The following is a 288,358-nucleotide window of genomic DNA, read 5'->3' as shown; positions in this document are numbered from 1 at the left end:
GCCAACAGAAGACTCTGAGAAGACAGTGCTAGCAGTGCGGTAAGGAGTTATAATCAGATTTGGACACTAAATTATACTTAGTTTCAACCAAGCCAGGAGATCTTCCAGCGGGAAAGGTGGTGTCTTAAAGATGTTTGTTGCTTTCTGCTATTAACTGTTCTATCTCTGCTCTTTTTTTTTGCAAAGAAACCTGGTCAAAATGATAGGAATGTGCTAACAGAGAGATTTAGTCTCATTTTAGACATTCTCAGATGCGAGAGAATGCAGAAACAGTGCCGCAGTGCCATGGGGGCTGATCCTTGGGACAAGGACTAAAGGTGATGTCATTGACTTCAGCCTGATCCAGTTTTGAGTTTTATTTTGTCAGAGGCAAAGTTTGATTTATTTTTTATCCTTTTATTTCTTTTATGTTTGTCATTTTAGAGGAAAGACTGTAATTAAAATCTTTGTGACTGCTTTGCTGTAAATTTTTTCAACCTATGGAGCGTTTTCTTTGGCAAAAAATGCTGGCAGAATTAATTCTGTTTGCAGGCGTGAGGACTGGAGGATGGACTGTTGAAGGGAAGGAGAATGTTTGGCTGTTGATCTCAGACATTGGACTGAAAATGGACATTGAAGGACTATGACTGAAGCATCGGACAACCTTGGACAAAAAAACACAGATGAGTTCTGCAGACACGACTTTATGCATTTCACTTCAGATTTTGTTGTACACAAAACACACATTATGAAACACAAGAAGTAACTTGATAGAATCATAGAGCAACTTAATAAATTAAGTGGGTATTATATCAACAGTTTAATAATTAAATGAATTAATTAGTTTTCACTATATACGTAGAGTAATCTGAACTTTTAAATAGCATTTTATTTAATGAACATCTTAGAGTAAGATGATTTCTGCTACTCTGATTTCTGCGTTATATTAATGCTAGGCATCAATATAACCCAAAGAAAAGGTTACTGGCTAAAATGGATAAGGTTGCAATAAAATTAGCATAATGACACATCCTACTAACTAACATGGGTAAATTTAGGATTAAAGCATCAGTGTAAAATGGTTACAATATTTATGGAGATTTAATATCTTTCAACTAAAACACAAATAACTCAATAGTCTTTTTAACCAGTTAAACATCCTAAGGGAAAAAAACACATAACACTGAGTTTTAGCTAACTGTTAATCTGAGGGCTTTTAGATCAGGATAATTTAATGGTTATCGTCTTTCATACAGAAAATAAGTAAGATTACTTCAATTAGATTAAATTATGGGGACATTTTGGATCTGGTCAGGATTGCTGGGGGGCTGTGATGATAAAAGGGTAACAGCTTGAAGGTGATATCAATGGATGAAGGTCTTCTCTGAGGAACATTAAAGCAGCGATGACATCCCACATTGGAACTCCTGTTGTATAAAGAACATCTTGAACGGGACGTAAGGTGAGATCCTTATAATGAGAGACGTTCCACACAGGGGGTGTGGAGAACCCTGGGGCGTGGCACCCAGGACGAGCTGCTGTGGTCTGGAGCTGTTGTGGACTTGACACAGCTGGTGGAACCAGGCTGGAACTAAGGGAGATGATGAGGTAGTCCCACAGGTTACCTGACACCTAACACTGACTGTAAAGGGTTCTGGGTTTTCAGGGTTGCTGAAAACAGAAAGCTTCAGAGAACCTTAACTTTTCCTGACCAGGCACTCAGAACACAGATCAGATTACCGAGGCCTAGACAAATGGGAACGCAGAGATGCGTTCATCCAAGAACTTCTTAATCAAATAAATGTTTGTTTTTTTTCAGTGTCCTGTCTGGCAATGTGGCAATAATAATTGTTGTCTTAATGCCAAAAAGAGCTCATCAGATTTGACTTTCACAAGTGGAGCAGTACTGCTTTTGCCATAGTGCTCCTCTTGATTTATGAATGTGAATAGTTTTATTATAATTCATGCTGGGATTATCTCAAATGATATGGACACTACAATTGGAAAGTAGGAAAGGAAAGGAAGAACAAGAAGAAAAATGAAAAGGTGAACGAAAGAGGAGTTAAAAGGAAGAGAATGATAAAACAATTATTAAAAAAAACATGTACTTTGTTTAATTGAAAATCTGCAGTGTGCTGTGTCTTAATAAGCAGATGGTAGCACTGAGCTTCAGATGTGAAAAATTGATTTAAAATAATTTCTTAATTTTTATCTGTTTGATGTATTTTGTCTTGCAGGACAGTGTTTTTAAGTTCCAAAAAATTTGAATAAATGTTTTTCAACATTGTACAATCACTGTGATCAGTTCTTATGCATAATGCACAAGTAAATTTACCAATCACTTAATCTGGGTGGCATTAACTTGGCCTCTGGTAATAAAGTAAAAAATCTTGGTGTTATTTTTGACCAAGACATGTCATTTAAATCCCATATTAAACAGGTTTCCAGAGTTTCCTTTTTTCACCTGAGGAATATCGCCAAAATTAGAAACATTCTGTCCAGGAGCGATGCTGAAAAACTGGTCCATGCATTTGTTACTTCAAGGCTGGACTATTGTAATTCTTTACTATCAGGAAGTCCACAAAATGCAGTTCAAAGCCTTCAGCTGATCCAAAATGCTGCAGCAAGAGTTCTGATGAAAATCAACCAGAGGGATCATATTTCTCCAATTTTAGCTTCCCTTCACTGGCTTCCTGTTAAATCAAGAATAGAATTTAAAATTCTTCTTCTAACGTATAAAGCCCTTAATAATCAAGCTCCATCATATATCAGAGCTCTGATTACCCCGTATGTTCCTAACAGAGCACTTCGCTCTCAGACTGCAGGTCTGCTGGTGGTTCCTAGAGTCTCTAAAAGTAGAATGGGAGGCAGATCATTTAGCTATCAGACTCCTCTCCTGTGGAACCAACTCCCAGTTTTGGTCCGTGAGGCAGATACCCTGTCTACTTTTAAGACTAATTTTAAAACTTTCCTTTTTGACAAAGCTTATAACTAGAGTGGCTCATGTTACTCTCAGCTACCTTTATAGTTTTACTGCTATAGGCTTAGGCTACTGGAGTATATCAGGATCTAATTTTCTCACTCTATTGAGTTCTACTGTTCCTCAATTATGCATTACGTGTTGTCATTTCTGCTTTAACTTTTTGCTCTCTCTCTTTTTCTTCATAGTAGGTACACCTGGTCTGGCGTTCTGTTAACTGTGACATCATCCAGAGAAGACGGCTCACCCGCTACTACCATCTAATGTAGAACAGATTACTGGATCAATGTGTGCTTCTGTGCTTTTTTGTTTCTCTTGTTGTGTCTCTGTTCTGTCTTCTGTAACCCCCAGTCGGTCGAGGCAGATGACCGTTTATACTGAGCCCGGTTCTGCTGGAGGTTTTCCTTCCCGTTAATGGGTGGTTTTTCTTCCCACTGTCGCTTCATGCTTGCTCAGTATGAGGGATTGCAGCAAAGCCATGTACAATGCAGATGACTCTCCCTGTGGCTCTACGCTTCCCCAGGAGTGAATGCTGCTTGTCGGGACTTTGATGCAATCAACTGGTTTCCTTATATAGGACATTTTTGACCAATCTGTATAATCTGACCCAATCTGTATAATATGATTGAACTTGATTTTGTAAAGTGCCTTGAGATGACATGTTTCATGATTTGGCGCTATATAAATAAAATTGAATTGAATTGAATTGCATTAAATGTTTAACTGAGTAAAAGTATTGTTGAAATTGCACATACTTTTCTTAAAAACGCTGAGGTTATTCATAATATATTGTGTAAAAATAAAATTAATTTAATATAAAAATCAACAACAAGTCCACTTTTATTAGTTCTATTTAATCTTGCAATGAGTTTACTCGTGTGGCCCTCTTGAGATCAGATTAAGCTGTATGTGGCCCCTAAACCAAAATTAATTTGACACCCCTGGTTTAGAGTGTAGCCCGTGTTTACTTCCTGGTTCCTGAGCCAATCATATGAAAGTTCCCAGAGTTCCTAAAACAGAGTGCAGAATTTGGCATTTTATTTTGTCAAAAGGGCAGCAACCTGGAGACATGGATGCCAGTAAGAAAAGCGGACCAGAAGTAGAAGAGAAGACAACTCATCCTGTAAGAGTAGATATTCAGTGGCATTTCACAGCAACAAAGCACCGTTGAGTAAATGCCCATACTCAGTGAAAGGCGTTGTGTGTATAGTTTGGATTTTAACCACTGCATATAGCATCTTTAAGAATATTTAGATTTTACAGCAGTTACAAAAACAAAATGAATTTATAAAAAGTAGAGTTGCAGACAGTCAAAAACAGTTGTTGAATTTAGAATCTGTCAAGCTCATGAGATCTTTGTCTTACTAGAGTTTTTCCATAGTTTTATAAAGTTTTATAACTAACGCATGGGTTAAAAACATAATTGTAGATCATGTTGGTTTATTAAAGTTAACACATTAGTGTGTCATATAACCGTTCTTTGGAAAAGAGCATTGTAGTATAAACTAGAAAAGTTAGCAAGGCGACTGCCTCGTGGTGTATACCGTACCATCAAAAATACTAACAGGAAGTAACAGTGCGAATTTTAGCTTCCTACGGTCTTCACAGTCCCCGCAGCGGCCGTTGAAAGGTGCCATGTTAACCCTCTATGGCAGGGGTCGGGAACCTTTTTGACTCAGAGAGCCATGAAAGCAAAAAATCTGGAAATTTATTTCAGTGAGAGCCAATAGATTAGTTCACGCGTGACGTCACACGCGTCACGACGTCCGCGCTACTTCCGGGTCCCGCTTGTAGGCAAACACAGGACTGTTCTCGCATTCTATCATTACAAAACGGGTGAATTAGAGCGTACTTTTAGTTAGTTTATTTTCGAAATGTAAACAGTGCCTACGACTTGTTGTGCTCCCGGTTGCACACAGAGGCATTCCAATTCGTTGGATGTACGTTTCTTTCGTTTACCGAAGGACGAAGAAAGACAAAAGAAATGGATATTTTCAATGAAGAAGGATCCAGGCACACGATCCCAGTCGACTGGGGGAGCCATCACACCCCGACAGAATGTGCAGTCTACACTTCATCTCCGGTAAATACAACTTCATTTTGCACTGCTCATTGTTCTACTGAAATAGCGACTGCGGTCAAGTGAGCCCTCACTTGATTTTGTTGGTCTCGCAAACACTAAGGATTACGGCACAGACGGCTGGGACTATTTTTCAAAATAAAAGCAGCATGTTCGCGGTTTATCGACTACTTCTTTTCACACATATTTACATCATTTATGATATATTTATATTCATGCTTCATGTGTCATTTTTTTTCCATTATTCTGGCCTGCTGGTGAAAATGGAAATATATACTTTGGTCACACTCTTGAGCCTCAAAGAACTTATTTTTTCCAGGTGACTACCTTCACTTACAGATGACAGATGATGATCTCCAGAAGTCCATCTACATGATTTGTGATTTAAAAATAAAAACATTTAAAAACCCTTACATTGACTCAAGTTAACCAGTTTTGACAAAATTAAACCTCCTTATGTTGCTCAACAACTTACATCCAAATGTGATGTAGAATTGAAAAATAAGAGCCACTTGAAATCAGTATATATTAAGTAATTATTAAATAAGTTTCTGTCGCTCTAGCAACTAAATACTAGATAATCAATTGATGATTCCACTTCAGCATGATAGTAGAACACCCCCAGATGTGGCTCAACAAGTTTCAGACAATTCTGATGTGGCATTTCAAAATAAGAGCCATTTGAAACTGCTATATATTAACTCATTGTTAACAAATTTGCTGCTACTGCAGCAACTAAACCGTAGATAATCAGTGGATGCAACCACTTCAGCATGATAGTAGAACACCCCCAGATGTGGCTTAATAAGTTTCAGACAATTCTGATGTGGAATTACAAAATAAGAGCCATTTGAACTTGCTATATATTAACTAATAATTAACAAAGTTGCTGCCACTGCAGCAACTAAACCGTAGATAATCAGTGGATGCAACCACTTCAACATGACAGTATAACACCCCCAGATGTGGCTCAATAAGTTTCAGACAATTCTGATGTGGAATTACAAAATAAGAGCCATTTGAACTTGCTATATATTAACACATTATTACCAAAGTTGCTGCCACTGCAGCAACTAAACCGTAGATAATCAGTGGATGCAACCACTTCAACATGATAGTAGAACACCCCCAGATGTGGCTCAACAAGTTTCAGACAATTCTGATGTGGTATTTCAAAATAAGAGCCATTTGAAATAGCTATATATTAACAAATTATTAACAAAGTTGCTGCCACTGCAGCAACTAAACCGTAGATAATCAGTGGATGCAACCACTTCAACATGATAGTAGAACACCCCCAGATGTGGCTCAATAAGTTTCAGACAATTCTGATGTAGAATTACAAAATAAGAGCCATTTGAAATTGCTATATATTAACTAATTATTAACAAAGTTGCTGCCAATGCAGCAACTAAACCGTAGATAATCAGTGGATGCAACCACTTCAACATGATAGGAGAACACCCCCAGATGTGGCTCAATAAGTTTCAGACAATTCTGATGTGGAATTACAAAATAAGAGCCATTTGAAATTGCTATATATTAACTAATTATTAACAAAGTTGCTGCCAATGCAGCAACTAAACCGTAGATAATCAGTGGATGCAACCACTTCAACATGATAGTAGAACACCCCCAGATGTGGCTCAATAAGTTTCAGACAATTCTGATGTGGAATTACAAAATAAGAGCCATTTGAAATTGCTATATATTAACTAATTATTAACAAAGTTGCTGTAGCTCTAGCAACTAAACCGTAGATAATCAGTGGATGCAACCACTTCAACATGATAGTAGAACACCCCCAGATGTGGCTCAACAAGTTTCAGACAATTCTGATGTGGCATTTCAAAATAAGAGCCATTTGAAATTGCTATATATTAACTAATTTAGACCAAAGTTGCTGTAGCTCTAGCAACTAAACCGTAGATAATCAGTGGATGCAACCACTTCAGCATGATAGTAGAACACCCCCAGATATGGCTCAACAAGTTTCAGACAATTCTGATGTGGCATTTCAAAATAAGAGCCATTTGAAATTGCTATATATTAACTAATTTAGACCAAAGTTGCTGTAGCTCTAGCAACTAAACCGTAGATAATCAGTGGATGCAACCACTTCAGCATGATAGTAGAACACCCCCAGATGTGGCTCAATAAGTTTCAGACAATTCTGATGTGGAATTACAAAATAAGAGCCATTTGAACTTGCTATATATTAACACATTATTACCAAAGTTGCTGCCACTGCAGCAACTAAACCGTAGATAATCAGTGGATGCAACCACTTCAACATGATAGTAGAATACCCCCAGATGTGGCTCAACAGGTTTCAGACAATTCTGATGTGGCATTTCAAAATAAGAGCCATTTGAAATAGCTATATATTAACAAATTATTAACAAAGTTGCTGCCACTGCAGCAACTAAACCGTAGATAATCAGTGGATGCAACCACTTCAACATGATAGTAGAACACCCCCAGATATGGCTCAACAAGTTTCAGACAATTCTGATGTGGCATTTCAAAATAAGAGCCATTTGAACTTGCTATATATTAACAAATTATTAACAAAGTTGCTGTAGCTCTAGCAACTAAACCGTAGATAATCAGTGGATGCAACCACTTCAACATGATAGTAGAACACCCCCAGATGTGGCTCAACAAGTTTCAGACAATTCTGATGTGGAATTACAAAATAAGAGCCATTCTAAATCTCTATATATAAAGTGATTTTGACCAAAGTTGCTGTCATCATTTAGTCACTCTGAACCAAGTTGTTGTCGAGGTTGCTCCTTTTGTGTACGTTTTCAGAGAAAATTTTAACATAAAAGCTATCATTGAGATTCGCTCTGGGTTGGTCAGCAGCATATTACCCCCTCTATACACAGTTTTGGTACAGAGCTTTTGCCTCAGCAACCAGCCTGGCGCCTGCTGCTTGGACTGCTGGTACCTATCAGCTGCTTCCAGAGTCCCACAGGCCAGAAAGCCAGACAGGACTCCTTCAGCTTGACAGCTTTCCTCATCACCGGTGTACACCAGAGAGGCCCACAGGGTGGGGCCCCGGTGACCTGTGACTGGGCGAGGGAACATTGCGTTCATTAGTTTCATTCATCATAAGGGGTCTTTAGGCTGCTCTTTGTCTGGTCCCTCATCTAGGACCCGTCTGCCTTGGGTGAGCCTACTAGGGTCATTAAAGCCCCTGACAGCATAGCTCCTAGGATCATTGGGACACTCAAACCCCTCCACCGTGATAAGGTGGCAGTCCAGGGGAGGGGTAGTGCAATATAGTTACTCTTAATAACAAAATTAATAGTTGTCATGGTTTAGTTTGGGTCTGACTTTGTTCCCTGTTATTTTCCAGTTCCTCTTCCTCTCACTCAGCTCACCTTCCACTCCCTCAGCAAACAGTCATACCTGTTAGACTTTAATTAGTCAGAACTCACTCCACCTGCCAGCCTCCCCACATAAGCTTACCTCAGTCTCCTCTTCCCCGCCGGTTCGTCATCATTCTCCACTCATTCCACGTCTGTGAGCCTACTTTGCTCCCTGTTTAGTTGCTGGAGTTCCTGCCACTTCTGTGTCTCAAGTGAAGTCTCTGCTAGCTGCTGGATTTCAGGCTACCTCTCTGCTTTAAGTAAGGCCTCTGCTAACTGGACTGCCTGCTACCCCTGTGCCCCAGGTTTGCTCTCTGCTCTGTTGCTGGACTGTCTGCTACCCCTGTGCTCCAGCAGCCCTACATCTCAAGAACTCTCTCTGGTCCTCCAGCTCCTGCTCCCATCTACACTCCAGTTCCAGTCCAGTACAGCCTCTCTGGTTTGCTCATCCGCTACTCATCTTTCTTTCAATAAACTCTCAGAAATAAGCTCTGTGAGTGTGTGTGTGCTCTGTCTAGGTTCATCAAGACTAATCACGACAATAGTGGTTGCTACAAAAGATAACTTACCCGAAAAAACTAAATATTTTATGTTCATAAGGAAGAATAACAGTAAACGTTTGTACACTACAGATTGTTACAGTAGATTGCAGATTGTTCCTTCTGTCATGCTTGGCCCCAATAGGGCCAAACATGACAGAAGATGGATAGATGGATGGATCCACTGACCCCGCTCTGAAAGTTTATGTGGCCTAACACTTCGTGGCGGAGGTGCTGTCATTGCCAAACGCTTTAATTTTGTTGTGATGCAGTTGACTGAAGAATATTTAGGAGTGAGGACATTTCATGACTGGATTTGTTGCCCAGGTAACATCCTATCACAGTTCCACGCTGGAATTCACTGAGCTTCTGAGAGCAACCCAGTCTTTCACAAATGATTGTGAAAACAGTCTGTGTGCATAGATGCTTGATTTTACATAACTGTGGCTATGGAAGTGATTGGAACACCTGATTCCAATAATCTGGACGGGTGAGCAAATATTTTTGGCAAAATAGTGTATGGCCAATGCACTTAAGGTTTTAACAGTCTTTTATTTTGAAATTCCACATCAAATCTTAATGAGCTTTGTTGAGCCACATCTGGAGGTGTTGTACTGTCCTGCTAAAGTGGCAGCATCAATTGATTATCTACTATTTAGTTGCTAGAGCTACAGCAACTTAGGTGAAAATTACTTAATATGTAGAGATTTCTAATGGCTCTTATTTTTAAATTCCACATCAGAATTGACTGAAACTTACTGAGCCACATCTGGGGGTGTTCTACTATCATGTTGAAGTGGTTGCATCCACTGATTATCTACGGTTTAGTTGCTAGAGCTACAGCAACTTTGGTCTAAATTAGTTAATATATAGCAATTTAAAATGGCTCTTATTTTAAAATGCCACATCAGAATTGTCTGAAACTTATTGAGTCACATCTGGGGGTGTTCTACTGCCATGCTGAAGTGGTTACATCCACTGATTATCTACGGTTTAGTTGCTAGAGCTACAGCAACTTTGTTAATAATTAGTTAATATATAGCAAGTTCAAATGGCTCTTATTTTGAAATGCCACATCAGAATTGTCTGAAACTTATTGAGCCACATCTGGAGGTCTTCTCCTATCATGCTGAAGTGGTTGCATCCACTGATTATCTACGGTTTAGTTGCTAGAGCTACAGCAACTTTGTTAATAATTAGTGAATATATAGCAAGTTTAAATGGCTCTTATTTTGAAATTCCACATTAGAATTGTCTGAAACTTATTGAGCCACATCTGGAGGTGTTCTACTATCATGTTGAAGTGGTTGCATCCACTGATTATCTACGGTTTAGTTGCTAGAGCTACAGCAACTTTGTTAATAATTAGTTAATATATAGCAAGTTCAAATGGCTCTTATTTTGAAATGCCACATCAGAATTGTCTGAAACTTATTGAGCCACATCTGGAGGTCTTCTCCTATCATGTTGAAGTGGTTGCATCCACTGATTATCTACGGTTTAGTTGCTGCAGTGACAGCAACTTTGTTAATAATTAGTGAATATATAGCAAGTTCAAATGGCTCTTATTTTGAAATGCCACATCAGAATTGTCTGAAACTTATTGAGCCACATCTGGAGATGTTCTCCTATCATGCTGAAGTGGTTGCATCCACTGATTATCTACGGTTTAGTTGCTAGAGCTACAGCAACTTTGTTAATAATTAGTATAGCAATTTCAAATGGCTCTTATTTTGAAATGCCACATCAGAATTGTCTGAAACTTATTGAGCCACATCTGGAGGTTTTCTGCTACCATGCTGAACACCTCCAGTATTCAGCATGGTAGTATAAAACAGCAAAAATGTAGTCAATCTAGAGATTTTTAAATGCCTTTATTTTTAAAACACAAATGATGTAGATGCAGTTTGATGAATAAGTTCTGAAGAACATCATCTGTCATCTGTAAGTAAAAGTAGTCAGCTGTGAAAGAAAACAGTGTTTTGAGAGTTTTTTAGGCTAAAGAGTGTCATATAAAGTATTGCATTAAGCATGGAAACATTTTTAATATATTTAAATATGTGTGGAAACACGTGGTCGATAAACCGCGAACATACTGCTTTTATTTTGAAAAGTAGTCTCAGCCGCCTCTGCCGTAATCCTTAGTGTTTGCGAGACCAACAAAATCAAATGAGGGCTCACTTGACCGCAGTAAATAGCGGCGGAGGGGAGTTGGCGATCACTAGACGGGGCCGGGAGAAGCAGAGCCGCAGACTGCAGCAGCCTGTTTCTCCCGGCGGCTGCATTACGCCCTGGTTTACGCGTGCTAGTACTTCTGTGTTTCCGCTGCAAGGTTGCCGACACCTTCACCCATTTTAATAAGACAAAAACACCTAAATAATCCTTTGTGAACAATTTTTTTTAACCTACCGGGCGGGTCTTCCTCTCTGCTGATGAGCGGTCTGTGTCCGTGAACATCCATCCATTTTCTGACCCGCTTAATCCCTCATGGGGTTGCGGGGGTTTCTGGTGCCTATGTCGCGATATCAACCATCAACTTACTCTTAAAACGATCTTGTGATACGTTATCTAAAGAAGAAAAATACGTCGAGAACTTGTCTTTTCCTTTGTTTGCGCCCGCCTTCTGCCTTCCAGTCCGGCGCGCATGCGCGAAAAACTCGAATGAAAACAATAGCGGTGATATTTTGTTTTATCTGCGAGCCAGATGAAATTATCAAAAGAGCCATAACTGGCTCGCGAGCCATACGTTCCCGACCCCTGCTCTATGGCATGGTATTGCCCTCAGGCAACAAACCACTATTTTTGCCCTCACACTGTTCCTTTAATTTTTTTAAAATAAAAGATTACTTTAGAAGTCTGGTGATAAGTCTGTGACCAATGAAATTTGAGGTAGGCATGGCTTTGACCTTTTTTTCTGGGGGTGAAACAGTCCTTTTTGGAACCATAGCCGACTTGGACATACTGCTAGCAGAAGTTAAGATATATTTCACTTTTTAACATTTTTAAATGTATATAACTTTGTATAAATAATATGTGATGTACATTAATATGTGAATAAGCATATTTAATTGAGCAAAGACACTTTTTGCCTTTATTTATTTACTAAACTGGTAGTTTTTCATTTGTTGCCTCAGGGCAACATTGTGCAGTTAGACCACTTTTGTTTGAACATAACATTGTCCTGGATAGAGAAGTGCAGAGATGCATAGTCATCACCAAAATCAATTTCTTTTGCTGTACTATCTACTATTACTCACAGAAAATAGACTGAAACAATACCTGCCATCAAAACTAAAGAAATAGGGCTACAAGATGCTTGTCTTGGTTAGTTCTGATGGTGTGAGATCTACACAGGTAGAGGTGTGCTACTCCCTGAACTGGCAGATGTAGGAGCAAGTGGCAACGTTGTCCTCCGCCTGGCCCAGCCAATTCCCAAGCAGCAAAACTAGAAGGTGTTCTTTGACGACTTGTTCACGCGTGTCCTTCTCACACTCACACTTGCTCAGCAGGGAATTCACTGTACTGGTTCTGGTCGTAGCAACAGATTACCAGGTGTGAACTTCATGTGTGACGCTTAGTTGAAGAGAGCTGGACATGGACCTTTTGAACTGAAGACGGCCATGGTTGGAGAAACATCCTTGCATGCGTTCAGTCAGTCTTCTCAGTAATTTCAATGGAGCACACCCAGTCACCGAGGTTGATAATTGGGATGGCAAGCAAAACAAAATAATCAAAGTCCCAGTTTCTGCTGTGGTGAGAGAGTACAATAAGAATATGGGTGGGATGGACTTGCTGGTGTCTCTCATTGCACTGTACAGCAATAGAATAAGGTTGAAGAAGTGGTATCACCGGCTGATGTTCCACTTTATTGACATGATGATCGTGACTGCCTGGCTGCTCTACAAGAGAGACTGCAATACCAATGGGATGACAGAAAAGGAACAGATGAAGCTTCATACGATCAAGTCGTATATCACAGAAAGCTTGTGCAGAAGTGGCAAGAATGTGGAGCGTAAGAGAGGTCGTAGCAGTTTCACAATTGTTAGGGAGTATGAAGAAAAGAAGAGAAGAGGACCCATTACACCCATTGCGGAGATGCAAGGTACCATGATGCAAAGGTACACCTAAAGACAAGTGCCAAAAATATGATGTCCATCTGTGTTTCACATCCACCAGCAACTGCTTCTTGAGGTTCCATACAGAATAATACAGACTGTGCTTTGTAAGAAAAGAGAAAGCGATTCAAACTTCCCCACAGGACCACATATATTCATAAACACAAACACACACTGCAGCTAATCTTTAACCCAGTGATTCATAAATCATTTGTTGGTGATCCTTGTTGAAATAAAACTTCTTTTAATGCATAATTTGGGGGCATGGAGCCAGTGGGGATTCTAGACCAAATTTAGCAGGGGGGCCAGGGTGGGGCCAGTGTTTTTTCACAGGGGCGCAGAACAAAAGATGGGGGGGTAAACTTAACAGGTCAACATTTCATCGGCGTGAAGTACAAAAAGCACACTTCATGGCATCGAGACGCATGTTTTGATATATAGTTTGTGGGGGTAGACCCTGCAGTTCGGGCTGTATTAACGGTGATGGAAGAATAAAAAGGAATAGTATAATAGGCTCTGCAGTCGCCTAATGATCAGTATATTTCTTTATTTATAGTTAAACAGAGAAAACACAGAATGTTATTTTATTGACTGTGAATACAAGTTACGCAATTTGTGATATCGTCCTTGTGTTTTATCAATTCAACAAATGCCTTATTCATCTGATATTAAATAAACACCATTAGCCTTAGTCTATTTTGCAAAGAATGAAACAAATATGTGTATGTGTGTGCTTTACAGTTCAATTTGCACAATTCGTAATAAAATTGAATAGTCTTAAAAATCTCTTGCCTTTCCTTGGGAAAGATGAAGCTAAAAGCGGAAATTCAACTGAAGAAACTCTTTGCTTACTTCCATCCAATCGGAGGCTGGTCTGCCTCTGATGCAGCCAATCTGCTTCGGGCCGCACCTCCACGAAGCCCAATCAGCATCCAGCATTCATCTTAAAAGCAACTTCAAATCATCTCTCAGCCTGCTTCCCAGCAAGCGCAAGCAACGTCGCACTATATCTGATTTCGATTCAGACGACCCTGCTGGGTCCCTGTTCTATAATCAAGAAAACAACCTATCTTCAAATCCTCCCGCTCAAAGTAGTTCCCGTCTAGCCGTTCTTTCATCTCTGTCCTCCGCCTTACGCTCTAAGGGTTTTTTGCCAGGCTCTGACCTAGACTCTGCTCAGCTTTCTCAGCTAGCCTCCCTTCTGCCTCATCATGATTCATCTCCATTTCACCTGCCATCCGCTCTTCCGTCTGCTCCGAATCCAGGTCGCAAGCGGACATGCAAATCCTGTGCTCCCCCTGCCAAACGCAGCAGAGGACATTCCAGCTCTACCCCAGCTCCAGCCGTCGTTGCGCCCGGCCCTCTCTTCGTTCCGATGCAAACCCAGGTCCTTCTTCAGCTGTCCCCGTAATGCTGGCTTCTCCATCCACAACGACACCATCCTTCCTCAATCCTTCTGCTATTGATCAGTTTTCACTCTGCTCCACCCTGGATTCTCTTAATCGAGCTGTTTCAACTTTGTCTGCACGCCTTCAAGCCTTGGAAAACACCTGCACTGCCACGTCATCTCTGCCATTAACTTCGGATCCCATCCCTCCCCTTCCTACATTCACACTCGCTAACGCCTGACCCGGGCCAGCTTTAGGTAAGATGTATCCAACCATGTTTTCACTCTTAATTTTTCATTTGCATGTGTTTCGCTCATTATGCTTTCTGTTCCTGCCTTTTTCTATTCAGGCAGATCCAGTGATGTGCAGTCAGGGGAGGCAAGTGAGGCCAGGCCTCACTTGTCATCATGGAAAGAAAGAAAATATATAATAACATAATATAAGTTTTAAATCACTCAGTGATTTGTAATAAGTAATTTTTTTATCTAATTTCCTCATTTTTGATCATATTCTCTTTAAAATCGCAGACTTTTCGCTATTTTTCATGTAAATCCTTTGTGGCGCTTGATAGAGAAGCCGGTGAAGCTGCAGCGAGCTTGGCTTCCTCTGAGATTGCGCAATCCCATGTTAACTGCGCTGGCTTCCCTTCTGTGAATGCATCTTCCTGTCTCTAGATCATAAATTCAATTGTTCAAACAGTTATGAACTGATTTTCCACAATTTAATGTATGTGGATTACGAATTGTGTTTTGATCATCAAACTGTGTGCAGGTAACATGTTTTCGTGCACTCCTTCTCGATTATAACCGGCAAAGAACTGGTTGTAGGTGAGGACGGCAGTTTCTTGGTCTCTAGGCAGGGGGCGCCCAAGGGGCACTGCTCGTGATCCCAAAACTGTAGAGTGACAGCAAGTTATGGATGTTTTATTAGCGAGTTTTGCTAAACAAGTAAAGCACTAAAAAGACTCTAAACATACAGCTGGAAAAGGACTGATCAACGAAGACTTTCCTCCCTGGCAGTGAGCTCCATTAAGACTGAGAGACTTTTCAAACTGAAGAAGATAAAGAGAACTTTTGCTGGAAAATTATGATATTTTTGTGCAGAAAGAGCGCAGCATGAACTTATACAACATTTAACATTAACATTTATAAGTAGAGGTAAGACAGCGATAATTGTTTTTGTTTTGTTTTGGTAATGAAATGTGCGTAATGTGGGTTACAGTTTTTAAATGTGTTACAAATGCAGAAATCCATCATAACTCATAAACTGTTACCAATTAAATTACAAATAATTTATTTATTTATTCATTCTCATCAAAGAATCAATATTTTTTCCTTGTCTCTTGGTGAATTTATTTGGCTCAATCAGTCTCCTTCAGCACTTTGCAATGAGTCTACTCTGTAGAGTGCATATATTTGTAAATCTGACTCTGATGACGTCAGTGCTTCACCAGCTATGAACCCTACCGCACGTCACTGGGCAGATCGTATATTATGATATACGCTAACGTTTCTTCTCGCCTACGTTCAAACATCATTCAAGGAAAATATGTTAATTTAGTTTCACTCATCCTTCCCTCTTCTGAAGTTGATCACCAGGTTGCCTCAGCAGGCGACATTACAGCCATTTTCAAATCATCTGATCCCCGTTTATCTAAAGACCTCACCATCGGCCAATTCCTAGCAGCATTTAGGGTTAAGGTTAGGATATTCTTTAACTCTACCGGGATATTCTTTGTTCAGTTTATCCGGACAGCAGGGTCGAGCTTGATATTTATCTTGCATTAATAGCAGATCTTCACATTACATTCAGCAATAACCTCTTCTATCAATATCATAAATAATTCGCTACTAAAGAAGCTGCAACCTTTGCCCAATCCCGGGTCTGTTTGGACTTGTCTGTCTTGGATACAGATCTCTTAATCATGTTGACTCAGTCTATTCTCTGTTCTTCCTGTCATTCAACCGGTCATCTCAGTGCTTTTTGCCCATCAATTCCCTTTAAGTCTAGCACATCGTCTATTCTTCCTCTGCTCCCATCTACATTTGTCCAGCCCACAGACCGCAGAGGTAGAAAAATCCAGCCAGTGCAAGGATGTGCATCCCAAGTCCGTCTGTCCCCCCGTACCTCCAAACCTTAATAGCCCGTCATCTTTCCACCCCCATTATCATTTCTGAATTGGCGGTTTGTCTTCTTCATCATCCTGACCACACTTTCGTAAATTTCATTCTTACCGGCTTTCAAGGTTTTCTTGTCGGAGTTTACAACCCCCCCCCCCCTCCCTCACCCACGTCTCTCCTAATCTTCAATCCGCTCTAAGAGAACCAGATATTGTAGATCAATTACTTCACAAAGAAGTTTCCAAGGGTTTCATGATTGGTCCTTTCAAAACCTCTGCTTTGGCTCTTTTCCATGTTAGTCCTCTCGGGGTAGCTACCCGCAAATATTCTGGAAAAAAGAGGCTAATCTTGGATTTATCTGCCCCTCTTTCTGGCTGTCACTCCTCATCCCTCTTTCCCGTTTGTCCCTTGACTACACTTCTGTAGACCACGCAATTTCCTTGATGAAACTTACCGGCCAAGGGGCCTGGCTGGCTAAAGCCGATATTTCTGATGCTTTCAAAATCGTTCCATTCACCCCTCTCATTGGCTCCTGTTCGGTGCTAAATGGAAGTTTTTGTTCTATTTTGCTGTCCGTCTCACGTTCGGCTGCAGGAGTAGTCTCTGTCTGGTTGACAAAATTTCAGAAGCATCGGCATCGGCACCACAACAAAAATCGAGTTTTTAGGCATAGTCTTCGATTTAGTGGCCATGATGGCATCCCTGCCCGCAGACAAGCTGTCTCAGATTCGTGAGATTTCTCAGTCCTATAGTTCTGCATCAGTTATTTCCAAACGTCAATTGCTTTATTTGCTCGGTCTTCTCAATTTTGCCATGCGCATCATTCCCCAAGATTTCATTTCCCGGCTGCTTGACTTGGCTAATTCCGTTCCCTCCCTCCTAGACCAGGTTTCTCTGGATGAAGGTTGCCGTTCTGATCTTTCCTTCTGGGCTAGACTGCTTCTTGACTGGAACGGCAAATCTTTTTTCTATGACGACATCATTCAGTCTGCTGACATGCTGCCCCATCCGTAGGTTTTGGGGGGTTCTTTCAAGATAGATGGTTTGCTGGTTCGTGGCCTTTTTCCTTCATTAACTCTCAATCATCTGCACTATGTGAGGTTTACCCCATAGCCGTAACTTGCCGTCTGTGGGGCCCGCTTTGGAGAAGAAAGCGCATATACGCTTTCTGCGACAACATTGCAGTTGTTGATGCCATCAATAAAGGCCGCTCCTCCTCCCAGTCTCTCATGCCATTCATCAAAAGCATAACTTGGCAAGTAGTCACAAATAACTTTATTATCTCAGCTCGTTATGTTCCTGGTCATTCCAACTCTGCTGCTGATGCTCTTTCTCATTTCAAATTCCAGACTTTTCGGCATCTTCATCCTTCGGCCAATCTCCATCCGACCCCTGTTTCTCTACTAGAGGAACTCATCCTCAATTAACTCACACTCTTCATTCGTACTTACTTTCCTCCAGTTTTTTTTTTTTTTTTGCGGCTCTAGTGGCTTGCTTTTTCCAAAAGTAGGCTGATAGGAAGGGGGTAGAAGAGGGGGAGAGACATTCGGCAAAGGACCGCGGGTCGGATTCGAACCCGGGTCGACCGCGTCGAGGACTAAGGCCTCTGTATATGGGTCGCGCTACCCGCTGCGCCACATGCGCGCCCCTTCCTCCAGTTTTTACATGAAATCAGGTTTAGCTCCCTCAACTCTCAGAACCTATAATTTTGCGTGGCAATTGTTTGCAAAATTTAGCTTGAGTCTCAACAAACCCTTATATCCATTACTCGTTACTTCTGTTTTGGCTTTCATTTCTTACTGCTTCCATAAACGCCATTTTAAACTTTCTTATATCCGCAGCTTATTAGCTGGCATTAATTTCCTCTTGAAATGCTATAATCCCGATTCTCCTAGTCTTTTCAAAAACCCCTCCATTAAGCTCCTTTTCAAAGGTTTGGCAAAACATTCTTTACGTGTATTTGATTCACGTAAGCCTATAACCTTCCCGATCCTTAAGAAGCTTTTGTCCTCACTTTTGTTTAGCCCCTACTCTTCCTACGTTAAGTCTCTTTTATTTACTACCTTCTCATTGGCTTTCTCTGGCTTTCTGAAAGTAGGTGAATTCACTTCAACCAATAGTCATTTTGATCCTTCCCGAGATTTGTTTCTTTCAGATCTTCGTTTCTATATCGATCATTACAAAATATATTTTTGAAACATTTTAAAGGGAAAGGCTCTTGTTCTATTTCCATCGCATGTATAGATGGCCCCTTTTGCCCGTTTCTCACTACGTTTAAATTTGTTCAAAAACGCCACAAAATCCTCTCTCATTCCAAAGCCCTTTTTGTTACACCTGAGGGTTCTCCCATGTCTGCACGCTGGTTCTAAGATCATCTCAGGATTCTATTAGAATCCTGTGGCCTTTCATCTAGTCATTATTCCAGCCATTAATTTCGGATAGGAGCAGCCACAACAGCAGCCGCTCGTGGAGTCTCTGTGGCTTCTCTCCAGCAGCTGGGCCGATGGACATCATCAGCCTATACCTCATATATCTGCCCTGAACATTCATCAATCCTAGCAGCTCAACGCTCTCTCTGCCTGTAGGGTAAGCTAACTACGAATACTGGTGGTGGTTCAAAATACATTCACATCATCGCTAGACCCATCTTTTATGATCATCCTGTATTTATATTAACATTCATTACCATCATATTACAAACATAGATCATTAAAATATCAATCTCCCTGTCATGCGCTCTGTCATGTACCCTGTCATGTACCATGTCATGATTATTTATTCATCTATGTGCATCATCCCCGAGCATCATCCCTAAGCATCATCCCTGAGCACCTCACCTCACCATTCACCTCACCTTCATCTCCCCATTCATCTCACTGTTTTTGGTAGGCCTTCATGGCAAACGGCCATCTTTTGGTAGGACTTCGCGGCAAATGGCCCTCTTTTGTTAAGCTTTCGCTGCTCTTCTCCTCCATTACTCATGATTCTCTGTCTCTTTGCCTTCTGAACATGCTGACGCTCTGGCCTGGACCTTGGCAATTGTTTGGGGAAAATATCCCTGCTCTCATACATCTGCTTATGTACATTAAAGTATAAATCAGTGTTTACGTTTCCTGCCGAGGTCTGAGCGCCAAAGTTTAAATTATTGCATCAATAAATTCTTCTAATCGCCTTTTCTCTCTCTGTGAGTTTTTAAGATTGAATTAAATTTATCGGTGTCTTAATGATAGTCTGTATTAATTTTAATTTAGAAATAATGTTTGTGACTCATCAGAATGCTGCATAATCAGGAAACAAATGCACACCTCTGTAAAAGACTATGTATTTTCCTTAAAATGTATAAACAGGTACTTGGCCGTCTGAATTTCTTGTTCTCTATGATCCCTATCTCTCCACCAATTAACTATTTTGATGAGCTGAAGTCCTTGACTACAAAATTCTTGTGGAATGATAAAAGAGCTCGTATACGCCTTTCCACATTACAACGACCAAAACGCTCTGGAGGTTTGGCAGTGCCTGATTTTAAATTATATTATTGGTCTTTTCAAATAAAGCATTTGACAGTTTGGTGTAACAGAAATGTTGTCACTCCCTGGAGACAGATAGAGGAAGAACTGGTAAAACCACATAGGCTGATGGACATATTATTTTGCGGGCTGAAACCTAGGTCTGTGTGCAAAAAATTTGGGCCAATCGTAGGTAACTCCTTGAAAATTTGGTCGTCTGTCCAGAAACATATGGGATGTAATTTAAAGCTTTGTAACCGTTCTCCTGTTTGGTATAATTACAATTTACTGCAGCATTCTGGCCCCTACTTTAATGGCAGTTGGGCTTCCGGAGGAATTCACACTCTCCAGGATCTGTATGACAGAAATGGTCTGATCTCACTTCAAGAGCTTAAAGAGCGCTATTCTCTACCTGGGTTTCCCTGGTTTCTGTATCTCTAGTTGAGATCTGCAATACGTGGACATGGAGTCCCGTGGAATTCACCTTTACCCTCCCATCCGTTAGAAGTTTGGATTTCCTCTCAAACGTCCTCTACTAGATTAGTGTCAACTATTTACAACGAAATGCTATCTAAGGGCGTTAAACCATTGGGAGTCATCAGTTCTTGGAATCGTGAATTTGAAGGTCAGGGTTTTAATCTGGACTGGGACAATATTTGGATCAACATACCCATCACGTCTAGGAATCCAGCACATCAACTTATTCATTACAAGTTTGTGCACAAATTTTATCTCACACCATTAAGACGTTTTATCATGAAACTGACAGATGATCCCCACTGTCCAAAATGCAATCAGAACACTATTGGTACATATCTTCATGTATTCTGGGAGTGCCCCCCTGTGTATAGCCTGTGGTCCAAGGTGCATAGTTGCCTTGAAAATATTGTAGGATTTCCCATTCCTATGCATCTCCCACTGCTTCTGTTCAATGATGACTCCGTTCTTAGTGACAATATCAGATTGACTCAGAGGAAAATTGTTTTCGCAGGACTAACTGCTGCTAAAAAGACTATAATACACTCATGGTTTTCCCCGGACATCCCATCAGCAAAAGAATGGATAAATCACTTTAGGGACATTGCCATTTTAGAAAGGTCATTGGCGGTTGTACACAAAGCACGAACATCTACTGTGCAGGCATGGGACACTCTTATCGGTTCTTTGGCTGACATAACATTGTTTGCCTGTGTATAAGGGATTTTCTGCCTGTGTGATGTTAGAAGTTCGGATCATCTCTTATCCTCTACCTCTCCTCACGGTTTATTGGTGTACATAATGTGTACATGCTGGACTGTGTGTTGATAATTATGTGGATTGATGTGTATGTACATGCAGTTAATATTTCCCTTTTCTCCAGTGGAAAGGCAATGGCACTGTTTTTGTAATATGTTTAAATTGTTCAATAAAAATAAAAAGTAAAAAAAAAAAAAAAAAAAAAAAAAAAAAAAATGTATAAACAGATGTAAGCTATATGAGAAAAAAAACTTTTGTCCATAATAGGTTGATGGAAAGAAACGTAAAGCAGCTGAGATGTTTTTGTTGATTTCTTTGATCTCTTTAACTAAAAAATGTAGACTTATATTTAACTTAAATGATCAGAATAAGGATTTTTTTTGAGAAATGATTTGGGTTAAAGGATCGGTTAAAGCCGGTCTATGGCTACTATGTAAGATTGAACTTTTGCATGCCTTCCAGCAAGAGATATTTATTGTGTTAAGGAGCAGAAGCTGACTTCCTGGGCCATGTGACTCATCTAACTATCATGGTGCGGGTAAAATGTAGACTGTTTTCCAGCACTTTTAAATTAGTCTTTAAAACGTTTAACATCGCTATACAAAACAAATAGGAATAAAAGTATAAAGACACGGAAACCTTTCCAGTCTCAGGGTTTGGAAAGACACATAAATCTAAAGTAAATCCAGAAACACTGTCTCACATTTTACCTAGTCTCTTGTAAGCATGTTTTAGCAAAGCTCTTTGAAAACTGCTGTGTTTTTTTCTTTCTTCATTGTCAGAGTTAATTAAATTAAAGAATGTAACCGATTATTCAAATTCCGGTATCCTGTGTAAAACGTTCAATATTTGAAAATGTAGTAAATAATAAGTTTAAAAAATAGTAAATTGCTGATGAAATGGAAACAAAACATCTACTTGTTACACCCACTAATAATTGCTGTCTCTGTCTCTCTCCGAGGTCGGTCATGTCTTTTCTCTCCTCTGCAGCTTTTCACCCCCCCCCCCCCCCCCCCCCCACACACACACACCACCACCACCCCTCTCCTGCTTTGCTATGTCTTGTCTTTCTGAGCACTTTCTTCATATCAACCGAACTCTGAAAACATGGATCTGCTAAGCTGGTCTCTCAATACTATTGATAATTTTTTTTCGACGGGTAGGCAACGAAAGGGGGACCCGTCCAGTCCTGATTTGACTTATTTTGTGAGATACACCCTAAATTCCTGGAAGAAAAACGGTGTGTCTTTCGACCTTGTCATTCCTGGACGTTTGAAACTTTTACATTTGGATTAAGGATACTTGGATCTCTGCTTATTGGTTTTTGTGGATTTTTAAAGTATCGGCAAATACAGCAGATGTCGGTAGCCATTTGGCCTTGATCAGGCTGCCGGCTGCATGACGCGCTTACTATGGCTGTGAATGGACAAACCTGGAAGGTGAATGAGCAGAGCCGAAAGCTGGCTGTGCTGGAAACCAGACTGGCTTTGGTGGTTGAACTCATGGGGAGATGGGATAAAATCTGGAAGTAAAGCGCGAAAAAGCCCCAATAATTTGTGTCAGGATTTGTTTATCGATGAACTCAGAACACACACAGGACAAAAGTTTGAGAGGTTTATTGGAGGGTAGATGATTGATGGAAGATGTAACCAGAGGTGCAGGAATACAGTGGCTCAGGGGTGCAGGTGAAGGCAGGAGCTGACGGCCAGGAGAGAGAGTCCAATGAAGCTGGGTGGCGTGGCACAGAGCAGAGCTTTCTCAGAGCGGCTAGTCAGGTTAGCAGCTCTCTAGAGACACCAGGACACAGAACAGAGCTTCTCCAGGGACAATAGCAGGGTACAAAGTCTTTCGAGGCAACAGGCAGGACTAACCTTAAAGGCATACTATGCAACATTTTTCAGTTAATTAATGTGTTCCATACTGTTTTGGATGATTAAATGAGTCATTTCAGGTCGAACAAAGGTTTTCTCGGCCGCCCTGGGGGTCTGTGGGGGAAATACCACACTTGCAATTGCAAGAGCTCACGGCCCGCACACACAGAAGTCTTGCTTTACGGTGAGAACTCCATGTGTTTTTGCCCTGCCATTCACTATATGCACGCGCAAAAGCAACAACAAAGAACCGCGTGTTAACGTCAAATAAACATGCAAGCATATCGAGTTTTATTATTATTATTATTATTATTATTTTTTTTTTTTTTTTTATGTTGGCGAGACGCTACCGCAGCGGCGGCGGCGGCTGCGGCTTGGCGAGGCGGCGGCGGTAGTGTCTCGCCAACATAAAAAAAATAAAAATAATAATAATAATAATAAAACTGGCGAGGCGGCGGCGGCGGCCGCCTCGCCAAGATAGCACTGCGGGAAGCTTGATGTTCATACCTTCACTGTGTTAGTCATTGTTTGTACTGCCGTTTTTTCCACTTTTCGTTGCGTTCGCCTGTCTGCTAAGCTCAAAACAACCGCGCCTGGCTTGATGGAGAAACAAGAACAGCTGAGCATTTTTACGACAGTGCACTTTTACTTTCGCTCTCTGGGGGGAGCCTTGCTGGAAAATCAACCCCGGTTGCATAGTATACCTTTAAACGAGAGAACAGAAAACAGATCTTCCAAGACGAAAACGAGGACTGGCATGAAGTGGTGGATAGCAGAAGACGGACCAGCACTAAAGTGAGGCAGAGGGAGGTTTAAATAGGAAGACTAACAGGTGAAATGCATCTGACTGAGTAATTACCAACAGGTGTGACTGACTGCAAGGAGAGTGAAGTGAAGGCTGGGTGGAAGGGAAGGAGGAAACTAAAATTTAACAAACTAAAACCCAAACAAGGTGGAAAAACTGAGAATAATAGTAAACCAAAGCCGAATCAAAACTAAACCATGACAATTTGGAAAATTGGATTTACCATTTGGAGCCAGCAAAAGACTTAAAAGCTGACAGGAAAGTCAGTGCAGCTTGTCTCATAACAAATAACGTATTTGGATTCCCTCCCTATCTCAACTCCTGGATTGGCAGAGAATGCTCAGAAAAGCCCCCGGCTACCCCCTTCCCCCGCTTACACCTGTGGATGCTTTTCTGAACTGTGGGCCGGCTGATAACTTCAAGGACAATGGCCTCTGGAGAGTGTTCACGGACATATAACACTTTCACCCAAACACACACGCATAACTGATACTCATAAAACTGATGAATTACATACATGCAACGGGTCTCAAATGTTTACCTTCTGCATATATGTTGTCTTGTGTTATTTGTGCTTTTCGTGCTATGAGGTTTTTTTTGTGTCGGTTCTTTGACTCTTTATTTGTGAGAGCATAAATTGGCATCTGTCTTTCCCCCCCCCCCTTTTTTCCCCCATGTTGTTGTTCTTCCTTCGACAGATTCAAGGGCAGCGCCTGCTGGACTCCGTGTAGGCGGGGTCCGTGGCTGTTTGGAGGAATGCGCCTAACTGGCTGCGTTCCTTGGCAGCGCAAGGCCTCAGTCAATCATTCCCTCAAATGTTTGTTTTTTTAAGAGTATGTGATGGACGGTTGTACTGGAAGTGATTTTTCGATTGCAATGCAAATTGTAATTGACAAGAAAATTTGATTGATTGATTAGATACGGCACCCTGATAATCTTACAAAGTACTTATTGTATCAGGTGTCTGCATCCTATGTTTCAAAAACCACTGTTACTTCTTTAGATCTTTAGAGTTAATGCTGCTTGTCAGGACTTTGATGCAATCAACTGGGTTCCCTTATATAGGATTTTTTTTGACCAATCTCTATAATCTGATTGAACTTGACTGATTCATGAATTGCCGCTATATAAATAAAATTGAAAATCCTCCTAAATGACCCTTTACAACTTAAAAATGTTATATAAGGGAGAAATATTTTTTAGCTTTAAAAAAGGCACAAAGCTCGTTTTAGCAATTTGTTGTGGTTTTTTCATGCTATGTTTACATAGAATTTCCACCCCAGAATGACGCTAATGCAAGTTCTTTGTTTTACCTTCTTTTTTCCCCCACTATGCTGCAAACTACATGTTCTCATGGGTTAAAGCAAAAATAATCTGTTTGACTGAAATATTTTCTAGTCAGCCCATATATTCCCGGGACCGTGGATGTTATGCCACATTAGTTCCCTCACTTGCTTATTATGCAAAGTCAACTTTAACCAAATCTGGTAGTTTTACAATATGCAATGACAATTCCTGTCTCTATACCACCTTTCAGCTTCAGTCTTGGCGTCATCCTTAACAGCCCTCTCCATCCTGTCCTTCACTTTCCACATCCAGAACATCACCTGGTTAACTTTCATATTTGCAGCATCAAGCAAGTTCTTTCTTCACACTTTTGCCAAACTGGTCCACAGTCCACTTTACAATTTCAGCTCCCGTCCCTCCCTGTCCTCCAGAAAACCTCCATAAACTGCAAGTAGTACAAAGACGGCAGTTTGCATCATTACATCATCTACTTCACATCTAAACATTAACTCCGCTGGCCCCCTACAATAGGTGTTTTTCATTGGCGTAAAATGAGTCCATAGATCCACAGACAGGAGGTTTTTCAGCTGTTTATAGTACGACTTCTTTCTATAATGTTGCTTCACATCGCGCTTCACTCATGTAAAAATAAATAATAACTTTATAAAAGCTTTCTGAGAATCGCCTCTGGTCTCCCTCAGTTAGAAACCACTCTCCAGTCGATGTTGTAGCTGCAATTAATTTATTTATTTTTTGTCTTTTTGACGTAGTTTCCTTAATTATATGTATGCATCTAAATCCTCGTCATTTAAGGAGTGTCCTGGTGCGCAGCGGCTAATCAAGTGAATATTGACTGACAGCTGCTCTCACTGCAGCGCTGCCATCTTTGGTTCAGAAAAGCGCAGGTGGAATTTATTGTTTTCCTGTTTTTCTTTATTATTATTATTCTGTCGGCGTCTAACTACTCCTGCATACTTCAACCGATTTCAACAATTTTGGTATCAAATGTTCGGCTCGTTCCCGGCATGACTGCTATATCTCATGGTTATGCTAACTTTTACACTTTTTAAAATATTTCACTTTTTGTGTGATTTTTTTTTTTTTTGGCTGTTCCCATTTAAATCAATGCAAATTGATAGAAATTCCTTCAAATTCTTCACATTCTTCCAATTCTTTCAATTCTTCTAATTGTTCTAATTCTTCAATTTTTTTTTAAATTCCTAAAATTTTTCACATTGCTTCACACTTTTTCACATTCTTCAAATTCCTTCAAATTTTTCAAACTCCTTCAAATTTTTCAAATTCCTTAATTTTTTTTCTAATTCTTCAAATTCCTTCAAATTTTTCAAATCCCTTCAAATTCTTATTTTTTTTTCAAATTCTTTAAATCTGATTTCAATGCTACTTTAGCTACTTTTTCTCTTCTGCAGGGATCTTCTGCATCTTCTGCTCAAATCACCCTTGGCCAGCCTTTCACAGACTCGCTCCGTCCCTTCAGGCTTTTGCTGTGTGGAAAGAAATATCTAAAAAAGAAAAATACGTCAAGAACTCGTCAGTTTCTCTGTTTGCGTCTGCCATTGTGTTGGCCTTTTGCCTACCAGTCCGGCGCGCATGCGCGAAAAACCCGCATCAAAACAATAACAATGAACTACCCTATTGGGCCTTTGCTTCCAACAGGACCTGGCATGATGCCCAGACACGACCCAATTGGCCAATACAGCACCACCCACCTGTGGGAAATGGCGTTACTGACCATTTTGGTCAAATGTTGAGTTCTGGGCCCAGATGTGGTGAGGCTAAGTTGCTAAAGGAGGCCAATCTGACCCATGAACTTTGGTCACGTTTGGTGACATTAAGTATTGGCACCCCTTTTTGAGGCACTTCCCAGTACCAGATTTGGACCAAACTGACAGAGTACAATCACCCGGTGATACTGAACATAACCTGGTTAGCGGCTAACGGTTAGCATGTTGCTAACCGGAAGTAGCTCTAGGAAGCTCGTACAAATTTCTGCTTCACAGAGTCTGTACTTTCTTTAGAGAGAAAGCTCCACAAGAAATTTGGGCTACATCGCATAAAGCATCTCTGAGCTATAAGGTGTCAAACATCCAATGCTTTTCAATGGGGGACCAAAGCCCTTATCTTCCCAGAAATGCATGCCCATATATGGCTACAGTACAGCTCTGATGGAAAGTTCAGGCTTTGCATGCAAGAGGTCATCAGATTGAATCCTGGTGTGGGAGACTTAGAGTTTTAGATTATAATCCCCTCAGTGTGTATAACAAAACATGTGTGCTAATCCCATGAAGTATTTTTTGTACCACCAGCCATTTTGAGTTACGATGGCAACGTAATAAACAACGTATTTTCTCCCTATTTGAGGCACATCCCAGTACAGGATTTGGACCAAACTGACAGAGTACAATCACCCGGTGATACTGAACACAACCGGCTAGCGGCTAACGGTTAGCATGTTGCTAACCAGAAGTAGCTTTAGGAAGGTCCTACCAACTTCTGCTTAGCCGGGGTTGTTCTGCCTTTACAGACAAATTGAGGGCTACAGCTGTGAGGGAGTCTCCATGACAACGCTGCTAGCCAGAGGCTTCTAGGAGGTCCATGGACTTAACATGGCACCTTTCGATGGCCACTGCGGGTGCTGTGAAGACCGTAGGAAGCTGAAATTTGCAGTGCTACTTCGAGTTAGTATTTTTGACGGTACCACGAGGCAGGCACCTTGCTAAATTTCTTCAGAAATTTTTTAGTTGTTCTTAATCTTCAAATTCTTCATTTTTTTATAAATTTTTCAAATTCCTTCAAATTTTTCAAATTCATTCAAATTTTTTCATATTTTTTAAATTCCTTCAAATTTTTTCAAATTCTCAAAATTTCTTCAAATGTTTCAAATTCTTCAAATTTTACAAATTTCTTCAAATTTTTTCAAATTCTTCAAATTCCTTTAAATTCTTCTATTTCTTTCAATTCTTCATTTTTTTTCAAATTGCTCAAATTCCTTCAAATTCTTCTATTTCTTTCAATTCTTCAAAATTTTCAAATTTCTTCAAATTTTTCAAATTCATTCAAATTTTTCAAATTCTCCAAAATTCTTCAACATTTGTAAATTCTTCATATTTGTCAAATTCTTCAAATTCCTTCAAATTTTTTGAAAATTTTTAAATATTTAAAATTTCTTCAAATTCTTCAATTTTTTCAAATTCCTTCAAATTTTTTCCAATTCTCCGAATTTCTTCAAATGTTTCAAATTCTTCAAATTTTTCAAATTCATTCAAATTTTTAAATTTTTTTCAAATTCATTCAAATTTTTTAAAATTTTTCAAATTCCTTACATTTTTTTCAAATTTCCAAATTTCTTCAAAATTTTCAAATTCTTCAAATTTTACAAATTTCTTCAATTTTTTTCAAATTCCTTCAAATTCTTCTATTTCTTTAAATTCTTCAATTTTTTTCAAATTGCTCAAATTCCTTCAAATTCTTCTATTTCTTTCAATTCTTCAATTTTTTTTCAAATTCTCCAAATTTCTTTAACATTTTCAAATTTCTTCAAATTTTTCAAATTCATTCAAATTTTTCAAATTCATTCAAATTTTTACAAATTCTCCAAATTTCTTCAATTTTTTTAAATTCTTCAGATTTGTCAAATTCTTCAAATTTTTCAAATTCCTTCAAATTTTTTGAAAATTTTTAAATATTTAAATTTCTTCAAATTCTTCAAATTTTTCAATTTTTTCAAATTAATTCAAATTTTTTCAAATTTTTCAAATTCCTTCAATTTTTTTCAAATTTTCAAAATTTCTTCAAAATTTTTAAATTCTTCAAATTTGTCAAATTTTTTCAAATTCCTTCAAATTTTTTGAAAATTTTCAAATATTTCAAATTTCTTCAAATTCTTCAAATTTTTCAAACTCCTTCAAATTTTTTCAAATTCTCCAAATTTCTACAAATGTTTCAAATTCTTCAAAATTTTCAAATTCCTTCAAATTTTTCAAATTCTTCAAATTTCTTCAAATTTCTTCAAATTTCTTCAAATTTTTCAAATTTTTCAAATTCTTCAAATTTCTTCAAATTTTTCAAATTCTTAATTTTTTTTCAAATTCTTCAAATTTTACAATTTTCTTTAAATTTTTTCAAATTCTTCAAATTCCTTCAAATTCTTCTATTTCTTTCAATTCTTTAAACTTTTTCAAATTCTTGAAATCCCTTCAAATTTTTACATTTTTTAAAATTCTTCAAATTTTCTGCATCTTCTGCTCAATCATTCTGCAGATTAGCATTCTCACTTGCTGTTACGCAGGAACAGCTTTTTATAGTTATTATTATTAGTCCGTCGCAGTCTACTACTCCCGCATAACTTCAACCGATTTCAACAATTTTGGTATCAAAACGTTCGGCTCGTTCCTGGCATGACTGCTATATCTCATGGTTATGCTAACTTTTACACTTTTTGAAATATTTCACTTTTTGTGCGATTTTTTGGCTGTTCCCATTGAAATCAATGCAAATTCTTCACATTCTTCAAATTCTTCTAATACTATTAATTCTTCTGATTGTTCTAATTCTTCAAATTTTTCAAAATTTTTCAAATTCTTCAAATTTTTTCAAATTAAATTTTTTCAAATTTTTTCAAATTCTTTACACTTTTTCAAATTCTTCAGTTTTTTCAAATGTTTCAAATGTTTAATTTTTTTCAAATTTTTCAAATTCCTTAAATTTTTTCCTAATTGTTCAAATTCCTTCAAATTTTTTCAAATTCTTCATTCTTCAAATTCATCACATTCTTCAATTTCTTCTAATTCTTAATTTTTTTCAAATTCTTCAGATTTTTCAAATTCTTCATATCCCTTCAAATTCTTCAATGTTTTTCAGCTACTTTTTCTCTTCTGCAGGGATCTTCTGCATCTTCTGCTCAAATCATTCTGCAGATTAGCATTCTCACTCGCTGTTACACAGGAACATCTTTTTCTAGTTATTATCAGTGAGAATGCTATACAGCATACTCACTTATTGTTTTTCTGTTTTTCTTTATTATCAAGTGAGAATGTCCGTCCGTCCGTCTTCTTCCGCTTATCCGGGGTCGGGTCGCGGGGGTAGCAGCATCAGTAGGGAGGCCCAGACGTCCCTCTCCCCGGCCACTTGGCCCAGCTCCTCAGGAGGAATCCCAAGGCGTTCCCAGGCCAGCCGGGAGACATAGTCCCTCCAGCGTGTCCTGGGTCTTCCCCTGGACCTCCTCCCGGTGGGACGTGCCCGGAACACCTCACCAGGGAGGCGTCCAGGAGGAATCCTGACCAGATGCCCGAGCCACCTCAACTGGCTCCTCTCGACGTGGAGGAGCAGCGGCTTTACTCTGAGTCCTCCCCTGATGACTGAGCTCTTCACCGTATCTCTAAGGGAGAGCCCAGACACACTACGGAGAAAACTCATTTCAGCCGCTTGTATCCGGGATCTCGTTCTTTCGGTCACGACCCAAAGCTCGTGACCATAGATGTGAGAATGCTATACAGCATTCTCATTTAATAAGTTCCTTCAGGTCTTGATTATTGTTGTTCTTCATCTAACTACTCCTGCATACTTCAACCGATTTAAACAATTTTCGAATCAAAACGTTCAGCTTGTTCACGACATTACTGCTATGTCTTTTGGTAATTATGACTTTTTGTGAGTTTTTTGCTCTCATTGAAATTGAATGGAGAATCCTTCAAATTATTCAAATATTTCAGCTTTTTGATAGCTTACTGCTTCAGCCTACTTTCAGCTAGAAACGCCATTCCACTTTTAAAATGTTCAAATAACCTTCAGCTATCTTCAGCTACTTCAGCTTTTTCATATCTTTCACCATTTTCATATAGTACCTCCTTAAAATAATTTAGCATTTTCATGAAATTCAGAAAAATGAATGCGTTGCTATGGTTGCTAGGGAGTTCATTTAGAGTGGCCACTCTGCCGTTCCTATAGATTTTCCTTCTCTGAACAACTTCTTCTCACTCGCTCAATTTTCAGTCTATTCACATAAATTACACATCAAAACGTAGGAATTTTTATCTGGATTCTGGAAATGTAACCATCATTGGTGTGGGATTTATAGATTTTTCGCAAATCACCCCAGAGCACCACAAAGCCTAAAAGCTCTCCATTGATTTTCTATGGAGGTGTGGTGAAAAATCACACCTGGCATTCCCAAGCGACATATGTTTTCACATTGTCGCTACTCCTAAACCGTTTGATGTACAGGCATGACACTTTCACACATTCATGTCCAGACCCTTCTGGCTCTCACAAAAAAGTAAGTTTGTCGATAAATGTTACGGTTTTGTCGCAGGAACAATTTGTTCACGAGTAGCGTTTTGGAAAAATGCTAAAACAGGATCAGACTTCCATCCCCCCAAATGAGGCACTTTTCTACATCGTCGCTACTCCTAAACCGTTTGATGTACAGGCATGACAATTTCACACATTCATGCTCAGACCCTTCTGGCGCTCACAAAAAAGGAATTTTTTCGATAACTGTTACGGTTTTGCCACAGGAACAATTTGTTCGGGAGTAGCGAATGTACAAAATCCTGAAAACGCTTTGGACCTGCATCCTTCTAAATGATGTACTTTTTTACATCGTCACCATGCCTACACCAATTTTTGTACAAACATAAAAATGAGCAACACAGTCCTCAAAAGCCTGCTGATATGTTGAACAAATTATTTTGATATTTCCTATACTTTTTCAGCCAGAGCGATTTGTTCGGGACCATTTTTAGAGGATTTTTGCATTTTCGTCAATATTCCCCATTATTTCATGATTCTTTGCACTTACATTAAAATATTTCAAGTAAAAACCGATAGTTTATCTTGTTCCCCTATCCGTTCCGAAACGCAGAAGAAATTACGTCTCTAGCCCTTACGGTTGATGAAAAATCCAGAGTTGTTTGAGTCAAAGTGATGCCATTTTATTCCAATTAGAGCTTTTCTTAGCCAAAGTCTGTGCCTGCAGTAGACGGACACCAGCAGGTGTCAAATAAGCTGTAGCCCTGGGTGACACCTTCCAGAGAAAATCAGAAGTATTGAAAGAGGACTACATTCGTCTGTTGAACTTAGTTGATAGCAAAAATCTCAAGGTGTTTCTCAGCGACCCTCGCTCACCCGTTACTTGTGGAGACGAGATTTTTTTCCAGAATTCTGATGCTAAACAAATGGCTGAAAAAAACATGCAAACAAACAACTGTAACCTTCATAGACAACTTTAACATCTTTTGGGAGAGGAGACATCTGTTCAGCGACAATGATTTCTCTCTAAATAGGTCAGGTGCAAAACGACTGATTTCAAACATCTTCTATTCTGTGAATCATGCATCATCAGCTTTGTTCCAAAACAAAGTACATCCAGTGCCAAAACAAATGATAAGCCCAGTGCAGCCAGAACAAGCCAAGATAAAGATGGCCAGAAAGATGACACAGAAAGAGGCTACGTCAGAACTACAGGAGGATTCATCACAGATCTCAGCAGGACAAAGAGAGGACCAAGAACCTCCATCGTCACGAACACCGGTCCAGACTGGACCCGCCTCCCCTTCTTCTCCACAAAGCCCAGAAGTTCCTTTTCTGGAATTTTCTCACAACATGAACCAAGTATTTAAGATTGGCCTACAGATGACATCCTCTCCACATAGCCATTCTGCTGTGAATAAACCAGGACTTTCCAAAGGCCTCAGAGCCTCAAATCCTCCTCCTCTACGTATCACAGAACACTCTGGTACTGAGGAACTCCAAATTACTTCGCTGTGATACAGATTGGGCCCTGGCCGCACGTTTATCAGACATGACAGTTTCCAGAATCAGCTTGGGCCATTTGCCAGAGATTATGGAATATCTGTGATAATACATGGCAGAAATAAGAAAAACAAAAGGATAAGGTCTAGGGTCACCTGTGGAGTACCACAGGGTTCAGTCCTTGGACCAATTCTCTTTACTATATATATGCTTCCGATAGGCAAAATTATCAGACAGCATGGGATTAATTTCCACTGTTATGCTGATGATACTCAGCTATATTTATCCATAAATTCTGATGAATCCAATCAATTACTTCGACTGCAGTCATGTCTTGATGACATCAAAAGCTGGATGACTTTAAATTTCCTGCATCTAAATTCTGACAAGACCGAAGTTTTAATCTTTGGGCCAGAGTCCTCAAAAAATAAACTTCTTAACCAATCACTTAATCTGGGTGGCATTAACCTGGCCTCTGGTAATAAAGTAAAAAATCTTGGTGTTATTTTTGACCAAGACATGTCATTTAAATCCCATATTAAACAGGTTTCCAGAGTTTCCTTTTTTCACCTCCGGAATATCGCCAAAATTAGAAACATTCTGTCCAGGAGCGACGTTGAAAAACTGGTCCATGCATTTGTTACTTCAAGGCTGGACTATTGTAATTCTTTACTATCAGGAAGTCCACAAAATGCAGTTCAAAGGCTTCAGCTGATCCAAAATGCTGCAGCAAGAGTTCTGATGAAAATCAACAAGAGGGATCATATTTCTCCTGTTTTAGCTTCCCTTCATTGGCTTCCTGTTAAATCAAGAATAGAATTTAAAATTCTCCTTCTAACGTATAAAGCCCTTAATAATCAAGCTCCATCATATATCAGAGCTCTGATTACCCCGTATGTTCCTAACACAGCACTTCGCTCTCAGACTGCAGGTCTGCTGGTGGTTCCTAGAGTCTCTAAAAGTAGAATGGGAGGCAGATCCTTTAGCTATCAGGCTTCTGTGCTTTTTTGTTTCTCTTGTTGTGTCTCTGTTCTGTCTTCTGTAACCCCAGTCGGTCGAGGCACATGACCGTTCATACTGAGCCCGGTTCTGCCGGAGGTTTTTCCTTCCCGTTAATGGGTGGTTTTTCTTCCCACTGTCGCTTCATGCTTGCTCAGTATGAGGGATTGCAGCAAAGCCATGTACAATGCAGATGACTCTTCCTGTGGCTCTACGCTTCCCCAGGAGTGAATGCTGCTTGTCGGGACTTTGATGCAATCAACTGGTTTCCTTATATAGGCCATTTTTGACCAATCTGTATAATCTGACCCAATCTGTAATCTGTAATCTGACCCAATCTGTAATCTGTAATAATATGATTGAACTTGACTTTGTAAAGTGCCTTGAGATGACATGTTTCATGATTTGGCGCTATATAAATAAAATTGAATTGAATTGAATTGAATAAACAGAAACAAATACTTAAAAGTCATAAACTGTTAGATGCAACCTGCCACAGAGACACCATCAACCACCAAGTCATATAAACTGGGTTTACTAAACATTAGATCTCGGTCAGGAAAATCCCTGTTAATTAATGACTTCATTATTGACAATAATCTAGATGTAATGTTTTTAACAGAAACATGGCTGCATGAATTTAGCGAAGTAGCTATACTGATGGAGTCGACACCTCCAAACAATTTCCTTTGTGAGAGCAGACAGCAAAGGAAAGGTGGAGGAGTGGCAACATTGTTTAATGATTCACTAAAGTGTAAAAATGTGTTTTTGGGAAAATTCAACTCTTTTGAACATTTGGCTCTCCAGGTAAAGGGCCCGGTATGAACTATGTTTCTAAATGTGTACAGGCCTCCTAAGTCCACATCAAACTTTTTTAATGATTTTAGTGACCTCCTGTCTGTGATATGTGTTGACTATGACTGTATAATTATTGTGGGAGACTTCAACTTTCACGTTGACAACCCTGAAGACAGAAGTGCAAAAGAACTGTGTGACACACTTAGAAACTTTAATTTAACTCAGCATGTTAAACAGCCACCACACATACAGGGACATATTTTAGACTTGATCATCACTAAAGGTCTAAAGATTTCTAAGGTCAATGTAACTGATGTTGCCCTATCTGATCACTTTTCTGTTACCTTTGAAAGCATAATCTCCAGTGACTCATTCAGCCAAAGGGACATCGTAAGAAAACGCACCTTTAAGGACAATGCCACAGAAATCTTTATTCAAGCTTACTCTGCTACTTTAACCTTGGGCTGCAACTCAGTAGATGAGCTAGTAGATAACTTTCAGTCTAAAGTCTCAGACATCATTGACTGCATTGCTCCAGTTAAAGTGAAAGTTGTTTCCGGGAAGAAAAAATCTCCTTGGAGAAATGCTCCAGCAGTTAGAGGTGAAAAAAGGGAATGTCGAAAAGCTGAACGCAGGTGGAGAAAGAACAGACTCCAGGTTCACTATGACATCTATAAAGAGAGACTTTACAGATATGACTTAAAACTGAAAAACGCAAGGGAATCTTTCTTCTCTGAGATCATCAACAAGAACATTAATAATGCTTGTGTCTTATTTTCCACAGTCGACAGGTTAACAAATCCTCCTGTGTCCGTGGCTTCTGAACTCCACTCCACCAGGGCCTGCAATGAATTTGCTTACTTCTTTACTGAAAGAATTCTAAAAATTAGAGGATCACTTTGCACTACCATATCAACACCAGATCCAATGCCGTATTCAGCTGGAACTACTTCTGACAAAATGTCCCAATTCAGCCAAATAAACTACAAAAGCTTAGAGCAGATCATTCAGCAGCTAAGTTCCTCCTCCTGGTGTCTTCATGTTCTACCCACAGCTTTCTTTAAAAAAGTTTTACCTATCATAGCGTCTGAGTTGACTCAGATAATAAACACGTCCCTTCTGTCAGGTGTTTTCCCCCAGTCCCTAAAAACAGCAATTATCAAACCACTGCTGAAAAACAACAATTTAGACAAACTTCTACTCCAGAACTACAGATCCATCTTAAACCTTCTGTTATGAGCAAGGAGCTGGACCCCAAGTGCAGAGAACCAGGCGTGGGGAAAAGGTGCAATCAACAGTTTATTTAGTCCTTAGGGAAGCAGGGAGAGGTGGTGTCTTCGGACGCTGGGGCTGGTCGAGGAGGAAGGAAGGCTCACGAGAGTAGCAGCTGGAGATGTGGTAGGTGGGTGGTGTGGCTCGGTGGCAGGTGGCTGGTGGCTGGAGCGGAGCTGGATCCAACTAGCGGTGACCATCTGGCAGTGAGCACACAGGAAGCCAGGCTTTAAATACTGCTCCAGATGAAGATCAGACTCAGGTGTGTGCAGCCAGCTCCTCCCAAGCCACACCTATCCGAGAGAGAGAGCACACCTAACCACACCCACACAGTCACAGACACCACACCATCCCTTTATCAGTAAGATTATTGAAAAAGCTGTATTTCAACAATTAAACACCTTCTTAACAACGACCAGCCGCTTTGACGTTTTCCAGTCTGGCTTCCGTGTTCACCACAGTACCGCCCTTATCAAGGTGTTTAATGACATCCATATAAATACAGACTGTGGAAGAACCACCGTGCTGGTTCTATTGGACCTCAGTGCAGCATTTGATACTGTCGATCACTCTATCCTGTTAGAACGCCTGGAGAACTGGGTCGGCCTCTCTGGTACAGCTCTCCACTGGTTTAAATCCTACTTAAAGGACAGGGACTTTTTTGTATCAGTAGGTAACTTTACATCAAAGATGACAAAAATTACATGTGGGGTTCCCCAAGGGTCCATCCTGGGTCCCTTCCTCTTCAATATCTACATGCTCCCTCTAGCTCAGATAATGCAAAACAACAACATCAGCTACCATAACTATGCAGATGACACAAAGCTTTACATCACCATGTCACAAGGAACATTTCCAGGATTAAAGGACTAATGACTCAGAACGATCTGGAAAAACTAATCCATGCGTTTATATTTAGTAGAATTGATTACTGCAACGGTGTTTTCACAGGCCTGCCTAAAAAGTGGATCAGAGACAGCTGCAGCTGATCCAGAACCTGCTGTTCGCGTCCTCACTAAGACTAAAAATGTAGAGCACATAACCCCAGTTCTAAAGTCCTTACACTGGCTCCCTGTATCTCAGAGAATAGACTTTAAAATACTTCTGTCAGTATATAAATCCCTAAATGGCTTAGCATCTAAATACATCACAGACTTGTTACCAGTGTATCAACCCTCCAGACCACTAAGGTCATCTGGCTCCAGCCTGCTCTGCATACCTAGAACACGAACCAAACACGGAGAAGCAGCATTTGGTTCCTATGCTCCACTTATCTGGAACAAACTTCCAGAAAACTGTATAAGTGCAGAAAGCCTGAGTTCCTTTAAATCGAGATTAAAAACACATTTGTTTAAAATTGCCTTTGAATGTTGCAGTTAAACTGTTTTACTGTTTTTAATGTTCTTTTTTGTTTCTACATTCTATCCCTACTTGCTTTCATTCCTATATTTTAATCATGTAAAGCACTTTGCATTGTCTTTGTACTGAATTGTGCTATATAAATAAATTTGCCTTGCCTTGCCCTACTACTGATACCACTACTACTATAACTACTGATACTACTACTACTACTGATAGTACTACTGATACTACAACTACTACTACTGATGCTACTACTACTACTACTACTGATAGTACTACCGATACTACTACTACTACTACTGATAGTACTACTGATACTGCTACTACTACTACCACTGATAGTACTACTGATACTACTACTACTGATAGTACTACTAATACTACTACTGATACTACTACTGCTATTACTACTACTACTACTACTACTGATAGTACTACTGATACTACAACTACTACTATTGACACTACTACTGATGCTACTACAACCACAACATATACTAGTACTACAACTACTACTACTGACACTACTGCTGATACTACTACTGATACTACTACTACTGATAGTACTACTACTACTACTACTACTACTACTGATACTACTACCACTACTACTACTACTACTACTGATAGTACTACTGATACTACTACTACTACTACTACTGATACTACTGCTACTACTGCTACTACTACTGCTACTACTACTGATACTACTACTACTGGTAGTACTGCTACTAATACTACTGATACTACTACTAACACTGATACTACAACAACTGATACTACTACTACTACTACTACTGATACTACTACTACTACTACTACTGATACTACTACTACTGATAGCACTACTGATACTACTACTACTGATACTACTACTAACACTGATACTACAACCACTGATACAACTACTATTACTACTGATACTACTACAACTACTACTACTACTACTGATAGTACTACTGATACAACTACTACTACTGACACTACTACTGATAGTACTACTGATACAACTACTACTACTGACACTACTACTGATACTAGTACTGATAGTACTACTGATACTACTACTACTACTACTGATACTACTACTACTACTGCTACTACTACTGATACTACTACTACTGGTAGTACTGCTACTAATACTACCTTTCAAATATCCTCCAACTATCTTTAACTACGTCAGTTTTTTTCATAACGTTCTTCTAATCCTTCAGCTGTTTTCATGTTAAAATTGGTTCTTTTATTTCAGTTCACCAATTTTTTTTCTCTTCCACAAAGATCTTCTGCATCTTTTCGTCAATCATTCTGCAGGAAAGCATTCTCACTGCTGTTTCGCAGGAACAGCTTTTTCTAGTTATTATTATTATTATTTTTATTATTCCGTCGCAGTCTGACTATTCCTGTATACTTCAACCGATTTCAACAATTTTGGTATCAAAATGTTCGGCTCATTCCTGGCATGACACTTTTTGTGTGATTTTTTGGCTGTTCCCATTGAAATCAATGCAAATTGCTTCAAATTACTTCAAATTCTTCACATTCTTCAATTTCTTCACATTCTTACTATACTTCCAATTCTTCTAATTGTTCTTAATCTTTAAATCTTCAAGTTTTTCAAATTCCTTCAATTTTTTTTAATTTTTCAAATTCCTTGAAATTTTTTGAAAATATTCAAATTCTTCAAATTTTTCAAATTCTTTCAAATTCTTCAAATTTTGGTATCAAAACGTTCAGCTCATTCCCGGCATGACTGCTACATCTCAAGGTTTTGCTAACTTTTACACTTTTTAAAATATTTCACTTTTTGTGTGATTTTTGGCTGTTCCCATTTAAATCAATGCAAATTGCTTCAAATTCCTTCAAATTCTTCACATTCTTCGAATTCTTCTAATTATTCTTAATCTTCAAATTCTTCAAATTTCTTTAAATTCCTTAAATTTTTTTGAATATTTTCACATTTTTCAAATTTCTTCAAATTTTTCAAATCCTTCAATTTTTTTCAAATTCTCCAAATTTCTCCAAATTCTTCAAATTTCTTCAAATTCCTTCAAATTTTTTCAATTTTTTTTCAAATTCCTTCAAATGTTTTGAAAATTTTCAAAATGTTTAAATTTCTTCAAATTCTTCAAATTTTTCAAATTCTTTCAATTTTTTTCAAATTCTCCAATTTTCTTCAAATTTTTCAAATTCCTTTAATTTTTTTTTCAAATTGTTCAACTTCCTTCAAATTCTTCTATTTCTTCCAAATCAAATTCTTCAATTTTTTTAAATTCTTCACATTTTTTCAAATTCCCCTTTTTTCTTCAAATTTTTCAAATTCCTTCAAATTTTTTAAAATTCTTCAACTTCCTTCAAATTCTTCTATTTCTTCCAATTCAAATTCTTTGAATCCCTTTAAATTCTTAATTTTCTTTCAAATTCTTCAAATCTGATTTCAATGTTTTCTGCATCTTCTGCTCAATCATTCTGCAGATTAGCGTTCTCACTCGCTGTTACGCAGGAACAGCTTTTTGTAGTTATTATTATTATTATATTATTATTTCGTCGCAGTCTAACTACTCCCGCATACTTCAACTGATTTCAACAATTTTGATATCAAAACATTCGGCTCGTTCCCGGCATGACTGCTATATCTCAAGGTTTTGCTACCTTTTACACTTTTTAAAATATTTCACTTTTTGTGTGATGTTTGGCTGTTCCCGTTGAAATCAATGCAAATTGCTTCAAATTCCTTCAAATTTCTTCAAATTCTTCAAATTTTTCAAATTCCTCCAAATTTTTTGAAAATTTTCAAAATGTTCAAATTTCTTCAAATTCTTCAAAATTTTTAAATTCTTCAAATTTTTCAAATTCTTTAAATTTTTCAAATTCCTTCAATTTTTTTCAAATTCTTCTAATTCCTTCAAATTCTTCTATTTCTTCCAATTCTTCAAATTTTTCAAATTCTTCAAATCCCTTTAAATTCTTAATTTCTTTTCAAATTCTTCAAATCTGATTTCAATGTTTTCTGCATCTTCTGCTCAATCATTCTGCAGATTAGCATTCTCACTCGCTGTTACGCAGGAACAGCTTTTTCTAGTTTTATTTTACTTTTTCCCAAATCTGACCCAGTCAAATGCGGAATATTGTTTCACATTCTGACCCTTATTGAAAATAACAAAACAAAAAAGCATCATGCTAAATTAGCCTGAGCTAGCGCGTTACTCAGTGAGGAGTAACGCGCTAACGCGAGGAGTTACTCAGACTCGTGAGGAGATCCCTGGTTAACCGCCGCGTTTATCAGCTAAATTACTGGAAGGAGGGATTAAACGCTGACAGGCAACATGACCACGGGTGTAAACAATTCATTAATTACTGCAGGAGCAGCGACAGACACGCTTATCAAGGAAGTTGTTTTCAGACATTCAATCTGCTGAACTTTCTTACCTGCTGGCTCATGAATTTAAAGAAAAACTTTGACCACCAATACTTTCATTTATGTCATCTGTGGTCAGTTTGAGACGCTCTCCCAAAAGTTATGATTGAACACTGATGAAGCTCAGATTGGCAGACGTCTGCTTTGCTAAGACCCGCCCCACTCTCTTTCCGATTGGCTAATGTCCCGGCTCTGCCAGGTTTTATTAGTTGAGAGCAGCTTCAGTTTAAAACCTTGAAAAAAAAAGTCTAGACGGAACATTTTCCAAAGGCATGTAATGTACATAAATGTACTTTTGAGTAAACTACAATAGGGTTACATACGTGTTTTTCTTTAGCTCCAGACAGATTTTAACCATTATGAATGTGAGTAAAGGTGGCTATTTGGAATGTAAAAGTTGCTGATGCAAGTGATTTACTGATGTAGTTAACATGTGGAGATATATCTTACAGGGTTTTGTAAAGGAAATGTACTCCTTTGTGTAGGGAGGTTTTTTGTTGTAAAATTGTACTTGTTTCACACAGGTTTCTTACCTCTCTTGATGCTAATAGCTGAATGTTTTTAATGGTTTTGTTGCTAGAGCTCACAGAGGATCAAGGAAAAATAGACGATGAAGAAGTGAATCTGTACTTAAACAGTGGTTTACCATTAGATTCTACCAAAATAAGTTTTGGTATGTAATTTGACTTTCTGTCACAATGTATCCTGTATTTACATTATATTTTATTATTTTGAAAAGAAGGAACTCAGTGTAGAACATGTAATACAAGTTTTTTTTCAGCAATCTGAATTGTGCGTTCATATTTATAACTCTCTACTCTAAATAATATACAATTAGCTCCAGAATTGTCCCAATTAGTAAAAAAATATATTTTTCACATAATAAATAGGTAGCCTCAATGTTCAGCCATCGTATTGACTTGTGCTGAATGAATGTGTGTGTGTGTGTGTGTGTGTGGGGGGGGGGGGGGGGGGGGAGGGGTGAGTGTGTGGGTTGTGTGTATGTGAGAGTTGAAGCAGGATCAAAACTGCCAGTGTGGTTGCTGTTGTGGGAACACTGTCAACAACGCCTTGAAAGAAAATCTGATTCTTACTTCAGCCTTGTTTTACTCTTTCTATAGGACAGAGGGGAGGGCGGGGTCTTAGAAGAAGATTGGTTCTAGAGGCTGGTCCTGATATGTCAGTGTTTTTCTCATAGAGAAGGGGATGTCCCAGCAATGTGAGCTTGAAAGAATTTAAAAAAACGGGCCCCTATTTCATCTATTCTATCGCAACGGATCCAGTGACCACTTCTCCAATTTGTGGTGAATCTTTGATTTAAAAAAAAAGAATGTTTTACTTGATGCAATCTTTTGACAATATTTAAGCTGGAAACTCCACCCACAAGGTTAAGAGCGGGCACAGTAGATGACCACAGGAGGTGGTCATTAGACAGTTAAAAAAGGCGGGGATGGGGTAAACATAAGGAAGCCATTGTCTCAAAATGGGCGCTAGCATCTGGTCATCTTTAAGTCGGTCATAATATACAGGTCATAAATATCATGTCACAGGTCTTAGGTTATATGTGATAAAACTTAGGTCATAGGTCACATAGTCATAAATCTTAGGTCATAGGTCAAGCGGTCATAGGTCGTTGGCTGACAGGTTGTAAATCATAGGTCATAGGTCACGTGGTGACATCATACCAGAAGTGGGTGGAGGCTAGGGGCAGGACCTCCGGGGGTGGGGCCATAAGTGGGCATGGCACCTGTCACGTTGGAATGTAGGCAGAGTTTTGTGATTTGACAAAAGGTGGCATCTACTTTCTCTGAAAGGCTGCCAGAAAATAATGGTAAATGGCAGGTACCTGTATAATGCTTTATCAAGTCCGACGACCCCAAGGCACTTTACACTACATTCAGTCATTCACCCATCATCAACCTCCTACATCAAATTCTGATCCAGTTGGAGAAGCCTTGAAGGACTGTGAGATCTGTGTCATCCACTAAGTTTAAACCTTTTAATACCATCTAGTTTGGATTCTGGCAGACAAAATGGAGCTGTAAGGAGTTGACCACCATCTATCACAGTGAATACTAGATTATTTAACTTGTGGGCAACATTATGTAAGGACAGAGAGCTGTGTCTCTGACTGCCTGATGTATGCTGGCATAGTTCCTGTTCGCCCTCCAAAACTGCAAACTCTTCCATCTTCTCCCCAGTTTGCCATATTTAGAAGTTCTCAGATGACACTGCTAACTCAGATTATAGACAGTGGGCACAGGACTTTGTGGACTAGTGCCAGCGGAACAATCTCCTGATCAACATGGGGAAAACAAAAAGCTAGCGGTGGATATCTGCAGGTGCAGGTCCACCACATTGACACTAGTGAACTGATGTTAAGCTAGTGGACTCTTATAAGTACCTGGGTGTTCACCCGAACAATAAACTGGTCTGGAGTCACAAAACTGAGGCTCTATACAGCAAGGGTCAGAGGAGACTCTACCTGCTAAGGAGTTTGGTCTTCTAGAGAACTTTTTGACTTGGTGGTGACATCAGCCTTGGTCTGTGGTGTAGTTTGTTGGAGCAGCAGTTTATCTACAGCTAAGATTAAACACTTTAATAGCTCACAAGGAAGGCTAACTATGTGCAAGGATGCCCCCTCAACCCAGTTCAGGTAGTTGGAGAGAGAGGGACTCTGGTAAACCATTGGACAATATCTCCCACCCCATGCATAACGCTGTTGCAGAGCTGGAGAATACCAACAATGACAGACTGCTGCATTTTAAATGCACAAAATAGTGCTATCGGAGTTCATTGATCCCAGCAGCTGTTAGACTTTGTAAGCATCATTGCTCTCAACAAACCCAAAAAGTGTTTAAATTTTGCTGTTTTTGCAGTATTTTTCATTCTTATAAGTAGTCTACTGGTGCTTTTCATGCATACACACAGTTTGCACATGTCTTAAAATTTCCCCCACTCAGTTGGACACTTTCTTTAATTTCTTAAGCAGCTAGTTTTCATTAATTGTAAATTAGCTCTTTGCTGTTGGTAGGCCTACACCTGAATATCCCCACTGGGAGAATTTATCTTTCTTTTATATTATATTCTTTTTATATTATTTCATCATTAGCCCCACTTTCAACATCAGTACATCAGATTTACTCTTGTGCTTTTGAGCTAGCAATCCTGTTACTATGGTAACAAGTGAAGTGATTTAGCTGCTACTGTCTAAAGATAGAAACCTTACAAAATCGACAGCTGGCACCCGAAATTATCATTTCCCAGAACAAATGGACACACTGCTTCAGAATACATAATAGTGAAGGAATTCAGGAACCATATAACATAAAACCATATTTCTTGCATTTATTTATAACACAAACTAAAAAACATGGGAATTCTTTATTTCTTTCCCTTTTTCTCCCTCTAAACACAAGAAGATAAAAAGAGAAAGGGAATGGTGCATGTAATATGATTTTGCATGTTGTTGAAAAAATTGTTATGCCAGAAGCTGATTGTATATGCTTATTGTTATTATTAATTATAATTTGGTATTATAATTTAAATAATAAGTCATTCAACTCAAAATTTAGCTATAACAATATATAGTTCAAATGGTAGTGATGCCAGAGCTAGAAGCTTGTAATGATTTATACTACCAATGCATCTATTAGTTAGCTATTATGAACTTAGTTGTGCTGGAACTAATGGTCTGACCGGACTCTGACCGTTTAGATTTATCCAGCAACGGTGACAACTCACTTGAAACTGCAATTAGAGTTTAAACCGTTACCGTTTTTTATCACCAATGCAATGAAAATGCCTCTGTGCTAATATCAGATGTTAACTCCAAAAGAGGTTAGCTCTGAATTCTGAATAACCATGCAATTCTGAATTGGAATGAACAAACAATTACTATTCCATAGTTGTTTTATTAAACCAAAAGCAATTCCCTGTTACAGTAATTCTCTGATTTAACAACCTTGGAAATCTTACTCACTACTAAACTAAACATGCAAAATATATGTGGAAATAAAAGAAAAGAAAATGGATTAAAATGAGAGATAGCAAATCTTAGTTCAACTCACGTTTGTTTAAACACCACATCCAAGACACCGTCTTTTGACGTACCAGCATTGACAGACAGACAACCACTTTGAGAATCCAGACGGATGCTTCAAAGTCTTCACAACAGCTAGTCAGTTTGACTACGTGACAGTTCAGCTACACGACACCCTCCCAAGATGGCGACTATGATGACGTAGGGTCTGCAACCTTGTGTGATGCGTAAGGGGAGGTCCTAATGATGTCACCATGCTTATGCTATTGTGGGTGGCACCTCGCTCCAAGAGGGAGCGGCTTGAATGAGGTATTCAAGGGAAGGGCGCGAACTAAGTCCTAACAAAAAGATTGAATCCGCTGAAAAGAGAAGCGAAGAGAGAGAGAGGGGAAAAGATGGAAGAAGATGGAAAAAGAGTCGAAGAAAGAACCCGCGGCGGGGTCCTTATGAACCACAAATCAAACACAGCCAAATTCACCTTCAAATGCGTACACATTCAACAGAACAATATTCAAAAGTTAAAAACACTCCGCCTTGGAGTAAAAAGCATTTAACTAAATCCCTAACACCTGCCCAGGCACTTCTAAACCACCCTATTGGTGAAAAAGAAATAAAGAAATAAAAGGGGAAAAACCCCGTTTACTTGTGTATCAGGGCTGTCCCGGCTGGGTCTGAGAGCGCTCCGAGTAACGCGGCGTCCTGAAGGCATCTTGACGAACGCAGGTGCGAGCAGGAGCAGGAAAGTTCCTTTGTCTCTCTCTCTCTCTCCCCGGGTTTCCAGTCGCTTTGTTTGGCCAAACAAAAGCGGGGTCCTCGTTCGATTACCTGGAGATGACTGCTCTCAGTTTTTGATAAGAGGGAATTCAAAATGCACCTTTTTAAGTCGACCTCTTGTCAGTAAATACAGGGAATGGAGTTTGCTTCGGTAATCTTCGGTCCAGCAAAGAGTTATCGAGTACGTGGCTTGGTGGGGGGGGGGGAATCCACGGAGTGGAGCAGCTGCGTGCCTTCCCTGACTGGCAGAAACACCAAGAAGAAGGGAAATTTTGGCTTGTTGCTGGGTTTTATACCTTTCCCTAGCAACGTTATCTCTTCGCTTCGTATCTAGGGTCGCGGCCATTTTGGGCCGTGTTGCATGATGGGAGTTGGTGGCCATTTTGACCACATTGCATCATGGGAGATACAGTTCATCACGTTTGAACCGGCATTACCCCTCTTTAGTTTTGAAGAGTGGGATGCTGGTCACAGTCTTTAAAGCTACAACCAAGTCCGTTCTGGCGTGACGAAAATCCGTTGTGCATGAGTGGAACAACCTAATAGTCTTTCTAGTAGTCCTTTGGGATTCATGCAGTTCAGTTCATCGTCCACGAGGAAGAGAAAAAAAAACAAAGCATTCATTGTGCCTGGGTCAGTGACCTAGCCTGGGTTTGCAATTGTTTGATCTGCTTGTATGCTGCATACGCCATCGCAGTAGTGATGGCCCATCCAAATACAATGAGAACCACAATAATGGTCATAATGTGAGTGTCGGTCGACTCTGTAGCTCTGGGGAAGTGAAGCAGAGGGACCGAGCTCAACTCTGATGGAGTGAGACTGAATTTAATCAGTTGGGTGCCTTCAAGTAAAAGCTGTCTTTCAATGCCGACATCAATGCTGAGGTTGTATCCCTTAAAGACATCTATTATTTCAATCTCTGAGTCATATTTGTCAACGTCAAGGTGATGCAGAACCATGTTTCCAATGTACACCACAGCACCTTGAGGTGGGGAACAGAAAATGGTTTGGTTGGGCAGTTTTAGTCTAGTAACTGTGTCATGCTGCTCGTAAGATAACAGGGCTTCTGCCTCTGGGGTGCTAACGAGCCAGCGGTTACCTGCCCGCTCAATTTTGGTTTCCACACCTGCATCTTTAAGGGTCATTCAAGTCCTGACAGTTTGTTCAGGGGATTCATTCCTTATACCACACAGGTAATTGGTAACTTCTCTGATAAATGGATTGCTTGGGCATACCCAGTGGATGTCCTTGGTTTTGGTACACAAATCCAAATTAGGGACTAAATAAAGTTTGCATCATGATAGGCCAACATTGAGGGGGTTTGTAGGTGTACGTGGGTCTCACCTTGCCAAAACCGACATTCAGTACTGATTTAAGCCTATACACGTTAGCTCTTTCAATTATTGGAAGGTTTAGCATACATCCTATCTCCAAGTTGTCAGGATTTACAAATATTGGAATTGCACTACCTAGGCTGTACGCCAGTTGTGTTTGTGGTGGTTGCAGTGTTTCACTAGAGGCCGATTTGAGAATCTTTTCAGCCAAATCTACTGGTATCAGGTACAGAGGAATCCGTCCTTCAGCAAGGCTATTTATGGATGAACTAACCTCTCGAGTGAGGTCCTGCATTAAGTCTCTAACCACCTGAATATACATCATGTCATTCTTTACCAGTTCTGTGAGCATTTCCAAAGCAATGCATGGTGTTATTGCTGAGTATGAAATTATAGACGTGAAGTTATGTATGGACATTGTTTTATTAGTGCATGTTTACATGTCCTGATTGAACACATACACCTGTTCTATTTAATGCTATGCATTGTTCTCTTCGGCGGGGGCGGAGTTAGGCTCCGTTCCCTGTGAGGAGAGTTTGGTGGACGGTTTAATTTGGTTCGACTGAACCCATTTGTACTCTGGACTTTGCACCCTGGCTTCTAGGTTATTTGAGCCCACGTGAAAGTCGTTTGGAGACGGTCTTTTAAATCAGTGATGCACTGGTGTGCAGTGTAGACGGTTGTCACACTGACGTCTTCAGGCTGGTAGATGAGATTTAGGGGAAGGGTCATTTGTCTCCCTGTCATCATCTTAAAAAGTGTCACCCTGTGAAGCATGGTGAGGTACAGCGGATTAGCATTAGGACCAGGGGAAGCTTTATGTCCCGGTCCCTGCCATGGCTGCTGACATGTTCCTTTAATATGCTGACCACGGTGCGGTTCATGCGCTCTACCTGTCCCGATGACCGTGGTTAGTAGGGGATTTGGAATTTAACTTTCACACCCAACATGTCAGAAAGCACGGTCAGGATGTTTGATGTGAAATGCGTTCCTCTGTCCGAGTCGATAGACAGGGGAAGGCCCCACCGGCTGAAAACGTGATTTAGCAGCAGGGCTGCTGTGGTGACAGCGGTGTCATTCGGTGCCGGCAAACATTCGACCCATTCTGTGAAGCTGCATGTTATTGTCAAAAGATATTTGTTACCTCTTGACGAGTTGGGGACTGGACAGCTCAAGTAAATCTGCAAATGTGACCACGGATATGTAACCCCCCTTCGCTGAAGCAGGGCTCGGTCTAGTGGTCGTGTGGGTTGTAACTGGCTGCAGGTTAAGCAGCCTTGTACATACTCCTGGGTGTCCTGGGCCGTTATGGGCCGGGACGCCACCTGTAGGCGAGTTTTCAGATTAGCTTTGCAGCCTCTGTGTCCTCCTACTGGTGAGTCACGGATGTGTGTCAATGTGATCACAAGTTCGTTTGAACCTTTGGGCTGAATGGGCTGAAACTCATAAAACAGCTCCTTAGGTGCTGTTCTCTCTGTTTCAGTGGTCAGTGCATCAGCTATTTCCAACTGCTGCCTGATTTCTGCTTCGAAACCAGGGCAGGGCTCAGTGGGTGAGTCCCGGTTCTCTGGTTGATTTGGTGCTGGTTCTGTTGGGTTGGTTGCTGTCGAATACATTAACAGGTTTCCTTCAGCTTCAAGCGTTGCACCACAAAGGGATCCAGCAGGCAGAGCTTCATGTCGCCTGATTTGGATCATGTTGGAAGGAAAAGTAAACATGGTGTCTGGAGAGTCCTGTCTGCCGGTCAAGGATAAGGGCAGGTCTCCAATGACAGGAATGCTCAGCTCAAAGTTGTGGAAAGAGCTTTCGATGAGCACCACAAGAGGTTTCTTTGCCAGCACTTGGATCGGCAAGCGGGTTGGATTCTCCACCAGAAGGTAAGCTGAGCGGTTGTTCAGCTCAAGCAGGGGTGTGCCCCGGAGGACCAGGTTGGATTCCTGGAAATAGGAAAGGGGTTGAAAGAAAACCTGCGTGCTCTGTATTTGTTGTCCTTTCAGGATGACTAATCTGATAGGTACACCTGCAGTCTGTGGTGGTATTAGCATGTTTGTCTCGCTAGCCACCTGGCAGGCCTGTGGGATGGTTTGCCCTGATCGCATGGCTTCAGGGGTGCTCAGGAAGGAACTTGGGGTCACGTGAGCCTGGGCCCACAGGACTTGGTTACAAGTGTCCAGCTGTGCACCCAGCAGTACCAGAAAATCAGCACCAACAAACACTGGAGGATGTAGTTCTCCACAATGCTGAAAGGATGAGAGAGCTGTCTTGTGCCAATCTGTGCATAAAGTATGCACACCCCCGTTGCTTTCAGAAGCCGGCGAGGCCAGTCTGCTGAGAGCAAGTAGTGGCTGTGTTTTGTTTCAGCCAGATGGGGCTTTTCACGGCACAGAGAGCTGTATAGATCTCTGCTGATCGCAGATTTCTCTGACCAAAGAGCCAGCAGCACGTCTGGCCTGAATGTGCTTTCCAGGTGCACGCCTTCAGCCACTCTGGGGTTATAGGGTTCAACTCCAGAGTGTTTAAGTGAGCAGAGGAAAGATGTGTGGCTGCAGAGAGAAGTGCTCTGATCTCTGAGAAGCGGTGGTGTGTCAGAGGATTCGGAAATCGGCTCTGATGAAGGCAGAAATGGTGCTAAGAGTTCTTTGGGCTCTTCTGAGCAGGTCACCTGGTGGATTGGGACAGACGGTCCACTTCCAGAAGTAAGGGGCTTGAGAGTGCCCACTTGGGCCCAAAAATGACCATGATGGCAGTCAATGAGTGGAGCTAACCTGTTCAACAGATCCTGACCCACAAGAAAAGGCTCTGTGTCCAAAGTACAGATCCTCCTATAACTGTCGAGCAGTATAAGCGGTGGGCGTTTTCACGGTGGTTTAGCTCACCTAGAAGCCTTAGAAAAGTGCAGGAGAAAGCTGACCTGGTAGCTGAGCCATTATCCTGCAGGAGTTCAGAGTCCCCATGCTGCGACTTCCCTTCACAGGCCGAGCGCAACACCTACTGGAGCCAGGTACAGCTCGCCCAGCCAGGCCTGGGCGCTGGGCGAGCTATATATATATATTTATGTGTTTATATACATATAGATCACTATGTATGTAAATAAGACATCATATGCCCATTCCTATTTCTTTTTGTATTTTTTTTTGTATTCTTTTTGATCCATTGTATATATGAAGATTCACTGTATATAACTGAATGCACCTTTCCTGCTCTGCACCTTCTTGTATGAACCGATGTGGCAAGTGAATTTCCCCATTGTGAGATCAATAAAGCCTATCTTATCTTATCTTCTGCTGCGGCTCAATACCATGTTGCTTCTTGGACCCAAATCTAGTTTTAGGTTTGAAGGGAGGCATCTCATGTCCCTCCAGATCTAACCTCTTTTCTGGTGCGGTCTGAATCTGCAGAACCCTGTTACCACTGTCGGCTCCTTTGTTGGGCCGGACACCTGTTTCCCATGCAACCTGCGCGTATTTCCTGGTTTCCTACATAGTAAGTCTCTTAGTTCTACAATGCATGGTAACCTCATAACGCACGCTTTCATGAAGGTTGTGGAGGAACGAAGATTTGAAAGTGTGGTCTTCCTCCAATGCCGGGAGCGTTTCGTCCCTGAAAATAAGCAGCCCTCAAGCGACGGTAGTACTCTTTTGGTGCTTCAGTTCTCTTTTGCTGAATCGCAAAAGCTCCAAGAGTTGCAAAAGCTGGATCTGTGAACACAGAATATTCTTCTCTTAAAGCCTGACAAAGGGCTGAATAACGGTCACGGGTAGCTGGAGGAAGGCTTTCTATGAAAACATGTATGTGGTTTTCCAGATAAGCTTCAACTTTTATATATGTCTGCTAGACTATATAAGTCTAGCAGACAGCGCTCTACCTCTCTGAGATAGTAATCAATGGTGGATTCTGTATTGCTAGGATCAAAACGCTCTATGTCTCGGGCTAGGGACTCAAGTTGACACATCCGCAGTCCCTGTTCAGGGATCGGGGCTGGTCCATCTGAGTCCTCTCCTGACGACTCCTGTCTGCGGTAACCACGATAGGAGGGAGGCTCCAGTTCTGACCACCTACCTGGCATAGGTGGCCGTTCGTGGGTCATGAACTCTTCTCCGTGGACACAGTTCAGAGGATTGGGGTTCACCTGTGTCCCAGGAACGGTGCTCCTGTCGCCCTGGTGGGGGAAAAAGATCATAGCAGACAGTGCCAGGGGTCAGGTGAGCAGCAGGTGTTGTTCCATGATTTACATCATGTGAATCAAACCTTTTTCCCCCCTTAAGTTGTATAGACACTTCCTTTCGTACCACACTGCTACATCTGTCCTGACCTTCGCTTACCCTCAGAAGTTGAGAAGATGCCTGAGGGCCTCATTTATCCAATGTCCTCCAGGTGTGACCCCCATGCTTTCCTTTGGGGTTCTCACACTCAGATCCTTCTGTCTGCAAGCTAATGAGATCCTCCTCTCACTCCTCCTTGAGATGACAGCTGCCCTGTTCTAGCTCCCTAACTCTTTCTTCAGCTGAAACACGCCTCTCCGTCTCTAGTATTAACCTTCGGTGGAATAGTGCAGATAATTCACCAATGACATTTGCTACCAACTTATCCTTTGGCTTGCTTTGGACCTCCTCCACCAATTCCTGAATCTTTCTTTCACAGCTCAACTCTGAAAAACTCTTCTCGCGCGACGCTCGCGGAGAAACAGCCAAGGGAGTGCACAGCACAGCTGGTGTTGAGCATGGAATGAGCAGGTCGAGTGCGCGAGCAGAGAAGGAACTGAGCGCGTGTTGTCTCACTGCGCGCTCGGAAGTTAGTAAATTGTCATATATTCACCTAATCTGATCTGTTTTATATGGTGCTAGTAATTCAAATTCAACTAATTTTATGCAAATGTGTTCAAAACCTTGTTAAAACATGATAACATGTGAAAAAGTGTTTAAGGATAATAATGAAAAAAACAAAGGTTGTTTTTGAAGAATTGATCATTCACTTTTTTTTGCTTTTATTCAATTTAAAACATGCACTCTGACTCTATTCTTTAAATAATTACCTGTCTTGAAAGCTTCCAAAATACATCAGGGAGACTCTATTTTTCCAAAATTCTCCCCTCCGGGGCTTGGGCACCGGCATAAGTGCATCCTCCTACCTGAAAGTGTGTGGCCTGCTACTTTAAAAAAGTTTGACTGCCCTGAGACTAGTGAAGCTTAACTGAAACTACTTAAAAACACTACGATAAAAAGAACCTAAGGAACTATGTATACACAAAAGAGACAAAAGACAAATAAAAATGTTGAAAACCATCATCAGAATGATTTTGTGAATCCTAGTTCATTGCAGATCTAAGTTGGAGAACTAAAGTTCAGAACGTGGAGTGAGATCAAATTAGCTTGACTAATTTAAAACATTTGATATGTATTTCAACCCATTCACAATGGAAATCCTGAGTTAAACAAAACATTATTTAAAGAAATACCATTTTAATAAATGATTTGCTCAGTAAATTGGTATATTTAGGGCACTTGATTTTATTAATGCGATTATTTCACTAGGAAATGATTAAGGCTCAAATTGGTTATTTAGGGTTAAACAACCAAGTTAATAACATCGGCCGGAAAAGACATGTCGCACTTCCTGTGGGTAATGTTTACATTAGCTTCAGTTTAATCCTAACGTTACACAAACACTGTTAAATCAACATTAATGTTACATATTAATGCTGCAATAACACTCATAGCACTATCAAACGATGGTGGAGTGAAACTAAAACAAGCCTTATGTTTAAAACAACCCATAGTTGCATTTATTTGGTGGTAGCACTAATGTTATCAGGAAAGCTAATAGTGCTATGGTAGCGGACATTCTGTGCTAATTTAAATCTATTATCTATTTGGTCATAATGAGTGGACCGGACAACACAGACATTACTATCCCATCGGTGTATAAAACCCTTATGGTAATAAAGTTTTTCATAACCGCTAAAACATATCAGCAAAGCCTGCCAGCTCCAGGCTTTTTTACTAAGTCAAACTTTAAAACAAAACAATAAAACCATTTTAAATAAATCATTTTACTTTCCCTGCCTAACTCTGCCAAACCTGTCTGTGTCTCTGTGTCAGTTCGGTTCACTTTGAGACATCCAGTTCGAAGCAGTTGAAGCAGGGTGAAGGTTGGTTGTCTGAGCAGCGATAGCAAGCAGGCAGCTAGCTGGAAAGGGGAAAACAGCCGTCGTTTGGGAAGCCAGGCCTGGCTGGGCGAGCTGTACCTGGCTCCAGTAGGTGTTGCGCTCGGCCTGTGAAGGGAAGTCGCAGCATGGGGACTCTGAACACCTGCAGGATAATGGCTCAGCTACCAGGTCAGCTTTCTCCTGCACAGCTTAGACAGACCACCACTGATTTGATTATGATGTTAGTTGTGCACAAAGCAGCTGTTAGGGTTATTAAAGATAACCCCTTTTATCCTAGAACGAAAATCACACAAGTTTTAGACTGTTCTATAGAAGAGGACAGAGGATACCCAAACGGAGAACTGCACTCCCTAAAAGTTTAGGATTGTCTGCGTCGGGTCATTTCTGTCCTCTTGTCTTTATTGCCACACATCAAAGAGGGGGTCAGGAGGGTTGGGTCAGAAGGTTTCAGGAATTTACAGCATGTGGGTGGAAAACAAACATGGGAGCAAGCTTTGTTACGGCCTTATCTGAGAGAACCATTTGTTCTCCCTGTCTAAGGTTAAATACAACAGAACCTTCCTGAAAGCAAACTCTTAAACAAACTAAATACCTGTAACTTGATAGAAATAAAATGATTACATTCACATCTCTCCAACATTTCCCCTCTTTTAATCATTTTATTAAAAGCTTAACTTAACCTACTTCAAGTATTCTTTTCTTGCATTCTGCATTTTCAATGAGACTGTCATTTTGTTAAGCATTTAACAAGGAAAAAGTTAAACTACGGGGTGTACTTCTTCAAGAGGGATTTGTGAAAGCATTTGATATTGAAACATTACATTTCCCATAGTTTTAGCAATCATAGACTTTAGGCATGGGATTACACAAGCAGTAAAAACACAAAAAATAATAAGAACAATAATAATGGGTGTCATTATTTTCAGTAAAAGGTGCCACCACAATCCTGAAAAGAACCAGGAGAGAAAGTTCATACTTAGAGGAACAGCATCCTGGGACACTGCTCCTTGCAGATTCTTCAAAGCAGATATAGCTTCAGTAATATGAGTTTCATTTGCATCAGAAATATACGTACAGCAGGAAATTCCAATCATTACACATACGCCACCTTGGCTAGCAGTGTACATGTCCAAAACCATTCTGTTTTGTAGTACCATTATACACATTTCACTTAATTGTTTGTTTTGTCCTTTATTAATGTCCATCGTCATGTTCACCAGAGTCTTCATTCTGTAGTCCAGTGTCTCTATTATCAGCGTAGATTTACCAACTCCAAACCACGGGAAAAGTCAAAGTCCTATTTTATTCGCTGTGCTCCAGTGCTTATGTTCAGAGGGAACGCTGGAACCCCATATGGGATCATGGGGCTGGAAAACTGAGCTGGAGCTGAGTTCTCTTCTCCTCCTATAAGAAGGATGATTTTCCTTCACAGCTTGAGCTGAGATGATGATAGTGTGGTCAGAAACAAACACAGGTGCACATGCACCTGACCAGCTGAGGGGCAGTGATGGGTAAATGTTGTTTCCACTACACAGGAACCAGCCACCCTCTGTAGGAAAGTTGACTTGTGGTTTCCAAGTAGAACAGCTGGTGTACGTTCCATTAGGGACAATGCCGCAGACAAAGTCAGAGTAAAGGTCAGTGATGGTACTCTGGCATCCTGCTGCATGTCCTACCTTCACCGTATCGTTCTCTCTAGGTGAGTGAATACATACTGGATGTTTCATTCCTTTAGGCATAACAGCCTTCATCTTGGTGGGATAGCCTGTAACATTACTGTAAGAGAACAGTGACGACTTTACTCCTTTGCACACTTGTTCCATCATAATCTCCCCAGTCGTGGCGTTCAATTGAGCAGGCATAAACTGGAATGCATATGATGCAAAACAAATAGCCTGTGAGGTGTTCATGGGAGTTATGTACAAGGTAGGCTGCTTGGTAGATTTAGGCATGACAGAACACACGTAGCAATCAGTCTTGTTATGCAGCTCGAAAACAGTTCTTGCATACGTTTCCCATAGGTTGTCATCGTAGTGGTTTGGGATATTACCCAGCCAAATCTTCATGGCAGCGGAGTGGATGAACCTCTTTCCTCTCTCACTCAGCGGATCTGGACTGAAACAGATAATGCACGCACAGCCACAATGCAAAAGAAGCCCCATCTCAATGGGAACCCCATTTTTGCTAGGTTAGCAGAGATGTTAATTTTACCCAGGACTCTAAAGAACAGGAATTAGTTGATTACTTCAGCGACGTTGAGACGAGTGGTCCCTAAAAACCAAACCTCTTTGTAATCGGACTTCCCCATTGTTCCAACCTTTTAGGTATTTAACAGTCTCTGTAACTTACAGTGGCTGAGGTGAATCCAGGAAGGTCTGTCAGCGATCTTCACAGCTGTTGGCGTGGTCAGGAGCACTTGAGATGGTCCTTCCCACCTTTGGCTCGCCCAGTTAACACCCAGTCTCCTGGTCTCACTGCTTGTGGATCCTGTGGAGACAAAAGTTCTCCTGGAAGTAAATTTGCATTGGACACTTTTTTAAACTGCATCATTTCTCTCATATAGTCTGCTAGAATTTTTCCTTCCTCCTTAGGTGGCGTCTGTACTGTGAACAGCGGTAATTTATATGGTCTGCCATATATTATTTCAAATGGAGTCAAACCACTGCTCGTTGGAGTTATTCTCATGTACAGTTTTACTAGGTCCAGACATTCTGGCCATGGCCTCTTTGTTTCTTCCATGCACTTTTTAAGTCTGGATTTAAAATGTCCCATTTCTCCTTTTCACAAGTTCTGCACTTTGTGGCACGGTGTGTTTCTTTAAGGTTATCTGTAACCTGCTTGCAATTTGCTGAATCACCTGATTCAGAAAATGTGGACCATTTTCACTGTAAATTTTCTGTGGGATGCCAAACCTTTGCATTTAGCTTTAGCTACTGTCAGTGCATCTGTGTGCTTTGCTGGAACTATTTCAACCCATTTTGAAAATGCATCAATCATTACCAGACAGTATTTGTAAGGGCCACTTTGTGAGTTCAATAAAATCTATATGCATCATTTCAAAAGGTTCCTTTAGTTCTGGAAACCTTCACTGTTCTGATATAAAATTAACCTGAGGGTAATTTTTAACACAGATCTTACAGGCTTTACATTTTTTTTTTGTATGAATTAAATCCTATGAAATAAATCCATATGTTGCTGTATTATAGTTATCCCTCCCTTTTTGAGACATGGCAATTGCCCATGGCTCAAAATAGCTGCTGCTTGGAATAAGCTTTTAGGGAGAACTGCTTTGTCACAAACTATAGAATCCTTCTGATTCATTGTTGCTCCATTTTTTACCCACATTTGTTTTTCTACAGTTGCCGCTGTTTGTCTAATTAACAACACTTCTAGAACAATGATTTGCTCTGTTTTTTGCTCTAGGCAAATATCAGAAAGACCAAATTGTAATACATCTACTACATGAGGGTCTAGTGGTTGAATGAAACCAGACCACTTCAGCTGAACTTCCTACAGCCATGGTAGTTGCTCAAACTGCTAACATACATGGGGGTAGCGCTGCTGCTTAAGGTTTGAGCTTATCACCACGGGGCTTTAAACAACACAGAAGTCGTAAAACTAGAGCTAAGACAGTTGCTGAGATAAGTTTTACTTTTAGCTCTGTGAATTGCTGCTCTGCTTCTGCACAGGAAAAATTAGAGAGTACTTTTTTCAGAGTTACCATTATTTTCCTCTAAAAGAGTAATGTTTATTAATTTTGGAGTGTAATTACTTCCCGTGGTCACTAGAGTAGGAGGAAAAAAATAGAGTTAATTATATTGGAGTAATATCAAGACCACGCCCCTTAATGCTCCTTAGGTTTCGTTTCTGCCGTCATTTGCAATCCCAGCAGTGGAAGGTCAAGGTGAAGACGGATGTTTGTCGGGTAAGTCAGCAAATTACTAAAATTTATTTTATTTAAGACAAAATGTCAGCAGCATTTTGTTAGCTTATTGGAAGGTATTACTTGTGAGTAGCATTGCAGCTTGCGGGTCTCACACACGGTATAACTGCAGTTATGTCGATGCTAATGTTAGCTTCAGCACAAACTATATTTTTAAATGTGAATTTAAACCGAACTTCGCTGTTAGCTTAACTTACCACGTGTGTTTTTACTGAGCTTAGTTTTTACTGCCCATTTTATCGAAGGTTTACTCTCTATTGAGTTGTGCCCTCGGTTTGCAAATGTATTTAAATTTAAAATGTTTCATGTACCAGTCTACTATATGACCGCGGTGAAGTGGTCTGTTTTCTCTGCTGTTCGGGTAGCAAGGACTATCATGAGGTTTTACCAGACTTTGGTTAATAAGTGAGGTTTTGGTGTGCACCGTCAGCAAGCACATGTGTTTGACTCTGAATTGAGTCATTACTTAGCTAGTGTGTGTTTGGACCGTTAGCAATCACGTGTAAGGTTTATCTTCTTTGAATTAAGGCATTTACACGATTGTTTTAATTGTTTTTCCGTTCTATGGTGGGTTTTTTTTCATGTAGACCGTTTTCACCTGGTATTTTGTTAGCAAGCACGTGTATTTTACTCTGAATTGAGTCTTTACTTAGCTAGTGTGTGTTTGGACCGTTAGCAAGCACGTGTGTTTTACTCTGAATTGAGTCACGGAACGAACATGTCCTCAAGGACAGTTTTGGATAGTTTTCCCGCGTAGCAAAGAGTGGAAAGGAATTATGTGAGGTTTACAGAGGTGAGCTCAAATGAAACTGGTTGACACCAGCCATTCTTTATTCACTCAGAGATGGTGTGTTGTGGTCTATGCTGGAGCGGCAGCACTGTAACGTGAATTGAAAGCCATATAAACACACTGGAAGCAAACTGAGAAAAATAAGTACTTTACCCAGCTTTCAAACAGCATTTAATTAGATCCAAATGTAGAGTGATATCGAGTCTAATTGTAGATAGTGCTTTTGTAATACTTAAGCTAATTGTATCCTTCAGTGCATGAATTATATCATCTTAGTAACTTTTTTTTTCACTTTCCATAAAGGATGCAGGCTGTAAGAGTGAAATACAGAGACCGCCAGAAATACATTTGTCATGAAGGGCAGCTGACCTTCGAATCATTTTTGGAGTGTGGTGAGTGAAACATTGCACAACCTACTGGGTGTCATATGTAAGTTAGCGGTGCTGTCTTTTATTATTATTATCATTATAATTGTTGTTGTTTTCAAGGACCCTTAGAAAAGTATGTATTTGACTTTGGACCCCCTCTCTAAATTGTGTTTTGTGTACCCCGATAAAACAAATGATTTGAGTTAGAAATGTAAGTATGAAATCGTTGTTTTAAGTGGTCCATATCTAAAGAGATTCCAAATGTGTGACCTTTTAATAAAATTTTTATAAATTGCACAACACAATATCAATCTTTAGCAATATTGTTTTGTCTTCACAGTTTCCAAGAAGTTTGAGATTCCTACCTTGGACTTAAAAGTCTATGATGATTCGAACACTGAAGTTGACGAGGATGTATTTGCGTTTCTTGTAATGAAACCAGACCTGGGTGTGCTTGAGGTCCGTTTGCCCAAGGGTTCAGATTTTGAGGGTGAGTAACTTGTTAACTCAGAGTCTCATAATCCATGCAGTCCTGTCTAACTTTGTAATGCAACATAGTAAAGAGATGCTTATCCACATTGCATGACATTTTGAATAAACATGCCTCTTCACTAGCTCAGTGTGTGGATCCATCCTAATCTAACGGGGTCTTGTACACTACTCTTATCACAGATGATCCTCTCTTGCTAATGACATATTATAACCACACCTGTTATGTCAACATGCTAGATTCAGTCAGCCCCTCTAGAAGCCACCCCCTTTGCACCAGCAACAGCTCCTTTGATGAAGGGGACTCTGATGACACCATCATTTTACAGTCTACTCCTGTCCAAAGAAACAGAGCTGATCTGACTCGTCTCGCTCAGGTAAGCTTTGCACATGGAGGGATCAAGATGGTGATTCTGATAAAAGGGTATGGGGGAAATTAGGGCTGGACAATAATTCAATAACAATATATATCGATCGATAGACGTGTGACGCGATAGGAAAAAAATTGGGTCGATAAAAGTTCGATAAACAGTTTTCATTCCTTCCTTTCAGTCTATCATATTAGTTGATGCTACAGTCACTACTTCCTCTCGACCAATCGTAATGGCGGACCCAGGCACGCTGTCACAAAGCGCCGCCCTCTCAAACCACAACACAGAGCATGTGAATATGTCGCAGCAAGGAGCGGCGGAGGAAACAGTCCCAAAACGGGGTTTTACTAGTTCGCCAGTCTGAAAGAAATAAACCAGTGATTTGTAAAACTTGCAAGAAACCGGTAAAAACAAAGTCTGGTAACGCAACCAACTTGTTTCATCACGTAAGCCGCTCACACCCGCCGCAGCGCGAGCTGTGCAGCCCCGCCGCGGCTCCGCATCGTCGTCGTCGGAATCTTCTGGAGGTTCTTCCACAACAAAGCAGGTATAGCAGCTAAACTGGGCTCCGTTCTTTGTGATAAAATGACAAAGCGTCCAAGCGGCATAAGGACATCACGCATGCAGTAACGTGCTTCATAGTGATGGTGTGCCACTCTTGATCCACGATATAAAGTTCCGGGCCGCAAGTTTTTCTCTAACAGCGCTCCCTAAATTGTGCAACTAGTGCAGAGAATCAGTTCAAAATGAGCTGCAGTCTGCGTCTTCCCAGGCCACAACCTCAGACCTGCATCAGCCTCTCAATTATGAAACCTGAGGAGTAACTAGTGTACTATTCCCACCTAAATAGGCTATTTTATTTATTTATTTGGTATATTTATTTTGGGCATTTTACTGGTCACTTTAGTTTATTCTTAGTCAGTATTTAATAACATAACCCAGGTCTCTTAAGTTATTTTTCTTTAAAAAAATTCTGTTATGGTTAAAAAAGTTGGTTAAATAAAGATTTAATTGGAATTATGTGTTTGTGTTTTTTATTAAAATTAAATCATTTAGCGGTATCATAAAATGTCCAGGCAGAGCTGCACATAAAATATGGGTTTAAATATTTTCAATAATTATCGATATCGATCAATATACATTTTTTTTTTATTTTTTTTTTATCGATGAGCTTTTTTTCTATATCGTCCAGCCCTAGGGGAAATTGGTCAAGTAAATTTGAAGAGAAATATGGAACATGGTTTACATTTTTGTCACTGTAAATGTAATTGGCCACCAAATCCCTATGTCCCTTCCCTCATTTCCCCCCTTCACACTTAGCTCATTGAAAATATTCTGAGGAAGAAACCTGGAGGAGAGAGGATCCTTACCGAGTATGGTCGGACAAAAAGCTTAACAGATTCCACAAGACGTGACATGGTGAAGATCTTGGTTGCACACATGGCGAGTGAACATGGGTATGTTGTCATGTAATTAATGTCCAACCCTAACATTTATGGTTTTATTTGGTGCAGATCCAGTGCAGAAAGCATCGGCACAGCAATACTTTTGTTTAGCTCTCACATATGTGTGTGTGTGTGTGTGTGTGTGTGTGCGCGCACTGTAGGACAAGTCCTTCAAAGCGCGTGAAAGAGGACTACGCAAAAGGTATCACAGCCTTGTTTCCATACCTGGCTGATCCCCAGGGAACTTTGGGCTATGTAAGTACATAAAACAACTCTAAACTCTTAACTCATTACTTTTGTTACAGATCAAAAAAACAAGTGAGATTTCAATTAGATATCAACATTTCTGTATGCTGACCCTTTCTCCTAACCTCGACAAGTTAAACACAGCAGACGTCAAACTGGCTGACCTTGATTTTAGCAACTGTCTATACAGGTACATGTTAGTGTTTTAAGGATGAAAATTTTAAATACTTTCTTGTTTTTTAGGAGCAGTATTACAATCCAGTTGATGGGAGTGGATTTCTTGCATGGAGAGTGAAAACGCTTCAGAAAGAAGCCTCAGAGGGACAAAAGAAAAGAAGCCCTCAGCCGCTGACAGGTACATGAATTTGAGTGTAGTTATATATTTTTTATCAGAATTCACACATTAAATTCATTATTAATGTGCATAGTGACTTTTGTTACAGTAGTGGGCATTGCAGGGGTTTAGAAAAAAGACAAGTGGCCCGCTATGTAAGGGGTGAAAGTGGCTCAAGTTTTTTTTGGGAAGTTAAAGTATTGCATCATTAAGTGGTTTCACTGTTACAGGCGGTCCAGATTCTGGTGAGAGAACCCCCTTCTGTAAGGAAAACCAACTGGCCACAGAAACCCAGTGTTGTGAGGCCATTGCACTGATGAAGCACACAACTGATGAAGCAGTTATCAGGGAGAAGATGAAACAGACCTTCACCCATCGCCAAGCAATGGTCAATGACCCAGTAAAGTCCTCTGAAATATTGACCACCTTTCCAAGATTTCTTGACATCAAGGGAATGGTAGGTCGCTCTTAAACTACCTAGCACTGAAATCGAGCTGAGATGAAAAATTACTTTAAACAGATGACATCCCTGGTAAGCCCTGGTGCACCTATTAATGATGTATGCCATGTTGTTTTCTGTATTCCATCTTGACTGCAGATAGAGCAGGATTTCAGTCTGATGTTTGGTGATGACATCTCCGCAAGGTTCCTGGAGAAGTGGCCTACTCACTACAGGCAGAGAGTCCTTAAACAAAGTCGTGGCCTCACCCAGACAAGCGACCTTGAAGATCTCCTTCATAACGCAGAATCCACAACAGAAGAACTGGAAGATGGTACACTCGAATAAAAGAGATATATGTGTGTGTGTGTGTGTGTGTGTGTGTGTGTGTATGTATGTATGTGTGTACGTATGTGTGTGTGTACGTGTGTATGTGTGTATAAACATTTTAGTAAAAATGTCTACATTTCCTTTATTTTCAGGATGGGACAGTGAAATGTCATCCATCTTGCTCCTTATCCACCTCATGCCACCATCACCTCATGGCCGCAACAAAAGACCAGGAAAGCTCTCTGCCAGACAAGCCATTGACCACCTTGTGAAATTTATCAAGGTAATGTTACAGTTTATTTAAAGCTTAAGAAGGCTAACAGTTCTGTTTGTAACATTATAATAAACCCTGTGAAATCTATCTGATTTGGCTCCCCACAAATCTATCATCGTCAGCCTCATATACGCTAATATAAGTCTTTTATTTCTTTTACATTTAGAAGAATAAAAAATATAAGGCTGAAAATGTTATGGTTCAATTGCATTTTGTGGCAATCAGTGATTGTGGTTGTGACGATGGGGCCTTAAACTGCAACAGATTAATTTTAATAGCAAGACTAATTAAATTTTCTTGTCACAGACTGGGACCAGTGTTGAGGGTCATCTGGACAGCATCACAGAGAGCCGTCAACCCTATCTGCTGGCTGTGGGGACCCAGAGGAGCGCCATACAAAAATACTTCATTGTGATTGACAAACATGCAATCCCATGTCGGTCACCAGATGCGCTTGCCTCTTTTGATGAACTTTTCAAAGCTCATTTCGTCTTCGCTACTTCATACAACAGGGATCTGGCCAATGTCTACCACTTCTTGCAAACCGCTGTTTACCAGATTGATGCTGCTACAACTAAGGTGAATCCCAGGGTCAAAGAGATGAGAGCTCGGATGCTGCACTGATTTTGACACATTAAGATGCTTTGGTTTGGAGGGTTCTGATGCTGCTCTGATTTATTTATTTTTTTGTTTTATACTGAAAAATATTTTCATTTGAGGGCTCTGATTTTGTACTTTTTTTGGCTGGGTTGAACCCTATTGCAATATTCTACTGCAGTATCTGCAGCAGCTGGTGTAGTGATTGTGTGAATATTCTACTTAATTTTATTATATTATATTTTAAGTATTATGTGTATCCCCAAAATCCTTCTTTTCCTCCCTTATATTGATTACTCTGCCCATGGAGCTTTATTCATGGAGATTTTTGTTGCAAGCTTTTAAACCATTTAAATTTTCATGTCTCATATAATGCTGTCATATTACAACAGCCAAACAGTATTGACATGTATATGTTGGGTGCGCTTGCATCTATTATGCATTTAAGAATAATACAAGTTCATTGTTGAATATTAATTTCTGGTCTTTTTTATTATTTCAAACATTTTACAATTCATTTTAAGTGAAATTTAACTCAATTAATTGTAGAATAAGGCCTCTAGTTTGAGGTAGTTACTGCTCTGTATAGAGTAAAATTCAACTCAAATAATATTAGAAATGGACCTCTATTTTGAGGCAGTTACTGCTCTGTATAGAGTAAAATTCAACTCAAATAATATTAGAAATGGACCTCTATTTTGAGGCACTTACTGCTCTGTATAGAGTAAAATTCAACTCAAATAATATTAGAAATGGACCTCTATTTTGAGGCAGTTACTGCTCTGTATAGAGTAAAATTCAACTCAAATAATATTAGAAATGGACCTCTATTTTGAGGCACTTACTGCTCTGTATAGAGTAAAATTCAACTCTGTATTGAGTGAAATGGTGTTGGAGTTGTTTTCACTTTATGCTAAATTGAGTAAATTTTAGTCTTGTGGAGTAAAACATGAACTCTAGATAGAGTAGAAATAACTCTGAAAATTTAACTCTGTGATGGGAGTAAATTTTACTCTTTTTGGACTGGGACCAAATATTGTCTTTTTGGGAGTAAAATTTTCCTCAAATTGAGTAAATTTTACTCTTCAAAATTTACTGTGTGAGGTCCACTGGATTAGCTAAGTTTTCTCTACATAATGTCAAATCCAAACTCTTCAATAATTACACAATTCTAAAAAAGACATCATTTGTTTTTTAGGCTCACTTACTATAGCAGTTCTTCACTTCCTGTATCTTTTTACCTTCTTCTGAGATAACATGGCCTAAGTAACGGACTTGTTTCTGCACCCACTGCATTTTATCTTTGATAACTTTGTTTCCCATTTTAGCCAAAATGATGTAGCAGCTGTTTTAAATGCAATTAGAAAGCCACCTATGTACAATAATACTTTATTTCCATGCTTTAGATTAAAGCTCTTTAAGCATGTTAAAATGGCCTGGATGAAAATTGTAGAACTGTCTACAAATCCCTGTGGCAGGCGTGTCTACGTATATATTTTTTCTCTTCCTTGAAAGTAAAATAAAACCAAAACTGGGAATCTGGACATGGTCTAATTTTTCCTGCATCCAATGAAATGTTTATAACTGCCATTATACCGTCCTGTTCTTCATATTTTAGCCCGTACTGTTTTATCCACAGCCTGTACTTTAATTTAGGAACTATTTTAACTGGTTCTACTGTTGTCAATAATCCTACATCTGTTGGTCCTGTAAACCACAAAGTATTTGGAACACCTTTTAAATAATTTTCCTCGGATTCTGATAGCAAAGAATGTTGGATTATTTTGTCTCATGCCAAATCTTGAACAAGAGGTTCTGCATCGAACAGAATTTTGTAAGGCTGTTTCCATAGTTCTGTACTAGGGCTATAAAGCCAGCCTGTTTTATGTGCTAAAACAGCTAAAAATCAGACGGTCTTTCTGTAGCTTTTAAACGCGGGCCTGTGTCTCTCCACTGCTCTTTACTGGTCTTAAACAATGACAAAAAATGTCCCATGGTAAGCCATACAATTGTTGCATCTGTGTAGAAAGCATAACAGTAACTGCTGCAAATTAACTTCCATCTGTATACATATTTTGTATAGCCACAATTGGAGTTTCCTGTTTTTCAAACTTCATCTGAGGTTAAGCACACATTCATAGTGGTTTGTAGATGAGCTAACCAAGTTTCATCCTCTGGTTTGACAATGTGCTTCTAGCATTATGCATGAGTTCACTTTTCTCTTTTATTTGGAGCAGAGACGGTAAGAATAGTGCATAAAACACAGGAGGATTTTATTGCAACGACATTACATGTTCCACACGGACAGCTTTCATTCCATCCTGTGGTGGGAAAACTGTAATGCCTAAATTTTCCATTAAATCCCGTCCTAACAGATTAACGGGGCAAGTTGGTGACATTACTACAGGAGCATGCTTCCTGTTTGAGGGTATTTTATTTCTAATGCTTTTAACATCCATTCTAGGGATGTTTGACCATTTGCTGATTTTACAAAAATTTACTTTTCAGACGCTTTTAGTCCAAAATAATCTTTAATACATGTTTTATAGGCTCATGAGTCGCATAAAAGAGTAACTGGCTGTCCATTAATTGTAAGCACTATGTATGTTTTTTCTTTTAATGCATTTAAAAGCTCCCATGCTCCATACACATCTACTGTTTTTAATGGCTCTGGATCCCCATTTACTCTCGCCCCTAGTCACATTTTATCGAAAGAACCGCCCCTGCGGCCTCTTCCCCGTCCTCACAGATGAGGTGCTTGTACCTGATTGGGACATTCTCTGGACCAATGGTCGGGTGACCCGCAATTCCAGCACCCCCCATCTGTTTTTACCAATTTGGGCTGAAAGCCCCCTCAGTCGCTAGGACCGCCCCTGCCTCCTCGGAAACCTCCTCAACGCTCTCGAGGGGTCCAGTGGCTTGGAAAGCAAATATTTTATCTGGGTCACATGAAGGAAAATGTGTCCCCCCCAGACGCACCACCTCTCTTTTTAGCGTGTTTCTCTGCATGACACACATAGGCCTATTCCATAACTGTGATTACGTTAGACGTTATCCGTCCGTCCGTCCATCTTCTTCCGCTTATCTGGGGTCGGGTTGCGGGGGCAGCAGCTTCAGTAGGGAGGCCCAGACGTTCCTCTCCCCGGCCACTTGGGCCAGCTCCTCAGGAGGAATCCCAAGGCGTTCCCAGGCCAGACATAGTCCCTCCAGCGTGTCCTGGGTCTTCCCCTGGGCCTCCTCCCGGTGGGACGTGCCCGGAACACCTCACCAGGGAGGCGTCCAGGAGGCATCCTGACCAGATGCCCGAGCCACCTCAACTGGCTCCTCTCGATGTGGAGGAGCAGCGGCTCTACTCTGAGTCCTCCCCGGATGACTGAGCTCCTCACCCTATCTCTAAGGGAGAGCCCAGACACACTACAGAGAAAACTCATTTCAGCCGCTTGTATCCGGGATCTCATTCTTTCGGTCACGACCCAAAGCTCGTGACCATAGATGAGGGTAGGAATGTAGATCGACCGGTAAATCGAGAGCTTCGCCTTTTGGCTCAGCTCTCTCTTCACCACAACGGATCGGTACAGCACCCGCTTCACAGCAGACGCTGCACCAATCCGCCTGTCGATCTCCCGCTCCATCTTCCCCTCATTCGTGAACAAGACCCCAAGATACTTAAACTCCTCCACTAGGGGCAGCACATCCTCCCCAACCCGGAGAAGGCACTCTACCCTTTTCCGGTTCAAGACCATGGTCTCAGATTTGGAGGCACTGATTTTCATCCCGGCCGCTTCGCACTCGGCTGCGAACCGCTCCAGTGAGAGCTGTAGATCACGCCCTGATGAAGCCAATAGGACCACGTCATCCGCGAATAGCAGAGACGCAATCCTAAGGCCACCACAACACCTTGGCTGCGCCTAGAAATTCTGTCCATAAAAGTTATAAACAGAATCGGTGACAAAGGGCAGCCTTGGCGGAGTCCAACTCTCACCGGAAACAAGTCCGACTTACTGCCGGCAATGCGAACCAGACTCTGACACCGGTCGTACAGAGACCTGACAGCCCTTATTAAAGGGCCCGGTACTCCATACTCCCGGAGTACCCCCCACAGGATCCCTCGGGGGACACGGTCGAATGCCTTCTCCAGATCCACAAAGCACATGTAGACTGGTTGGGCAAACTCCCATGCCCCCTCCAGAATCCTGCTGAGGGTGTAGAGCTGGTCCAGTGTTCCACGGCCCTTCCTGAATCCGAGATTCGACTATCCGACGGACCCTCCTTTCCGGAACCCCTGAATAGACCTTACCAGGGAGGCTTAAGAGTGTGATCCCTCTGTAGTTGGAACACACCCTCCGGTCCCCCTTTTTAAATAGGGGGACCACCACCCCAGTCTGCCAATCCAGGGGAACTGCCCCCGATGTCCATGCAATGTTGCAGAGCCGCGTTAACCAACACAGCCCCACAACGTCCAGAGCCTTAAGGTACTCAGGGCGAATCTCATCCACCCCTGGGGCCTTGCCACTGAGGAGCTTTTTAACAACCTCGGCAACCTCAGAAACAGAGATGGGAGAACCCGACCCAGAGTCATCAGGCTCTGCTTCCACAATGGAAGACGTGTTGGTGGGATTAAGGAGGTCTTCGAAGTATTCTGCCCACCGAAAAACGACGTCCCGAGTTGAGATCAGCAGCACACCACCCCCACTGTAAACAGTGTTGGTACTGCACTGCTTCCCCCTCCTGAGACGCCGGATAGTGGACCAGAATCTCTTCGAAGCCGTACGGAAGTCTTTCTCCATGGCCTCTCCGAACTCTTCCCACGCCCGAGTTTTTGCCTCGGCGACCAGCCGAGCCGCCTGCCGCTTCGACTGCCAGTACACATCAGCTGCTTCCGGAGTCCCACAGGCCAAAAAAGCCCGGTAGGACTCCTTCTTCAGCTTGACGGCTTCCCTCATCGCTGGTGTCCACCAGCGGGTTCGAGGGTTGCCGCCGCGACATGCACCGACAACCTTGCGGCCACAGCTCCGACTAGCCGCCTCAACAATAGAGGCGCGGAACATGGTCCATTCAGACTCAATGTCGCCTTCCTCCCTCGGGACGTGTTTAAAGTTCTCCCGGAGGTGGAAGTTAAAGCTCCGTCTAGCGGGGGACTCTGCCAGACGTTCCCCGCAAACCCTCACAGTACGTTTGGGCCTGCCCGGTCGAACCGGCTTCCTCCCCCGCCATCGGAGCCAACTCACCACCAGGTAGTGGTCGGTGGAGAGCTCCGCCCCTCTCTTCACCCGAGTGTCCAAGACATACGGCCGCAGATCAGATGAAACGACAACAAAGTCGATCATTGAACTGCGACCTAGGGTGTCCTGGTGCCAAGAGCACATATGGACACCCTTATGCTTGAACATGGTGTTTGTGATGGACAATCCATGACGAGCACAGAAGTCCAACAACAAAACACCACTCGAGTTCAGATCAGGTGGGCCATTCCTCCCAACCACGCCCCTCCAGGTTCCACTGTCATTGCCCACGTGAGCGTTGAAGTCCCCCAGCAAAACGAGGGAGTCCCCAGGAGGGGCACTCTCCAGTACCCCTTCCAAGGACTCCAAAAAGGGTGGGTAATCTGAACTGCTGTTTGGCGCATAAGCGCAAACAACAGTCAGAACCCGTCCCCCCACACGAATGCGGAGGGAGGCCACCCTCTCGTTCACCGGGGAAAACCCCAACGTGCAGGCACCGAGATGGGGGGCAACAAGTATGCCCACCCCAGCTTGGCGCCTCTCACCATGGGCAACTCCAGAGTGGAAGAATGTCCAGCCCCTCTCAAGGAGACAGTTTCCAGAGCCAGAGCGGTGCGTTGAGGTGAGTCCGACTATCTCTAGTCGGAACCTCTCAACCTGGCGCACAAGCTCAGGCTCCTTCCCCACCAGAGAGGTGACATTCCACGTCCCAAGAGCCAGCCTCTGTAGCCGAGGTTCGGAACGCCAAGGTCCCCGCCCTCTACTGCTACCCGTTGCACATTGCAACGGGTAGCAATGTGTAGACGTTATCAGTGTCACTAAATGTTTTTTTTTTATATCCACACAGATATATGCGGCTGGAAACCTTCCATTAACAAATATAAGTATTTTTATTCTTTTATGGATCCCAAATTTCCAATTATCCGCCCTCCTGCGGAAAACTGCTCCCACGGCGTCTGCTGCTGTTACCCATTTACGCTTGATGTTCAAATATTCCGCCTTGTGGGGTTCTGCCTGTATAATTCGCCCTTATTTTACCCCCAATGTTTTATCCCACTGACGACTGTAAGGCTTGTCTGAACTCATGTCCATTTAAACCATATGAGATATAAATTCCCTCCTTGGATCCATAATTCTGGATCTTCCTGTGGAGAAATTACACCTTCTGCAGCCTTTCTGGCTTTTTCTAACGACCACGGACAGAAAGTGGACGTCACTTCCTGTTTGCGGTAAGGCGTATTGTATCACTTCCTGTTTTCACTGCGTGAGCAACGGTTTGTTGCTCCAGATTCTCTCGCTTTTATCTTTAATCTCTTTGCTGTAACATCTGTTTCTAACACACAAGCGCTTTTAAAACATTTTCTGTTGCTGCACATCACGCTTGGGAACTCCTCGTGTTTCACAGTTAGGGTGGTAGAAGGGCGCTAGCCTAGCTTTAGCCTAGCCTAGCTTTAGCTCCACAATGGCTTCCTCTCCTACTATTACTTCAGCTTCTCCGTCTCTGACTAAGTCTCCCCTTATCTCCTGCTCTCTGTGTCAGATGTTTAGCTATTCCTCTGCCTCCTTTAGTGATAATGGTACTTGTAATAAATGTAGTGTTTTTGTAGCTTTGGAAGCGAGGGTGTCAGAATTAGAGTCCCGGCTCCGTGCTATGGAAAGACCAGCTGATAGCCGCCCCTCTGCTAGCGCGGAGCCACATAGACCTAGCGTTAGTTCACTTAGTGGTCTTCCAGAAGCACCCGATTAGCCGGGTAAGCAGGCCGGCTGGGTGACAGTTCGTAGGAAACAAAGCTCTAGATTTCAGCCCCCAGTTCACCACCAACCCGTCTGCGTTTCTAACAAATTTTCCCCACTCAGCGACACACCCGCTGAGAAGCCGACCCTGATTATTGGGAGCTCAATAGTCAGAAACGTGGCACTAGAGACACCAGGGACCATAGTTAAATGCCTGCCAGGGGCCAAAACGGGCGACATAGAATCTTACCTAAAACTGCTGGCTAAGGATAAGAGTAAATACAGTAAGATTGTTATTCACGCTGGCGGTAATGACACCCGGTCACGCCGATCGGAGGTCACTAAAGTTGGTGTTACTTCGGTGTGTGAGTTTGCTAAAGCAATGTCGGACTCCGTAATTTTCTCTGGTCCCCTGCCTGATCTGACCAGTGATTACATGTTTAGCCGCATGTCATCATTCAACCGCTGGTTGTCTAGGTGGTGTCCTGAAAACGACGTGGGCTACATTGATAACTGGAGAACTTTCTGGGGAAAACCTGGCCTGATCCGGAAAGACGGCATCCATCCTACTTTGGATGGTGCTGCTCTTCTTTCTAGAAATCTGGCCAGATTTATTAGTTCTCCTAAATGCTGACAACCCAGGGTCCAGACCAGGAAGCAGAGCCGTAGTTTAACACACCTCTCTGCAGCTTCTGTACTGTTACCCATCCATTATCCTATTGAGACGGTGTCTTTCCCACGGCCAAAACTTAACAGATCAAAATCAATTAAATGTGGTCTATTAAATATAAGGTCTCTCCCTCCAAAGACTTTGTTAGTTAACAAATTGATTTCTGATAAACAAATTGATTTGTTTTTTCTCACAGAAACCTGGCTACAAGAGGACTACGTTAGTATAAATGAGTCAACTCCCTCCAATTATTTAAATTTCCACATTCCCAGATCTGTGGGAAGAGGAGGAGTGGCAACCATCTTTCAGTCTGATTTATTAATTAGTCCCAGGCCAATTAATAACTACAGTTCTTTTGAACATTTAACCCTCAGTTTCCCTCATCCAAACTGCAAAGCAATAAAACCTCTTCTGTTTGTTGTTTTGTATCGTCCACCAGGCCCTTACACTCAGTTTTTGGATGAGTTGTCAGATTTCTTATCTGATTTGGTGTTAAATACTGATAAGGTTATTATAGTGGGTGATTTTAACATCCATGTTGACACTGAATGTGATAACCTTAGTGTAGCCTTTAAAACTATCCTAGATTCAATTGGTTTTGGTCAAAATGTGCATAAACCGACGCACTCTCGGCTCCATACTTTAGACCTTGTTCTGACATATGGCATTGATTGTGAAGAATTAACAGTATTCTCTCACAACCCTGTCCTGTCTGATCATTTTTTAATAACATTTGAGTTTAATCTAACAGAGTTCTCCACCCCCAAAAGAGGGTTCCATTATAGTAGATTTTTATCGGATAATGCTGTATCAAAACTTAAAGAGTCTGTCCCCTTTTTAATATCCTCAGTATTGCAGAAATGCCCTGTAGATGGCAGCATTGCTGTTTCTTCCCATTCACCAATCGATACCTTTGCTAACAATCTGACTTCCTCATTGCGTTCTGCATTAGACAATGTAGCTCCCTTGAAAAAGAAGGTGATTATTCACAGGAAGCTGGCTCCTTGGTTTAATTCAGAGCTGCGTTCCTTGAAGCACAATGTTAGGAAATTGGAGAGAAAATGGCGCTCTACACACCAAGAGGAATCCTACCTAATCTGGAAGAACAGTCTATTGTTGTATAACAAGACCCTTCGCAGAGTTAGAGCAGCATATTTTTCATCATTAATTGAAGAGAATAAAAATAATCCTAGATTTCTCTTTAGTACAGTTGCCAAACTTACCCAGAGCCACAGCTCTGTTGATCCATCCATTCCCTTAGCTCTTAGTAGTAATGATTTTATGGGATTCTTCATAAATAAAATTGATGCCATTAAAAACTAAATAATTGGCATCCTCCCAAACATGATTACCTCGTCCTCAGTAAGTGAGGCAGCATTGGAGGAATCTTTAGAATCTGCGCAGTGTTTGAACTGTTTAGAAGCAGTAGAGCTTTCTGAGCTATCTAAAATTTTAGCTTCATCTAAACCTTCTACCTGTATGTTAGACCCAATCCCAACCAAGTTGTTTAAGGACATATTCCCTTTGATCAGTGGCACTATTGTAGACATGATTAATCTATCCTTAGTAAATGGATATGTACCACAGGTTTTGAAAGTAGCTGTTATTAAACCTTTACTTAAGAAACCTTCTCTTGATCAAGATGAGTTAGTAAATTACAGACCTATATCTAATCTTCTTTTCTTATCTAAAATTCTTGAGAAAGTAGTTGCTAATCAACTTTGTGAACATTTACAAAGTAATGACCTACTTGAGGAGTTTCAGTCAGGCTTCAGAGCTCATCATAGCACTGAAACAGCTCTGGTGAAGGTCACTAATGATATTCTCATGGCCTCAGATAATGGACTTGTGTCTATACTTGTCCTGTTAGATCTCAGTGCTGCGTTTGATACAGTTGATCACAATATTCTCCTACAAAGACTTGAACATACTGTAGGGATTAAGGGGAAAGCATTAGGCTGGTTTAAATCTTATCTGTCAGACAGATTCCAATTTGTTCATGTTAATAATAAATCTTCCTCAAACTCTAGGGTCACCTGTGGAGTACCACAGGGTTCAGTCCTTGGACCAATTCTCTTTACTATATATATGCTTCCGATAGGCAAAATTATCAGACAGCATGGGATTAATTTCCACTGTTATGCTGATGATACTCAGCTATATTTATCCATAAATCCTGATGAATCCAATCAATTACTTCGACTGCAGTCATGTCTTGATGACATCAAAAGCTGGATGACTTTAAATTTCCTGCATCTAAATTCTGACAAGACCGAAGTTGTAATCTTTGGGCCAGAGTCCTCAAAAAATAAACTTCTTAACCAATCACTTAATCTGTGTGGCATTAACCTGGCCCCTGGTAATAAAGTAAAAAATCTTGGTGTTATTTTTGACCAAGACATGTCATTTAAATCCCATATTAAACAGGTTTCCAGAGTTTCCTTTTTTCACCTCCGGAATATCGCCAAAATTAGAAACATTCTGTCCAGGAGCGACGTTGAAAAACTGGTCCATGCATTTGTTACTTCAAGGCTGGACTATTGTAATTCTTTACTATCAGGAAGTCCACAAAATGCAGTTCAAAGCCTTCAGCTGATCCAATATGCTGCAGCAAGAGTTCTGATGAAAATCAACAAGAGGGATCATATTTCTCCAATTTTAGCTTCCCTTCATTGGCTTCCTGTTAAATCAAGAATAGAATTTAAAATTCTTCTTCTAACGTATAAAGCCCTTAACAATCAAACTCCATCATATATCAGAGCTCTGATTACCCCGTATGTTCCTAACAGAGCACTTCGCTCTCAGACTGCAGGTCTGCTGGTGGTTCCTAGAGTCTCTAAAAGTAGAATGGGAGGCAGATCCTTTAGCTATCAGGCTCCTCTCCTGTGGAACCAACTCCCACTTTTGGTCCGTGAGGCAGACACCCTGTCTACTTTTAAGACTAGGCTTAAAACTTTTCTTTTTGACAAAAATTATAACTAGTGGCTCATGTTACTCTCAGCTACCTTTATAGTTTTACTGCTATAGGCTTAGGCTACTGGAGTATATCAGGATCTAATTTTCTCACTCTATTGAGTTCTACTGTTCTTCAATTATGCATTATGTGTTGTCATTTCTGCTTTAACTTTCTGTTCTCTCTCTTTTCTCTTCATAGTAGGTACACCTGGTCTGGTGTTCTGTTAACTGTGACATCATCCAGAGAAGACGGCTCACCCGCTACTACCATCTAATGTAGAACAGATTACTAGATCAATGTGTGCTTCTGTGCTTTTTTGTCTCTCTTGTTGTGTCTCTGCTCTGTCTTCTGTAACCCCAGTCGGTCGAGGCAGATGACCGTTCATACTGAGCCCGGTTCTGCCGGAGGTTTTTCCTTCCCGTTAATGGGTGGTTTTTCTTCCCACTGTCGCTTCATGCTTGCTCAGTATGAGGGATTGCAACAAAGCCATTTACAATGCAGACGACTCTCCCTGTGGCTCTACGCTTCTCCAGGAGTGAATGCTGCTTGTCGGGACTTTGATGCAATCAACTGGTTTCCTTATATAGGACATTTTTGACCAATCTGTATAATCTGACCCAATCTGTATAATATGATTGAACTTGACTTTGTAAAGTGCCTTGAGATGACATGTTTCATGATTTGGCGCTATATAAATAAAATTGAATTGAATTGAATGTGTTCGGTTCGTTCTGTCTTGTTTTGTAAACTGAACCCGAACACACCACACACAGAGTACAGTTTAAAGAGAGTTTATTGAAGATGATGAATAGTGGAGGATGGTAAACAGAGTTCAGACAGGGCTGGAGCAGGAAGCTGTTAGTGGCTGGAGCTGGCAAGCAGGACGGAGCCAGAGCACGGAGGTAGCAAGACCAGCAGTACGGCAGAGTGGAGACTAGGGAACCAACAGCAAGACCAGCAGCACGGCAGAGTGGAAACTTGGGAACTAGCAGCAAGACCAGCAGCACGACTGGGAGAATACTTGCAGGACCAGAGTGAAATCAGGACCAGAACCACAGCAGATGAAGAGACTTCGGGCTGGATGAGGTGAGCAGCAAAGAGCACTAGTAAGCGGAAGAAGCAGAAGTAACAGAACAAACCGACAGGGGAGGACTGAATGCAGGGAGCTTAAATAGAGAGGCTGACAGGTGTGCTGAGTGCTGGCTGATTAGTGACTGACAGGTGTACTTGATTACTGAAATGTGGGACCGGAGCTGTATGGAAGGTGAAAAAGTGTCCTGAATATGTGCATGGTGCAGCAGACAAAGCTGCATTATTATCCTGCAGCTTTAGGTTGACAGAGCTGACAAGGTGAACACAACAGAACACAGGAGATTTAACAACAGAACAAACACAAAATCCCCAAAACTCACCCCTGCCGCAACAAGAACTAAGTGGCATATACCTCAATCTAGAGTGGAGGCTGCCGGATAACAGAGAGGAAACCCTGAATAAGTAGCCTAAACTCAGAGTTTATCTCCAGAAAAACTATATAAATGTTAATGTGCACCAAGGCTTAAATGAACATTCACGTAGAACACTTAATAAAGTCACTCGATATGAGACAATAAATTGACAAACCACTCTACATCAGTCGTTAAAGTGAAGGGGTTTCACAGTGTCATTTAAAGACACTTGCAGCTTGCAGGAAAACGCAGGGAACATTTGGCTCCAGCTTCCACCAGCCTTTTCCTCACGCCGTTGAATGCCTGAAACCTCCGCTGTGTAGTGTGGGAATCCCCCGGCATTGTTTTAACATTGCATGCTCCCTGCCCAACATGCTCCACCATCCTCCGATGGTGTTATAAGCTTTATTCCCGCATCAATATGGTATATTAATGCCGGTTTTCAAGGCAATCTTGGCAACTTTATGTTGTAACCTCTTGGCCACCGATTTGCCACATCGACCCCATGCGCCCGGAGGGAGAATCGCATTAACAAACTCGGCCGTAAGGGTTTAAATGATTTTACAGGACAAACCGGTCCTCAGAATATTATTTCAACACATAATGTTTTGTTTAACTTGGGCTTTGCATTGTGAATGGATTGAAATACATGGCAAACGTTTTTAGCTCCATCCCATGCTTTTGAAATCAGATCTGTAGTGAACAACGATTCACTGAATTAATCTGATTATGATCAACCACTTTTGTTTGTCTTTTGTATGTTTTGCATGTAAATAGTTCCTTAGCTTAGCTTCTTTTTATTTTCATTTTGCTTAGTAGTTTAGTTAAGTTTCACTAGCCTAGTAGAGAAGATTTGGTAATAGAAAAATTGTGTTAATTCAGATAAACTGCATTACATAGTGATGTTCTCTGGATGTTCATTTTATTTTTGTTATTAAATTCTTAAGCTTGAAAAGAAGTTGTCACTCCTTTATTCTATGTGTGTGCAGGTTTTGCTGTTAAAAGATCACTAGTGCTCAAATTCATCCCTTTCAACAGTTGTCTTGATATCAGCTTAAGAGCTGATCATCACCAGACAATACTTAACAGACAGAGAGTTATTTATGAAACATTAAATAACTTTAAACAGTGTATAACTGCACAACATTAAATGGCGTCCGTGGGTGGGCCTTCGTGAACACAGCTTGAACTGCACACATATCAGAATATAACCTGTGACGTTTTTAGACTTTTAGGAAAATAAAAGTTAATTAAAAAAATTCTTAGCTAGTGATAATAAACTTTACTACAAAGAGCTTAAACTCAGATGCTTGAATCAATCAAGGTATCTGGTATAACCAACAGTCTCAGAGTGGACTTAACTGTAAAGTTAAGCTTACTGACGGAACCAAAATTTGTTGCACATCTGTCCCTAGATGCTGTGATTTATCCTCATGTTTGCTTAAACCACAAGTCTTAAATGAAAGTCCACAGTTATGCGCTTTCAAAATCAACTCCCAGTCCAGCAAAGTTAGACGCCCAAATATCTAACCTGAGATGCTTCGCATATTTGTCTACCAAGACATTTTAAAAGCTTACTTGTGTTGTGTGGAACGTATTTGTCTCCAGATTTAACTCCTAGTTAATCTGAGGTGTCACCCTATTTGTGGAAAGTGGATTAGCACTTTTAGCTCTTAAAGCTAAAAGTGCTAATTTCCTTTAAAAGAAAGGTGAGAGGCATAGGCTAAAAAGCTAGTGATTCCTTAAAAGGTGAAGCCTTGCGCAAAAGCTAGTAAAACCTAAAGAAAGGTAAGCAGTCACTACAGAGCTCGTAAGTCCTAAAGGTTTAGCGTTCTTAACACTAAAAAAAATAGTGTCGTCATAAGTCGCACGTTGAACAGTCAACCTGCGCAATTGTTTCTACACACACAAATAAGTATTTGCAAAATGTATGTTTGAACATAAAAGCCTAGCCAAGCGTGCACCGACTGGATCTTATGTTATTTTTGAAAGTTTTGTCATAACTTGTTTTTGTTTTGTGTTAGCAAGATGGAGCCAGAACGTCTCACATCTGAAGCTGCACCTTTGGTGGACCAAACAGACATAGAGAGGCAGAAGGTTGTCATTAGCGACCTCATCAAGTTATCTGCAGATGAGTTAAATAATTTAAACAATCTTAACCTTGCGGAATGCGATAAAATGATTAAGGAACTAATGGATTTTATTGCAAACCCAACTAAAGATGCTCTGATTACAGATGTTCTTTGCCAGATCACCCTGCTGCATCAGCAAAGATCCCGACTGAAAGCTAAACAGTTTCTTCAGTTACAGGTTGAGCATCAGATGGTTTTAGACAGAGTGAGTGCTGCCAGACGTGAAGTGAGGATGGAGGAGGCTGACCCTGAGACAAAGGACCTCAAAGCTCCTGATGCCAGCGAGGCTGCATCTCACCAGAGAAGTGAGTCCTCCACCCCTCAGGTGAAATCTTCACACGATCAACCTCGTCAGGTTGAATCATTGCAGGAGCTGGAATCACGGAACAGATCTGCAGTTTCTAACGCAGAACAGAACCAGTCTTGCCAAAATTTAGAACAGAATCTCTAAATTTTGAGTTTACAGGAAGTACTTCCACAGACTCCATGGGAGATGTTGGAAGTAAGACTGTCCATGATGAAGCCCTGCTTCATCCTGCTGCAGTGGAAAGCCCCAAAGAGTGCCAGGTAAACAACTCTGCAGACACAGGTAGTTCAGATTGGAGGGATGAGCAGCCATCACACCTGACTCATACCACCACCTGTCTAGACTCTGTACCGCCCCCTAAGGGCCAGAAGAGTCACACAGGTGGCCCACACCAACCTAAGCTCCCACCACATGTCAGAGTTCACACCTTAAAAAACTCTCAATTAGATCAGGAACATTCTTCCTTACATCAAAAGTTAGTTCACAGACCTCCATCAGGTCACGAACATAACCGATTTGACTTCCCAGGTGGTCCAGGGTCACCTCATAATTACGATTTCCGTTTTCGCCAACTTTAGTCTCTTGCTCGTGACATAGAACAGATCAACCCAGATAATCATGATTCCAACATTCATAATTATCTGCAGGAATTCGAACGCTGTCTTTTTGACCTGCCATTTCCCTCATCTCGTGAGAAACTAAAGCTTATTTGGAAAACAACAGCTAGAAGCGTTCATGTTTTTATTAAAGCTCTTCCTCCAGAGATTCGTGACAGTTATTCAGCTCTTTGCAAAGCTCTAAGAGAAGAATATTCTGTATACAGGGATCAGGCTGTAATAACTTTTGACGCTTTCAGCATCATTCAACAGGAAAGTGAAACACCCAGAGATTATTACTATCGTTTAAGGAACGTTTATTCTCAGGGATGTAATTCAGCAGGTCCCGAAGAGGACCCACTTTTTAAGTCTTTGTTTCTTCATAATTTACATGACAGTGTACGTTATGAAGTGACCATGCATTGCAGGGAAAGTAACTTTTCCATGCACAAAATCCGCAGATATGTCCAGCTTGTTTGGAACACTCGTTTGCAATGTGACAGGAAACAAAGCAAGCGTAGAGTCTTAAACCTTCAGACAAGGAACAGGCCTAAGAAAAGACACAAAGTCAGTTCTCCAGTGATCCAGCAGACCAAAAGGTTTGTGGACAGGCTGCCACAAAAGCCTAGGCAGCCAGAAGATGGTCAACTCTTTTCCAATGCAAAGCCCCAAGGTCATATTGTTAAAAGGTGGAACCATTCCAAAGAAATGATCACAAAGGAAAACTTTGAAAGTATCTGCCAAGATTTTCTCACTGAGTTTGTCGCATGTTTAACAAGATTAAACGGCGAGCTGATCGAGTCTAAAGCAACCACACAACTTATCAGGCCTCAGCTTGATAAGGACAAAAAATTTATTCTGTTTTAACCCTTTCTTATTGTTCTAAGACTTAAGAAGTGGAGGTTAACCATCAGTTTACCACAGTGTTTAGATTTTTTTTTCTTTCCTTGGTTTGGAATTTTGGTGTATGTTTAAAATATTTGTGGCACATCCAAGGGATGGATGTCTGAATATGTTATTGTTAAGGACAGCTCCCTGCCCAACATGCCTCAATCCTTCCAAGAGACAAGCTTTCTGATGGATCTGAGCTTTCAATGACTGTCATCTCATCCACAGGAACACTAGTGACACTCCAGATCATAGCGTATGGACTTTTAGTAAATCAGAAAATGGAGAATTGGATCTACCATTCTCTGATTTAAAGGGGGGAATGTTGTGATATTACCGCCAGGATCATCAAAATGGTTGACTGAATCAGATTGAATTCTGATGACACAGCCAGAGAGGGGAGAGAGCCAGCAGGGACAGCCCCTCCTTCTCTCACCAGGTGGTCCCCTGCTGGTGATAAAACTTTTCTCCCACAGACAAAGACCCCCACCTCTGCAGACCTCTTGAGCAGCTGCACAGATCACCTCTCCAGGACAAGGGAGGAGGCCTGAACCATGGGGCCATATGGCCTCATCTGCTGGAACATCTAAAAGATTGCCTGGACTAGTTACGCTTGATCCAGGGTCTGCTAGATTCGACTGCCTGCTTCAGCAGAGGACCTGACTAAATCTGGACAAACAACATGTCTGCGCAAACACAGAGCTAAGTTTGCTGTCTTAACATCATCACCGGTAGCAGGAGCAAAGATCCTGCATGCTAAACAGCTCTGTGTATTTCTTCTCAGCCTATACAGGGGATCGAGCCCAGATGGAGCGGAAAGCTGTGGAATTCTGAGGAAATCTGCTCAAATCGGACTGCCACCGGTTCAGAGAACGTGCTCAGACCAGGCCTCCATTCCCTCCCCACGCTGTGATTAGCCACATCATGCTACAGGGCTAAACGCTAGCCTGCCAGAAAGAAACCAACAACTTCCACCTTCAACGCCCCTTCCGTGAATGGCCAAACTGAACAGAACTGACACGAGAAAAGGACAGGTTTGGGCAGCGGTCTGAGGGTGAAGTTAAAAAGGTTAATTGGGAAATGTCTTGTAAACCGTGTATACAGACCTCTCAACTTTTATCAAAAGTTAAGAGTGAAATTATGCTAATTTTGGGGGCGGGGCTTGTTTGGGGCGGGGCTAACTGGACCCTGGAAGAGCCGGTGGAGTCTCAACTCCATCTCATTTAGACATGTATTACTTTTGTTAAAAAGAGAAAGAGACGTATTAATACCTTTTTGTTCAGTTAATGGATTAAAACATAAAAAACACACAATTGTTCAAATAATACTGAATAAAATTAAGTAGTTTTAAGTTATTCACCGAATTATTACACTGTTACACATTAATCTATGGGTTTGTTTATCATTGTAGATCTATAACCTGATTAGTGAATCAGGCTGAGTTTCATCAAGTCTTTGTGGTCAACATTTTCCCCTCAGCAGCAACACTAAAGCACACAGAGGTTCATGCTGCGTCTTTATGCACGATCCAGCTGCTGATGTCTCCCTATTTTCAGCTCAATGCACTTCTAGACTGTTACAGTTTATAACGCATCCCCTGCTGTTTGATAGAAATATACACTTGAAGTTAATGTAACATTTTCTACGTGTTTACACATGTGTTCTGAACTACTAGCGTGGATTTCAGGTGTGTGGGACAATTTTAAGATTAAAAACATAGGGGGATGCGTTTTTTAGCAGCCCCATTGCCAAAAACGCATCCCCTGCTATCTCAGAGGAGTTGACACTTGTATGACTGTATTCCTGTATATCCATCTGTAATTAAAGGACAAGGGTCAGCAAATGCAAATTCTGCCCTGTAAAACAATGACAGCGCAATTGTCGCTCTATGATCTGAAGCCCCATTTGGAGCTTTTAAACAGGCTTTGAAAAACTTTGATAATTTGCTGCTGTAATATTATAGATTTTTCAGAATAAAAAGCTAGCAGATGTGCAGAATCAAAACATAACAGAAATACAATTATAGAGCATTCAGTATTGTAAGAAAGCCCACACTGTTTCTGGATAAATAGATTATTGTATGAGTTAAGTTCTATTCCGTTTTATGCCTCTTTCCTTGTAAGTTTGAAATGTCCTATGCTCCTGAATGCACCATAGCTTTCTGACGCTCACGAATGCATCCCACTGGTCTATGAACACTGTGTCTGTACGTTTGATCTTCTGCTTAAGAAAAAGCTTTTCAGTTTCTAAACTCACGTCGGCTCTCACGGTTTATTGTTGTGTGTGAATGACAAGAGACCACAACAAATAAATCAGCCGTACCTCGGATAAAAACTTTGGATTTAATGTTGTTCATAACACCCGTACTTTTGTAAACAAATCTGCCAAATACAGTTTTTTTTCACACTTAAACGTTTTTTATATAATTAATATAAGAACAAGTCGCTCCGTTGGTCGTATTTTAATTCGTTTTCCATCGATATTCATTTGTACAGAGCGAGGCGCGCTCCCGCGACAGGGGATGCATATCTCGGCAGGCATGCACTTTGAGCATAACACCGGCTCACTTTCACCACTGGTTAAGACTAAAATTATTCATAACTCTGATCACTCTTCCTGCTGCTCTGTTAACACGAACTGCAGCAGGAATTACTGATGGCCACAAGCTGTGAAAGAAGCCGAAACAGCTCAGCAGAAGGCGGAGTTTTGTCATCCGCAGCCCAGATGGGCTTTGTGATTTTTATGTGTGAGAAATTCCATGTTTGCGTGTGAAATGCCATGTGTTGTGTGTGAGCGTGTGAAGTTAGTGAAATGCGTGTGTCACACGGTCAATGTGTGAGAGTTGAGAGCTATGCGTGTATATCTGGCGTTTTGAACAAAGGCTAGAAATATAGCATTGCTAGCATTTGGTACCATGTCACTGTCGAGTGCGTTTTAAAGTTTTACCAGAAAGGTTACCTCCACAAGGGTTTCATACATTGATGGGACATTAATGTTTATGTTATCCAGCCACTCAATATGACTAAAATTAAAGAAAAAGCTTTCATTTGTTAACGCCGAGTGTCCGCTAGCCAACAGGATATTAGCCTTGCTAACATCCGGTCTCGGACATTTAAAAAGGAGTTTGTTTTAAAGCATAAAGTGTAACTGTTCTGCTCCGCCATCCTCCGATGGTGTCATAAGCTTTATTCCTGCATCAATATGGTATATTAATGCCGTATAGTATATTATAATTGCACAACAAAAAACATCCTTTAAAAATGTTGGTGTGAATAAATATGAAACAACAAAATGGGTTGCGGTGGAAATTCGGAACAAAAAAACCCCACTTGCAATAAATACACAAACACAAAATAAAGACGTCAAGAAAAAGGTATAACAGAAAATAAGTGGGTTAAAAATAAGTCAGCGTAAAAGCAAGAAGAAAAGTAAAAATAAAAGTGGAAGTTAAAATAATTGATCAATTGTTGAAGAAATATCTTTTTTATTATTTTGTCACATTTAATGGCACACAAATTAATATTATTAGCTACTTTTTCAAGCAATTTTATATTATTAAGTCCTTCATTTATTTCTGTATGTATTTTTAGTTATGGCAGGATTGGTCCTCCACACCTGGGCTGCATTGGCACACAATCGCTTACAACTGCGTGGAACAGACTTCCGGTTATAATACATGAGCTGTATAATAACATCGTAAGCGTTGTCTCCCTTTGGAATTTCAATTGTAATAAATACATGTATATTTCAAGTGTTTTGTCTCTGATAATTGTTTTCTTCCTTTGCTGACAAATCTCTGAACCGGGTGAGACGGGCCGTAGTGAATGAAACAGGAAGAACTAGAGGCTGTCTTATCAGTACTCACAAAATATGAGGTATTGCATGTATTGCATGTCTGCAACTTTCTACCTCTTCCTCGCTCAGTTTCTCTCCTCCCCACGACCTCATCTTCTCTAGGTACAATCCCATTTTCTCCTTCCCCTTCCATATGGTTTGTAATTTAGTTGTGAAAGCATGTTAGTGTATGTTGTTAAAGTTGAAAGATTATTTTATTAATAAATTGTGTAATTTTGGATAAAAGCAATCATTCAGTGAGTTCTGTAATGTATTATGTAACTTAAAACAAATTTGAAATTGAAATTCTTTTAACTTGAAATGGAAAGTTGTATTTCACATGGTGATAATAGTAATACATTTTATTTCAAGCGCCTTTGAAAACACTCAAGGACACTGTAGAGGTAAAAACAATAAGTCACAAAAGCAACATCGTCATAATTAAAAGAAACAACACAAACTACACACTAGAAAGTAACAGAAAATTATAATGAAAGGGCAATCTTGAACATGTGGGCTTTGAGTTTTGATTTGAACAAGGATAACGACTCGGTATTGCAGATGTCAGGGGGGAGTGAATTCCAGAGTGTGGGTGCAGAGTGAGAAAAAGCTCTGCTCCCCATGGTGCTCAGACGGGTGGAAGGAACAACAAGGTGAGTAGTAGAAGAGGATCTAAGTATGCAAGAGGGAGATAAAATTTGTAGTAAATCAGAGAGATATGGAGGGGAGAGATTGTGAATAACTTTAAAAGTAAGTAGGAGAATTTTTAACTGAATTCTGAACTTGACAGGATGGAAAGAGGGGGTTCTAGAAATGATGCGAGCTGCTGAGTTTTGCACTGCCTGAAGCTTGTGAAGGTATTTTTGAGGAAGACCAAAAAGAAGAGTGTTACAGTAATTAATGCAGGAAGTGACAAAACTATAGACAAGAGTACAGGTGGAACCAGGAGAGAGAGAGGGGTGTAGGCGATTTATATTGTGTAAGTGAAAGTAAGCAGAGCAAGTGAAGTTGTTAATGTGAGAGGTGAAAGACAACGTACTATCAAGGATGACACCCCGACTCTTGACCTGAGGTGAGGGGGATATTAAGGAGTTGTAAAATGAAAGGGAGAAACGGTCAGCTTTGGATAATGTATATTTGGTCTCCACTATGAAGATTTCTGTCTTGTCGTTATTCAATTTAAGATAGTTGGAGGTGAACCAGGATTTTATTTTGGTTAAGCAGGAGATTAATGAAGGAGGTGGGAGTGAAGAGTTTGGTTTACAGGAAAGAAAGAGCTGGTTGTCATCCGCATAGCAGTGAAAATGAATGTTAAATTTCCTGCAGATATTGCCAAGGGGGAGAACGTAAATGATAAAGAGTAGAGGTCCCAGGACAGAGCCTTGGGGAACACCGGTTAAAAAACTATGGAGTAGTAGAATTGAAAGCGAGCAAGGTGTTATAACAAACACTGATCCAAGCTGTGAGACGGCAGGGTCATGATGCGCCTTTGCAACCTGCATACTGCGCCCAGGAAATAAAAATAAGATCAAAACTTATTCAATTAGACAACTATAAACCCAGCAGGACACATCCTTCCTTCTCAATTAACGTAACTCTAGTTTTTTTCACCGTGTTCTTAAAATCAAAAGGGAGGCTTTCACCCAGTTCCGGATAGGTGTCGGCCAATGAGACAAGCCCCAGCATGACGCAGCATAATGCGCCAGGAAATAAAAATAAGATCAAAGCTTATTCAATCAGACGAGTCTTAGGGTTTTACAACCTGCTAGCAAATGTGTTTTTTCTCCGGTTGCTTATAGTAAAATGTGTCTTTTTTTAATTTAAACCCATCCAATGATAGCCCTGCCGTAACTTTGAACTTTGAACCCGTGTTTTTCTTTTCAGGATTTCCTTGAAAATTTGATGATTTCATCCGTCAGAACACTCGAGAAAATAACTTTTTTTTCATTTTAACTTAGACTTAGACTTTCTTTATTGTCCTTTTGTATGCACAGAGTGCATGCAGAACGAAATTTCGTTTTCATACAGCTCAGAAAAATTGCAGTAACTCTACAGGATACCTTGTAGTGAATTACAGTACAGGATAAAAATGCAGTAATAAATCGCAGTTGAGTTACAGGATAAGTTCCGATTGACTTCCGGGTAAAGTGCAGCAGTGAACAGTAGGCAGTTGAAATGTAAACAAATGTAAACATGCAGTAAGTTTCCAATAAAGTGCAGCAGTGATTCAACAGTGGACAGTTGCATTGTAAACAATTATGCAGTAATTCCGGATAAAGTGCAGCAGTGATATTGGAGACTAAGAGTTGAGCAGCATTTATAATGCTGGATAAGGGTACTGTACAAATGTGCAAATCAGCGAGTGTGGTACATAGTCCATTTTATACTTCAGCAGTTCAACAGTCTGATGGCAGCAGGGAAAAAGCTTTTGCAGAACCTGGTGGTCCTGCAGCGGATGCTGTGGAAGCTTTTCCCAGAGGGCAGCAGGGAGAACAGTCCATGGTGGGGGTCTGAGGGGTCCCTGATGATGTTACGGGCTCGGGACACACAGCGCTGCGATGAAATGTCTTTAATGGAGGGAAGAGGAGCCCCGATGATCCCTTCTGCTGTCCTCACCACTCTCCTGCATACTGCCTCACCACGCTCCTGCATACTGCGCCCAGTATGCTTTTAATTCTACTACTCCATAGTTTTTTAACCGGTGTTCCCCAAGGCTCTGTACTGGGACCTCTACTCTATCATTTACATTCTCCCTCTTGGCAATATCTGCAGGAAACAGCATTTAAGAAAAATAAGTTAAATTCAAGTTAAATTTTCAATTTGGGATTGGACAAGACCGGTCTAACATAGGTAAAACCGCTCCATCTTTGCTCTACCAGTATCCTTAGGGTCTAGTCTCAAGTCTTTTGTCAGATTTTCTTCAAGAATTGCACTGCATTTAGCTCAATCAAAGCCCCTGTTTTGACTCTGACCAGTTTCCCTGTGTCTAGTGAATAAAGCATCCTTAAAGAATCCATAATAATAAACAATTGTGTTTTATTATCAATCCCCTGTTAGCAAAGTGCTGCATTTTCCAGATACAAAATCTCTAAAACCATCATGTATGGTATATTATGTATGGTATATTATATATAAACCAGCTGCTTGGGAGTCAGGGTAGAAATAAGCCTACTCTGTGCTACCATCACAAACTGAACACTTAACTGTTCTGGGACTTAGACTGGAATTGTGTGCTTCGGTCAGAGGAGACTAAGCTTTAGCTTTTTGGAAACAAGCACTGCAGCTGGGTTTGATGCCAAACAATGCATTGAAGGTTGTGTTTGTAACATGACAAAATGTGAAAAACATCCAAAGGTTTTGAATACCATCTTATTTATTAGTAAATTAAATTTACCTGTGTATAATCTTGTTTCTTTGTTGTTGTATTTTGGAGCCGAGGATTCCGGCATTTCTGTTTGAGATAATGGTTTCTAAATCTGTCTTACTGAATAAAACATATAAAGTCTGCTTTTACCATCCTTAAAAATAAAAATAAATAAAAGTAACTGTAACAACATGGTTATAATTTATCAAATCCTGACTAATTGAACTTTTTACCCACTACATTTCTAAATATTGCCCTCTTTTGCTCAGGATACCAAAATGTGTATAATCAATAAATCAGTTTTTCTCACTAATCTCTAGTTTTGTGTCTTAAATGCAGTAACAATGTAAGAAAACAAACAAAACAAAAGCCTGAAATATTTCTACAAAGGAGCAGCTAAAATGCCAGACCATTATTCTCAATGTACTTTTATGCAAATTTTTCTGCTATTCTTCTAAGTTTCACACTATTACACCCAAAAAGTTGTTATTTTTAATAGCACACCCTTATATATATATGTTGGTAAACCCATAGCCTCTTATGGAACAAAAAAAATTAATCATAAAAATCTAATAAAAATCAATACGGCTCACCTTGAACCAGAAAATAAAACAATTAAATGTGGTCTATTAAATATAAGGTCTCTCCCTCCAAAGACTTTGTTAGTTAATGAATTGATTTCTGATAATCAGATTGATTTAGGCAGTGTCCAAAAAACTTAAACAGTCCACAGCCAACACCCTAAAATAACTGGTCAAGAGTCAGGCTGGTCTATTAACAAAAAGAGCAGAACAGGTCAAATAATCCAGGTAAAAACTAACAGAATCAGGTTGGGTACAGGCAGACAGGCAAAACAGGATCAGACTTACCCCAGGCGGGAAAAAACACAAACACAATGATCGGGCAGAGTGCAAGGGACAGAGGCAGGACCATGACCGCCCGTCCTTCTCCCCAGCAGGTGACCAGTATTTTAACTATGTTGCATGTCTTCCATCGTGGTATGGTACCACGTTTCTTATATTATCTGAGCCTCCTGGGCACGCTTACCGCTGCTTCCAGTGTGGTTCCACTGGGGCTTCTCTCCCTGCGCCCTCTGCAGATGTGGCTGAACAGCCTGGCTCTGGACCCCACCCGTCAGGCACACAGACACACGAGAATTTGTGTCGCGCCGCACTGTCTGCGGTCTCTGTCCCTGTGGAGGGACAAATTCTACATTGTGGACGGAGTTCCGCTCGGGCCCCTTCCGTGCCGGAGGGAGGCTGTATATACGGACGCTTCCACTCTGGGTTGGGGCGCGACCTGGCAGGACCACGTGACACAGGGAGTGTGGTCCACACGGGTGCAGAGGGAACACATCAATGCCCTGGAGCTCCGGGCTGTGGCCCTCGCACTCCGGACTTTTCTTCCGGGACTACGGGGGAAGCATGTGCTGGTCTGGTCAGACAACACCACAGTGGTTTACCACATCAACCACCAGAGCGGGTCCAGGACACCAGCTCCTGGTGGGGGCGTCGTCTCGCCTCACCAGCCTCAGGGCGGCCTATATTCCAGGCTGGCGCAACGGGCCCGCGGACTTCCTCTCCCGCACATCGCCTCTTCCGGGGGAGTGGCGGCTCCACCCGGAGGTGGTGGATCACATCTGGGGGACATTTGGCAGAGCAGGCGTGGACCTCTTTGCCTCCAGAGCTACGGCCCACTGTCCCCTATGGTTCTCCCTGTCAGATAGTTCCTGCCCCCTGGGGTGCGATGCGCTGGCCCACAATTGGGCCAGAGCTCTCCTTTATGCCTTTCCCCCATTGGGTCTGATCCCCCAGACCCTGTCCCATTTGATCCCTGCTGGCCTTCCTTCAGGAGTTGCTTAACCGGGGGCGATCCCCTTCCACCCTGAAGGTCTATGTGGCTGCCATTTCCCACTGGCACACTGGGTTCAATGGCTGCTCCGTTGGAAGGTGTAGGGACATGGCGCTGTTCCTCAGGGGCGCTAGACGTTAACATCCTCCGAGGCGCCGGGTGGCTCCTACCTGGGATCTTAATTTAGTACTGGGAGCTCTTCATTCCCCACCCTTTGAGCCGATTGCGGCGGTGTATCTGGAACAGCTCTCAATGAAGACTGCCTTCCTGCTGACCGTGGCTTCCGGCAGACGAGTGGGGGAACTGCATGCCCTGTCTATAGCCGAGCCTTGTTGTCGGTGGAACACGGATGGCTCCGGGGTGACCCTGTGGACCGATTCTTCCTTCGTCCCGAAGGCCCCCACAGTGGCACGCACATTCTTGCCGCTTTAGTTATCCCGCTTCGAGTCCGGGACCCCTTCTGAAGCTCTGTGCCCAGTCAGAGCGTTGGAGGCCTATGTCCGCGCTACAGCGACCATGCGACTGACCGACAGCCTCTTCGTATGCTATGCTGGCCAGCGGCGAGGTCGTGCCCTGTCCAAGCAACGGTTGGCACGTTGGGTTGTGGGAGCGATATCTGTGGCATATTCTCTGCAGGGTCAGCCCCTGCCTCAGGGAGTGCGGTGCCACTCCACAAGGAGCCTGTCAACCTCGTGGGCTGCCATGATGGGGGTGCCGCTGGAGTCCATCTGCGAGGCGGCCTCATGGTCTGTGCCGACCACTTTCACAAGGTTCTATAGAATTAACATGGCCACGCCTCATCCTCTCCAGGGCATCCTGCAGCAACCACCTGGTGCGTCCCGCTAAGGTAGGTGCTGCTGCCGGTTTCCAGTGGGTTGTTCCTTTCTTTCTGCATCCCTCGGGACCTTGTTGGCATACGTCATTCAGTGCTTAAAGCACCGCCTCTGGCGGTCAGTAGGGATGAAATAGAACGATAGTTACGTATGTAACTACGGTTCTATGAATCCCGGATGACCGCCAGAACGTTCGGTCCCTCGGTATTGCTGGCTCACGAGAAGATCGAGGGACTAAACTACCGGTGTCACGTGCCTATATAGGCTTCCGCTGATCACCGGTAGGTCACAGGTGACTTTGTTGATACTAATTCTTGACCTGTGCAAGCGCAAGACTGATCATTCAGTGCTTGAAGCACCGCCTCTGGCGGTCATCCGGGATTCATCGAACCGTAGTTACATACGTAACTATCAGAATAGATTGTAGAAACAAAAAAGAACATTAAAAACAGTAAAACAGTTTAACTAGAACAGTCAAAGGCAATTCTAAACAAATGTGTTTTTAATCTTGATTTAAAAGAACTCAGGCTTTCCGCACTTTTACAGTTTTCTGAAAATTTGTTCCAGATCAGTGGAGCATAGGAACTGAATGCTGCTTCTCCGTGTTTGGTTCTGGTTCTAGGTATGTAGAGCAGGCTGGAGTCAGAAGACCTTAGTGGTCTGGATGGTTGATGCACTGATAACAAGTCTGTGATGTATTTATGTATTTAAGCCATTCAGGGATTTATAGACTAACAGAAGGATTTTAAAGTCTATTCTCTGAGATACAGGGAGCCAGTGTAAGGACTTTAGAACTGGGGTTATGTGCTCTACTTTCTTGGTCTTAGTGAGGACGCGGGCAGCAGCGTTCTGGATCAGCTGCAGCTGTCTGATCCATTTTTTAAGCAGACCTGTGAAAACACCGTTGCAGTAATCAATACTACTAAATATAAACGCATGGAATAGTTTTTTCCAGATCCTTCTGAGATATTAGTCCTTGAATCGTGGAAATGTTCCTCAGGTGATAGAAAGCCGACCTTGTAATTGTCTTTAGATGCTTTTGGAGGTTTTAGGTCTGAGTCCATCACTACACCCAGGTTTCGGGCCTGATCAGTGGTTCCTAGCTGAAGCGACTGAAGCTGTGTGCTAACCTTTGATCTCTCCTCTATTGGTCCAAAGATTATTACTTCTGTTTTCTTTTTATTCAATTGAAGGAAGTTTTGGCACATCCAGGCATTGATTTCTTCTAGGCATTTACTCAGTGCCTGAACTGGTTCATAGTCACCTGGTGACATGGTGATGTAAAGCTGTGTGTTGTTTGCATGGTAGCTGATGTTGTTTTTTTATTATCTGACCATGAGGGAGCATGTAGATGTTGAATAGGAGGGGACCCAGGATGGACCCTTGGGGAACCCCACATGTGACTTTTGTCATCTCTGATGTAAAATTAGACTTTAGACCTTGTGCTCACATATGGCATTGATTGTGAAGAATTAACAGTATTTCCTCACAACCCTGTCCTATCTGATAATTTTTTTATAACATTTGAGTTTAATCTAACTGAGTTCTCCACCCCCAAAATAAGTATCCATTGTAGTAGATCTTTATTGGACAATGCTGCATCAAACTTTAAAGAGTCTGTCCCCTTTTAATATCGTCAGTATTGCAGAAATATCCTCCAGATAGCAGCAATGTTGTTTCTTCCCATTCACAAATAGATGTCTTTGTTAACGGTATGACTTCGTCATAGCGTTCTGCATTAGACAATGTAGCTCCCTTGAAAAAAGAAGGTGATTATTCACAGGAAGCTGGCTCCCTGGTTTAATTCAGAGCTGCGTTCCTTGGAGCACAATGTTAGGAAATTGGAGAGAAAATGGCGCTCTACACACCAAGAGGAATCCTACCTAATCTGGAGGGACAGTCTATTGTTGTATAACAAGACCCTTCGCAGAGTTAGAGCAGCATATTTTTCATCATTAATTGAGGAGAACAAAAATGATCCTAGATTTCTCTTTAGTACAGTTGCCAAACTTACACAGAGTCATAGCTCCATTGATTCATCCATTCCCTTAGCTCTTAGTAGTAAAGATTTTATGGGATTCTTCATAAATAAAATTGATGCCATTAAAAATAAAATAATTGGCATCCTCCCAGACATGATTACCTCATCCTCAATAAGTGAGGCAGCATTGGAGGCATCTTTAGAACCTGCACAGTGTTTGAACTGTTTAGAAGCAGTAGAGCTTTCTGAGCTATCTAAAATTTTAGCTTCATCTAAACCTTCTACCTGTATGTTAGACCCAATCCCAACCAAGTTGTTTAAGGACATATTCCCTTTGATCAGTGGCACTATTTTGGACATGATTAATCTATCCTTAGTAAATGGATATGTACCACAGGCTTTTAAAGTAGCTGTTATTAAACCTTCACTTAAGAAACCATCTCTTGATCAAAATGAGCTACTAAAAACTACAGACCTATATCTAATCTTCTTTTCTTATCTAAAATTCTTGAGAAAGTAGTTGCTAATCAACTTTGTGAACATTTACAAAGCAATGACCTACTTGAGGAGTTTCAGTCAGGCTTCAGAGCTCATCATAGCACTGAAACAGCTTTGGTGAAGGTCACTAATGATATTCTCATGGCCTCAGATAATGGACTTGTGTCTGTACCTGTCCTGTTAGATCTCAGTGCTGCATTTGATACAGTTGATCACAATATTCTCCTACAAACACTTGAACATACTGTAGGGATTAAGGGGAAAGCATTGGCATTGACTTGGCCTCTGGTAATAAAGTAAAAAATCTTGGTGTTATTTTTGACTAAGACATGTCATTTAAATCCCAAATTAAACAGGTTTCCAGAGTTTCCTTTTTTCACCTCCGGAATATTGCCAAACTTAGAAACATTCTGTCCAGGAGTGATGCTGAAAAACTAGTCCATGCATTTGTTACTTCAAGGCTGGACTATTGTATTTTTTACTATCAGGAAGTCCACAAAATGCAGTTCAAAGTCTTCAGCTGATCCAAAATGCTGCAGCAAGAGTTCTGATGAAAATCAACAAGAGGGATCATATTTCTCCAATTTTAGCTTCCCTTCATTGGCTTCCTGTTAAATCAAGAATAGAATTTAAAATTCTCCTTCTAACGTATAAAGCCCTTAATAATCAAGCTCCATCATATATCAGAGCTCTGATTACCCCGTATGTTCCTAACAGAGCACTTCGCTCTCAGACTGCAGGTCTGCTGGTGGTTCCTAGAGTCTCTAAAAGTAGAATGGGAGGCAGATCCTTTAGCTATCAGGCTCCTCTCCTGTGGAACCAACTCCCACTTTTGGTCCGTGAGGCAGACACCCTGTCTACTTTTAAGACTAATCTTAAAGGCATACTATGCAACATTTTTCAGTTAATTAATGTGTTCCATACCGTTTTGGATGATTATATGAGTCATTTCAGGTCGAACAAAGGTTTTCTCGGCCGCACTGGGGGTCTGTGGGGGAAATACCGCACTTGCAATTGCAGGAGCTCTCGGCCCGCACACACAGAAGTCTTGCTTTACAGCGAGAACTCCATGTGTTTTTGCCCTGCCATTCACTATATGCACGCGCGAAAGAACAAAGAACCGCGTGTTAACGTCAAATAAACATGCAAGCATATCGCGTTTTATTAATATTATTATTATTATTTTTTTTTTTTTATTTTTTTTTTTTATGTTGGCGAGACGCTACCGCGGCGGCCGCGGCGAGGCGGCGGCGGCCGCGGCTTGGCGAGGCGGTGGCGGTATCGTCTCGCCAACATAAAAAAAAAAATGATAATAATAATAATAATAATAATAATAATAATAATAATAATAATAATAATATAATAATAAAACTGCCGAGGCGGCCGCAGCTTGGCGAGGCGGCCGCGGCGGCCGCCTCGCCAAGATAGCGCTGCGGGAAGCTTGATATTCATACCTTCACTGTGTTAGTCATTGTTTGTACTGCCGTTTTTTCCACTTTTCGTTGCGTTCGCCTGTCTGCTAAGCTCAAAACAACCGCGCCTGGGTTGACGGGGAAACCAGAACAGCTGAGCATCTTTACGACTGTGCACTTTTACTTTCGCCCTCTGGGGGGAGCCTCACTGGAAAATCAACCCCGGTTGCATAGTATACCTTTAAAACTTTCCTTTTTGACAAAGCTTATAACTAGAGTGGCTCATGTTACTCTGAGCTACCTTTATATTTTTACTGCTATAGGCTTAGGCTACTGGAGGACATCAGGATCTAATTTTCTCACTCTATAGAGTTCTACTGTTCTTTAATTATGCATTACATGTTGTCATTTCTGCTTTAACTTTTATCTTGATAGTAGGTACACCTGGTCAGGCGTTCTGTTAACTGTGACATCATCCAGAGAAGACAGATCACCCGCTACTACCATCTAATGTAGAACAGATTACTAGATCAATGTGTGCTGCTGTGCTTTTTTGTCTCTCTTGTTGTGTCTCTGCTCTGTCTTCTGTAACCCCAGTCGGTCGAGACAGATGACCATTCATACTGAGCCTGGTTCTGCCGGAGGTTTTCCTTCCCGTTAATGGGGAGTTTTTCTTCCCACTGTCGCTTCATGCTTGCTCAGTATGAGGGATTGCTGCAAAGCCATGGACAATGCATGCCATGGACAATGTGAATGCTGCTTGTCGGTACTTTGAAGCAATCAACTGGTTCCCTTATATAGGAAATTTGTATAATCTGACCCAATCTGTATAATCTGATTGAACTTGACTTTGTAAAGTGCCTTGAGATGACATGTTTCATGAATTGGCGCTATATAAATAAAATTGAATTGAATTGAATAAATAACACTGATAAGCCACTTCAATTCTTTCTAATGATATTCAGACACTTCCAGTCTGAATTTTCATCTAAACTCCATCTGTCTTTTTACTGAATTGTGCTATACACTTAACTGAAGTCTTTCTGAGACACTTTTTTTTAAATAGCTGTAAAAAACCTCAATACTTTACTGTTTCTACATGCATTATCAAAGTGATAGGGTTCCAGAAACCTTTATAAAGAAAACTAATGCTACTATTTTCAAATACTGTAATGACAACTACATATATATTTTTTTAGAAAACTTTCTCATACCTCCGTGAAAGATGACGGGTGAAGTCATTCTCTTCAATCTCTGACATTCTGAGTAACTATGTTAAATTATATATACAAATGACACTGACTTTCACAAAATTATCTTGATGACTTCTCTATGGCCCTTACAGTGAAAATCGTTTTAAGTACATTAGATGTAGTTTTCACCTGTAGTGTTTTGCTTAACAGTAATGTGCGTGTTTCACTAAACAAATGCCTGACTTTCCTCTGAAGAGCTGTGTGATGGTGGTTGAAAAAGTATGGTGAATCTCTGATCAGATAACTTATAAACTTATGTGAGTAACTCAGTTACTTACATGTAACAGTGGATAATCTGAGACATATTCTTCATGTTGTTCTGAGGCTCAGTGTTCTGGCTTACAAGGACTTCTAATAAAATGACTTTTTAAAAAGTTAATAGTAATTTTTATTTTGTTGTAAATTGTCATTCCCTGCTTTACTATAATTCATTATCTAATAAACCTTAATCGTTTTTAGTTAAACCAAAACACATCAAATGTGAGGCAAGTATTCACTGTTGAGAGGTGAACGGAAACAACCTTGTAACAAATGTTTGTTACTTTCATTAGTGATGAGATATGTCTTTGGAGGCCTTAACATATTTAAAAACTAACCAAACTTTACCCAAAATTGCCCCCCCATTAAAGTTTACAGATTTCAATGGAAATAAAAATTGGCGCAGCCAAATGTGACAAAAAAGTTTCAAGCAGAGTTTTATCCAACAGAACATGTTGATGTTGAATCCTACTCTGTACAGTGACTGTTGGCTGGACAGTGTGGGTGTGGCTGAATGGCAAATTTCTATAGCTCGCCATTTGCATATGTTTGGCTCTAAAGTACATGCATGGTCTGATATACTCCAAACTTTATGTGAATGATCTCTGTCAAGCCCAAAAACAACTCAATTTGATCACATTGGAATTTGAATCAATGTCGCCCTCTACAATACTTAAAGGTCTGTATCGCCAATACATCATCTGATCCTTACCAAATTTGGTGTGCTTCACAGTGGATGACTGTTCAACAGGTTGGAGTGGTCACTGTGCATGCACAAGTTGCAATGCAAACTGGAACAGATTTTTTGATTGCAATGCAAATTGTAATTGACAATAAAATTTGATTGATTGATTGATTGATTGATTGATTGATTGATTGATTGATTGATTGATTGATTGATTGATTGACAAGACCGTCTTACCTGCTCTTCCGCTCCTCAAGGGGATCGTGTGAAAAAAACTCCCAAATCCATTCTGGTCTTATTTCTTTCGACTAAGGCAACCCTCTTCTTCTCAAACTTTTACACAGTTTGCTTCTTGTGACTCTCAGCCATTTTCAAAGTATACAGTGAGAGCAGTGGACCTACAATGGACGGCTAACACCAAAGCTAATCGGAGTCATGCACACTAGAAGTGTGCATGCTCAACCAGCAATTGAAAACTAACAAGGAACGTCAACGCACATTGGCATTAGGTGAGCGCGTCAGGATGATTGGCATGTGGGACAACCAATAGATAAGGCGATTATCCTTCTATCCCACTTCAGGGACAGAGTAGGGTGAAGGCAGGACCAATTCATTCGATGTGAATGACAGGATTGGTCAGAGTTTTTACAGGCCTGGAGCTTTCACAGAGATCTATTTTTTAACCTCCTTTTTTTCTGAATACTTAAAGTACTGACTACTGTCAGGATTGAAGAACCATTTCTCCCAGTATAACAAAAGTGTTTTTAAACAGGATTACCAACTATAACTTCAAGTGAACTGTTTCTTGGTCAATTCCCCCCTCACTAATATCTAATATTATTATCTAATATCAAATAATAATTTCAGATGACATTTCCAAAATATGACTGGAAGTCTTTAATAATCCCGCTTAATCCCTCATGGGGTCGCGGGGTGCTGGTGCCTATATCCAGCGTTCACTGGGCGAGAGGCGGGGTTCACCCTGAACAGGTCGCCAGTCTGTCGCAGGGCAACACAGAGACAGACAGGACAAACAACCATTCACACACACACTCACACCTAAGGACAATTTAGAGAGACCAATTAACCTAACAGTCATGTTTTTGGACTGTGGGAGGAAACCGGAGTACCCGGAGAGAACCGGTGCATGGACAGGGAGAACATGCAAACTCCATGCAGAAAGACCCAGGGTTGGATTTGAACCCAGGACCTTCTTGCTGCAAGGCAACAGCGCTACGCACTTTAATAATCCTTCGCCACCAAACAGAAAGTGAATACAGCTTCCAAGAGGAACATTGATGTGGGCAAATGTTTCAACACTTGTTACTGGAGCACATCTAAGCCTGGTGGACGGTAATGTTAAGTCTTACACTCAGTAACCCCTGGTGGCAACCTGGGGGACAGCAGGTGACATCTGCAGAGGTGACTAGGCTGTGATGCTGGGCTCCTGCTGTCGGGACACAACCTGGAGTGTCGCTGAGCTTTGAGTGCCGCTCAGTTCTAGTAGCAGCTTTAATTGTATTTTATGAAATTTTTTTTCTTCCTGTACTTGCAATCTAACACTTTGTTTTAATGCAACCATGGTGTGGCTGCAATAATACATATTATTGTGATATTTTTAATACTTCCTTGCAATGCTTCATATTATTCTTATTTTCAACATTAGTCATTTGGATTGAAGCAAACAATTTTCTTTTCACTTTGATGCACAGAAATCATACACCAGACAACACAATAAGAAAACATTTATTGTTTATCCACACACAGCACAACAGTCTACACATGCAAAGATTCTCCATTCAATTTCACCATCTGGATAAGAGCCACATTACACTTTTGTATTTATCACCGGCTTTTAGGAAGACCGAGAACCAGGCCTTTTTTCTTCCAATTTTTAAAAAGTTTTCTTTTTTTTCTTTCAGTGAATGCAAATACAATGTTCATCCTGTAAGGGGGCATTTAGAACTTTAAGGCTTTGGATCAAAATAATTTTTCTCTTTAAAAAGAGTTACAAAGTTTGTAGGAAATATATTTATGTAGAAATTACAAGTATATAGAGTTTTCACATCGTAAAATATATTTCAGTAAATGTCAAAAGCCACATTTTCAAGAACTTCTGAGGTTGGTTCTGGGAGCAACAGTGAGGATACAGTTAGATTCTGACCCGTTAACTGACAACAGGGCTGTTTCATGGCAGTCATTTTGACTCAGACAAGAGGCAGATCCTAATTTATGATCAATCCCCCTGCAACTTTTCAATGTAATATACATATAACTACAGATTCCAAGCTGACACAATAAGAAAAGAAAGAAAGTTGGTAAAAAAAAAGAAAAAAAAAGAAAAAAACATAGACGCAGGGTTGCAGGAGGCTGCTTACATTTAATCTTTTGTGAAATCTGTAAGGTGTGTGTGTGTGTGTGTATGTGTGTGTGCAGACACTTGTGTTTCACATTATATTGCAGATAGGGTAGCTTCTCTTAACCTGACTCTAGCCAGATGTATTTCGCTCCGCCTAGCTCCACTCATCCATCTGGGACATCTCCATAGGAATGGCCTTTATTAAAGGCTGGGCCTTATCAAAAATCCTTGCATATGATTGGATAAGCCACTTGTCTGTCATCTTTATCGACATGCTATTTCAACCAGTCACACCGAAGCTAACCCGTGACGCTGTGAGAGCGACGCAGGAAAAAACAAAACTTTCTTTTTTTTTTTAAATGTCTTTGCGGCTCTAGTGGCACGCGTTTTATTGACAGTGAGCCGACAGGAAGAAGGGGAAGACAGGCGGCAAAGCGCCACGGGTCGGAGTCGATCCCGGGCCGACCGCGATGAGGACTAAAGGCCTCCTAACATGGTTCGCACTAACAGCTCCGCCATTGACGCGCCCCGGAAAACAAAACTTGCCAAATCCGGTCGGGAGAAGGGCGAAAACATGGTTTCCACCAACAAAAGCCTTCAGAGCCGTTCTCTGATGTTCTTTTAATGAAACAATATTAGGTAGATTGGACAACACGGAAGAAATAGCATCAATGTTAACGCTTGCTTCCTCGATGCGAGCCCCCATTGCTGTCTGTCTCACGTCATGGTCGCTTATCCACTTCCTCACATCTATGAAACTCCCGCCCTGTGTCCTGATTGGCTAGACAATAAAATTAGTTGGAGAAATCTCTCTCTATGGGAGATGTCCCAGATGGATGTGAGTGAAGCTAGGCGGAGCTAAGCGGAGCGATATCAATCTGGCTAGAGTCAGGTTAAGCTTCTCTTGGCACTTGTCAAAAATGAGAAATTAAATTGTTCTGAGGTGAGGTTAAAAAGGCGTTATTATTGACGTTAGCAGAGAAGCACTAAATTAACCAAAGTAATAAAAAGATGTCAGCATGTTTAAAAAGAAAAAAACTGTTGGGTAAATGATTACTACCTAATTGAGAAATTTGTTTGGCATTCAAAACTACTTATTGTTTAATTTGACTTTTATATTAGTATAATGTACCGCAACACCTGTAAAGGGCTAACTAAAGAGTACTTAGAAACAAAGATTGTATTATGACAGTCAGACTAAAAAAACAGGTTTACATAGTCATAATTTGAATAAGTTCTCCTGATGTATATTATAAAAAACATGCTTACAATGTTTCTGGGTCTACAAAATCTTCCATCTTACACAAGGTTGCTACACAAATATACTGTGTGGAAAATCTTAACTTTGGTACATATTTTTATACAATAACCTTACTATTTTCTCAGTTTCTTTTTAGAACAAATTTGGAAATATAAAAAGTGTGTTTTTTCTTTTTTATAATAAATAAAATAAACAGAAAAGCACTTAATAACAAACATTAACTTTTCCAGAAAGTTCACTTAGTATCTTTTGGCACATAACAAAATCAAAGCACTGTATTAACTGAAAGTGCTGGACAGAATGTGCCTCCTAAGAAATTCTTTGATTTATTTTCTCATCACCAGGAACTTAAATAGATTTTGGTTATAAAAATAGAGCTGCAAAAAATACTGAAAGTCACAGAAGTGAAATGGGGAAAAATGTGTTTTTGTGTATCCACCCCCTTGCTTTGAGTACTTACATTCAGAAGCCACATATTAAGGCCTTGTCCACACATAGCCAGATATGTGGGAAAACAAATACAATTGTATGCGTTTATGCCTTTCATCCAATATTTAAAACTCTATTTTACATCACAAATTATTAATTCTGAAAACTGCAAAGTGTAGATTTGAGAAAGCATTGTTTTTGTGTTTCCGTAGGTACTGGAGTTTTCACAGTCTGCACATCACAGTCTGAAACAAATAATGTGGCGTTGACGTCACATATGTGACCATTGTTGTTGATTTGGCCATGCATAGTTTTTGCTTGTTTGTTTTTAAGCCCTAGTTCCACCGACCCAACTCGGTTTGGCCCGCCAAATTTGCTCCTCCCCACTTGGTTTAACTCTGCACAGTTTATGTTTTGACTGACCTAGAAATGCCTGAAAGAGGGAAACACCTCCTGGGCATTGATAATGTAAAGAAATCTGTGAGAAATGGGAAGCGATTAAAAAAAATCATGATATATACAAAAAATAAAAACATACAAAAAACAATAAGCAAATAAAATATTTGCATGCCACATGAGTTTCTCTAAATACTTGTGCAATCTAACTAAAATGTCAAGCTTTGCATCTTCAACAACTTTTCCACTTTCATAAGCAGACTGCAAAACCTGCAATTGGTCATCTATTCCGGTAACCACCATGTAATTTATATCCATCTATCGTCATTGCCCGATTGTCTGTGTTGGGTAGCAGTCCGGCTGGTGCCTATCTCTAATGGAGAAGTACACCCCGGACCAGTCGCCAGTCCATCACAGGGCAACACAGAGATACACAGGAAAACAACCATGCATGCACATTCACACATTCTGTCTTAGAGAGAGACCAATTAATCTAACAGTCATGTTTTTGAACTCTGGAAGGAAGTACCTGGAGAGAACCCACGCATGCACTGGGAGACATGCAAACTCCATGCAGAAAGACCCAGGGCAGTGACAATACCAGTGGCACTGTACTCAAAGTGACTTCCTATAAAGCAAAAGCTGGGTTAATTTTAATATTTTTTGTGTGACTAATGTCCAAGTTTGTTTCTTTTAACAATATAAAATGTTTTTGCAAGTGTTCATTAAAAGATACCATCCCCACCCAAAAAAATTTATTTTAAGTTCCTGGTGAAGCAAGAAAATAGAAAGGACCCAATATATAAATACAGCTAAATATTAATAAAAAACAGTTGAATATATTAGAATTAAAATTTTCATTTATCAAATCTTTTAGGATATGTTGAACATTGCTACAATGGTTGCAAGCCACAATAGGTTGTAAAAAAAAATCTGTGTTGTTTGCTACATTTGTGTACACAGTGGATTACAGCATTTAGATATTATGGACAAAAATTGTTTCTAGTAGTTGCTGCCTTGCAAGTTTATCTTTTAAAGGAGCATATATACCAATAACATTTTATTAAACTATTGTTAGAATTAGAAAATAAATATACTTATTTATTCATTAAGGAAAATACAATCCAAACTGGCCTTTTCGTAATCTTAACATAAGAATTGCTCGGTCCAACCTTGGTAGTAACAGGTACCATGCCATGCTTGTAATAAATGCCAATGAGTCTTTCACATCACTGTGCAGGACACACTCGTCTTTGCAGATTTTTTCTAATTCAGCCAATATGGATGGGTTTCAAAACTTTAATACTTTACTTGGGCCACTCCAAACCCGTTATTGTCTAATTATACACTATCTCCACCATGTTTGGCTATGTTCTTTTAAAAAAAAATGCTGTTCTGTTTATGCCAGATGTAACAGCAAGCACACCATCTGAATCATCACACTTTTGTCTCACCATAGAATCCTCTCCCAAAAAACTCATCATCAAAATGTTGTTTTGGCTTATGTGAGATGGACCTTTGTGTTGTTTTACCTCAGCACTCATTTAGGCCTTGGAACTGCAAAGCTATTTTTGCCATTTATCTTTTTGAGGCCTTGTAACTTTTTAATGACTAATAGAGATCAATGAGTCAATTTATCATCTGTTGTTGAATTTCTCTATATTTGTATCTTCCGTATAACTTACTTGATATTGTCAGACAACCAGACTTGGGTGTGGGTAGTGAAATAGAAAAATAAAAAAATTTTCATCACAATAGTGTATGATTTAACAAAGACCACAATTTCTTTTTCGCATAGGGCGTGGTTTGGATAGCTTTTTGTCCTTTAATAAATAAATTATTAATTTAATCATGCTTTTTGCATTTACTCAGGCTAAAGTAGGTCTTCTATTTCTAGCCACTCTTACCAACTTGCTTAATTCATACAAACAAAATAGGTTTCACTGAAATACTATTTCAAATAAGAAAGCAAATAAAGTAGAGTCAGAAAAACTCAAAAGCTTTGCTTTGACTTTTTAAAGCACTGCTAAATCATGAGATAAACTGGGAAAGTAGTGCACTGTTTTGTTGCTGTTTGTGCTGAAATGTAGGACAAGATCTATCTATCTATCTATCTATCTATCTATCTATCTATCTATCTATCTATCTATCTATCTATCTATCTATATCTATCTATATATATATATATATATATATATATATCTATCTATATATATATATATATATATATATATATATATATATATATATATATATATATATATATATATATATATATATATATATATTACATTATATTGAAATGACTGTTGTCATTTCATCTTTTAATATTTTGCTCTCTCTCTCTCTCTCTCTCTTTTCTTCATAGTAGGTACACCTGGTCTGGCGTTCTGTTAACTGTGACATCATCCAGAGAAGACGGCTCACCCGCTACTACCATCTAATGTAGAACAGATTACTAGATCGATGTGTGCTTCTGTGCTTTTTTGTCTCTCTTGTTGTGTCTCTGTTCTGTCTTCTGTAACCCCAGTCGGTCGAGGCAGATGACTGTTCATACTGAGCCCGGTTCTGCTGGAGGTTTTCCTTCCCGTTAATGGGGAGTTTTTCTTCCCACTGTAGCTTCATGCTTGCTCAGTATGAGGGATTGCTGCAAAACCATGTACAATGCAGACGACTCTCCCTGTGGCTCTACGCTTCTTCAGGAGTGAATGCGGCTTGTCTGGACTTTGAAGCAATCAACTGGTTTCCTTATATAGGACATATTTGACCAATCTGTATAATATGATTGATTTTGACTTTGTAAAGTGCCTCAAGATGACATGTTTCATGAATTGCCGCTATATAAATAAAATTGAATTGAATGTAATATATAGATATAGATAGACAGACAGATATATAGATATACATCATACTGTATTAAACAGTGTGATTCAGAGTAAACTCTTTTTTAGTGCAAGTTCCAGCTTATTTGTCTTTGTCGCTACATGATAAATGCTAAGCTCACTTATGGTTCCAACAGTATTCTGTTAAAGATGCAGTATCTGTACAGAAAAGATGCATCATAAAAACCTTCTTGCCATAGTTGTAAATCTTTGTAAAATAATTATTGGCATATTTGGATAATACAGAATGCTTTACATAATGTAAATAGTTTTAGCTGGTGTAGCACCACTTTCAAGTATACAAAGTATTTACAATGTAGGGAAGTAAACATTGGCTTAACAGCTATGAAACAATATTTTTTCAAATGTGTCCTCTTAGTTTTTTGTTGTTGTTGGTTTATTAGTTCAAAACATGACACTCTAAAAAAACGTTTCCTTGAGAGTTACCACAAAAAATACACAGTGATTAGTTTAACAACACATAAACTGTTGTGCTTGAGTGTAAACGTGTACAAGAACCATGCTACATAAAAACTTCTTTAGTATTTATATACTTAGGTTTTCTGAAAATAAACTTGTCTTATTTGCTTTCTTCCAATGGCTGTCTGGTCACATCTGATTTTATTCCTTGAAAGTAGGAGTAATTGATATCCCCTTGTAGAAAACGTTTCTAGCATTATCAGGACTGTTGGCTCTCTCTGGGATCAGAAAAATGTTATTGCTTTTTCTTCGCAGTGTTGACTCACGACTCGAAGCAATTGAAGGGATTTCTGAAGACGTCTCTCCACCTACGTTAACACTTCCTGCTACAACACCACCTCCTCCAGCTCCAGAACCACTGCCATCTCCTGGGGTCACTCTTATGGTCGAAAGGCTCTGAGGATGGAGCCTCTGCTCTGACTGACCAGTGCTCTGGGTGTGAACAGTAACTATGGATGGGGTCCCAACAGTAGAGGTTGTGGTAATACTATCATTGCCATGCTTCCGGTCAACTGACCCTTCACGTACTGAGTCTGAACTCTCCGAGTCAACGCTTTGATCATTGTGCTCAACAGTCTGCCTGAAATTTCCAGGACCTGACCCACTGCCAACACAACTAGTCCCTGTATTTCCACTAACTCCATTGCCATGATCCAGTGACCGCCACCTCCAAGATCCACTTCCATCTGTGGATGGAGCCTGAATAACTGGTCTATTATTTTCAGGATGGGCCTCTACTCTGACAATTGCTCCAGTGCTTCCTAAAATGCTACTAGCTGTGCTGCCCAGTGAGCTTGGTACAGGGGTGCTGACAGGGTCTTGATCAGTTAGTCCCCTGTAACGCGTATTACCCTGGCAACTTCCATTATCGTTGAAACCCATGCTGCTTTCATCTAAGCTTTTGGAATGGGTTTGAAGCAGACCCTGCTGTTTGGACATAGCGATCATTTGTATGATTCGTGGCTGGGTGTTCAGCATATTTCCAGTCTTCTCTGCTGCTTTTTGCCAGTTAGCCTGAACTGTACTGTTGACAGTTATGTCACTTCCACCTCCTCCCCCAACTGTCCTTTGGGAGGTGGTGTTGTAACTTTCATGGGCATCTTCTGGTATGTGTACTAGCTGTGAAGACCCAGGTCTAGATTGCATTGATATCCTGGCCCCTCCAGTGATTCCACTGCAGTTAGTGGGTAGGGTGGTACTAATACCAGTAGTTAGCTTGGACATGTAATTGCTGGGATCAAGGCCTCCATTTATGCCCACAGTTGATGGTTCAGAGCTGGATCTGAGCTCAATGCTACCATGATGTGGAAGGTGGGAGGTATGGCCAGAGGATGAGTCAACAGAGGAGGAAAAGGAATCTGGGGATATCATGGAACATTTATGGTTGTTGTTCTTGCTTTTCCACTGAGACAAAAGCTGCTTTGAGCGACTGGAGTCCATGGATGCATGGTGAAGTGTGGCAGCATGGCGTCTGGCGGCTTCTTCATATGCTGCAATGGCCTGAGGGGTGTGAACCCGAGGGAGCGTGTGGCTAAAAGTCATCATGGCATCTTTGCTCTGGGGGCTGCAGGGCAACATCCCTTCCACATTAGCATTGGAGTGTTTCAGGCTGTCTTCAGGCCTCTGCTGCTGAAGGCCTCGATGAAGCACGCTTTCAGAGTGGGAGGTGGGGATGCCAGCCTCACCAGTCATACTTGCTTTCATCTGGAGGTGATGGAGAACAGCCTCCTGACTTACATGTGGCAGTGAGCAAGAAGGGTGGTGCACAAGGACAGGAGGACTGCAGCTGGTCTCCTCACTTGACTGAAAATTTCCAACTGCATACACCCCCTGTAAACAAACAGAAGTATTTATTGTAGTTAATAATGCAGAATAATAATAATCCTCATCATCTTTATTGTCATTGCAACGTACATTCCAATGAAATTTGTTCTCTGTATTTAACCCATCCCCTTGGGGAGCAGTGGTCTGCCATTGTGCAGCACCCAGGGAGCAATCTGGGGTTAAGGGTCTTGCTCAGGGACCCAGAGTGGCAGTCTGTGGGAGTTGAACGCAGAACCTCCGGGACACAGGCGCTTTAACCACTAGGCCACCACTCCCCCACAATCATTGACACTACATAAAAAAATATATTATCTATCTATCTATCTATCTATCTATCTATCTATCTATCTATCTATCTATCTATCTATCTATATATATATATATATATATGTATATATATATATGGGCTGCACAGTGGAGCATGTGGATAGCACTGTTGCCTTGCAGCAGGAAGGTTCTGGGTTCAAATCCAACCCTGGGTCTTTCTGCATGGAGTTTGCATGTTCTCCCTGTGCATGCATGGGTTCTAGCCGGGTACTCTGGCCTCCTCGCCCAGTGAACAGTGGAGATAGGCACCAGCAACCCCTGTGACCCCATGAGGGATTAAGCGGGTCAGAAAATGGATGGATATATATATATATATATATATATTCAATGTAATTGAAGTGCAGACTTTAAGGTTTAATTCAAGGGGCTGAGCAAAAATATATGATTAAACATGCAGTGATTGTAGCTATTTTCATACAAATGCCCCTCATTTTAGGGGCTCAAAAGTAATTGGACAAATAAACATAACCGTCCGTCCGTCTTCTTCCGCTTATCCGGGGTCGGGTCGCGGGGGTAGCAGCTTCAGTAGGGAGGCCCAGACGTCCCTCTCCCCGGCCACTTGGGCCAGCTCCTCAGGAGGAACCCCAAGGCGTTCCCAGGCCAGCCGGGAGACATAGTCCCTCCAGCGTGTCCTGGGTCTTCCCCTGGGCCTCCTCCCGGTGGGACGTGCCCGGAACACCTCACCAGGGAGGCGTCCAGGAGGCATCCTGACCAGATGCCCGAGCCACCTCAACTGGCTCCTCTGTAAGTGGAGGAGCAGCGGCTCTACTCTGAGCTCTACTCATTACCACAACGGATCGGTACAGTGCCCGCTTCACAGCAGACGCTGCACCAATCCGCCTGTCGATCTCCCGCTCCATCCTCCCCTCGTTCGTGAACATGACCCCAAGATACTTAAACTCCTCCACTAGGGGCAGCACATCCTCCCCAACCCGGAGAAGGCACTCTACCCTTTTCCGGTTGAAGACCATGGTCTCGGATTTGGAGGCACTGATTTTCATCCCGGCTGCTTCGCACTCGGCTGCGAACCGCTCCAGTGAGAGCTGTAGATCACGCCCTGATGAAGCCAATAGGACCACGTCATCCGCGAATAGCAGAGACGCAATCCTAAGGCCACCAAAACGGATCCCCTCAACACCTTGGCTGCGCCTAGAAATTCTGTCCATAAAAGTTATAAACAGAATCGGTGACAAAGGGCAGCCTTGGCGGAGTCCAACTCTCACCGGAAACGAGTCCGACTTACTGCCGGCAATGCGAACCAGACTCTGACACCGGTCGTACAGAGACCTGACAGCCCTTATTAAAGGGCCCGGTACTCCATACTCCCGGAGTACCCCCCACAGGATCCCTCGGGGGACACGGTCGAATGCCTTCTCCAGATCCACAAAGCACATGTAGACTGGTTGGGCAAAATCCAATGCCCCCTCCAGAATCCTGCTGAGGGTATAGAGCTGGTCCAGTGTTCCACGGCCAGGACGAAAACCACACTGCTCTTCCTGAATCCGAGATTCGACTATCCGAAGGACCCTCCTTTCCAGAACCCCTGAATAGACCTTACCAGGGAGGCATCCAGAGCCTTAAGGTACTCCGGGCGAATCTCATCCACCCCCAGGGCCTTGCCACCGAGGAGCTTTTTAACAACCTCGGCAACCTCAGCACCAGAGATGGGAGAACCTGACCCAGAGTCCTCAGGCTCTGCTTCCGCAATGGAAGACGTGTTGGTGGGATTAAGGAGGTCTTCGAAGTATTCCGCCCACCGAAACACGACGTCCCGAGTCGAGGTCAGCAGCACACCACCCCCACTGTAAACAGTGTTGGTACTGCACTGCTTCCCCCTCCTGAGACGCCGGATAGTGGACCAGAATCGCTTCGAAGCCGTACGGAAGTCTTTCTCCATTGCCTCTCCGAACTCTTCCCACGCCCGAGTTTTTGCCTCGGCGACCAGCCGAGCCGCCTGCCGCTTCGACTGCCGGTACACATCAGCTGCTTCCGGAGGCCCACAGGCCAAAAAAGCCCGATAGGACTCCTTTTTCAGCTTGACAGCTTCCCTCACCGCTGGTGTCCACCAGCGGGTTCGAAGGTTGCCGCCGCGACATGCACCGACAACCTTGCGGCCACAGCTCCGACTAGCCGCCTCAACAATAGAGGCGCGGAACATGGTCCACTCAGACTCAATGTCCCCCACCTCCCTCGGGACGTGTTTAAAGTTCTCCCGGAGGTGGGAGTTAAAGCTCCGCCTCACAGGGGACTCTGCCAGACGTTCCCAGCAAACCCTCACAGTGCGTTTGGGCCTGCCTGGTCTGACCGGCTTCCTCCCCCGCCATCGGAGCCAACTCACCACCAGGTAGTGGTCGGTGGAGAGCTCCGCCCCTCTCTTCACCCGAGTGTCCAAGACATACGGCCGCAGATCAGATGAAACGACAACAAAGTCGATCATTGAACTGCGACCTAGGGTGTCCTGGTGCCAAGAGCACATATGGACACCCTTATGCTTGAACATGGTGTTTGTGATGGACAATCCATGACGAGCACAGAAGTCCAACAACAAAACACCACTCGAGTTCAGATCAGGTGGGCCATTCCTCCCAACCACGCCCCTCCAGGTCCCACTGTCATTGCCCACGTGAGCGTTGAAGTCCCCCAGCAAAACAAGGGAGTCCCCAGGAGGGGCACTCTCTAGTACCCCTTCCAAGGACTGCAAAAAGGGTGGGTAATCCGAACTGCTGTTTGGCGCATAAGCGCAAACAACAGTCAGAACCCGTCCCCCCACACGAATGCGGAGGGAGGCCACCCTCTCGTTCACCGGGGAAAACCCCAACGTGCAGGCACCGAGATGGGGGGCAACAAGTATGCCAACCCCAGCTCGGCGCCTCTCACCATGGGCAACTCCAGAGTGGAAGAATGTCCAGCCCCTCTCAAGGAGACTGGTTCCGGAGCCAGAGCAGTGCGTCGAGGTGAGTCCGACTATCTCTAGTCGGAACCTCTCAACCTCGCGCACAAGCTCAGGCTCCTTCCCCACCAGAGAGGTGACATTCCACGTCCCAAGAGCCAGCTTCTGCAGCCGAGGATCGGAACGCCAAGGTCCCCGCCCTCTACTGCTACCCATTACACAATGCACCCGACCCCTTTGGCCCCTCTGACAGGTGGTGAGCCCGTCGGAAGCAAATAAACATAACCCTAAGTAAAATGTTATATTTCAATATTTTGTTGAGAATCCTTTGTAGGCAATGTCTGCCTGAAGTCTGGAACCCATGAACATCACTAAACGCCGCGTTTTCTCCTTTGTGATGCTTTACTGCAGCTGTCTTCAGTTGGTGCTCGTTTGTGGGTCTTTCTGCCTTAAGTTTTGTCTTAAACAAATGAAATGCATGCTTGATTGGGTTGAAGTCTGGCAATTGACTTGGCCATTGCAGAGTATTCAGCTTATTGCTTTAAAAAAACTCTTGGGTTGCTTTTGTAGTGTGCTTTGGATAATTGTCCCCCTGTACTGTTAAGTGCCAACCAATCACTTTTGCTAGGTTTGGCAGCAACTGAAGACAGCTGCAGAACGTATATCCCTATACACTTCAGAATTTATCCGGCTGCTTCTGTTTTTTGGCACATCATCAATAAACACAAGGGACCCGGTATCATTGGAAGCCATGCATGCCCATGCCATCACACCATGTTTTACAGAAGATGTGGTGTTTTTTTGGATCACGGGCTGTTCCAATTCTTCTGCAAACTTTCTTCTTCCCATGATTCTGGTACAGGCTGGTCTTAGTCTTATCTGTCCAAAGAATGCTGTTCCAGAACTGGGCCAGCTTCTTCGTGTGTTTTTTTTTTTGGCAAAATAAAATAAAAAATTCTGGCCTTTCTATTTTTGAGGCTGATTAATGGTTTGCACCTTGTGGTGAATCCTTTGTATTTACTCTCATGAAGTCTTCTTTTTATGGTAGACTTAGATACTGATACACCTACTTCCTGGAGAATGTTCTTCACTTGAGTGGATGTTGTGAAGGGTTTTTCTTCACCATGGAAGGCATTTTGCGATCATCCACCACTATTGTCTTCCGTGGATGTCCAGGCCTTTGAGTTCCCAAGTTCACCAGTGCGCTCTTTTTTCTCAGAATATATCAAACTGTTGATTTGGCCACTCCTAAAATTTCTGCTATTTCTCTGATGGATTTCTTCTTTTTTTTCTGCCTCAGGATGGTCTGTTTCACCTCCATTGAGAGCTCCTTTGACTAGAGGTGGGCGATACCGGGAATTTTGCCCGGTGTTTTTTCCTAATCCACCTCTTATATTGTATTTTTTAATCCTTATGTAATTTTGTTTGCATTGTTTGCACTTGCTTGTTGCCTTAATTCTATAAATTCCCCCATCGCGGGATAAATAAAGATTAGCTAATGTTATCTTATCTTAAATAGCATTTTTTAATGAGATAAATGTTCTGGGTTCTTTCAAGGTCTTAATTACACTTTCTGAGTGGGCTCCAGTAACATATCTGGAGGTCTTAAACGCCTCTGTCAGTGATGTCAGTCTGTGGGTCTGGGTCTGTCGGGGCCAGGTAATGAGCAAAGTTTCGTCTCCTCTCTCCGTTTCTGTAGCTCAACGTTTCTGTAGATCCGCCCACCTCTACCTTTGACCTCATGTTGTGCGTTCACAGTAACAGCTTCCAAATGCAAAGGCCACACCTGGAATCAACTCCAGACCTTTTAACTGCTTAATTGATGACAGGTTAACGAGGGAAGAGCCCATGCAGCCATGTTATTTATTTTGCAGTCTTCTTAGTCAATTGTCCAATTATTTTTGGTCCCTTGAAAAAGAGGAGGGCTATGTACAAAAGAGCTTTAATTCCTAAACTCTTTCTCCAATTTGGATGTGAATATCTTCAAATTACAGCTGAGAGTCTGCACTTTAAGCCCATATTGATTATATATTTGTATCCTGAATATGTTTTCATTAGGGCTGTCAGTTTTAATGTGTTATTAATGCGTTAACAATTTTTTTTTGTCGCCGTTAATCGTGCGTCAAAACACACACACCAATCCTAATGTTTTTTTTCCCGCCGCAAACTCCGCACTGTGTTTCTCTTACCCTCGGCGCTTTCCGTAGTTTCAAGAGTGCTAGAGACTGTAGCAAAACAGACCCGCGCTCACTGTTGATAAGACTGCTTATTTCATGCGACTTTGGGCTTCTCTTTTCTAAAGTTGCTTGTAAATTTCATGAGTCGCTGGTTGCGGGTTTTTTGGGCATGTTTCTGAAAGTGAAATCGCTTATTTGGGCTCTAAACTAAGTGACGAAACAGCGGTTATTAAGAGACCTGCTTGCACGAAACATCCCTCCGCCAAAGGAGCCGAGGAAGTAAAAGCAGAGGGAGCAACTCTGCCCGTTTTTTTTTTGCAGTTTACGGTTGCAATATCCGGTGATAACTGCTGAAAGTAGATTACGCGGTGCAGATCACCATTTTGGCAGGTACACGCTGTCGTATACGACGATCCAGAGCATTCCAAACATGCTCAATGGGTGACATGTCCGGTGAGTATGCCGGCCATGCAAGAAATGGAACATTTCCAGCTTCCAAGAGTTGTGTACAGATCCTTGCAACATGGGGCCGTGCATTATCATGCTGCAACATGAGGTGATGTTCTTGGATGTATGGCACAACAATGGGCCTCAGGATCTCGTCACGGTGTCTCTGTGCATTCAAAATTCCATCAATAAAATGCACCTGTGTTCTTCGTCCATAACAGACGCCTGCCCAAACCGTAACCCCACCGCCACCATGGGCCACTCGATCTACAACATTGACATCAGAAAACCGCTCACCCACACGATGCCACACACACTGTCTGCCATCTGCCCTGAACAGTATAAACCAGAATTCATCCGTGAAGAGAACACCTCTCCAATGTGCCAGACACCAGTGAATGTGAGCATTTGCCCACTCAAGTCGATTACCACGATGAACTGGTGTCAGATGGAGACCCCGATGAGGACGACGAGCATGCAGATGAGCTTCCCTGACACGGTTTCTGACAGTTTGTGCGGAACTTGTTTGGTTATGTAAACCGATGGTTTCAGCAGCTGTCCGAGTGGATGGTCTCAGACGATCTTGTAGGTGAACATGCTGGATGTGGAGGTCCTGGGCTGGTGTGGTTAAGCATGGTCTGCGGTTGTGAGGCTGGTTGGATGTACTGCCAAATTCTCTGAAACGCCTTTGGAGACGGCTTATGGTAGAGTAATAAACATTCAATACACAAGCAACAGCTCTGGTAGACATTCCTGCTGTCAGCATGCCAATTGAAACTCCCTCAAATCTTGCAACATCTGTGGCATTGTGCTGTGCGATAAAACTGCACCTTTCAGAGTGGCAGTCTAAGGCAGACCTGTGCACTAATCATGGTGTCTAATCAGTATCTTGATATGTCACATCGCTGAGGTGGGATGGATTATCTCAGCAAAGGGGAAGTGCTCACTATCAGAGATTTAGACTGGTTTGTGAACAATATTTGAGGAAAATGGTGATATTGTGTATGTGGAAAAAGTTTTAGATCTTTGAGTTCATCTCGTAAAAAATGGGAGCGAAACCAAAAGTGTTGCGTTTATATTTTTGTTGAGTGTAGAATGTCTGTTGTGCTCTTGGGACACGTCAATGCTCATGTGGGAAACAATGAGACAGCCTGGTGGAGCAGGCCTTCCTGATCTGAATCCGAGGGGATTATTTATTGTGTTTGGACTACTGTGCTAGGCATGGGGGATCCAGGGTAAACACCACACTTCAGTACAAGATGGGTCATAAGTGTACTTGGTACCAGATCAACTTGGGCCAAAGGTTGGTAAATGGTAAATGGCTTCTACCTGTGTAGTGCTTTATCAGGTCTGACGACCTCAAAGCACTTTACACTGCAGTGGGTTATTCACCCATTCGCGTAAACATTCACACCCTGACGGTGGTGAGCTATGTTAGTAGCCACAGCTGCCCTGGGAGAGACTGACAGAAGCGGGGCTTCAATACATTGGTGCCACCGGGGCCTATGACCACTGCCAACAATGGGTTATCTGGTGATAGATTTTGTAATCATATCATCAGACCTTGTATCTGCTGGCACAAAAAATGTTAAACAAACCTGGGAAACTCAAGCGAATGGTGAGGATTAACTGGGAACGTCTGGCAGTGTGTGCTGTTAGGATAATCTTTAATTCACAAATATCAACATATGTGGCTTTAAGGTCATTGGATTGGTTTGTAGCCAGTTTGTAGAATAAGAACAACTGTTATTGTCCCACAATTGGGAAATTGCTCATGACAGCGGCAAAAACACATAGACAGAGTTACACACTAGATTAATAATATGTATAACAACATCATTGAAAGTTAAGTTCTAAAGTAAAAAAGAATGAATTTATCAGAAATGGAATAAAGAAGATATTGTGCACAGCATTCTCAGATAAAAATGCAATATTCAAGTAAAGTCAAGGAAAGACAGCAGCTGATTTACAGAACAATGTCAAAAAAGTATGCAGTATGCATGACTGTACATGCAAACACCTCAAAGTAGCTAAAGCGTATGCTTGTTGATCAGATCAAAAACCCATGCAACCATTCGCAAACACTTATTGAGTCTGCAGAGATTATAAAGTGTAACAGCAGCTGGGAGGACAGACATATTAAGGTCCTTGAGCATATAGGATGAAGCAGTCTGTCACTGAAAGAGCTGTTCAACTCTGCAACAGCTCCATTCATGGGGTGGGAGACACTGTCCATCTGTTATTTTTCTTCTAGTCCTTTTGCCTCCCACCACCTTCACTGGGTCCAGGGGACATCCCAGGACAGAACTGACCCCCCTGATGAGCTTAAGAAATGGGAAACAGCGAGAAATGGGAAGGACAGATTCTTTAATTTCCCAAGCTGGAGGTGGCTGGAGCTGGTGTTTAGATCATGCCTGCAGCTGACATCCAGGCCAGCATTGCCCTTCTTCCAAATCCCATAGAGGACAAGGAAAGGTTTGCTGCAAAATTTAAACTTTGTATGTGGGCTGGAAGCATAGCGTGCAGCTGACTGATTTAAAGAGACATGGTCTGCACAGCGGTGTTGTGATCAGTGAAGGAAAGAAAAAGAAAGATGACAAAAGAGACACTGATCTGCACAAGTCTGCCCTAACTCTCTATTCTGGTGGATCTCTGCAAGGATGAGCTAACCGTTGTGGACGTGGCCGTGAAAGTCGGGGCAGAAGCCATGGGCGTGGACAGTGGTCCTGTTGTTATGCATGTCACAAGTGTGGACAATTGGGACAACCTCATTGAGAAGGTATCTGCCGAGGGACGTGAGGCCTCACACACACACACACACACACACACACACACACACACACACACACACACACATACACCGTCACACCTGTGTTTGAATACTGAAATGGTACCTGCTTCTACTGATCCACATAGTTTGCTCAGAGGCTATCATACACTTAGAATGTGCCACAGCTGTTTCATCAAGCATGTATTTCCACACAGAAACCCCTGTCTTTTAAAAAATGCCTATGTTTTCTATGATGATGATGGATGAAGAAATATCTTTTGTTGTTGACTCAGGTGCAACTCACTCTGTTTTATCTGCTAAATGTATCAAGGAACAGCCAAAGCTCAGTGGCCGTTATGTTCATTCTGTCTCTGCTTCAGGTGAAACAGTTAGGGAAAGTTTTCCTGTTCCTTTAAAGTGTTCCACAACAATTCCTGGGGTTGGCAGTCTGTTATCACAAATTCATTTCTCACTTTGCTGACAAGTCATTCCATTATATCTACTCCTCAAAAAAGACAGAAAGTGAGAGTGGAAATTTGAAAGCCAACATGCATTTGAACAACTAAAAAATGCTTTGACAAAGGCTCCCATATTAATGCAGCCAGAATTCCAGTTGCCATTTGAGATACACACTGATGCCTGTGATGTTGGATTAGGAGCTATACTGGTCCAGATGACAATGGAGGGGGAACATGTCATCGCCTATGCTTCCAGATATCTTAAGAGGTGCTGAGTGTAATTATTTTGCTTCAGAAAAGGAATGCTTGGCTGTTGTATTGGCTGTGGAGAAATGGCGACATTTTGTAGAAGAAACCAAATTCCTTGTATACACTGACCATGCTGTGTTAACGCGGGTGTTTAACTGTCCCAAAAGATCCTCTCGACTGACTCGTTGGGTACTCCTTCTACAGAAGTTCCAGTTCAAAGTAAAGTACAGAAAAGGGCTCCATAACTCTGTTCCAGATGCCCTATCCCAAGCAGTATCTGCAGTTGTGGCAATGGCTGCTTCTAAATTGGGTACAGACTTACCTTTGTCATTGGCAGACATCAGAATAGCGCAGGACAACGACCCTGATCTCCTTGATATGGTCCAGGAAGCTACTGCTAATAGACCTAATAGAATGGGTTCTATAAAATTCAGGAGGTATGGTACAGGAAGTCAATCAATAAGGACGATGGAGAGAAGTTCCAACTAGTTGTGCCTAAGTCCTTGATTTCCCAATTTCTATGCTACTTCCATGATCATCTGGACACCTGGTAAGGTAAAGAATTTTGGTGAGGGTTTTGGGGGTAGCCTGGTGGCTCACAATCATGAAGGATGTGTGGTCCTATGTAAAGATTTGTACTACCTGCCAAGCCTATAAACCTGAAAACCAAAAACCAGCTGAATTTATGCAGCCTACTTCAGTCAATAGCCCCATTTACCATACCCTTGTTAAACCGATCCATGCCGAGCTCGGTCCAAGCTTGGATCAGTTAACCGTGCCGAGCTTGGTTCTGACGACCGTTTACACATCACGCTATCTCGGTTCCTTAGTTTTCTCGCCTCCTAGTGACGATCTGCGGTACTACTGCTCTCTGGGATTGAAGGCGGCACCAAGCAAATCAAAATGGCGCCGCCCGTAACATTCAGGCAGTTATGCTTGGTGATACGTCGTTGTTTGCGGCGAGTCAGGCGAAGACGGCAACTTTTGGTGAATTTACTTGACAGAGTCGGCTTTTGGGACGTGGATAAGACAAACGAACGTCTATTAAGGATTTACAGACGCAGGAAACAACAACAGATGCTGAGATTCATCACACTGCTAAGCAGAATCATCACTGTTCAATGTTACAATTTTTAGATATAATCATTTTGGCACTCTCTCATTGTGGAAGGATCCTGCTGCTTGCGCCATAGTCTACTGCGCATAAAAAAAACAATCAAAGATCAATTTTATAAAATAGTAGATTGTCTTTCCACATTAGAAAGGATTCCTCTAGATGTGTAAAGCGCCATTTTTTTCTTAACATTGTGCTTCAAAGAATGCAGCTCTAAATTAAACCAGGGAGCCAGCTTCCAGTGAATAATCACCTTCTTTTTCAAGGGGGCTACATTGTCTAATGCAGCATGCAATAAGGAAGTGACAAAGTCATCAAAGGAATCAATTTGTGAATAGGAACAAACAATATTTCTGCCATCTGCTGATGGCAGAAATACTATTCTGTGATACTGAAGAGATTAAAAGGGGGAATAACTGTTTAGAGTTTGATACAGCATTGTCTGATAAAGATCTACTTTCATGAAACTTTCTTTTTGGGGGTGGAAAACTCCCATCGATTTACCTCAAGGTTTGGACACCCTATCGCCTTGGCCAATAAATTCGACAAGTGGAACCAGGAAAGGATGAAGGCTTCTTCTTCCTGGAGACAATGTTTTCCCCTCTCACCAGTCACTCCACCAGAATCACCATTGCCCACCACTTCCGGTTTACCAGCTTCCACTTAGGAGGAGCCGATGTAGCTGGGTAAAGCCCATCTGTCAGCTGAAGATTGACAGCACAACGTGGTGGAGAGTCTCTGTTTGGTCACCTCCATGCAGGCTGCACTGTTAAAGGGGCAGGCTCATCAAAAGGAAAAAGGGTCCTGGTGAGCCAAACCATGGAAAACAGTAACTAGTCTCGTATCATGCCTACAGTTTTCTTCTCTTCTTCTGGTGCTTCTTCTTCCCAGGTGGTGTTGGTGGACTCTGGACCTGATGCTAGTCTCATGGACTAGCAGATGGGCTTATTGTGTGAGCTCCTTCCTCAACCTCTCGAAGACAATGCAAGTTTATTTATATAGGGCTTTTCACCAGAGCTGTTTCAGTGCTATGGTGAGCTCTGAGGCCTGACGGAAACTCTTTTATCAAACAGGTCATTATTTTGAAAATGCTAACAGACTTAATTATTAATTATCTTATCAAGAATTTAAAATAAGAATGGAGGACATGACAAAGATCTGTAATGTATTATGTCATCTTGATTGGTTTCTAAAGTAAAGGTTTAATAGCAGCTAACTTAAAAGACTGTGGTGTAGTTTTGGTTACCACAGACAGGTTAATCATATCTGAAATGGGGTGGTAATCAGAGGCAACACATGCTTAAATATGTTGGTTAGGAGTGGGTCTAAAATACAAGCTGAAGGCTTTGCTGAAGCTAATATTTTGATAACTCAGAAAGCTCACCTGGATCAAAACAGTCCCAACACAGATTAGGTTCTAGAGTTACCTCCAATGGTTCCTCACTTACTGAGGATGTAGTCGTCACATTTTGAAAGATTCAAAATATGTTATTTCTAACAGAATTGATTGTATTTGTCAATAACTCTATGAAGTTATCACTGCTGAGAGCTGTGGGAATGGGTGGTTTAACACAGGGTTGTGTGCAAGTTTGGCCACTGTAATCAAATTAAACCTCAGATTATTATTCTGCTCCATTATTAATGATAAAATATATGGTGTTCAAATTAGCAAATGATCTTTCAATACAAAAGTAGACAACTTTTCCAGATGAAAATGGCCTCTTCTGTCGACCAGAGGCCTCTTCTAAATGTGTGGAGTGCAATTTTCTCTACAATTTCCATTTCCTGCTTTAATGTAAGCAGCTCTGAATTAATTCAGGTAGCCAGCATCCTGCAAATAATTACTTTCTTTTTCAAAAGGGTAAATTGTTTAATGTAATACACAATGAGGAAATTATACTATTTGAATAGTTTATATAACGCTAATTTATGATGAGACAAAAATCCAGTTGCCTCAGGTTTAAACCTGTTTGCTGTTGCGATGACCCGGATAACCGTGAATTTGCACAGGCAATTTATGATGAGGTAGAAATTAAGTTGCTGCCCTCTGCTGTCTTGTTCTGTGATACTTAAGAAACTAAAAATGGAACAGATTCTTCAAAATGTCTTACAGCATTATCTGATAAAAATCTACTATGATGTATTTTTTTCTCAGAGGCAGAGTACTCAGATTAAACTTAAATGTTATCTAAAAATAGCCACGCAGGACATAATATGATCACACTCAATGCAATATGTCAGTACAAGGTCCAGAGTATGAAGACAACCATGAGTAAGTCTGTGGTTGTTTTGAGCAAAGCCGAAATCTAACAATAATGGCTACATTTATGTTTTCATTTGCAATGTCAAGAATGTTATTATCCCTCACTGTAATGACCTTATCAGTATTAACTAAGCTTCCAGATATCCTAAGAGGTGCTGAGTGTAATTATTTTGCTTCAGAAAAGGAATGCTTGGCTGTTGTATTGGCTGTGGAGAAATGGCGACATTTTGTAGAAACAAAATTCATTGTATACACCGACCATGCTATGTTAATTGATTATGAAAATAAAGTTTTAGATATTGAAAACAATTGTAGCTACTAATTGGTCTGGGATTAATTAATACATTCGACTCCTTCTTCTTGCCCAGTATTTTGAGGAAAGTGACAACGTAAATAATTTGAAGAAGCTGACTCATTTATACTTAAAAAAAAACTCCTGCTGTAAAAAAAAAAAGGAAATATGTGCAAAAGGGAAAACCATGATTGACTTTAGAAGCACTGCTCTTGCTGATTTCTAGCTTTTAAATATCATATCACTTATATCCAACATGTGTCTACCGGTTGCATGTGTGGTTTGTGATAAATGCTCATGGAAGTGACTCCTTTGGTCCATTTGTTTCAAACTTGCTAATTTTTAAAGGCATTTACTGGTTTTATGCAATATTGTATTGAATGGCCTGGTTATGGTTACATAATATCCATTGATTCATCTCAAGCTCTCCCAACGTCTGAAAAAATTGTTTTGCATAATGAGCTAAAATGAACTCTTCCCAAAAAACTCAAATCTGCTTGTGATTAAAATGTGGTTTTAAAAAACATAGTTAAAAGGAAATCATTTTCATGGTAACTAGATTCACCATCTGAGAGATCAACGAAAGCTACTTTTGATAGACTCTTACCAGGTACACAGCAATAGCACCTCCAATCAGGAATCCCAGGTAAACGTCGACAGCGTGGTTCTTATACTGGATGATCCTGGTCAAACCACAAATGATGGCACTCATAATAAAAGAGAAGACCAGCAGAGGCTTAAGCAGCTTGGACGAGTCTGTGAGTGTGCTGTTAAAATACATCTGTCGACACAAAAAAATAAGCCATGTCACATGTATTTCATGTCCATTTGCATTATCTAGTGGTTTATGTCATCACAATAGACGGTGTGACAAGATCTTTTAAACTTGCCTTGATCAGCTCTACATACTTTCTGAGGATGATTTAGAGTTTGTCTTTAGGCATTTTCTTTTGAGACCTTGTACCTGAACATGACAACATATTTCATAGTGACTGCTTAAAAAATAAGGGACTCCTAGTTGATAGCTGATAGTTGAGTCCTATACAACTATCAGCAGAAGAAAAGAGAATCCACCAAGTCACGTCTTCACGAAACATAATCCTGCAATGTAGAAACATAATCCTTCCTCTGATAATCTGCTGTATCCCCAGTGTTTTGAAATAACTGCACAGTTATTTCTGCCGGTGTTATTGTTTTTTGTTGTTGTTGTATTTTTAGATTTGTCTGAAGCACAGGGTGCTGGCAAAACTCACTCAAGCAAAGCCTCCTTCTGGCTCTGAAACAGCAGAGCTAACCACTGCTCCATAGTGCATGTAGACCAAATTTTAAATTGATTATTTTTAGATTTCTCTTGTTGCCCTGCGACAGACTGGAGACCTGTCCATGGTGTACCCCGCCTCTCGCCCAGTGAATGCTGGAGATAGGCACCAGCACCCCCCGCGACCCCATGAGGGATAAAGCGGGTCAGAAGATGGATGGATGGATGGATGGATATATGTATGTATGTATGTATGTATGTATGTATGTATGTATGTATGTATGTATGTATGTATGCATTGATGGATGTATGTATGTATGGATGTATGGATGTATGTATGTATGTATGTATGTATGTATGTATGTATGTATGCATGTATGTATGTATGTATGCATGGATGGATGTACGTATGTATGTATGTATGCATGGATGGATGGATGCATGGATGTATGTATGTATGTATGTATGCATGGATGGATGTACGTATGTGTGCATGGGTGGATGGATGTATGGATGTATGTATGTATGTATGGATGGATGTATGGATGGATTTCTCTTTTGTGCAGACACTAGGATCACTGCTTGAGTTTGTAAAATCAGAATTCTGTAAAAAAATGTCAACACTGAAAATTAGTAAAAAAGAAGCCAATATCAAAAGATTTTAAAAAGCACAAAGAACTTTTAACCAGAACCATTTAAAAGTTTCCAAGACAGTCGGGCTCTATATCAGAAAATATTCCTTACCAATGAACGGTATATCCAAAAAAAGTCATGTCAGATTTTTGTGCTTAGTTTGTGTGCAGTGAGCATAAGTTGATACCTATATTAATTCATTCTTTGTCATGTTTCCTGCAAAGACTATACAGTTTTGTGTAGTGTCAGACACTTGTTTTTCTAAACTCCTTGGTCTTTTAGCTAGACAATAACCTAAAACATATAAAGAATATCCAAAAATGTTTCAGATGTCTGTTTGAATGGGAAATAAGGCTCATTAGGTAGATCTGCCAACAGAGTGTATACATAGATGCACATTATTTCAGTAGTGGGATGTTGTTAAAAACAAAATCTAAATCAGCCTTAGTAATTACTTAATCACAATTAATCACATTTCTAACATATACCAATATTTAACATTTTAAATTCAAATACATTTGGGTTGCTGACTGAAACAATAAATAGACATTAAATGATTTTTGTACAATATAAAGTAAATTATACCTCAACTTAGTGGAAACTAGAATGTTGTTGCTTTCATCCAATGGTACAACCAACCTTAAAGGTCCAATTACAGTTACATTTAAACTGTAAAAGTAAAGCTGCAAATAAACCAGAAGGCTTGTTCCACACTCATCTAAAACATGCAAAAATATTGGGGAATTTCTTTAGCTTTTCTATATTTTACAAGTACAGCACAGCAAATTTGAAGTCAATAAAAAAGTTCTGAATTTTTTTTTACATATTTCCCAAAAATAAATGTATATATATTTTTTTTTGATTCATTACACAAAGTGTTCAATTCAGTTACATTTTATTTATATAGTGCCAATTCACAACACATGTCATCATAGGGTACTTTACAAAGTCCTATTCAATCAAATCATACAGACAGATTGGTGAGAAAGTTTCCTCTCTAAGGAAACCCAGCAGGTTGCATCAAGTCTCTCCAAGCAGCATTCACTCCTCCTGAAAGAGCGTAGAGCCACAGTGGACAGTCGTCTGCATTGTTGATGGCTTTGCAGCAATCCCTCATACTGAGCATGCATGAAGCGACAGTGGAGAGGAAAACTCCCCTTTAACAGGAAGGTAAAATCTCCAACAGAATCAGAACCAGGCTCATTGTGAACGCTCATCTGCCTCGCCCAACTGAGGGTTAGAGAAGCAGAGAAACAGAAATGCCGCTATAGGCTTAGGTTGCTGGAGCACAGCAGCCTAAGCCTATGGCAGCCGTTCATTCTGGAGAGACTTGCACTGACTAAGCCAGACAGGGGCTGTGAATGTCTATGAGCTTGGATGTTCATTTTAGGATTAGGATTAGTGAGTCTGGTGGTGGAGGCTGTAGGAGAGAAGTAATCAGGTGAAGCTTGACAGCATGAAGGAGGAGATGTGGTGGAGGAGGGTCGAAGCTCAGCTGACAACTCAGCTGTAGAGCCGGAGGATCCATGAGTGGGGTGCCTTATAAGCAAAGTCTTGTGGGAAGGAAGGACGAGATCCTGACGCTTGAAGAGGCAATCAGGGGGGGTATGAGTCTTCCAGCTTGAACTTTAATTTTAAACTTCATCAGTGGCAGCTGGCCAGTAGGGGGCGCTCGGGCGCCCCCCCCCCCCTTTAAATCGTTTAGATAATAAATGATTTCTGAACTGCAAAGTACTTAGAAATGTATTTATTCATACTGTGTGTCCAATAGACATGTTAGAATTTATTAAAATAGTAAATACATAATTCTATTTAATTGCTCACATTGTGCACACTTCCTATCCTATGTGCAGGGCGCCGTTCTCATCAGAGTGAATGTAGGCGCATCAACTTGGGCAAGCACGTGATCTGAGGCTGACTTTTAATTGGTTATTTAAGGTTTTCCACAGGGCGCAGCGCTCTGCGTCCCGGACACACCCATTCTGTTGTGTCATTACTGGTAGAGTGTCAGTACTGGCTAATTTTTTTTAAAACATTGTGTGATTGGACAATCCCCGATTCGACTCATTAGCGCAGCTGCAGTTCGTTAGGTTGATTCAGGTTTACGTTTGCAAAGTGGAGTAGTTTCAAAATGAGAGAAAATTCTGTTTTGTCTTTACAAAAAAATGCTTTTACAAAGCGTTCACTTGAAGAAAAAAAACAGGATAAAGGAGCTTGGACCGGATCGTCTTAATTTACAAATTCAGCAGCAGGCAAGTGATCTCTCCACTCCATGGTTGACAAAGCAGTGTAGGTAGTAGTCAGCCAGTGAAGAAGCGTCGGATACTCAGTGTAGAAGACCATGAAAGGATTGCTGCAGAGGTGAGTTGTTGTGGAAAATCACTGTTACACTGGTTTACAGTAATGTTATTTAATATATTAGGAAGATGTGCGTTGTAGTTAGAAATACCTTTAGTTGTGTCTATGCTGTGTAGGTATAATATAAGGTTGATATAATGTTTGTCTGCAAGATATTTTATTATTTAAGTTGTACTGAAGTTTATGGGTAATGGGGAATAAAACATTTGGTTACTGAATTTTGTATAATCTTGTCCCACAAAAATGCTGTAACACATTTCATAACACAGCCTTAAAAAATGGCAGCAAATGTTATTAAAATCAGGAAAACAGTCTAGAAGAAGTCTTTTCAGAAACTGTCACGCTCTTGAAGATCCTCATCACCACACCCATGACCACAGCAGAAGCTGAAAGGTGCTTTTCAACTCTGAAAAGAATCAAGACTTTTCTGAGAAACTCAATGACTCAGGACAGGCTGAATGCATTGGCCATGTTGTCAATGGAGAAAAGACTAGTCACAGAGATGACTGACTTTAACAAGAATATAATTGAGAAATTTGCTGGGCAGAAGGAAAGGAGGGCAAAATTCATGTTCAAATAGTGCTATTTTTTAAGATTTGTTTTGTTTGTTTTTCATTTGTTTGTTTGTGTGCGCCCCCCTCAGTTTTTTTAGCACCAGCCGCCACTGAACTTCATAACTGCTGAGATGACTCAGGGTAACCTAACTATAAGCTTTCTCAAAAAAGAAAGTTTTAAGCCACGAGTTGAATATTTCTTGTAATTGTGATAACTAAGACTTACAGACAATAAAACACCAAATTGTTTCTGAGAAAATATTGGGAAATTGTAATTGCATAATAATTGGAAGTTGAATGAAAGGAAAAAGGGGCACCAGCAGATTGGCCTGACCTGAACACTACAGAGAATTTATGCAGTATTATCAAAAGAAAGATGAGAAATACCTAACAATGCAGATGACATGCAGACCAATATCAAAACAATCTGGGTTTCCTGAACACCTCAGCAGAACCACAGGCAGATTGCTTCTGTGCCACACCACATTGATGCAGCAATACATGCAAAAGGCGCACCAACCAATTATTAAATGCACAGAAATGGACATACATTTCAGAAGCCTGATATTTTGGTTTAAAATAGTCTTTATGTTAGCAGGGTAGGCTATGGTGCGGTGTTAAATGTGTAAAATATAAAACACGCTTATTTCGCTTCCCTCGTATCTTACCCACACACCATTTATTTACTCACAGGTGCATTACATCGAGTAGGTCACATGACATTCAATAAGCCAACAGAAAACTGGAAATAAATGACAAAGGAGAGCACCACATGCAAAAACAAAATTATATTTGAACGGCCTTCTCTTGCTTTCTGTAAAAGTTTCAACTTAAATACATTGAGAATAAAGAATATTTATTGACATTATGAGACCATAAGGACATTTGTTGGGATATTGTTATAAGAATATTATTCTGAAGTCACTGTGGCCTCATACCACTCGGATATAGGAGGCCTGTGGACATGATGGCTGTGTATAAGTTCCACTGTTTGCTGATTTCAAGGTCAAATGTTGCGTAAATGCTGCGTAGAATGATTATTGTCTAGGATAGACTGTCTCTGTTTTGTCTCATGCCAAGGCCACTGTGCAGTTTTAGGGGGAGCTGGAAAGCAGAGACATGGCAGACGCAGACTGCAGTGGAACCGTGGGGTGCGATTACTTTCCATCTATGTGATCTCTGCTGTTTCTCAATAAAAGTGCTGGAACTATATCACCACCGTCTCTTGATTTAGTAAAGATGGAAATTCAGTTATTATTGTTTAGAATTCCCATAACAGATATCCAGCTCAGAATGTAAATATAGAACACAAACAGAAATTCCAAACACTTACAGAGAAAGAAAAATAAGCATTCTTAGAGGACATCCTTACAAAAAATAAAATACTCTCAGGAGAAAAACGCAAATATTAAATATTAGTGACCCGCCACAGCCAAGTGATTGTAGTTTGTAGTTTATAAGGAAACCATAGGCATTGAACAACACACATTTGATGTGTAAAGCCAAAGCTGTATTGCATCCTAGTCTTCTTACTTAGAGGTGGGGAGGGATCAATGGACAATTGATGGTTGTTGAAGGTCTTTTTACAGGCAACGTTCATCTTTTTGTGGAAGATTCTCTCTTTTTGAACGAGGTGAAGATGATCCTGTTGCTACTGGATTGCTGCAGTCTTCCTCTCCTCTGGATGGTTTGTGCTTATCAGCTGGTCATTATTCTGTTAGCATTGCCAGCAGAGATCCGTGCGGGGCCTCCAGCTATGAAGATAAATATGTTTCGTAATATCTGTGTGTGCACGTTAGATGTAAACACCTGTGAATTTAGACACAATTAGACAGAGCTTTGCTCTTGCTTGGCACGCGTACTTGGCTTCATGAGTTCTTTGCGGCCCCCACCTCTTTTAACTCATAATCTGTAACACGGGGGAGGGAGGGGCGAATTCAGTGAATATATATATATATATATATATTCGTTTTCTAGGTCTTTGTGGCACTAATGGGTCATTTTTACAAAGTGTTTAAAAATGTTTTTTTGAGAGAGAGATGGGGGGTGGGGGGGCATGCGGCAAAGGACCTCAGTCGTGCTCACTACCCCTGTGCCATTGGAGCACACCTTTCCCTCAGTTTTTCATCTCTGCACTTAGTTATAGCGCAACCGGCTGGGGTAAGTTCATTTTATGACACTTACAACCTTGTTTTGACTTATCCTCTCTACATTTCTGATGAGTAAAGTGAAACACACTGACAGAATGTTACGTTATCTATACAAGTATTGTCTTTAATATAAGATTATAAAACAAACGCATGCTCTGGCTAATGTTTACATGACCTGCTTTGCTAGTCTGTTTGAAATATCACCACCTAAAATCTGGAAAACGGAGACAGACTACATTTTGTTATAACTAGGATCATATTTTAGTACATGCAACTTAAATTGAAGCTGTCTACGTGATTGATTTTTAAAAAAAAAGTCTATCTTGAAAGTATCATGATTTGTCTTGATGAACCCGGACAGAAGCACACACACACACAAAGCTCGTTTGAGAGTTTTATTTAAGGATAATGGATTGTGGGGTGACGGGCTGCACAGTGGAGCAGTGGGTAGCACTGTTGCCTAGATTCAAATCCAACCCTGGGTCTTTCTGCATGAAGTTTTCCTTGTATCCCTGTCCATGCGTGGGTTCTCTCCGGGTACTCTGGCTTCTTCCCACAGTCCAAAAACATGACTGTTAGGTTAATTGGCATCTCTAAATTGTCCTTAGGTGTGCGTGAATGGTTGTTTGTCCTGTTTGTCTCTGTGTTGCCCTGCGACAGACTGGCGACCTGTCCAGGGTGTACCCCGCCTCTCACCCAGTGAACGCTGGAGATAGGCACCAGCACCCCGCGACCCCCTGAGGGATTAAGCGGGTCAATAAATAAATGGATGGATGGATTGTGGGGTAGAAGACCAGTGTCTGTTACCGGACTGGAGCTGATGAATGCAGGAGCAGATGGAAGGAAGCTGGAGGACCAAGAGTGAGCCTTGGGGCGGAAACCGAAGGCTGGCAGGAGAGCGTCAGAGTGGAATCCGAGCTGGGTCTTTGGATGAGCAAAGCCTGCTTGGGAGAGTTCTTGAAGGTGCAAGGGCTGCTGTAGAACCAGAGGTGCAACGAGAGAGTTCTTTGGACGTGGGGGCTGCAGAACGACCAGGAGAGCAGCAGAGAAAGAGTGCATAGAATACAGGGGTAGCAGGAGATCCAGTAGCACATCAGAAAGCTTACTTGGCTGACATACGTAGTCTGAGTGGAGACTGATGACAATTCGGCAGGGAAGAGGAGACAGTGGTAGGCTTATATGGAGGGGTTAGCAGGTGAAATGAGTTCAGGCTGATTGTAGCCTGACAGGTGTGACTGATCAATCAGGGATGGAGGAAGAAGGAGCGAGGAAATGTTCAGGGTGCAGCAGGCAAAACTGCACCCTGACAGAAAGAAATCTTAACCTTTAAATGAGATGTCGCAAACAAAAACTTTTTTAAAAGTGTTTCTAATGAGTGAGACAATTTTCTGTGCATTACTGTGTGGAAACTTTCCGCTTTAGGCCTCTGATGGGGGAGTGGTGGCCTAGTGGTTAGAGCAGCACGCTTGCGCTCTGAGAAGGTTACAAGTACCCAGTTCGATCTCCACTGCCTGCACTCTGGGTCCCTGAGCAAGACCCTTCACCCCAGATTGCTCCCCAGGCGCCACACAGTGGCAGCCCACTGCTCCCCAAGGGGATGGGTTAAGATGCAGAAGTGAATTTCTCCATTGTGAGATCAATGATGTTCTATTATTATTATTATTATTATTATTATTATTATTATTATTATTATTATGTTAACACATGCTGACAAATTTAATAATTTAACAGCTCTACTTTCTCCGTTGTGTTATTTTTATCTTTGCATTATAAGTGTCAGAAGACAAACGGAAGCAGCTGGCAAAATTCTAGGTTGGCTGGGAGAAACCCATGGAAATAATGCAGGAAGACCATCCATCTTCATCCAACTGTTTTCACATTCTACGCTTGCCCTGCCACTACACAACATTTGAGCCGGTCCAAGATCATCTGTAGTGTTGCATTGCAACAAATGACTCTGTTGTTGAACTAATATAAAGTTGAACCATATTAGTGTTTGGCTTTTTGCATTGTTAAGCTACTCTTGAAGTTTTTATGTCAACTTCCCAGTACATTAAAAATCCCAAACACCTGTAGGACACCACCTACTGGCCAGGTGTATAATCACAGCCAGCTGTATCTTAACACGTGTGATGCATTGAATTTTTGTTTATTATGGCTCTTGGGAATGACTTCACAAAAGGTGTAGGACGAAATCATTTGTCTACATAAATTTTGTTTACACATATGTGTATAATAAAATATTGTTTGAATGTATTCTCTGTGTGTAATTATTCCCAAAATAGTAGTGTCATGTGATATGGCATGGTGTGTAATAATCAGACCTCTCAACTTTGATTAAAAGTTAAGAGTGAGATTATGCAAATTTTGGGGGCGGGGGTTATGGTCAACAATTTCCCCTCAGCAGCAACACTGAAGCACACAGAGGTTCACGCTGCGTCTTTACGCACGATCCAGCTGCTGATGTGTCCCTCCTTTCAGCTCAATGCACTTCTAGGCTGTTACAGTTTATAACCATTGTCATCACCTTTCACAGCAACAGGTTTCTCAGTCAGTCGCTGCGCTGACCAGACAAATTTCTATTGCTCTCGTCAGTGCGCTCTGGGCGGTGAGGTGGGCGGATTTTACCCCCGTTGGTGCGCTGCGTGCGACGGATAAACAGTGGGGAAAATGCATAACTAAATACTGTAAAGGGCTCCTGTAGAGGGAACAGGGGTACTGACAGATCTGAGATGAAGCCCCTGATGTTACAAGTTCTTTAAAATTTCCCTTAAAAGTGCACACCTGAATTAAAGCGCGAGGCAGCACGCCCACCGAAGCGCCACTTATTCTATGTTGTTAAAAACAAAAGAGAATGAAGCACAGCTACTAACTCTCCTATTGACTTTAAATGGCACACGTTGCTACCGATGTGAGGGAATTAAACGTAGTGATTCACGTTGTGAATGGTGAACGGTGATAAAAGCATCTGCTCCGAGGGAAAGGAGGGGGGAGAGGAGCAAGCGCTGAGGCACAGAAATACGGTGCATGTAGTTAAAAAATGCAGAATTAATAAAAACGAAACTTATAAACAGACCAAGTGGCGTTTTAAACTGCATCTGGTTAGCAGAACTGTTTCATGATCCAGCGTGCAGCCATGACCGGTTCTGAATGAACCGGTCATCTGGCAAACTCTGAGCCACTTCCCGAAGCAGTCACGTGGTACAGCCGGGCAGCGAGGCTTCGGACGTCATCGTTTTCGGCTCCTCCCCTAAATGAAGCAAGCCTCGATACGTGCTTTACGGAAACGCCCCCTCCATTACTCGACACACGCCTCGAAGCCTCGGCACATCACGTAATATCACTACTAGTAGTACTCATCTGTTCCCAGTCCTTCTGCTTAGTTTATTTGTTGCCAACCTTAGACCTGTTCTTGGTTGCTGCTTTTGGATTCTGGTTTGGACACTCTTGCTATTTTGATTTTTCTGTTTTTTGACCCTGGACTGATTTTTGGATTGGGTTTTTTGTTTTCCACTTTTTGTGATCTGACTGCCTCAGTTGTTTTGGTTCCTGTTCCTAAATAAATATCTTCTGTCGGCACTCTATTTGTCTGGCTGAATACTGGGTCCACATTCTGAATCATTACACTTACATTCTTAACACTGCTTTCTTTTCTTTTTTAAATGGAAATAGCAATTTTACCTTTCATTGAGTATTTTGAGAAACACATGAGTTCAGTATTGCAATTAGCTGTAATTGTGCTACAAGCTGCGCGTGTCAAGAAAATGCATATGATGATAAATTCAACAGACTTATTAGTTATACTATTTACATTTTATTCAATTTTTTCAAGTTGTGGAATGTTGTGGAAAATTAGTTATATGCATGAAAATGAATATGCTTATTCCTATTGTGGTCCTTTTGTCAACAGGTATAGGAAAACAGCTCTCCTGAAAGTCTCCTAAACATCCCACAGCTTGTCGGGCTTGAAGGTGACATGGTGATAGTCAGGACATTTGACTGCCAAGCACTTCTGAGTCCCTACTTCCGAAAGAACCCACAGATCAAGAGTTATCAGCACTTAAGGTATTTATATGCAGACTTCCACATTGTGTATATGTCAGCAACATAGGGATATTGAATAGTTTTATATTTTGTTAGCTTTCATTCACAGCTTTGATGCCAACACACCCGGTGTAGTGCTAGCTAAGACTCACAGTGGCGCAGAACCTGTTAGCTTTCAGCTGCTGCGTAACCAGGAAGTTCTGTCCCTGTTGCGTGTATTCCTGCCTTGCCTGCACCAGGACTCTCCATGGACAGACAGGCATATCTTTATTCAAAGGTCAGACCTTTCAATTGTATTCCCCTGATGCCAAAGACATCGCATGCCCAGCACCAAAAAGTGCAACACAGAAGAAAGTGATGTTGTGCGATGGACCTTTTGGTAAAATGTAGTTTGTATACAGATGTGCAAACTGTAAATTAAAAACCATGTTGTGGTATGATCAAAATCAAGTTATTGTCTCTGGTTTTCTTCATGGGTCCATTAAAGTCAAGAGTTTCCACACATAACAATTAATGGATAAAAGTCAAGTGACTGCAATGCCAGCCACTCACTGATCAACCTATTCACAGGCGTGAAACACACAGTGATCACCAACCCCCAAAACTGCTATATTTGAGGCAAATAATGCATAATCCCTCTTTCTGAATGAGAATTATTTATTGTACCACAGTGGGGAAATTCGGGTGTGACAGTGGCAAACACACAATTACACACAATTATTAGCTATGGGAAGAATAAAAACATTTTGATTTTTAACAGAACATTTAAAAATCTAAATCCTGGTCTTTACGTTGCACTTCCACCGAGCAATGGCATCAAGCTGAGGTCCAGCCTGCAGTCTCTCCCTTCAAGATGTAGAGATAGCCATTTTTGCCTCGGCAATTAAGAAATTTAAAATTTGGGATTTTAACTGTGGCTTTACAATAACGAAAACTGTTAATAAAAACAGAACTGGTAAAAACTACACCAAAGAGGCTAAAACACTCATCAAAAGGTTAAAATAAGTCGAAAGCCGTACACAATCCATAAAAACATGAAAAGCATTCTCTGACAAACTGCAAAAAGGACACTCATTTAAAATGCCAGGAGAAATGACTGACAAAAACGAGTTTGTTGCAATGGTTCCATGAAGGACTCTCCATTGAAGATCTCCAGCCCGTTTCCTATCGGAGGCTTATAAAGAGTCCTCCACTGGGGTTTCTGTCCTCCACACTTGTCGTCCCGCACACTCTCAGGTCTTTTTTGCAGAGTTCTCTTGTTGAGAATCTTGACAAATGTCTGGTACAATTCTTTCGGGCCTGTGCTGCACAAGTCCATATTTGAGTTAACGTTCTTTTAGCTGAGGACCACTGTCCTCTGTAAAATCAGGATCCAGGTGGATGGCCGGGAGTGGGTCTGCAGGGTCTGGTGGCTATTCTCCTGAGAAAAACAGCTGCAATAGACGCTCTCTCCAGATGCCATCGTCTTTTTCACCAGGTCCAAATATCGCTGCACCAACCTGGTAGACCGGACTCCGAGCAGCAAACCCATGTCTCGGACGTTGTCGAAATTCGGTCCAGCTACCTTTACCAGATGCCTTAGGGTCACTGTCCCGGACCTACACAGCGCCTCTGACAGACCCGGTACCTTGCTGCCACGGATGTCCAGTCTTGCTCTATAAACCACAGGCTCCTCTAAAAACCAATGCAGAGAGTTAAATGCTTTTTAGCTTAAAAAGAGCACAGGATTTAAAAACACCCTGATAAAACTAAAGCAGCCCTTTTAACTTTAAAAAGCTAAAATTGGTTAGAACCTGAGCAGCATCCAGCCCCAATTTGTTTACCCGTCATGGAGGTGATGACCTATGTTGCTGACCCGTCCTGCGTCCCTTACCGGGGACGCAGTAGGTCTGGTCCCGGTGGATGACCCGTTCCATTGCTCCTCTCATCCTGTTTGCAAGGGCCTTGGAGAGGATTTTGTAATCCGTGCACAGAAGAGACACGGGGCGCCAGTTCTTTATGTCCTGCAAATTACCTGTTTTTGGCAAGAGCGTGATGACCGCCCTGTGGCACGACAGCGGGAGCGAACCAGTGGTCAGGCTTTTGTTAAAAATATCTAGCAGGTCCCTCGCTAAGATGTCCCAGTATGCTTTGTAAAACTTGACAGTGAGCCCATCGAGCCCATCGATGCCTGGGGCCTTCTGGCCCTGCATACTCTGGACCAGAGTAGACACATCCCCAAGGGGTGCTCTTGCTGGGTGATGGTCCCCTCTGCAACCTGTGGCAGTCCACTACAGAATTCCCCGAACAGCGCACCATTCTTCTTGTACACACTACGGAATAGCGAGGAGTAGAACTGCACCACCCTCATCCTGATCTGTCCCGGTTCGCTTAGCTGCTGCCCCATGTCTGACAGCAGAGAGTGGATCAGTTTCCTCTGGCCGCACTTTCTCTCCAAGTTAAAGAAAAAGCTGGAAGGTGCATCCATTTCCGTGATCTTCTGCATCTGGGACCTGACCAACACGCCTTGAACTCTATTTTCCAGCAGGTTTGCTAAAACTAGCGTTTTAGATTTGAGAGCTTCAATGTGCTCTCGATTTCCTGTGGATTCACTAAGTTGTTCTAATTCCACAATATTTATCTCCAGATCTCTGATAGACCCGGTAATGTCGTGGGTAACATTGAGAGTGTGCTGCTGATTCAGCAGTTTTATTTTAACTTTTGACTTTTCTGTTCGGCCGGACCCGCCGACTGCGGCATCTAGGTCGTCTGATTCTGCCTCGTCGGGGCCGCTTCGCCGTTCGCTCGTCGTTGTTGCTTCGTCGTCTGCCTCGACCTGGAAGACCTCCTCAAGGACTCTTGGTGGCTTAGAAGCCGTCTTTTGCCTGAGCCCTTAAGGCCAGAGCCTTCTGTTATTTTTTGGGCTCGATTTCTGTTTTGGTTTACTTAGGATTTTTTGGGTTTTAGAGTTATTTAGTGGGTTCTTGTTTTCCATAGAGTACTTGAAGTTCTATTTTTCTTTTGTTTTTCCAGCTCTGTTCTGGTGTTCTAGGTTCGCCTTTACTCTTCTGGTTTTGCTTTAGTTATTTCTGTTTTGCTTTAGAATCCTAGTTTTCTACCTTAGTGTTCCAGGTTTTGCTTTGTGCTCTTATTCTAGCTTCAGTAATTTAGTGTTACATTAGTTTACCTGTTCTTTGCCCTAGTTTCTTGATTTTTGTTTTGAGTTTCTAGTTTTTCTTCGGTTTTTCTTTCGTTATCCCTACCCTAGCTTTCTGGTTTTTGCTTTTGTTTAGTTCCTGCCTGGTTTTCTAGTTTTTGGGGTTTAGACCCTTATTTTGTCCAGCGCTCTTTAGGTCCCACCGTTTCTTAGTTTTGTATTTGGCCCCCTAGCTCTTTAGTCCCCTGGCGTGTCTGTTGCCCTCCGTTCTCCGGAATTTAGATTCCTATGTTTTGCCGTATAGACGCCCTCAGTCCCCTCAGTCATCATTTTAAACACGTTAAAATGATGTTTAAAACAATAAATACGATCAAGATGAGCTAAAGAGATTTGGTTTTCTTTAACGTGGGACCATGTGTACCGCCTGGAGCCTGCATGCATCCTCCTCCATACGTCCACTAGGCCGTGAGACAAGACCAGCTGCCGCAGAGCATGTTGGGCCGCTGGGTGCGGCTCTGTATGATTACGATCTAAAAACTCGTTTTCAGTACAATTAAAATTCCCACCTATAAAAACATAATCCTCAGACCCACAATCACCCAACCTTTCCCCAATTTGTTAAAAAAACGCTTTTTCTCTGCATTGGTGATAAAAACTATGCTAAAATGATCAAACTTTGCTTTGACTAAAAGACACCTCCCCTGAACGACATGTTCCACTTCTGTAGAGTTTGGGGTGAAAGCTTTTGAGAAAAGGAAGCCCACCCCTGCACTCTGGGAGGTGCCGTGGCTTAAAATGACCTCCCCCGTCCACTTTCTACCCCAGTCTGCTTCAGTTACATGATCGCTATGAGTTTCTTGTAAATAAATTACATCAAATCGTTTTTGGTTCAACGTTTGGTAAATTAAAGCACGTTTTTCAGCCTCCCTTGCCCCGTTAAGACTTAAAGATGCTATTTTAAAAGAATCCATGATGGGTAAGAAGCTAAAACCATCACACCAAAAAACTATTAAAAAAAAATAATAAAATGCTACTGTGCATCATTTTACTCAAAATTGTTTTCTTGCTTTGGACATTATTTTCTTTAGTCTAAAAACTTCTGTATCTGTAAAACCTGATACCTCCTTGTTCCTGATGTGATATCTTGCGGAGAAATAAAATAATCCTTAAGTCAGGAAAATAACTTTCAATTTTTACTCCTCTCAATCCTTTAGTTTGTTGTAAAAAAAAGTTCTGTGAGATTCTACAGGGTACCTAGGTTCTTTGATACTAGTTTGTGACAGAGATGCCTCTCCGGTTTCAGAGAAGCAGCTCTCATTGTCGCTGCTATCTGCAACCTCCTTCCTTTCTGCAGCAAGCTTGCTGGCCTGAACAGCTGCCACCACATTCCTCCTTTTGCTTCTTCTCTTTGTAGAGGCTGAAGCCTCCACTTCCATCACCTCCTCTGTCTCACCTGTCTCTCCCTCCAATCCAGTTCCCAAAACCGTCTCTACACTGTTCCTCCTTTCATTCCGTCCACCTGCCTCCACCTCTCCTTTCCCTCCCTGATCTCCGCACACTAAATGCTCCTCATTGCTCTTCACCCCCCCTGCTCTCCCTGTACACCGTCTCTCTCCCCTTCTACACTTCCACCCTCACCACCATTCACACCATCACCACACACCACCGTGCATCCTTCTTTTCCCACACACACACACACACTCATTCCACTGTCCACCACTGGCACCTCAACAATACCTTCTGCTGGCTTTTCTGCTGCGGGGGAGCACGGGTCCCTCCGCAGCAGCCGTGGGTTCCTCCGCATCAGCAGCCTCACCAGGTGGATCCCTCACCTGTTCAGTAGCAGCTGAACCCGGCGGGGCCGGCCCGGCCCTGTCGGGACACATTTTTATAATGTGGCCCTCCTGACCACAACCAAAACACTTCATGTTAGAAGACGTGGCAAACAAGATATAATCAAAGTCCTCTATTCTGACATGAAAACGCAAGTTAAGCTCCTCATCTCGACGATTTAATATCATGAACAGTTGTCTCCTGTGAGAGACAACGTGTTTTAATAGCGGCGATTTACACCCAAATGGCACTTTTTTAATAGGTGACACCACCTTACCATGTCGAGACAACTCTTGAATCAAAAACTCGTCACTAATAAACAGAGGGACGTTTGACAGTGTTACCTTAGTTGCAGGTAAGGTAAGTGGCGAGACTTGTAAATGCAAACCATTCACGGAAACGCCCGCTTCAACTAGCTGTTCAACCTGCTCGACTTGTTCGACGAACAAAACTACAGCTCCATTCACTCGTGCTGCCGACCTTAAAGACCCGTGCCCAATTACCTCACCCACAGCCAAATAAACTTCCTCCACGCTGCACGGAGAACCAGCACCCACCTTGATGCCGTTCTTCCGTGTCAGCGTGGAGAAAGCCCCGCCACCAACCACCATGGCGTCCTGAGACGCCGGCCTGACGGCCACACCCGAAACTAAAAAGAAACCTTAAAACGTGACAAAACTAACAAAATCACAACTAAACAATTAATATAAACACCCAGTGAAAAAACAGTAAGAAAAAAACAAAGATAGAAAATTCGCAATCACTCTCTCTCTCGCTCTTCTTCCGCTCTTCCACACACCCTCCTTCCACACAAAGAAGAAGAAAGAGTAAACCAGACTAATCTAAAGTTAGCTCTAAAGAAACACCAAGAGTAGAAGATAAAAGTAAATACCAGAGTAAATATTGCACAAAGGAAAATATTTGACAGTGGTGAAAGGTTAAAGTGCCTAAAGGCAGAAGTTAAAAAACTTAACAATGAAATTTGAAACGATTTTTTAAATAGCAGCAATAACAATATACCAACATGTTTACTTGAAAGTTTCATCAGTGTTGCAACTTGCAGAGATACAAAACACAGTTGCCCATTTTTATCACGCTGTAGATCAGAAGTAGGTCAGAAATGGTCACTTTTTTCCACTCCTAAATCCCTTTAAGAAGAATTGAATTAATATCTCTTAAAGACGTTCCCATATTTTTACTCATATACTTTCGGTTTTACAGCTCAATTTATCAAAATGTATTTATATAGCGCTTTACAACAACCAGCAGGTGTCCAAAGTTCTTAACAAAACGAGTAAAATCACAACATACAATAGAAAGAGAGAACATAGAAAACGATAAAATCAAAAAGGTTACAAAGAAACAAAAGAATTAAATTGTCACACCACGTATTAGTTCCTATTTTAAGGAACTAAATTTGCCTAATTTGATTTTTGTCTGGTTAAGAAAATTAATTTTTATGCATTGTATGTTGAGTTAAAAGACCTAATTTGAGGAAAACAATTGACTAATTGATTGTGCAATTGAGTGAGTCCAGGATTTTCTTAGTAGGAATAAGCAGTGAAATGGGGACAACCCAGGGTGACTTTTCTCTGCCTTTTTTTCTGCCAACAAGGTGCAGAGAAGAACTCTGGTCCAGAGGGAATTTCGCAACAACTGTGCTTATGTGGCGCATTCAAGTACATTTGAAATTCTGGACTGTCTATATATCCCAAAACTCCAGTGATTTAAACCTTTTTTATTCTCAAATGTCTGCGTAGTCTTTTTTAAAGAAATTCTAAATGACATCAATGATTTTACTGTTGTATATTCCATCCATCCATCCATCCATCCATTAGCTACATCTACTTATTATTTATGAAATAGAAAAATAAAACCAAATCTTCAATCAGTTCTATAGTGGGCACTTTTTATTTCTCTTACTGGAGCTACACCAGCTGCCAGGCATGGGAACAAACCATATAGAGCAGATAATAATAGACTATTATCATCACTAAAAAGTGTAATTAAATCTGTCCATGGTACACGTGTGTTTGTAGAAAGGCTCAATTACTCACTGATATGTAGACAGCAGCAAAGGACGCTAGGGTAGCATGCTGGGATGGGAAGGATTTTCTGTAACAGAACAAAGAGCACAAGTGAGTCAGCATAGAGGCAAAAAAAAATAAAATCCTGCATAATTTGACATAAGAAGGAAGAGCATTTTGTTTCATGTGGGTTCTCTCGTCAAACCAAATTAGATATCTTGTTTTATGACCTTCTACCTTTACATTTTACTTTAGCTACCCAGCAAGGAGCAAATAAAAAATGTATAAACATGTAGTCAGTGCCTAATCCAGTCTTATGATGTATTCCAGCAGGGGCTGAACTGGGAACTGCAGAGGAAATTTGAACCTGTGGCCCCGTTTCTCACTGAGCTCCATCCAAGTGACCTATTTCTAACAGCTTCTCAAATTCAGTCCTTTATCCAGCCTGGCGCAGCATGTGTGTGAATCAGAGCATCTCGGTGCATTCAAGCAGTTGTGTGCATTCATCTGTGCCATGATTTCATTTCCATTTGAAACATCTGTGGAATCATAAAAAATTAATACAAATGAAAAAACTGACTACAATGCCACTCATAGAGCTGACCTAAATTCAGAGCTGAAATCAGCAGTTCAAGCTTTATTTCCTCTCTGGAAAATGTATTTCTACACATGGCTTGCCTGTTTTACATTTTTCGACACAAATAGTTGAACTGTGTATTTCAAAGAAATAACATAAAAAATGTATATAAAATAAAACAAAGTGAAATAAAATTTAATATTATTTAGGTTGTCAAATGAACTTGCTTAAATACATCAATTGGCTTTTACATTACATCTTACACTCGCCGGTCACTTTATTAGGTACACCTTGCTAGTACCGGGTGGGACCCCCTTTTGCCTTCAGAATTGCCTTAATCCTTTGTGGCATTAATTCAACAAGGTACTGAAAACATCCCTCAGATCGTCCATGTTGACATGATAGCATTACACAGATGCTGCAGATTTGTTGGCTGCACATCCATGATGCAAATCACCCGTTCCATTAGCCCAATGAATATTACCTGGTAAAGTAGGGAAATTATTAGTCCATGGGCCAATTTTTAATGCAGAGCTTTTTTCCCAATTTACTTTAAATGAGGAGGCTTTTTCATAAAGCTCCAAACAGTGTTGAATATCCTTTACATTGTTTTGATTTCTAACAAAAATGTTTATGTCATCAGCATAAGCAGAGACCACTAAACCTGAATGATTTGGGATTCCTGGAAGGATAAATCCGGAGCGCAGTTTGTGTAAAAGGGGTTCGATTGCAATAGAATACAATTGTCCAGAAATAGGACACCCTTGTCTAATACCTCTCCGAACCTTAACAGGACAACTTAATCCTCCCCCAACGTTAACAGCACAAACCACTTCTTCATACAATAAACCCAATAAAGCAATAAAGCGATCACCAAAACCAAAAGCCCTCAATGTAGAAAACAGAAAACAATGATCAACCCTGTCAAAAGCTTTTTCCTGATGCAAGGAGGTAATGCCAATATCAATGTCATATAGTTTACAGATATTAATCAAGTTTCCTAAAAGAAAAAGATTATCTACGATAGATCTGTCAGGTACACAGTATGATTGATCTTTGTGTATATTTGATTCAAGAATGTTCTTCAGCCTATTCGAAAGTACTTTAGTAAACAACTTATAATCTACACAAAGAAGGGCAACGGGTCTCCAGTTTTTCAACAGTCAGGTCTCCTTTTTTTGGAAGTAACGAGAGAACAGCTTGTCAGCGGGATGATGTCAAGATGCCTGTCAAGGAGCACTCCTGAAGCACCTCCCACAAGTCCTCGCCCAAAAGCCTCCAAAAGGTTTATAAAAATCTGCAGGTAATCCATCCAGACCTGGAGTCTTTCCAGGAGCCATTTGGCCAACAGCGACAGTCAGCTCTTCCAATGAAGCTCCAGTATCCAAAATCGCCCGATCTGCAGCAGAAAGCTGAGGAAGACCATCCGGCAGATCCTCCATACAGCTTCTGTTACAGTCCTGCCGCTTGAAAAGATCACTGTAGAAGCCCACAGCCTGCTCCTTCATGGTGTTAGGATCAGTAGTCAGAGTTCCATCTGGAAGCCGAAGGCCAATCAACTGTTTTGTTTGACTGATATTCCTCTCAAGTTTGAAAAAGAAAGATGTAGGGGCATCCATATCTTTAACATTGACAAACCTCGACCGAACTAAAGCTAATTTAGCCCTTTCATGCAAAAAACGACTTAACTGATCTTTCTTTTAAGCTGTTCATTTGTAACATCTGTGATCCCATCGTTTTCTAATTGTTTTATTTCATTTTCGAAATTCTGAATCACATTTTTAGTTTGAATTGTAGAATGACTTGTGTATTGTTGACAGAAGACTCTTATCTGAGCCGTACCAACCAGTCAGTTAATAATGTAAAATCTGACTTTCTTTTCATAACTGCCAAAAATTACTAAAACTTTCATTTTTACCCATGTGTACTGTTTATATTGAGGGTGTTTAGTCTTCTAAGCATCAACCAAATACAGCTCTGATATCAACTGAGCCAATTTAAAAAATGATGGAAAATTAGGTTCTTCCCCTGTTCTATGTGTAGTGAAATTAGTAGTGCAGTTCCAATCCCCACCCATCACAACACACTCATTTTGGTTAGAGTGCTGCAAAAAAACTGTATTTTCTCAAATGTCTTAATCCTGCCCTCCCCTTGGTTTGGTGCATAAACATTAATAAAACAAAAAGAAAATCGTTCTATTTCTGCTCTAATCACAGGACCTTGCCCGGGACTTACTCAGGGCGTGATGTGATGTTAGCAAGAAATCCTGGTAAAAATAAAATTGCTACACCAGAAAATGACCTGAGACAAAAATAATTTCCCTTTCCAACTGATACCCCATTCTATCTGGTTTTTATGATCTGTATGTGTCTCCTGTAAAAACACATCTAACTTCTTTTGAATGATCATCTCCAAACTGACATTTTTTTTAATATAGATCCCTCCTACCGTTGATGTTTAAAGATCCCACTTTGATATTATGCATATAGGTGAAAAAGAAAGGAAGCACAGACTGTCATGGTGTTAAGTTTTTTGAGCTACATGCAGGACACACTGATGAGACAGATCTAGCAGGTTCACAATTTTATTTACAAACAGATGCCAATGACAGGGCGCTGGCCTCGGTGGAGTGTCAGAGAGTGGAGGAAGCGCAGGATCACTCTAAGAACAGAGAGAGGGAGAGTTAGGCAGGGTTACGGGAAAACAAAGCTGAACTTAGGGACGGGCTTACCGTGCGAGATGAGGATGATCCTCCGGGGAGAGTGAGTGGGTGCTGCTGCGGCCGTAAGCCGGTGCTGTTGGGGCTTGTGGCGGGAGAGGTGGCTGCATGGTGGGGAGGTGATCGATTGGACGAGGGAGGACAGGGCTCGGAGGATCAGACCGTGGGGGCGGCGGCTGTCAGGTGGCTCTGAGTCGGCAGATCGCTGGGATCTCCAGAGAGATGATGGCTTGGCTTGACTGCTGAGTGAACCAAGAGGAATCAGTTCAACTGAGGCATGTGTCTTCTTAGAGGCTCTCCGAGGAGGAATTTGGAGCAAGCAACCTAGGGCACAAGGGAGAATTCTTAGTGAGAGAAAAGACGTCATGAGACGCTGGCCGTTTGAGCTTATACCGAGAAAGGTTAACACTCTGGCGCCGTAGTGCTGACAGCCGTTTCCCTTTAAACCGTCCCGAAAACCTGCGTTCAGCACCTCCCCGCTCATCAGTAGCCACCTGCGGGAAAAGGAGAGAAAGAGGCCGAGCTGTGCCAGCCATACATCACCGCAGCACCCTGACACAGACAAAGACAGTAAAGAAAAGACCACCCAGTGTTCTATAATCATAACCTTACTTCTGAATTTTTAACCGTTTTGACCCTGTTCCTTTATTTACCACCTTTATTTACATGATTGTCTCCGGACATTTGTCATATGCTTTTTTAATCAGAATCGTTTCTTTTCATCAAGCATTTCAAAACCAACTATTATCTGCACCATTCGTGCACTCTTAATACATTTTTCCACATCAGGAAAATATTCAGTAACTTTAACATGTTTTCCAAACTTTCATCAAGGAAAACATTAATTTCTTCTACAAGTCACCACTAGATGTTTGGGAATCTGTAATTGGCACGGTGTCTGAATCACTGTCATACTCCATATCATCTACCTGAGCAGCTTCATCTGCAGGGTGGGCCGTCACAGGAGACACAAGGCTGCCTCAGCAGAAACAGAGACAGAATTACCCGTCTGATCTGTTCCTGACTCAAGATGACCACAGTTAGAGGACTCTTTTGGAACATTAGTTCCAGGTTTCTCCATGTCATCCCTTACAGGATGTCTATCCATAGCACTGCTTCCCTCTCCAACATCAGACACAGTTGACGGTGGAGACACCCCCTCCTCCGCAGCTGGAGGAATACCAGCATTCAGCGATGCCCCACCATTTAGACTTATTTTAGCCGGGTTTTTGTGCGGACAAGCGGCCCTTTTATGTCCAACATCCCCACATTCAAAACATTTCATGTTTCCGGTGCTTGCATAAACCATGTAAGATCATTCTTCATATTTGACTCTGAAAGACACCTCCAGCGCCTGTGTTGCAGAGTTTAAAAACATAAACACCTGTCCCCTAAAAGACTGAACATGTTTAGGTTTATCACGCTTTCATCCCAATCCCACTGTTTTGAGACCGCTGGTGAGTTTCCCAAAACGCTGGAGTTCTTTCTACAACAAGCCATCCGGAGTGAAAGGCGGCACACCCGAAATAATAACCTGGTCAAAGGGCACTGCAGGCGGGTATACCTGTACATAATCTCCACCAAATGAAGCCGCCCTTCATTGAGATCATCAAAAATTTGTTTGTATATATGACGCTGCATAATTGTCCACTATGAGAAACATCTGGTTTACAGACCCTATGTCAGAGTGTTGACAGGGGGTGGGGCAAAGGTAGCACGTGTCAGACCGCATGATGAACGGCGCGCCTCCATATGAAAGAAAGAAAAATAAACGTTTAACGGGAAACGGCCAGATCTTCTCAACACCAGGATTCTTGGAGGAGAAATATTAATTTGGTTGACCGGAGCGATCAGGAGGACTCCTGGAGGAGCTACGGCTGAAACTGACAGATGAACGGAATGCCATGGAAAGCCAGGAGGAGGAGAGACGCTGGTGAGAGCTATGCCTTATTGATTTGACTGCCACAGCGGATTTTATAATGGGCCCCAATTATTCTTTTTGTGCGGGACACTGACTGAATACGCGGAACTACAAGGGTTGTAGCAAACACTCCTACATCTGAACTAGAATAGGGATGCTAGTTGAAGTGGCACCATGAATGGGAGATTCCAATTAGAGAATCAGGAGACTGGAGATCAACGGCAACTTTAATATAACTCCAAACATGGAACATGGTCCATAACATGCTGAGTGGCATAACTACATGTGAAACACAGGTTACATGTTGGGGCTCATGGAGCATATGAGTGTGCTCTGTGAAAGAAACAAACATAGCAAAGTGCCTATGAGCCTAATTAGGACTTTCACTAAACCAATTAGCAAAGTTACAGAAATAAACAAACAATCAATCAGAACCCCAGCCAGACCATACAATCACTGTTGGATCAGTAGCAACAACACAAGTCACGCAGCTTCAACTAAAGACACTCTAAGCAGCAGCAGTATTGACCGCATTAGCCCGCTACCCAGCCAAAGCGCAAGCAGTGGTTGCCGCTATGTCCGATTTTGACTCAGATGACCCTGTTCTTTCGTCAAGATGACACCAATTTATCCCCAAATCCTCCCGCTCATAGGAGTGCCAGTCTAGCTGCACATCCATCCTCTCCGACCTTTGCATTACACTTCAGGGGTATCTTGCCCAGCTCCGATCTGGACTCTCTCAGCTGGCCTCCCTCCTGCCTTGTGGCGACTCATCTCCGTCAACCCCACCCTCTGCTCTTTTCCTGTCATCTCCGATTGTTGGCCGCAAACGAACCTGCAAATCTTCCGCTCCCCCTGCCAAGCACCACAGAGGCCGTCCCAACTCTGTCCCAGCTCCAGTTCCTGCTTCACTTGGTTCCACTCATCCTTCTGCCGCACACCAAGGTCCTTCTTCAGCCCATCCCGTAACGCTGGCTTCTCGAGCCGCAGCTCCGCCATCCTTCACCACGAATCCTCCTCCAGCTTTCGATCACCTCTCAGCTCTCTGCTCCACCCTGGACACTCCTAATCACTCGGTTTCAACCCTGTCTGCAGGCCTTGGAGGTCCCCACCGTGCCATGTCATCTCTACCGCCAACTTCACAGCCGGATCTCCTCCCTCCCCCGCTCTCATTAACACTCGCCAATACCCGCACCAGCCGGCTCTTGGTTAGACATAGCCACCCATGTTTTCATTCATAAATTCATCCATGGCATGCATTTCGCTTATTATGCTTTCTGTCCCTGCCCCTCCCCTATTCAGGCAGAACCTATATTCCTATGCATGCTCTTCAGGTGCCCGTTCAAAAATTATTCAAGGAAAATATGTTAACTTGGTCTCCCTCATTCTCCCTTCTCCTCCAGCAGGTTGCCTCATTAAGTGACATCACAGCCAGTTTCAAATCCTTTGATCCTCGTTTTTCCAAAGACCTCGCTATTGGTCAATTTCTTGCTGCGTTCAGTATCTACTAAAATTCAACAATAACCTTTTTTAACAATACCATAAATCGTTCGCTACTAAAGTTGCTGCAACCCTGGTGCAATGTGGCATCAGCTTGGACTAGTCTGTATTGGATACAGACCTCTTGATGATGCTGACCCAGGCCACTCCTTGTTCCTCTTGTCATTCCATCAGTCACCTCAGTGCTTTTTGCCCATCGATTCCTTTCAGGTTTACTACTCCTTCCATCCCTCCTCTGCCCCCTTCTTTTCAGCCCACAGATTGCAGAGGTAGAACAATTCTGGTATTTAATTCCGGACTCATTTGCAATAACTTTAATGAAAGTTTCTGCATTTTCCCTAATTGCAGTTTTCTCCACATTTGCAGTCAGTGCAGGAATGCCTATCCATTCCTGCACTATTGCCATATTGCTAGACAGGACACTGGAAAAAAAAAAAAAAAAAAAAAAAAAAAGGAATGCCTATCCACAATCAGTCTGTCCACGCCATGCACTTTTTACCACCAAAAATCGCACCTCCAGACCTTAATAGCCCGTCATCCTTCCACCCCCAATATCATGTCTAAATTAGCTGCTTTTCTTCTCCGCCACCCTGACCGTACTTTCATAGATTTCATTCTAGCCGGTCTGTCTCAGGGATTAAGATAAGATAAGATAGGCTTTATTGATCTCACAGTGGAGAAATTCACTTGTCACACATCGGCTTAATAAACAAAAGAAGGTGCCAAAAGGAGGAAAAAGGTGCATAAGGTATAAGGTATATACAGTATGTCAACATATGTACAGTGTATAAAAAAATAATAAATAAATAAATAAATAAAAGTACAAGGGAAATAAAGCAGATATTTAGGATGACTTATGTACATCCAGGTGACTTATATACAAATGGATTGTCATTGTACATTAAGTGGTACCAGGTAAAGAACAACAGTGAGGTAGTGAGATAACTATACAGCTGAAGTCGCCTAATAAACAGGAGTATTTAACAGTATTATTGCACAGGGTATTGCACAGGTTATTGCACAGTGTATTAAATAAAATTGCACAGGAGTTAGTGCTCATTAGTTATTACAGTTATTGTGCAGTTATTGTATAATCTGGTAGAAGCAGGGATGAATGACCTGCGGTAGCGCTCCTTTTTACAGACAGGATGTCTAAGTCTGTCACTAAAGGAGCTGCTCAGCTGCTCTACAGTCTGGTGCAGGGGGTGGAAGGTGTTGTCCATGATGGATGTGAACTTGGACAACACCCTCCTCTCAGCCACTTCCTCCACAGAGTCCAGAGAGCAGCCTAGGACAGAAGTGGCCTTCCTCACCAGCTTATTCAGCCTCTTTCTGTCCCACTCTGTGCTGCCAGGAGCCCAGCAGACGACAGCGTAGAGGAGGGCTGAGGCCACCACAGAGTCATAGAAGGTCTTAAGCAGAGGTCTGCTCACTCCAAAGGACCTCAGCCTCCTCAGGAGGTGGAGTCGGCTCTGGCCCTTCTTATACAGAGCGTCTGTGTCATGAGTCCAGTCCAGCTTATTGTTGATGTGAACACCCCGGCATTTGAAACTCTCCACAGTTTCTATGTCCTGCCCCTGGATGTTCACAGGTGAGTGAGGTGGGGGTCTTCTCCTAAAGTCCATCACCATCTCCTTGGTCTTACTGGTGTTTAAACACAGATGGATCTTCTCACACCAGTCCACAAAGTCCATGATGACCGATCGGTACTCCAGCTCGTTCCCCTCCGACACACAGCCCACAATGGCCGAGTCATCAGAGAACTTCTGAAGGTGGCAGCTGTCCGTGTTGTAGGTGAAGTCCGAGGTGTAGAGGGTGAAAAGAAATTATTTCTTGTCAGCATTTACTGCCCCCCCTCCCACACCCACGTCCTCCTAATCTTCAGTCCACTTTGAGAGAACCAGACATTGTTGATCAATTTCTTCATAAAGGAGTTTCCAAGGGCTTCATGATTGGTCCTTTTAAAGCTTGCCACTTTGCCCCTTTTCGTGTTAGCCCTCTTGGAGTAGCTACCCGCAAATACTCCAGAAGAAAGAGGCTCATCTTGAATCTATCCGCCCCCTACGCCAGCCGTCACTCCTCCATAAACAGTCTTATCCCTCTTTTCCCCATTTTCCCTTCACTATGCTTCGGTGGATCATGCAATCTCTTTGATTAAACTTACCGGCTATGGGGCCTGGCTGGCAAAAGCTGATATTTCCGACGCTTTCAAAATCGCCCCTATTCACCCCTCCCAGTGGCACCTGTTCGGTGCTAGATGGAAGTATCTGTACTATTCCGCCATCCGTCTGACATTTGGTTGCAAGAGCAGTCCCTGTCTGTTTGATAAAATCTCGGAAGCTATGTGCTGGATCCTCCTTAATGTTACTCATCTTCCATGTGTTCTTCATCTTCTGGACGATTTTCCTCTTGTAGATCCTCCTTCCACCCTTCCCAATTTGTCCCTTCACAAACTGAAAAGGCTCTTTTCCTGTCTTGGTGTTCCCCTGTCCGACAAAAAAACTGTCGGCCCTGCAACTAAAATTGAGTTTTTAGGTATTGACCTCGACTCAGTGGCCATGATGGCTTCCCTGGCCGCAGATAAGCTGCCTCGATATTGCAACATATTACAGTCCTACATTTCTGCATCAGTGATTTCCAAGCATCAGCTGCCCTTCTTACTTGGTCATCACAAGTTCGCCATGAGCATTATTCCCCATGGTCGCTCGTTTATTTCCAGGCACCTCAATCGCTAATTCTGTTCCCTCCCTCCTTGACCAGGTTACTCTGGATGAGGGCTGCCGTTGTGACCTATCCTTGTGGTCTAGACTGCGTCTCGATTGGAACGGCAAATCCTATTTCTATGATGATTCTATCAGCAGACATGCTTACATTTTTTTACGGATGCTGCCCCATCCGTAGGTTTTGGGGGGTTCTTTCAAAATAGTTTGTTCGCAGATTCATGACCTTCTCCCCTCATCAATTTACAACCTGCTCTCTGCGAGGTTTACCCAATGGCCATAGCTTGCTATCTGTGGGGCCCGCTTTGGAGAAGGAAGCACATATCCGCTTACTTTGATAACATTGCAGTTGTTGAAGCCTTTTAGAAAGGTTGCTCCTCCTCTCAATCTCTCATGACATTCTTCAGAAGCATCACCTGGCAAACCGTCACAAATAACTTTATTATCTCAACTCAACATGTTCCCGGCCATTCTAATTCCGCTACTGATGCTCTTTCCCGTGTCAAATTCCAGACTTTCTGCCACCAATTTTCTGACTCCCATCCGACCCCTGTTCCTCCTTTGGAGGAACTGTTACGTCCCAGAAAGGGGCCAACTGTTACGTCCCAGGGAGTGTTGGCCTAATGGTTAGAGCAGCACGCTTGCGCTCTGAGAAGGTGGCAAATACCCGGTTTGATTCCCAGTGCCGGCACTCTGGGTCCCTGAGCAGGACCCTTAACCCCAGATTGCTCCCCAGGCACTGCACAGTGGCAGCCCACTGCTCCCCAAGGGGATGGGTTAAAATGCAGAAGTGAATTTCTTCATTGTGAGATCAATAATGTTCAATTATTATTACAACATTTTTAAGGACACGTAGACAAGAATGAGGGTTAACAAAATTATTTTATTTTAAACCTCTCTTGGACTTTTTTCAGCTGCTTTGCTTCTCTGTGGAGGGAAAGAAAAAAAGAGAGTTTAAATACCCTCGGTTTCCCGTGTCCAAAAAAAAAAAAAACGGAGAGAGAAAATAGAAAAAAAAAGTATTAACAGAAAGGTGGAACTGGTGAGCCGATCAAAAGAACAGAACGCTACAGCAGTGGGCCAACCCTATACAGGGCCGTCGAAGTATCTACTATAAGGGGACTAGAGCAAAAAAAAAGAATCTACTGCAAAGTGAGAACCGAAAACAGGACAACCGGTCCCACCAGGCCAAAGTCATTAAAACAGCAAACAAACAAAAGCTAACAAAAATACTGCATGGCCGGTAGGAGTAGTCAGCTGTGTCCTACAGCTGAACAAGACGTGCGCGCACCGCATTCAGGACACATCCTCGGTAGTGGTGGAGCGAGCGGAAGGGCGGGGCTCTCAAACATGTTTGGTCACCAACCTATAGCCTGGCGCCAATAGCCTAATGTAATCAAATCACCAATCAAAATAAAAATGATCCAACTCCAAAATATCTCAACAAAAAAACACTGAACCAAAGTCTATAGAAAACAATCTAAAAAAACAACAACAACCAAATAAACAAAATTGTGTGCCCTAAGCACATAACAGGAACTCATTCTCAATTGACCTACTCTCTCCAGTTATACCTACTTTCCTCCAGTTTTTACATTTAGTCAGGTTTAGCCCCTTACACTCTGAGATTCTATAATTTTGCATAGTAATTATTTGCTAAATTTTGCTAAGGTCTTAACATACCTATATATCCAGTACTCATTACTTCTGTTTTGTCCAGAGACAAAACTTAACAGCTTTCATTGTGTGTAAAATGAGAGAAAGCCTTGATAAATCCACAGATACATCGCGTCAAGGTATAGAAAGCCGAAGTATCCTTTTTTTCCCTCCTTTAAGCCAAGGCAAGTTTATTTATATAGTACTTTTCCTTAACAAGATGATTGAAAGTGATTCAAAGTACTTCAGACGTGGTTCATGGTTTGTAAATAATAAAATGATATTTCAGTTTGACCCACTCTATTCATGGTGGTCCTTAATACTAATGTTGTAACTCTTCCAGACTTCCTCAGAGAAAAACCTTCTCATCTCTCAACACCCCTCGCCAATCATTAAAAAGCAGTGTTCACTCAAAACTCCTCAAGAGTCAGCTCAGTTTGACCCTGCTCTTCAGCAGAGCCGGAGGAACCCGAGCTGGCCCTGGAAAAAAACTAATTCTAAAACGCTCACAATTGAGTGGAGCCGTGTGGCGCATGGATACTACGAGCTGGTGGAACTGGGCCTAGTCTACGACAGAAGTATGGTAGCTTTAAACAGGCAGGAGAAAATAGTCCAGCAAAGCTACCACAATTTTTGATATCACCTTAGTGAATACCTGGGAGCTCCTCACCTACATGATTTCTACTATGAGCGCCACAGATTGGACAGAGCATGCCTTTAGACCACACCAAACAGCTCCAAAATGCTACTTCTGACATGCAAATAAAAGGAGGATTGTGCTGCAAGAGCTTAAAAAATTAAAACACGAATATCTGCATGAAGTGTACAATGTAAGAAAAGTTGGATCCTCTGTAATTGATGTAGGTTCACTACTCAATGTTTTATATGTGTGGGTTTCTATTTATTTATATTCTCATCTAATATGTATTTATCTCCCACTCTAACTTTTCTGGTCTACTAGGTGTTGCTCCGTCTCACCTAAATAAATAAGGCCCAGGGACCCTGAGTTTCATATGAACAACAATTCATATACTCTAGTTCTTAAACTGTTGCAAAGGAATAAAATACATCATCTTTAATTATAACATCTTTGTCATTGCTAAAGGCACCTTAAAATACCCTGATAAGCTGGTTAATTTTTTCTCACTGGGAAGTTCACCATTCTAGTGTTAAATGAAAGAGATACATCTTTTTCCTCCTCACCTCCCCTGGTTTATGGCTGCAGGGTCTGCTCCTGAACAGATATCCTCGATCACATAGGGGTTCTTCTCACAACTGATGTTAAGTGTGGTGTAGTTGGGTTTGCACACAGTGAGAAAGTAGGGTGTCGGATATCCAGTCATCAGTTGCAGGATGTCGGTAATAAGGGCTGTCGCACAAAGGCCAAAAGCATGAACACCTGAGGACCGAAGGTTTAATGTGAGACAAATGTGCACACTAAGCTGGAACTTTTTGTTAAACACGCTGTGAAGGCGAAAAATATGCATCTATAGAGGAGCAACTTATACCTCAATAAAAATGTCCTCCACTTGTTTTATGTTTATGCTGTATCGTTGTTTTATCTCTTACATCTATACAGAGCTAACCTGACCCTAGCAAAATGGATTTTGTTCCGCTTAGCTCCGCCTAGCTTCACTCACATCCATCTGGGACATCTCCCATAGAGAGAGATTTCTCCAACCAATTTTATTGCCCAGCCAATCAGGACGCAGGGCTGGAGTTTCATAGATGTGAGGTAGAGGAGAAGCGACCGTGAGACTGTTTTGATAGCAATGGCGGCTCGTCGAGGAAGCAAGTGTTAACATTGATGCTATTTCTTCCGTGTTGTCCAATCTACCTAATATTGTTTCATTAAAAGAACATCAGAGAACGGCTCTGAAGGCTTTCGTTGGTGGAAACGATGTTTTCACCAACATTGTTTCCACGATGTTGGTGGAAACAATGTTGGTGAAAACATCGTTTCCACCAACATCGTTGGTGGAAACATCGTTGGTGGCAGACGCGTCGCCCGTGGCGGACGCAGTTAGTGCAAACCATGTTAGGAGGCCTTTAGTCCTCAACGCGGTCGGCCCGGGATCGACTCCGACCCGTGGCGCTTTGCCGCCTGTCTTCCCCTTCTTCCTGTTGGCTCACTGTCAATAAAACGCGTGCCACTAGAGCCGCAAAGACATTTAAAAAAAAAAAGAAAGTTTTGTTTTTTCCTGCGTCGCTCTCACAGCGTCACGGGTTAGCTTCGGAGTGAGTGGTTGAAATAGCACGTCAATAAAGATGACAAGTGGCTTATCCAATCATATGCAAGAATTTTTGATAAGGCCCAGCCTTGTATAAAGGCCATTCCTACGGATCAGTCGCAGATGGATGTGAGTGGAGCTAGGCGGAGCGACATACATCTGGCTAGAGTCAGGTTAATACAGAGCAGTAGTTAATAAGATATTTTAGCAAGAAAACCATACCTGTGATAATAATAGATAATAAAATATAAATTGGGAATAACTATTCTACTAAACATTTATTTCTCTTAAATAAGAAATAAAAAAGCGTACCAACAAATCGGATGGCTCGCCGAATGAAAGAGTTGAAATTGCAGCCGGCTGCATTGATGTTGGCCTCAGTCCCACCACCACCACTGCCAGTCTTCCTCTGAGAGAGGCAGCAGAACAAGATGCCCTCTCCAATCATGATCTGTTAAAGAAAAAAAAAAATGTATTACACGTTTCCATGCAGATGTGGTTGGCACAGATTTCATTAATCAACAGTACTTAAGCTTCAGTGTTTTGGTGTTACTCAAAGGGGACATGTGCTTTTCAATCCTTCCTTTGAAATTTAAATCATTCCGTTGTAGTCTATATAAAGTGGAACTGAAATGCTTTGGTCTGAATTTATTGTTATTGTAGCTCACAGCCCCTTTTTTGCCACTGTTGTGCGGTTTTCTCTGAGAACAACTCGTTTTGGTGCTATCTCTTTGTTGCAAAGGAGGGACTTCACTCCATGCCCCCTCCAGGTCACAGAGCGTTCCACTCCAAGTACTCCCGTTCCTTCCCTCTGGTGTTAAGTATGCCCGTTCTTTCCCTCTGGCGCTGTCGCGCGCCCATTCCTTCCCTTTGGCGTTAAGGATGCCCGTTCCTTCCCCTTGGTGTTAAGTACGCGCGTTCCTTCCCTTTGGCATTAAGTACGCCCATTCCTTCCCTTTGGCATTAAGTACGCCCATTCCTTCCCTTTGGCACTGTCATGCGCCCCTTCCTTCCCTCTGGCGTTAAGTACGCCCATTCCTTCCCTTTGGCACTGTCATGCGCCCCTTCCTTCCTCTGGCGTTAAGTACGCCCGTTCCTTCCTCTGGCGTTAAGTACGCCCGTTCCTTCCCTCTGGCGCTGTCGCGCGCCCGTTCCTTCCACTTGGCATTAAGTACGCCCGTTCCTTCCCTTTGGCGTTAAGTACGCCTGTTCCTTCCCTTTGGCGTTAAGTACGCCCGTTCCTTCCCTTTGGCGTTAAGTACGCCCGTTCCTTCCCTTTGGCGCTGTCGTGCGCCCGTTCCTTCCCTTTGGCGTTTCTGTGCGCCCGTTCCTTCCCTTTGGCCTTAAGTATGCCCGTTCCTTCCCTTTGGCGTTAAGTACTCCCATTCCTTCCCTTTGGCGTTAAGCACGCCCGTTCCTTCCCTTTGGCATTAAGTACGCCCGTTCCTTCCCTTTGGCGTGAAAGGCATGCTCGTTGCTAGCGCAGTGGCGATATTTGTGCAGTTATCATGGCGGAACCAGCGAGAAAATAGCAAAAGCCCATGTTGGAGCAGGCAAGAAAGAGGAAAAGGGCTCTGGACAGAGAGAGGAGTCCTACACGGGTGAACATCGGGCAAGCTTTTTCCAAATGGCGAGAGCTAAAAGAAAAAGAAGGCTGCAAGGCTGACGCGGACCTCGCGTTTCTGCTGATGCGATTGTAAGTAACATTGGAATGGTTTCTCTCTCTTTGTGTGCATGTTCATACTTTCACTGTGTTAGTCATTATTTGTACTGCCGTTTTTTCCACTTTTCGTTGCGTTCACCTGTCTGCTAAGCTCAAAACAACCGCACCTGGCTTGACGGAGAAACCAGAACAGCTGAGCATCTTTATGACAGTGTACTTTTACTTTCGCCCTCTGGGGGGAGCCTCGCTGGAAAATCAACCCCGGTTAAGCTTATTTTATGAGTAAAAAGAAAAGGGAAAAATTGCAAATTACCAAATATTGCAATTATTTTCTGAATAACGGATAAATCTGCAGCTAAAAAGTTCTAAGATCAAAATGTTAAAAGCTCAGCCCAAATAGCTAATAAAATAATTAAACGTTCATCAAAAATGAACACAGCTATTTTAAATTCAGGCATAATAAATACTGTCCTTTTTCAAACTGGTGTTACCTATGTTTAATAGAATAGAAATACTTTTACTGTCCCACAGTGGGAAAATCTGTGTGACAGTGGCAAAAACAGGTGGACCTAGACACCAGACTTTTACATACCAGATTGTTTAATATGAAGAAAGCTAAGTTTAAAGTTAAGCTGTACAGCAGAAGAGAAAGAAAAATACTGTGTAATTATTAATTGTTAATAATGCATATTCAGATAAAAAATTTGTGTTCAAGTTAAAGATTTATGAAAAATCAGTAGTTGATTTACAGAACAATGTAATATTTTAGACAAACTTGTTTTGTGGCACAAATAAAAAAAAAAAAAACAACCTGCAAAGACATCCACAGAACAGAACCAAACTCTCCTCTAAAATGACAGCTCTGATATTTCTTTGCAGGTTTTTAGTGAAACCTGTTATTTTCATTCTGCAGTGACATAGCTCTGCTTTGTTCTGCCCATCATCTTTAAACTAAAAAAACAGATGCTTTGTTTTATCCTGTCCCTCATTGTTAATTTTACAGGAAAACCTAACAAACTCACCCTCAACTCACAGCTGCACTCCCTCACGTGATTGGCTGTTTGGCTGCCATGTTTACCAATAAAAAACAAGCTCAGGCACAGAGTAAAGGTGGTAGTCCGTGGGCCAGAATCTGTAGGACGCTTCCTTAAGAAGTTTCGTATGAACTGTCAGGGGGCAACTTTCTTCCACTGGGAAAAGTTGCTACACATAGCAGTGAACTCAAAACACCAATGTGCCCACGTTTTCACTTGCACATTAATAAGTTATAGCCATTAAAAATCTAAACTGTGGTGCTCCGGTCGAAGAGGTCACGTGATTCGATTTTTGCTGCTCAGCCAATCAGATCGCTGTATTGTCAGCTGTGCGCGTTCACCAGTTCATCATGGCTGCGCTCGTAAGATGCTTGTATGCATCTGTTTCCAGACGATGAAAGCCCAATAATAGCATTTTCTGGTGCCAGCTGGCTGAGATCTTGATGGCAAGAAAAAAGAAATAGCCCAGACCATCCGTCCATCCATCCATCCATTTTCTAACACGCTTATCCCGGCTGGGTTTGCGAGGTGCTGGTGCCGATCTCCAGCTGTCAATGGGCGAGACGCGTTGTATAAACTCGTTGTGCCAAACGAGTTATCCCCTTCGGAATTTGTAAAATTTTGTATTGTATTTTTGAAATCAATAAAAGTTTTAACCTTCAGCTTTGTGAAGTCTAAATATTTTAAATATCACATTCTAATAAAATGAAATAGATTTTTTAAACTCCTAATACAGTACATTGTTCTATTTTTAAAAGAGACATATCTCGTTTTCTTAATATGGTTAATATCTCTATATGGTTCTTGGTTGAATTAAAATATTATTAAATCTGATCATTTTGGCAGTACCTTTATTCGGTGTTCATTTGATCACACGTGAAATCTGCTCTATATGATCCATTCATGCGGGTCAAAAAGAAAAGAAAAAGAAAAAAGACAAACCAATAGACAGCTGTGATGGACTCAGGAAGGTGGATTTTTGGTTTAAGCAGACAGACATGCGACAATCTAATAACATAAAGCTAATATTTTCGTGACACATGTGGAAATGACCACAGAGCCATTTACTTTCTCAGAACGTGTTATATTGAGTGATCAATCGAGTTTTAACCGACATAGCAATCCTTTATGATCGCACTAACAAGTGTTACATTTTCAGTTTTTTCACACTAACTGAACGATAATGTAACGACACCATTGCTATATTTCGTTAAGAAAAGTAAAAGATCTTCATTTCCACGCCTAATAGGTTGGAAATGAGGCGGAGTTGACTGGGTTCATTCTTCCAGCTGAATGCGCTCTCGGCGCAGGGGATACAAATTCTGGCGGGGATAAGTCGTTTGGCACATCGACACCTGTTACCTGTGCTATCCTAGCGCAGCAGGTCTTGGTGATATCACAGTAAATTGGGCAAAAGTCTGGGCTATTTCTGCCCTGCGATGGACTGGCGACCTGTCCAGTTTATACAACGTCTCTTGTCCATTGACAGCTGGAGATAGAGGCCGGCACCTCGCGAATGCGGGGATAAGCGTGTTAGAAAATGGATGGATGGATGGATGGATGGATGGATGGATGGATGGATGGATGGATGGATGGATGGATGGATGGTCTGGGCTATTTCTTTCTTCTTGCCATCAAGATCTCTGCCAGCTGGCACCAGAAAATGCTATTATTGGGCTTTCTTCGTCTGGAAACAGATGCATACAAACATCTTACGGGCGCAGCCATGATGAACTGGTGAACGCACAGCTGACAATACAGCGATCTGATTGGCTGAGCAGCAAAAATCGAATCACGTGACCTCTTGGACCGGAGCGCCACAGTTTAGATTTTTTATCGGCTATAACTTCTTAATGTGCAAGTGAAAACGTGGGAACATTGGTGTTTTGAGTTCACTGCTATGTGTAGCAACTTTTCCCGGTAGAATAAAGTTGCCCCCTGACAGTTCTTACGAAAAGTCACCCTACAGATTCTGGCCCACGGCCTATGGGGGCCGAGCAGCGAGTAGAAGCACTAATCTTTGGCAGCTAGTAGAGGTGTGCCGATACTGGGAATTTTTATTTGATCCAATACCAAGTAAATACAGGGTCAGTATCGACGATACAGATAAGATAAGATAAGATAGTCTTTATTGATCTCACAATGGAGAAATTCACTCGTCACATCGGCTCATACAAGAAGGTGCAGAGTAGGGAAGGTGCATTCAGTTATATACAGTGAGTCTTCATATATACAATGGATCAAAAAGAATACCAAAAAATACAAAAAAGGAAATAGGAATCTAAATGTCTCATTTACATTCTTAGTGGTATATATATATATATATATATAAACATATCTATATACTTAAATATATACATATATCTATGCGCCTACATACATACGTACCTACGCGTATATACGTGCATATACATTGTATACATTTGTACATACATACATACATGTGTACTGACTTATGTTCAGGTGTTGATAGCAGCAGAAGTCACTACATCAGGATTATTGCACGGGTTGTAGGACAGTGTATTAAATAGATTATTGCACCTTGGTTATTGCACATTAATTATTACAGTTATGGTCACAGTTGCAGTTACCGTTACCGATATCAATATCGATATTTTTTTATATTTAAGCTTGATGTATCATGAAACTGTTGACCTTTTGGTGTTTTTGTGATTTTTACTTTATTATAACAATTGAATAATAATGATAGACACTTGGCATCTATGCAGTAGCAGGCTAGGCTCGAGGCAGATAAATTTGCCTCAATGAACTTTATGAATCAAGGTCCTCGAATAATTCAATGAATCGTGACAGCCCTAATCTGAACATGGAAAAAAAGGAATTGTTTTAATGATGATGATTTCCCATGAAATTCACTGTGCCTTTTAATAACACCATTGAGCTTTTTAAATAAACATAAATTTGTTTACATTCATGTCAAAATTACTCACTGTGATGGCTGGTCCAGCAAAGGCCAAGCTAAGCAGCATCAGAAAGGGGATGACCTCGTGGTTTGGGTCAATGTAGGGCAGGCTCAGGCTGCGGTCATGGCAGTTATATCCAGACTTAACTGGCTTGAACACATCTGTCCACTCCAAGAAGTACAGACTGACGATGGATGATACCAGGATTGGCAGCTATGGAGATGAAAGAGTCAGAGAAAATGAAAACAGTGCAAAGTCACTAAAGCAGAAGGGTTCGGATATTTCCAATGCATAGATATTTTTTTATTGCAGTAACTGTTGTAATATTGTTTTGGTTCAATGAGCATGTTAGTTGATGAACCATGGAAGATTGTGTATGTGACCTATGAAATGAAAAGAAGAATTAGAGATGGTGGAGGATGTTGCATGGAATTAATTGCTAATCTGAACTTGACCCATTCATCTTATCTTAAATGTCATCACTGAACTATAATTACATTTTATTTGACATATTTGGGGTTTACAAAACAACAGAAGACAAATTATAAAGCAGCTTGTCAGAACAGCAGGATTAAACCTCATCATAATGTCTAAATTCTACTTCTGTAGTTCTGTAGAAGCTACTGTAAGGCCAGGCCTGCACACGCCTCAGCTGGTTATAAGAAACTTCAGCTTTAGACACGTTGAGAGGCTGGCTGCAGCAATATCACAGTTGACCTGTCACAGCATCCATATGTAGTTCACTGTGAGTTGGTGGCTTACTTCCAGGATATTAAGTCCTGACAGGACTGTTGGAAGAACTAAGAGAGGAGAGAGAGCAGAGAAACCTGATAGAAAAAGAAAACCATTCAAGAAAATGACAAAAAGGAACTTTTCAGAATATTTTTGGCTTCACTTGGCTATATCTATTTTCACAGTGTACATCACAGGTTGGCTGACCTCAAAAAAATGTTTTTTCTAGTTAGGTCTTTAAAGCAATGTTGGTATTCATCATCAAGATGGCGGTGCAGTCAGATGACGCAGCCCGGGCACTCTGGCTTTTTTGTTTGTCTTTGTGTATTTTTTTTGTGTTATTGCCTCTCCAAGCTTTGATCCAATATGGGAAAGAAGACCTGTTGGATCTGAGACTCCACCCTGGAGTCTAGGAATCGTACCGACGATCGAACAACAATGACTTGGCTCTCCCTGACACCTTAAACAGCTTCTTTGCACAGTTTGACTCAGGGAACCGAAACATCTTCCCCAGCTAGAGGAACACCATCAGCCTCCTGTCCTGCAGCTGCACCAAGTGACCTCCTCCTTAAAGAAGGTCAACATCAACAAGGCTGCAGGTCCAGACATGGTGTCAGGCCGGACACTTAAATCATGTTCTGACCGACTAACAGGGGTCTTTCTAGACATCTTCAACCTCTCCCTACAGCTGTCCATGGTCCCTGCCTGCCTGACATCATCCATCATCATGCCTGGTCCAAAAAAGCCAACCATCAACTGCCTCAACAATTATTGTTCTGAGCCTCTGACCCCCGTCATCATGAATTGCTTCAAGAGGATCCTCCTGCAACAAATCAAGGACGCCATCCCTGCTGGCCTGGACAGCCTGCAATTCCTCCAAAGGTAAAATCGCTCCACAAAGGATGTTGTCTCATTAGCACTTTCGTCAGCTCTGACTCATCTGCAGTATCCCAGCGCCTAGGTTAGAATGCTATTCATGGACTTCAGCTCTTCATTCAACACAGTGCTCCCAGACATGCTGGCTCTGAAGCTCCACAACATGGGATTATCCACACCTCCCTGCTCTTGGGTCAGTGACTTCCTAACCAACAGACCCCAGGTGGTGAGGATAGGGAAACGCATATCTGCTCCACTGATCCTCAACACTGGCATGCTGCAGGCGTGTGTCCTCAGCCCTGCTCTTTTCACCCTCTTCATCCATGACTGTTCTGCTGTCCACACCACGAACACGGTGGTGAAGTTTGTGGACGTCACCACAGTGGTGGATCTCATCGGCAACAATGATGAGACCCACAACTGAGATGAGGTCCACAATCTCACACAGTGGTGCTCCAGGAACAGCCTGAACACCTGGAAAACCAAGGAGGTTATAGTGGACTACAGGAGATCCAGGAAGACTGAACACACCCCTCTCTGCATATAGGGAGAGGTGGTGGAGCGTGTGGACAGCATTAACTGCCTGGGTATTCACATCTCCTCTGACCTCTCCTGGTCTCTAAACACTTCCCACCTGGTGAAGAGGGCCCAACAACGGCTCTTCTTCAGCAAACTGAAACGGAGTGGACTTTCCACTAAACTGCTAAAAACGTTTACATTGCTACAATACAAAGCGTTTTCTGTCTTAGCATAACTGTATGGTATGGGAGATGCAGATTGAAGGAGAAGAAGGACTTAGCACAGGTGGTGAGGACAGCACAGGGATTTGTGGGTGCCGTTTGCAAGAACTGGACTATGTTTATGCTGCACGAGTCCAGTGAAGATCCAAACACATTGCCACAGATCTCAACCACCCGGCTAATGCACTGTTCTCCCCTCTTCCATCAGACAAATGTTTCAGGAACATCAAATCCAAAATGAACAGAATGAAAAACAGCTTCTTCGTAGACTGAGTCTGTACATGTTACAATATCACTAGACTTAGACTTAGACTTAGACTTTCTTTATTGTCATTTTGTATACACAGAGTGCATACAGAACGAAATTTCGTTTTCACAATTTTTGTGAATACAGGAACTGGTCCTTTAAAGGATACAGCCCCTGAATTCAGACGCACTAGTATAAATGAAGGAGCCCAAAGTTGCTGATAATAAGTGGACTTGGCAAGACTGCTAGGCCTGGAACACAGTGCTCAATGGCAGATACCGGCGGGGGTGCGGGGGGCGCACCCCAGTTTTGGAGATCACAATAATTTTTTTAGAGCCTGAAATTTTAAACATCCTTCATAGAATTAAGATTAATAGCCAGCAACTGTCATCTAGAACGCGCTGACGCCGGCGCGGCGGTCGAGACTCTAGATATCCGAGCATGAATTTCAATTGCTCACAGCTCAGGTCTCACATTATTACAACGTGACGCGATTAGTCAGTGATACCACAATATGACATCAAAGCGATCACAAGGAGACAGTGAAACAGGAGATGATTGAAAGGGAAAGTCAGTGGATCATTACCTATGACTAAAACAAATACGTTTGTGGTGATTTAATGAATTTAGCATTAATCAGTAAAGAAATAAAAACATAAATTGTTGTTGCGATCACTGATACTGGGGGCCGCCTGACATCACATCCTGTGACTTTTTTTAGCGGAGAGGCACTGCGCTCTACATGCTAATTCAATAGGAACTGTTGTACACAGCTGCGATCAACAACAATTTCAGATTTCGAGAAAACTTCACCATTGAAATTGGCAAGAGCTATTGTTAAAGCAACAATGCACACGTGCATGGCAGTTGGATGTTGCAACACACCGGGTAAACGTGGAAAACACCTTAGTTTTTTCACCTTTCAGTTATGAGGCGGAGGAATATTTCAGCTGGTGTGTGTAGCACGGCACGGTCACTTAGTTTAGAGCCCAAACAAGCGACTTCACTTTCAGAAACAAGCCCAAAAAACTGCAACCCGCAACTCAAGAAATTTACAAGCGACTTTAGAAAAAAGGGACACCGAGATATTTTATCAGCAAGAAGAACAAACTGAGAAGAATAACACAAAAATAAGGAGATGGCTGCCGCTGCAGACAGATTCAACTCACATCGTCCCTTTTTTGAAATTCTGGTCCAATCAAACATAAGGGTTAGTAGAAACCAACTCGATCACTTTATAGTTTAAATAGAGAGACACAGAAACACACAGGGGGACCAAACTTTCCGTGATTTATCATCATCGGGGGTCCTACAAAACCCAATGATCAAATGATGACATAATTTAGGCCACGCCCCCTGACAACAGGAAGTGTCATGTTTTGCTGTAAACGGTCACTATGTTACCCCTCTGAGCTAATCAACATGAAACTGTGTCCAGAGACAGAAGACATGTTGGTGTGTTGTGGATTCCAGCCCCAAGTGGATTCGATGGAGCAGGGTGGCGTGGCGAAGTCACCTCAAACGCCGCTGCCATACGTTTGGCTCTGAAGTCCACAGTTTTGGGCCAAGCTGCTTAAAACTAACTTGGATGCATCCTTATCCACCCCCCGACAGGAATCCATAACAAACTTTGGTGGGTGTGACCTAATTTCTCTATAGCACCCCCTGGAATATTTTTAATGATCAGCCCCAAGCCATGCTTTAAGCTATTCAATTCAATTCAATTGTATTTTATTTATATACCACCAAATCATGTAATATGTCATCTCAAGGCACATTACAAAGTCAAAATCAATCAGATCATACACATTGGATCAGATTATACAGATTGGTCAAAAAAGTCCTATATAAGGGAACCAGTTGATTGCATCAAAGTCCAGACAAGCAGCATTCCCTCCTGAATAAGCATAGAGCCACAGGGAGAGTCGTCTGCATTGTTAATGGCTTTGAAGCAATCCCTCATACTGAGCAAGCATGAAGCGACAGTGGAATGAAAAACTCCCCATTAACGGGAAGGAAAAATCTCCAGCAGAACCAGGCTCAGTATCAACGGTCATCTGCCTCGACCGACTGGGGTTACAGAAGACAGAGCAGAGACACAACAAGACAGACAAAGAAGCACAGAAGCACATATTGATCCAGTAATCTGTTCTACATTAGATGATAGTAGTGGGTGATCAGTCTTCCCTGGATGATGCCACATCTAACAGAACGCCAGACCAGGTGTACCTACTATGAAGAAAAAAGAGAGAGAACAAAAAGTTAAAAGCTGTAATGACAACAGTTATGCAAAACTGGAGAACAACAGACTGGAGAACAGTAGAACTCAGTAGAGTGAGAAATATAGGCCCTGATGTCCTCCAGTAGCCTAGCATAGCAGCATAACTATAGAGGTAGCTCAGGGCAACATGAGCCACTCTAACTATAAGCTTTATCAAAAAGGAAAGTCCCAAGATCCAGCTTCTAGTGGAGGAGTTCAAGTATCTTGGGGTCTTATTCAGGAATGAGGGGAAGATGGAGCGGGAGATCGACAGGCGGATTGGTGCGGCGTCTGCTGTGAAGCGGGCGCTGTACCGGTCCATTGTGGTGAAGAGAGAGCTGAGCCAAAAGGCGAAGCTCTCGATTTACCAGTCGATCTACGTTCCTACCCTCATCTATGGTCATGAGGTTTGGGTCGTGACCGAAAGAACGAGATCCCGGATACAAGCGGCTGAAATGAGTTTTCTCCGTAGTGTGTCTGGGCTCTCCCTTAGAGATAGGGTGAGGAGCTCTCAGTCATCCGGGGAGGACTCAGAGTAGAGCCGCTGCTCCTCCACGTCGAGAGGAGCCAGTTGAGGTGGCTCGGGCATCTGGTCAGGATGCCTCCTGGACACCTCCCTGGTGAGGTGTTCCGGGGGAAGACCCAGGACACGCTGGAGGGACTATGTCTCCTGGCTGGCCTGGGAACGCCTTGGGATTCCTCTGGAGGAGCTGGCCCAAGTGGCCGGGAGAGGGACGTCTGGGCCTCCTTACTGAAGCTGCTACCCCCGCGACCCGACCCCGGATAAGAGGAAGACAATGGATGGATGGATGCATCATGGGAAATGTGGTATTCAAAAATCCTTTATCACTTGAACCAATACCAAACTGTTCTTAAGTCCTTGGGTCTTTTTATTTAATTTTACTAAATAAATACATTTTCTGGAAATAAAGAAAATCTTTGTTTGATTAATTGTTGATAAAGATAATTTTTTCTTCAAATTACTTTTTAACCTTGTGCATGCTGTAAAAACCGAGAGATTTTGGCTTAAAAATCCTTTTTCAATTACAATAATGTAATCATGCTAATTCCACTTATGTTTATCCATTAAAATGATTATCAATTCAAAAACCCTTAGATTAATAATTAGGGTAGTGTGAAAGAGTAAAGATGGCATTCTTTGATCATTTAACCTCACATTGTCTTGACATGACCCTAAGGTGTGCACCCCCCTTTGAAAAATCCTGGATCCGCCCCTGGTGCTGAGCAATTCTGGAGATCCCGTGTCTCCTCTATCATCACAAAAGTGATATAAATCATGAGTTTTACCATTATTTATCGTTGTAAAATAAATCAACCATATAATTTATTTAACGTGCACTAATTTTAAATTGAAAAGCATATAAAAAATTGGTTTTATCTGCTGTGTAAAAACAAGTTTTTCCTATACAAGATGGTTAAATGTTCTTCTAAAATGCTATAGGTCAGCCATCTGGTGTTTTGTAGGAGATGTTTGGAAAAACAAAGGGTCCCGCTGAGTATGCAGCTACCCAAAAAAACAGCTCTGAGTCCAGTCTCCTACCATCTCATTCAGTACCAGTAACAAACCCAGAAGGAAGGGCCCTTGGTTACATTACTAATTAAAAGGTTAGGGTCACACAATTGTGCACTGTTTACAGAAAAAAATGTGTATACTTTCATATTTGTTTCTGTGCAATGGGAGCCGATGCTGAGAGCCAACCACATCATAACGACAAGAAAGGTAACACTAAAACAGCACAGCTATTTACAATGTTTTTTATAGGGCTGTGAAGCTTACTGTTGTGGAGAAGTATGTGTGGATGTGTATTGAGAGTCAGGACAGTGAGAAAAACAGCACATGAATAACTTGTTGTGAATGTTACTGTATTTACAGTTATTGAAACCCAATAAAACAGACAATAACAGGTCTGCAAACAATTTTTAAACAGCTTCAATGAACAAAAATTATCTATTTTTGTATTATCGCGACCGTGCCCACCACTGATAGCACTGAAACAGCTCGGGTTAAAGTCACTAATGATCTTCTCACGGCCTCAGATAATGGACTTGTGTCAGTACTGGTCTTGTTTGATCTCAGTGCTGCATTTGATACAATTGATCACAAGCAATTTACACCCCCGGATCAACAGAAGTGTGAGCCGTCTGCCTTTTGAAATTTTATCAGAACTCTTACTGCAACATTTTGGATCAGATGAAGGCTTTGAGCTGCATTTTGTGGATTTCCTGATAGTAAAGAATTACAATAGTCCAGCCTTGAAGTAACAAATGCATGGGCTAGTTTTTCAGCATCACTCCTGGGGCCCGTTCTTCGTACGTTTCTTAAAACATCCGGGATCAAATGACATCCAAGATGATTTCATCTGGCTAATCATGATCCGGCTAATTGGGTTCTTCGAACACATCTGCTGTTTATGATTAGTATGGCTGGATTGAGTTATCTGAGATAACTGCACGTTCATGCATTTGTTTAAAAGGGGATATGTGTCGATAGTAGAAACAATGATCAGCAATGCTGCTATTGGCTGTTCAGCATGGCCAAAGAACGCCAACAGTTTTTCTCCCAAGCAGAACACGAGCTTTTAATAGAAGGTTATGCCAAATTTGAGTCATTAATTAAAACTACAAGACTACAAAACACCTCAAAGTCTGCTAAAGCCAGGAGAGAGGGCTGGTAAAAAGCAGCAGACAAATTAAATGCGTAAGTGCTGTCCTACAGTATGTATTTTTACATTTTAATAATTTCATATTTACTTTGTTCTTTTATGTCAGAGCCTCCACGGGACCCACTAGAACATGGGGACAAATAAAAGTGAAATACAAGAATATTCTACAAAATGGTAGCCTTTAATTAGTATACTTTATTTTAAAAAGCCACTTGTGGCAAAAGATCCAATATCGGTGTCATTCCTTAGACACTGGATGTAAAGGACACGTGCAAACCGGGGATTTTAACAAAAAATTCTTCATCTATAAAAAATTACGTTTTTCCTTTTTCAAGTCATACACAGTTTACACGGTCAAAAACTGTATTGCTCCATGTCTAGATAATTCATCCATAGTTTTTTCCAATACAATATACGGCTCGACAGGAAGCAAGCCTTTCAAAGTAAAACTAAACTTCACAATAACGATCATAAAACACAATAACTTTTTCCTCTTTAAAAGCCACTGTTAAATGATGTGTTTGTCTGTTTATAGCCATTGTTATGAAAATATATAATATTTTTTATTTTAAAGTTATACAGATATTAACTTTTAACACAGTAACCTGGGATTGTCATGATTTGTCTTTGGATGAACCCGGACACAGCACGCATGCACAGAGCTTTTTCTTGAAGTGAGTTTTATTGTACAGAGTGAAGGGTTAATGACGAGAAGAACCAGAGTCTTTATGGACAGAGGTGAAGGGTGCGGAAGCTGGCTGACAGGAGGAGCGCGGGGAGACTGACCGGGAGGAGACTCTGGAGCGGAGGACTTGAGACCGTGAAACAGCTGCGGAACCGGAGAGCGTGGAACTGTTGCAGAACTTGGGAGCGTGGAGCTGGGTTGCAGAACTTGGGAGCGTGGAGCTGAGTTGCAGAACTTGGGAGCGTGGAGCTGAGTTGCAGAACTGGAGAGCGTGGAACTGAGTTGCAGAACTGGAGAGCGTGGAACTGAGTTGCAGAACTGGAGAGCGTGGAACTGAGTTGCAGAACTGGAGAGCGTGGAACTGAGTTGCAGAACTGGATACTGACTGAGACTGAGCTGGAGTGAACACTACGGGCCGGCGACGAGAGCAGAAAGAGGTGCGTTTAAATAAGGGTGGAACCAGGTGGAGGCAGTTGGAGGTTAATTGCAGCCTGTCAGGTGAAACCGATCAGGCTGCGCAGGAACGAGAGAGAGGGAGAGAGGCTCAGCATGCAGCCTACAAGCTGCATCCTGACAGGGATGGGGAGTTTTTTGCATAATACAATGGGTACATTTAGACTTCAGTAAGGGTGTCAGCTGCAGGACAGAACGGGAGCCTTGTGGAGCAGATAATGTTTTTAAAAAAGCTTTCCCAGGGCCTGAATATTATTTCAGTTAACTCCCAAGAAACAGGCCAGGGCAATAGATTACATTTAACGGCCGAGTGTCAGAAAGCACATGTCTAAGGCAGACTGAATGTCTCCAGAAAGGGGGATTAGTCCAGCCCCCTTTGGAGCAGTGTATGTGATAAAATACATGTTCCAAGGGTAAATGGTGAGACATAACTTACAATTCATGGAAGATACTTCGGGATAAGATTAGGCTATCCGTGTCGTTAATAATACTTGTAAGTTGCCTCCCATTTGGAATTCCAAATTATAATAAATATATGTTTTAACTGTTTTTGCCTCTGATTATTTGTCTCCTCTCTTGCTGCCAAATCATCGAACCGGATGGATGAGACGGGTTGTGGTAACATGAACGGGCCTCGAGTTTTAACACCACCAAGAAAAATCTGTCTACTATTACACTGTTGCGCTGTGGTAAAGCTCACGAGCAGGCTTAAGCTTGCGCACATGTTGCTATGACAACAAGTGCAGGATGAGTTTCGAAGAACCAAACGATCCAAGATCATGCCAAATCGTCAACAATCAAATCCAGCTAAATGAGTAAGCGACGTATGAAGAACAGCCCCTGGACAGAATATTTCTAATTTTGACAATATTCCAGAGGTGAAAAAAGGAAACCCTAGAAACCTGTTAAACGTTCATAGCCATGTTTTTTTATGTATACGTCAGTAGCTCACTCTAGTTGCATACAAAGTTTTTATGAAAAATTATCACATCCTGCTAGTGTATTAGTTGTTATTTTGCCATTTTATGCTTTGGTTTTGCTCAGTTTGTTAGTAAATATAGCCTTTTGTGTTTATTACGTACTGCGCATGTGTAGCAGAAGCGGCTAACAGCTATTAGCATCTCCCAGCAAAACAGATCCAGAGAATAAAAAGCGCAAATAAAATATGATTTCAAGCGGGAAAGGACTGGAATGTCATTGGAAATACAGTATGACTGATATGAAACTGTTTTTTTTTTTTTACATTGGTTTGTTTAATTAATAACGGTTGGTTTTTGATCACAACGAGCTGTCGCTTTATTGCGAGGTATTGCAGAGCGTCAGGCTTGGTCAGGCATTATTTAATTTTGACTTAATAACTAAGCAAACTGGCATTATGATAGTTCTGTGATACTGTTGCTAGATGTCACCACTTCTGTTCATATTAAAAAACAAAACCAATCCAAATCAGAAAAAAAAACAACAAACACACAAGAGGAACCAAATGTTACCTTCCAGCCTGTAGTATAGTGATTTAGTTTTCTGTCCAGGTTAACTTGTTATTACGCCAGACCACCAGAGGGAGTGGTGAGTTAGTTTTCAGGGGCGAGGCAGAAAAAGAAGATGACTGCCGACATGTTCAGTGTAAGCTGTTTTCCAGAAATAAACGGGAGCACCCCCCAAGAAAAGAGTGTGACCCTGCTTCATTCAGTGTGAGGTTATCACATATTGGCGACGAGGATACTGGCTGCTATCAGGAGGCACCTGCTTTCCGTGACGGAAGACGTGAGGAGAAGCACGTTGTCAGACGGTCGAAACGGAGCGGAGAAAATTCCGACAGAAGTACTTCGGTAGGCCGCGATGAGTGCAATGATAGGCACTCTGTCAGCATTTGATGCTAAAGAACAGACTTGGGAAGAGTACTGTGAGATTTTGGATCAGTTTTTCGAGGCAAATGACATCGACGACGGTGATAAGCAGAGGGCTATACTTATTAGTGTGGTGGGACCAGCCACGTATAAGCTAATGAGGAACCTCGTGAGCCCGGATAAGCCCAGCTCGAAAACGTATAGTCAGTTGGTTACACGGATGAAAGAGCATTTTAATCCGAAACCGAGCGAGATTGTGCAGAGATATAAGTTTGACTCTCGTTCCCGTCAACCCGCTGAGTCCGTTAGTGCTTATGTGGCAGAGCTCAGACGCCTGGCTCAAGATTGCAATTTTGGAGCTACACTGGACCGGAGGTTGAGAGACCGTTTGGTGTGCGGGATTGCTGACGACAGGATTCAAAGACGCCTATTGTCGACGAGCGACCTGACATTTGAAAATGCATTTCAGATTGCTGTGGCTGAAGAAGCAGCGAATAGGAACATTTCGGACTTGCACCAGTCGGTGGCGTGTCACAGCATGGTGGCGGAGGGACACGGAAGAAAAACCGATTGGAAAAAGACGGAGAGTGTGTGTTACCGATGCCACGGGAAGCGCCACAGTGCTGGCGAATGTAGGTTTAAAGACGCCACATGTCACGTTTGTGGGAAGCTTGGACATATTGCAAAGGCCTGCAGATCCAGGAATAAAAATAAAGAGGAAACCAGTCATATGAAAAAAGGTGCACGTCAAGGAGGACGCCAAGGACGTTCATACAGATCACACAAGGTATGTGACAAGCAGGATGAGGACAGTGTGTTAAATCAGGAGGAAGAGGCTTTCACTCTAGCCTGTTTAACAACTGGGACTTCTATCCAGAGAGTTGAGCCTTTTGAGGTGAAAGTGGAAGTAAATGGGAAAGGAGTGAAGTTTGAAATTGACACAGGATGTAGTGTCAGTTTGATGAATGAAACCCAGTTTCGGGAGTTGTGGCCGGCACACAGTCGACCACAGATAGAACAAAGTAAACTCTCTCTTAAATCATACAGCGGGGAGAAAATTACAGTTTTGGGCGTGGCCCAGGTCGAAGTGCACTATACGAACCAGAAGAAAATGCTTCCCCTAGTGGTAGTGAAAGGGACTGGCTCAAATCTGCTAGGCAGAGGATGGCTGAAAGAACTAAAGCTAAAGTGGGATGAGATTAAAAACGTGAAAACAGAGGCACAGGCCTTACAGGACGTTCTCTCACAACACGAAGAGGTTTTTAAAGAAGAGTTAGGAATGTTAAGAGGTGTGCATGCAACCATTCGAGTTTCGGCAGACGCCCAGCCTAAATTTTACAAACCTCGTTCAGTCCCATATGCAATGAGGACTAAGGTGGAGGAGGAGATAGAACGACTTCTAAAGGAGGATATCATAACTCCAGTAAAGTACGCAGAGTGGGCAGCGCCCATTGTTCCCGTTCTGAAGCCGGATGGCTCTGTCAGAATTTGTGGTGATTATAAATTAACAGTAAACAAGGCATCGTCACTGGAACAGTACCCAATTCCCCGCGTGGAAGACCTTTTCAATGCTCTAACTGAAGGCAAACTGTTCACTAAGCTTGACTTGAGTCATGCATATCAGCAGATAGTAATGGATGAGGGCTCCAAGAAATACCTGACTATAAACACACATCGTGGCTTGTTCACTTATAACAGGTTACCTTTTGGAGTGTCATCAGCCCCAGCTATTTTCCAAAGAACCATGGAAAGCTTGTTGCAAGGTCTACCAAATGTTGTAGTCTATTTGGATGACATATTGCTGACTGGAAGTGACACCAGAGAACACCTGAAAACACTGGATGAAGTCTTAAAAAGGCTGCAGAAAGCTGGACTGCGACTTCATAGGAATAAATGTGTGTTTTTGCAGGAGCAGGTGGAATACCTGGGTCACAGAATCGATGCAGAAGGTTTGCACCCAGTGCAAAGCAAAGTGAGAGCTATTGAGGAAGCTCCACCTCCAACCACAGTGACTGAACTGAAAGCTTTTTTGGGCCTTTTAAATTACTACAACAAGTTTCTCCCTAACCTTGCCACACGCTTGGCACCGTTACATCAGCTGCTGAGGAAAGGAATTCCATGGTCTTGGAATAAGGAACAGCAGGAAGCATTCAGTTTAGCTAAACAGCTGCTGAAATCAGCCAAAGTACTGTGTCATTACTCTGCAGACAAGGACTTGGTGCTTGCATGTGACGCCTCACCATACGGAGTGGGAGCCGTGTTGTCGCATGTGATGGAAGATGGAAGTGAGAGACCTTTAGGTTTTGTCTCAAGGACATTGACACTAGCAGAAAAGCGTTACTCGCAGCTCGACAAGGAGGGTTTAGCCATCATATTTGGGATCAAGCGATTTCACAAGTACATTTATGGTCGGAAATTCAAAATCTATACTGACCATAGGCCTCTGATCTCTCTCTTTCATGAAGCTAAGCCAGTGCCACAGATGGGATGGCCAAGAGTGCAAAGGTGGTCTAGCTTGTTAGGAGCATATGAGTACAAAATAGTATATAAACCAGGTAAAGATCAAGCCAACGCAGATGCCTTGAGCCGCCTGCCACTACCACAGATAGATGACGAGGAGGAGTCAGGACAAGTCTTCATGCTGGATGTGATGGATAATCCACCCATCAAAACACCTCAAATACAGCAATGGACGGCTAAGGATCCAATACTGTCACAAGTGCGGGCTTGGTGTCTTAAAGGTTGGCCTAACAAAGTGGACATTCAGTTCAAGGCTTACAGTCAGAGAAGGTTGGAGTTGAGCGTTGAAGATGGATGTGTCCTGTGGGGTGCCAGAGTGGTGATTCCACAGAAAGGAAGGTCGGCTCTTTTGAAGCAACTGCATAGTGTGCATCCTGGAATCTCAAGGATGAAGGGTTTGGCACGTTCCTATATGTGGTGGCCAGGAATGGATGCTGACATAGAGGGGGAAGTACAATCCTGCCACACTTGTCAGGAAAATAGGAAGGCTCCAGCAGCAGCACCCCTACACCCTTGGGAGTGGCCAGAGTCACCCTGGAGTAGATTGCACGTGGATTACGCCGGCCCTCTTTCAGGCAAGATGTTTCTTGTTGTGGTGGACGCACATTCAAAGTGGATTGATGTGTATCCTACAAACACTGCAACAAGTCAGGTGACCATAGAGAAACTCAGACAGTGTTTCAGCACACATGGTTTACCCCAGATGCTTGTTTCGGACAACGGCACATGCTTCAAGAGTCAGGAGTTTGAACTGTTCTGTAAACAGAATGGAATACAGCATGTTACATCTGCACCTTTTCACCCGGCATCAAATGGCCCGGGGGAAAGGGCTGTTCAGATTTTGAAACAAGGCCTCAAGAAAGTAAAAGGGGACACTATGGAAACAAGGTTGGTAAGATTCCTGTTTAACTATAGGATCACACCACAAAGTACCACAGGCTTGTCACCTGCTGAGCTACTGATGTCGAGGAGATTGCGTTCTACACTGGATCTCCTGCTGCCGGACATCAAGGCCAAAGTGTGTAAGAAACAAGCTGAACAGAAGGAATATCATGATGCCCACAGTAAGTGGAGGAGTTTTTCTCCCGGCGCTGATGTATACGTCCGAAATTATAGTCATGGTCCGACGTGGGTGCCTGCTATCATTGTGGGGAACACTGGTCCAGTGTCTTACACCGTACAGATGGGAGATGGACGGGTTGTGCGGCGTCATGTGGATCAAGTCAGGAAACGACATGTGATACAGAAGGAGAGGGATGACATGGAAGCAAGGTGCGCTCTTCAGGGTCCGGAGGAAGGAGTGACGTTCGAGTCATCAGTCTCGGGGGCGCCATTTTCGGGAAAAGAAGTGGTGGGGGAGCCTGCCGGCACTGCCCCAGTTCTACTTCCTACGGATGGTGTGCCAGGTGTGGACAGCCAACGAAGGGCCGATCCACCTCCTGTACTACGCCGCTCTGAACGCCAAAGGAAGACTCCCCCGTACTTGAGTGATTTTGTGTGTGAATAGTTTTTTTTACATTAGAGGATACTTGAACCAAATGGTTGATTTTCCTTCCCAGAGAAAAAAAAAAAAAATTATATATATGTTATTTCAATGTAAAAAAAAAAAAATGTAACTGGAAGGTTGGTTCTTATGTAATTTCACTGGCTGAGTTGAACCTTAAAGGGGGAGGAATGTAGTATAGTGATTTAGTTTTCTGTCCAGGTTAACTTGTTATTACGCCAGACCACCAGAGGGAGTGGTGAGTTAGTTTTCAGGGGCGAGGCAGAAAAAGAAGATGACTGCCGACATGTTCAGTGTAAGCTGTTTTCCAGAAATAAACGGGAGCACCCCCCAAGAAAAGAGTGTGACCCTGCTTCATTCAGTGTGAGGTTATCACACAGCCCTTCGTTCCTAACCGTGGTACGGAACTGCTGGTCATGAAGCTAAGACCCGTCTCGCCTTAGCTTGGCTCGTTGCGGCTGGTAACTAAAAGTCCGGGTTCTTGACGCACAGGCACAGAGGAGGAGAGGCAGAGTTGTTGCACATACGGACCGGGCTTTATTCGGCACTTTTCCTGGTTCCAGTACAGTACTTTTATGACGGCAGAGTGGAGCTTACTCACCAAATGCAGGGTTATATGCTGTCATCACAGTTACTCCCCACAGACTACTCGGGAGATGCACACACACACACTCCCTTCCGCGTCACGTCCTCCCACTAAGACCACCCCCTTAAAGGGGAATGCTCAGGCCGGTAACACAAATAACCTAGAACTACACAGGGGAACTACAGGGCGAAGGAAATAAAGGGGAACCAAAGAGCCTAAGAAAACGCTAGGGGAACCAAGGAGAGCGTAAGGAAATGCAAGAGGAACAAGACAGGCGTGCGGAAACGGCAGAGGAACAAGACAGGCGTGCGACAACGCCAGAGGAACAGGACAGGCGTGCGACAACGCCAGAGGAACAAGACAGGCGTGCGACAACGCCAGAGGAACAGGACAGGCGTGCGACAACGCCAGAGGAACAAGACAGGCGTGCGACAACGCCAGAGGAACAGGACAGGCGTGCGACAACGCCAGAGGAACAGGACAGGCGTGCGACAACGCCAGAGGAACAAGACAGGCGTGCGACAAGGCTAGGGCTCAACAGGGAATTTCCTGCATCTAAATTCTGACAAGACCGAAGTTGTAATCTTTGGGCCAGAGTCCTCAAAAAGTAAACTTCTTAACCAATCACTTAATCTGGGTGGCATTAACTTGGCCTCTGGTAATAAAGTAAAAAATCTTGGTGTTATTTTTGACCAAGACATGTCATTTAAATCCCATATTAAACAGGTTTCCAGAGTTTCCTTTTTTCACCTCCGGAATATTGCCAAAATTAGAAACATTCTGTCCAGGAGTGATGCTGAAAAACTGGTCCATGCATTTGTTACTTCAAGGCTGGACTATTGTAATTCTTTACTATCAGGAAGTCCACAAAATGCAGTTCAAAGTCTTCAGCTGATCCAAAATGCTGCGGCAAGAGTTCTGATGAAAATCAACCAGAGGGATCATATTTTTCCAAATTTAGCTTCCCTTCATCGGCTTCCTGTTAAATCAAGAATAGAATTTAAAATTCTTCTTCTAACGTATAAAGCCCTTAATAATCAAGCTCCATCATATATCAGAGCTCTGATTACCCCGTATGTTCCTAACAGAGCACTTCGCTCTCAGACTGCAGGTCTGCTGGTGGTTCCTAGAGTCTCTAAAAGTAGAATGGGAGGCAGATCCTTTAGCTATCAGGCTCCTCTCCTGTGGAACCAACTCCCAGTTTTGGTCCATGAGGCAGACACCCCGTCTACTTTTAAGACTAACCTTAAAACTTTCCTTTTTGACAAAGCTTATAACTAGAGTGGCTCATGTTACTCTGAGCTACCTTTATAGTTTTACTGCTATAGGCTTAGGCTACTGAAGGATATCATGATCTAATTTTCTCACTCTATAGAGTTCTACTGTTCTTCAATTATGCATTATGTGTTGTCATTTCTGCTTTAACTTTCTGTTCTCTCTCTTTTATCTTCATAGTAGGTACACCTGGTCTGGCGTTGTGTTAACTGTGACATCATCCAGAGAAGACAGATCACCTGCTATTACCATCTAATGTAGAACAGATTACTGGATCAGTGTGTGCTTCTGTGCTTTTTTGTCTCTCTTGTTGTGTCTCTGTTCTGTCTTCTGTAACCCCCAGTCGGTCGAGGCAGATGACCGTTTATACTGAGCCCGGTTCTGCCGGAGGTTTTCCTTCCTGTTAATGGGGAGTTTTTCTTCCCACTGTCGCTTCAGCTTGCTCAGTATGAGGGATTGCAACAAAGCCATGTACAATGCAGACGACTGTCCCTGTGGCTCTACGCTTCTCCAGGAGTGAATGCTGCTTGTCGGGACTTTGATGCAATCAACTGGTTTCCTTATATAGGACATTTTTGACCAATCTGTATAATCTGACCCAATCTGTATAATATGATTGAACTTGATTTTGTAAAGTGCCTTCAGATGACATGTTTCATGATTTGGCACTATATAAATAAAATTGAATTTAATTGAACAGGGCTGCACAGTGGCGCAGTGGGTAGCGCTGTTGCCTTGCAGCAAGAAGGTCCTGGGTTCAAGTACACCCCTGGGTCTTTCTGCATGGAGTTTGCATGTTCTCCCTGTGCATGCGTGGGTTCTCTCCGGGTACTCTGGCTTCCTCCCACAGACCAAAAACATGACTGTTAGGTTAATTGGCTTCTCCAAATTGTCCTTAGGTGTGAGTGTGTGCGTGAATGGTTGTTTGTCCTGTTTGTCTCTGTGTTGCCCTGCGACAGACTGGCGACCTGTCAAGGGTGTACCCCGCCTCTCGCCCAGTGAACGCTGGAGATAGGCACCAGCACCCCCCGCGACCCCATGAGGGATAAAGCGGTTCGGAAAATGGATGGATGGATGGATGGATGGATTTAATTGAACAGACGCACGAATACGCTGGAGCGTACAGAAACGCCAGAGGGAAGGAACAGGCGTACGGAAACGCTAAAGGGAAGGAACAGGCGTACGGAGACGCCGGAGGGACAAAACAGGCGTACGACAACGCCAGAGGGAAGGAACGCCGGGACGTGAGGTAAACGACGGGACGTGAGGGTCACGCCGGGGCGTCAGGGTAATGCCGCGGCGTCAGGGTAACTATACGCCAGGAAACAGAGAAATCTAAAACACCAGGAAACGGAGGGCGTCCTAACACGCCAGGGAACAAGAGGGTGCGCTGGGCAGCGACAGGCCGGGTGCGCCAGAGGGCACAGACGGCGACACGAGTGAGCTGGAGGGCTCTGGCGGCAGCCTGCGTGCGCCGGGCAGCGACAGGATGGATGCGCCAGAGGGCACAGACGTTGAGTTATTTTGAGTTATTTTTTCACTAGAGGGTGAAAAAATAACTCAAAACTAAGACAGAAACTAGGGAACTTGGACAGAAACTAGAAGACTAACTAGAAAACTAAAGAACCAGAAAACTAAGCAGAACTAGAAAGCTAAAGCAAGTCTAGAAAATTAAACCTAAACTAGGAAACTAAAGATCTAAGGCAGGAACATGAAAACGCTGGGCAGCAATGTCCTTAAAATGCTGGGCAGCGGCGGAGGCGGGCGTCGCGGAGGACGACCCTGACGAAACAGAGCCAGAGGCGGGGCTTCACATACTGCGATACCGACGGAGCTGAACCAGAAGCGGATGACATAGGCGGAGCCGATCTTGAGAGATCTTTATATAGACCACAACTGAATGATGTATATGTGAAAAGGATGGACTTAAAAGGTTGACTCTCTTATTAAAAAGAACATTGTAAGAGAACCTTAACTTAATTTACAGTTTTGCATTTATGTCCAATAAAGCTACAGGAAATTGTGACCAAAACTAGATTAAAATGTTTGGTCAAAATGAACTTCTGGTGTTTTGGCTTCGAAACAGCCTATTTACTTATTAATATATTTATTTATTATTTTACCTTTATTTTACCAGGAGGTCCCTTGAGATAAAATAAAATTTTTGAGGAAGATCTGGCCAAGAGGCACCAGAAACTTTTCATATGAAAACATCTACATGCAAAAATATCACACTGCTGTTCCAGCTGCTTCATGCACTCTGCATTCTAACACAAAGCATCTGATAATCCAGTGGACATTGCAGTTTCTCAGGCGCCAGTTGGCCAATTTGGATGTATCTTTGTGTTGACAAAATAAAAATCACTCGGCCAATATCAGCGCAGGAAATGCATTCACCGTAAGTGTGGGAATGTATCTGTGACATTCAGGAGACAAAAAAAGCTAAGAACAATCAGTAATCACATGAGTGTGATGCAGGGACAATGAATGACAGGAGGTAAGGGGAAATATGTAATTTACCATAAATTATGACTATAAAACAACAACGATTAGACGTCGTTTATGTTTTTGGCTTCATGAAATAAGCCTTATTTCTTCTATTGTTCAGCTGCTGGTTCAGTGAGCCTTTGCACATAGAGGGTTGATGCTCATACTGTTGGAAAGAGCAAAGTTTAGGTTTTAAATAAATTGATATTGTAATATTGGTTAACGTATAGCATGTGTTTTGATTGATATTGGTGGCAGAAGTGTTGATACCTTTCCCATTGGCACTCGGTTTAAATGGAATTATGAATGAGTGAATAAAGTTCCAACTTTACCTGGTATAACTTACAAACTGAACCTAGCTATTTTCATTTAGTTTTGTTTACACACAGTCTGTCTTTAGCTTTGCTGGTTTCTTTATAACAAATCATGTCCCCTTATGCTCAAACCTCAACATAGATGACACATTTAAGTCATATTTACTAAATACATATATGTCAAAGAGGCATAACATTATTAAGACCTTTATAGTGTGTGGTCCCTGTTTTACTGTCCAAAAACCCCCTGCCAGATAATGAAGGTGGGCAGCCCTTGAAGTTGTGCTGTGGTATCTACCAACAACACGATAGTAGCAGATCTTTTAAATGCTGTAATTTGTGAGGTGGGACATCCTGGTAGGAGGTATTTGTTAAGCAAATCCCAGAGGAAACTTATAGGATTGGGATCTGTGGAATAGGGAGGCCATTTCAACATGTTTATTGTTATGTTCCTTAAATGTGCTTCCTCAAACCATTTGGGGACACAGTGCTTTGTGGTAAGGCATATTTTCTCGTTATTTGAGATCACATAATTCAGATAATAGAGTTTCCATAAGAAGATGTACAGGGAGGAGTGGAGGATTTACCCCAAGTTGCTTGCCGATCAGTGACTAGGTGAGAAGAGAATTCAGTGCATTTAAGTGTCAAAGTAACATTGACATAGCGGAACACTGTTCCAAGCATCAGACTATCTGCCTTCTTCCTATAGTTCCCTCTGGTGCATTTCTCAGGTAAGTCTTTAAAAATAAAAAAGCCAATCCACATGAAGTAAATGAATACAAGAATAATCCGATCAGCCCACCAGCCTCCATCACTCAATGGTCCAGGTCTGATGCTCACATACCACATTATTGGTGCTTTCAGAAGTGGACATTTTTACCCGGTAGTTCCATGTGAAATAAACAGAGAACCACTGTGTATTTTCAAACACTGAGTTCGAGCTACAGTAACTCATTTGTTGGATCAGACTACATGGGGCAGCCTTCACTCCTTACATACAGTATATTAGAGAACATTAGACAGCCACGACTCTGTCGGCTGGTTCGCCCTGCTCCTTATTTGGACCACTCTTGGACAGATACTACTTCTGCAGGCTGGAAAACACCCCAGACAAGCTGCTGTTCTGGAAATCCCCTGACCCAGTCATCTATCCCAGTGCCATATAAGAGAGGTACTACACTCTTTGAACTCACCAACACATGGTCACATGGTTTATTTAGCTCTCAATAGTTCAAAACATCTGAGCACTGTCAATTACTTTGAGCAGCTGCTGTCTGGACAGAACAACTATAAAAACTATTTTCTCATTTCCACAAGATATTTGGTAGTATTGACCAATAATATGCAATGAGTACTTCATTGACTATGCATTTTATCAAAGCATTTTATTAGAAGTGGCAGTGACATTTATTAGTTTTATATATTAGAGAGAAATAAGATTACACACAAAGCACTAATTTATTGAAAGTGAAGTGTGTGAAGTGTTTGTTCATGCAATACATTGACCAACATAAGCATGTCCACAGTGGTTTATAGAAATGTTACGCATGTAAAGCAAACCAAACAGGACTAATGTTAACAATTTTAAAGATCTTACTGATGTTTTCTGCATCAACTTGTTTTTGCCAGTAAACTGTTTACATGGTTGCGTTATAGTGCTGTCTACATATTCAGGTCATTATTTTATTATATATTTATATATTAATTAGTGTATATTTCTTAAAATTCTGCTTTTGTTTCAAAAATTGTCAGTGTGGAGTCATCCTACAGATAAATGAATCCGCTTTGCTGTTGGTTCAAATGTTATTGTGACGTAATTTGGAGAAACTGACGTCAGTCGGTCTGCTGCTGTGGGGTATAAAAGCATCTCCATCTTAAAAAACAAACACACAGCCCCATCTTGTGCAATTTTTCTTCCTAAAAAACCCCCAAAACAACTAGCAACAAATCTAGCAACTTTTTATGTGCTATTGGCAACTTTACCACCAACCACCAATTGTTCTGCAGTTACTGCTTCGTCCCGAAACCCGCTTGCAGTCAAAGCAAAGAGAGCAGAGAGGAGATTGACCACACTCCGCAAATGCATCATGCATGCACAAAGCTGTCAGTGATCCCGCCTGGATTACAAAGCGGGAAATAAATACAATGATATATAATTGGACTGATCCTGTCTTAGGCTTAGGGCATTGCTGAGTCAGAGCCTCCGGTTTCTTTTGTCTTTTTCCTAATTTAGCATGGGTGTAATACTACTATCTTACATTCCATAGTTGCATGAAGCCAAAACATTTGTATATCTTTCCAGAAGAATGTATAACAATTACAGTTATACAAAATAAGCTAAGGGCTCTATGATTACTAATAGAATTTTAAATATGATGGATGACTTGAGGAATAAAGTTTAATCTGCTGTTCTTTAATAGTCGTACTAGTATATACCAATAGTATATTATTATGCTCTCATTTCAATGATGAAATGGACAACCACTCATGTAACAATTCAGTCTTGGTGTCACCAATCTTACTTAAAGTACAGTACTGGGTCCTCCATGATCCTTATGTATAAAGGTTCACTGCACAATTAAACATGGACAATTCATTATTGTTAGGGGAATAATTAGTTGTCTGGGAGGATGTAGGTAAGGAGAAGCTGTTATCCACACTGCAAATATATGATGTAAGAAATATGTTTGGAATGTTAAGATAAATTACATGAAATGGGCTAAAGAGAGTAACTACAGCCCAGTTGTACATTTGTTGAAATTTGAATTTAATATTTGGAAAAGCTGTTAGTATCAGTTACACTGCTACTTTCAGTGCAGAGTGAATACATGAACTTGATTTGCAGTCCCTTGAATGTATAATGTTGCTGTGTTTTATCATGCAGTATCTTATGAGTATCTTCCAAAAAAATAAAAAACAAAGCGACTGGACTTGTTTTTCGTAGTTGAAGACGTTTCGCTTCCTCTCCAGGAAGCTTTCTCAATTCAAAAAACCTGGAGTAATGTGGAGTAACAAGCTTTATACTGCTGCCCAAACAAAGGCCTTGTAATGGCTTAGATAACATGCAAATTCAACAGAAACAGGTCCACCCCTTAGTAATGGGCGGTTGTTAAAGCCATTAAGCCAGCAGATTGGACCGAAACTGGTCCACTCCTCTGTAACGGGGAGTCGTTAGGGTTGTTATTGGCTTGTCTTAAAGGAGCGATGTTTTGATCACTCGTATGAGGATGAGATTTGAGGTGATGACTGGCCGGAATTAACTGTTGATTTTCGTAGTTGAAGACGTTTCGCTTCCTCTCGTTTCGCTTCCTCTCCAGGAAGCTTTCTCAATTCTCCAGGCTTTTTGAATTGAGAAAGCTTCCCGGAGAGGAAGTGAAACGTCTTCAACCACGAAAAACAAGTCCAGTAGCTTTGTTTTTTACTTTTTTTGGAACGACCATGACCTGATGACTGAGAATCTTCACCAGCTTATGAGTATCTTAGATAAAAAAATAAGGGTGGGGTTTATCTCTATGCATTTCTATATCTTCAAAAGAAAATACAGGATAAAGCTAGACAACAGACATATTTTGATTATATTTGGTTTAATAGGCATGTATTTACTGTCTGTCTCTGTTGCTGGTAGTTCACATGGAAAAAAGTCCAAATTTGACAGTCATCAGATCCTGTGATGCTTTAAATATTAACAAACAGCAACTAGTGTGTGTCGTGGTTATAGAATTTGTATAAATGTAGCAAGAAATACTGTTTTTCTCTTTAGACAGACGAAACGTTCCCTGACTCTCAAGTCAAGCATCAAAAAATAGGAGCATGCATATTCCGTAGGACCAATGACCTAACCCTAGTTTTGTGTCTTTAGGGAAATTATTCCTCACTTTTATCAATATAGCTAGTGTAACTATTGCCATCATGCAGGTTTTACAAATCCACAAGGTTTTATCGAGTGAAAACATTTTAATCTGTCGCTGCTTTTGGATGGGCCTATATTGTAGCTTGTTTGACAAGCTTTAGCTCAAAAATGTGTCAACTCTAAGAATTTTACATCTGGACTAAAAATGGAAAGCCTGTTGTTAATGCCAGGAATCACAGTCAACACTGGGGGCTGAACACCCCTAAAGGTCAGATCCTAGAATCGCCCCTGCCGAGAAGCACAACAAAGCTAAGTGTTTTTATGGAGTTAGTTTCCTGCCAAAACGTTGTACACAAAAAAGTGTGTTGCACACAAATAAAACTTGTTTAGCACACAAAAAAATGTGTTGCACACAAATGAAACTTGTTTTGCACACATAAAAAATGTGTTGCACACAAATACAACATTTTTTGCAAACTGTCTTCAAACGTTACATACAAACAAAACTTGTTTTGCAAACTGTCCCCGAACGTTGCACTCAAAATATCATTTATAAATTGTCCCCGAGTACAAAACGGTCTCCGCTTGCACAAAACAGCCTCTCCTCGAGTACGAAACATTTCCACACCTCTGCGGCAAATTTCTGCCAAAAGTCACGTGATGCATTAAGAGTTGTTGTTCAGACTTCCCAACAGCAGGGGGCGCACTCGAAAAAACGCGCCGGTTTGGCTGAGGAAGACAGGCGTGATATCACAGCTAACAGCATCAGCACCCCACTGGTGAGTTTCAAAACGTTCCCAGTGAAAAAGTAATAGCTAACTATGCAGATAGAACATGTAAAATTTCACTTAAAGGCACTACTGTGTTACGGTAAGGGATCATGTTACTTTTCAGAGCAAATAACATGAAAGCTAGTCTTAGGTTGAACGCCATGCTAAAACAACTTTTGCATTGTAATGCAGCCCCTGTGGTTGGCTTCTCCCTTTACTGTGCTATGTCAAATAAATAGTACCAGAGTGGATACCCAGAGAAATGCATTGTTAACAGATTATAATGTGGTTTTTATGTTGTTTTTAAATGACTGTCTATTGTTCTTATTGGTGTAAACCTAAATTGGTGTTTGGATTTGGTAATTTATCCTAAAATTGTCAAACCAATAACACTTGGAAGAAACTGGTCACAACTGGCTGAACTTCCTGTTTGCAGTAAGGCGTATTGTGTCACTTCCTGTTGTTGCGGTGTGAATTTGCGGTGTGAATTTGCGGTCTGTTGCTCCAGACTCTCTCGTTCTTATCTTTAATCTCTTTACTGTAACCTCTGTTTCTAACACATAAGCACTTTTAAAACATTCTCTGTTGCTGCACATCACGTTTGGGAACTCCTCGTGTTTCACACGGTTTGCTTTGTGGCATGGTAAAAGGGCGCTAGCCTAGCTTTAGCCTAGCTTAGCTTTAGCTCCATTATGGCTTCTCCCCTTACTCTCTCCTCCGCTTCTCCGTCTCTGTCTACATCTCCCCCTATCTCCTGCTCTCTGGGTCAGATGTTTAGCTATTCCTCTGCCTCCTTTAGTGATAACGGTACTTGTAATAAATGTAATATTTTTGTAGCTTTGGAGGCGAAGGTGTCAGAATTAGAGACCCGGCTCTGTGCTGTTGCAGAAGCAACACCCGTGCAGCCGGGTATCCAGGCCGGCTGGGTGACGGTTCGTAGGAAGCATAGCTCTAGATTCCAGCCCCCAGGTCACCACCAACCTGTCTGCGCTTCTAACAAATTTTCCCCACTCAGCGACACACCCGCTGAGAAGCCGAGCCTGGTGACTGGGAGCTCAATAGTCAGAAACGTGGCACTAGAGACACGAGGGACCATAGTTAAATGCCTGCCAGCGGCCATAACGGGCGACATAGTATCTTATCTGAAACTGCTGGCTAAGGATAAGCCTAAATACAGTAAGATTGTTATTCACGCTGGCGGTAATGACACCCGGTCACGCCGATTGGAGGTCACTAAAGTTGGTGTTGCTTCAGTGTGTGAGTTTGCTAAAGCAATGTCGGACTCCGTAATTTTCTCTGGTCCCCTGCCTGATCTGACCAGTGATGACATGTTTAGCCGCATGTCATCATTCAACCGCTGGTTGTCTAGGTGGTGTTCTGAAAACGACGTGGGCTACATTGATAACTGGCAAACTTTCTGGGGAAGACCTGGTCTGATCCGGAGGGACGGCATCCACCCCACTTTGGATGGTGCAGCTTTTCTTTCTAGGAATCTGGCCGGATTTATTAGTTCTCCTAAATGCTGACAACCCAGGGTCCAGACCAGGAAGCAGAGCCGTAGTTTAACACACCTCTCTGCAGCTTCTGTACTGTTACCCACCCATTACCCTATTGAGACGGTGTCTTTCCCACGGCCAAAATTTAACAGATCAAAAACTGATGAACCAAAAAATAAAACAATGAAATGTGGTCTATTAAATATAAGGTCTCTCCCTTCAAAGACTTTGTTAGTTAATGAATTGATTTCTGATAATCAGATTGATTTATTTTGTCTCGCAGAAACCTGGCTACAAGAGGACTATGTTAATATAAATGAGTCAACTCCCTCCAATTATTCCAATTTCCACATTCCCAGATCTGTGGGAAGAGGAGGAGGAGTGGCAACTATCTTTCAGTCTGATTTATTAATTAGTCCCAGGCCAATTAATAACTACAGCTCTTTTGAACAGTTAACCCTCAGTTTCCCTCATCCAAACTGCAAAGCAATAAAACCTCTTCTGTTTTTTGTTTTGTATCGTCCACCTGGCCCTTACACTCAGTTTTTGGATCAGCTGTCAGACTTCTTATCTGATTTGTTGATAAACACTGACAAGGTTATTATAGTGGGTGATTTTAACATTCATGTTGACACAGAATGTGATAACCTTAGTGTAGCCTTTAAAACTATCCTAGATTCAATTGTTTTTTCTCAAAATGTGCATAAACCGACGCACTCTTGGCTCCATACTTTAGACCTTGTGCTGACATATGGCATTGATTGTGAAGAATTAACAGTATTTCCTCACAACCCTGTCCTATCTGATCATTTTCTAATAACATTTGAGTTTAATCTTCTCCACCCCCAAAAGAGGGTTCCATTATAGTAGATCTTTATCGGACAATGCTGCATCAAAACTTAAAGAGTCTGTCCCCCTTTTAATATCATCAGTATTGCAGAAATGCCCAGCAGATAGCAGCAATGTTGTTTCTTCCCATTCACAAATAGATGTGTTTGTTAACGGTATGACTTCGTCATTGCATTCTGCATTAGACAATGTAGCTCCCTTGAAAAAGAAGGTGATTATTCACAGGAAGCTGACTCCCTGGTTTAATTCAGTGCTGCGTTTCTTGAAGCACAATGTTAGAAAACTGGAGAGAAAATGGCGCTCTACACACCAAGAGGAATCCTACCTAATCTGGAGGGACAATCTATTGTTGTATAACAAGACCCTTCGCAGAGTTAGAGCAGCATATTTTTCATCATTAATTGAGGAGAACAAAAATAATCCTAGATTTCTCTTCGGTACAGTTGCCAAACTTACACAGAGTCATACTACAAGGTTTAACTGTTTCTTAGGGGGACTTTCAGCTATAGCTGTGGGTTTATTTACAACAGTTTGCAGCCGAAACAGTCCTCCGCCAGCCGCTGTTTTCTTCTTCTGGGCAATTTGACGCGGAGTGTAAAAAATCATAGCACTACTAGTGGTGCGGCATGGGAATTACACCGTTTAAGTACTCTGTAAACAGGGCCTGTGACTGCAAATGTACCTATGCCTTTATGTATTTGAATCAAATATAATTAAAATAAATTTTAATTCGACACTCGTAAGGCTAATTAAAAGTATGTGCATTCTACACAATGAAAGTGGGGCTAGATAAAGCTACATTTATCCTTAGTTTATTGTGTCAAAACAAAGTGATGAATACAGAGCTTTCTTACGTGACTATTCACAAGCCAGTGAAGGACAGCTATTTATATCAGCTTCATTAATGAACCCAGTCAACTACTGCTTTATGCTTTAATAAGGAGAAAAGCAAAAACTGATAATCGATTATCATTGCTGCAAAGTTAATATCAGAATTTATCAATAAAGGCCCCTGGCAGCAATGCATGACTGCTCTCAGTTTATTTGTTGTTGCATTTGTTTTTTCTGATGTCTTTAAACTTACTCAGAAAAGAAAACAAATATTAATTAACAACATTGTTGTATTGCAGTCTAGGTTTGAGCGATTTAACATTGATCAAGTCTAACTTTTAATTTTAAACAGCAGCTATTCTCCTTCTAATGGGAATTTTGTAAAAGTCCTTTTTAAAATTCCCATAAACAAAAACATTAAGGTAGGTGGACCAGGTTTAACATAGCTACATTAAAAATACAGCCAGAAAATCATGAATGTTCTCTTTTACATCTTAGTGTAATGATTTAGGAGATGATGAACCCGGTATTCATCCAGACACAAAAAATAACGATCAACATAATTTATTAAGTGGATGATGAAGGTGGATCGGACTGGTTAACAGGAAAATAGTCCAGAGCTGAGTGAAGAGCAATCATCCAAGCAAAAAACCAAAAACGTTGACAGGGAACAGGCAGACTCAAAAAACAGATAACTAAATGAGATGAGGTAGTCAGGCTAAACACTAGTGATGGGTCCGGCAACACCGATGCGTCGGCGCATGTGTCGAGCTCATAGAGAAAAACCCGTGTCGATGCGCGTATCGACGCGGGAAAGTCACGTGACCGATACAGGAACTGTTTCGAACTGACTGACGCGCCAAACTGTTTCTGTTCCCTCTAAGCTGCATGCGTGTGCATTCACGTGCACAGCAAAGCTATGCTGCACAGTAAATAAAATCCAAGCTGAACTGTAAACAAAATAACAGTTAATAATGGTTAATTTTTAACCATTTTGCAACTCTGGTGTGATGTACCACAGTCTCGCTCAGTGAGCGCCAGGTGCTGATCGGAGCGCACCACTGATGGATGGGTTGGGCAGACGCCTTTATGGTTGGGCAGGTTGCGCTGTGCGTCTTTGTTCTGAGTGTCTTTTCAGAAAAACGGCTGATCTACACTGATTAGAAAGCTGCTACTCTGAGTAGTTCTTCCTCCCTTTGTCATACTCAGTATTTCCGATTTCAGAACAGATGATATCAGTCAGGTAACTAAACACAGCGCCCGATCAACCATTGAACGTGAGCATGAGCATGAAAAAAAGCACAATCACTGGAACGCAAATAACGTGATTCACCATGGCAATGACAGGAAATAAGCTTGGAAGTATGCATGTCCTACAAGTAGAATTAGAAATCTTTAAAGAAGGCATATGGACAATATTAAACCATAAGAAACAATGCCATTGCTGTTGAAAACCGCAAGAGAGAATTGTTGAAAAAGTCAATGCATGAAAGTTATGTGATGGAGAATTAAAGCTGTTTTCTCACACGTCACTCATTCAACACAAAAGGGTAGGTGTGTGTGTGTGTGTGTGGGGGGGGGGCATTGAAAGGACATGGCAGCAAAAAAAATATTTGTAAAAATAAATGAATAAAAAAGCTAGTCCACAAGCATCCTCGTTCACATTATTTATTGACTGTATCTAAAAAAAATCAAATATATGTTTAATTCAAATGAAAATATAAAATAATACAATGCAACAAACAATGATTTAAATTGTATTGTGTATTGTGGTCATCAAATCAGTGTCAGTTAACTCTGTCAACCAGGTTGCCTGTAGGGATTTTTAAGGTCCAGCAGGTGGCAGTATTCAGTGACACAGTATCAATACAGTTTGGCAACGTGTCGAAACGCTTCATGACGCCTCATCGACCCGTCACTACTAAACACAGAATGCTGGAGAGCTCTTACCAAAGGGCTGGAGGACAGGAAAGAGCAACATGAATGAAGTCCCGGCAACAAACAGAAAACTGAGGGAGGTTTAAATAGGCGGGCGGACAAGTAATCAGGGAGGGACTAATTAACCAAAACCAGGTGGAAGTGATTAAGGGAGCTGACAGGAACCAGAGAGTAAAACCTAAGACTGAATAAAACAGAGTTGAAAGCAAAATGATTAAAGAGACCAGAACAGAACATTACACTTAGAATGCCTGTGCATTTGATCTTACGCTCAAAATTTAAATACTTAAAAACTTTTAATTTGGAATAGTTAGCTTCTCACATTTAGCTGAAGTAACGTGCTCAATTTTTTGAAAGAATAAATTAATTGTTATTTTTAACTTTGTTTAAAATAAAAAAACTTGAAAGAAACGATAACAAAATATCTGCTGTGTTTACAGGTTGGCATCTCTAAAGCTGAATACATGGATGGTGCTGTCCAAAAGTTACTGCTGGATATTTTGTTTCGGAGGTTGAGAAAAGAGGGGGTACCACAGCCAGAATTCATATAGACATGGAGACAGAGAATGGTACAATGAAAGACATCCAAAGATTTTTGTGTCTTGATGACAGCTATCCTGAAAACTGCTTCACTATGGGATCCAGCACCCACAGCAAGCACATCGACAGCTGGTGGGCTTTCTTAAGGAGATGTTGTGCACAGTTCTGGATGAACCTGTTAGAAAAATGTGAATTTAATCATTTTATTTCTATCAAGTTACAGGTATTTGGTTTGTTTTTAAGAGTTTGATTTCAGGAAGGTTTTGTTGTATTTAACCTTAGACAGGAATAATAAATGGTTCTCTCAGATACGGAATGTCTCCCTTATCCAGCTGTGCATGAAGCTGGTGAGTAATTACCATCTGCAATTCCAATTGTTTCATTCTTTGCTTTTAACCTTCTGACCCTTTCCAACCCCCAATGTTGTAAATTCCTGAAACCTCCTGACCAAACCCTCCTGACCCCCTCTTTGATGTGTGATCAGCAGGACAGAAATGACCCGGCACAGACGATCCTAAACTTTCAGGAAGTGAAGTTCTCCGTTTGGGTATCCTCTGTCCTTTTCTATAGAACAGTCTAAAACTTGTGTTGTGTAGTTTTCATTCTAGGATAAAAGGGGTTATCTTTAATAACCCTATCAGCCTGGTGCCGTGACACGGATCCCAACATATCAACTCGCTGACGAGAGGAGCGGACACGCTGAAACCCACCGGTGGTCTAAGGCAAGGACCTGTCTAAAGTCCCAGGAGGTAATTTCCTCGCTGGGCCAGCGTCATAGGTTAACTCCTTTCGCCAACGAGGGATTGACGGAATCCGACCAGGATCGGATCCCGTCAAGTAAGTTTTAAAGCGATCGGTTAAAGTCCGTCGTTCAGGGTTTCGGGTGATTAAAAGTTCCCCGAACAGGTGTGCAAGCGGTTTTAGTCCCTTGTAGCGGGTGATTAAAAAAATCCCCGAAAAGTTAAATCGAGAGATTTGAGTCCCTCGAAGCAATACGACCGGTGTTCAGTCCGTCGTAGAATTAAAGGTAGCTAAAAAACTCAGGTTAAAGTCCTGAACAGTACCTTAAAAGAAAAAACAAAGTAGGACAAAGTAGAAGGGGTAATCCTAGAGGGGATGAAAAGTTTGTGTATCCAAGTAAATTTAAAATGTTATTACAATAAATATTATCATATATATTTCTTAATATTAAAAAATACTTGGAAAAGTGGAAGGAGAAGTATAAAATAGATGGTGTGTTGAAGGTGAATCAATGGAAAAACGTTGTGTGCCGGCTAAAAATAAGCGCTAAGAAAGAAAAAAAAGGGGAAATTAAACATGTGTGTGTGTATGTCTATGTGTATGTGTGTATGTATGTATATCAGGGCTTTGAACCGATTTTTTTTCCCAATCGGTTCGTTCCGAACAGAAACGGAATTATAACGTTTCAAGTTATGAGTTCCACCAATAAATTGACGTTCCAGAACCGGTTAGAACAAAAAAATTCTGTTCCCGGAACGGTTAATTTCGTTCCTTTCGATTGACAAATATAGCTATTGATATTGTGTTTGGAATGAGCGTTTTACTTAACGATGGATCTTAATTTACCTCTTATTTAAGATGTGTAGCTCTAGTGGAGACACCACTCTCTCTCCATTCAGTCAGCGAATGTGTGATGTGATGTCACACAGGAAGTGAACCTCAGCCGTCATGGTAACGTGTGCTAACCTGACTCCGCCAGCTGTATGTCGCTCGGCCTAGCTTGGTGGAGTCAGGTTAAACGTGCGCAGGAAAATAATTACTTTTTTTTTTTTTTTTTTAGTTAATTAGGCAATGAAAACGAAATAAAACCGGTATTAACCGGTTGCCATTATTTTTAAATAAGTGTTCCAGTTCCAGAACATAAAAAATAATAACGTTTCCGGTTTAGTTTCTGTTCCCTGTAAAATACAAAAAGTTCCCGGTTTTTGTTTTCGTTCCTTGAACCGGTTCAAAGCCCTGATGTATATAAATATATTTATAGCTATAAAAGGGCTTGACGTTGCTCCCTGTAAGTTAATTCAAGCACAAAATAGGCAGGATGAGAGACAGCCCCATGCAGCAGGAGGGGTTGGGTTGGCTGATGGAACGGCGGCGACTGCAGCGCTGCTGCGTCCGGCTGACAACATTCCCCCAACACCTGTTGATCTCCCACAAAATTAGGCTCTAAATAAAAAAGAACTCGCCAGAACAATACTAAAGTAACGCAAACTATGGTAGCAACTGAAGAAGGCAGACCACCACCGTATAATCTCTTAACCCCCCCCCCCCCCTCCCCAGCCCCATCCTGGGATATTTCGGATCTGTACTCAGACCTGGATGGACTGAGTAAATTAGATCATTCGTTATCAACAGACCGGTCCAAAGGATTGTATCCTATGGTGCAGGTCGCAAATGCTAATGTAGGAACACAGCAGCCTCAAACAATCCCTGTTTTCTGTCCGTGGTCGTTATAAGAAGCTAGAAAGGCTGCAGAAGGTGTAATTCTCCGCAGGAAGATCCAGAATTATGGATCCAAGGAGGGAATTTATAACTCATATGGTTTAAATGGACATGAGTTCGGACAATCCTTACAGTCGTCAGTGGGAAAACATTGGGAAAAAATAAGGGCGAATTATAAAGGCAGAACCCCACAAGGCGGAATATTTGAACATGAAGCGTAAATGGGGAACAGCAGCAGACGCCGCGGGAGCAGTTTTCGCAGGAGGGCGGATAATTGGAAATTTGGGATCCATAAAACAATAAAAATACTTAGATTTGTTAATGGAAGGTTTCCAGCCGCATATATCTGTGTGGATAAAAAAAAATATTTAGTTACACTGATAACGTCTAACGTAACCACAGTTATGGAATAGGTCTATGTGTGTGTCACGCAGAGAAACACGCTAAAAAGGGAGGTGGTGCGTCTGGAGGGGGGGGGGGACACATTTTCTGGGCAGATCCTTCATGTGATCCAGACGAAATATTTGCTTTCCAAGCCACTGAACCCCTCGATAGCGTCGAGGAGGTTTCCGAGGAGGCAGGGGCGGTCCTAGTGACCGAGGGGGCTTTCAGCCCAAATCAGTAAAAACAGATGGGGGGTGCTGGAATTGCGGGTCACCCGACCATTTGGTCCGGGGAATGTCCCAATCAGATACAAGCACCTCATCTGTGGGGACGGGGAAGAGGCCGCAGGGGCGGTTCTTCATATAAAATGTAACTAGGGACGAGAGTAAATGGGGATCCAGAGCCATTAAAAACAGTAGATGTGGACGGAGAGGTCACGTGACCAAGATGGCAGCTTAGAGGAAAAGCTCCGAAACCGTGAACTACATTTCTTTAAAAAGTACCCTTACAAACTTTCAACAACCCTTTATAAAGACGCAGTGAGGTATGTCAAAGCCAACGGCAGCTAAGCAGTGTGATATTTTTGGCCATGGACGCAGACAAAGTAAGATTTCTCAACCGAGTTCATCCAGTGGGCCAGAAACAGATGCTAGCATGGAGGTGCTAAATGAGCTAAAATTATTACGGTCGGAATTTGGGACAAAGTTGGATAATATTGACACAAAACTGGCCGGAATGTCAAATGCTTTGTCTGCTCTGGAGGGGAAAGTGACAGAGATGAAACAAGATGTTTTGACTAATGCAGCACGTGTCGAAGAAGCCGAAACTCGCATTGACCGAACGGAGAGGGCGCTAGAAAAAGTCGAGACAGCTTGGGAAGCAGTTACCAAGCGAATCGCTTTCCTTGAGGCAAAAACCGATGACCTAGAGAACCGGGGAAGGAGAAAGAATCTGCGCATATTTGGATTAAAAGAAGGAGCAGAGGCAGACCAAACACTCCTCAACATTATGACCGTCATGCTGCCAAAATGGTTGGAATTGCCACCTACAAAGACATTCATCATGGAGCGGGTTCATCGCACATTGGCCTCAAGGAAGCCAAATCAAAACAGAGCGGTGCTGGTTCGCTTCCAAAGTTACCAAGACAAGGAACTTGTATACCGGATGACAAGAAAACAAGAGGTCAAGCATGATGGGACCAAGATTACGTTTGCTCAAGACCTCTCCGCGGAGACGATGCGCATCTGACGGGGGTTTCACCCGATTATACAGTCGTTTGTTGATATCAACGCCTTCCGTGGATTTTTGCACAATCCCTGCAGACTTAAGATCTTCTACAATAGGAAGGTGCGTGTGTTTTCAACACCACAGAAAGCAGAAGAATTTTATAAAACCATCCCAACACAAGCGGCAGCAGCAACAGGAGAGGATCCAATGAGTGAGTGACATTTCAGGCGAGTCTGGTGTAAACAGGTGGACATTTAGATGTAGCTAAATCAAAGCAGGTAATGTTTTAGAATTTCTTCCTGACAAATACATGTAGGACTATGAGGAGGCTACACTGAATGTGCAGATTGTTTTTGTTTGTTTTTTCCCTTTTCTCTTATTAGTCTATATTGTAGGCTATTGTGTTGTTCAAAGGATACAATTAATTTAATTTAATTTCAACTTTTTTGTACAAGACTACATGTTGAAAGCAAGTCTTTAAAATAAGTGATATTTTTATAAGGGTTCGTTATGTAAACGTAACACGGTTTTTGGGTATATGGTTGGAGGACTGTGTGTTCACGCTGATAGTTGATCTTCAAACTGTAGATCAGCGTTCTCAAAATCCACTTTGAATCTGTGGGAGGGGTAGGCATTTCACAGAGGAAATGCCAATGTTCAGTGAGGGATTGTTTATTTGGGGTTCAGTGTTTGGTGTATGTGTGTGTCTGAGTGTATGTGTAAACCTGCATCTATCCAATAGGGTCTCCCTTTTTTCTTATTTTATTTTATTTCTTTTTATTTCCATTACTGGTGTCCCAGTCAGAGACATATTTAAATGGAAAAGACTAAACAGGAAAATAGTTTAATAGCTAATATAACAAGTTGGAATGTTAGGGGATTGAGGAAAATAAATAAATTAAAACAAGTATTAAACAGGATAAAAGACCTAAAATCTAAGATTGTTTTCATACAAGAATCACATCTGACCGCAACAGATATGCAAAGGTTAGCCAAAAGATGGCCTGGTCAGGTATTTCATGCTTCACTCAGTAGTCAGGCTAGAGGGGTTATTACTCTTATACACAAATCGATACCATTTCAGACAACAAAACTCATCAGAGATCCAAATGGGAGATACATTATAGTACAAGTCAGTATTATGTCACAAAAACTAAACCTTATTAATATATATGGTCCCAATGATGATTACCCGTCCTTTTTTTAAAATCTATTCTTAACTGTGTCTGCTCTGGAGGGCCTATACATCATAGGAGGAGACTTTAACTGTACCCTAGACCCAGTTTTAGATAGATCTACTCAAACTGACAGCACTCATTCAAGAACCAGAAATATATTACATAATTATATACAAGACCTGAGATTATGTGACATCTGGAGGGTTAGTAATCCTAACAATCGTGAATATTCATGTTACTCTAGTTCGTATAAAACTCACTCACGAATTGATTATTTTTTAATATCTATAGAGTTACAACCTCAGGTTAAAAAATGCTGGTATAATAGCATTGTAATTAGTGATCATGCAGCAGTGTCAATGGAAGTCCGTTTGGGAAAGATTGGGTATTGTCCAAAAAGATGGAGACTACAATCATTTTTGCTGAAGGACCCAGACTTTGTGAAATTTATGGAAAATTCTATTCACATGTATTTTGAATTAAATGGGGATGAAACTACAGCTAGTGTTAGATGGGAAGCTTTCAAGGCCTGCATAAGGGGAGAAATTATAAGCTACTCTAGTAACAAAAATAAACAATACAGACAAGAAATACAGTCATTAGAAAAACAAATTAAAAAAATAGAGAGTGAATTCTATCATGACAAAGATCCTAAAAAATTACAAAGCCTAAATGCCATGAGAGCTAAATTTGATAAACTGACAGCTGAAAGAGTAGCTAGGAATTTAATGTGGACTAAACAAGCATATTATGATCAAGGAGAAAAAGCTGGTAAATTACTGGCCTGGCGACTCAAGAAAATACAGGCTGACAGAACTATTCATAGTATCAAGACAAAAAAAAGGCAACTTAACAATTGACCCCACAGAGATAAATGATAACTTTAGAGAATTTTACAGGCTTCTCTACAAATCAGAATATAATGGAAATGAAGAAGCCCAGAACACTTTTCTTGACCAATTACAATTGCAGACATTGCCAGAGGAGGAAAAAACAATGCTGGATAGTCCACTAACAATAGAGGAACTTTTAGAGGATTTAGGTGACATGAATAGTGGTAAAGCACCTGGGCCAGATGGGTTGCCAATAGAATTTTATAAAGAATTTAAAAGTAAATTGGTTCAGCCCCTTCTAGACATGTATAATGAATCATATGAATTGGGAATGTTGCCAGACTCATTGAGAATAGCTACTGTAACTCTTATATTAAAACCTAACAAACCCCCAACTGAATGTTCCTCCTACAGGGGAATAAGTCTCATGGAATGTGACACTAAGATATTATGTAAGGCTCTTGCCAAGAGACTAGACAAATATTTACCTAAATTAATAACTAATGATCAACAAGGTTTTGTCAGAAATAGACAGGGACACAATATCAGGCGGGTCCTGAATATATTATATGAAAAACATAACACTAAAGACACTGCAATGTCATCACTGGATGCACGCCAAGCATTTGATAGAATAGAATGGAACTATCTCCTAGAATTACTTCCAAGATATGGGTTGGGTGAGTCATTTCTCCAATGGATTCGACTACTATATACAAATCCTACAGCACAAATTCTAACTAATGACAATGTTTCAAAACCATTTAACCTACAGCGATCGACCAGACAGGGATGCCCTTTATCACCACTACTTTTTACATTAGCAATAGAACCTCTGGCTGTAGCGGCAAGAACACATGAAGGTATATCAGGCATAGAAATTGGAGGAAGAGAACACCTTATTTCTTTATTTGCAGATGACATTATATTTTTTTTGACAGATTTAAACAAGAGCATCCAAAACCTGACAAGATTATTGGAAGACTTTGGAAAATTTTCTGGTTATGAAATTAATAATTCTAAATCTTTTTTAATGTTTATTAATGAGGAAGAGAGGAAGAACCCCACAGTAACAACACCTTTTACAACAACTAGTGAAGGTTTCAAATATCTGGGCGTTAAAATTACTCCTGATCTCAATAAAATAATCCCATCAAACTACGACCCCTTGATAAATCAGGTAACTCAATTATTAAACCGATGGTCTGGTTTGCCTATATCTATGATGGGGCAAATTAATATTATAAAAATGTCAATTTTACCTAAATTTCTGTACCTTTTCCAAACACTTCCTCTACCATTACCAACACTGTATTATGATAATTTAGCTAAATTGTTTAATCAGTTTATCTGGAACAACAGGAAAGCGAGACTTCGCCTAAAACTGTTATATCAACCATATGAGAGGGGGGGACTCCAGCTTCCAAATCTTAGGTGGTACTATATGGCTGCCCAGTTAACATCAGCTACACATTATTTTAGTGCATCACCTCCATCTTGGGTAAGCATTCAAAGAGAATCCGTTCCACTGTCCTTACATAGCTATATATATTCCTCAGATGAAAAAAGACTTAAAAAACAAACAAAAAATCCCTTCCTGAAAAACACAATTTTAGTGTGGCATGCTGCACACAAACAAATGGGGGACTCTCCAGTAATCTCTCAATTCACCCCAATCTGGGGTAATGAACAGTTCACTCCTGGTAAAAAAGATGGGGGGTTTAAATTATGGCATGCAAAAGGTATACAGAGAATAATAGATTTATACATGGACGGAGTGTTGCTAACCTTCAGACAATTATGTGAAAAATATCAAATCCCTTCAAAGTAATGTTCTATTTTGAATTGTTATGCAATGCAAAAAATCAATAAATATATTGGAGAAAAAAAACAGTAGATGTGTATGGAGCATGGGAGCTTTTAAATGCATTAAAAGAAAAAAAAAAAACATACATAGTGCTTACAATTAATGGACAGCCAGTTACTCTTTTATGCGATTCATGAGCCTATAAAACATGTATAAAAGATAATCTAGGGGTAAAAGCGTCTAAAATGTCCAATTTTGTAAAATCAGCAAATGGTCAAACATCCCTAGAATGGATGTTAAAAGCATTAGAAATAAAATACCCTCAAACAGGAAGCATGCTCCTGTAATAATGTCACCAACTTGCCCCGTTAATCTGTTAGGACGGGATTTAATGGAAAAATTAGGCATTACAGTTTTCCCACCACAGGATGGAATGAAAGCTGTCCGTGTGGAACATGTAATGTCGTTGCAATAAAATCCTCCTGTGTTTTATGCACTATTCTTACCGTCTCTGCTCCAAATAAAAGAGAAAAGTGAACTCATGCATAATGCTAGAAGCACATTGTCAAATCCAGAGGATGAAATTCCGTTAGCTGATCTAAAAACCACTATGAATGTGTGCTTAACCCCAGATGAAAAGTTTGAAAAACAGGAAACTACAATTGTGGCTATACAAAATATGTATACAGATGGAAGTTAATTTGCAGCAGTTACTGTTATGCTTTCTACACAGATGCAACAATTGTATGGCTTACCATGGGAACCTTCTTTGTCATTGTTTAAGACCAGTAAAGAGCAGTGGAGAGACACAGGCCCGCGTTTAAAAGCTGCAGAAAGACCGTCTGATTTTCAGCTGTGTCCACACAAAACAGACTGGCTTTATAGTCCTAGTACAGAGAAATGATGCAGTTTAAAAAAAGTGTTCAATGCAAATTTACTGCCAGGAGAATCCTTGAAAGTCACGTGACCTACTACAGCCGGAAGAGGCAGCCTGTGAGCCTGTGAGCCTGTGAGCCTGTGAGCCTGTGAGCCTGCGCTCAGGGCAGCCTGTGAGCCTGCACTACAAATCAAGAAATTACACATACAAATCCTTCCACGCATTTGTGCATCTCAGGCGGCAGAAGAGTAGCAAAAATCACGTGTGTAAATAGAGCCAACCGAAAAACCGCTTGACTTGTAACCAATGATTTGTCTGTATTTCTGGGTCTTGAAGCGAAAATACTTCAGACACAAGTGTCTCTGTGTGTGCTTACAGATTGATCTACACATTTGCAAATCTCAGTACACATTTGCAGATCTGAATACAGATTTGTGGATTTTTACACATTTGCAAATCTCAGTACACATTTGCAGATCTGAATACAGATTTGTGGATTTTTTTACACATTTGCAAAACGGATTACACACAAGTAGTTTTACACATTTGCAGATTGTTGTACAGACACACAAATCTCCTCACACATTTACAGATTTATTTACACATTTTCAAATCCCATTGCACACACACAAATCGAGATACAGACACACAACTCTACACACACATTTGCAAATGTTAAAGCTACTATTTTGCCCCCATAGAAAACTGTTGTCCTCTCATGAGTGCAGCACAGTGTAGTATATATTAGTTCCTGCACACCACACGTCTCTCCAAAGAAGTTCAATTCTGAAAGGAGAGTTAAAGATCAGATCATAGTTTAAATACGTTATTTTTCAAACGTCCGTTACACCGCATTTTAAATCAGAGATAAAACTAAAAAGTCCCTTAAACTGAAATCTTACATGATCTATCTGCATAGTTAGCTATTAACGTTTCGCCAGGAACGTTTTGAAACTCACCTGTGGGGTGCTGATGCTGTTAGCTGTGATATCACGTCTGTCTTCCTCAGCCAAACCGGCGAGTGCGCCCCTCTGTCGGGAAATCTGAACAACAACTCTTAATGCATCACGTGACTTTTGGCAGAAATTTGCCGCAGAGGTGTGGAAATGTTTCGTACTCGAGGAGAGGCTGTTCTGTGAGAGCAGAGACCGTTTTGTACTCTGGGACAATTTAAAGATGATATTTTGAGTGCACCGTTTGGGGACAGTTTGCAAAACAAGTTTTATTTGTGTGCAACACATTTTTTTGTGTACAACGTTTTGGCAGGAAACTAACTCCATAGTCTCTTCTTTGACTCTAACAAACATGGGTTTATGGGTTTCAAAGCTCCAAAACATGACACAAAACAGAGAATGAGTGCAAAAAATTGGTCAAATATTAATGGTTCAGTTTTTAATGATTTCTAAGCAAATCGTTATCTTTGAATAATTATTTTTTTTGTATTTATTATATTGAGCAGTTAAGCCCTCCTCAGAAAAACTTTTTTCCTTGTTTGAAAAAAAAAAAATACCTGGGTGGTCAAGAGTGGAGCCTCCATGGACAAAAGCACCATATCCCAATTACAATACTGCAGCTTGTTTGACAAAGGCCATATCTGTGTTAGCACTTCCCAACCCTGCACTTGCATTTTTCCTCCATGTGATCAGCAGAAATGTGAATTTTGACCAGTGATTGAGATTATTGTTCCTCTTCTTTAGAAAAATTTAAATTTTTCTCTCATGTTGATGACCTAGGTAAAGATAAAGAGTTACTGCAGATAAAAGCATGATGACCTTTACATTATTAAATATATAATTGCGGTCTTCATGGAAGATTTGCAGCCTTCTGGTTACTTGTTTGTTACTGTACCTCACCACTTAGAAGACAATAAGAATGAAAAAGAACAGTAAAACTTTCGACCCATATGTAGGTTTTATTGTTGGCTTAACAGTGCCTGGTGATGGTGACCTCTGATTTCGGCAGAAGGTTTCTTAAACAAGAAGCTAATCTGTTTAGCACCTATGGATCTTTCTAGACATTGATCATAGAAGCTGCCAGTCATAGTAGAAGGTAAACATTATTTGGCAGGGGTGCCAGTGAAACAATCTTGTTGCGTACAATTAACTCTTAGCTCTGACCTACTTTTAATGCTCACTGCTGTGTGAAACATAGAGTAGGAATCCCTCAGCATTCACTCACCCTTGTGAATAAAAGATCTGAAGGCTGACATTAATGGCTCAGGTACGCTAAAGGGACAAGTCAGAAAATGCAAAGACAAAGCAAAAAAATACATAATTCCTGCAACAAAGTCCCTGCTGGGAAAGGATTCCATGGAAATGCTGCTGTCATCACAAAGGCATCCATCACAGTAGTAGAGGCACATTTATAAAACATGATGCCATTTTGACTGGAGAGCCACAGGCCAGCGGTGAACTGGAGCATGAAAGTGTGTGAAGTTGTGTGTGTGTGTGTGTGTGTGTGTGTGTGTGTGTGTGTGTGTGTGTGTGTGTGTGTGTGTGTGTGTGTGTGTGTGTGTGTGTGTGTGTGTGTGTGTGAGAGAGAGAGAGGGGAGGGGCAGTTACCACCACAAGCTGCATGCAATCCATAATCCCTGAAGTCAGTCCTTATGAATCCTTCTTCACTTCTACATCGGTTGTGGAAACAAGAATTCACAGTTGTCCTGTATACAACCCCTTTGTTATTCCTGAGTGCGGTGACCTTGTTACCCTCCTTAAGGCTGCATTGAGCATCCTGCAAAAATTCTTACCTAATATATTAGGGTTAGGTAAGTGAGTTTTATGGCCAACGTGCATTGCTCTGGATCATAGCTCTGTGCAACAAACAGCGAAAGATATTTCTCATCTGACCTACTTTCATTGATGCTTTGCTCAGAAGCAGATATGAATATGTCTAAACTTCCTTAGCTGTACTGTTGCTTTTAATGAAACCTTCTGGCATATTAGTTGCATTTTTTTTATCTCAGGCAATTAATTTCTTATCTAATGAAAATATGTTCTGCTGTTTAACAAAGGTACACTGAGCAAATTACCTTATACTGCAATGTGGTTCTAAGTGTATGTGCTATTAACAATCTAATACCATATTTGTAGGAATATTATTTGTGCTGTTGTTGTTGATGATGCAACACATGGCTAGAAGATAAAAGGTGCAGACATCAGTTTTAGTTATGGTTTTCTAACACTAATTTGCAAGATAAGGTCCTGAAAGCATAACATTAGCTCCGCCTGGTCTGTAATAATATTTGGCAGAATGAAGACTGTGCAAATCACCAATAATGTTGTGGTTTATTGCATAGGCTATTTGGTTTTGGAGGAACATGTTATCTGAAAGCAACCGCTAATAAGGTCTGGTTGAACTTAGGAAATTGTATTTTACAGTTGAAATTAATCTTTCTTTTTCTTCCTCTTAAATAGGATCTTATTTCAGATATGTTGGAGCACAACTAACGGATCTTTGATGCCAGTTACACAACGTGCTGTCTTTCTATCGCTCTGTCTCTGCGTTAGGGGGCCGCTGCTCCGGAGAAAAACACGACTCACCTCTACAAAATAGAAGCAGGGCAACAAGCTGACGCTGTCTTTGGTCAGGACCCCCTTCTCTCTCACAGACATGATCAGGCCAAACGGATCCAAAATGTGACGGTGGAAGAAAGGCGTCCTGCCGGGATCAGGAGCGCGTCATGCCTATGCGATCCAGAATGTCCCACCCGACAGCTGCCGGGACTCCAGCCCAGCCGTTCGGTACCTGCTCGGACCAGAACCTTATTTGTGCTGATGGAGAGTTCGGAGTCTGGTTATGAGCATGTGGCTTTGCCAGCTGTCAGATGGAGAACTGAGCCGAGCCGATGTATGGAGGGCGGAGAGGAGAGGAGGCGCAGGCGCACTGAGGAGGGAAGCTGGCTGCGATCAGACTGAATCTCAGTGATCTTTTTTTTTTTTTTTTTTTTTTTCATTTTACATTACCAAGCATCCTGCGCGGTTAACAGAGACACAATATTTACAGTTGATGCTTAAAATGTAGCAGTTCCAAATGCCCACTGAAATGGCCATATTCTTGTAAAATAATGATCAATCGTTTTATTAATTGTGTTGTAGTGTGTTGATATTCTTTGCATTTCTGTCTTAATCTGCACTGCAGCAATTTCCCACAGAAGAAAAGCATATCTGAATCTGAACACATTTACATTAGAGTAAATTATTAGCATTTTCCCATATCACAATAAATTCCACTATTATTGCAAGCAAATAACCCATTTCAAAAATGGAACTTTGAAAACCTGAATAAATAAAGTATTTTGAGAATTTTAAAAATTGCATTCAGTTCAAACGACGTTTTAGAGATTATATTCCCTATGTTTCTTGTCTTTTTCATCAGGGGTTCCCCCAAGGGTGGCACAAGGACACATTTTTATTAGTGGATGTGGATGTTAGCAATTGCATTTCCATTGGTCAGTGTGCTAAATCACACTCGGGTCTATTGGTCATCATGCACAAAAATTGAGGAGCATGTTTATTGGTCAGTTTGCTGCAAGCCCCTTTCTATTGACCAGAAATAGAAATGCCAGGATTTCTCAATATCAAGAACACAAGTACTTTCTCATGTACCCCAAAGCCTGCTAGGGGAGAGGCACATCACACAGCCAGAAGACTGCACCGGGAAAAATGGTCCACCACTGAATGGAAACACAGAGCTGAAATTTCCAACAAAAACTCCCCTGGGACATTCAACGGCTAACCAAAACCTAACTCCATAGAGGAAGTGTTGAGGTCCTCTTTAGGAGACAAGTGCAACACGATTAGCATCCATGGCAAATTATTCACCCAGCCATCGTCTGCAAGCACAGTGCACAACGGCGCCTTAAGCGACCGGTGGAAACGTCCCAGATAGTGGATCTGATCTGGATATAGTGTAGAATTTGAAATAGATCCTTAAAACGGACCCGGATCAGAGTCCGCTTGCACAGTGCAACAGATCCGGAACAGATTATGATCACAGCTCCGCATCGGATCTGCCTGGACCCTATTCGGTTCCGCTCATTAAGTTCCTCATCCGGCTCGGATCCGGTTTGGACTTTTTATAACGCACAATTTCCAGCCCTGGTCCATCTTGGACCCATTTCATACCCGTATCCATTCTGGACTTATTTGGTCCAGAACCTTTATCTATGATTTATTTACGAATAGTGACTTGCTTACCAACTACATTACTCAAAAAAATTGAAAACCTCCCACAAGCTCAACTTTGAAACCCATGGAAATGTTTTTTTATGTTGAATCTGTAAGACATGGGTTATTATTAGCAGTAAATTAATACCGGTCTGAGGCTGCACGGTGGCACAGTTGGTAGCCCTGTCGCTTTGCAGCAAGACAGTCCTATATTGTAATCCTGCCCTTGGGTGTTTCTTTCCATGTTCTCCCTGTGCATGCACGGGTTCTCTCTGAGTCAAACTGTCAAGAATGTACCCCACCTCTCACCCTGTGACTGCTGGAGAAAGGCACCAGCTCCCTGCAACCCTGCAAGGATAAACAGATGTTTATCTAATACAAATCCATACGGATCACTTTGAACCAAAAAATAAAAGAATTCAATGTGGTCTATTAAATATAAGGTCTCTCCCTCCAAAGACTTTGTTAGTTAATGAATTGATTTCTTATAATCAGATTGATTTGTTTTGTCTCACAGAAACCTGGCTTCAAGAGGACTACTTTAGTATAAATGAGTCAACCACCTCCAGTTATTCAAATTTCCACATTCCCAGATCTGTGGGAAGAGGAGGAGGAGTGGCAACTATCTTTCAGTCTGATTTAATAATTAGTCCCAGGCCAACTAATAATTACAGTTCTTTTGAACATTTAACCCTCAGTTTCCCTCATCCAAACTGCAAAGCAATAAAACCTCTTCTGTTTGTTGTTTTGTATCGTCCACCAGGCCCTTACTCTCAGTTTTTGGATCAGTTGTCAGATTTCTTATCTGATTTGGTGATAAACACTGACAAGGTTATTATAGTGGGTGATTTTAACATCCATGTTGACACTGAATGTGATAACCTTAGTGTAGCCTTTAAAACTATCCTAGATTCAATTGGTTTTGCTCAAAATGTGCATAAACCGACGCATTCTTGGCTCCATACTTTAGACCTTGTTCTGACATATGGCATTGATTGTGAAGAATTAACAGTATTCTCTCACAACCCTGTCCTGTCTGATCATTTTTAATAACATTTGAGTTTAATCTAACTGAGTTCTCCACCCCCAAAAGAGGGTCCCATTATAGTAGATCTTTATCGGATAATGCTGTATCAAACTTTAAAGAGTCTGTCCCCCTTTTAATATCATCAGTATTGCAGAAATGCCCAGCAGATAGCAGCAATGTTGTTTCTTCCCATTCACAAATAGATGCCTTTGCTAACAATGTGACTTCCTCATTGCGTTCTGCATTAGACAATGTAGCTCCCTTGAAAAAGAAGGTGATTATTCACAGGAAGCTGGCTCCCTGGTTTAATTCAGAGCTGCATTCCTTGAAGCACAATGTTAGGAAATTGGAGAGAAAATGGCGCTCTACACACCAAGAGGAATCCTACCTAATCTGGAGGGACAGTCTATTGTTGTATAACAAGACTCTTCACAGAGTTAGAGCAGCATATTTTTCATCATTAATTGAAGAGGATAAAAATAATCCTAGATTTCTCTTTAGTACAGTTGCCAAACTTACCCAGAGCCACAGCTCTGTTGAGCCATCCATTCCCTTAGCTCTTAGTAGTAACAATTTTATGGGTTTCTTTATAAATAAAATTGATGCCATTAAAAATAAAATAATTGGCATCCTCCCAAACATGATTACCTCGTCCTCAGTAAGTGAGGCAGCATTGGAGGAATCTTTAGAACCTGCGCAGTGTTTGAACTGTTTAGAAGCAGTAGAGCTTTCTGAGCTATCTAAAATTTTAGCTTCATCTAAACCTTCTACCTGTATGTTAGACCCAATCCCAACCAAGTTGTGTAAGGAGATATTCCCTTTGATCAGTGGCCCTATTTTAGACATGATTAATCTATCCTTAGTAAATGGATATGTACCACAGGTTTTTAAAGTAGCTGTTATTAAACCTTTACTTAATGTTAGGATATCAACAAGGTCAAGTGGAACGAGCTGTTTATCCCAGAACTGCATGGCACACTTAGATGGCACTGACCCAAAAGATTGGCACATATCTATCAGATACCACCCCGGAGGTGACACAGCTTCCCTGCTGATGTCACAGTTTGGATGTGTACCGCCCCTGTATGGGTGTGTCCCGAGATCCCTTTATAATGTTTGTGTGATGAGCACTCGAGGCCTCCTGCCGATCAGGGGCCCATCAGCGCTGGTGTGACTGTAACTATTTCTCTGTCTTTACGTAGATAAAATATAACTAAAAGCATACTTGTCTGTTTTATGCGTCCTACATTCAAGGTAGTAAGTAAGTGGGGGTCGCCTGACTGGGTAAAACGAACTGGGTCCACCGAGGGTGCTTCACCGTAGATGGGACACGGTGAAACAGTAACAAATTGGTGTTTCCACCCGGACCCAAAAGGCGGCGTACCACCTTCCGTTTTCCGGCCAGGACGTCATTCCGGAAGAAAAACACACAGCCTGCGGCCGCACAAAAAGGTAAGGAGATTCCATTTATCTCCAAGTGTCTTTTTCTTCTTGGAAGGACCGACTTTTTGTACTCCTAAAGGCAGAGAAAGGGTTGAGGATAATTGTTTGCAAACGTGTCGATAAGAACTTGGGATTTGCGTGCGGTCACAGAGGTGAAAGTCCGGGAGACCTTGGCCAGGTTTCTGAAAATACTGTGAACCTTGAGAATATTGGGTTTAGAGGTCCCTTGTTAGGCACAGAGGAAAATACGTCTTCCTCTGTGTGTAGCATAAAAGCGGCCATTCTGACAGGCACGCCGTTACGCGTGGCTCCTAAAAGATCAAAGAGCCGTTGGATTTTTGGTTTCGATAGTTCCAAAAGTTCTCTTAAACAACTTTAAAAGCAGCTAATCCAATTATATGTACCTATAGAACGCGTAAGAGTTGGATTTTTGGTTTCAATGGCTCCAAAAAGTTATCTTAAAGAACTTTAAAAGCAGCTAATCCAAAGATATTTGAAAAAGGTAAGTTAAAGGATACCTACAGAGCGCATAAGAGTTGGATTTTTGGTTTCAATGGTTCCAAAAAAGTTCTCTTAAAGAACTTTAAAAGCAGCCAATCCAAAGATATTTGAAAAAAGTACGTACAGAGTTAACTAAAGCTTGGCCAGAAAGTGTGTGTGTGTGTGTGTGTGTGTGTGTGTGTGTGTGTGTGTGTGTGTGTGTGTGTGTGTGTGTGTGTGTGTGTGTGTGTGTGTGTGTGTGTGAGACACGTTACTATCATTGAGCCGTGGAAGTGAAGGGTAAGGGTGCACCTGTTCAGGTGACATATAACCTGCCCATCCTGAGTACACTGGCTCATTGAAATTGCCGTGTAAAAACACTATAATAAGGCACATAGGAACATAATAAGTTTTGGTGTCTGAGAGATAAAAAATAAGCTCTCATTGGATCGGGGTCAGGACGCTTTCCCAGCAGGTTGGCCAAAACGTGTGAGTGCTGGAATGGCTGAGAATCAGGTAGAAAATGAGCTCCAGGGGTGTTCTTTAGGAACACTGTTGGAGACAGGAAAAGGGAGCATAATGGCAAGCTTTCCACACAGAGATGCTGAAAACCATTTAAAACAATTTGAGGAGTGGTGTGAAAAAATGAGGAGAGACGGGGTTTTTGGTGATACAGAAGGACCTCCACCCGATGCCCAAATGTGCACTTACTATTTGCAAATGTTAAAAAATAGACTAGCCCAAGCACAAGTAAAAACGGCTGATGCAGGTGAGTTTGCTAGAGAAAAATGCCAAAAAGAGAAAATCAAAATAGCAGGCTTGATAAAACTAACTGAACATTATTTAAGCATTTGCTTCTCAGGCCTCGACAAACAAAAAGAGAGTGAAAATCTGCAGGGGGTAAGGGAATCATCTTCTTTCAAACAAGAAGGTAAGTACACAACTCCTGTTATTCCAGACATGTCTGCTTCTGGTGCAGCCGCTGTTATGCAAAACAATCTGTGCGGTGATAGTGGAGAACTGTTATCCAAGGCCAGGAGTGTGGTGACTTCATCAGGTGCAGGTGCCTGGTATGGTGTTATGTGGGGGACAGGTAGGCTGTGACGCAAGACCGATACATGGAAAAAGTAGGTTAGAGGGACACAAACGAGACCAGCTACGGGTTGCGATAGAACAAGTGGTAAGACACGCTCTTAAAACTGCAGAATCAGATGACACAGATGTTATGAAAATCGATGACACACACGAATACAGGGCGGAAAAGGGCCCCAGATATAATCTGCATTCTAACAAAACTGATCTTTCTTTACCTGCAACAAAACAAAGTGTGCAACTGCCATTGTTTCAGACTCACAGTGCTACAGGACAGGAGAATGCAGCTGGTTACAGCCCTCTTTCATGTGCTGACAACGTTCATCTGAGGCACATGTTCCCTGATCCAAGAAAAGGGGCGCACCTTTGGATCAAAGCATTCGTGGAGATTTTATGCGGGTATGTATTGGCTATTGGTGATGTGAGGACTAGCTTATCAGCATACCTGGAGCCACATGAGGTACATGCGGTTGAAGTTTCTGCTGGAACTGACGAACCAGGAGCAGCTGCTCCTCTGGCCCCGGTGGCACAGCAACTTTGGAGGACGTTTTATCCGGTAAGTACAGATTCTGGCCTTTTAAATGACACTACACGTTGTGCAGGGGAGACAGCTTCAGCATATGTGAACAGAATGTTGAAAGTATGGGAAGACCAGACGGGCTCTTGCCCGTTATCAGTCACGCTGCAGCAACGCTTTAAACAAGCAATGTTAAAGGGCCAAACAGAGGATGTTAAGGAGAACATGGACAGAATGGTTGCGAGTTATGATATGCCTTTAGATCAATGGATGGCAGCTTTGGTTCATCAGCTGGATATAGATGATAAAAACATGAAGCAACTTAGCAGTGATATACAGAACTTAAAACAACAACTCGTAGCTGAACAGCTAAAACAGCTGAGAGACAATCAAAGTAAAAGAAGGAGGAAGAAGAATATTGGAAAAGCTCAGAAGGTTACGGCCCCGACACCTGTGTTTGGTGCAAACCAGTTTGTGGGGCACCTCCCTCCAGATGTCCCATTTCAAATGTATCAGAGTCCTCCATGGGGTCAAATGACCAGTAGAGATACACAGCGGTACAGAAATCATAGAAAGGGACCAACCAAAGATTATGATATGCCCTTGTGCTGGACGTGTGGTTACTCAGGGCATTTTGAAAGAAGCTGCCCTAACCGTCGTTAGGATCTGACCAGCCCTTCCTCCCTGTCAGAAGTAAAGGCCTGCGGGTGTTTGTTTGTCTGATTGTCATCGTTCCTATGTATCTGTATGTATGTAACTGTACGTATGTATGTATCGTTTGTAACTAAACGTTTTTCTGTGTGAATTAATTAATTCGGTTAAAATTATTGTTCATGGTTTCAAAATGATCATTTGTTTTGGGAGAACTGCAGCTCCGTAATTCAAATGACATTTTTAAGCATGGACTAGGTTAACAAAAAGGTAAAAGTAAAAGAGAGATTTAAATAACAAAGTTTGTTTTTTTCTAACATTAAATATCAGGACCAAATTAAATTGATACACGGAGAGATTAACATGGCTTGAACGGAAATATTTCAGCTTTGTTAGAAATTGGAACTGGTAATAAGCTTTACATAAGCTTGTTAAGTTTACTGTTTTACAAATTTAGGCTGAGATCCTATCACTTGTTTTTTAGCCCTAAAGTAATTTAAAATTACTGAGATCTCATTGCTTGTAATAATAATGATTCATCACAAACCAGTCCAGTTGAAGGAAGTTAATATATACAAGATTTTTGATTTAAATAGATGAGGGAAAACTGTGCTTTAAACAAACTGTATGGGACTAAATATGGTTGCTTTTCTAAGGCTTCTCTATTAATTTATTTTATTTCTTTTTACTTGGGATTTGAATGCAACTAATGAGAAATTTTGAAAAGTGTCAAGATATCACAAGGCCACATTAAGCATGTCATCAGTTACAAAAGCATCTGATGTTATTAGTTATGCTGAGCAGAGGCAAGCCTCAGAGGGTCAGTTTAACCTGAAACAGGACAATAGATATGATAAACAAATCTGACCATGATTTAAACATCTGAATGTTATGGCAAGGCTGGGTCTGTGTGTTCTGGCCTGGGGGCACGAAAACTATGTCAGAGGGAAAAAATAAAATAAAGCCAGCTTGTGAAGGGTTAGATTCTGCTTCTAATCTCTTTGTTTTTGGGTAGCCTTCTCAATGTGCTGAATTACGGGGAAAACTCTTGTTATGTATAGAAAAGCACTAGAAGCTCAAAAGCCTGAAAGAGAAAATGGTTGCTTTAAAGTTTCACCCTTGACCAATTAAGATTGAAAAGCATTAATAACTAAGTTTGCATGATCAAAAGAGGTAGAAAGAAATCAAAAGAATGCTATAAGATATTGGAACACACATAATGCGCTCCTTGGGAGACTTTTTACTTTCGGGTTTTATTGTTTTGTGTATTTTGATTATTTCTTTGTTAAATGATTCCTTTGCTTTAATTTTTGCATCACCAGCGACAAAAAAGTGACAACATTTGAGGTTGCTCGGCAGATAGTTTAAGAAAATGAGAAGTTTTAATACAAAACGCTGAAAGAAAAGGAACGAGAGATTCCTACCTCCCCTGGACCAATCAAGAACTTAGACACATCACATTAAGAACCAAGACACTAAAAAGACCAGGTTTTCTTTTGTCACCTAATACACTAACAGAATTGTTTTTCTCTGAGTTACTTCTTTCAGATGATGTGAGATGAAACTGTAAAGCCACCTTTGTTCCATCAGAAGACTCTGGAAAGTGAGCTCTTTCAGGCCGTATGGTAAGAAGTCGTGATCTAAAATGGACGTGCAAGGATTGACAAAAGTGACTAAATTATGCTAAGTTTAACAAACTTATGACAGGTAATATTGAGACCTTCTAGGCAAGGCAAGGCAAATTTAGTTATAAAGTACAATTCAGTATTCAGTATCCTTCTAGCGGTAAGAAGGAGGCTTTGGAAATTTTTCATGTACCCCTTCCCACTGCTGCCCTCTCTACTGACTCACATTAAAGGTATACTATGCAACCAGGTTGATTTTCCAGCGAGGCTCCCCCCAGAGGGCGAAAGTAAAAGTGCACTGTCGTAAAGATGCTCAGCTGTTCTGGATTCTCCGTCAAGCCAGGCGCGGTTGTTTTGAGCTTAGCAGACAGGCGAACGCAATGAAAAGTGGAAAAAACGGCAGTACAAACAATGACTAACACAGTGAAGGTATGAACATCAAGCTTCCCGCAGCGCTATCTTGGCGAGGCAGTCGCCGCGGCCGTGGCCGCGGCCGCCTCGCCAGTTTTATTATTATTATTATTTTTTATTTTTTTTTTTATGTTGGCGAGACGCTACCGCCACCGCCTCGCCAAGCCGCAGCCGGCGCCGCCGCCGCCGCGGTAGCGTCTCGCCAACATAATAAATAAATAAATAAATAAATAAATAAATAAATAAATAAATAATAATAATAATAATAATAAAACTCAATATGCTTGCATGTTTATTTGACGTTAACACGCGGTTCTTTGTTGTTGCTTTCGCGGTGCATATAGTGAATGGCAGGGCAAAAACACATGGGTTCTCACCGTAAAGCGAGACTTCTGTGGGTGCGGGCCGTGAGCTCTTGCAATGGGGTACCGCGCACGTGACGTCACCGTCTCAAGAGCAACGCCCCTTTTGCCGCTTAGGTAGGGCACACAGGAGAGAACGCACGGATAACCCAGCTATTACAAGCGCAGCAGAACCAGCGATATGACCGACTTTACAGCCGTTAAACTTTCCCAAGACGATGTCCCAGGCACACGGTTTACTGGTCGCACTGTCGAAGAACACACCAACCTTCAGCTCAAACGATGGCTTGAGGTTCGAGGGCTTAAAAAGACCGGAAAACTGTCCGAGTTGATGAACGGTAAGCTTTGGGTTTTTTTCCTGCGCGGCGATCATGGCAGCGTCGGCCGTTTTTTTTTTTTTGTTGTTGTTTGTAATCACCGTCCAGGAATGGGTATATGTTTAATGTTTGTCTCATTTGAAATGTTTTTGAGTAAGCTATCCTGGTAGCAGGCTATCATGTTAGCGCCTGCTACCATGATAGCCTATATGCTGTCATGGTAGCAGGCGCTACTTTATTAACATGTCGGCCACCAAAATACTCTTACCTTGACTTGATGTCGCTGGAATTGGGTCAGGATGTTCTTCGGTTGTGCACTTTCCTCCGACAAAATGCTTGCTACATATGTACTTGAATTTGGTAACTTTTTCCGGGTTGAACTGTTGTGTAGGCCGACCGCCCCGGTGTACCCAGCACACATTTCTCCTTGGCAGTCTTGAAGAAAACATCCTTCATATGCGGCCGATCAGCGTACCTCGAGTCGCTGTTGCACGTTCCATAGCAACAATGTTTAAAAACCATGGTCTTAGATTTGGAAAAAGCAGTCGTTTACCGAGTAAAACCTAGGCTAACGCACGTCTCTTTTACAGCAAAACAGCGGCGGGTTTCCGGAGTTTGCCCCACTGCGTACCACGTGATGTGACGTCATCGTGACGTTGTGTTTCTAAAAATAGCTCGCGCGCGGTACCCCATTGCAAGTGCGGTATTTCCCCCACAGACCCCCAGGGCGGCCGAGAAAACCTTTGTTCGACCTGAAATGACTCATTTAATCATCCAAATCGGTATGGAACACATTAATTAACTGAAAAATGTTGCATAGTATGCCTTTAACATTTCTATCCTGTTTTCTGAATTTTTTTGCAAGGAAACCTGGTCACAAATAATTGGAATGTGCTAACGGAGAGATTTTAGTCTCTTTTCTTAGGCATTCTCAGAGACAAGTGAGTACCAAGCGGTGCCACACACTGCATGAAAAGTGAGATTTTCGTCCCCGTAAACTACCGCAGATCTCCCTCATTTTCGGCAGTTAACGACAATTTGCAACCCGCGCTTGTCGCCGTTTGTCAGTGCCACAAATTGTTGGAACCGGACTCTGACGTATGTGGAGAGCGATCAGCTGTACTAATGGCCCTAATTAGCATATGAATGCAGCAAACCTGCGCGGCTGGCCAGGTCTGGCTTGAATAACCTACATTATTGGCTGAAAACACTATTTTTAAATAAGTAAAATCGCTCCTGATTGGCAGCAAAACCACACGTGGCCAGGCCAGGCTTGAACGTTCTTACTGAGTATTGGATGGAACCACTTCTTTCAAACAAGTAAAATCACTCCTGATTGGTTGGCAGATCCCCAATAACTTATTTACATATATATATTTATATGTATATATTTATTTATTATATATATATTTATTTATTTATTCATTCATATTATGCTGTATATTCATGTTATCCTATGTAGGCTACTACACTATTATTAGGCTACCATCAAGGACATGAATGAATTTATACAGGAAATGAACATTTGCCAGGAAGATGTTTATGCAAAGAAAGAGCTTTATTAAAACAAACACAACTATATACAACGCGAGGATCCAAAAATTACAACCCCGTGAACTGTCCGTTTGCCTCCTCGGGGTTGTAGGTAACTGCTGGCGGCGTTCTTTCTGAGGCAGGTCCGATGTGCAGACGCCTACTGTGTGTGGCTCTGTACTTCGGCGTCGCCTCTAACCGGGACTGCAGCTTCACACAGAGTTCAGAGAGATCCAGTGTTGTGCGCAATTCTGTTCCCCCGTGAAAATCTGTTTCCCCTGTGTCGGGAATGCGCTTTGCAGCCGTTTTCCCGGCGCTTCTAATTGATTTCTCGGTAAAACAACTCAGATAATCATGTCAAGGTTGTAACAGTCAGTTTAATCGGCAGTTGTTTACAAAATTGTAGAATAAAAATAAATAAACTAGGTCTTCTTACGCTGTTTTGTGTTATTATAAATGGCAAGATAAACGGTCTTTTTCCAACTTTTGTCACTTTAACCTGACAAATAAAAGTAAGCCATAAAACACTATTCCAGCACCTACTGTGTATTTATGATTTTACATTGCTGAAAGAGGAGGATGGGATGGCTGATAGCAGGACACAAACATTATGGCTGTTTCTCAATTCACGAGAATGCGAGCGCGTTCTCGTGAATTGAGAAACAGCCTAAGACTTCCTGAAAACACAAGAGTGTAGACTTCCCAGTACATCCCTTTGTAATATAAAATATGACAGTTTACTGGATTAAGGAAATTTCTAGTATACTACATGCTATCACACATCATTTTTGAGAATTTAGAAACATTTGCTCTTTATTTCCCAAAGTTTTCGGGAGATGTCTGAAAGACCGTTTATTTATTTTTATTTTACAATTTTGTAAACAGCTGCCGATTAAACTGAATGTTACAACCTAGACATGATTAAAGGATTTGTTTTACCGAGAAATCAACTAGAAGTGCCGGGAAAACGGCTGCAAAGTGCGCTCCCGACACGGGGGAAACAGAATTGCGCACAACACCAGCCTACGAAATGGCGGCGGCCGTCCAATCCATCCAGAGACCACGCCAACAACGCCATCTTCTTCGCCAGGCTGGAAAACAATTAAATGAGAGTGGTATGAATAGAAATCAAACGCAAGTCACAATAACATTAAACAAGGAAGGAGAAGCAGTAAAAACAAGTCACTTACAGACAATGTCGTCTTTATCAACATCGTGTCAATCTGGAATTGCAGACATGGCTCCGAGCAAATAAGAGGTCACCGCCTCGCTCCGGTTCATAGCGCCTGCAATTTGTCTCCGAGTTGTGAAGACGGCATACTGCTTCCTGTAAATGAAAATACACTTTAATAAAGCTTGTTCTTTTGCAAGGCTACTAGGCTAATCTTAGATTTGGTTGTAGGCTAGGCTACTTTTAGCTTAGCTAGCAGTCACCGAACATATTCTTACCTAAGCTTGGGATTCTGCACACGTCTTCTCTTCTTGTAGTTAGTCTCTACCGCACAGTTGTTCGACTGCAGAGCCGCCAACTTGTCCTCTATGGACAGCAACCTGGAGTTTACCGAATTCTGCAGTTAAATGAACCGCTCATTCATATCGGCACTATTAGCTGACGAGACGGTCCACTTCTTCTTCTTCTTCTTCTTCTTCTTTCGGTTTTTATGGTGGTTGGCAACTAACTAATGGTGCATTACCGCCACCAACTGGACTGGAGTGTGGTACTGGAGTCTAACCTTCCCTAATAGGTTGCAAACAAATAAAACAAACACACAAACAAACATAACGAAACAAACCAATCAAAACAAAACAAACAAAAAGATCATACTAAATTATTTTAATTAGTCCTGTATTCCTCAGGAAGCCAATTACATAGTTTACACTCATTTCCCCTGTGTTTTTTTGCAGAATTTCTTCTAAGTTTAGCCTCATCTGTTCTCCTTGTAATTGTAAGACTAGTCTTTGTCTTTCTTCCTGATATTTATTAAAGTGTACAGTAACATGCTCTATAGTCTCTGGACTACCACAGAATTCAGTTGCCATCAGCATGCTTCTTCATTATTAACAAAGTTTTATTTAGACGTGTGTCCATACCTCATTCTAGAAAATACATCCTCCTCCTCCTTGCTTCTGTTTGTATTTCTGCTCTTTCCCACTTTATTCTGAATGTTATAGAACTGTCTTCCAGTCTGCCCACCGTCCCATAATGTTTGCCATTTACCCTTAACTATGTTTTTGACCATACTTTTAATTTCTTCTTTGCTGTAGTGCACTTCAACATCTATATTAGAATGTCTAGCTGCTTGCTTAGCACTTTTATCTGCTAACTCGTTTCCTATTACTCCTATATGAAGCTGGTACCATACCAGAGTTATATTAATTCCTGACTTTATTAGATTATTTGCAGCTTGCAGTATATCATACACAATGTCTTGCCTTGATTTTGACTGAAATGTTTTAATACTGATTAAAGCTGAGCTGGAATCTGAAGCAATTACTGCCTTCCTTGGCCTATTGACCTCCACCCAAAGCAAAGCTAGCCACACAGCAATCAATTCCGCTGTGTAAACTGCTAAATCATCACTGATTCTTTTTCCAACTTTAATTTTTTATTTTGGAATGACATAAGCAACACCCATTCTTTTATCAGTTAGTTTAGATGCATCTGTATATATAGTTAAATCCTCACTGTACCTCTCCATTAAAGTGGGACTTATTTTTAGTTCATTAAACCCCATTTCATTTACTTTAACCTGAATGACCCAACCAAAACTTCTGACTTGAACATTTCCACGCTCTTGGCATTGCTTCAGTACCGACTGACTCATATGAGACAGTCCACTGATAGCAATCAGCAGTTTCTTCTCGTCAGTCTGCGGACTGGCTGAAAGTTGTAGATCGCGTCCAAGAGGAGTTGAAGGGGAGTTGAATGCGAGACATGGGTAAACTCCCCCTGCAACCCTGATTTGCATTTGTATAGCTCACAGCATTTTCATTTACATTTACATTAAAGCCTCCCCTAGAATTAGGAGGAGGGGGGGTGATGGGGGGACCACGCCAAGCAAGGCCCACGTCAATATCTGACAATTCACAGCAGTTTTTGGTGTTGCCTGCAAATTACCGTGAACAGCCGTTAACCTGAACTTCCACGACAATCTACAGTGCCGCATAGTGACGAAAATCACACTTTTCATGCAGTGACAGTGGTCCAGGGGACGGAGAAAAAAGGTGATGTACTTGACTCCTGCCTAATCCAGTTTTTAATCAAATTTTGGACAAAAAATCAGTAATTTTTGCAGAAGCTGCATAGAGGTTTAATGGGGAATGTGATGCTACAAGGTTAAGAGAAATATATTTTTGATTATTGAACTTATACAAAGAGGTTGAACTATCTGTAAAAATATTTTGCTTGGATACATTTTTAAGGGATCAAGATCTGGGGTAAAGGTGAAGAACCTCAAGAATAATTTTGTTTTAGAGGGAACGATGTGGTTGATTTTGTATTGAGACAGTTTTCTTGTAATTTTTGTTTTGATTTTTTCTTTTCAACTTATTTACACTACACTACGGATGAAGATGGACATTTCTTTTATTAGACAATTTGATTTTGGACAAAATCCATATTGGCAAAATGCTGGCAGAATTCCTTGTGGTTTCAGACACAACGATTGGAGAAAGAAGATTCATGGACAATGCTTGTCCTGGAACGATGTTGTGCCGCTGAACTGAGACATGAGGACTGAAAATGGACAACTAATTGCAGGGGCAAAGACAGAGGCATCGGATAACCTTCAATGGACCGCAACATGAAACAAAGATGAGTTGGCAGACACCCCTTCTGCATTTCACATCAGATTTTCCTGCACATAATTAAAACACAAAACACACATTAGAAACATACACATTGGCGGATGCGCTTAGAAGAAAACTTTCAGATTAAAAGCAATCAAGATTATTATTAAACCCCTAGGATGTTAATTGTTTTAAGTCAGAGCTGTTATTAGCGAGCGATAAGAGGGTCAAACGCATTCGGACAAGTGGTACTGGTCTGGAAACAAAGATGGTAGAGTTTGCAAAGATAAGAAGGATTTTCTTTTACTTTTCTAACAAGGTTTTTATTTAAATCATTTAAAATACATATAGATATGTTTTGGAATTTTATTAACCCCACAGGGGGTTTTGAATAAGATTCAAAGAGGCACCTTTAAGATACAATAAGCTTCATAAAATACATCATGCATGAGAAGAAATAGGGGGGAACCGCTAAAAGACATCCATTTTGCTTAAAAATATTAAGTTAAGGGATGAGAGCATAGAGCAGCTTAAGTAATTATGCTAAACCTAAACAGGTTCAACAACTTATGAGTATTGGTGATTAAAGTAAGGAGTGGGATACATAGGGGGGGCCGTTCAATAGTAAAAGGAAAATGGATAAGAACAATGTATGCAATTTAGACGACATGAAGAAAATAAAAATATATATACATCTACATCAATGAGCGATAATTATGATCATGAAAAAACTAGTGGGCGAAAAAGTTAAAGTAGGCATTACAGCAGCAGTTAATAGCATAAGCGAATGAACGAACGAGTGAGCAAGCTAATTTTTCAATATAAGCAGAATAAACTCAAAACCTTTTAACCTTGTTCAAGCGAAGGAGAAATTGTGAGCACAGCATTTACTGGGTATCTTAAAGTAAGCAGAGACGCAACTAAGAACATAATAATTAGGATGTAAAGCACCACAAAGGTTAAGGACTTAAATGGATAAAACTGGAAGTTTAGAATAATAATGCCTTATTCTAATAAATAACTTGGGTAAACCAGAGATTAAAGCACCAGTGAAAATAGTTTGGAGTTGTATGCAGTTACCTAAAAGGTTTGAGGAGACTTAACAACTATCTGTTTGAACACAAAATAGCACAATAGTTGTTCTTTAACTAAATGTTAAAACATCCAGAAGAAAAAAAACACATAAACATAGTTTAGCCATCTATTAACCTAGTGGTCTTTTAGACCAGGATAATCTAACGATCGTCCTCTTGTACATGCAGAAAAGTAATGAGGTCAATTAGATTAGTTGGACGTTTGGTATCTGGTCAGGACAGTAGAAGCGACTCCTGGACACAAGATGATGATAGGAGGATAACAGCTTCAACATGATATCAATGCATGAAGGTTGGCTCTGAGGAACATCAGAGCTGCAATGGCATCCGACAGTGAAACTCCTGCTGTGCTAAAAAACATCTTGAACAGGACTATGCATGACTGCTTTGCTTCACAGGTGATGAAATTCAACTACAAGGTTTCACGAACATGACATGGAGAGGTTGGCGTTCAGGAAACGCACCTAGAACACACTCTTGGACTCTTTGGGGTGAATGGGCTCTAAAGGGGGCCACTTAACAGGAGATAAACTGAAAGCCTGGGCTTACGACGAGAGACATTTCAGACAGGGGGTGTGGACACCCAGGAGTTGCTGCTGTGGTTTGAAAATGTCAGAGATTTGTCGCAGGTGGTGGAGTGTTTCGATGTCCAAGACGACTGGAACCAGGTTGAACAAAGGAGACGACGTCGTGTTCCCACAGGGATTACCTGTAACCTAACACTGACAGTGAACATTTTTGTTTTTGGGTTTGCTGGGGTTGCCAAAAGGAGCATCGGAGATGACTTTCTCTATCCTGACCAGGTTCACACTTAAAATGCAAAGAACAAAATGATAGAGGCCTAAACAAATACGGAGACAGAGACGTGTTCAAACAAAGAATTAAAAGAGGGGCAAAACTTATTGCTGATCATTTACCAACGGGTGGTCAATATTTAAGAGGGTTTAAAGGAACTGCACAATTTCTAGAATAATTACAACAGACAGTGAATGATGAAACATAAAATAAGGATTTATAGATCACTGGGTGATATAAGATCACAACGGTAATAATAATAAATGATTGAAACTGTAAGAAAATCACTCGGAATAATGTCTGCTTAAAGTTTTTCAAGGATGAACTAAACACATGAGAACAAAAACTAGATACTTGTTAAAGGGTTGATTTACTTGGGGATATAATTATGCTTGGGTGTATTATCACTTAAACTAATGTTGAAAGACTGAAAAAGGTTTAAAGACCTAGAGCAGTATGGAGCTTCTTACATGGTCAGGGGGCGATGTGTTTAATAAGCAACAATGAGTTACTGCTCACAGCATACTACAGTTTAAAGGTTTGTTTCAAACAAGATTCAAACAGGGGGACATACGATAAAACCAGGGTTGTTTACAAAAGCTGTCTGTTAAAACAAGCAGAAGTGATTAAAAAATCAAGAATTAATGGGGTTAGAATTGCTCTTCGCTTCAGGTGGAGGGCGCATTCAACTACAAGTCTTTTGGGTTGATGCAAGTCAGGCTGAAACTGATTCACAGAGCTACTTCCTGTCTCCACCCTGGGCTACACCCACTTCCTGAATAGCAACCAATTACAACTCCGTGTGGGCGAGGGGCATGCACACACTTCCTTTCTCTTAGCTGAGCTTTTCAAAATAAGATAAGAAGTACATAGGGCTGCTTCTGATTAATATCACAACATTATTCTAAGAGCTTTCTTTTACAAACTTAAGGGTTTTTCTGTTGGGCTTTTTAGAAAAATGTTAAGTATTTTAGAGCTGGTTCAGTAAGAAGTTTCTGAAAAGTTTTAGTACAATTCCCTGTGTGCTAGATAAATTGAGATGAACCGTGTCACAGTAGCCATGAAACATATGATGATAAATTTCTATTGCAGAGATTTTTCAACTGTTGGACAATTGTAAGGTGAGACACACATGGGAAAGAATTATAGAGAAATGCTACTGCAGATAACGTTGAACTTTCAGATTTCTCCTTTTATATAAGAGTAATGCAAGATCTAATGATTACAGTAAAGGAGGTTAAGCTAAGAGCATAATAATTGTGAACGGAAATATCTGGATGTGAAAGTGTTTGAAGAAGGTAAATGACAGAAGGATTGGGAGTCTTGATAAGAACACTAATTGCACCTTGTTTCTGTTATCCAACAGTAAACAAGGCCTGTTGTCTGCCAACCATCTCAACAGAGCATTTTACTGGGGATAAAATGCTTATTGCCTGAAAAAGGACAGGACACTCATTACCATCCAACTAAATCTTTTTTGTCCATGCTGAGGAATAAGAAGAGGACTTAAGAAGTTTGGGAGTAACATGCCAGAGACCTATGATTTTTTTTAATGTTTTCTTCTTTCTGTTTGCCATGAAGGAGCAGTTGCCTGAGAACTCTGAGCTGACCACTTATGCGCGAATAGATTCATCTCTGCCACGTGCTCAGACTGGCCTGACGGTTTTTTTTACTTGCGTTATTGACGTACAGACTCTTTTTATATCACAAAACTGATTTTTTCTCTTTTTTTTCTCCTTTCTGTTTTTGACTGACTTCCATGTTTGATTTTATGTGTTATGACGTTTATACTGTGATGTTGCATTATGTTGATCGCTATGGCTTTATGACTAAGAATGAAAACTCTCTGTTACAGACACACACACCTAGACCTGCAGTTCTTGCAATCTTTTTGCTTTGTTATGTGGAGAACCAGGATCTGATGGCTATCACAGATCCATAAATTACTTGGTAAGGCTAATTTTTAGATTCAATACAGGGTGTCTTCTCGCTCAGATTGGCCCAGAGTGGGATTACCCTAGACTGGGCTCTATCGGGTTTTTTACCATTTCTTAGAGAGATGGGGTTTTCCTGCTGGAGGCTCAGCCTGCCCTCTGATGCCCCCTACTGGTACTCTTGGATTTGTGAGGTTTGAGAGTGATGGATGGTTGTCCATAGGAATGGAGAGTGGAGGACCGAGTAGGAAGTTTCTTGGGGTGGGGGTAGAGTAGACAAATTTGGCCTTGATTAAGGTACACCTTTAGCTTATCTAGTCTAAAGTAAAGTTAAAATAATGTGCGCATAGGAACCTAAACCAGGCCTAGCTCAAATAGTTGAACCCTAAATTGTAGATAAAATGCTTGGACTGTGGTGTTGAGTAAAAAATGCTGATTGATGCTAAGATGTTTCCATTGTGGTTTGTCCGGCGCATTCCTTGGAACTGTTTTCGTTGTGATGTGCCTTTGGGGCACACCAACAGGGGGGGCTAACGGACAACTGGACAGTTTTTACAAAGTGCCTTTCGGGCACACCAGCAGAGACTGTGTGACCCCAGAAACTGAGCCTCACTATCGACTGCCATGGAGATCACGGATGGATGGACTCTGGAAGCCGGAAGCTGACGTGCTTGGATTGCTTGGACTGGACGGAATGACCGACTGTTCTGGGAGAGGGACAGACTGAGAGCTGTCGTTCCACTGGTTGATCATCTTTGGTGATGTGCCATAATGACACATCATCAGGGGATCTGTTAGGATATCAACAAGGTCAAGTGGAACGAGCTGTTTATCCCAGAACTGCATGGCACACTTAGATGGCACTGACGCAAAAGATTGGCACATATCTATCAGATACCACCCCGGAGGTGACACAGTTTCCCTGCTGATGTCACAGTTTGGATGTGTACCGCCCCTGTATGGGTGTGTCCCGAGATCCCTTTATAATGTTTGTGTGATGAGCACTCGAGGCCTCCTGCCGATCAGGGGCCCATCAGCGCTGGTGTGACTGTAACTATTTCTCTGTCTTTACGTAGATAAAATATAACTAAAAGCATACTTGTCTGTTTTATGCGTCCTACATTCAAGGTAATAAGTAAGTGGGGGTCGCCTGACTGGGTAAAACGAACTGGGTCCACCGACGGTGCTTCACCGTAGATGGGACACGGTGAAACAGTAACATTAAGAAACTTTCTCTTGATCATGATGAGTTAGTAAACTACAGACCTATATCTAATCTTCTTTTCTTATCTAAAATTCTTGAGAAAGTAGTTGCTAATCAATTTTTTGAACATTTACAAAGCAATGACCTACTTGAGGAGTTTCAGTCAGGCTTCAGAGCTCATCATAGCACTGAAACAGCTCTGGTGAAGGTCACTAATGATATTCTCATGGCCTCAGATAATGGAATTGTGTCTGTACTTGTCCTGTTAGATCTCAGTGCTGCATTTGATACAGTTGATCACAATATTATCCTACAAAGACTTGAACATACTGTAGGGATTAAGGGGAAAGCATTAGGCTGGTTTAAATCTTATCTGTCGGACAGATTCCAGTTTGTTCATGTTAATAATAAATCTTCCTCAAACTCTAGGGTCACCTGTGGAGTATGTTATGGGAGTTTTAGGTGGAATATTAAACAATAGTAACTGAGTTCCCATCTTTACTAAATGACGAGACGGTAGTAATGACGTTCCATCACTTTTATTGAGAAATAGAGCAGAGGTTCACATAGATGGAAAGTAATCGCACCCCACGGTTCCGCTGCAGTCTCTGTCTGCCCTGTCTCTGCCGGCCTCGCTTTTCGGGCTTCCCCTAATACTGCACCGTGGCCTTGGTTTGAGACATAACAAAGACAGTCTATCGTAAACAATCAGTATCCCTCAGCAGCTGCAGCATTTGGCCTTGCAATCAGAAAACAGTGGATCTTATACACAGACATCAGGTCTCCAGGCCTCCTCTGTCCGAGTGGTGTGAGGCCATAGTGACTTCAGAATAATAATTCTTAGAACATTCCTCTCTTTTTTTTTTTTTTTTTTTTTTGATGATGGCATGGTCAGCATCAAGACAAAACAAGATGACCCATCACTTGAAAATGTGAACAAAGCACAGAGGAACCATTTCTGTAAACTCGTAAAGTGTGACCCAAAGGGTTCCCTTGTTGGAACCGGGTAGTGCTGGAACTTTTAGTACAGATCAACATGAATGCTTCAAAGAGGTTTAACACACAAGATAAAAGATTTAGCTTTTGTCTACAATTTAGGGTTCGTCTAATTAAGTAAGGCCTGTTTTAGGTACCTATGCGCACATTATTTTGAAATTACATTAGACTAGATAAGCTAAAACCTGTTCAGTAACCAAGGTCGAATCCGTCTACTCTTACCCCACCCTGAATACCCTCCTACTCCTTTCTCCACTCACCCCTACGATGGACAATAATCCACTATTCCAAACTTACAACACCAGGAGCAAAGGCAGGAGAGGTTCAGTGCGGCCAGGGGAACCCCAGAAAAAGCTACCCCCCCAAAGGATAGTAAAAACTGGTAAGGCCCCCCTCCCAGGGAGATCTGCTCTCGGCCAATCTGAGCCTGAAAACCCTGTATTTAATCTAAGTGTTAACATTACTAGCTAATATTAAAGGATCTTTAGAGCCAATAGGATCCTGGTTCTTCCTATATCAAATCAAAAAGGTGCATAAACCATAGATCCTTGTGTGTCTGAAGCAAACAGTTTCCATTTTTTCATAAACCCATATTGATCAACGTGATGTAACATTAAAGTGTAGATCTCATAACACAAAAAAATCAAACATGTGAGTCAGTGGAACAGAGCAGTTAAACAAACAGCAACACAATATGAGAAGAGTCCTAAACGTCAAGAACGCAAAGTTAAGAAAGCCTTCCTTCAGGCCACAAGGCAGAAATTAATCTAATTGCGCTTAGGGTCTCTTCAGGCAACTCCTCCCGTTGAAGAATAAGGAATCAGAGTTCTCTGGCTTCTTCATCCCCAGTCCTCTTCTTGGTTCCTCCTTGCAGGCTGGATGATTGAGCTGGATGGTAATGAATGTTCAGTTCTTAATTGGGCAATTAACCTTTTATTTTGCATTTCTCCCTAATAAACACTTTGTGAAGATGGTCTGCAGACACGAGTCCTTGTTCCCACTAGAGAACAGAAACAAGGTGTAATTAGTGTTCTTATCAAAACCCCTTTCATGTGTCATTTATTAAAACATTCTCCAAGCACTTTCACATTCAAGATATTTCTGTCCACAATTATTTAGCTCTCAGAATTCTGCAATTTAATTATTAGTTAAAAAAGTAATCTTTAAATTCAAATGTATTTGCAGTAAATTCATAATAATTCTTAACAGAATGCTTTTAATGTGTGTCTTAACTGTTGTTGTCTGACAGTTGAAGTTCTCTGCAACATAATTTCATCAACATATTCGTTTAATGTCATTTCCCATTTTATTTTGAAAACCCAACTGAGAAAAAGAAAGCCTTTCCATGTGAAAGCCTTTTCCCTCTTTCTCTCTCTCTTTTTTTTTTAAAGTGAGGTGCTGTTCTGCACAGAGAAGACAAAATATTTATACCATGCTGTTACTGTTCAAGGACGCCAAGGTTCTACAAAACAAAGCAGTGAGCAGGAGAGAACAGGAGCTTTTGAAAACGTTCTAACATTGTTGAACAACCAAAGCTACTTGAGCAAATCAGAATTAGTTCCCAAATTAATCCTAAAATAAAGAAAACCTTACACATTGTGTACATTGTGATTATTTATTTATTTATCTTCTTAAACTGAGGATTGAGGACTTTGATTAAGAAGTTCTTGGATGAACGCGTCTCTGCGTTCCTATTTGTCTAGGCCTCGGTAATCTGATCTATGTGTTCTGAGTGCCTGGTCAGGAAAGGTTAAGGTTCTCTGAAGCTTTCTGTCTTAGGCAACCCTGAAAACCCAGAACCCTTTACAGTCAGTGTAAGGTGTCAGGTAACCTGTGGGACCACCTCGTCGTCTCTCTGGTTCCACCAGCTGTGTCAAGTCCACAACAGCTCCAGACCACAGCAGCTCGTCCCTGGGTGCTGTGCCCCAGGGGTCTCCACACCCCCCTGTGTGGAACGTCTCTCATTGTAAGGATCTCACCTTATTTCCCGTTCAAGATGTTCTTTGCACAACAGGAGTTCCAGTGTGGGGTGTCTTTGCTGCTTTAATGTTCCTCAGAGAAAACCTTCATCCATTGATACATCTTCAAGCTGTTACCCTTTCATCATCACAGCCAACCAACCATCCTGACCAGATCCAAAATGTCCACATAATTTAATCTAATTAAATTAATCTTACTTATTCTCTGTATGTAAGACGATAACCATTAAATTATCCTGATCTAAAAGCCCTCAGGTTAACAGTTAGCTAAAACTCAGTGTTATGTGTTTTTTCCCTTAGGATGTTTAACTGGTTAAAAAGACTATTGAGTTATTTGTGTTCTAGTTGAAAGATATTAAATCTCCATAAATATTGTAACTATTGTACCCTGATGCTTTAATCCTAAATTTACCCATGTTAGTTAGTAGGATGTGTCATTATGCTAATTTTATTGCAACCTTATCCATTTTAGCCAGTAACCTTTTCTTTGTGTTTTATTGAAGCCTGCCAGAGTAGCAGAAATCAGCTTACTCTAAGATGCTTATTAAATGAAATGCTATTTAAAACTTCAGATTACTCTACTTATATAGTGAAAACTAATTAATTCATTTATTTATTTAACTGTTGATATAATACCCACTTTATTAGGTTGCTCTATGATTCCCATAAAGTTACTTCTTTAAAAGTTTTCCACCTTTACATAATCCTAATGTTTCGTAATGTGTGTTTTGCTTTAAATGTGTACAACAAAATCTGAAGTGAAATGCATGAAGTCGTGTCTGCAGAACTCATCTGTGTGTTTTTGTCGAAGGTTGTCCGATGCCTCAGTCATAGTCCTTCAATGTCCATTTTCAGTCCAATGTCTGATATCAGCAGCCAAACATTCTCCTTCCCTTCAACAGTCCATCCTCCAGTCCTCACGCCTGCAAACAGAATTAATTCTGCCAGCATTTTTTGCCAAAGAAAACGCTCCATAGGTTGACAGTCACAAACATTTTAACTACAGTGTTCCCTCTAACATGACAAACATAAAAGAAATAAAAAGGATAAAAAAATAAATCAAACTTTGTCTCTGACAAAATAAAACTCAAAACTGGATCAGGCTGAAGTCAAGGACATCACCTTTAGTCCTTGTCCCAAGGATCAGTCTCCCCCTCACTGCGGCACTGTTATGGTATTCTCTCGCATCTGAGAATGTCTAAAATGAGACTAAATCTCTATGTTAGCACAATTCTATCATATTGACCAGGTTTCTTTGCAAAGAAAAAGAAGCAGAAAGATAGAGCTGTTAATAGCAGAAAGCAACAAACATCTTTAAGACACCACCTTTCCTGCTGGAAGATCTGGCATAACTTGGTTAAAACTAAGTACAATTTAGTGTCCAGATCTGTTTATAACTCCTTACCGCACTGCTAGCACTGTCTTTTCAGAGTCTTCTGTTGGCAGAAAGGTGGCGTCTCCTTTAATCTGAAAGCAATAACTCAGAGAAAAACAGGAGTGTTAATAGCATGCAGTTAAAACCCTGGTCCCCTTAGTGTCCCTTTAACGTGATGTTTTTCCCTTTTTTTCTGATCCTGGGAAGGTTTCTATTCTTCACCTTTCCTTTGAAACTCTGTTCAAAACACCTCCAAAAGAAAGAAAGCAAAAAAACGAAAGAAATGAACAAAAAAAAAACTAAAACAAAATTGTTTTCCAAGGAGCACAATTATGTCTTTTCCAATATGACATAGGTTTTTGACTTATTACAAACCTTTTTGATATCTTTCTGGTCCTTTGACCATGTGTATTTGCTGTTAGTAATACTTTTATTTATATATACCTTTTCAATCTTAATTGGTCAAGGGTGAAACTTTAAGACAATGATTTTTCCCTTTTAGTTTTTTGAACTTCTAGTGTTTCTCTGTAAATGATAAGAGTTTTCCCCGTAAGCACATTGAGAAGGCTACCCAAAACAACCCAAGATTAGAATTAGAATTTAACCCTTCAGAAGCTGGCTTTATTTTATTTTTCCCCCTCTGACATAGTTTTCGTGCCCCCAGGCCAGAACACAAAGACCCAGCCTTGCCATAACATTCAGATGTTGTTACATCATGGTCAGATTTGTTTATCATATCTATTGTCCTTCTCAGGTTATACTGTCCCTCTGAGGTTCACCTCAGTTCAGCATAACTAATAACATCAGATGATTTTGTAACTGATGACGCGTGTAACGTGGCCTTCTGATATTTTGACGCTTTTCAAAATTTCTCATTAGTTGCATTCATATCCCAAGTAAAAAATAAATAAAATAAATGAATAGAAAACCCTTAGAAAAGCAATTCATATTTAGTTCCATACAGTTTGTTCAAAGCACAGTTTTTTCCTTATCTATTTAAATAAAAAAAATCATCTAAACTTCTTTCACATGGACTGGTTTGTGATGAATTATTATTATTATAAGAAATGAGATCTCAGTAATTTTAAATTACTTTAGGGCTAAAAAACAAGTGATAGGATCTCAGCCTAAATTTGTAAAACAGTAAACTTAACAAGCTTATGTAAAGCTTATTACCAGTTCCAATTTCTAACAAAGCTGAAATATTTCCGTTCAAGCCATGTTAATCTCTCCGTGTATCAATTTAATTTGGTCCTGATATTTAATGTTAAAAAACAAACTTTGTTATTTAAATCTCTCTTTTCCTTTACCTTTTTGTTAACATAGTCCATGCTTAAAAATGTCATTTGAATTACGGAGCTGCAGTTCTCCCAAAACAAATGATCATTTTGAAACCATGAACAATAATTTTAACCCTGAATTAATTCACACAGATGAACATAGCTCTCAACTCTCACGCATTGACCGTGTGACACACGCATTTCACTAACTTCACACGCTCACACGCAACACATGGCATTTCACACGCAAACATGGCATTTCTCACGCATAAAAATCACAAAGCCCATCTGGGCTGCGGACGACAAAACTCCGCCTTCTGCTGATATCGCCTGTTCTGCTGAGCTGCTCTTTCACAACTTGTGGCCATCAGAAATTCCTGCTGCAGTTCGTGTTAACAGAGCAGCAGGAAGAGTAATCAGAGTTATGAATAATTTTAGTTTTAACCAGTGGTGAACGTGAGCCGGTGTTATGCTCAAAAGTGCATCCCTGCCGAGATATGCATCCCCTGTCGCGGGAGCGCGCCTCGCTCTGTACAAATGAATATCGACGGAAAACAAATTAAAATACGACCAACGGAGCGACTTCTTCTTATATTAATTATATAAAAACGTTTAAATGTACTTCTAGTGTGAAAAAAAACTGTGTATTTGGCAGATTCGTTTACAAAAGTACGGGTGTTATGAACAACATTAAATCCAAAGATTTTATCCGAGGTACGGCTGATTTATTTGTTGTGGTCTCTTGTCATTCACACACAACAATAAACCGTGAGAGCCGACGTGAGTTTAGAAACTGCAAAGCTTTGTCTTAAACGGAAGATCAGTCTGCTTCTACAGTAAACAGCACAGCGTTCATAGACCAGTGGGATGCATTCGTGAGCGTCAGAAAGCTATGGTGCATTCAGGAGCATGGGACATTTCAAACTTACAAGGAAAGAGGCATAAAACGGAATAGAACTTAACTCATACAATAATCTATTTATCCAGAAACAGTGTGGGCTTTCTTACAATACTGAATGCTCTATAAATGTATTTCTGTTATGTTTTGATTCTGCACATCGGCTAGCTTTTTATTCTGAAAAATCTATAATATTACAGCAGCAAATTATCAAAGTTTTTCAAAAGCCTGTTTAAAAGCTCCAAATGGGGCTTCAGATCATAGAGCGACAATTGCGCTGTCATTGTTTTACAGGACAGAATTTGCATTTGCTGACCCTTGTCCTTTAATTACAGATGGATATACAGGAATACAATCATACAAGTGTCAACTCCTCTGAGATAGCAGGGGATGCGTTTTTTGGCAACGGGGCTGCTAAAAAACGCATCCCCCTATGTTTTTAATCAAAAGATTGTCCCACACACCTGAAATTCACACTAGTAGTTTAGAACACATGTGTAAACACGTAGAAAATGTTACATCAACTACAAGTGTATATTTCTATGAAACAGCAGGGGATGCATTTTTTGGCAACGGGCTGGTTATAAACTGTAACAGTCTAGAAGTGCATTGAGCTGAAAAGAGGGAGACATCAGCAGCTGGATCGTGCATAAAGACGCAGCGGGAACCTCTGTGTGCTTCAGTGTTGCTGCTGAGGGGAAAATGTTGACCATAAACTTGAGAAACTTGATGAAACTCAGCCTGATTCACCAATCAGGTTATAGATCTACAATGATAAACAAACCCATAGATTAATGTGTAACAGTGTAATAATTTGGTGAATAACTTAAAACTACTTAATTTTATTCAGTATTATTTGAACAATTGTGTGTTTTTTATGTTTTAATCCATTAACTGAACAATAAGGTATTAACACGTCTCTTTCTCTTTTTAACAAAAGTAATACATGTCTACTTCAATGTCTGGTGGGATAAAAATGAGATGGAGTTGAGACTCCATCGGCTCTTCCAGGGTCTGGTTAGCCCCGCCCCAAACAAGCCCCGCCCCCAAAATTAGCATAATCTCTCTCTTAACTTTTGATAAAAGTTGAGAGGTCTGCAGATGAACGTTTAGTTACATAGATACATACATACGTACAGTTACATACAAACGATGACATTCAGACAGACAAACACGTGCAGGCCTGCTTTTTTCACTATCTTAAATAGTTCTGTGTTTTTCATATCTTTTAAATGTCTATGGCAACGCCGAAAGATGTTTTCAACGCGCTAAGTTCCCGCTTAGTTTAAAAAGGGGAGAGCGTGCGCTGGTTACGACCCACGAATGTTTCGTCCACACACAGTTTTACGCTTCAGTCCCGCAAGGATACAACTCTTTGTCTCGCAAACACTTGGACATTTACCCATTTTTGAAAGTTATACGTCACTATTAGCAGTTTAGACCAATTTTATCCACAACGGAAGTGCCTAATTGGTCCCCACGTAAACGCTTCCCCGGTGCAACGTCCTTTTAGTTCCGTTTCCGTTTCCTGTTTTTATTCATTTTATTCAATTTTCGCTTTTCTTTTTTCTCTTAATTTTATTTTTATTATTTAGTAGCAGTACTGCAATATAAAAATAATAGTAATAATAATAATAATAATCCCCATGTGAGAAATCTGCATGTTTAATCAAATCATTTCAAATCATTTATGCATGTCATGCTTCTGGGCCCCTACTTTTTTCAGCATGAAATCAAACCTCCCACCCTGGGGCTAGGCTTGACCCTGAAAAACCTCTGCCTTTGACCCATTACACGGACTGTTCTGCATCCAGACTTTTTTTTTTGTTTGTTTTTATTTATTTTATCCTTTTTTTGTGTTTTTATTGTTATTTTCTACTCGTCCTTAGCACGATCGACCAACTAAAATGAAAGGCCTCACATCTGATGGTCGGCTTTTTGGTATAATGGTCGGGGTCCCCACTTATCAAAGCTGCGAACGTCTTCGCAACAGTCAAGGACTTAAGCATCCCTGCCGCTTTCATCCACAACAGAAGTGGACAGCCTCTTGTACAAAACCAAGACAAGAGGACTTTAATGGACCAGCTGCAAACTGCTCAGCCGGTCACCTGTTCTCCAGGTGAAAATCACTCTGCCCGTCCTCCCAGCATGAGAGTCCGTATTTCAGCTGAAAACGTATTTTAATTAAATTTTGAATTTTAGTTTAATGTTAAAACTTTAGCCACTGTTATGTATTGCGAACCCTATTTTATTTACCTTAAGGATTAACTATAATTCATTATTTCTACCGGCTTTTACTTTGACTACCTTTTAGGTTTACAGTTTTAAATTTTAAAATTTCTTGAGGTATACTTTAAAATGGGGTTTAAATTTTAAAAGCTTGCAAGCATTTTTGAGCAATTGCGTATGTTTTTTTTTTTTTTAAAAGAGCTGGAAAATAATCCCCTTACCGTCTCATGAAAGAAAGGTTCGGATCTTCGCGCCGATGCCCAGAGATGCTCCGAGACCAGGAGCTCCTCCACGTCCCTTGAAAATCCATTCGGGGTACCAGAGGCCAGATAACCTCTCCGGGCTGGCCAAAGCTGCTCCTGTCCTCGGACTTCCCAGCCTGTCGGTCGGAGATCTTGTTCGTTGACGCCAAATTGTTATGGGAGTTCTTGGTGGAATTCTAAACAATAGTAACTGAGTTCCCATCTTTACTAAATGACGAGACGGTGGTAATGACGTTCCAGCACTTTTATTGAGAAACAGAGCAGAGATTCACATAGTTGGAAAGTAATCGCACCCCACGGTCCCGCTGCAGTCTGCGTCTGCCCTGTCTCTGCCTGCCTCGCTTTTCGGGCTTCCCCTAATACTGCACCGTGGCCTTGGTTTGAGACATAACAAAGACAGTCTATCGTAAACAATCAGTATCCCTCAGCAGCTGCAGCATTTGGCCTTGCAATCAGAAAACAGTGGATCTTATACACAGACATCAGGTCTCCAGGCCTCCTCTGTCCGAGTGGTGTGAGGCCATAGTGACTTCAGAATAATAATTCTTAGAACATTCCTCTCTTTTTTTTTTTTTTTTTTTTTGATGATGGCGTCGTCAGCATCAAGACAAAACAAGATGACCCATCACTTGAAAATGTGAACAAAGCACAGAGGAACCATTTCTGTAAACTCGTAAAGTGGGACCCAAAGGGTTCCCTTGTTGGAACCGGGTAGTGCTGGAACTTTTAGTACAGATCAACATGAATGCTTCAAAGAGGTTTAACACACAAGATCAAAGATTTAGCTTTTGTCTACAATTTAGGGTACGTCTAATTAAGTAAGGCCTGTTTTAGGTACCACAGGGTTCAGTCCTTGAACCAATTCTATTTACTATATATATGCTTCCGATTGGCAAAATTATCAGACAGCATGGGATTAATTTCCACTGTTATGCTGATGACACTCAGCTATATTTATCCATAAATCCTGATGAATCCAATCAATTACTTCGACTGCAGTCATGTCTTGATGACATCAAAAGCTGGATGACTTTAAATTTCCTGCATCTAAATTCTGACAAGACCGAAGTTGTAATCTTTGGGCCAGAGTCCTCAAAAAATAAACTTCTTAACCAATCATTTAATCTGGATGGCATTAACTTGGCCTCTGGTAATAAAGTAAAAAATCTTGGTGTTATTTTTGACAAAGACATGTCATTTAAATCCCATATTAAACAGGTTTCCAGAGTTTCCTTTTTTCACCTCCGGAATATTGCCATAATTAGAAACATTTTGTCCAGGAGTGATGCTGAAAAACTAGTCCATGCATTTGTTACTTCAAGGCTGGACTATTGTAATTCTTTACTATCAGGAAGTCCACAAAATGCAGTTCAAAGCCTTCAGCTGATCCAAAATGCTGCAGCAAGAGTTCTGATGAAAATCAACCAGAGGGATCATATTTCTCCTGTTTTAGCTTCCCTTCATTGGCTTCCTGTTAAATCAAGAATAGAATTTAAAATTCTTCTTCTAAGGTATAAAGCCCTTAATAATCAAGCTCCATCATATATCAGAGCTCTGATTACCCCGTATGTTCCTAACAGAGCACTTCGCTCTCAGACTGCAGGTCTGCTGGTGGTTCCTAGAGTCTCTAAAAGTAGAATGGGAGGCAGATCCTTTAGCTATCAGGCTCCTCTCCTGTGGAACCAACTCCCACTTTTGGTCCGTGAGGCAGACACCCTGTCTACTTTTAAGACTAATCATAAAACTTTCCTTTTTGACAAAACTTATAACTAGAGTGGTTCATGTTACTCTGAGCTACCTCTGTAGTTATGCTGCTATAGGCTTAGGCTACTGAAGGATATCAGGATCTAATTTTCTCACTCTATAGAGTTCTACTGTTCTTCAATTATGCATTATGTGTTGTCATTTCTGCTTTAACTTTCTGTTCTCTCTCTTTCATTTTCATAGTAGGTACACCTGGTCTGGCATTCTGTTAACTGTGACATCATCCAGAGAAGACGGCTCACCTGCTACTACCATCTAATGTCGAACAGATTACTAGATCAATGTGTGCTTCTGTGCTTGTTTGTCTGTCTTGTTGTGTCTCTGCTCTGTTTTCTGTAATCCCCAGTCGGTCGAGGCAGATGACCATTCATACTGAGCCCAGTTCTGCTGGAGGTTTTCCTTCCCTGTTAATGGGGAGTTTTTCTTCCCACTGTCGCTTCATGCTTGCTCAGTATGAGGGATTGCAGCAAAGCCATGTACAATGCAGACGACTCTCCCTGTGGCTCTACGCTTCTCCAGGAGTGAATGCTGCTTGTCGGGACTTTGATGCAATCAACTGGTTTCCTTATATAGGACATTTTTGACCAATCTGTATAATCTGACCCAATTTGTATAATATGATTGAACTTGATTTTGTAAAGTGCCTTGAGATGACATGTTTCATGATTTGGCGCTATATAAATAAAATTGAATTGAATGTAGAGAATAGATGGACTACACAGTTCTCATTCATTGACAATGTGTTTCAATGAGACTAATGACAAATACAAGTACTAATACCTAAGGACTGTTAATGCAGTTCACAGCAGCCAATCTTTTCACTAGTGATGTTACGTTATGTGCCGAGGCTTCGAGGCGTGTGTCGAGTAATGGAGGGGGCGTTTCCGTGAAGCGCGTATCGAGGCTTGCTTCATTTAGGGGAGGAGCCGAAAACGATGACGTCTGAAGCCTCGCTGGCCGGCTGTACCACGTGACTGCTCCGGGAAGTGGTTCAGATGTTGGCGCGGCTTCGACAGCTTTTAGAAAGCCCACAGGCTCCATTCAAAATGTGGGTTGTTGTAGGCGAGTTGCGGTCAGTTGAGAGAGTGGATAGAGTTTTGATAGTTTGGATAGCAGAGTTTGGATAGTGGTTATTTAGTTTGCGACAGTTAGTTTGGTGTTTGGAGAGTTTAGGAGAGAGATAGATAGATAGATAGGAGATCAGTGCTCTCAACTATCACGCATTGACCATCACTGACTTCACACGGTCACACGCAAACATGGCATTTTTCACGCATAAAAATCCCAACGCCCATCTGGGCAGCGGACAATAAAAACTCCGCCTTCTGCTGAGATGTTTCAGCTTCTTTCACAGCTTGTGGCCATCAGTAATTCCTGCTGCAGTTCATGTTAACAGAGCAGCAGGAAGAGCGATCAGAGTTATGAATAATTTTAGTCTTAACCAGCGGTTGAAAGTGTGCCGGTAAGGTCCTGTACCGCGTACGCAGGAGGGGAGGGGAGGGGACGGGGGAAGAGAGCTGCTGCCAGATATTGCCTTCATTCAGAACCAGTGATGGCTGCACTCTGGATCATAAAACAGTTCTGCTCACCAGATGCAGTTTAAAACGCTACGTCTGGTTATAAGTTGTTTTTATTAATTCTGCATTTTTTAACTACATGCACCGTATTTCTGTGCCTCAGCGCTTCGATGCGCTTCTGCCGTGCGCTTTTTTCAGGTGCGCAAAATTACGTTACTTGTAATTTGGGTGCGCGCTTTCATTTTAAAGAACTTGTAACATCAGGAGGCTGATCTCAAACCGGTCAGCTCCTATGATCACTGTATAGGAGCCCTTTACAGTTTTTATTTATGCATTTCCACCCTGTTTATCCCTCGCACGCAGCGCACCATCGGGTAAAATCCTCCCACCTCACCGCCCAGAGCGCACTGAGGAGAGCAATAGAGATTTGTCTGGTCGACTGAGATGAGAAACCTGTTGCTGTGAAAGGTGATATAGGTTATAAACTGTTACTGTCTAGAATTGCATTGAGCTGAAAAGAGAGGAGACATCAGCAGCTGGATCGTGCGTAAAGACGCAGCGGGAACCTCTGTGTGCTTCAGTGTTGCTGCTGAGGGGAAACTGTGGGACCGTATAGTACTGGGCTAATCATTGGTCACAGTACCCCAATCTGTACAAACTTGCACTTATTTATTTATGCACCCCGGCATCATCTGTGCCATGTGAGCGTGTCTTTTCAAAGGTTGGAGAAGTAGTATCAAAAAAGAGAAATCATTTGAGACCAAAAACTGTGGAGAAATTGTTGTTTCTTAATAAAAATGCATGAAATCATCCAAGTTACACAAGCATTAGCCTATTCACTACCCCCTGCCTAGTTCCACAAGCACTTTCATTGTCCTCTGCCTGATTAAGCCCATGCCATTTTTCTAGAGTCACAGAAAAACATTATTACACAACATGCCATATCATGTCACTACTATTTTGGGAATAATTACACACAGAGAATACATTCAAACAATATTTTATTGTACACATGTGTTTACAAAATTTATGTAGACAAATGATTTCGTCCTACACCTTCTGTGAAGTCATTCCCAAGAGCCATAATAGACAAAAATGATATGCATCACACGTGTTAAGATACAGCTGGCTGTGATTATACAACTTGCCAGTAGGTGGTGCTGTGTGCACATGAACCGTCAAGAAATGAACCTTTTCTCGAACCAGTTGGCTGAGTGGTTCAATGCCTCATGAGGCTTCATCTCGCCATCACTACTTTTCACTATTTGTATTCAGATTGATTGTTTTAGTATCTCTTTTGGCTTCCATGTTCTTCAGCTTTCCCATTGCAGCCATTGATAGATCTTTTGACCACTTACTTCTCTGTCCCCATATTTCACTTCCATTAACCTTGTCATATAGTAATGATAATTCTACATTATACACAGTCAGTAGCGGTTTCTGATATGGGTGGCGTGGGCAGCCGCTCAAGGCGGCTTCTCTTGTAGGGGGGTATGAGATTTCCCCCACTCACTGCTTCCCTCCTGCTCTGTACCAGGTCAGTCCAGTCAGCACCAATCACTGATATTAACCTGGAGAAGTATTTACCATTACAGTATGATCCTTGTTTGAATTATCTGAATGAACAAGTGTTTGGTTGCGAAAACACTTGTTCCGGCACATGCCCCAGAGAGCCTTGTATTAACCAGTGTTGCATAAAGTACTGAGATCTCGGAGTCAAGTAAAAGTATAGGTACCTCTCCAAAATATGACTGGTAAAAGTCCAAGTCACTGACTGAAATGTTACTTGAGTAAAAGTCTTAAAGTATCTGAAATGTTTTGTGCATAAGTATGAAAATTACTGTAAAAATAGATGTACTCAAGTAATGTAATGAAAAGTGTAGGGAAAAAGTAAAACAAAGCAAATACAGTTTGAATTACATTTTTTACATTTTGGTAAACTTTGAAAGTCAAATTCACTTAAAATAATATAAACAACCAAGTGCAGGAGAAATTTAGACCAAGTGTAGACAGAAAATACAACCTTTTGGTAAGCTTTCAGTTTTCCTTCTTCAAGTAAGGTGAGTGCTCTACACTTTAAAAATTATGTTTGGGTGGGGGAAGTTTATTTTACTAATCAATTTTTTTTTTAAATAAGTCGAATCTGACATCATCAATGAATAATAGTTATAATGAATAATATTGATTATTATAATAAAACAAGAAAAGAATAATGGTTAATCAAGTGATTGGTCAATGTAAACGCCCAAGAGGGGTTGAGTTCTACTGATCAACTTAGAAATATTTCATGGCTGTGAAAGAGAAATGTTTGATCTATATTTTGTAAGATAAATTAAGTTTATATTAAGGTAGATTTATTACTCATGTTGGGAAGCTGTTACGCTGCGAGGTGTGGTGTGGAAGGAAAACTCCTCAAAGTTGGCTGTAGTTTAAACAAAGGTAGTTTATTAGGCCTCCCTCAGCACAGCATAGGTCAGGGACAAGGGGGAAAAAAAAATGCCATCTTCCCTTCAGACTCTCAAGCCTTCTCTCTCTCCTTGGTACAGCCAACAGTCTCCTTATATACTGTTGTCCCTGCCTTCTCAATTAACTGCCCAGCCAATCAAAGTCCAGCAAACAAGGTCCTTTCTATAAAAGAGCTGGGTTTGAGGCGGGCCTCCTCTTTGGTAGGTTCCAAGATGGCTGCTATAAGGACACACCCAAAAGGTAACAAACATTTTGAAAACAAAAAGATCACATATACACATTCCAGAACTTAATTGTTACAGAAAATATTATTGCTTCTTAACATTTACTCACATCCTCCCCCTCTGGTTTACAAAACTCAGGCAAACGAGAAAGGTAGTCAGCAATAAGATTTTTCTTACCTGGACAATGCTGTATGGTGAACTGGTATGGCTGAAGGGCAAGGCACCAACGTAATATACGGGCATTCTGATGCTGCTTGGAATGCATCCACTTCAGAGGTCTGTGATCAGTTTGCAGAGTAAACTCCCTTCCTAGGAGATAATATTTTAAAGAGTCCAAAGCCCACTTTATTGCAAGTCCTTCATTTTCTACTGTGGAGTACTTTTTCTCCCGGTCAAAAAGCTTTTTACTTAAGAAAAGGACAGGTTTTTTTTCTTCAGCTTCTCCCTGAGCTAGCACTGCTCCAAGACCAACATTTGAAGCATCCACTTGAACAACAAATGGCTTGGAAAAGTTAGGACTCTGTAAAACAGGAGCTTGACAAATCAGTTTCTTTAAAGATTGAAATGCATGTTCACAGTCCTCCTTCCACATAATTTTAGAAGTAGACCTTTTTGTCAACTCAGTCAGAGGGGCTGCCAATGTTGAGAAATGGGGTATAAATCTTCTATACCACCCAACTAATCCCAAAAATGATCTCACTTGCTTCTTTGTTTGAGGTCTGGGAATTGTTTGAATGGCTTTTACTTTTTCAAGTTGTGGCTTTATCTGTCCATGGCCAACAAGGTAGCCCAGATATTTTACTTCTTCTTGTGCCCATGCACACTTGCTCACATTCAAAGTGAGACCAGCATTCTGGATCCTTGCCATTACAACCTTTAGATGCTGTAGGTGATTCTCCCAAGTTTCACTGTAGATCACCACATCATCCAGGTAGGCAGCAGCAAACTTTGAACAGTCACTAAGAATAATGTCCATCAACCTTTGAAAGGTAGCTGGTGCTCCATGAAGACCAAAGGGTAGAACCGTGTACTGGAATAAACCCATTCCTGGAATCTGAAAGGCTGTGTATTCCTTAGAGGATGGATCTAAAGGCACTTGCCAGTAACCTTTACATAAATCTAAGGTTGTGATATATTTGGCCTTTCCCAGTCTTTCCAGTAGCTCGTCAATGCGTGGCATGGGATAAGAATCAAAACAGGAAATACTGTTCAACTTTCTGAAGTCAGAACAAAAACGTAATTGCTTTGAGTCTTTTTTAGGAACCAGCACAATGGAATTTGACCACTCGCTTCTTGATGGCTCTATCACTCCCATTTCCAGCATCATCTGGACCTCTTTTTTCAGTGGATCCATCATTCTTTCTGGAATCCTGTAAGGCTTAAGACGAACAGGTGTTGCATCTTTCAAAGTTATTTTGTGTGTTATAATTTCAGTTCACCCAGGTACATCTGCGAATAGAGATGGAAAAGACTGTTTAATCTCACCCAGCTGTTGCCACTGATCAGGAGTCAGATGCTCTGGAGCCTCTTCAGATTTGGTCAAGTCTCTACATGGACTCATTTCAGCTTCCCCATCTTTCAACATGGCACTGTCTTCAGGCTGAACATCTTGTACCATCAGGATCTGCTTCACATCCATTTCTGGAACATTTCTTTCATGATATTCCTTTAATAGATTTACATGAAGCAGTTGCTTTGACTTTTGTTTTTCTGGACAGATAATTTCATAAGTCACTGGTCCTGCTCTTCTAACCACAGTGTAGGGTCCTTGCCATTTAGCAAGCAACTTACTTGGCCCACTGGGCAAGAGTACTAAGACCTTCTGGCCAGTCTCCAGCTCTCTTTCACGGGCACGTCTGTCGTACCATACCTTTTGCCTATGTTGAGCCTTCTCCATATGATCTTTAACTTGTTCTCTGTACTTTTCCAGGTTGTCTCTCATCTGAAGTATGTAGGAGATGATGTTAGTTGGTGAAGCCGCTTCACTGGATCCTGATGCCGCTCCAGCCACCCAGTTCTCCTTCAGCATGTCCAAAGGGCCTCTAATCTGTCTCCCATAAAGTAACTCAAAAGGAGAAAAACCAGTTGAGGCTTGTGGTACCTCTCTGTAAGCAAACAAAAGGAAAGGCAACCATTTATCCCAGGTTTTTTCAGTATCATCAATAAACTTTCTCAACATTTGCTTTAATGTACCATTAAATCGTTCTACCAAACCATCGGTTTCTGGATGGTATGGAGTAGTACGAATCCCTTTTACACCCAGTTGATCATAAAGAGTTTTCATCACTCGTGACATGAAATTGGTACCCTGATCTGTCAGAATCTCTTTTGGGATACCAACTCTGTAGAAAAGGTCTACTAAACACCGGACAATATGTTTGACCTGCAGAGAACGTAATGGATAAACATCTGGATATCGGGTTGCATAATCACAGATGACTAATGCATATTTATGGCCATTGCTGCTCTTAGGTAAAGGACCTATGATATCCATGGCTATTCTCTCGTAAGGAACACTCATTATAGGCAAAGTATGCAACTGGGCACGGCCTGAAACTTTAGTAGGGGCCACCAACTGACAGTCATGACATGTTTTGCAGTATTCAGCTACATCTTTATGTAATCCTGGCCAATAAAAACGTTGAGCAACACGATTATAAGTTTTTGCCTGTCCTAAGTGTCCTGGCCATGGTATTGTGTGACCCAAATGCAGAATTACTGAACGGTATTCTTTTGGCACAACAAGTCTGGGTTCATCAATATCTGCTAGATACAAAAGTTTATCCCTTATAATAAAAGGCTCTCCTGCTAAACCTTTGAACTCAGCAGCACTCTCTTTTCCACCATCTTTATGTGCTTTATTAAAGAGAGGTTTCAAAGATGGATCGTTTTCTTGTCTCTCATTAAAGTTATTAGGAATTTTCCACTGGAAATCAATACATGGAGTTAATGGCAATGCAGGTTCAGGGAGTTTTGACCTGCTTTTGTTCTTATTTTCTCCTGTCTACGCTGTCGTTTTGATTTCTTGATTTTATTTCCTCCTTCATACAAGTCATCATCTACATTTGGCAGAAGTTCTAAACCCTTTTTCATGGAACGTGTGGTGACAGCACAGGAATAAGCCACTAAGTTTTCTTGAACCAAACTATCTAGGATTGGTAAATCTTCTCCTAGAATAACATCATATGCTAACTGATTCAAAACTCCAACAGTCAACATAAAAACTTGTCATTCAACATCAATAGTGACATCAGCAGTTGGATACTCTGACATCCATGAACACAAGTAATGTTTACCGGTTTGTTAAAGTTAGGCAGTACATTACTCAACAAAGATGATTTCACCAGAGTTCGTGAGCTACCTGTGTCTGCAAGAGCTTTTATAGCTTTGCCATTTATCACCACATCAACTACATGTTTATGTGGAATCATGTCATCAGAAAGTTCATAATTATGTTCTTTGGAAGGTACCACACATAACTCTGACTTACTTTTTCTTAATGGGCATAAGGAAGCTTTGTGACCAGGCTGCTGACAATAGCAACAAATGAGACCATACCTTAGTCCAGGTTGTGTATACTTCTTACCACCCCTCTTGTCCAAATTGGCAACATTAGTTGCACCTGGAGGTTTTACCTCCATAGACTTTGGTCCCTCAGTCTCACTCTTTACTTAGAAGGTTCTCTGTGAGCAGCCAGGTAACATTCAGCCATGTCTGCCGCTTCCTCTCTAGTCTTTGGATTATTCTCCTTCACCCATGTCCGGACGTCTGGTTGAAGCACACGTAGATACTGCTCCAATATGATCGTTTCCCCGATCTCTTCTTTACTCCGACTGTCAGGCCGCATCCATCGCTTGTAGAGTCCCTTTATCCGACCGTAGGTTTCACGTACACTCTCTCCCACTGGAACACTGATGCTTCGAAACCGGTATCTGTAGGTCTCTTCTGTTACATTAAACTTAGACAACACAGCAGCTTTAATAGCTTCATAAGAGTCAGAGTGGTCCTCATCCATTCCAGCATATGCCTCAAGGGCTTTTCCAGTCAATAATGTGACCACTCTAGCAGCCCATTCAGCTGGTTGCCAACCCCATGTTTTAGCAATGCGTTCAAAATGTATGAAAAAAACTTTCAGGATCCTCACCCTCCTTAAAGTCAGGTATTCTTGGATCACCTCCACGGGTTGGTTCCACTCTTTGTGCTGGAGCTACTTGTGCTATATGCCGCTGGGGCTGAGATGGAGAATAAGGTTCCGCTTGGTAACCAGAGGCTCCTTGGACTTCCTCTGTTGCAGACAGCTGAGACAGTGTCCTAGTCTCTCGCTTTGGAACAGCTGCTTCTGTAGAAATGCCAGTCCTGATAGACAGCTCCTGTTCAGCATAAACATCACTTTGCAGCTTTGGCATGTTACTGCGCAACTGTTTAATCTGGTCAAACAGTATTGCTTCTGTTCGTTTAGAACGTTGCATAAATTCTCTTATTTCATCAAAGATGTCAGTTTCAGAATGCTCTTTACTCACAGCTCCAACTGTGGTATGCTTAGGCCGCACAACCGGTTCAAAAATGTCTTCGCCATCCATGGCTCCCTCAGGTAGTGAATCCGGCTCTGCTGGTCCTCCGCTTTGTCCTTCCATCTCAGAAAGGGGGCTTTTCTTTGTCCCACGAGTTCTTCCACGCCCTACTCCTCTCATTTAGCCTGTTGTCTTTCTTCATTCATAGGCGTGAACTATCCCACCACTGCCACCACTGTTACGCTGCGAGGTGTGGTGTGGAAGGAAAACTCCTCAAAGTTGGCTGTAGTTTAAACAAAGGTAGTTTATTAGGCCTCCCTCAGCACAGCATAGGTCAGGGACAAGGGAAAAAAAAAAATGACATCTTCCCTTCAGACTCTCAAGCCTTCTCTCTCTCCTTGGTACAGCCAACAGTCTCCTTATATACTGTTGTCCCTGCCTTCTCAATTAACTGCCCAGCCAATCAAAGTCCAGCAAACAAGGTCCTTTCTATAAAAGAGCTGGGTTTAAGGCGGGCCTCCTCTTTGGTAGGTTCCAAGATGGCTGCTATAAGGACACACCCAAAAGGTAACAAACATTTTGAAAACAAAAAGATCACATATACACATTCCAGAACTTAATTGTTACAGAAAATATTATTGCTTCTTAACAGAAGCTATTGATAAAAGTTTATGGTTGATATACCATGATTTTTAAAGTGATCTTGTGTGTCATTTTGTGCGGAGCCTGTATGCGTGAAGTTTTTTTTTTTTTTTGCTTCAGCACAGTAAGAACATGCTAATGGCATGTTCTTATGTGTTTAATAGTTCTGTGCTTTTAACATGAGAGAGTTTGAGATTTGGGCTTGTTTTTTCTTTTAAATTGGGCAGGTTTTATGCTGGTTTGGGCTGGAAGCCATCAGTGAGATACAGCAACCTGTAGAGCTGTGTCTGCAAAAAGTCCAGCATAAGCATACCGGCTGATAAACATGAGCGCTGGTGTCAGGCTGAACACTGAAGTAAAAATTCATACTAGCAGAGGTTCTGTAATTACAGCAGCTAGGAGAACAAGGATCAGAACAAAGCAGAGTTCCCTTCTGCCTGCAAGGAACCTGAGTTTATTCAGTTTAGCAGTTTTCCTGCTTGGTTCTGTCTAGCTAACCCTCCTAGCGTGAATGTTTACTCCAGTCTTGACTTCAATGCTGACGTTTAAACAGAAATTAGTAGTGCTGCTTCCAGCTTTCTCTCATTTGCTTCGTTGTCACTTCTTGTAATTGTTTGGTAATCAGACCGAATATCCATCCCGCTCTACCGACACTGACGGTGACCACAGCCGAGCCACGGTGTCTCTCTGAAGGCTTAACGTCTGAACCAGCGACCTGCCCCTCTCCAGCTGTGATTGGCTAGCATGTTGCCTTCAGTCGTTGATTTGATTGGTTGAATTGTATGATTGACAAATCAAAGATAGAACGACGGCCACTCCGAGGTACAAAAAAAAAAAAATCCGCATCCAGTCCAGGGCAGGCACTGCTGGCTCAGCGGGCGGGCACGGCCCCCCCAATGCCCGCCCATGCCTGGCTTTTTTTGTAACGAGTAACTAAACCAAACATTGAAAATGTGTCGGAGTAAAAGTATGCAATTAAGTTCGGAAATATAGTGAAGTAAAAGTAAAAGTTATCAAAAAAATGTATTCTCGAGAAAAGTATAAAGTACTCCGAAATATACTTAAGTACAGTAGTGAAGTATTTTTACTTTGTTACTATACTACACTGGTATTAACCTTGTAAATTAACTTAAATGTGTTGGCACAGACACCAGATTGACCAACACATCACTATAACTGGTCAATAACAAGGCAATACACACACAAAAAACATGAAAAATGTTTGTAAAAATTAATAAATGTAGTTGGTGAAAGGAGTCATCATGAAAGAAAACATGTGAATTAGGCAACCTGCAATTCCAACTTTGTTCACAATCACTTAATAGAAAGAAATTAGCAACATTTACACAACAGCAAACAAAAATATTAAACCAAAACTGGCATAAGGTGCTGTGATGTGAGTTACATAGATGTGTTGTAGTCAGTGAGACTGCAATGCCTCCTTGAGCTTCCCCTATATGCTGTCAGGTTGAACCAGCGGATTGCATGCTTACAGACATCATGCTCAGTTGAAGCACGGGCGATGGGATTCTTTCTTACAAAATCTGCAATCAAAAAAGCAGATTTTACAACAATTTCTAATTTAACAGGATACACAAGTGATATTGTATTTTCAAACACCTGCTAAGAATAATTAAGCATTTTTTTTAATATTTATTACAAATACATACACAGGAACAATGTCTTTGATGCCATCTGACTGAAATACTTTTTTCCATTGATACCCTTCCAGTTGATTATCTTCCTAACATCATCATGTGTACCAGGATGTCCCATGTTACATGTTTTGTGTCATGGCCTCCAGGGTGGAAATCTAAAATGGAACAAAGAAAAAGATGACAGTTAATATAATATTATCTCAATCATACAGGAATTTTAAAGTGCACTTTAATTTCCCCCTCTAAAAACCAAAGGAAGATTTAATATTGAAGCATATGAGTGATGGATCCCTTAATATTTTATTGCTTTTATAAAATAGATCATGATCAATATACAGGGCATCAACAAACACTTTACAGCACTGTCCATTTTCTACATTTAGTTATGTTTCAGCCTTATTCAAAATGGTATTAAAGTAATCTATTTCATCCAAATTCTAATCCATTATGTCAATGTGAAAAAGGTTTGAGATTGTTGCACATGTAATAAAATTAGAAATCTAAGAAATCACGTAGTATTTACAGCCTTTACCATAAAGCTACAGATTGAGCTGAGGTTTATACTGTTTACACTGAACATCATTGATATGTTTCTACAGCTTAAATGGAACCCCTGTGGGAAATTTAGTTGATTGGACATGATTAAGAAGATAAGATAAGATAAGATAAGATAAGATAAGATAGGCTTTGTTGATCTCACATTGGAGAAATTCACATGTCACATTGGCTCAGTAATCTGTAATCAGAAGAAGGTGCCAAAAGTAGGACAAGGTGCATCAGGTATATACAGTGTGTCCTCATTTATACAGTGGATCAAAAAGAAGCAGATAAGAAAATAAGAATAAAAAATACAAAATAGAAATAAGGCAGAGGATATCTTATGTACATTCACGTTGACTTATATACATGTGTAATGGATGGTGAGCCATTTGAATAATTTACTTGATAGTCTACAAAAATATTATTTAGGCAATTTATTTTAAAGTGAATTTTATGAATTAAGAATGTTGCATATTGTTTATGGATGTTTGTCTGTTTTGATTAGCATTTTGGTGGTTTGTATTTTGTTTTGTTTAATGTTATTTGCACTTTGTAATGTTTTGAGTTTTTTGTGTGTACCTCACGGGCTGCCGTAGATAATGAGTGCGAGCTCTATAAAAGCTGGTACAATCATTGTGCGAATGAATGGCTTGAACTGTCAAAAACGTCTAACCAAGAAATCAACATAGTATTCCCCAGTGAAAAGCAGTGTTTTGTTGTTTGTATTTTGTTGTTTTGTAAGTTTGTTTTGTATTCTAATATTTGTATATGTTTACGTTTTCACGGTGACTTTGGTGACTGAGATAATGTTATAAGAATTATTATTCTGAAGTCACTATGGCCTCACACCACTTGGACAGAGGAGGCCTGGAGACCTGATGTCTGTGTATAAGTTCCACTGTTTGCCGAGTGCAAGGCTGAATGCTGCGTAGAATGATTATTGTCTATGATAGACTGTCTTTGTTATGTCTCAAACCAAGGCCACGGTGCAGTATTAGGGGAAGCCCGAAAAGCGAGGCAGGCAGAGACAGGGCAGACAGAGACTGCAGCGGGACCGTGGGGTGCGATTACTTTCCATCTATGTGATCTCTGCTCTGTTTCTCAATAAAAGTGCTGGAACTGTATCACCGCCGTCTCCTCATTTAGTAAAGATGGGAACTTAGTTATCTGTTCAGAACTCCCATAACAGGTGACAGAGAGACTGTGTACCTTTGGTGACTGTGATGGATCTTCATCAAAGAAAATAAACGCTAAAATCACCCGTTGAGACCGGCTGAATAATTCAAGTACTGGGGAGCTGTTATAGTGAAAACTCGAGCCTGCAGTGTGTCGCCTTCTATTGTCGGTGAGACGTTTGGATTGGACATCGGCTGAAGTTTGACGCTGCGTCGGAGTCAACGCCACCATGAGGAGCTGTCTTTGCGGTGGATTGCAAGTTGGTAGCAGAAACTGAATCTGACAGATGACCACTGGCGCGGTGAGAAATTGACTGATCAAACAATGCGGAAATAACTTGGAAATGATGTCACTTGGTTGATATATATGAAATTAAATGAGTTTAAGGCCTATGTTTGGTTAAATTATACACCGAATTACCTATGAGGTGTGTTTAGGAAAAAAAAGGAAAAAGAAAAAAAAATATTGGAATGTGTTTTTTGTAACTAAATGTTAAGTTTGAATGTGGGTTTAATTTCACTGTACGAGTTAAGATGTCTCTGTCATGTAAAAAAGGACTTTCTACTAAAGATGTGTGTACTGAGGAAAAGCCAAAGGGACAAAAGTTGGTTTCAGGTTCTCGCACAAGAAAGTTAACTGAAAAGGGAGAGCAGTACAGAGAAGCAGAGTCTGCAAAACAGATAAAGCCATTTCTTAAATCTTATGCCTCGTGGAAACAAATTGCCAGAGAAGCCAGGAAGAAATTAAAGGGTTTCTGCTCTCAGGAGAATCTAGATGAAACAAATCAGCAAGTCCAAAACAGTCTTGAGAAAGTGAAACAGAATTATGAATTTCTTCAACGTAATTCTTTAAATACTCCAGATATTGTGCAGAAACTAGATGCCTGTACTATATTAACAAATCAGATTTATGATCTTGTGTATAAGCGTTTAGAAGGGGTATTGTTGAAGAGAAATTTAATCAAGAAGTTAAAAAGGAAAGGGTGCGAGAGGTCTTAAATAGAGATGAATATCAGTCTGTTTTTGGGGAAATCTCTACTGAAAGTTCTTCATGTATAAATGGTTCATCAATTACCAGCTCCAAAGTTTCTCAAGGGCGTGTATTGGCAGAAGCTGATCTGGCAGCCAAATGGGTTCAAGTTAGATCCATGTTGGAGATTGAAGCTCAACATGCGAAAGTCAATAAGCTTGAATGTGAATGGAAATGTCAGGAGTCTCAGATTATGGCAGAAATTAAGCAGAAGGAAGCTGAAGTGCTACAGCGGCTTGATGAGGAGAAGAGCAAGCTAAAGGTAATGCAAACAGATATAGAAGTTAAAATGGCTGCCGCTCAGGTTGATGTTTATAGTAGACTGGAAGATGGTGTTGAAGGGGAAAATCTTGATTTTAAGCCTGAGGTTAAATCAGGGCAAACTCTAAAACCCCTAAGAAATTCAGCTGTAAAGGCTGCATCAATTCTACCACCTCAAGCTTGCTCTGAGATTCCTGCAGTAAACATGGCTGAAGCCTTAACAAGCTCATTGAGTTAAAGTCGCCTTCCTGTTCCTGTACCTGCCATATTCTCAGGTGACCCTTTGATATTTGTGGACTTTAGGATATCATTTACAACTTTAATTGATTCAAAATCCATCTCTGCTGGGGAAAAAAATGTTGTATCTTAAAAGTTATCTCTCTGGAGAAGCCAGAAAGGCTGTGGAAGGTTTCTTTTACAGAAGCTCTGAGGAAGCATATGAAGGTGCTTGGTCAGTTCTACAGGAGAGATATGGAAGCCCATTTGTAACTCAGAAAGCATTTAGGGATAAACTTATGTTATGGCCAAAGATTACACCAAATGATCCATTGTCTCTCAGAGATTTTGCTGAATTTTTGAAAAGTTGTTAAGAGGCTATGCCTCAAGTAAAGGGACTGTCCATCTTAAATGATTGTGAAGAAAATCACAAGATGTTGAAGAAGTTACCAGACTGGATTGTACGTAAATGGAGTAGAGTTGTTGTTGAAGTACTTGATGCGTGTGGAGAATATCCATCTTTTGAATGTTTTTCTAGATTTATACAAAAGGAAGCACGCATAGCATGTAATCCTGTTGCTTCTCCATTTTTGTTAAAGTCTAGAACTTCAAATTACTTTTCCAGGAAGGCAAAGGCTTTTAATACCACTATGGAGTTCAAGAAACAAAATCACCCGTCAAGACCGGCTGAATAATTCAAGTACTGGGGAGCTACTACACCTGTGTATTGACATATATTCAGGCGTAATAGCAGCAGAAGTCACTTCTTTCAGGATTATTGCACAATTAAATAGAATTGCACATTAGATATTGCACGTAGGTTATTACAGTTACAGTTATAGTTAGTTGTGGTTACAGTTACAATTACAGTTATTGTTACAGTTATAGTGCAGCATTGTATAATCTGGTAGCATCAGGAATAAATGACCTGCGGTAACGCTCCTTTTTACAGACAGGATGTCTAAGTCTGTCACTAAAGGAGCTGCTCAGCTCCTCTACAGTCTGGTGCAGGGGGTGGAAGGTGTTGTCCATGATGGATGTGAACTTGGACAACACCCTCCTCTCTGCCACTTCCTCCACAGAGTCCAGAGTGCAGCCCAGGACAGAAGTGGCCTTCCTCACCAGCTTATTCAGCCTCTTTCTGTCCCGCTCTGCGCTGCCTGGGGCCCAGCAGACGACAGCGTAGAGGAGGGCTGAGGCCACCACAGAGTCATATAAGGTCTTAAGCAGAGGCCGGCTCACTCCAAAGGACCTCAGCCTCCTCAGGAGGTGGAGGCGGCTCTGGCCCTTCTTATACAGAGCGTCTGTGTCATGAGTCCAGTCCAGCTTATTGTTGATGTGAACACCCCGGCATTTGAAACTCTCCACAGTTTCTATGTCCTGCCCCTGGATGTTCACAGGTGAGTGAGGTGGGTGTCTTCTCCTAAAGTCCATCAGCATCTCCTTGGTCTTACTGGTATTTAAACACAGATGGATCTTCTCACACCAGTCTACAAAGTCCCTGATGACCGACCGGTACTCCAGCTCGTTCCCCTCAGACACACAGCCCACAATGGCCGAGTCATCAGAGAACTTCTGAAGGTGGCAGCTGTCCGTGTTGTAGGTGAAGTCCGAGGTGTAAAGGGTGAAAAGAAACGGCGATAGAACGGTGCCCTGGGGGAAGACGGTGCTTCAGACTGCCACCTCTGACTGACAGCCATGCAGCCGCACGTACTGAGGGCAGTCAGTGAGGTAGTCGATGGTCCATTCAGCTAGATGTTAGTCCACCCCAGCGTCCTCCATCTTCTCCCTCAGCGGCACCGGTCTGATGGTGTTAAAAGCGCTGGACTCTCACAGCGCTCCCGGTGGTCTCCAGGTGGGTGAGCGCCCGCTGCAGCATGTACATGATGACGTCCTCTACTCCGATGTTGGGCTGGTAGGCGAACTGCAGCGGGTCCAGGGTGGGGCTCACCACGTTGCGCAGGTGAGCTAGGATGAGGCGCTCCATGGTCTTCATCAGGTGGGAGGTTAGGGTGACTGGTCTGAAGTGGGCCGGTTCCCTGGCGTGCGGTGTTTTGGGAACCGGTACCACACAGGAGGTCTTCCACAGGGTGGGCACCACCCCCAGGCTGTGGCTCAGATTGTAGATGTAGCTGAGGACCTCACAGAGCTCATCTGCACAGGTCCTCAGCAGCCTGGGGAGGATGCCGTCCGGTCCTGAGGCTTTCCTCTGTTTAAGCCTCGTCAGCTGCCCTCTCATATCCATTGGTGTGACTGTGAGGGGGGAGGAAGGCAGAACTGAAGGTGTGGGTGGGTCGGGGGTTGATGAGAGTGGTGGCAGGGGGATGGTAGGTCTCTGGACAACTGGTGGTTGGAGGAGTGTAGAGGGTTGACGGCCAGTGTGGGTGAGTCAAAACTGGTGAAAAACCTGTTCAACTCATCTGCAAACTTGGTGTCACCGTCTGCAGCCCTGCTATTCCTCTGTCCAAAGCAGGAGATGTTCTTCAGACCTCTCCACACATCTCTGACGTTGTTCTGCGCCAGCTGCTCCTCCATCTTCTTCCCATAGTCCTTCTTTGCTGCCCTGATCTTCCACTGGAGCTCCCGCTGAACTCTACGCTGCTCCTCTCTGTCCCCTGAGTAGAAAGCCCTCTTGTTCTGGTTCAGGAGGACTTTCATCAGGGGTCACCCAGGGGGGGGGGTTGTTTGCAAAGCACTGTAGCCGTCGTGTTGGCACAATGCTCTCCACACAAAAGTTCATGTAGCCAGTGATGCATTTGGTTAGGCTGTTGATGTCATCACCTTGAGAGCTTTGGAACATGGCCTCATTTGACCAAACTTTCACTGACTTCTTTTGTGCAATTTTCCTCCTCACCAGTGGAATGTAATGGGGGAGCAGGTAGACGAGGTTGTGATCCGAGCGTCCGAGTGGGGGGAGGGGGGCAGAGGTGTAGGCGTCCTTAACATTTGCATAGAAGAGGTCCAGCGTTTTATTGTCTTTTGTAGTACACCTGACGTACTGGGTGAGCGTGGAGAGGGTGGAACGGAGGGGGGCATGGTTGAAACCCCCTGTGAACAGCAGGAGAGTGCTGGGGTGCTGTGTTTCCAGTTTGTTTACTGTGCCGTGAATCTGTTCACACGCAGCGGCGATGTCCGCTGAGGGGGGTATATAAACACAGAGCACGATTACGTGGCCAAACTCTCGCGGTAAGTAGTAAGGTCTTAAACTCACTGCGAGTATTTCAACATCTGAGCAGCATATCTGCTGCTTCACGTGAACATGCGCTTTGTTACACCATGTCTCGTTCACAAACACCGCCAGCCCCCCCCCCTCTATTTTTTTCCGCTCTCCGCCAAAGTTCTGTCTGCGCTGATGAGTTTGAAGCCGTCTTTTGAGATCGCAGAGTCCGTTACAGTTTCATTTAGCCATGTTTCTGTGAAACATATAATACTAACGTCTCTGTACCTTCTTTGGAAACAGGTTAGTGCTGCAAGCTCCTCGGTCTTTGGGCGGAGAGATCTAACGTTTCCCGTGATAACTGATGGTAAATAACTCTTCTTCCGCTTTGTCCTGCTGCCCCTGCAGCCTCTCCGTTTCCTCCGTATTTCAGCAGGTATCACAGGTTTCTCAGCATGTTGATGAGCAGGACCACAGCGCGTAGAGTCACATAGTCCAAGGAGCTGAGTCTGCGTATAAACAATGGGACGCTCGGAGTCGCGGACGAAGGGATTTCCCCTTACCGCTTCAAAGAGTGTCAAAAGTAGCAAAAAAAATCAGCACTAGAGTCCCAAAATTATGCCTTTTCGGTGCACATAATCTCTGAATGCCAGATACGGCATTCACTAATATTAAAATACTATAAAGAAGAGAAAGTAGGAAAGTAGAAGACACAGCCGAGGTGACTGGCAGCTGTCCGCGCAGCACCATCTTGGAGGAAGGATAACAAAAAAGGATAACAATTTTCTATATAAATGTTGGACCTCTGTTTCTCAACCACATATTTCAAGTACAGAGACAACTTTTACCAACAGAAACTTGGATGTTCCATGGGCTCCCCAGTGTCACACATTGTGGCTAATTTGTACATGGAGGAGGTGGAGAGCAGGGCATTCAGTGCTTACGCTTACAAGGGAACACCACCAACTCACTGGTTTAGACACGTGGATGACACCAAACCAAAGCAGTTGAGGAGTTCACCAACCACATCAACTCAGTGGAGAGCACCATAACATTTACAAGAAAGGATGGCAAGAACAACATGTTCCCTTATCTGAACTGTGCGGTACACATTGAGGAAGATGGGAGTCTCAAAACTGAGAGTGAGGACAGACGAGCCCATCATTGGCAAATGGAAGAAGTTTGGAACCAACAGGAGCACCAATCAGGCCTGTATGGTTGAGTGGCCAGATGAACTAGAACTGCAAGCAGTTATTCACAGGTTCCAAGCCCGCCCATGCCCTGCCCCTTTGAGCGTGCTCCTGGACTTCAATCCAGCGTTCAACACCATTATCCCACAGCATCTGGTGGAAAAACTGGAACATCTGGGCTTCAGCACACCCCTTCGCAACTGGCTGCTAGACTTCCTCACCAACAGACCTCAGTCGGTCAGGGTCGGACAGAACATCTCTGATGTCATCACCTTCAGCACGGGCTCCCCTCTGGGCTGCGTCCTGAGCCCCCTGCTGTTCACCCCGATGACACACGACTGCATCCCTAGGTTCACCGCCAATCACATTGTGAAGTTTGCAGACGACACGACAGTGGTGGGCCTGATCAGACACGACAATGACCGGGACTACAGAGAGAAGGCGAAGCAGCTGGTGGGCCGGTGCACAGATAACAGCCAGTTCCTGAATGTGGAGAAAACGAAGGAGATCGTCATGGACTTCAGGAAGAACCGGTGTTGCCACGCTCCACTGCTCATCAACACCTGTGGAGGTGGTCAGCAGCACCAAGTTCCTTTGGGTGCACATTGCAGACAACCTCACCTGGTCTGTGAACACCACGTCACTAGTGAACAGGGCACAGCAGCACTCGTACTCTCTGCGGAGGATGAGGAGAGCCCACCTGTCCCCGCCCATCGTCACGACCTTCTACAGAAGCACCATAGAGAGCATTCTGACCAGCTGTCTCTCTGTGTTCCTCCAGAGGAACGTGAGGAGAGTGGTGAGGACAGCAAAAGGGATCATCGGGGCTCCTCTTCCCTCCATTAAGGACATTTCTTCCCAGCGCTGCATGTCCCGAGCCCATAACATCAGAGACCCCTCACACCCCCACCATGGACTGTTCTCCCTGCTGCCCTCTGGGATGAGGTTCTCTAACAGCTTTTTCCCCATTACCATCAGACTGTTGAACTCTAATCTGGACTCTGCACCACATTTGCACATTTGCATCATTGTATCACCATCTGGCATTACTGTTTACTAAGTGAAACTTTAAAGACCAGCTTCTACAGACATACAATTACAAACTGATTCACAATCAACATTAAAACAATGTGGAACTGGTCTTGTTTTAATGTTATGATAAAGAAAGATAATGATTAAAAATGGGAGGGGGCTGTAAACACAATCCTATTTGAGCTCCTCACAAGAAGCATGCAAAAGTAATAAAACTAAATAACACGGAGGCCTTAAAGAACACGGTCATATGTTTATAAAAATAAATTTGAACCTGAACATTCAGCTGAACTGGAACTCTGTCAACAGTGCTGCCCTACTGTTAACTTATGTAGCTTTTTGTGCTTCCTCATGCTTTGGAAGCAAAAAACACAAACCGTAATCTCCCCTTGTTTTATGAAATGTTTATTTCAGGATCGGGAGAGATCGACAACATACACAAATAAGGACAAACACTGTTTTGTTGGAATAATAATGCCCACATTTATTGTTCCCCACAGAATACAGCACATCAAAACAGCAAGCTCTTCACACACGCAAAGTAGCAAGTACTTAAAGCAGCAAGCTTTCAAACAGGCGTGACGCTCAACAGATTCTCAGAATCAGCCCTTACCATTGACATGGAACTGGGAGCCCTCAGTCCAGGTTAAGGTCAGCGTTCACGATGCTGGTATCCACACACAAACTCACGGCAGACTCACCTATTGAGGGCGGTTCGCCCCTTTTTATACTAGTAAACAAAGTTTCAGATGGAAGCGAGAGTGATCAGTTCTCTCTCCCATGTAGGCTGTTCGTCTCTGTCTCATCAGACCAGAGAAAAAATTCTCTGGTCTGATGAGACAAAGACTGAACTCTTTGGTGTGAACGGCAGGTGTCATGTTTGGAGGAAACCAGGCATTGCTCATCAACAAGCTAGTACCATCCCTATATTGAAACATGGTGATGGCAGCATCATGATGGACAGAAGGACAGTGACCCAAAGCACGCAGCCAACATCTCAAAGGAGTGGCTTCAGTACCACTCCAGTACCATCCTGGAGTGGCCAAGCCACAGTTCAGACGTGACTCAGTTTATCGGATTGAACATCTCTGAAGAGAGCTAATAAAAGCTGTGAACAGATGTTTCCCATTCAGTCAAACTTTAAATATCAGTTCTTATAAGAATGGATGGAGGATAAATTTGCCCCGCCGATATTATCGGCCAATTTAATTTTATAACTGCATCGGTCTGATGAGTAAAAATTCCAAATGCTGTGCTCTGTTTTGGGAACCCTTGGAACTCGCATATGACTGGCTCAGGGACCACGGAGAAAACATGGGCTACACACTGAGCTGACGTACTTCCACATTTTACCTCTAGGTTTATAAAGAGAAAAGTTTGACTAAGGCATTGTTGGTGGAGAGAACCGGTTGTTTATAGAGAATGTTACTTCCATCCCTGGTGACAAATGAGAATGATTTAGGTTTAATTTACAGTAAATTATGTGTTATGTCATTGTATAAATGTGTGAATATTAAAAGCAAAAAATTTATCAGAAAATATCAGATAACAGCCACAACACCAATACAAATATCGGACATCTGTATCAGCAGATTATAAGAACTGTATAAATGCTGAGGGAAAACATTGAAAGACATATTTTAAATGTAAAAGATTGTAATACCTCAATAACTGATCTTAAATTATAGATTAGAATTGCATTATGTAAAGGGATTTTTAAGATAGTTCTCAAAACTAATGGAAACTGTGGGATGGTCAATTCTAGTTCTTGGCCAGTTGAGTTTAGTCTGTTTGTCAGATAATTCAAATTGACAACTAGTTGCTCTTGCTGGTGTTTTATATGCTCCCGTAGGCTTACAATATGGAATTCTGCAGCTGTCAGGAAGACTGCTGGAAGATAAATATCAATCAACTTCAACACAACTTGGTTAAATCTCTGAAGTAGATAGAAACTAGGGCTGGGTGTTAAATCGATTTTATCAATTAATTTGAATTTGCAATTTATGAAGATTACATTTTTGAAAAATTTAGATTTATTTTGGCCAATGCACTCCTTGGACAACCATGAAACTTCATCAGTATAACTACCAATCTTGAAAGGGAAATTGTTTTAGTAATAGAATACAATGTTGAATATGTATATGTTAAAGAAAATACGTTGTATAAATACTCTAAAGGGTAAACTTTTTTACCCTAAGACGAGGCATTTACTTATTTTTATAAGTTAAAGGTTACACAAGTGAAACCTTTTATTATACGTATACTCAAAACTAGCTCAATGTGTAAAACCACTTGCAGCAAACAGTTTGTGTTTATTTTATTGTTTACAATGGCCAGGCCTGCCATCTTGTTTTAATGGCATGTTTCACAGCTTGTATTTAGTTGCTCTTTGAATTAGGTCAACTCTCAGGCAAATGGTAAATGGCTTGTACTTGTGTAACACTTTATCAAGTTCGATGACCCCAAAGCACTTTACACTACAATCAGTCATTCAGACACACATTCACATACTGAAGGTGGTGAGCCCCTTTTCCATTAATAGCCCCAGGTTTTAAAGCCCCAGACTTTGGTTTCCGGGGGTAAACCAAAGTCTGGGGCTTTTGGGTTTTCGTCTTTCCATTTATGTAAAGCAGGCCCAATAGTGTACGGGACATTGGAGACGTTGTGAGGAAAAACTGCAGTACCACTCTCGTCCAGCGGGTGGTAGTAAGAAGACAGTGGTCAAACAGACAAATTCAGAGAAGTTCTTGCAACTCTCATGCTGCCATTCATCTGGACTCCAGAGAAACAGTAGGACAACATGGAACTGATGGCGTCCAGGGTCGGTTCTAGGCCTTTGGTTGCCCTAGGCGAGATTGAGTTTTGCGCCCCCCTCTCACTTTTGCCGTGCGAAATACCAGTACTGTTTTCAGCATCTGTTTAGTGCTTCATTGAGTTGTGTTTACAGTTCCACAAAGAGTGCTGTGCGGTGAATTGTGCCTACAGTTGTGCAAAGTGTGTGTTACAAAATTGCAAATTGAGTGCAAAGCAGTGTTTGTTCTTTTAGTTTTGTGAACTCAGTGAGTGAATTTGCTATAAGTATTAATAGTTTTAGAAATTGTGCTATAAGAATCTAGGGTTGTTTTTAAGAATTCAGAAAAAAATTTAACTTAGCATGGAGTGATGCATAGACAACAAATACCAGAATAGGTTTCAGAACCTTTTCTTTTTTATTATTTTAAATAATTTATTACACACTCAAAGTTAGGACTGTGCAAAAATACTCTTAACCATCTGTAAGGACACTTAGGTAAAGTATAACTAATAAACTGGATTTTGATGATTATTTGTACATCCATTTTGAATACTCAATGCAGATAATCACTACAAAATATTTTATTTATATTAGTATCCTCCACCCATTCTCAAGCTAATAATATAGCACATAATTCTGTTAGATTAGATGTTCTTTTTGAAATAATCTTTGTCAGGAATCACCACTGCTATACTAGTTGCTTCACTCTTTGTCTTTTTATTTTCATGTATCTATGTCTACATGTGTTGTCTTTTACTTTCCTGTATCTGTTTATTCACTTGTGTGTAAATGCACCCCAGCAATCAAAAAAAATTATTATGAGAAATTTTACCCACTGCTGCTTTTTTTTTCTAGATGTTGCTAGCAGAGCTGGAGAAAATAAAAACTAAGCAGGTTGATGCAGCATCAGAGCCCCCATCACTGACACGTTCATTTGTGAAACCAACAAAAGATGATGCCATCAATCTCTCATTCAGTCGATTTTCAAAAAGACCATGAAATAATTTTATTAGTAATTGCTTATATTACATAATAACCACAACAATTTTGTTTACATGCATGTTTTAGATTTTATTCTTTCAGCTTGGGTATTTTTTTAACTGCCAACAGGTGACCTCTAAAGGTAAAGGCATCTTCATGTCCTGGGGGTGGGAAGTGGGCCCTTACACAGCTGACTGCACACGAGGGTATCACAGCCCTGGTATCTTTGCCTAAATAGTCCCAACACCATCTCACAAATTGTCTATAGGCTATATGTCTATACTGTTGCTTGTATTGGGATCAAGCAACCTGCAATGTCCAAACATTTAGACACACCGCTTCCATGCCAGGATAGTCTGTGTCAGGGGTTTCTCCATCCATATCCTCTCTGGCTTCTTCAATCTTAGCAACAACCAAGCCGATTTCCTGGCAACAGATGCACTCTCTCACAGAATCCATTATTGGCAGTGAGAACAGGAACACCTAAAAAATAAGATTGATTAATTGTATATTTGTATATGAATTACACACCATAACTGATTTGCTAAATTCACTATTAATGCATTTATGGTAAGTTGGAAATTGATTTACATTTCAGGAAATATTTAGGCCTCAATATTACTCAGTGTATATTTTTGATATATTATTTTTGACTTTTGTTATGTTAGTATGTAGGTAGGCTAAATATTAATGTACAGAGACTGTTTTTAAAATATTGTCAAGTGATTCTTTATGATAAGTAGCACCTCATCATTGGGCCTAACTAGGCCATGGCATAAATTCATTTTTAGTTGTGAATAAATGCTCATTCATTTTAGTGATACATTTTGTCCTCATCTCTTTATTTAAGATAAGATAAGATAGACTTTATTGATCTCACAGTGGAGAAATTCACGTGTCACTTCGGCTCAATAAAAGTGACAAAAGACAGATTATCTTGGTGTTTAAAATAACACAAAACAGCGCAAGAAGACCTGGTTTATTTACTTTTATTTTATAATTTGTAGACAGTTGCCGATTAAACTAATTTTATAACCTTGATATGATTATATGCGTTGTTTTACCGAAAAATTAATTATAAGCGCTGTGAAAACGGCTGCAATGCGCGCTCCCGACAAAGGGGGGGGGGGAGGGGGGTTAGATTTTCACAGGGGAACTGAATTTCGCACAACACCGGCATTTTAGTCATTAAATATCTATGGTGCCTAAAAGAAAATGATGTCAACATATGAAAAAAATATTTGAACTGTGTAGTTAAAAGAAAAAACTTTCATCATCTAATTCATCTAATCTTCCGACGTCCAATCTCCACTCCTTGTCCGACTCGCTGTTCGTCCGCTGCCTTCTCTTCATCTGAAACATCTGGGTCGAACATGTGAGGCTCCAGACACAAATATTCTTCCTCCCATACATCAGAATGGTCACCTGGTAGGAATCGCTCGGATGAAATCGAAATTTTGCTTTCAGATTTTTCGTTTTGGCTATCGCATGTAGTGCTGTAATCCGCCATGTTGAGATGAACGCTCATGTTGTGACGTCACGACTTCCGGGTTGGAGGGCGCTTGAAAAGTGTTTAGAATCTTTTCCGATATTCTCTTAAATGTGAAAAAGAGAATAAAAAAATTTGGTGGTATATTTATTTGTTCATATTTGCTATATATATACGTAAGGTTAAGTCAAACTGTTGTACGCTTCATAACCGGTTTAATTTGCTTTTTTTTCTAATTCTATGATTAATGGGAAGTAAGCCTAAGGGCGCCGCTAGAGGGCGCCCCCAACACATTTGTCGCCCTAGGCAATTGCCTAGCTCGCCTATAGCAATCGCGGGCCCTGATGGCGTCACATGTCCTCAGCCCCTTTTACACTGCCCCTAACTATATTTTTCACTGCCAGACTCCACTCTATTCTACTCCTGTTGGTATAAATAAATAAAAAAAATAATGCACAGCTTCTTTCTGCCAGGGCAGCAGTTGTGTGAGTGACCGAAGTGAAGGGTAGAGTATAATTTTTCCACAGCCATAGTGAGTTCAACAAGGATGATTTTTAAAGATGCCATGACATCACCATTTCATGTAGTTGATATTGCTGTATATGTTAATAGTCCAAATCATTTCATTTAAAAAAATAATGTCATGTTATTTTGTCAGGCCAAATGCCCCTCCTCAGCAAAACGGTTGGGTAACAGCTGCATATAATGATATGCAGCTGTTAAAAGCTATCGCACCCTGCTGCCAGTTGAAAAACCTGGTGGTCCTCTGATTCTATTTCCCTTGAGCGAACTCCACTTGTTACATACAAGTTCTGAAGGAATGACACTCGAAACACAATACTATATTTAACACATATAATCTAAAAAGGCAAAGGAATGTTTACAGCTTCAATACTGGACTCTCATACATAAACATTACGAGACGTACAGATTTCCGAACACTCGACAGTGCCCATTCATTACTCACACAAACATTAAGTAGGACCAGTTGTGTACACCCATTCAAGTGTGTGCACAGTAAGATATCAGTGTTCCTTTCATCACATTGGTGGAGAAGATCATACTATAATGTAGATGTGTCCAAGCTGACCCATTTTCCCCTAATCAGTCATTCTGCCCAATCTAAGTATGTCAGCCTCTGTGTCTCTAGTGTCCATGGTTTATCTGTTGTTTCCATGGTAACTGCCTTTCGCAGTTCCTGTAATCTCATAATCTGTAATAGTCCCTCTGTTGATGTGCCCAAAAGGCACATTTTAACAAAACAGTTCAGATGTCTGTTAGTGCCACCCCCTGTTGGAGTGCCCAAAAGGCACAGCATGATAAAGCAGATCCAAAAACTGGGCAGGAAAAAAAATCAATGGATACATTCATCAATAATTGGCATGAACAATTCACAATTCAGGATTTATTCTCGTGTTGGCGCCGCGGACGGCCGCCACGGTGTGTTGGTGTGCACTTTTTTGTCTTGTCTTACTATTTAACTCTGGTTTTTGCGATAATACCCGGAGCTCTTTCACCAGAGAAGAACTCATGAACATCAGGGCTACATCACCAGAGGATTTATTTCCTACTTTTCTTCTCCCTACACTGGAAATTTTGGACATTCTGGTCAAAGGTGTGCTCACCTTTGCTGACGCAGCGAAATGCCGGAGGAGAGGGAAGCTCACCACTAACGGGCATAATCCTGTCCAACGTGCGTTCCCTGCCCAACAAACTGCACAAACTGAAACTGATGCTGGGAAAAAACAGGGACTTCTCTTCATCTGCTGTTTTTTGCTTCTCGGAGACGTGGCTGTGTGGATTAATCCTGGACTCCGCGCTGCAGCTAGACGGTTTCCAACTTCACAGAGCTGACCACGACACACATCTTTCCGGCAAAGCGAAAGGTGGAGGGATCTGTTTTTACATCAACAGCTGCTGGTGCAACGATGTGGCAGTGATCCAGCAGCACTATTCTCCTGACCTGAAATCCTTCATCATAAATGTAAGCCTTTTTATTCACCCCGCGAGTTTGATTCATTCATTCTGGTCGGTGCTTACATCGCGCCGAATGCAAACGTGCAGGTCGCACAGCGCATGCTTGCAGACAAGATACTAAATGTAAAGCAGAGAAATCCAGACTCTTTAGTTATTATCCTTGGTGACTTTAACAAAGGAAACCTCACTCATGAACTTCCTAAATATAGACAGTTTATTCAATGCCTGACCAGAGAGAACATTCAGAATCACTGTTACACCACAGTCAGATAAGCTTATAACACCGTTCCCGGGGTGCACTGGGGCAATCTGACCACGTCATGGTTCACCTGATTCCTGCTTACAGGCAGAAACTAAAGCTCTGCAAACCTGTAGTGAGAACATCAAAGAAGTGGACCAGTGAGGCCGTGGAGGATCTTCAGGCGTGTTTGGACTCTACTGACTGGGATGTCTTCAGGGCTGCTACCAACAGTCTGGATGAGTTCACAGAGGCTGTGACATCATATATCAGCTTCTGTGAGGATTGCTGTGTTCCATCATGGGCCAGGGTGAGTTACAACAATGATAAACCCTGGTTCACACCAAAACTCAGAAGGTTAAGGGGGTGAAGGAAAAGGCTTTCAAAAGTGGGGATAAATGCAGATTCAGATATGCAAAATATAAGTTTAGCAAGGCGGTGAAAGAGGCCAAACGACTGTAATCTGAGAAGCCGCAAAACCACTGCTTCTGTCTGGAAAGGGCTTAGGCAGATAACAAATTACAAGCCTAAAGCCCCCCACTCCATGAACGACCGACAGTTAGCAAACGACCTGAACAACTTCTACTGTCATTTCGACAGACAAAGGGACAGTCCTGCAACCACCCCCCACAACACCACCCAACAGATTACCTCCACCTCAGTGAAAACTCTTTCCATTCACGAGAGAGACATTAACAAACTATTCAGAAGACAGAACCCGAGGAAAGCTGCTGGACCAGACTCTGTCTCTCCATCCACCTTGAAGCACTGTGCTGATCAGCTGTCTCCAGTGTTCACAGACATCAACACCTCACCGGTGACATATCACGTGCCAGTCTGCTTCAAATCCTCCACTATCATCCCAGTTCCCAAGAAGCCAAGGGCCACAGGACTTAATGACTTTAGACCCGTCGCTCTGACCTCTGTGGTTATGAAGTCCTTTGAGCGCCTTGTGCTTTCACACCTAAAATAAATCACCGATCCCCTCCTGGACCCCCTACAGTTTGCCTACAGAGCCAACAGGTCTGCAGACGACGCTGTCAGCCTGGACCTTCACCACATCCTCCAGCACCTGGACACTGCAGGAACCTATGCCAGGATCCTGTTTGTGGATTCCAGCTCTGCCTTCAATACTATCATCCCAGCTCTGCTTCAGGAGAAGCTATCCCAGCTGAATGTGCCCGACTCCACCTGCAGGTGTATCACAGACTTCCTGTCTGACAGGAAGCAGCACGTGAAGCTGGGAAAACATGACTCTGACTCACAGCTCATCAGCACTGGTTCCCCCCAGGGCTGTGTTCTTTCTCCTCTGCTCCTCTCCCTGTACATCAGCAGCTGCACCTCCAGTCATCAGTCTGTCAAGCTCCTGAAGTTCCTGACGACACCACTCTCATGGGACTCATCTCTGATGGTGACGAGTCCGCCTACAGGTGGGAGGCTGACCATCTGGTGACCTGGTGCAGGAGAACAACCTGGAGCTCAATGCTGTAAAAACAGTGGAGATGGTTGTGGACTTCAGGAAGAACTGAACCCCCATCACCCTCTGTGACTCCACCATGGACACTGTGGAGTCTTTCTGCTTCCTGGGAACTATCATCTCCCAGGACCTAAAGTGAGAGCTGAACATCATCTCCCTTACCAAGAAAGCCCAGCAGAGGATGTACTTCCTGCGGTAACTGAAGAAATTCAACCTGGGAGCTATGGTGTACGTAAACAGTACACCATAGCACTTCACTATGCTGCGTCCCCTTTTTACACCAAAAGGTCCAAAATAGTCCACTCCCACATGTGTGAACGGCGGCTTGTCTGGGAGTACGCGCTCCTCCAATAAGTCTGCCATTTTCAGGACTGCAGGCTTCGCATGTATTTTTCTGCATGTGATGCATTTTGATATTATAGTCCGGGCTGCCCTGTTCAGTCCTGGTATCCAATACTGCTGCCTGATCTTTGCAGTCAGCTGGTTCCTTCCGCAGTGACCATTTTGTCGATGAACATGTTGCAGAATTAGCCCAGTAATGTGATGTTCTTTGTGCAACACAGTTGGGCATCTTGCTTCTTCTGGCATGGCTGATTTGTTCAATCGACCTCCAACTTTGATGATGCCATTGTGCAGAAAAGGATCTAATTTGGAAAGTTAATTTAACCTTTTTACATGGGGATCCTTACCTAAGAGTGAAGACAACTCTTCTGAAAACATCTCTCTTTGACTGTGACATATTAGCACCACCTTTGCGTCTTCCAAGTCCTGCACAGACAAAGGTTTTCCTTTCACTGACTTTCTCAGACCCATCATTTCTTCATGCACTTTCTGGGACTGCTTCAATGAAGCAGTTGCTGCTTCAATGAAGAGGTTGCTGTCCTTTCAGGACAGCAACCTCTTTAGACTTTTTTCTCTTCTCAACGAGGTAGTGAAGCAGCTCTTTTATGCGTAGCATCCATGCAACAGCTTTTCTCAGTTTGTGCCAGTCAGAGAGGTATTCCACCATTTTTTTCATGGGTGTAACTTCAGTCGTGGTCAAGAGACTGACTAGCGCTGTCCTTTTGATCTCACTGTCCTCGTCCATGGTGCTTGGTACGTCAGGTCTTGTAGGCCACACAGACTCCTCTTCATAAAGAAAATGTGGACCACAAATCCAATTGTGGTTCTGGACGAGATTGGTAAATTTTGTACCACGTGAAGCTGTATCTGCTGGATTAAGTGAACTATTCACGTATCTCCATTGAGATGGTGAAATAGCTTCCCTGTATATTGTTCCAAAAAGAAGAGTTTATCTTTCTCATTTTCTGTCTTGTTGTCAATAGTGTTGTCAACTGCTCTGATAAAATATCTATACGTGAGTGGATCACCTGAGAACACAGGAATGTCTCTCTTGGGCAGCAGTGACAGGCTTTGCTGCTTAACCAACATTTCAGTGATCAGGTTCTGATGATGCATGACTTCATAAATCTTGTCACCTGCAGACGTGGGATCCTGAAGACCTGTAGGTGAAGCTCCATCTGCCTTTAGCTTTGCTACCTGTAGTTGTATCGCCTTTTTCCTTTTTAGCAATTCAGCTTGTGCTTAAAGAGCTCCTCTTTTAGCCTCCTCTTTCATGCGAGCCACTGAACTAGTGTTGGACACAACAGAAGAACCTCCAGTTCTGGAACTCGATCTGCTCTTACTTCTTTGACGACGAAGATCAGCTATCACAGAAACACTGTCATGTGGAGTAGCTTCCTCTTCATTTTGAACATGTCTTTTACGTTCTTGAATCCAACTTTCTGTCTCATGCAAAAACTGCTTAATTATAGCTGCCTTTGACTCGTACCAGTCACACTGATCTGTGTTAGCTTCTTCTTCAGGTAACATCTGTGCAACATTGTTGTTTAGCAATATGAACTCTTCATGCAGCTTGTAAAAACTCTGAAGTGTTTCTGATTCCACTTTATCAACATGATCTTCATTGTTTTTCATGCTGTCTATCTCCTTCATTTTAGCCATAATCTGTTCCCTTTCTGTCCTTTGACTGAAAAGCCTGTTAAGTTTCTCCTCGAGTGCCTTTTGTGTGTATTTTGGCTCCCTCTTGTGGTCACCTGCCTGCATTACGTCTGATGCAGCAACAAAGGATATTTTCTCCTCCATACTTCAGTCTCAAACTATGTCCAATATTTATTCTTTCTCTTTTTTCATACAAACTGTCAAACATTCACAAAAGGCTTTTATAGTCCATAAACGTAAAACATCTTCTCTATCTATGTCTTCTTGCAGACGACTTATGCAGGGTAAATGGGAGCTCCCTCAGTTAGCATAGTTAGTATGGGGCCAAAATAGTAGCTTTAACATTTGCAAATGTGTGTGTAGAGTTGTGTGTCTGTATCTCGATTTGTGTGTGTGCAGTGGGATTTGAAAATGTGTAAATAAATCTGTAAATGTGTGAGGAGATTTGTGTGTCTGTACAACAATCTGCAAATGTGTAAAACTACTTGTGTGTAATCCGTTTTGCAAATGTGTAAAAAATCCACAAATCTGTATTCAGATCTGCAAATGTGTACTGAGATTTGCAAATGTGTAAAAATCCACAAATCTGTATTCAGATCTGCAAATGTGTACTGAGATTTGCAAATGTGTAGATCAATCTGTAAGCACACACAGAGACACTTGTGTCTGAAGTGTTTTTGCTTCAAGACCCAGAAATACAGACAAATCATTGGTTACAAGTGAAGCGGTTTTTTGGTTGGCTCTCTTTACACACGTGATTTTTGCTACTCTTCTGCCGTGTGAGATGCACAAATGCGTGGAAGGATTTGTATGCGTATCTTTTCGATTTGTGTCCCCTTGCGCAGGCTCACAGGCTCACAGGCTGCCTCTTCCGGCTGTGGGAGGTCACGTGACTTACAAAGATTGAACCAAAGCGTTTTGCTACCAGATGGCTGACAAGGCAACTTGTTATAACTATATAACTTTCTCCCTTTAACGGCAAAAGTTTATTTTTTTTAACGAGAGACTAAAACGACATAATTTTCTTCTCATAACAACGCAACATAACCCGGCATCAGCTGGTGGGATATTTGAGTGTCATGGAGAAGAGGAGAGACGGAGGGGCGCCTTTTATTTCTTTTTAAGAAGTCGTCATTTGTCGGAGGAATGTATTTCTGCACTGAAGAGGGACAAGGTAAGTCATGTATATATACAGCAAGTCCTCTACTTAAAATTTTATCAATTCGGCAGTTATTTATATTTAACAACTATGCTTTGGAAACACTTGCAGCACTGTAGTATAGTCTCCGTAGTACAGTCTCTGGCTCTGTTTGCCTTTGTACTCTCCATTTACACACTACAAGGTTTAACTGTTGCTTAGAGGGGGCTTTCAGCTATAGCTGTGGGTTTATTCACAACAGTTTGCAGCCGAAACAGTCCTCCGCCAGCCGCTGTTTTCTTCTTTCTGGGCAATTTGACCCGGAGCTTCAAAAATCACAGCGCTACTAGTGGTGCGGCATGGGAATTACACCGTTTAAGTACTCTAAACAGGGCCTGTGACTGCAAATGTACCTATGCCTTCATGTATTTTAATTAAGTATGATTAAAATAAATTTTAATTCGACATTTGTAAGGCTAATTAAAAGTATGTGTATCCTACACAATGAAAGTGAGGCTAGATAAAGCTACATTTATCCATATATTATTGTGTCAAAACAAAGATATGAATACATATCTTTCTAATGGGACAATTTACAAGCCAGTGAAGGACAACTATTTATATGAACATCAATAATAAACCCAGTCAACTACTGACATGCTTTAATAAGGGGAAAAGCAAAAACTGATAATCGATTATCATTGCTGCAAATTCAAAAGTTAATATCAGAATTTATAAATAAAAGCACCTGGCAGCAAAGCACCATTGTTCTCAGTTTATTAGTTGTTCCATTTGTTTTTTTCTGATGTCTTTAAACTTACTCAGAAAAGAAAACAAATCTTAATCAACAACATTGTTGCATTGCAGTCTAGGTTTGAGCAATTTTAACATTGATCCAGTCTAACCTTAAATCACAATTTTAAACAGCAGCTATTCTCCTTCTGATGGGAATTCTGTAAAAGTACTTTTTAAAATTCCCATAAACAAAAACATTAAGGTAGGAGGACCAGGTTTAAGATAGCTACATTAAAAATACAGCCAGAAAATTATGAATGTTCTCTTTTACATCTTAGAATGCCTGTGCATTTGATCTGATACAAAATTTAAATACTTGAAAACTTTGAATTTGGAATATTTAGCTTCTCACATTTAGCAGAACTAATGTGCTCAATTTTTAGAAAGAATAAATTATGTTATTTTTACCTTTTGTTTAAAATAAAAAAACTTGAAAAAAACGATAACAAATTGTCTGCTGTGTTTACAGGTTGGCATCTCTAAAGCTGAATACATGGATGGTGCTGTCCAAAAGTTACTGCTGGATATTTTGTTTCGGAGGTTGAGAAAAGAGGGGGTACCACAGCCAGAATTCATATAGACATGGAGACAGAGAATGGTACAATGAAAGACATCCAAAGATTTTTGCGTCTTGATGACAGCTATCCTGAAAACTACTTCATTGTGGGATCCAGCACCCACAGCCAGCGCATCGACAGCTGGTGGGATTTCTTAAGGAAACATCGTGCACAGTACTGGATGAACCTTTTTCAAAAACTGAAGAATACATATTACTTTACTGGTGACTTCTTGGATAAGCAGCCAATTCTGCTAACGTGTTTAAATATCACTGAGGTATGTTTGAATGTAAAAGATAAATACTATATGATACATGCTTTTAAATATGGAGTATGTACTTTAAGAACTTGTTTATTTTCTTGTCTTTCAGGAACAACTCTAAAAGGTGGTTCACTTATGGAACATCATTTGTAAGATTAGAGATGCAATTGCTCCAAGTGGCCGGCCCTACATTATGTATACCTGGGGTGTCAAGCTCCAGTCCTCGAGGGCATGTCCTGAAACTTTTAGAGGTTTCCTTGGTCCCACACACCTGAATCAAATGGCACAATTAGCTCCTCAGTATGCAGTCAGGTTCTTCAGAGTCCTGATAATTACCTGATTATTTGACTCAGGCGTGTCGGACCAGGGACATATCTAAAAGTTGCAGGACACCGGCTCTTGAGGACTGGACTTTGACACCTGTGAACCCTTCCACTGCATTTTGGTGAACAAGATCATCTCAAACAGGTTTCTAAGCAAGCGGCAGAAACTTGCACAGTCCAACGTCTTCAGAGGACCATTCACATGTGATGAGACAGTTCGAACTATCATACCTTCTGATGACAGAGAACTTTCTTCATGCACCGTCCACACATGATGAAACAATGGAGTTATGTTTATTTTTAAGAGCTTGTATACGCACAAACCTGTGACACGTGTAATATTTTGTTGTAAAAAAAAAAAAATAGAAGAGTTTGTGGAGCAAATGACCTTGTGAGCCTGTCCAGAATGAACCTGTCACTTTCCCACACAGTCAGAATTAGGCAGCTGCAGCCATAAGGGAAAAGCAGTCAAATAAATACAGATGGAGGAAAAAAAATAGACCTCTGTTTTCACTGACTCCCATGTACTTAAATGTTTCATCATGATGTACATAACTTTTTGAATTTTGGTGCTAGGTTTTATATTTTGTGTGATTCTTGTGTGTGACAGCAAATATATGCTACTAAATATATTAGGACAATAACAAAAAAATTAACTTCACATTTGCCTTAATCTGTCATGTAGGACAAAATGTTTAAATGACATGCTCTGTAAACCCCACCACTGCTCCTCATATTCAAGACATAATTTTTATATTTATAACAGCAAGACTCTTATAGTTCTCTGTTACTGAACACTGAGACCCAAGTTATGTACTGTTTGACAATGACGATATGGTCGAATGATATATGAAAACCTTTAATGAATCTTTGGTAAAAACCCATTACAAAATGAAGTGTTATGGTTTGTGATCAAACCAACTCATTCTTTCCTTAGAAACATAACATTATACTGCAATGTTACATCAACTCACAGAAGAACATACATTAAAAGTACCTTTAACAAGTGCTCTGAAAGATCCTTTTGAAAGGAAGTTCTCTACCTCCAGAAGATGACCAAACTAGAACATAATCTATGAGTATTAAAAAGATGAATACATGGATCTCAAAATTGAACATGAGAAAATCTTTTTACATACAACAGACAAAAGTCTTTGATAGAAATCTGGGCACTATTGCGCTCAAAGCATTTACCAATTTTACAAACTGTGCGTTACAATTAACACACAGTTTACTGAGTGTATACAGCTTCTGTATATAGATCCTTTTTATTTTATTGTATTCTTATTTTTTGTCTGCACCATCAACACCAGGTCAAATTCCTTGTAAGTGCAAACCTACTTGCTGATTAAACTTGATTCTGATTCTGATCAACTTTGAAGAATATAACAGAAAAATAATGCCCTATGGAAAGAAAAGGAAAATAAGTACAGTTTAAACACATGCTTCAAAATGTTTTACCTTAAAATAGCAACAGCAATAATTTAACTTCAAAAACTTGTATTTCACAATGTTGTTGGAGTAATCTTTTTAATCAGTATTTTTGCTCAATATCTTTGTCAGCAAAAACAAAAGCTAACTGACTCTATTGTGGCTCACTTCCATATGTTCTTGAAAACATATTGAAAACACATTTTGAGTCAAATGGTAAGCTTTTTTTTTAAAATATATTACATAGTGGTATTACCTGAAACCAAAAACATTTTAGATCAAATTGGACTTTTTCCATGAAGATTTGCATGAAAAGAGTTTTTCAAGCAATGTCTGTCGAAGGACACCTCTTTCACCTTTTCCTTGGAACTCGGAGCAAAATCTCTGGGTGGCAATTCTGTCAGCATAGGTGGAAATATAGATGACCAAGCTCTCATCCATGCTTGCTATAGTTGATATGTCTACAAGCACAATTAAATTATGGTTAATATAAAAATTAAATAAACTAAAAAGACTCTTTTAAGCACATGATTATTAATCTTTACAGCAGAATTTATGATTAAATGCATGACGTGTTTTTTTTAAAAAAAGTAAGCTGCTTATCCTTATCTCTATCTCATTAACATCCATGTAGAACTTTTGCAGTCACAGGTCCTGTTTAGAGTACTTAAATGGTGTAATTCACATGCCGCACCACTGGTAGTGCTGTGATTTTTGAAGCTCCGCGTCAAATTGCCCAGAAGAAGAAAACAGCGGCTGGCGGAGGACTGTTTCGGCTGTAAACTGTTGTAAATAACCCCCCCCCCCCCCCCCCCCCCCCAAGAAACAGTTAAACCTTGTAGTGTGTAAATGGAGAGTACAAAGACAACACAAACCTGTTTTCACCGTGTAAACAGAGCCAGAAACTGTACTACAGTAATGCAAGTGTATCCAAAGGGGACACAAATCGAAAAGATACACATACAAATCCTTCCACGCATTTGTGCATCTCAGGCGGCAGAAGAGTAGCAAAAATCACGTGTGTAAATAGAGCCAACCGAGAAAACCGCTTCACTTGTAACCAATGATTTGTCTGTATTTCTGGGTCTTGAAGCAAAAACACTTCAGACACAAGTGTCTCTGTGTGTGCTTACAGATTGATCTACACATTTGCGAATCTCAGTACACATTTGCAGATCTGAATACAGATTTGTGGATTTTTTACACATTTGCAAATCTCAGTACACATTTGCAGATCTGAATACAGATTTGTGGATTTTTTACACATTTGCAAATCTCAGTACACATTTGCAGATCTGAATACAGATTTGTGGATTTTTTACACATTTGCAAATCTCTGTACACATTTGCAGATCTGAATACAGATTTGTGGATTTTTTACACATTTGCAAAACGGATTACACACAAGTAGTTTTACACATTTGCAGATTATTGTACAGACACACAAATCTTCTCACACATTTACAGATTTATTTACACATTTTCAAATCCCACTGCACACACACAAATCGAGATACAGACACACAACTCTCCACACACATTTGCAAATGTTAAAGCTACTATTTTGGCCCCATAGTTAGCTTCGTCATTAGCATGTTAGCTGGTCATTTACTCACGGCAATCCAAGTATTGTGAATGGCTCTCAACCTCTCGTCCTCTCAAAGCTTACTCCGCTCCATTTCCTTCTTTCTTCAATGTCCTTTTATCCTCTTGGAGCAGTTTCTGACTAATGTCATGGCATCAGATCCAATATCTGTGTCATTCCTTAGACACTAAAGAAAAGTAGAGGGACACGTGAAACTGTGTCTTTTTAACAAAAAATTCTTTATCTAGAAAAAATGTAGAAAAAATTTAAATACAAAAATGTCTATCTTTTTACAATTCTCTGTTTTTTCTTCTTTCAATTCCTACACAGCTTCACGGTCAAAAACTATCTTGCTCCATTTCTATACAGTCAGTTCACAGTTTTTTCCACAATACGGCTTGACAGGAAGTGAGCCTTTCAAAATAAAACCATACCTCTCAATAAAATGGTCTGAACAAATATCAGTTCCCTCACTGAACACAACAAAAATAAAAGGCAAACCATAATACAAATAACTTCAATATTTTCTATTTATGGTTCTAACAACGGGCAAAGCTACTCTCTCAGCCTTTACTCTAGTCCTGTCAGGATGCGCTCCAGCGCGTTATGAAGCGGAGGGATATTTCAGCTGGTCATACTGAGTGTCTGTAGTGTGGCAGTGTCACTTAGTTTAGAGCCCAAACACGCGACTTCACTTTCAGAAACAAGCCCAAAAAAACGCAGCTGTGGTGGTCTGCACTTTCAGAAACAAGCCCAAAAAAACGCAGCTGTGGTGGTCTGCACTTTCAGAAACAAGCCCAAAAAAACGCAGCTGTGGTGGTCTGCACATCAGGCTAATCCACACAGACCGGATCTGCCCAGACAATGGACAAAATTATAAGGGACATTACATGTTCTTTCCAAGTGTGTCATATCACTCCCCCCCTCTGGTCGAGTAACCCAAATTCTACATTATATAAAAAAGGAAAACCTACCGAAAATTCTCGCTCTCAGGTCATCTTGAAAACATTCTTCTTCGAAATGTTGGCTACAGATGACGTGTTTTTTCTCAGGCCAGAGGTTCGATAGCAAATCCTCCCTCTTCAAGTAGGCAATCCAACGACGAACCCGTGCTGGATCATCAATCGGAAAGGTGAAATAAGTAATGTTTTTTTCACTTTTACCTGATGTATTGGAACATCCAACTGCCATGCACGTGGGCATTGTTGCTTTAACAATAGCTCCTGTGAATTTCAATAGTGAAATCTTCTGGAAATCCGAAATAATTGTTGTTGATCGCAGCTGTGTACAACAGCTCCTATTGAATTAGCTTGTAAAATGCGGTGCCTTACCGCAACGTAACATTACAGGATGTGATATCAGTTACCATATTTTGACAATAATGGTCGCCCCCAGACTCATTGATCGTGACAACAATTTATACTTTTATTTCTTTACTGATTAACGCTAAATCCATTACATCACCACAAACGTATTAGTTTTAGGTATGGATAATGATCCATTGATTTTTCCTTGCTGACCGCTTTAAGTGGGATTAAAATAACGAAACAAATTAATTTACTTAACAAATTGATAAAGTGCAACAATGGGGAGTGTAATATAAAACTTGTGGTGTGTTTACATCAAACACATTTTCAGAATCAGGGGCGTCTGGTTTACATGCAAAGTCTATGCTGGATGTGGGTCTTGGAGTCAAGAGGTCCTGCAGCACGTTTTGAGATTTCAAGTTTTCTGAGCATCCGAAGCGGCAAGACTCTAGGGTTGGAAAATCAGAACTTTTGTCACTGGGTGCAGAGCGTCAACCAATTAGAGAGACCCCAGTAGGTGACGTAGTGGCGGATTTTCTAACGAGATGAAAGGACCATTGTGAGCCTGGTAGTTGACAATGGTGGACAAACTTGTCATCACTGTTTGTGTCAATCCTATTATTTATGATCAGTCGAACTATCCCTACAGAGACAGTAAAGGCCCTTGCCTGGAGGAGGATTAACAAATAATTTGAGATGTCAGGTAAGTAATTAAAACTTAACACAATAAATATTTCCCCACACTTGAAGAAAACAACAGAGTAGCTCCTCCCAACATGTGTCAGACCAGTCTGTCCATACTTTGCTGGTGCTCTGCACAAACATCTAAGTTGATGGGTGGGATGCTGACTCTCAAAGTACGTTCTGTTTGAACACACTATAAGACTTATGGTATAAAGTGCTGTTAGAATAAGACTTATTTTTTGTGCTATTTTCACATGTATTTATTTGACGCAAACCCCTAAAAACATTGAAAAGGTTTGACTTTACGGAGGAAACTGACCTATATAATCATGACAGGTTTTGTTTTCCTAAGGAAAATTTATTTGAAGTTTATCCAAACCAAAATCCTCAAAGTCTGCAGAACTTCTCGATATTATATTAGATTAACAGACTTTAACTCTGCTGGAGTAAATCATTTTTGAATTTGAACAGATGTAACAGGCTGAACATGGGAATCAAACATTTGAACATGACTGAAGGCGTTGTGGTAGTAACGACACATCTGTCACAGAGCAAGCTTTAGCAGCTCAGCTTTCACACTTTTTCGAGTGTTCTTTCCACTGCTGGTTGCTGACCAGGTAAAGAGACACCGTATGTAATGTGTCATGTTACTGCTGTTGTAATAGATACATGGATTGAAAAGGGCTTGAACTCTCCATGGTCTCACTTTGTGAAATCCCAAAACCCATTAGGTTATGGAAGCTTCTAATAACATATCAACATGATAGAGAAAAAAAATCTGTACAATATTAGAAGGAAGCTTTTAAATTTTAAGAGCTGTGTGTCTATGTAAAACATCATGCACTTGAAAATAGATAAGAGTAATGACCACATGTGTAAATAGATGAGAATATTCTCTCACTTCGACCTCTCTGTCATTTATCATGAGTTGTAAACTGTATGTTTATGTAACATGGTAATATATTAGATAATAGATGTAGCATTATTAAACATTTAACATTTGAATATCTATAAATAAATACAACAACATTTTAGCTTTAATCTGTGGTTTAACTTCAAAATTGATTGAACTTTGTGTTTTGAGATTTCTGTTATAATTGCTTTCATTGTGTTTAGAGGTGGTATTTGTTTTACACTTAGATAACATCACAGGAAGCCTCCACACGGATGTGATCGATACAGACATGCGCCCTAGCAACAGGGCTCCCTTACAGGTGCAGGGAGGCTGAAAGGAAGGAGGCTGCTGACTGTGTGACTGACTTGATGGTGTAACAGCAAACATGACTGCTAGCAAATTTGCTAGCAGTCTCTGCTAGCTAGCTTCCTAAAGCCTCTGCTAGCTCAGAGGCTTTAGGAAGACTGAACAGCACTTGGAGCCATTCAGGGTAACTGATTCTTCTGCTCTGCTGTGTGTCCACTGAAATATCATCCGGGCAGTGGAGCAACAGGCTGGTACACAAGATTAAGGTAACATCTCTTAGTCCTGGAAAGTAACTTTTACCATGAGGTTCACAAACTTGATCTGACAAACTACTGGAGCTCCTTCAGTTTACCATCTTGTGGGAATATAGTTGTGCTCCATCTCTTTAATGTAGAAATATCTTTAAAAGGGAAAAGGATCTCAATGTGAACTGATGTCAAAACTAAATAGTGTTTAGCCTTTGTTGCTGAGATTGCTGATTCAAAAAAATCTTAGCCCAACTCTGACAGGTGCAGATGACTTCTTAGAAAGTTTGAAAATTTGAAGATATCCAAGCCTAAGCATATTGTAGAGAAATCTTCAAGTTTTTAATAAGTGAAAATGAATATGTGATTAACCATGCCTTTTGTATATTTAATTGTACAAACACAATTATGACATGGTTTCAATTCAGTTCAATAAAATTTTATTTATATAACGCCAATTCACAACACGTTATCTCAAGATATTTTACAAAATCAAATTCATTCAAAGCATACAGACAGATTGGTCAAAATGTTTCCTATCTAAGAAAACCCAGTAGATTGCATCAAGTCTTGACAAGCAGCATTCACTACTCATGAAAGAAAGTAGAGCCACAGTGGACAGTCTGAGTTGTCGATGGCTGTGCAGCAATCCCTCATACTGAGCAAGCATGAAGCGACAGTGGAGAGGAAAACTCCCCTTTAACAGGTAGGGAAACCTCCAACAGAACCAGGCTCATTATGAACGGTCATCTGCCTCGACCAACTGGGAGTTAGAGAAGACAGAGTAGAGACAGAAAGAGCACAGAAGCACACATTGATCCAGGAATGCTTTCTATGTCATATGGTAGTGGGGGGAGTGTTGGCCTAGTGGTTAGAGCAGTGTGCTTGCTCTCAGAGAAGGATGCAAGTACCTGGTTCGATACCAACTGCCTGCACTCTGGGTCCCTGAGCAAGACCCTTTACCCCAGATTGCTCCCCGGGCGTCGCACAGTGGCAGCCCACTGCTCCCCAAGGGGATGGGTTAAGATGCAGAAGTGAATTTCCCCATTGTGAGATCAATAAAGTATTAATTATGATTACTAATAGCGGATGATTTGCCTCCCCTGGATAATGTCACAGCTAATAGAATGCCAGACCAGATGTACCTACTAGGAAGAGAAAAAAAATTACAGAGAAAAAAAAGTTAAAATAACAACAACCAATGCAAATTGGAGAAAAGTAGGAGAACTCAGCAGAGTGAGAAAAATAGAACCTGATGTCCTCCAGCAGCCTAAGCCTATAGCAGCATAACTATAGAGGTAACTCAGGGTAACATGAGCCACTCTAGTTATAAGCCTTGTCAAAAAGAAACATTTTAACCCTAGTCTTAAAATTAGACAGTAGCTTCATGAACCAAAACTGGGAGTCGGTTCCACAGAAGTAAAGGATCTGCCTCCCATTCTACTTTTGGAAACTCTATGATCCACCAGTAGACCTGCAGTCTGAGAGCGAAGTGCTCTGTTAGGAATATACGGAATAATCAATTCAATTAAATTCAATTGTATTTATATAGCGCCAATTCATGAAACATGTCATCTCAACTTTACAAAGTCAAATTCAATCATATTATACATATTGGGTCAGATTATACAGATTGGTCAAAAACTTCCTATATAAGGAAACCAGTTGATTGCATCAAAGTCCCGACAAGCAGCATTCACTCCTGGAGAAGCGTAGAGCCACAGGGAGAGTCATCTGCATTGTCCATGGCTTTGCTGCAATCCCTCATACTGAGCAAGCGCGAATCAGATCCTTGATATATGATGGAGCTTGATTATTAAGGACTTTATACATTAGAAGAAGAATTCTAAATTCTATTCTTGATTTAACAGCAAGCCAATGAAGGGAAGCTAAAACAGGAGAAATATGATCCCTCTTGTTGATTTTCATCAGAACTCCTGCTGCAGCATTTTGGATCAGCTAAATGATTCAAACTGCATTTTCTGGACTTCCTGATAGTAAAAAATTACAACAGTCCAGCCTTGAATTAACAAATGCATGGACAGCAACTACTTTCTCAAGAATTTTGGATAGGAAAAGAAGATTAGATATAGTCAGGACTCAGCAAGCAGAGCCGCGCAGCCTTGCCGGCTCTGCGCTCTCCCCCTCTCCTACGCTCACAGGTGACAGCAGTTGACTGGTGGGCGGGACGAACACACCTGCAGCGTGTTCAGCAGCGTCTCAGCGCACTATAAGAACAGCGCACAGACAGCGGGAGGATGCCAGAGTGTTACCTTGTTGCGGTATGCCTAAGGCCACAACCCATCTCCAGGGCTTCATGCCCGTGAGTTTTTCGATCCCTGTTTTGGATCTAATCTTTGTCTCGTGTGTTTTTCTCCAGCGCTCTCGTGTTTTTGGAACCCTTCTCTCGTGTGACTCTGCGCTTTGAAGACCAGGCTCCCGAATCCACTTCCCGCTCAGATTCTGCTCTGCCGATTTCACCCTCAAACTCCCTTGGTGATACCAAGTCGGGCACGAGGTTTCCCTCCCGGATTCACCCTGCTTTCCCCGGACCCTCCTGGTTCCTCCCGCTGTTCCCTCTGGATCCCTGGACCCGCCGGCGCTGCTCGGACCCTGCCTAACCTCCGCTCACTGGTCACACTGTCACCTGCTCCTCAAACATCAGCTAAGTCCACCTCATTCTCCCCCCCCCCCCCCCCCCCCCCCCCCCCGGGAACCGGCTTCTCTAAATTAACAAATTTCCCCCGCTATCCGTTTGGATAATCGTATTAGAAGCCGTGGTCGGGGTAGGGTGGAGCGGTTGCTCCCGTTTAGAGCGCCTCTACCTGAATGCACCTCTAGTGGCCCCGCAGTCACACCTCCTTCACCCCCTGAGCCCATGCAGGTGGGACGAGTGCGACTCTCTCAGATGGAGAGACAACAATGTATGGACCGCAAACTTTGTATTTATTGTGCCTTGCCTGATCATTTCATCGCTTCATGTCTGGAGCGGCCAAAAGATCCAGCCCGTCGGTTATAGCGGGGGAACAGGCGGGCCAATCGGAGTGTGTTCCCGCCTCTCCCTGGCTTTGTCTCCCCGGGAGTATTATCACTCTCCCTTAATAGATTCTGAATGCAATTTCAATTTAATTGACCAATCTTTTGTTAGTCATGCCCGCCTCGAGACTGTTCCTTTAAAGTCTTTCCGGTTAAACACGCCCCGTTATTTTTAGGTTATCCCTGGTTACGCCTGCACAATCCTCACGTAAACTGGGCCGAGCAGCGAGTGGAGTCATGGTCCCTCAACTGCCTCTCGCGCTGTATGCAATCAGCAATCCAAGCCAGCCCTACCTCCGATCCAACCTCAGAAGAGATGGATCCGGAGAATTTAAGAATGGTGCCAAAGCAATATCATGATCTTAAGTCGGTGTTTAATAAAGCTCGGGCCTGCTCGCTGCCGCCCCATCGTCCATATGATTGTGCAATCGATCTCCTTCCAGGTGCTCCCCTGCCGACCAGCCGGCCCTATAACATTTCTCTGGCTGAACGGCAATCCCTAGAGAAGTACACAAAGGAGTTGTTAGCTGCCGGTCTCATTCGCCCCTCGTCCTCTCCTCTCGGGGCTGGGTTTTTTTTGTTGGGAAAAAGGACGGGTCTCTTCGCCCGTGTATTGATTATCACGGGTTAAACTCCATCACTGTTAAAAACAAGTACCCACTCCCACTTCTCTCTTCTGCCTTAGAACCAGTCCAATCAGCCACTATTTTCACTAAATTAGACCTCTGTAACGCTTACCACCTAGTTCGAATCCGCCGGGGGGACGAATGGAAAACGGCCTTTATTTATTTTTTTTACTTTTATTCAAACAATTCCTTGACACAGTCCACACTTATGTGTTTTAACATTGCAACATAATTACAAATATTACAAATTTCAAACATACATATTCCAGGACTCCCCCTTCCCCCTCCCTCCTTATATTATCACAGAAAATCAGGTCTGTTGCTCCCGGTATAGATTTACAGAAGACCATCTTTTATTGTAAGTGTCTTTCCGCAATCTCAAGGTTGCTGTTAGGTCTTCCATCAGGTTGACAGTCCTCAGTCTCTGAACCCATTGTTCTAGGGTAGGTGGATGTGGTTTCAGCCAGTTCGCAGTGATCACCTTGTGAGCAATCAACACAAGGGCTCGCAGCATATATTTTGTATTGGTATCTTCCGTCAGAAGATTAACATCTTCTAGAACCACTCTATGGATTTCCAAGGTAATATTCAGGTTTAGTATTTTTCCTATTTCCCTTTTTATCATCTCCCAATAGCCTTTCACCCAAAATATGTGGGCAAAATATCCCGCACTTCCTCCAGCAGAGGTCACTGGCCTTACTGTCATAGCCGGCTATCAAAATCGGCGTCCAATAAAACCTCATTCGTACTTTCCAACTAAACTCTCTCCAATTTGGACGACTCAGGCATTTATGCCATTTACCCCAAGTCTCCTCCCGCTCTGTATCCTCTATCACCATATTTAGTTCCAGTTCCCATTTATTCTGGACGTCTAGAGTTGTCTCATCTTGGTCAATTCGTAATCTCTGTTATAGAGCTGAAATAATCTTTTGAGGGTTTTTTTGGTTCTCCACCACATCAATCCAGTATTGTTCAAACTCTATCGGTATTTCTTTTAGTTTGTGTATTTCCTTGTGTTTTTGAAGGTAGTGTCTAATCTGAAAAAATCAAAAAAGGTCCATATTAGCGATGTTATATTCATTTTGTAGTTGCGAAAAGGCTTTTAGTGTTGTTCCTGTAAATAGTTGGTTTATTGTCATTAAACCTTTGTCTGACCATTCACCAAATGCCCCATCAAGCTTGTTAGGTTTAAAGTCGACTATACCATTTATTCCAGCTGCTCGTGATAGAGAGAGTGGTAGCTTTAATTCCCTCCGAACTTTATCCCACTCTCTCAAAGTAAACACCACCCACTAATTTTGAATCTTAAGTTTTCGCCACTGAATTCTACTTAAAAAGGGTAAATCTGTTATCCAAATGTCCCCTACTACCGAACCCTGTTCCAGCTGTACCCATTTTGTATCCAAATCCAACCTAATCCATGTAACAAGTGCTTTTAGCTGTGCTGCCCAATAATAACTTTCAAGATGTGGTAGTGCCAGGCCTCCCACGTTGTTTGAAGAACACATAACCTTAAGTCTTACTCTTGGTCATTTGTTTTGCCAAATTAATCTTGATATAAGTCTATCCAACAGTCTGAAAGTGGTGTTGGGAACCATGACCGGAAGGGAACTAGAGAGAAAGAGAAGCCATGGTAGCACATTCATCCGAATTGTTTCCACTCTGCCAACTAGAGATAATGGGAGAATCTGCCATCTTTCTCAATCTTTTTTCATTTGAGATATAATTGTGTTGCAATTAGCATCATATAACAGGGGGAAATTATTGGTCAGAATGACTCCTAAATATTTAAGGCCCGCTTTTGGCCATTTAAATTTTACTTCTTTCTCCAGATGTTCTGGCCTGAGTCCTGACATCATCATTGCTTCCAATTTAATTTTTATGACTTTATAGCCTGAGATGTGGCCAAATGTGAGTAGGCATTTCATAAGGGGGGGGTATTGTACTAGACGGGTTTTTTATGTGTAGGAGGATATCATCTGCAAATAAAGAAATCGTATGTTCTGTACCTCCCTTATCTATTATTCCTTCTATATGCTTGTTCGTTCTAATCAGTTCTGCTAACGGCTCAATACTTATGGCAAAAAGAATAGGCGAGACCGGGCTTCCCTGCCTCACCCCCATTTTTATGTTGAAAAATTCAGAGCAGTAGCCATTTACCCGGACCCTCGAGATTGGATTTTGGTTAAGGATTGAAATCCACTTTATGAAAGTGTTATTAAATCCCATCTTCTTCAATGTGTAATTAAGATAATCCCAGTCCACCCTATCAAATGCTTTCTTTGCATCTAATGCAAGGAGCATTGAAGGTTGGCAGTCTTTTTTAGCAGTAGACTGAATATTTAGCACTCTTCTAATGTTGTTTGATCCTTGTCGTGTAGTTATAAATCCAGTTTGATCTGGTTTTATTATTATATTCTTTAAGTATCTTTACATCCTATCCGCTAAAATTGAGCCAAGAATTTTTAAATCGTTTCCTAAAAGACTTATGGGACGGTAGGAGGCACAATCTTTGGGGTTTTTCCCCTCTTCATGTATTACGGTTATAATTGCTTCTGAACAGCTTTTTGGGGGATCATTTTCTTTTAACGCATAATTGTATACTGCACATAATTTAGGGGTAAGTTATTTTATGAATACTTTATAAAACTCTCCACTTAGCTTATCTGTCCCTGGACTTTTGTTGTTTTTTAATAATTTAATTACTTCCTTAACCTCAGTATCTGTAATTGGCTTATTCAGATCATCAGCTTCTTCTTGTGTTAGTTTCGGTAAATTAAGCGTTTTAAAGAGGTCTTCCATATCTTCCCTTTTCTGGGGCAGATATTGGGAATAGCGTACCACGCACGTGACGTCACTATCTCATGAGCAACGGCCCTTGCTGCTAAGGTAGGACAAACAGGTTGTGAGCGCACGTAGCAACCAGCCATTACACGTGCAACACATACAACGATATGACCGACTTTTCAGCTGTTAAACTATCGCAAGAGCATGTCCCAGGCACCCAGTTTACTGGTAGAACTGTCGAAGAACATACCAACGTTCAGCTAAAACGATGGCTTGAGTGTTGAGGGCTTAGAAAGACTGGAAAACGGGCCGAGTTGATAAAACGGTGAGTCGATGTTTTTTTTCCTGCTCGGCGTTCAATGTATCATTGGCCATTTTTTCTGTTTGTAATCACCGTCCAGGAATCGGTATATTTCGCCAATCGGTAGCTACAAAATAACTGTTTACATGCCTGACGGGAGCAGGCTGTGCGTTTTGGTGGCAGAGGCAGGCGAGCGACGCCAGAGGCGCCTTCGGTGGGTGACAGGGACCCAGACCAGGGGGTTGAGCCCGGATCGGGCGAGGCCCACGGGAGGCACTGGAGAGAGGAAAGACGATACGCCCCGGCGGCCGTGCGCCACGGCAGACCGCCCGGCCCGCACCCCTAACCTCCCGCCCCCGCGCGAACGGAGGCGAACAGAGGTGTACGGAAACGGACGGCCAGCGCGTTGCGCGGACCGGAACGCTCGCCCTCCCCAGCACCCCTGCAAGCCGACGTCCGGGCCCCGTGGGTCAGGATGTTTTTTCGGGTTGGACTGTTGTAAAGGCCGACCGCACAAGTGTACCCAGCGCACACAATTCTCCTTGGCAGTCTAGAATTTCAGGAAATTAATGAAGAAAACATCCTTCATATGCGGCCTATCAGCGTACCTCGAGTCCTGTTGCACATTCCATAACAACAATGTTTAAAAACCATAGTTAGGAGACGTCTTAGACTTGGAAAAAGCAGTTGTTTTACTGAGTAAAACCAAGGGTAACGTACAGCTCTTTTACAGCGAAAGAGCGGAGGACAACGCAAGTTTGCCCTACCGCATACCACGTAATATGACGTCACGTTCTCAAAATAGCTCGCTCGCGGAACGCCATTGTATAGATCTTTATAGAATTCTCGGAACGCCTCTGCAATTTTTTTGAGTTAGGATAGTTCTATTCCGTTTCCCGGGTGGTATATGTTTGGAACCACTCGACTGGCCTGTATTTTTCTCAATTGGAAGGCCAGTAAATGGCTGGCATGGTTCCCCACTTCATAGTATTTTTGACCAGTATACCTCATAGCACCTTCTGCCTTATAGGTAAGTAGTTTGTCCAGTGCCTCTCTACTTCTTTTAAGTTTTTCCAGTGTTTCCTTTTTTCTGTCCCTTTTATGAATTTGTTCTAATCTTATCACTTCGTTTTCTAGATCATTTACTTTCTGTATCCGTTGTTTCTTTAATTTACTTGCCATTTCTATACATTTACCTCTAATTACTGCTTTAGATCCATCCCACAATATCACCTGGGACACTGCTCCATTATCATTCAAGCGGAAGTATTCATCTATTGTTGTCTTCATTTCTTCTTGGACATGTGTCAGCATGGAGACATTCAATCTCCAATATTTAAGATGTTTTTCATTTTTTCATCCTTAATTTTATTTTGACTGATCCGTGGTCTGACAAAGTTATAGGTTCAATAACACTATGTACCATTCTGTAAAGGTCTTGTTTGGATATAAATATCATATCCAGTCTTGAGTATGAACCGTGCACGTTTGGGAAGAACGTGAAATCCCTGCCCTGTGGGTTGCACGCCCTCCAAGTATCTACCAGTCCCAACTCCTGTAGCAGGTGTTTCAGCGCTTTCGTTTATTTGCCAAGAGGGCCTTGTACTGATGGTAATTTATCTTTTTTTGGATCCAACACACAGTTGAAGTCTCCTGCTAAAATTATTACAACTTTTGAGTTTGTTGCTAAGATGGAGGCTACCTCTATAAAAAAGGTTGGATCATCTTCATTTGGGGCATATATATTCATTATTGTTATGTCCTTCCCTTCTATTGATCCCACCACCATCACATATCTCCCCTGCACGTCTTTCACCTCCTTCTGCACTGAAAAGTAGATTGTTCAGCTTAATAAAATTGCCACCCCCTCAATCTGCTTTTTGGACAGCTGGCAAAAAACACTTGATTCACCCACTCTCTTTTTAATTTATTGTGCTCCAAGTCATTAAGATGAGACTTTTGAAGTAGAGCTATTGAAGTTTTAAGCGATTTTAATTGAGTTAATATTTTTTTCCTCTTTATTGGATGACCCAGTCCTCTCACGTTATAACACACAATATTTAAATCACTCATAATATTTAGTTGTTCTAATCATGTCAACCTCGACCACTACTTTTTGGCTCTTCGAACTTAATTCTGGATGTTGCATCTTATCTGCTTCTGCCTACTGTTGGTCAGTCAGTGTGGGCACAAATTGTTATCTGTCAGGTCTAAATACCTAAAATATCATACAACACAGGGGAAGAAAGGCACAAAGACAATTAGTTTGGTTTGGCTCGCGAGGAGAGTAGGAAGAGACCGTACAGTTACAATCTCCAACCCACTCTATCGGTCTCAGCGTTCTCCTCGGTTTTATTAAGTTTGGGGCGTTTCCCTAGTTACAGGCTGTACTGAAGGGTGGGGGAACAGATAGTTTACAGCCTCAGTTGTCAACAAAGATACACAGCTGAGTAATCACGTTTAGTCAGCTTATAATCTTGCAGCTGAGTCTTCTTGTTTCAGGAAGAGAAGAAACAGAGCATCTTCTGTTTCTTTGCACAGTCATAATTAAGCTATCATGTGAGTAATATGATTATATCAGAAGCTTACATTACAACATCATAACAAGATAAATCGGTTAATGAAGTATAAACATTAATCCCAACATTATCCCAATTGGGATAACAATAGTAACGCACAGTGATATTGGCTACCCGTGAGACAATAAACATTTGAAATACAAATTCACTTTATAACAAAACATTGGCTGTTTCAATAATATCTTATTCTCCCCCTTAATAATTTTTCTAAAAACATACCTTATAGTCCTCAACAGTTCCTCTGTTTATAAACATTTTGTTCTCATCACAGTCTTAAATGTAGACTTTTAAATCTGCATCAGGTAGTCCACCTTTTCCATTTCTCCTGTTGTTGACTCTCGGAGTCCAGGCCTCTCTGGAAAGCTCTGCCTCCATCTTCTCTCTCTCACTCATCTGCACCGAGACATCCAACCTCTCCAAAGTCAGAACCGCGTTGAGAAGAGTTAGGAAGGTTTTAGTGCCGCTTTCCAAGTCGATCCTGAGTTGCGCCGGGAAACGACAATTTGCCTTTTTCTTTAAGTTGCTTGATTATGCTCTGCAATCTCACTCTCTTCTTTTGGACCTCTCAGAAATAATCTTGGTCAAAGTATATTTTTTTCCCTTGAAGAAGTATTTGTTTTTGTGACCATGCCCGTTGTAGCACCGCTTCTTTTATGTTGTAATCCATGAAGCGGACAATGATGGAGGCGGGTTCGTGTCAGCTGGCCTCGGTCCTAGCGCTCGGTGCACTCTTTTAATGTGTAAATCCTCCTGCAGTAGAAGCGTGTTTCTGATTAGTTCCTTTACGAAGCCGATCATGTCTTGTTTCTCACTTCCTTCCGGAACTTGGTAGATTCTGATGTTGTTACGGTGCAGACGGTTCTGTAGGTCATCACATTGGTTAGTGAGTAAAGCCGCACGTCTCAGTAAGTACCGAAGCACTCTCTCGTTTCTCTGGCTAACTTCTTCCGTCGCGCCAGTCCTACGTTCTGCTTCTTCCATAAGTTGCTCTAGCATGTCCATACGCTCTTTCAGGTCTCCTACGGATGTTTCCAGTCTTCTTAGAGCAGCTTTCGTCTCGGCAAATGAACTCTGATTTTCTTTCTTCAACTACTTTAGCTCACGCAGGACTTCGGCTACCATGACGTTAGCTTCGTTAGCTTTTCTTCTCTCGCTAGCTGTGGTGTTAGCCTGCTGCGGGTCTTTCTTCTCTTTGGACTCTTTTTGGTCAGTTTGTTGTTTACCAACGGTGTTTCTTGTCGGCATAATTTTTTTATTTGCTGTTTCTCTTAAGGGGGTATCCAAAAATTATATAATTTGCCAACTAATCATTGATTTCACGGGAGCCCCCACCCACTGCGACCGTCCCAGAGCATGGCACCACCAGAAGTCCGGAAAACGGCCTTTAAAACACCTTTGGGACACTTCAAGTACCTAGTGATGCCTTTCGGCTTGTGTAATGCCCCCTCTGTTTTCCAAGCCCTTGTAAACGACGTTCTTTGAGCTTTCCTGAATATTTTGTTTTTGTTTTTCTGGACGACATTTTGATCTACTTCCGCGATCCAACAGAACATCAACATCATGTCCGCCTTGTCCTCCAGCGTCTCCTCGAAAACAGGCTTTATGTTAAGGCCGAAAAATGCGAGTTTCACAAATCAACTGTTACTTTTCTTGGACTCATTTTAGAAGGGGGCCGAGTTAGTTCTGATCCGGAGAAAATCAAGGCTGTCCTCGACTGGCCCAAACCCGAAAACAGAAAGGAGGAGCTCCAGCGTTTTCTTGGCTTTGCCAATTTTTACCGCCGCTTCATCAGAGGCTACAGTCTGGTTGCAGCCCCCCTTCATGCTCTCACTTCTGTTAAGACCCCGTTCGTGTGGAGTCCTGAAGCCAGTGTCCGAAATTAACTTTGTTATTCACCGGCCAAGTTGGCCGGTAGATGTAAAAATCAACCGGCCAGGCATATTTTTTACCGGCCAAAATATTAATTTTGACCAGACCTCAACTTTTATAAAAATTAAGAGTGAAATTATGTTAATTATGGGGGGTGTGGTTGGGGGCGTGGCTGACTGGAACCTGGAAGAGAAATCTTTGTTTCCTGAATTAAAATATATATATATATATATATATTGTAGTTGATTATAAAAGACACAATATGAATTATCAGATTCACATCCAGCCGATAAAAAACACTACAGATTATCATTATTCTATCCATGTTGGCCTTATTTGTGAATGAGGCAGAGTTTCATCAAGCCTGTACGGTCAGTGGGGGTTCTAGACCAAATTTAGCAGGGTGGGTCAGGGTGGGGCCAGTGTTTTTTCAAAGGGGCACAGAACAAAAGATTGGGGGGGGGGGGAAACTTAACAGGTCAACATTTCATCGTTTAAAATATTAAGTAAGCCAAAGAGCCAATTGTGGCTCTGGAACTGCTGGTTGCAGACCCCTGATCTTTTCTCAATACAGCGGGAGCTTAACGTGAAACAGCTTGATTTTAATTATTGTTATTTTTTTTATATTTATTTTTTAATTATTTTGTTATTTTATTATTGGGTAAAACCATAAACGAAAAAAATGCAACTGATCCAAATGACCAGTCAGTCACGTTATCTTTGTCAGCATTTATCATCCTATGAAATTTAACATGTTTTTAGTACAGGGGCCATAACAGGGGCCAGGAACAGTTCTACATGGGCATAGGCCCCTGTTGGCCCCTGTTCAGAACCGCCCCTGTGTATGGTTCAAAATTTCCCCCTCAGCTGCAACACTTAAAGCACTCAGGGTTCACGCTGCGTCTTTACGCTGATCTCGCTGCTGGATTTTACCCTCGTGCGCTGCGCCCCCGATGTTACAGGTTACATGTAACGTAATTTTGCGCACCTGAATTCAAGCGCAACGCACCACGCCCACTGAAGCACTGCTGGTCCTGTGTCGTTAAAAACAAAAGAGCATGAAAAACAGTTACCGACTCTCCTACTGACTTTAATTGGGACATTTTGGTACGAGTGGAAGGACATTAAACGTAGCGATTCACGTTTTGAAGGCTGGCCGCTGATAAAAGCACCTTGCTCCGAGAGGGGGCGGGGGAGGCGCAGTAAGAGCGGCAAAGCACAGAGCCGCAGCGCAGGTAGTTAAAAAAAAAAATCAGAATAAATAAGAACGAAACTTATAAACAGACTAATTGGCGTTTTAGACTGTATCTGGTTAGCAGATCTGTTTTCTGATCCAGCGTTCAGCCATGACTGGTTCTGAATGTGAAAGAAGCTGAACCAGCACCGCAGAAGGCGGGTCTAGACTGAGCTCTGGATGGACAGAGCTGTGAACGGATCGTATGGGTTTTGTTATTTTTATGTTACTTTTATTTTATTTGGTACAAACATTTACTCGCCATGCGGCAGCTAGCCCTCTGAAATTCACTCGCCAAACGGGAAATTTACTCGCATTTGGCGACTGGCGAGTGTTAATTTCGGACCCTGCCTGAAGCTGACTCAGCCTTCAATGCTCTAAAAGAAAGTTTTTCCAATGCTCCCATACTAATCCACCCCGAGCCTCGTAAACAGTTTATAGTCGAGATCGATACCTCTAACACTGGAGTGGGGCCGTTTTTCTCCCAAAGCTCGGACCAGGACCAGAAGTCACACCTTTGCGCCTTCTTCTCCCGATGTCTAAGCCCGGCAGAGCGCAATTATGACGTTGGTGACCGTGAGCTTATGGCCATCAAGCTTGCCCTGGAGGAATGGCGACACTGGCTAGAGGGGTCCGAGCAGCCCATGCAAATTTGGACTGACCATAAGAACCTGGATTACCTCCAGTCCGCCAAGTGCCTGAACCCCAGGCAAGCACGTTGGTCACTCTTTTTCTCCCACTTTAACCTAACCATCTCCTATCGCCCTGGATCCAGGAACCAGAAAACCGATGCTCTCTCCCGTCCGTATTAGGCCACCGACTTAGAAAAAGGAGCCAGCCCCCATCTTACGTCCGACCTGCACTTTCGGAGCTCTCTGGAAATGGTCCTCCCAACCGTCGTTACGTTCCTTCGTCTGCCCGTGCTCAAGTAATCAAATGGGTTCACTCCGAGAAGTTTTTGGCCCATCCCGGGTTTTTTCGTACGAGTTCACTTCTCTCAAGACACTTCTGGTGGCCCTACATGTCCTGAGATATAAAAGACTTTGTCCTCTCCTGCCCAGTCTGTGCCCAGAACAAATCCTCCAAGCAAGGACCGGCAGGCCTGCTTCAACCACTACCGGTTCCTGAACGTCCCTGGTCCCATATAGCTCTTGATTTCGTGACTGGCCTTCTCTCCTCGAATGGCATGACCACCATACGCACCATCATCGACCGTTTCTCCAAGTCCTGCCATTTGATCCCTCTTCGTAAACTCCCATCCGCTCTTCAGACAACCCAGCTCCTGGTCAAACATGTTTTTCTGGCGTTCTTTTAACAGCAAACTCTGCACACATTTAGAATAAATGAGTGACAACTTCTCTTCAAATTCAAGAATTTATTAATAGAAATAAATTGAATATCCAGAGAACACCACTATAGAACACCATTTATCTGAATTAACACTGTATTTCAAGCAACAAATCCTCTCTAGGCTAGTGAAACTTAACTAAAACTACTAGGCAAAATTAAGATAAAAAGAAGCTAAGGAACTATGTACCCACAAAATAAACAAAAGACAAAATAAAGTGGTTAATCGTCATCATCAGAATAATTCAGTGAATCCTGCTTCACTACAGACCTAAGTTGGAGAACCAAACTTCATCTTGAACATGGAATCATGTTAAATTTGCTTAACTAATTTGCCATGACTGACTAGCGGTTTGAGAAGTCAGATCAGACACACAAAAAGAACACAGAAGCACTGATCCAGGAGTACTTTTGATGTGGGAGAAATGTATAACATAAAATAAAATGGCAGCAGTAGCTTCTCAATTGCCTTCATCTAGGAAAGAAACACAACTAAGCAGATAGGCTCTAAGCCAGTTTTCAAGTCTAGAAGTAGAAAGGGAGCAAATAGAGTTAGTCGTTGTATAAGCTCGGTGAAGAGCTATGTGTAGGTGACAGACAGGGATGAACAATGAAAGACAGGGCCATCTGTATGTAGCTGACAGCAGCAGAAGCTCAGCTGATGCCCCCCTCCAGGACGGTGTCATAACTAAACAGAATGCCATGTAATGACTGGGGTCTGGAGCCTGAATTCAAACCGCACACAGAGCCGTAGATTTAGGAGCTTTTATTGCCACAAAGAAGGTTGGATGGATCAGAGACAGGACCGGGCTGAAGCAGACTGGAGACGGTGGAGATGAAGCGAGCAGACAGAACGCAGGAACACTAACAGAACGGGCCTGACGAGCTCCGGAGCTGGGTCCGAGGCGCGCTGACGAAATGGGACAGGTGGTGCGTCGGAGCAGGGACCAGGATGTGAAGGATGACTGTGGCTGTGATGCGTCAGGGTGAAAGCCAGGATGTGCTGGCGGATCGAGACGGGAGGGGAGACTGGAACACAAAGTAGAGAGGTGAGTGGGTGGCAAGATCCACTAACCTGGGATGGTGTGAGGTGTGGGGGAGCAGACTGGCTGGCGAGGAGTGCAAAGGCTGGAGAGTATAAGGGAAGCTGGGCGTCTGGTCATCGAGGGAGTGCAGTGTCTTGGAGATCAGACAAACCGGCCAAGACAGACTGAAAGAGGAGTGCTTATATAGGGATGGGCTGACAGGAGTAATTAGAGCAGGGAATTAGTTGCAGGTGACGGCAACCAGTGGGGAGGAGGTGATCAGGTGAGTCACAGCTAGAATCATTACATGCCAGGCCAGATGTTGCTACTGTGAAGAGGAAGAACAGTGAGAGAACACAAGAGAACACAAGTTAAAAGTTGAAAAACTGTTCTCCAGCAGACTAAATCTGTGGAGTTCCAGATGTAGTGACTGGGTTTGTTTATGTTGCCATATTGACCGGAAGTAGAGTGGGAAGCAGAAATATCAATGAGATGGCAGCTGTCATGTATCTGGCCTGATGACCAATGTTCCCCTTAATTTTTCATGTGTCTGAGCAAACGCACAAACTCCCTGAGCGTTCACTTGACCTCTGTGAGCAACATCGCACGTGCACACAGGCTACATTAGGGCTGTCCAAAACCTGAGATTATAACAAGCTACACGGCTTACTAAAAGAATCAAGTTATAGCAAGAATTTATTTTTGATTACTTAGTTTAGATAAAACTGTTTAGCCAGATTACATGAGAAAGACAAGTCTTGGATTTTTTTAAAGAGCCCTATAGCACATTTTTATTTCAGAGTAGGGGTCCTGCTAAGGAAGAACTGAGAGATGTGCCCATCTTTCAGAGTTCCAATTTTATTGCCATTAAATTATTTACATTTTCTGCAGTGAGATTTAGCACAAGCATGTGGTACTGTGCAGCCTCTCTTCTGTCAGTCTGCTCCAGGGCAGCTGTGGCTACTAACATAGCTCACCACCGTCAGGGTGTGAATGTGTGAATAAATGGGTGAATGACCAATGTAAAGAGCTTTGGGATTATCAGATGATTTATTTCCATATTCTCTGCTTGCACATCACATTTCTAACACAAGAGGGATTGCTCTCGGTTCTGAACAACATCTTTTTCTGATCTTCGTTTTAATGCCAATGGCAGCTTTTTATTAACGTAGGAGACGCAGAAACTCTTTCAGAAGCAGCTGTATGTCAGGAATGATACTGATGCACTCAGTTATAGTTTAAACGTGTTCCATAGTCAGAGACCCACAAGATTAATAACAGAACTGCACAGAATAAAAGCAATAATTTATTCTGTATCAAAGTTTGGCACTTCCAGCTCTAATCTTCCATTCATATATTTTAGTTTCCATTCATATATTTTCCCCCCAACACTGTTAGGGCTACTGCACATTTCTTCACTTTCTTCAACTGAAAATATACATATAGTCTATATGATTAATATAAAGTGAGGTTGGCACAAATTAAAACCTACAAGACAATCAGTGTCAACTCATTTTTAGAAGGATGAGTGAACAATGCTGGCAAAAAGAAGAATATAACAGTTATTTCAATAACTCCCACCATCCCATCATTAATTGCATATGTTGAATATAGCCAATAAATGCTTTAGTCGTTAAACTAAGAAAAACTTGTAAATTAACCTTACCTGATTAAACTGTATTTTCATACTTCATCGTGATTTGCTGCCATGTCCTTTCAATGCCTTTCGTAATGAATGCGCCCCCCCCATGCCCCTCTTTTGTACTGAATGAGTGAAGTGTGAGAAAACAGCTGTAATAGAAAGTGACTTCTATTACAGCTGAAAGAAGTGACTTCTGCTGCTATTACACCTGAATATATGTCAATACACATGTATATAAGTCACCGTGAATGTACATAAGATATCCTCTGCCTTATTTCTAGTTTGTATTTTTTGTTCTTATTTTCTTATCTGCTTCTTTTTGATCCACTGTATAAACGAGGACACACTGTATATACCTGATGCACCTTGTCCTGCTTTTGGCACCTTCTTCTGATTACTGAGCCAATGTGACATGTGAATTTCTCCAATGTGAGGTCAACAAAGCCTATCTTATCTTATCTTAATAATCTGTCAAATAACTTTCATATCACTCATGCATTGACCTTTTGAGTTATTTTCTGCCGCCAACCCCTTTTTCCTGCAGCAACAGCATTGTTTATTATGGTTTAATATTCTCCACATGCCTTCATTAAAGATTTCTAATTCCACTTGCGGTAAAAGTGCACTTCCAGGCTTCTTATTTCCTGCCGTTGCCATGGTGAATCACGTTACCTGCGTTCTGTTGAGGAGGACTTTTTTCCTGCTCGTGCTCGAGTTCAACTCAGGGTTGATTGGATGCTGTGTTTAATTACCTGATTGATATCACCTGTTCTGAAACTGAAAACGCTGAGTGTGACAGAGTGAGGAAGGACTACTCAGAGTAGCAGCTTTCTACAGCTTTCTGAAACGAGGCCCAGAACAAAGACGCACACCGCAACCTGCCCAATTATAAAGGCCTGTGACCCACCCATCAATCAAGGCAAAGCAAGGCAAATTTATTTGTATAGCACATGTTGTTCAATTATACATTGTTCAAAGATTATTCAAGATGGGTTTGGCACAATTTAATATCTGCCCACACTGCATAAGCAATCATCCTGATAATTATATTCATGCATCATGGTTATGCACACCAGTCCAGAGGTTCTGGACACAGATATGTAAGGACTTATCAAAGTGCCTGAGCTGTAAAATTACACCTTCCCCATCAGTTTGCTTGCTCGGTAATTTTGAGGAAAGCCTTCTGGAAAAAAAATAGTTCACATGGTTTTCACTGCATTATGTATCACAAAGAAAACTATCCTCATGAATTGGAAAAGTAAGGAAAATCTCAGTATCAATCAGTATAGAGATCTTTTGTTGCATCATATTAATCTTGAGACAGCATCTGTATCTACATCTGATCGATCTGTTTTGGCTCCTTTGATCAGCACCATCACTTAGTGGAATGGGGGGCGGTGGGTTGCTTCCTGCAGGGCGCAGTGGCTTGATGGGGGGATTCCTGGGGCTCTGGGGGACACTCGGAGTGGGGCGCCTGGTGGGTCTGACTCCGGGGTCTGTTGCCCCCATCTGGGAGGGGCTTGGGAGGCCTACGAGCGGCCTACAGCAGCCACTTGCGGCGCTCTTGGGGAGTTCCACGGTGACAGACGTGGGTTACTGACCTGGTAGCTGTGCTGCCACTGGGTGGGTCCGGGGTAGGTCTGGGGGTCCCTGGGGTGTGCCTCCCTCGGGCGGGGGTGTGCCGCTTGGGGTATTTAAATAAAACTGTTTCTAAACAAAACAAACACAATTGGAAAACACAAACAGGGAGCGGCACTCAGCCCAACTCCTTCAGGCAAAAACTCTACAACAAAGAAAATATCTAAGTCAGAACTTAGCTAAATCAACAGCTGGCAAACTCACAGACGTTCAATATTCAAATAGTAAACAACCACTAAAGTCACAAGTAAGTTCCAAGCTGCACAGTGTTATGCCGTGAGTACGCCATGATGAATAATTGATCTCAGATTGAATTCTGAACATGTAGTATGGAGGGGGGTCACAAAGGAATTCCACTCTGGCCGCAACATGAGACCCTCAAGGCTTGGACGGCCCTTCTTCCCACCAGGGGTCCTGCTGAGAGCCCTCCTTACAGATAAAAACCTTCCTCCCACAGACAAAGAACTTTTCTTCTCTTCAGCACTCTTCTGCAGACCTCTTCAGCAGCTGCACAGACCCCCTCTCCAGGACAAGGGAGAAGGCCTGAACCATAGGGCCATATGGCCTCATCTGCTAGGAAATCTGAAAGATTGCCTGGACCAGCCACGCTTGATCCAGGGTCTGCTAGACCCGACTGGCTGCTTCAGCAGAGGACCTGACTGAATCCGGACAAACAACATGTCCGTGCAAACACAGAGCTAAGTTTGCTGTCTTAAACATCATCACCGGTAGCAGGAGCAAAGATCCTGCATGCGAAACAGCTCTGTGTATTTCTTCTCAGCCGATACATGGGATCGAGCCCAGATGGAGCGGAAAGTTGTGGAATTTTGAGGCAATCTGCTCAAATCGGACTGTCACCGGTTCAGAGAACGTGCTCAGACCAGGCCTCCATTCCCTCCCCCCGCTGTGATTAGCCACATCATGCTGTAGTGCTAAACGCTAGCTTGCCAAGAAGAAACCAACAACTTCCTCCTTCAACGCCCCTTCCGTGAATGGCCAAACTGAACAGAACTGACACGAGAAAAGGACAGGTTTGGGCAGCGGGCTGAGGGTGAAGTAAAAGGTTTATTGGGGCCATTTATACACATGGTGCTTTAGAACAAAGGGCTAATGAAATAGCTCACGATAGCCTTCGTTTCATGGTAATGCTAATATCATTTGAGTGTGTCTTTATTTGGTTATAACAAGGTTACCTTCACAAGGGTTTTATACATTGATGGGACATTGATGTTTATGTTATCCAGCCCCTCATGATGACTAAAAATAAAGCAAAAGCTTTCATTTGTTAGTGCCGAGCGTCCACTAGCCAACATGCTATTAGCCTTGCTAACATCCGGTTTCGGACATTTCAAAAGGAGTACGTTTTAAAGCATAAAGCGTAACTGTTCTGCTCCGCCATCCTCCGATGGTGTTATGAGCCTTATTCCCGCATCAATATGGTATATTAATGCTGGTTTTCAAGATAATTGTGATTACTATAGATTTTAACCAGGTTAGCGACGATCAATGTAGCAACCCCTAGCGGCCAGAGGTAAAATTGCATAAACAAAGGCAAGCGATTCTGAATTAAATTATTTTACAGGACAAACCGGTCCTCGGAATATTATTTCAACAAATAATGTTTTGGTTAACTTGGGCTTTGCATTGTGAATGGATTGAAATACATGGCAGATGTTTTTTTTAACTCCATTCCATGTCAGATCAATCAGATCTTCAGTGAACAATGAATCACTGAATTAATGTGATTATGATCAACTACTTTTGTTTTGTCGTTTGTTTGTTTTGCATGTAAATAGTTCCTTAGCTTAGCTTCTTTGCGAAGCTCTTGATTTACCGGTCGATCTACATTCCTTCCCCTCATCTATGGTCACGACCTTTGGGTTGTGACTGAAAGAACGAGATCCCGGATACAAGCGGCTGAAATGAGTTTTCTCCGTAGTGTGTCTGGGCTCTCTCTTAGAGATAGGGTGAGGAGCTCAGTCATCCGGGGAGGACTGAGAGTAGAGCCGCTGCTCCTCCACTTACAGAGGAGCCAGTTGAGGTGGCTCGGGCATCTGGTCAGGATGCCTCCTGGACGCCTCCCTGGTGAGGTGTTCCGGGCACGTCCCACCGGGAGGAGGCCCAGGGGAAGGCCCAGGACACGCTGGAGGGACTATGTCTCCCGGCTGGCCTGGGAGCGCCTTGGGATTCCTCCTGAGGAGCTGGCCCAAGTGGCCGGGGAGAGGGACGTCTGGGCCTCCCTACTGAAGCTGCTACCCCCGCGACCCGACCCCGGATAAGCGGAAGAAGACGGACGGACGGACGGACGGACGGACGGACATGTCAGCTTAAATAATAAAACATATGATTTAGCAATGGCATCAAGGTGTTGTTCTATTGTATCTGTTACACTATGTCTGTTGGTTGTGCTGTTCTTTTTACATCTCTCTTTCCAGGTGATGAAGCAGACGGAAGACATTTTATCATTCTTGTCCTTTTATCTCTTCTTTCTTTCACCTCTTCTCTTTCTTTTTTTCTCTTCTTGTTCTTCCTTTACTCTCCTACTTTCCAATTGTATTGTCCACTATGGCACTACGGCGAATGCTGATTGCTCCACTTGTGAAAGCAAAATCTGTCAAGCTCTATTTGGCATTAAGACCTCAATTCTTATTGCCACATTGCTAGACAGGACACTAGGGGGGGGGAGGTTATTTAATGTTTCATAAATAACTCTCTGTCTGTTAAGTATTGTCTGGTGATGATCAGCTCTTAAGCTGATATCAGGACAATGGTTAAAAGGGACGAATTTGAGCTCTAGCGATCTTTTAACAGCAAACTGCACACAGAAAGAATAAAGGAGTGACAACTTCTTCAAGCTCAAGAATTTAATAACAGAAATAGAATGAACATCCAGAGAAACATCACTATATAATGCTGTTTATCTGAATTAACATATTTCGATTAACAGATCCTCTCTACCAGGCTAGTGAAACTTAATTAAACTACAAAGTTAAATCAAGATCAAAAGAAGCTAAGCTAAGGAACTATTTACATGCTAAAACAAAACAAAAGACAAAACAAAGTGGTTGATCATAATCAGAGTAATTCAGTGAATCCTGTTCACTGCAGATCTGACTTAAGAACAACATGGAATAGAGTTAAATTAGCTTAACTAATTCAAAACGACATTTGGTATGTGTTTCTACCCATTCACAATGCAAATCCTGAGTATTTTAAAGAATGATTTGCTCAGTAAAATCATTTACTTTAGGGACGGCTGATTTTATTATTGCGATTTTACCTCTGGGAGCTAGGGGTCGCAGTGGGGATCGGTCGCTAAAACCGGTTACTCCTAAAGATAACCCAAACGTTTCTAAATCAACATTAAACATTTTTTTT

General features: G+C 41.5%; 2 protein-coding genes and 1 long non-coding RNA gene across 10 annotated transcripts; 1 reads left to right on the top strand and 2 right to left on the bottom strand.

Annotated features, from left to right (window-relative positions):
• Positions 1–54,201: 54,201 nt before the first annotated feature.
• Positions 54,202–196,769, bottom strand: LOC105920181 (phospholipid phosphatase-related protein type 4). Of its 8 annotated transcripts, none has more exons than XR_004928160.1 (7): positions 196,109–196,760; positions 154,347–154,532; positions 149,011–149,149; positions 147,671–147,866; positions 135,405–135,462; positions 55,568–55,705; positions 54,202–55,333 (listed from the first exon to the last, which is right to left on the bottom strand). XR_004928160.1 is itself a non-coding variant. In XM_036128588.1 (7 exons), exons 1-7 carry the CDS (start codon positions 196,178–196,180, stop codon positions 102,712–102,714), a joined length of 2,514 nt encoding a protein of 837 aa, XP_035984481.1. In that variant the 5' UTR covers positions 196,181–196,760; the 3' UTR covers positions 102,262–102,711. The 8 variants fall into 8 exon arrangements, 7 of the variants coding, with proteins under 7 accessions (XP_035984483.1, XP_035984481.1, XP_035984482.1 ...); XM_036128588.1 differs by lacking the exons at positions 54,202–55,333; positions 55,568–55,705 and adding exons at positions 102,262–104,400; positions 117,989–118,162; XM_021312401.2 differs by lacking the exons at positions 54,202–55,333; positions 55,568–55,705; positions 135,405–135,462 and adding exons at positions 135,474–138,612; positions 138,683–138,994; positions 139,064–139,164 and having other exon boundaries at positions 196,109–196,769.
• Positions 56,894–63,321, top strand: LOC118558124. Its single transcript, XM_036128596.1, has 11 exons — positions 56,894–57,143; positions 58,255–58,343; positions 58,660–58,809; positions 59,049–59,185; positions 60,500–60,636; positions 60,786–60,879; positions 61,114–61,225; positions 61,435–61,661; positions 61,803–61,977; positions 62,126–62,256; positions 62,554–63,321. The coding sequence occupies exons 1-11, from the start codon at positions 57,133–57,135 to the stop codon at positions 62,869–62,871; spliced, it is 1,581 nt and encodes a 526-aa protein (XP_035984489.1). The 5' UTR covers positions 56,894–57,132; the 3' UTR covers positions 62,872–63,321.
• An 11,476-nt stretch (positions 196,770–208,245) lies between the features above and the next one.
• LOC118558129 lies at positions 208,246–208,764 on the bottom strand. The gene is made up of 3 exons (XR_004928163.1): positions 208,642–208,764; positions 208,383–208,519; positions 208,246–208,283 (listed from the first exon to the last, which is right to left on the bottom strand). It is a non-coding gene; the product is annotated as an uncharacterized LOC118558129 (long non-coding RNA).
• Positions 208,765–288,358: the final 79,594 nt, after the last annotated feature.

The sequence above is a fragment of the Fundulus heteroclitus genome, unplaced genomic scaffold, assembly GCF_011125445.2.
Source record: "Fundulus heteroclitus isolate FHET01 unplaced genomic scaffold, MU-UCD_Fhet_4.1 scaffold_101, whole genome shotgun sequence".
Taxonomy (NCBI): domain Eukaryota; kingdom Metazoa; phylum Chordata; class Actinopteri; order Cyprinodontiformes; family Fundulidae; genus Fundulus; species Fundulus heteroclitus.
Note: the sequence above shows the minus strand (reverse complement) of the source record. Positions and strands in the feature narration are given on the sequence as shown.

Excerpts from the sequence above, each read along its gene's own strand:
- LOC118558124 (XM_036128596.1), top strand. Across the intron at positions 58,810-59,048 it reads CAAGGGTTCAGATTTTGAGG|ATTCAGTCAGCCCCTCTAGA; the intron begins GTGAGTAACTTG and ends TCAACATGCTAG. Across the intron at positions 61,226-61,434 it reads AAGCCCTCAGCCGCTGACAG|GCGGTCCAGATTCTGGTGAG; the intron begins GTACATGAATTT and ends TCACTGTTACAG.
- LOC105920181 (XM_036128588.1), bottom strand. The coding sequence starts at position 196,180 with ATGTCTGTGAGAGAGAAGGGGGTCCTGACCAAAGACAGCGTCAGCTTG. Across the intron at positions 154,533-196,108 it reads CCTGCTTCTATTTTGTAGAG|CTGCCAATCCTGGTATCATC; the intron begins GTGAGTCGTGTT and ends TCATCTCCATAG. Across the intron at positions 104,401-117,988 it reads GTGCTATTGCTGTGTACCTG|GGGGTGTATGCAGTTGGAAA; the intron begins GTAAGAGTCTAT and ends GTTTGTTTACAG.